General features: G+C 42.4%; 2 protein-coding genes across 7 annotated transcripts in view; both read right to left on the bottom strand.

Moving 5' to 3' along the window:
* Positions 1-110187, bottom strand: part of Atp13a5 (ATPase 13A5) — a 118885-nt gene extending 8698 nt beyond the window's left edge. Inside the window, exons 1-27 of the mRNA XM_057764243.1 lie at positions 110015-110187; positions 89625-89798; positions 87811-87957; positions 87535-87605; positions 87347-87427; positions 80760-80829; positions 75919-76053; positions 70552-70624; positions 69531-69659; positions 64339-64509; positions 62021-62178; positions 59501-59689; positions 55470-55531; positions 52439-52589; positions 41814-41900; positions 41043-41199; positions 36824-36941; positions 31516-31640; positions 30372-30532; positions 28593-28709; positions 27433-27512; positions 25059-25101; positions 22188-22297; positions 18449-18545; positions 15635-15707; positions 5888-6062; positions 2866-3068 (exon numbers count right to left, since the gene is read on the bottom strand). Of these exons, the coding sequence (XP_057620226.1) occupies positions 2866-3068; positions 5888-6062; positions 15635-15707; positions 18449-18545; positions 22188-22297; positions 25059-25101; positions 27433-27512; positions 28593-28709; positions 30372-30532; positions 31516-31640; positions 36824-36941; positions 41043-41199; positions 41814-41900; positions 52439-52589; positions 55470-55531; positions 59501-59689; positions 62021-62178; positions 64339-64509; positions 69531-69659; positions 70552-70624; positions 75919-76053; positions 80760-80829; positions 87347-87427; positions 87535-87605; positions 87811-87957; positions 89625-89798; positions 110015-110074 (3217 nt within the window). The 5' untranslated portion in view covers positions 110075-110187. The remainder of the gene's footprint in view (positions 1-2865; positions 3069-5887; positions 6063-15634; positions 15708-18448; positions 18546-22187; positions 22298-25058; positions 25102-27432; positions 27513-28592; positions 28710-30371; positions 30533-31515; positions 31641-36823; positions 36942-41042; positions 41200-41813; positions 41901-52438; positions 52590-55469; positions 55532-59500; positions 59690-62020; positions 62179-64338; positions 64510-69530; positions 69660-70551; positions 70625-75918; positions 76054-80759; positions 80830-87346; positions 87428-87534; positions 87606-87810; positions 87958-89624; positions 89799-110014) is intronic.
* Positions 110188-130780: 20593 nt separating this feature from the next.
* On the bottom strand, positions 130781-265613 carry Atp13a4 (ATPase 13A4). 6 transcript variants are annotated; one of them, XM_057764221.1, is made up of 30 exons: positions 265436-265613; positions 219660-219833; positions 210379-210525; positions 207887-207957; positions 207727-207807; positions 206009-206078; positions 204424-204558; positions 201734-201803; positions 194067-194201; positions 183343-183513; positions 182202-182359; positions 181491-181679; positions 179425-179486; positions 177341-177491; positions 175564-175650; positions 175188-175341; positions 173673-173784; positions 168707-168831; positions 162521-162684; positions 158446-158568; positions 157057-157136; positions 156116-156158; positions 155677-155786; positions 153665-153761; positions 151627-151699; positions 141758-141929; positions 140748-140941; positions 139635-139723; positions 135860-135940; positions 130781-131259 (listed from the first exon to the last, which is right to left on the bottom strand). In XM_057764221.1, the coding sequence occupies exons 1-30, from the start codon at positions 265496-265498 to the stop codon at positions 131059-131061; spliced, it is 3582 nt and encodes a 1193-aa protein (XP_057620204.1). In that variant the 5' UTR covers positions 265499-265613; the 3' UTR covers positions 130781-131058. The 6 variants fall into 6 exon arrangements, 5 of the variants coding, with proteins under 5 accessions (XP_057620204.1, XP_057620205.1, XP_057620207.1 ...); XR_009056816.1 differs by having other exon boundaries at positions 131209-131259; positions 139635-139694; XM_057764222.1 differs by lacking the exon at positions 210379-210525.
* Between the last annotated feature and the right edge of the window lie 22745 nt (positions 265614-288358).

Raw genomic sequence — 288358 nt, 5'->3', positions numbered from 1 at the left:
ATCTTGGTAGATAATGGAAGGTCATCTGTTGAAGTCTGTCTGCTAGACTGGATTTTAAAATCTCTCTTGACTAATGCTAACAGAAGAATGTTTTCTTTATATAATAGGAGCTTTCCACAATGATTTCACCTCAGCAAAAAACCATATTTATGAACAGTTTAAGAGACAAATCCTACAAGTGTTGTTATAAGGTGTACATTTATCTGTTAGCCTCAATATTATCTAACATTGTCCCAGATTCTGGATTCCATTCGTTAGAAAACATAGGAAGGTATTTAGTTGTTTGAAAAGAAGAAGGAACACTCGTGTTTGCAGTCACTATCACTGTTTTTCTAGAACACAACTCAAGGGAACAACAAAGGTCAGGAAGGATTCTGGGTAGAAAGTGAAAGTGATACCGCACCCTTCCCATGTCACAGTGACATTCAGTTCTAAATACAACAGGAAGAGTGACTCACAACACAAGCAAAAGAAAACAGGATTAGTTCTCAAATGTACAGCACCGATAGTGGAGAAAACTCCATATATTAATGGATAGATAAAAGAAATGTGGATAAAGGTGGGGTGTGCTATGTTCTGCTTGTGACATGTCCCCATAGGCTCACACATGTGAACTGGGTCCCAGCTGGTGCATTCTGCTTTGGAAGGTTGAGGAATCTTAGGGAGGTAGTGCACCCTGAGGGAGGTGGATCAGCAGGAGTAAGCCTTGAGAGGCATCTGAGGAGGTCTGACTCCTGTCAGCTTTACTTCCTGACTGTGAACACGTATGACCAACCACTGCACGCTCCTACTATTGTGCCTTCCTCGCCACGATGAACTGCGTCCCCCAAACTGTTAACACAGACAAGCGCCTCCTCCAGTTTTTGGTCACATCCTTGGCCACAAGAATAAGGAAATAAGAAACAAATGTGGAATGCTCCTGTGTGGGAAGATTAAATTATATAAATCCATAAATTCTTCCCAAGGTGTCAAGACCCCATGGGAGAAATGTTGAAGCTGAACACATTATTCTACAATCCATCTGGAAGAAAATGCAGGAAAGTGAGATACTGTAAAAATGAAGAAATGAGAGCCTACCACCCACATGCTGCTTATTAAATACACCAGGAAGCAATAGTTGGTAACGTGCCACTGCACACAGGACAATGAACTAGAAAACAGTGTGAAAGCAGACCGCTCTACACACATATGTAATATGTGCAGGTAACACAAAGGTACAGTATCTAATACAAATTACCTAGAATTAAACAATAACTTACATGAACATAGATATGATGAGGCTGGTATTACTCTCAGTGGGGGAATAATTGAATGAAAGGAATGCTAGATAGTCAATAGTACAAAAATCTGCTAGAAAAAATGATTACGTGGGTAGACTAACTTGACTCACAGTAAACATACCTCACTGTATTAAAATTTAAGAAGCATTAAAATAAGTAAGTTTAATTGGTTCTGTTTTGTAATTAGCAAAACCTTTCTGTGCATAAAGGCAATGAGAAAAAACAACTACATACAGATAAATAAGGAACGTAGCAGAGACCTAATATGAAAATAAATTAAAGGTACACAGAGAAGTGAGGCAACATGGTTAATCGTACAGATCTCTATTTCTCTCCATTGTTGATAAAAATCCAAATTAAAGCTAAATTAAATACCATGCTTTAAAAAGTCTTATCAGATCAGCAAAAGTTTGGTTTTAGTAAGCATTTTCATATCCCTTATTGGCTATAATGTTACAAAACAACTAAAAGCAGCAATGAAAATTGCTACAAATATTCTGAAACCAATGTGAATCATACCTCAAAAGCTGAAATATTTATTTTCACCTGATTTCACCAGTTATGCTGGTTTTCTTAAGGAAATCGGAGGTCAGCTGAAATGATTTATAGGAGTTTTGTTTCGCCTTTTTTTTTTTAATGCTTTGTAAACCAAACTGCTTCAGATTTGCCATGTAGCCCAGAATGACCTTGAATTCCCATCCTCTTGCCTTTACGCCCTAAATGCTAAGATTGTAGGCATGCGACACCACTCCTAGCTCTATGTGGTACTGGGGACTAAACTCGGGGTTTTGGGCATGTGAGGCACGGATTGTAGTCACTAAGCTATATTGCCTGGCAGCATGAGTATGCATGTGTATGCATGAATATGCTTAACAATGCTGACATGGCAAAGCCAGCTGTGTGGTAGACAGACGTTCATGCACCTGAACTTCCTAAGGCTCTGCTTGAGCTGTCATAATCACTAACAGTATCTACTCTTCTGATTACAAAGGTGTGGAAGGACACATTCTGGATGGTTTGTTTACCTGACCATAGATCTCAATTGTAGCTTCGAACACCTTGGGCTTTTGTTTTGGATTTGCCTTTATTCTACTTAGAGAAATATATTGGCGAAGACAAGCATTTTTTAAAAAAGCACATATTATAAATATGAGGACATTCCTATGTGTTTCACTAGGCCCTTTTCATAAAATGCTTTATTTAATTCTTACCACAAGACTGAAGGTCATACATTTCCATTCTACACATGAGGAAACGGGGGCATAAAAGACTGACTGCAACTGTCCCAGCTTTATGAAGCTACTAAGCGGTTTTGTGAGTTCCTTAAAAGCCTTCTACAAAATCTCTTGATATATAAGCTTGTGTGTCGAATAACTCTTGATGACTCATTTGAACATTTAGTAATATCTGTATATCCTCAAATGAGCAGGTTTCTGCCCTTGGGTGCTCTCTCCCATCTAAGGCCATTTTATCGGGTTTCATGCCAGAGAGATGCAACGTCTCATTTGTGGGGAAACTGTGACTCTGAGAAGGAAATGGGGACAGAAAAGGACTCAGAACGAAACTTTACACTTTGTACACTTACAGTTTGTGTAGATGGGTTTCCGAAACGGCTTTCCCTTAGAAAATATAAACGCTACTGAGATACAATTGAAGGTGATGATGGGCCACATGGTAGTGCTCTCAAAACTTAGAACAGAAGCAGGAACCAAAGTTGCGTTTCCAGTCCAGTTTTGCTCCACACTCATATTGGTTGAGAAATTACTTTGGTTGGTCAGGAAGCATTCACTATGAAAGAATTGCCAGCATTTATGAACATTTTCTATACTTTCTTAAAAAAAATCTATTAGATGACAATGTAATTTAATTACTACCAGGTGACTTCGGTTTTTAACGTGTCCCTGTTGGTGGCTGACAGGACAAGTCATGTTTACTTCTCATAATGACAAAGCAGAAATAAAATTCAGAAGAAATCAAAATTATCTACTGTCTGTCCTCCAAGTAGAACAAATAATATGTCTTGAGAGGCCTTAGGTGACAATTTCTAGGGAAATTGCTGTCAAATCAAACAGTAAATGTACCACATGGAAAAATGTGTATTTACGTGTCTGTTTGTGTGCTTTTGTGTGTGGCATGAGTGTGTGTGTGTGTGTGTTTAGGCTTATGTGCTTATTGTGGATATTTATGTGAATGTGTATACATATGTATATGTCTGTGTTGTGTATATTTGTGTGTGCATATTCTTTTTTATTTATTGATGTAAGCCTCTTGACTTGCATCCTGAGCTATTTCCCTGCTCCACTCTCTCCTCGGAAGCTAAGGGATTGTAGTAAAGACCCAGCATAGTGTGTCTGATTGTGAGGTGTCTCTGGCTTTAGCATACTGATAAGGTAAGCTCAGACTTCTCAGTCTCACTCAGAAGACTTGCATGTTCTGCCCTCAACCTATCTGGTCTTATCTTTTCAAGTCCCCTACTGAGACCTCTTATTTTGCTAACACAATAAGGGCTCTTCCCAACCTACTACAAAAGTTTGAGATGGATGTATTGTTCCCATTAATTGCAGTTTTATTTATCCTTCACCCCTCATTATATGTAACTCTGGATGGGAATTAGTTCTAGTTCCCCTCCCCTGTTCTTTCCTCTTGTTGCATTTAGCTCATTATTTTGTTGAGTGTTTTTTTTTTAATTTTCACCCACATATTATGAGTCTCCTTTGTGATTTTTGTATTAATTTACAACAATTTTTTGGCATCTATCATAATGGGATCGTACAATATTTACTCAGCAAAATATGTCTTTAAGATCTAGGCTTTGTCAGCTCTGATTGACCTATTTGCAATGTTCTTCTTTATTACAATGACAAAACCCGAAAATTAGTTCTAGTTGACTTTCTTGTTTAGCTTGAAACTTTTAAATTACTTTTCATCTGTTTATAATTTATTTTCCAAATAACTCAAATGTAAGACGACTTCTACTTCTTTCCTTACTTCTTTCTTCCTTCTGCCTCCCTTTCTTCTTTGCCACTGCCACATTCTTCATTATCATCGTCTTCTTTTTTCTTCTTCTTTTCCTTTTATCTTCTTCTTTGCTGCTGCCTTCTTCTTTGTCATCATTGCCTCTGTCTTATTTTTCTTCTTTATCTCCTCCTCCACTTCCTCCTTCTTTGAAATAGTGACTGCTTAGCTTTATGTCAACTTGACACAAGCTAGAATCATTTGGAAAGAGGGAACCTCAGTTGAGAACATGCCTCTCTCGAGTTGGCCTGTAGGCAAGCCTGTGGTGCATTTTCTTGATTGGTGATTGATGTAAGAGGGCCCAGCCCATGGTAGTGATGCTCTGGGTAGGTGGTCCTGGATGGTGGAAGAGAGCAGACTGAGCCAGCCATGAGGCGCCAGCAAGTAAGCAGCACCCCCACATAGTTTCTGCTTCAGTTCCTGACTCCAGGTTTTGCCAGATTCTGCCAGTTCCTTCCCTGACTTCTCTCAGGAATAGAGTGTGACCCTAGAGCAGTAAACAGAAAACAAGCCCTGTCCTCTCTTTTGGTCATAGTTTTATGTCACAGTGGAAAGTCTAACAAAGTGAGAAAGTGTCTTGCTACATAGCCAAAGTTGGCATTGACTTCATGATCTTCCTGCCTCAGACTTCTAAGAACCGGGAATATAGGTATGCATCACTATGCCCAGCCAGGTTTAATTTTTAATACCTTAGGGTCTATATGATTTATAAATGTGCTTTGTATATAGTAAGTGTTCAGTTTGTTAAATAATGTTTGCAAAGATCCAGCAGTCATAGTCTTGATATGGGTGGGTCCATAGGCTAAAGGCCCTGGATCTCAGAGTTTAACACCAAAGAGTTTGCAATTCTGTCCAATCACATTGCAGATGAGGAAGGTGAGCGCTGGTGTGAGGCAAGGAGTGATAGACCCAGGGCCATCTTGGTTTCCTGGCCATGCCTCAATGGCTCCATCCTGCTTCCTCCTATTTCCAATCATGGCTGTATGTCTCTGCGTATATTTGCTCCAAATGACGGGGACATTTGGTTCTGAAACTTTGAGGGGCTGTGTATTCCAAGTCACACTTGAATTGCTGACATGGGAGTCTGAATGAAGATCTTACATGTCACTTGTTCCATTCATGTTTCTGTGCTCTGGGGTTCTGATGCCAATAGGCTTATAGTGGAGAGTACAGCTTGAGTTAGGAAAAGGAAATCCTGAGTTTCCGTATTGCCCATGGCTGTTCCTGTACTACAGTAGCATCATCAACTAGTTGCCAGGAGATCCTCCACCTCAGAAAGCCTGTGATGCTCTTCCCTGACTCTACAGGAGCACTTACCAAGATGTGGTCTGCATGAAATCCATGCCCCAAGGAATAGACACATTCAGGCATCTAGCTGTTAGATCATCTCATCAGCAACCACGGTGACAGATCTTTCCCTGCGAACTCCACGTGCTCACCCAGCGTGCCACCCATTAAATGCATTCTGTTCTATCATTTATGATTTGCAGTATGAAAGTATTGTTTTATTTTTTGTTGCTATCAATTTAAGTAATGTCACGGTGCACTGCTTACATCCCTTTCAGAACGGAGACCTAAGGGAATGGACTCACCTGTACTGATAGGCCTCACAGTACCAGGGCTGCTGCTTCACAGAGAGAAAGGCAGACACCAGCACAATGCAGGTGAAGCAGGAATTCAGGAAGACCGAGAGCAGCAGCTGAGGAGAAAGCAGTTGTCCTGCTGGTCTGTATGGAGCCAGTTTCGGATAGGCATGATTTATGCTCACTGAAAAACAGGTATATGTTTTTCCTTTAGAATTTTGTTTTTGAGGCTGAAAGATGAGATGCATAGCCTCTCTAGTCTCTGAGTAAAACTCAGCTTGAGAAAGCACCAACTGAAGGGTTACGCCTACACCAGCCATTGTGTCATCGCACATCCATTCCTACTAATCTTGGTCTCCTCTGTGCTTTGGTTTTACTTTCAGAAGTAAAATGTAAAGGACTGATAGGTCCTGTAATTGACTATATAATGCTCATATTTTTCCTATGGATCCAGCAGGGATGATACATAAAGCAAGATGAGCAGTACCATCCTAACTAATCCCTGTACGGTAATTAAAAGAAAGCATCCACTCTGCTCTTCAACCAATGGTATCCAAGCACTTCAATAGGCTAGACACTGTGATAGATCTTATGCTGTGCTTGGTTCCTTTCTGGATACACATGACAGGGGGAGTTACTACTGCACGTTCATTTGGTCTGCTACAGGAGGCAGGCTCATAAAAACCATGTTTTCAGATAATAAAGCCAAAACATGTTGCATTTTCAACCCTAGGGTTTGTCATTTAAAGTGATTGGAAATACAAAAAAAAGAACATATAATCTTTTAATTATGACTACATCCTTCGTAGATGCTTGGTGCTCTAACAGACCAATGAGCATTGAATGTTGCTCTGCCTTTCAGGACAGAGCAGGGAAAAGGCATGGGGAGGTACCAATTCAGACCATCTCATTTAAAGATTTATGTAAGTCAGGCTTTAATCTCTGTGTTCAGTATGTCACCTCATCTCCTTTCTCAGCTTGCTACTTTTCAATTTTAAGAAATTAGAGCATGTGTACTCCAGTTTATGTTCATGGGTGTGGAGGTGAGGTAGAAGGGAATTGATGTAGACTTTGGGATAATAAAACTGTACAATAGATTTCTGTTCACTGTGTGATCTGGGATAAGGGCGTACACTCTCTGGTAGTTGACTTTTTCATGTAGAGCAAGAGTATGGTGTAATGTTTAAGTGCTTCTCAAAGGCCCTCCCAACTAACTTGTTCTAAAGCTCCTCTATGACTACTCAAGGCATCACTGTTACATCCCAGTGTTTTGACAGCAGGGGGTTAGAGGCTGGGAAATATGCAGGGTCTCCTACTCTGACTTCCCAGTGCTAAGTCGAGTGGATACATAGAAACCATGTTTATTACCAAGGAATATGATGGGCACAAAGGTACTGATTTAGAGTACAGTTTGGTCCTGTATTATCCATTTAGCAGAATAGTGGTAGTAAGTTTATCCTGGGGCCTGTGAGCTCCTCAAGCATCAATTCTTAGCCATATTTACAGTATCAGGCACACATTTCTTTCTGCTTAATGGTAAACAGAAAGTGGTTGGTTACCTCTGTAACATTTGTGACACTATTACACTCATGGACAATTCTTGCAATGCTAGTCATTTCACAAAGTTCACAGCTGACAAAAAATCTGTTGATGACGTTTCCCTCCTTAGCCTACATAACACTTTCCAGTATGAAGACAGACAGCTACCAAGGAGGAAGCTTCTTTGACTGTATCAATTTGATTTTCCCATGTCCTATGTGTTGCGTCTTCAGCAACAAGGTCTTGCCATCAAGTTGCGGTGGGAAACGAGAGCAATGGCCATAGTTTAGGCTGTTTGGGGGTATTTCTTGGACACTCCTATTGTACATTTTGCTTCTTGTAGGGAAACCTCTTTATTCAATTTTTAGGAATGCTATCTCCTATGGAGGGTAACTCCAATACCTCTATACAAATATATTTACATGTATGTATAAAATATGAATATATATATGAAGCCTATAAAAATAGTGAGTTTGCATATGGCTTTTTTAAACCTCTTTACTGTTAATTATCTTTTCTTCTACCCCTTTCTCTTTCCTAACTGTCAATCCAGCCTATACCTTTCTTTCTCATCAGTCCTCCTCAGAGAAATCTATCTGTGCAGTGGATGGTTGTTAACTCAGAAACACATGCTGATCAAAGTGCAGAGAATAAGTGCCATGATTCAACCACAAAGGAACATCTCTATTCTGCCACCCACAGAGTTCAGGAAATATGACAGAAGAGGGTGACTGAAAGATTGTTAGAATCAGATGTCTGGGAGGACCAGACTGAAACAATGTCATTTGGACAAGACTGGACCGCTGCATTGATGAATTTATAGCAGCTCTGTCTGCTATATAAATAATATATAATGACATAAGGCCAAGCAAGACAGCCTTATAGCATGGAGAGAGGAGACGCCCATGAGACCACACCCATAGTCAAGGAGGTATTGACAGTTTGCTATGACTTCTGATGAAATCAGTTTTCTTTAACGGTGGTGCCTACGGAAGGTGAACCATGCTCCAGCAGATGGCCCCACACCCATGGGTATGTGGGCAGCATAAACTGGAATTGATGGGCTATTATTTTAATAGGACACAAAGTAGGAAGGTGGAAGATGAGCCTCAAAGGTGTCAAGGATAGGGAGGAAATATAATAAAGTGACATTCTATGAAACTGTCAAAGAATTAATAAAAACATTGTTTTATGACAGCCTTTTATCCCTAGATTCTAAGATACATCCTCTGAATCCCTGACATTTTCTAGCTCAAAGGAACATCTTTATTTTCACAATGGGCGCTAACAGTTTATGCTAGGATCTGGGGGGATAACTCAGTAGTTAAAGAATGCTGTTGTTCTTGAAGAGGACAAGATCTCAGTTTCCAGAGTGGTTCACGACTGTCTATAACTCCAGTTGCAGGAGATCTGATTTTCTTCAGGCCTCTGTGGGTTCTAGGCACACATGTGGTGCAAATGCAGACAGACAGACAAGCACCAGTACACACACACAATAAACCTAAAAGTAGCTTTTAAAAGATGATTGTGGTTTTGAAGAGAATTGGAGCTAACAATGTCATGCAGAAATGCAGCTGGCCACAACCTTATAGACCACCAGTAAAGTTGGGGCTTCAGGCAACGTATCTGCCTGACCTGGAAGAGAAGAGCTGGAGATTGAGTTCAGCCTCGTGGCAAATGATTCAGTCAGTTGGGTTAGATAATGAAACCTCAGTACAAACTGATGTGGAAACTTACTTGAACTCCGGTCGCCAGTATTCTGTACATTATCACATACGTGTGTGCCAGAAAGATGAAGCAGCTGGATTTTGCAATGGAATAACAGTGGGAAGAAACCTTTAGGACCCTTCCCAGAGTTTGTACCATGTGTCTCTCCCCTTGGCTAATTCTAACTTGTATCATTTTTCTATGAATAAAAACATGATACTACACTTGTGTGGGCTCTAAGAATCAGCAAATTATTGAATACCGGATGATGGGTAGTGGAGCTCCTAAATTATAGATAGCTAGTCAAAATTCAGATGACTTAAGAGCTCCAAATGATGGCCCTGGTGTCTGGAGTGAAACCATTCTTGTGGTTGTGTCCTCAGCCTGTGATATCTGGTCTAGCCATGGGTAGCTGATGTCAGATGTGGCTATTTGAGTGCACTAAGAAGTGGACGGTGATCATATAATGTGCATGGCCATACGAGTGCTCATACAATGTGGGCAGTGGGCAGTGCTGAAGCATGTGTAGCGATCTTGCTTCTAAGTCACAGAAGGCAAAGGCTGCAGTGCTTAGGATGCCTTTTACATGTCACCAACTGAGATGCAACTATCAAGTTCATGAGGAGACTGTGGGCACTCAACACAGGTGCTATCACAGCTCTGGGCGATGGCCCCTTTCTCATTGATATACTCTCCCACACATGCTCAGTACAGTCTCTGCCTCCCTCTTCAACACAAAAACCATAGGAGATTGGCTAACTGGCTTGATAGAGATGGCATTTCATTGGAGCTTGCTGGTCATGGTGATGTTAGTATTAGTTTCAAACAATCTTGCATGGCTCACAATGTCAGGTTCTGCCAGGCTCTGCTGAAAATACTCTGTCTGGCCCTTCACAGTGGCCCTAGAATGAGAAAGGCAGGGTTGGTCTGAGCTCAACTTGACTGAAATAAATTATTTCCAGTGTAAAGCATAGCTGAAAAACCTAGATCAGCTGAATGGCAGTCAACCTCTAGGCCCATAAACTGGGAGAGAAATTCCTTGGTGACATAAGTCACTGAATTTGGGGTGAGTTAGGATGCTGTGATATTGTGGCACCAACTGGCTGTTATTTTTACACTGGGTATTTTAACATTTTCTGTATCAGAGATTCCTAGTATTTCTAAAAAGAAATCTGTATTCTTAGTTCTTAGAAGAAAATTATTACTGGTATGGGGCACCCATTAAACCTCAGAGATTATGCCAAGTGATTTCATAAGTATTATCTTTGTTTCCTTAAAAAGCAATGCAAAATAGTAAGTTTCACAGACGAATAAACAAGTTAAAGTAGATTCTCCTTCTTAAGGACACAGTGAGTAGCCCAGCAATGATATGAACACAAGAGAGTTCGATCCTAAAGCCATGGTCTCTGAATGCACTGTTTGCAACAGGATGGATTTTCTAAGTTTAAAAGAACACAGTGGGATACCTGAACCAGCCTGGAGAGCAGCACGGTTTATAACCAGGCAGGAAAATTATGAATTGTCCAGATTTTCTTAAAGTTAAAACGATAACATTTGTTATTCAGATTGCATGCCGAAAAACGCAAGCTTATGAGATAATATATTTCACCTAAAATTAGTTGTTTTCCTTTTCTGAGCTCACCCAGTGTGTTATTCATGTTGGTATCCCACTACAGAATGTTGTACATTAAACTATATTGTTCACACATGCGACCTTGCAGTCTGTGAACTCCCTGCGAGAGAAACCCTGCCTTGTTCCACTTTTATCTCTCACTAAACCTCACACTGAGCCTGCTACAGGGGAGAAATTGCCATTTCAAATTATGATCTTTAATTGTTCAAAATCATTGGATGCATATATATTGGAAATTATACATTGTAATTCATGTGCTCCAAATTTCAAGGCGACCGTAAATCTATAAGCCAAGCTCTGAGTGTTCCTCATGAGATTCCTAGGTTGTACGTCTCCCACAAGAGTCTCCAAAGGATCATACACAAAAAAGGTCACTGCACTGCATTTGATGAGGTAAAAGATGCCATGTATGATGGACGGATGCCTTCTTAACCTAATTGTCTCCATGGGGCCTCCTCCTATCTACTGAGATATATCGTCTTACTGGACCAGGCTGGATCCCTACTGTAATGACTGTCTTAAAACCATGCTACATCAATATGTTATCTATTCCAAAGACTTGCTGAAGAGACAGTGAAAGTTTGAGATCATTAGCTGTGTGTGTGTGTGGGGGTGGTGGTGGTGGATGAAAATGGCAGTGCTTCCTCTGGAGCATCGCCTCTTAGGACATTGGCCATGGGGGTGACCCATGAGGATGGGATGAACAAGCAAAAATAGATGCTTCTTGCCTTTATGTGAGGAGAACACATTAAAACTGTAAGCTGTGCTGAAGACGAGAGAGGGAATGGCTTGAGAATAAAGGGATCCCATTGTTAACCCTTTAGTGTGCAAGAAATATATTTTTATCACCTCCTTCCTGTATGTTCTTGATGTAGTCTCGCTAGATCTCATAGAAGGCAGCAAATGTGTTCCTAGCTCAAACTTCCACACAGACTGGAGTCAAGCTGGACTGCACACTGTGCATTTTCTCAATTGACTTCCTCCTGGTAGCTTTTCTTCACTTTTTCTTTACTGTATTGAAGGCGTAAGTCACAAACAACCCCACACCAGCTTGGAATTATGATTAATAGAATGGTTATTTATTTAAAGGGGAAAACCTTACAGATCACCTTCCCAGACAACAGCCCTCTGCGCGATCAGGAAAGGAGCCTAGTAGCCGGAAGTGGAGCCAGAAGCAAGAGAGCCAAAGGAGGGCAGTTGTTGCTTTTTTAAAGAGAGAGAGAGACCATGCCCCAATGGGCTGGTATCACAGTGGCTATTGGCTAAAGGAGCTGAAGGAGCTCCTGCAACACTGTATCATATCTTGTATTATTAGCTGAATATGCTCCAACCTCTGGGATCTTTGGCAAGTTATTTAAGAAACAGTAATTTCCCTGAGTGAAATGGCCCTGCCAGGTTCTGCAGTTCAGCTAAAAGGATGCTGATAGAGGGCCCATCACAGTACATGGAACAGCAAACTCAAGGCGTGCTGAATGAGCTCACAATGAGTCCTTCTTTTCCACCTTTTGGGAAGATTGGCCATCTTGGTAAGTGCTTGAGAAGGATCAAACTGTGTTCAATAAGGCTGATTTCTTTAGAAACTGAAAAACATGGGCCACAGTTCTAACCTTGCTTCAGAATTGGATAGAGTTATCCCGGGCTTTTCTGCACTCACCTCCATGGTATTAGTTATGGAACAGACCGGCATGGAGGTGGGGCCACCACATCCCTTTCCGTGGTACTACCCGGCTGACTCTCATCCCAACTGTTCGCCCTGTGAAATTCAGAGTCTCCTCAGAGCACCAGCTCAGCTGGGGACTGGGATGACTCAGTCCAGGGCCATAGCTTTCTCGAGGAGGACAGTTTCTCAGAGGGTGATAGGTCAGACGCTGTCCCATTAGGACAGTAGCATCTTATCCAATGACCAACAATCATGCAGCACATTCAGTCAATAGGCTGAATCCTGAGGAAACCTGGGACAGTGAGGCTAAAGGCAAGAAGCAGCTATTTTGCTTGTTCATCCCCTTTTGCTTACAGACATTCTATTTTCCCATTCCCATAAGCTTGGTCATAGCTCAGGTAGATCTTTTCCTGGTCGGTATAGGGTGTTGGAATGATCTCACCTTTTGATGTGAGAGACCCAGTGGCTTGGCTGCGTCTATGATTCCTTACTTCAGAGAATGAGGGCAGCCAGGGGAAAAGCTCTTACTTAACCTTAGTTGTTGTTTCCCTACTGGTAGATGCTCTCTAATGTGGCAACTATCTAAACTTAGGCAGTCTGCACAGGGCTCACTGGTGGGTTCTACAGGGCTGCCCTGTGGACTTGTATGGACTGGTGTGGATGGTAATCACACCTGGACTGGTGTGGATGGGTAATCACATCTGGATTAGTGTGGATGGTAATCACATTTGGACTGGTGTGCATAGTAATCACATCTGAACTAGTGAGAATGGTCATCCCATCTGGACTGGTGTGCATGGCATTTACATCTGGATTACTCTGAATGGTAATCACATCTGGACTGATGTGAATGGCAGTCTTTCCCTCTGACTCCTCAGGAATGTTTTCTTCAAATATCTCCTGGAATACACACCGTAAAGACCTGTGCAGCCCGCCCCCATTGGGCAGCTTCTTGCTATGATGCTTCCAGCCTGAAAAAGTTCTGTGGCTTTTTCTTTGCCTATAAGATAATTGATATATGGCTTCCATTCATGGCTCTCCTCTCTCTCCTTCTTATTACTATGAAGGGGTAAGCAAAACACAATACCCCCTCAAAATCACCAACTTTCCTAAAACATTTCCTATGACTCTCTTTCCTTGAGTATGGCAACCCCGAGAGGAAGCAAGACTTCATACTTCTCCTTTCAGTTCTCCTTAAAGCACCCCTTCATAACTACTGCTACAGTTCTTCATGGGATCAATATGCAGGTAATGGATAGAGGGGGAATAGTTTTACAATGGAAGGACCAATAAGGATCTCTTGAAAAGGTACTGTAGAGGTATCTCTATCATTTCTCTTCATGCTCAATTGGTACTACCATTCATTGTTCTCAAATATTCAGGTAAGCAAGCCTGCACCCAATAGAAAAGCATCATTCAGCACCCACCCACACCAACACTCTCTTCTTACTCTGTGTTAAGCACATATAGACTTCTGGGGCATAAGATGCTGATGGCTCAGGTTTAGAGTTTAGTTGGGGAGGTTATATTCATGAGTTGAAGAATGGCCTGATGGCATACACTTAGGAAGATCAGAGAAAGGAAAATTGGTTGTTTTAATGCTGATTTGTCATTAGAGAAGAGAGAGAAGAGAAAAACAATGGCAGCTTCAAAGGAGAAACAGGATCCACTCTAACCCTAGAAATATGGGAAGATTTCAAAAGTGCTCGGAAATACCGAGATTTCTCAGTGGTTAAGAGTGGGTTCTGCTTACTGATAGTCCATGGGTACTGTACTCTCACACACAATACCTTCCCAAGACATACACATGATTTGGTATTTTTAAAGAGTCTTTTACTCAAAGGAGGACATTTCCAGTGTAAGGAACAAGCATGCATAAGAGGCAGTAGATAAATACGGCATGCAAGGTTTTCAGCTTGACAGCAATGTAGGGTAAGTGAGAGGAAGCGGCAGAGATACCATCTGAAAACTGAGTCAGGCCAGATCAGAGAGTGGAGTCTTGACTGCCAGGCTGAGAACTGGGGATGTTCATCCGCTTCCTCTAAAACTGACGAGTATTGGATATGACCTCTATAAAGGACCCTCATCAAGACTCCTTATGTTTCCAAGCCCCAGTGTAAAGCTTATACTGAGGAAAGGCAATATTGTCATAGTTTTGTTATTTACTTACATATCTGTACATGCCATATCTTGTTCCCAGGAGATATTTGAGTGATAGAAGACAGCCATAGCCTTCAGCCCATAGCACCTCCTGCTAATGCAGGCTCTAAAAACTCCTGGGCTTCCTTCCCTTTCCAACATCACTCATGAATAAATCATTCAAATTGCTTAAAAATACCCAGCATCATAGAATCATTATCACTAATTCAAAATTATTCAGCTCGGTGAATATTAATAACATTGTAGTAGAAAATATAAAATAGGCTTGGAATAGGCACTTCGACCTAATAATCAAAATTGATATTACTTATATCATAGAGACTGGTAAATTTTTATCATTGGGTAGATAAAATAGATGACTTCAATATCAGTTTTGTACTTTAAGATATGACATGAACCTGTCAAGGTTATTAATATCCTGAAATGCCAGATATTTCATCTGTTGTTTTTCATAACACCTCACTGTTGAACAAAGGGAAGGTGACAATGCCATTCTTCTTCGTGCTCTCTGTTGAGACAGTCACCTTTCTCGCTTATTAAGAGTTAGCATCAAGCCCCGAGTTCCTTGATAAAAAGCACTTTATCAATGTCATCTCGGGAGAAGGGAGTGAGCAATAGCTGCTGCGAGCCACACCTCGCATCCGAGAGAACGGTGCCAGAACAAAACAGTAGCATTTGTTGTCACGAGTCACAGACGGAACAAAAAATCTAGTTTTGTGTCAATGTGAGACGGAGTTGAATAATGGAAAGTGACCTTCGGGTTTAAAAAAAAAAAAAAAAGGTCCTTTCTTGATTCCTTACCCATTTTTCTATGGACTGGACACAACACTACAAAGAACTAAGAAGATATTGACAAGTTCTTAAGGCAAAGACCTGTTTATTAGCAGGCTATTTTGCCTCAGGGCTAGAGGCGCCAAGCTTCCACTCTCTGCTAATGTTACTTTAAATAAAATCAAACACAGTGAGGTTTTCGTCATTATGTTGTCGTTTCCTTATAACGTTCCCATTTGTGCGTTTCTGGGATTATACAGACAAACTTACACGCATACACACTTACTTGTTAAGCTGACCATCAGTGTGATGGACACGTCTTGCATGAGATACTGGTAATTACCAAAGATCTGCAGTTGCTGAAAGAAGGGAGAGCCAGTGTAAGTCTCGGGTCTGTTATCGTCGTGTTTCCCATTCGCAGTGCTTGGCAGGCAGCTGCTCTTTCTTTCTTCTTTTCCGGTGGCTCACGCCTTTCATCCCAGCACTTGGGAGGCAGAGGCAGGCGGATCTCTGAGTTCGAGGCCAGCCTGGTCTACAAGAGCTAGTTCTGGGACAGGCACCAAAGCTACAGAGAAACCCTGCCTCGAAAAACCAAAAAAAAAAAAGAAAATATGTTCCGAAACCCATCGGTATCCCATTAGACTAAACGACCCCAGCAGCTATTTTCTCCGTATTTAACTCATTTCTTCATTACCAGTGGCATCATCAGAACCCAGCCAGCCTCCTACTGGCCACGTTTGCCCTGGCAGGCATCACTCCAGTCTGGACAGCTGAATTCTCAGCACAAGATGTAAAAGTCTGAAAGTTTCTAATGGAATTTTAAACAAAATTTAAAGTCAAGGCCCCAGTTCATTTAACCGTGTAGGCCTCCACTCTTGAGTATGGACTAGTGACAACATAATGAAGCTGGAATTCACTCATGTCCCCAAACTGAACGAGGCTTTCCCTACTAACTCAGTGGTTCTCAACCTTCCTAAGGCTGCAACCCTAAAATGATTTCATTGCTACTTCATAACTGTAATTTTGCTACAGTTATGCATCCTAATGTAAATATCTGTTTTTTCACAGGTTACTCCTGTGAAAGGGTAGCTCGGCCCCTTCCCAAGGGGTTTCGACCCACAGGTTGAGAACCAGTGCCCTGATTAAGCCACTGCAGAATTTCATCTGCTATCTCTGCCTTCTCGAGGTCTGGCTGCTCACAGAACTTAGCCTTCCAGTTCACATTTTTGGAGCTGAACTCATAAGGCAAAAAAGTCAAACCATTATTCTTGGGGACTGTCTTTGCAGGACCTTGGGCAGCCAGGCTTGGGGACCTTCTCCATAGCTAATAACGGAGTTCCATGCTGTAATCTGGTTCGGATGTGTTGCAGATCTGCAAGCGAGCGTATGCTGGGCTTTCCAAAGACTCTGAACCAGTGTCCGGGCTGAGGTGCTCGGATGAGACACCCATCAGGCTCCAGAGAGCAGTGGACAACTGCTGAGCAGACCGATTATAACTCTCTTCAGTTCTGCGCCCAGTTTCATGAAAAGGCAGAAATTTTGCCTCTTGATCCCCAACTGTTCTTTATCTACTCCTTCCCGTGTGTGTGTGTGTGTGTGTGTGTGTGTGTATTGAACACATTCTGTGTGCACTTGCATACAAAGGTGTAAATGTCTGTGTACGCATGTGTGAGGCCAGAGGTCAGGATCAGGTGTCTCCCTTTACAGCTCTCCACCTTATTTATGTATTTATGTATTTATTTTTGAGATGGCCTCTCACTGACCCTGGAGCTCACCAGTTGACTAAACTGCCTGGCCATCGAGTACCCGAGATCTTCTGGTCCCTGCCTTCCATCACTGGGACTATAAGATGTAAGTTACCAAGTTCAACTTGTTATGTGGATGCTAAGCCTCTGAACCCAGCAAGCACTTTACTGACTGAGTCATCTCCCTGGCCCCGGGGTTACTGTCTCTTCTCCTTTCTCCGAGTGGGAAAATTGCATGAAAAAAGAACACAAGGAAAACTATTCAACAGGAGCTATAGAATTTTCAATAAGAACAGCTCTCATGGAACTGTGGAGATGGTGAATATAGGTCACTGACTTTGCAGAGGTGGGAGCTGGCCAGGGGCAAGATCCGCTTTGCATTTTGGACTGAGGTAAGGCTTGAAGGTAGTTTCCTGACTCCCTCCCTACCTGCTGGCTATTTAGCCTCCCATGTGTGTCCTTGCCCACAATAACCAACAATGTACCCTAATCCTGGATCTCCCGTTCACCTCTAAATATCCTCCCAAAACAATAAAACAGCTGAATTCCCCAAGTGTTCTCTGGGCCTGATGGATTTTTTCATTATAGAGCAAACTATGCTTGAAATAATGAAGATTATTTTTAATCTATACACAGCTCCTCTATGAAGCTAACTTTTTTTTTTTTTTTTTTTGGTTTTTCGAGACAGGGTTTCTCTGTGGTTTTGGAGCCTGTCCTGGAACTAGCTCTTGTAGACCAGGCTGGTCTCGAACTCACAGACATCCGCCTGCCTCTGCCTCCAGAGTGCTGGGATTAAAGGCGTGTGCCATCACCGCCCGGCTGCAGCTAACTTCTAAACCAAGATCACCATTTGTGTTTTAGAGTCCTCTGTTGTTGTAAGGAATCGCCACTCCTTCACTGGTGTGTCTAACCCTATTAAATTCTTAGTAGGTACTGCAGGACAGCCCCACTGTGGGAGATTTTTAGCATTCCTGTCCTTCAAAATCAAATTCAAAACCTTTTCCTCTTTATCTCTTTTGAGTCTTTTACCAAAAATATTCCACAGTTGGAGGCAGATCTATTTCCTGCGGAGTTATATTTAGGCTGCTCTCAAGCTCTGTTTATACCCCAAGGAAGAGACAGGCTTGCAGAGGTCAAGAGTCTCAGATTATCCAGAGAAAACCAACACCCTAGACAACAGATCCAGGGCTAATGACTACGAGCTTAGGCTACATGCAGCACACCGGGTTCTCAAGTTTGTAGGCATCTGTTTCTGAGAAATGTCATGTATTTATAAACATTTGATAAGGTGTGGGATCCACATCCCACAGCTATAAATACAATGAGATCTGAGAAGAAATGATTTTAATTCATACCCAGTAGAGAAGTGATGTTCCAATAAACTGGATGATGCCATACATGGTCAAGTATTTAAATACACCAAAGGATGAAACCAGAGCAGCTCGGCCCTCCCTGTTTAGAGCAAACAAACACAAAATCTGCTTATATAGGCCACAGTTTCTAGTCTTAACATTTCAAAAGGAATTCATTTAATTTTTTTCATTCTTTGACAATTCCCATATGTATATAATACATTTGGCCACTCACCTCTCCACCCTCCCATATCCTTTTCCCACCCTTACCAAGACCCCTACCCCTTGCACCAAATCCCCATCCCACTTTTTGTGTCTTTTGGTTATGATTTTTGTTTCTGCTTCGTTTTAAAGCATTGCATTATAGGTCTAACCAGGGCCACCTATATGAGCATGCGTGTGAAGCTAACCACTGAGGCATGTGTAACACGCCACTGATTGCACTTCTGAAGATGGCCCTTGACTGACAGTAGAGTCCATGACTGAATGTTTGCATAGTAGGTCTTGCGCACGCTCTGTGCCGGCAACTGCCACTCTTATGAGTTCATGTGTGGCACAGCCATCTCACACCTATCACATTCTCTCTCTGGCATTTTTTCTGCCCCCTCTTCTGTAATGACCCCAAGCTTTAGAGTGTGATGCAAGTGACCCACCAGAGGAGGTAATATGGGTGACCCACATAAGGCTGAGGAAGGTGTTCGTGTTTAATAGCCTGTCTTAAACTTAGCCATATATTCGTTCTTTCAATTGTTTTTTTTTTTTTTTTTTTTTTTTTTTTTTTTTTTTTTTTGCTTATCGTATGCTTACCTTTTTTTTTTTTTACAATGCTGGAAGTCAAAATCTGGTCCTTCCAAATGCTAGGCAAGTACTCTACCACTGAGCTATGTCCTCAGGAAATTATTTAATCTTTTTTTCTGTATGATTTCTTAAATTTTTGTTTGTGTGTGTTCATGTATGTTAATATACAGGTAAATACACACATTGCACATACATGTGGAGGCCAGAATAGGCTGTCGTGTGTCTTCTTCAATCATTCTCCAACCAGTGGCTTGAGACAGAGTCTCTTAACTGGTTGGAAGCTTGTTGTTTAGCTAAGTGGCTAGTTGGGGAGCTATTAGGGTTCACTGTTTCTGATCCTCAACACTGGGGTTCCAGGCAGACAAATCTATGCCAAATTTTTTGTGTCAGTGCTTTGGATTTGAAATTAGGTCCTTAAATTTGCGAGCCAGATGCTCTGACCCAATGAGCCATTTCTCCAGGCCCTTGTTTTTTTCATTGAACTCCTGATGCTTCTAAATCTGCCTCGCAAATGATGGAACTACTGCCATCCACTGGCTTGTGCAGTGCTAAGAATCAAGCCTAGCATCTTGTCCCCAACAGGCAAACATTAACTAATGCACTGCGTCCCAAGACCTATTTAACCCTTCATTCATTTGTTCATTCTCTCACCCAGTCCTTAATTCCCCCTTTGATTCTTCATCCACTTTTACTTAGGTCTTATGAAGCACCCACCTTACACCAAAACTCATTACAAAAGGATATGAAATGAATCCGGCCCTGTCCTTTCTGCAAAGTCAGAATATTATTGTGTATATCCTAAGCATAATGCAGCATTATGATAATCTGCCGTGGCAAGCATTGGCTTGATCCTAATTTCTTCTATCTCAACACGTGCTTCCTGGAATTGAGTGAGATTTAGCGGCTCTCGGACACACTAAGCTAAAAGATTGGTACTCTTCAAAGTTTAGATGCAATTCTAAAATTTGAGTTCTGACATTTCTACCATCAGTTGGTTTGCTTTTCTGGAGGAAACCAAGGTACTATTCTAAACTGGCAAAGAGACCAAAAGATGAAGCCTGTTGTAGATACTACAGCTTGGAACCTGCATCTGCATTTTTCGGGGGAAATGAACTTTCGCTGGCGTTTGTTGGATGGTGATGGATCTGAGGACAGTGTCAGAATGCAGCGTGATGGTTCTGGAGCTTCCTCTAGCCAAGGCAGAAACGAGTCCGTGTGGGCTTAGCTTTGTTTCTAGTCCCTAGTGACATGGGCACCTGCTCAGCTCAAAGATGTTATAACCATACAGAAACAGAAAACAGAAAACCTGGGAGCCCAACTACGAACTACTTCCCTCGGGCAAGAGGAGTGTTAAAGCTGGGAGATGGGCCAGGGTACTTCAGGCAGATGTTCCCCACCAGGCTGTGAACAGCTAGCATTTGCTTCCAACAGAGGATGAAGGAGAAAACAGACTGAGGAAAGAATGCAGAGCCTAGATTGTTTCCCCAAGTCTAACATAAACATTATATTTCATCTTTTTTTTTTCCCTGCAGTTGTATATAATTTCAAGAAAATAAAGACAGCCAGATTCAAAACAAAGCACAAACACCGTTCCGAGGGCAGGATAAATGCTGTCTCCGTGAACTGCCAGGATCACTGCCACTCTTAATGATTATGAATTTTAGTCGCTCATACACTTATCTGCGCATCCTGCAGCCATGCCTCTAATGTTCTGCAATACCAAGCTTAGAGCTAGATACAATGCTCGATATGAACTGAAAGCAGATAACGGCTTTTCCCTCAAGGACTTGAACAACCAGTGACTCACGCTCTGAAGAATGACAATGAGACCTGTGGACCTGGACCTGTTCGTTTAAGACTTGTACCTCATTACCTTTCTAGATCTTTCTCGGGAATAAGCACATGTGAAAAATACCAATGGCTAAAAGAACTGAACACAGAACCATATCTAATATTTTGAGTCTGTGAAATATAGAAGAAAAGAACATCTTCCCTAGAGTCTTAACAATAATCCATCTGCCCCTAACAAATTTTGTATCTTTACTTGTATTGTAAACCAATATACTTCATTCTAAATGCATTCTAGATGCATCAAGGCATTGGGTCACAGTTATGTTTGGGGGGTATGGCGGTGATGGTGCTTAAGAATACAGACGAATGAAGGTATAGATGGCCAGGAATGAGGCACATGTGACCCAGATGTTAGCCTGATAGAAAGGACAGGGTATTTCAGGCTTTATGACTTCCAAACAGTCATTTCTCTAGGGCACCAAGAAACACGATGGAGAATCATGTAATTGCCCTTTCAGTGTAAGCTGAGTGATGACTTCCAGCCCACTGGCCATGGAGAGGCTCAGCTACCAGGTATTCCAGGAACAGCATGGGGAAAAGACTTATGTACAAAATACAAGCTGGGTGCTTTATTCCTCATCACACTTAAAATGTAGGTAAGAATGAGGTTAGAAAAGAGCGCAGGGAAGGAAAGCAAACACATGCCCCTCCTTCCCTTTCTCCAGTCAACACCCTGGATGTGTTTGAATTTATATTTTAGAGTTATACAATGGTATTGGGAGAAGCTCTTTAATGATGTGTTCTCATCCTGTTTTCTTATCTACCCTAAACTCATCGTAAAACATCACAGAAGGCATCCACTATATGAAAGTCAGAAAAAGAGAAGACATGCAATTAGGTTTTAAGTATCAAAGCAATCTTCTAGCAGTCTACCTGACAACCCATCTATTTCTTAAAACTCACTGAAAGTCAGCTTCAAGGTTTTGCCAGTGTTTGTAAACAACAGGTTATCATTCCTTGGTTAATGGTCCCGCAGCACTAGATCCACACCTATGCTGGCCTTTATGACTTGAAATTCGTGTCCAGTTCCATCTATTTCCAGAACCAGAGAATGAGCCATGGCGACAAGGTAGAGAGGAAGTGGGCAGCTTACCTGATAAGATGAGGCACACACTCGATGTTGGCTGTTTTCGAGGTGAAGGGAGAGGCCACGGATGCTTCCTGTTCTGATAGCGAGATGCCTGCATGAGCCATTTTCAAAGCCTGGAATGATCCATTCAAGTCAAACCGTGACTCCTCAGACCAGGCTCTTTCTACTCACATACCACAGCCATTTGAAATAGGTTAGTTCAACACAGTGTGTGGCAGGTTGAATATAATTGGCCCCCATAATCTCATAGGGAGTGGCACTATTAGGAGGTGTGGCTTTGTTTGAGTGAGTGTGACCTTGTTGGAGGACGTGTGCCACTGTGGGGGTGGGCTTTGAGTTTTCCTATGCTCAGAATACCACCCAGTGTCTCAGTTGACTTCCTGTTGCCTACAAGATGTAGGACTCTCAGCTATTCCTCCAGTACCATGTCTGTCTGCATGCTGCCATGCTCCCCACCTTCACGTAATACATTGAATCTCTCTAACTGTAAGTGAGCCATCCCAATCAATGATTCTTTTATAAGAGTTGCTGCGGTCATGGTGTCTTTTCATAGCAGTAGAAACCCTAACTAAGGAACTGCCATTGTCCGTATTCAGATCGTGGCTCATGCTATCTCTTCATCTGTATACCCTGTCTCCTCTGATCCATAAAGTCACCATAAAAAAGAAACTAAGCATGATCCTTAGTAGGTGTGTGTGTGTGTGTGTGTGTATGCACTTCCACACACACTTAACGTACTATCTGTGTGCCATGTGTCTAACATCAGGAAATGGAAGGATCCATTTATAAAGTCTGTAACTGGAGGACAGAAGGGTTGGCGAGAAGACAGCACAGTGGTTCTCAACACTCCTAACACTACAACCCTTTATCACAGTTCCTCATGTCGTGTTGACCCCCTACCAGGAAATTAGCTTTGTTGCTACTTCATAACTGTAATTTTGCTACTATTGTGAGTCATAATACAAATATCTGATATACAGGGTATCTGATATGTGACTCCTGAGAGAAGGTTCTTGGATCCCAAAAGCATTGCAACCCACAGGTTAAGAAACACTGACTTAGAAGCTATCAGTCCATACTCTTGCAGAAAACCCAAGTTCAGTTACTCCTACATTGGGAGGCTCACAGTTTTCTGTAATTCTATCTTTATGGTATCTAGACCCTGTAGGCACTTGTGTTCTCTCTCTCATGCACACACACACACACACACACACACTTGCACATAATGATAAACAAAATAAATTGTTTACAAAGGATGACAGAATTTGGATGGCCACGGATTGGAGACGCCCACTATCTCAGTCCTATCTCAGCAGGGCCATCCTCATGGAAAAAAAAAAAAACAAAAAGCAAAAAATGGGGAAAGATATCTAACCCCAACTTTCCCTGCTGATTGATCTAGTCAACTGGTTAACTGCTGATAAAGCGTGTGTAGCAGGCAGCATCACCACCAGATGCCCAAATCAGGCCACACCCATCTGTAGGCACACGTTATTGCACAGATATGAGGATTCATTCATTTCCTATAAAAGTTAAAAGCTGTCCAGTGAACATGCAGCAGACTGACCCATAGGCAAACAAGAGAAAGAACGTAATCTCACAGGAATTGGATGACTGTGAGTAGAGATTCTGTATTTAGGTTGCCGGTAGGCAGGAGAGTCCATCTCTATAAATCTTAGAATATTGCCTCCCTCTCCCTTAGTGTTTTACACCTCTACTGTGTGATTTAAGATCATCCGCCATATGTTCGAGTTAATTTAATGCATGATTCCTCCATCAGATGATTGCCTTTTGGGAGAACGGAGGCTATGTCTTTTTGATATTTTGTTTTGCTGTAAATGTCACATAATGAAGAGCTGTGGGTATTCATCCTAGGTAGAATGAATGGTCTAACAACTGCCCTCTAATGAAACACAGGCAGAAAAATTTACCCTAAGTCCTTGAGTATGAACACATTTTTTTGCAGATATTGGAAAAAAATATTTAAGAGGAAAGTAAAATGAATAGCCAGATTTTAAATATATGTTAAGCTTTTTTGGATATAAACATATATAAGGAATAGAAAGCAATTTTCTTTTCTTTTCTGCTGTCTGTCACTCTTCCCTCTCCTCTTCTTTGTCCTCCTCTTCTATGTGCACTGTTTTGATGGGTTGAGCATCACACACGCTAGGTAAATGCTCTAGTATTCAGCTATAACCTCATCCCTGATCTTCAATTCCTGTACTGCACTTACCTATTAAAGTACATATATACATATTATATATATATATATATCCAAGCCAACCGTTATTTCACCCACATCTTCCAAAGTCAGAACATAAAATGTATACTTCTCTTCTGATAAGAATGAAGAATAACCTGAGACTCATCTAATTTTAGTTTTGCTCTAGTGTGTAAAAACCATACCATTTAGGATTTCATAACAATTTAGGAGAAACCTAATTTTCAAAAATTAACCTCAGAGTGGGTTTGGTGGGGATAAATGCAATTTACACGTAATTAAAAACTTTATGAGTTTCAACCTTTTCCTTCTCTAAGGCTTTGCCAGCTGCACACCTTGTGCAAAAACATGCCCCCTCCCAGAGGCTTTCTCTCCCTATAAGTGGCATTAAAGGCTTAAAGCAGGTAATCTTCTAAAGTCCTCAATGGTCCTGAACTTCGGGAGTGCCAGCAAATCACTTTATTATTCTGGGAATTGCCAGAAGACAGCGGAAGTGACGCCACCTCTCTCTGTTTCCAACCCACGCTGAGGGAGAGGTAGGCAGTGACCCAGTGGCTGCTGGAGGAGGGATGAAGAGGCCCCAGGGATTTGTTGGGGAGCTCAAGAGAGATTCCGGAGTGCTGCCCAGGTTAGCCGAAACCATGTGTACTCACCCCACAGTCATTGGCCCCGTCTCCGCACATTCCCACACAGTAACTACAGAGAAAAAGATAGAAGAATCAACGGCTCAGAAGCTCTCTTGACTAGCTTCCATTATAACTAACTCCAATGGTGTGTGTGTGTGTGTGCGTGCGTGTGTGTGTGCGTGCGTGCGTGTGTGTTCTTGGACAGATGTGGAATCAAGAAAATGACTTAAAGAATCTTGGTTCAAGAGGGAAAACGTCCCCAACTCAATCACTGAAATGCCAGTGACAACACCACGAACATCAGCAATGACGGTAATCACACATTTGAAAAGGAAGTCAGGTTGATTATGTCCACTATATCAAGCTCAAAAGCATGGGCTGGTGATTGTAATGAGGTCATGATGACAGTACTTTTCCCCCAGGCTAATAGTCAGGGCACAGCCCAAACTGGCCAAGTTGTTCTCACTGATGACGAGAGTTCACGTTCAACATTAGGAGGAAGGGTCCCTGGCACATGGCTCGGCAGATACACTTAGAGCATCCACGTGTTCTGGATGCGTCTCAGAGAGGCAGTGAGGTAATGTGTACCCCTTGTATATCAGCTTGGTAAGTAACCAGGGTCTAAATGGAAGAATACATTTAAATTTGCTGCCAAGGAAAAGGGATTTCTTATTCAGAGTCCTTTGTGCCTTCTATTACAAGTGAATAACACGTTATCAACAGTGACTCGTGACAATGCTTTAAATGATTCTGTGGCATTTTTCCAGACTCAGATCATAGGTGATAAAAGTGCTCTTAGAATATCCTTATTAGGAACTGATCCATAGGAAGTTACCCTTTTGACCTGCTCTGTAGTTCCAATGTGGCCCAAATGTAGACAAATTCAGCCTAACGCTGGGCTGGCGAAATCACAAGCTTTTGTATACCATGGCATAGTGTCACCACTACCTGTGGCCATCTAATTGGCTTCCCTTCTCGAGACTTAAAGACCATCACGAGTGTCTGCATCACACCTGGAATCTTACATCTCATGTGTTTCCTGGGTTTAGAAAGAGAATCCAGAGAGCTTGATCTGTAAGACCTCAAAGAGGATGATGGGTAACTGAGAAGACAGCTCATTCGGTCCCAGTATGTGGGACGTTCCTAAGCTAATTGTGTTTCAGGGGGATATACCTTTCAGAGTGCTAGCCAACAATGCTCCTCAGGCATCTGAGACAGGGACAATTACTCTCTTTAGCCAATGTCATGTAATGGCGGCGTGCATGAGCTAGCCGCTTACACCAGGCCACTTACGCAGTCTGAAAGCATAGGGAAGCTAATGGAAGGCATTTGAGACTTCGCTGTGAAGCTCAACCAATAAAATGTGATAATAAGAGGCAGGATCGTGATTCCGATAAGAGTAAGCTACAATTATCTTGCTTCACAACTCCCTGGGCCTTTTGGCTATCTGAAACTTTCAGGCTAGAAATCTTTAACACTTGCAGCAAGCAAGGAATGGGTAAGTCTGACCTCAACAGGACTTTCCATTTAGACGAAACTTGGTGACCAGTGCTCTGAGAGAGTTCTGAACTCGCCCTCTATCTTTAGTCCCTACCAACTGCCATTTCACTTTATGCCACGAGAGTCTGAAATGACCACTTATCGGATCAAGCAGATGACTTCGAGAGAGAACTCACACACTCCCGCCCTTCCCATTCTCGGCCACACAAACCCTCATTATTTCTTCCCTCTGCACTTAAGCAGGCAATCTTCCTGCAAGATAGGTTTTATGGGCCACAAAATGAGTGCTTTTGCGGGGTAGTAGGTGTCTTAATGTGCCTCAATTGTTGCCACCTCCTGTAATTCACGTTACTGTGAAATCCACTCCCTTTAGTATGGGTGGGACCTAGTGACGCGCTTTGAATGAAAAGAAGGCAGCCTACATTCTAAGATTCGGGAATGAAAATGTAACACCATTCCTTCCTTTCCCCTTCTCCCCTGCATCTCCCCACTGCCTCTATTATTCTTGCTTTCTCGCTCTCCATGTGGAAGGCAGTGGTAACATTAGCCTCTTTTCTAGGAAATGGCCCACATCTCAAGGAGCTCAGACTGGCTTCTTCCAGTGAGCAGTAAAAACCAGTGTCTCTATTCCAAGCCACGAAAGGAGATGAATGTCGCGAGAGGTGGTGGCAGAGCCATCCACCCTAGTGCCACCAGACTCCAGGTCTGGCTAACAGCTAATTACTGTTCTTTGATAATTTACATCCTTGGTTACTGAACCAAGGCTTACCTGAGCCACATCTGTACACCTGATCCAGTGAAACATAAAACAATCAACGATGTTACCCTCGGACACTATGAGGTTGGCAGCTATGGAGCCGTAGCAGACAGGGGTGGCCCCTTCACCACTCCTGTCACTTACTTTAATTTCTGAAACTCTTCCACAAGGTTTGATTTCTGCCCAGGAGACATCCTTGCAAAAACGGTTCCATTCACCAGAATCTAAAAAGAGAAACAACCATCATGGGAAGATTAGGAAGGGGAATGTTTCAAAAGTGAAAAGCCTGAAAATTCATTCCTGGCCATTGATTTGACACAGTGCTGGGTGTGTGACATTAGAGCCAAAGCCAGGAATCGGAATGAGGGATCTAATGCTTTAATATTGAACTTGAAGTCCTCCAATACAACTCCATTATTTTTTGGCTGGACCCAATTACTTTTTTTTCTCTTCTCCAGGAAGGAGTAACTTCTCATTAACATAACAACCAAGAGGCACATGAGCAATCAGAGTACAGCTCTTTGGGAAACTACACTCTCTATTGCCATGGACAGAGAAGAGCGCAATTGATCAGATGTGAGAATTGAGGTTCTCTTCCCAGATGTGTCCCAACTAGCTGCACAAACCTTAGTTAAGTGACTTAACCTCTCTGAATTTCAGATTTCCATCTCCACACTAGGGCCCAGAATAAGAGCTTCCGCAAAACCTTCAGGCCACACATTCTTCCGTCCTTGACTTACCAAGGAAGGTAAGGAGGCAGAGAATATTTTATCCTCGGCTTAGAGATGGTTGCTACCATCAGTTTATATGCCCTGTGTCTCTACCACACTGACAGCACAATCCTGCTCAACACTATTTTAAAACAGGACACACAGAGAACAAGATAATAAATGATTTTGAAAATAAACCATGGTGATTTTTGCTTCCTTCTGCTGTGATTTAAGACTCCAGGCAGCAGGGGAAAGGAGCTCCACCTGATGCAGGCTATCAGAGAGACTGATGTACAACGAAGGCTGATATGTGGATCTACTAAGAAGCTGTCCCAGGTAGAGAAGGGAGGAAGGAGGGAATCTGAGCATGGGCTGGCCGTTGAGCTAACCGCATCTATCAGTACTGATGTCTAAAGGGCAATGGTGTGTATGTGCAGGATCTGGAAGCTTTAGACAGGACCAGGAACCTCCTGGGAGGTCAAGGTGCTTTTAGCAAGGCACATTCTCAAACCCACACCCACCTCAGTGACCCGTCACCTTCTTGGTTCTTTATGTTCCACTCACTTGAAGACCCTGACAGCCACCAGGACTTACTTTGGGCAGCATGCTGTAGAAATGCTGAAATAGCACTTGGTATGACTTCCCACTCATTGCAAAATGGTAACCTTTCCCACCAGGTGCAGAACTGTTTCCGATATCAATGTAGGTTTCCTAAAATCAAAAGGCATTGTTTATCTGCATGGACTCGTAAGCGGCACCCGCTGCCCTGTGAGGCACGGAATAAAGTGAATGTGTGTAGCACAAAGAAACAAGTATCAGCAAGTGGGGGTGTCATGTGCCCATGGACCATCAATCTGCAGAAAGAAGACAAGCAAAATGCCCCCAGAATTATGTATATATCTGATGCTCTAACAGCGTCCATCCTTTCCTGTGATTACATCTTCATAGCAAGATGCCAATAACGTCTCTCTGCTTCCTCTTCATGTATCTTTGTGCTTCCTAAGATCTTGTAGCATTCATTTACCCGTTCCTTCATCACAAGGAGGCATAGTTTGGTTCTTCATACCTGCTATTGCTTGTGTCTGGCTTCTGACTTTTGTTTCCCTACTAATTCCCTCACAGTGTCCAGAGCTTCTTCCACACCTATGTTCCTGTGCACAGGTTATCATACGCTCCCAGACCCTTCCCTCCTTGCCATTCACAGGTAGCCCCCTTGGCTGTTCTCTGCTCCATCCTGGCTGACAACACAGCAGGACACATTGGATGATGTCCATTGGCTCCTCCCATCAGTCACCCACAATGGCTGCTCTCAAGATTTATCAACAGGCTTTATATCCCTGTAGGACTAGATTTAAACAGTACAAGAGGTGAGACTATTTTATTCATCAGAGAAATACATACCATAGAAAACACTGTGTTTAGAAGGGGGAGGGGAACTGTTGTCCTGAAGCAACAGGAGGGAAAACCAACCCTCCTCATCCACTGCCAAACGCAAACCACTGAACCAAGACAGGAATCCCTTTCCTTGGAGGAAGGCAGGGAAAGAGCCAGAGGTGAGGAGAAAGACTGGAACTCTGAAAAGGTATTAATATTATGAATGTGGGTACAGTTGGCCTGTTTGTTAAATTAGTGAAGGCCCGGGGTTCTGGAACACAAGGAGATGCAGAGACTGTATGAAGCAAACAGGTTCACAATGAAATGAGTACTAGAGAGACACAAAAAGCACAGGGGCAACCACCATCTCTCAGAGCATACGCTAGTGGAGGTGTCACCAGATGAATCACCTCAACGAGCCGGGGCCACTCTGTGTATGGGTCAGTCTGTGTGCTGCACCAAAGCCCCCTGTCTACATCAGCCTGGAACCAAGATGTATTTGTGTAATTCCTTGCTAGTGGGATCAGGCCTTTGAGGAACACAAAAGTGGAGTGTTGGGCCATGGTCATTCTCCTATGGGAGGGTTTTCCCCAGACAAGAGAACAGGAAGCTTGCTTTCTGGAAAACCCTACATCTGTCAGCTTTCCAGCAAGGTGCTATGCAATACAGATGCCTGGGGGGATGTGTGTGGCATCAGGGCCGTGATCTCGTGTCTGCTGTGAGGCTTACCGGTGTGCCTCTGCGAGCTTATTGCCTTCCTATCCGGGGACTCTGACTCAACCGGTGCAGCCTGAGGTAGGAGGTTTATAAGCTCGCCAGGCGATGACAGTGTGTGGCTGGATCTGCGAAAATGTCACTGGAAACATTTTGCATAGTGTCGCACTTGAGACACACCACACCTGAGCTGTGATAACTTCCAGGACTCAGGGGGTTGTGCCATGCCAGGGGCTGTGTTCTACAAACCTGGGGCCAGTCAGGGGTCTTTCAGCATCTGCTCACCTTTCTTGCAGGGCTGGGCTCTTGGGTCCCCACCAGCTGCCAGGTCACAGAGGCAGGAAGGAGGTCTCCTGGCTCGTTAGCCTCAACAATGATGACCTGGTTGCCATGAGGAATCATTTCAGAATTCTTAGCAACAGTGATGGCGGTTTGGAGGTTGTCGCCTAGATAACAGAGAGACTTTTAAGGACAATCCTACAGCCACCGGAGTGAAGATGTCTCTCCCTCCCTTTGTTGCTGCTCACTGAATACATTTAGTGCTTTCTGCACTGTCTTCTATTTCCTCCTACCCAAGTGCATGCCTCTAGTGAGCAAACACCAGGTTCAACATCTCTCCCAGTGTGTGTTTCCAAGTCAGGCATAAACGAATGAAGACGTGTGTGTGTGTGTGTGTGTGTGTGTGTGTGTGTGTGCTTCATGGCTAATATCGAGATAACAGATAGCTCTTAGTGGTGAACATATGACTCCAGGCTAAATCACAGTATGTCCCTGGGATGTGGACAAGAAGAAACACTGAGGATCAGGACACACTTGGGTTTGCTTACCATGTTCTGTGCCTGCCATCTGTCCACGTATGTGTTGTGTGTGTGTGTTTATGTGTGCATATGTATGTGTTTGTGTGCATATTCATATATGAGGTCAGAGGTTTCTTCATTAATCATACTCCACGTTATTTTTTATTTTTGGCAGAGTCTTTCTCTGAACCTAAAACTCCTTGATCTGCCCAGGCTATGGCTAGCAAAACCTCAGGATCCTCATGTCTCCACCTTCCATGGCAGTATACAGGCATGAGTCACCTCACTCTGTTTTTACTATTGATTATTATTATTATTATTATTATTATTATTATTATTTACATGGGAGCAAAATTTCTGAATTCAGCTCTGCTTGCAGGGCAAGTCCTTTGCTGACTGAATCATCTCACAACCTGTGTCCACGTATTTCCATTCCTAGAAGCCCAGCCCGAATGAGTAGTGCTGGGCAGAGAACAGGATCCACACTGCCTCAGAAACCGCTGGTGCTGCTCGCGGGTACTGCAAGGGTGGCAGGACCACACAGCGTACTTCTCTCTACCTCAGTCACATGGATTTGCTCAGGTCATGCTTCCTTTCAATGTGCTGCTGGCCAGGCTCTGGATCCTACATACCTGTAATCATCACGGTCCTGATGCGGGCCTCACTCAGCTCCTTCAACACTGGCTTTGTTTCTTTTTTCAAGCGATTCTCCATTATGAGAAGTCCCAGGAATGTCAACTCGGACTCCACGTTCTCCCTTTGGATTCAGGACAAAAATGAACATTTTAAGGTGGAGCAGTGCGGTGCTCATGGCTGATTTATTTCTTTTCTTTGGAACCCCGTCTATGTTTTATCAATAAAATAGTACACAGATTAAAAAAGAAAGGAACCAGGATAATATAATAAAAAGCCAGTGGCCCTGTCTTTTTCCCCAAAGCAACCACTTCCAGTTCCCAACTACATCTTAGAAATGGTGTTCTTTCTTCCCACTCTTGTTCATTTCATTGTCAACCACGGAAAGTTTTTTCTCCAAAAATTTCAGTCTTTCAAAATCAATATTTGTCTGTGTGTGTGTGTGTGTACGTGTGTATAAAATCAGTTTGACAGTCACCAGTCACTAGGAGCATTCTTCATGAATGCCATCCTCACCACAATGTCTTATGATCATAATGTATCCATTAAGTACTAAACTGTATTCAATTTGTGCATTAAAATGATCTAATATTTTCTTACTAAATAGAAGTGAAAACTCACCAGTTAATTACACTTATCATCTATGTGTGTGCTCATAGGCATGTGAATTTTTGCCCACATGTTCGTGTATGCACATGTGTGTGTGATGCCACAGAAGCCAGGAGAGAGTGTCAGATCCCCTGAAACTGGAGTTATGGGTGGTTGTGAGCTGGCATTACGTTGCTGGGGGCAGGCCTAGTTCAACCTGTGCTCCTTGTTTCCTGGTTGGCTGCCATGTGAACCTCCCTGGGTCCCACCGCAGCACAGCAGATAGAGGTACTCCCCTCTGCTTTCCCTGCCGTGACTATCTAAAATTCCGCTGAAATTGAGAAGGGGAATTAGCCCTTCTCCCTTGCAGTGTTTCTGTCAGGTATTGGGTCCTAGCAGTGCAAAGGTAATTAACCCAGCACGCGAAGACAAACTGGAAATGGACTGAAGTCGTCAATGTAAGACTGAAAACAGAAACTCAGGGAGGAAATCACAAAGGGACATTTTCTTGAGATTAACCTTGTCAATGATTTTATGGTTATGACACCAAGAGATGGGCACAATGGCAAAACAAAGGAGTGCTTTTGTTTCAGATGCAGTTCATCGCCTCAATCAGTTCTTCGGGCAACTGAGCCTCTACTCTGGGACCATGCCATCAGCCGTTGTGCCCACCACCCTGTCCTTCAATGCCAGCCTCTGGCAAGTTTTGCCTGCACTTATTTAACTCATATTTTTGTTTAAATACCTCTCCCCAGAGGATGTCTTTGACCTCCTTAGATGAAACTATAGTGTACATTCTTAAAGGTTCTTCCCACTTGGTTCATTTTTCCCCTCTGAGATATTTAAGAACCACCAAGAATACAATGTATTATAGATGTATTTTATTATCTGTTTCCCCAATTAAGATTTAAAATACTTGGGGTCAAGGAGTTCATTTTATTCATTTCTGTAGTTTCTGAACATTTAACACAGACTGCATGTTAATAGACATTTACTAAACCAAGAAAAGGTGAGGCTTTTTTTCTTTTCTTTTAATTTTTTTGTTGTTGATTTTATTGAGCTATACATTTTTCTCTCCTCCCCTCCCTTCCTCTCCCCTCCTCTTCTACCCTCTCCCACGGTCCCCATGCTCCCAATTTACTCAGGAAATCTTGTCTTTTCCTATTTCCCATGTAGATTAGATCCATGTATGTCTCTCTTAGTCCTCATTGTTGTCTAGGTTCTCTGGGATTGTGATTTGAAGTCTGGTTTTCTGTGCTTTATATTTAAAAACACATATGACTTAGTACATATGATAATTGTCTTTCTGGGTCTGGGTTACCTCACTCAATATCATGTTTTCTAGCTCCACCCATTTGCATGCAAATTTCAAGATGTCATTATTTTTTTCTTCTATGTAGTATTCAATTGTGTAAATGTCCTGTATTTTCCTTATCCATTCTTTGGTCGAGGGGCATTTAGGTTCTTTCCATGTTCTAACTATGACAAACAATGCTGCTATGAACATAGTTGAGCACATGCCCTTGTGGTACTATTGAGCATCCTTTGGATATATATACAAAAGTGGTATTGCTGGGTCTTGAGGAAGGTTGTTTCCTAATTTTCTGAGAAATCGCCATTCTGATATCCAAAGGGGCTGTAGCAGCTTGCGCTCCCACCAGCAATGCAGGAGTGTTCCCTTTACCCCACAACCTCTCTAGCATAAGTTGCCATCAGATTTACATTTTGATATACATTTCTTTGATGGCTAAGGATGTTGAGCATTTCTTTAAGTGTCTTTCAGCCATTTTAGATTCCTCTGTTGAGAGTTCTCTGTTTAGATCTTTACCCCATTTTTCTTTTGGATTATTTGTTCTTTTGATGATCAAATTCTTGAGTTCTTTGCATATTTTGGATATCAACCCTCTGTCCAATGTGGGAGTGAAGATCTTTTCCCATTCTGTAGGGCTGCCATTTTGTCTTGTTGACCATGTCCTTTGCTTTTCAGAAGCTTTTTAGTTTCAAGAGGTCACATTTATTAATTGTTTCTCTCAGTGTCTGTACTACTGGGGTTATATTTAGGAAGTGGTCTCCTGTGCCAATGTGTTTAAGTGTACTTTCCACTTTCTCTTCTATGATGTTTAGTGTGGTTGGTTGGCTTTATGTTGAGTTCTTTGATCCATTTGGACTTGAGTTTTCTCATGTCCAAATGGCGATAGATATGGACTTATTTTTATTCTTTGACATGTTGATATCCAGTTATGCGAGCACCATTTGGTGAATATGCTTTCTTTTTTCCATTTATATATTTTGCTTCTTTGTCAAAAATCAGGTGTTCATAGATTATTATCTATGTAGGTGTGTGAATTAATATCTGGGTCTTTGATTCAGTTCCATTGGTCCTTCTGTCTGTTTTTATGTCAATAAGGCTGTTTTCAGTACTGTAGTTCTGTAGTACAGTTTGAAGTCAGGGATTGTGATGCTTTGAGAAGTTCCTTTATTGTACAGGATTGTTTTAGCAATCCTAGGTTTTTTGCTTTTACATATGAAGTTGAGTACTGTTCTTTCGAGGTCTGTGAAGAATTTTGCTGGGATTGTGCTGGGCATTGCATTGAATCTGTAGATTGCTTTCAGTAAGATTGTCATTTTTACTATGTTAATTCTACCTGCCCAAGAGATTGAGAGATATTTCCATCTTCTGGCGTCTTCTTCAATTTCTTTCTTCAAAGATTTAAGGTTCTTGTCATACGGGTCTTCCACTTGTTTAGTTAGAGTTACTCCAAGATACTTTATGCTATTTGTGGTTATTGTGAAGGATGATGTTTCTCTGATTTCTTTCTCAGCCCTTTTATCATCTGTGTACAGAAGGGCTACTGATTTTTTTGAGTTAGTCTTGTATCCTGCTACATTACTGAAGGTTTTTATGAGTTGTAGAAGCTCCTTGTTAAAATTTTTGGGGCTGCTTATGTAAACTATCATTTCATCAGCAAATAGTAAGAGTTTGACTTCTTCTTTTACAATCTGTATCCCGTTGATCTCCTGTTGTTGTCTTATTGCTGTAGCTAGAACCTCAAGGACTATGTTGACTAAATATCGAGAGAATGGACAGCCTTGTCTGCTGAAAGGGCTAGGTCTTAAAGAAGCTTTTCTTCTGCCATTCAGTGTTGGTTGATTTCTAAGTTCTTTCAAAAATCTCTTAATTTCTTTGGTGACTCCAGTTTTCAAAAAAGTTTTATTTTCCTAATTGTAAAAAATTGTTAACTATAATTTGTCCTAATAAAAATCAAAACAATGTTATTTTACCCTGCTCAAGAAAAACAACTAATGTCGGGCGATGGTGGCTCACGCCTTTAATCCCAGCACTTGTGAGGCAGAGGCAGATGGATCTCTGTGAGTTCGAGACCAGCCTGGTCTACAAGAGCTAGCTCCAGGACAGGCTCCAAAGCCACAGAGAAACCCTGTCTCGAAAAACAAAAAAACAAAAAAACAAAAAAAAAGAAAAACAACTAAATAACAAGAAACATTTTGGATTCCTGATATCTCTTGGGAAAACTTGTAATGGGTGGGAAGATAGCATAGTCTACTATTGTTTGTGTGTTTGTTTGTTTTTTATTGCTAAAAAAGTGCATTTTGCTATGGCTTTAAAATGAGACTACAGCTGTGCTTATGTGTCACAGCTGGACTATCTACAGTCTATCACTGGCTATGCAAATCTCTGGTTCACTCATGACCTTAACACTATTATTAAAATTTGTGTATAGAAATTTACAACATCCCATGAATTATGAATCTTTCTGTTTGCTCAAGGCTAGTCAACATCTGAAATGTTAAGGTCGTGGATGTCACTCTTATCTGAATGAGCTCTATGACTCTATTTCAAAGACAAAAATGTCTTATCCGAAAAGCTCCTTGAAGATAATCGAATCCTGTTTTATAGATGGGGAAGCAGGCACCGTGTGAGGCATCATTATCTTAGAAAGACATAGGTTGCAGATAGTAACATTGAACCAAGTACGTTGGTACCCTATACAAAGGAGCCAATTATATAGGAATGAGAATCTCTGAATTAAAAATATAAATTTAATAAATCAAGTATAAGGACTATAAAGGCTATCACCTGTTTAGTTTTCCTGTTCTTTAAATGTAGATCACAGAAAATGAACCTTTAAAATCTGGGAGAAAGCAGTGTATAGATTATCTTCTAAGAAGGGCAATTCATCCCTTTAATGTAATTAAAAATACTGAGTTTTTAGTTTCTATATGGAATTCAATTTGTACTCACAACCTCCCTCCCAGATTTGAGGGAAATAAGAAAGCTGGACCTGAGAAATTCCAGAAAGAGGGAGCGGTCTGAAAACTTCCCAAATTTTCAACTGTGTTCCCTAGAGGGACACCACAGTATAATGTGAGACCTCCAAAGTGTGTTGGCCACATGATGTTCAGAGGTGGCATGAGCACTTGATGTGAGGGGACAAAATCCAAGACTATGCTCTGTAGGGTAGGGCAGAGGTTAGCTGTGGGGTCTGGGAAGTCTCAGCTGCCATATTTCTTCTATCACAATCCACCATGTGCCCTGGGCAAGCCCTACCTGTAGTCGGTCATCTCCAAGCCAGAGGACTAAATGAGAACAGTTCTCCACCCAAGAGCTTCCTAGTGATGCGAGCAGCCATCAGTCCACCTCCAGGGCGTCTGCCCTGTGTGTACAAAGGCCCTCCCAGGTCTGGATTTCCAGTTCCTTACCTTGCTAAACGGTCCACATCGGAAAGCTTCTCCACATTCAGGGTTTTATGGGCAAGGGCGATGACACGGAAGCCTTGCACTGTGTAATTCCTCAGCTCCTGTGGGAAATTCTTGGGCACTGTGAGGAGAGAGGGGCAGGGGCTGTAGGTTCGCAATGAAGATGACCTAGCATCCAAGCGACTGTGGGAACTGCAGGATGCGTTCCAGCACTTCAACTTTCACTTTGTAAAAATGCTTTGTTAGAAAACATAGAGCTTCAGACAGAGGTCACCAACAGCGTCACAATACTCTGATGAGGAAAAAATGGCAAACTTACGCTGTTCCTTAGCTGTGCTATGTCCTGGTTCTGTGTCCTAAACTATGTTAAAACCTCATCCCTAATATGGCTGAACTTGGACACAGACCTTTGGAAAATAAATAAGCTATGAAGGTGAAACTTTCTTGGGTGTGATTAAAGTACAGGACTATATAAGAGATGCTCTCTCCTCACCAGGATACAGCAGCAAAGCGGGCATCCACAAGCTGGGAGGCTACCCTCACCAGGAGCCAAATTATCCAGCACAGCACAGCTTCCAAAACTATGAGAGATAGGCATCTGTCGTGTAAGCCACTCAGCCTGAGGCACTAAGTTATAGCAGCTCCCTTAAGATGACCGAGATGGATCTGACCAGTGTCCAGTATACTGACTGGGTTCATGAAGGACAGAGTTCATAACTGTGTGTTCTTGAGTGAAATCAGAGAAGTGGCCAATCTTCCAGATCAGGGTTGATAATGTTCAGGCTACATTTGATGCAGTTTGTTCTTGTGAATAAATTTTGAGCTATGTCTACTCGCTTGTTTACTGTCCGTGATGGCTTGGTGGACACAGTGGCAGGGTTGGTTAGTTGATGCAGACACTGTGTGGCCAGAAAGGCCTGAAATATGCACTGAGTGACTCTTTACAAAAATAACTGCCCAAGAATTCATACTTGTGTTTGTATTTGTGTGTATGTGTGTGTGCGCGTGCCTACGCTCACACGCACAACTGTGCCTATGTGGATGTCAGAGGGCAAGTTTGAGTATCCACTTTCCTCATTGTTTTGAGACAGCGTCTCTTCTTTGGTTTATTGCTGCATAGACCATGTTAGCCATCCTGAAAGCGGCTGACATTCACTTGTCTCTGGCTCCTGGCTCCTAGTAGGGGCTCACTGACGTTACAGATGCATACATTACCCATCTGGCTTTTAAGAGTCAGTCTAGGAATCCAAACACAGCCTGTCAGACTCCTAGAGCTTTACCCACTGAGCCACATCCCCAGCCCACAGCTCTGCTTTACATGGATGCTGACTCAATGCCGCACTTACATGTTTGGCGTAAACTATGTCTTTGCATTTCTAAATTCTTGGTGGCTTCTAACGTGCCCATGTGAGGGTGTCAGACGAGAGCTGAAGAACAACAGTGGCTGTGGTGGCCTAGACAGTAGCACAACCATGGCTGTGGTGGCTCAGGCAGTGAAACAATTATGTTTTATTCTCCATTCTACTCCCAATTTACTTTCTGACTTCAACCTATTAAACCTCTTCTGCACCTTGGCTTACAACTACAGCATGAGTGATGAGTAGATCTTACCTTCCCGTTTATCTTGGACTCTGTGTATTTCTAAAATATTCCCAGAGGCATGGATCTAATCTCAAGGAATCTTCTAGCCCTCATTTCTTTATAGTGTGTGTGTGGGGGGGGAGATCAAAGGTCAAGGCAAAAGGTAGAATTGTATGAGCTGCTGTGAAGATAAGAGTGGCAGACCGGAAGCTGGACTTCTGTGCCTTCCTGACATAGAAGGGGCAACAGGGAGATTCTCACTAAAGTCTACATGGCTAAACACAAAAGAGAATAAAATCAAATATGGTCTATACCCTGTCTGAGACATAGTTAATGGGATTTGGGAGGAAGGTCAACATCTGGAAGAGAGGTCCTTTCTTTCTCATTCTGGGAATCAGACACATATCTTGTGCATGCTAGGCAAGTCCTTCATCCTTGACCTAGAAAGGGAAACATATGCCCAACTGTGGTGGCACAGCACTTGGGAGGCAGAGGGAGAGGCAGACCAATTTCTATGAGTTTGAGAGCAGTCTTATCTATAGAGTGAGTTCCAGGACAGCCACTGTTGTCAGAGAAATCCTGTCTCAGGAAAAAAAAAAAAAACAAAAAACAAAAAACCAACAAAACAAAAGAAAGAAAGTGAGACTTAATAAACATTCATGAAAATTTAGAATTCTGGGCACAGCTGGAAGCTAATCATAACAAGTAGATGAAAGCCAGGAGGAAAAAAATGCCAGTTTCATCCAAGTGAATTTATTCGAATGCACAAATTTTTTATAAATTTGGCCACCACTTAGGATGTGCATATGTTTAGGAGAATATTAAATAACACAGCTCGTCTCAGAGTCGGGACCAGAAAGACAAAAAAAAAAAAATTGCTGGGAAAACCATCTAATTTAGTCTATTCATGTCTCCCCTGAAATATTTCTCTTTTAAAAAATATTTCCAACTAAGATCTGATTTGATTTAAAGCTCATTTCATGAGCTAGAATCCATTACCAACACTGCTTGGGTGGCCAAGAACCTAGGACTAGATAAGCATAGGCCTGGGGGAAACCAAATACTGTTGTTCTGCTATAGGAAGATAGCGATGAAATGATTCCAAAAACATTTGGTTATACATCAGTGCCTTGCTCAGCCATCATCAGAGGAGTTTCCTCCAGCAGCAGATGGGGACAAAGACAGAGACCCACAGCCAGACATTGTGCAGAGTGAGAGACCTTGGAACACTCAGTCCTAGATGGGATGTCTCCACTAAATTCTGCCCCAAGAATTCAGAAAGCTCCACAGAAAAGGAGGAGTAAAGAGTATAAGAGTCAGACGGGATGGAAGACACCAAGGGTACAAGGTCTTCTAAACACAGAAACACTGATGGACATAGGAACTCAGGCAAGACTGATGCAGCAGACATAGGGCTTGCACAGATGTGAACCAGATGTGAACCAGATGGGGCCTACAGCTCTGAGAAGCAATGGACACATGCCCCCATCCCTAGAGAAGCTAGGTTCAGTTGGTAACCACTTGCACATGAGAAACTAGTGTTGCCCAAAGGAGTTTCACTAGGGAAACCCTTAGAGTCTGCCCCATGTCCTGCAGGAGATGCTAACACAGAATGAACTCAACGGCATCTGTGGAGGTTCCTTGTCTCAAAATGTTCTGTCAGGGCCCTTTTCTTTCTGTCTTTAATACCTTACAGGTCCTTTGCATACCCGTTTCTGTTTTGTTAGATTTTGTTTTATCTTGTTTTATTTTATTCCTTAGATGTCTGTTCATTTCTAGCAAGAGACAGAAAGGATGTGGATCTGAGTGGAAGGGGAGGCAGGGAGGAACTGAGTACTTGGAGGAGGGAGAACCATAATCAGAATATATTGTAAGAAAAAAATCTATTTTAAATAACAAAACAAAGTAATTAAAAAAATTCTCAGGGTGGGGAGATGACTCAACAGATACAAGATTCCAAACTTGATGATCTGAGTAGAAGTTCTGGGACCTACGTGGTACATGCTGGAAGAACAGAAATGACTCCCACAATTTTCATCTCTCTCTCTCTTTCTCTCTCTCTCACACATACATGTGCACACACACACACAAACAAACATGCACACATGCATATGCACACACAGACAGACACACATTACACATACATACATACACACATGTACACACATACATACACACACATACACACAAAGAGAGAGAGAGAGAGAGAATTTCCTATCAATTGCTCTGTCTCAGCTGCTAATAGCAGAGCCAGCCCTGTTCCCTTTGCAGGAGTGCAGAGTACCCTGTTATTCAGATCTGGTCAAGTGTTTGGATCCCACCCTAGGTTCCCCACTAGTCATCCAGCCCACGTACCTCCTGCAGCTTAGCCTTACATCTTCTGCCACGACACCCCACTGTGGCTGTACTTTGCTGCCTGTGTAACAGCCAGATGTTTACTCTCTACCTCTGCACCTTTCAGTCTCCCCCTCTGCACCACAGGATCTCCCAGGCTGCTTTCACCTGCCTACAAACCAACCCGCTCCTTTTACTGGCTTTGGTGGGTTGAGATCTTCATGTGCTTTTATTACAGTGGTGCAGAAGTTTGCTTTCTGGGTTTGGCATTTGAAATGGTTTTTCCATTGAAAGATAAAGTCAGTACCTGTTTCGGATAGGCAGAACCTGGCTACCATTTCTGGAGCACCCTTCATGTAGACCTGGAGGCGAAGGTCACCAGCCAGCTGAGCGATCACAGACATCCTCTGTAGGCCAGAGGAGAAGGGAAACTGGCGCAGGACAGTAATGGCGTCCACCGGACTCTGCAGGGTCATCAAAGAGAAGGAGACCAAAAAGCCTTCAAGCATTACTCGGCCAACCAACAGGGGGTTTCTCATCCGATGTGCCCAGCCACATCATGGCATATTATATCTGTTAGAATGCTTATATTTTTCTAGCCTATTCAAGGGTGACTCACTCAATATATTATCTGGTCTCAAAACCGCTTACTGGTGGCTGCCTGGAGAAATCCTAATCTCCTTCCAGGTCATCCTCTGTGATGGGATGCTTCTTTTTCCCAGAAACACTATTCATTCCCAGCTCGGCTCTCCCACGGCTCGTTTGTCAGCCTTTATTACAGCGCTTGGCAGGGTGTACTGCGCTGGCTTGCACTTGTATTGATTTCCGACCACTGTGTGCTCTGCCCGTGCAGAACCCAGCAGTGAAGTCTAGCTCGGTGCTCCAGCGCGCATGGACACTCACTGAGTGTTTGCTGGAACACTAATGAGGGAAATTGGGATTGTAGGCATAGCCATACCAACTATGGAATCTATTAGGATAAAGCCTAATAGGAGAAATGTAAAATATGTGCAAAACCTGAACTGTCTCTCCAGTGTCTGGGGGAAGGAAATACACGATCGAAGGAAGAAAATCGTACCTGACTGGCTTTTGGTCCTGGTTTTATTATGGTGCTTGAATCTGACAGGCCCAATTTGCAGGAAGGCACTTGGCAATCTTCCATGTTCTGTTTACAAAATGAAACATTCATAAGATTCCTTGGAGACAAATAGGAAGAAACAGTTTTCCATGTGCAATGTGCTAATATTTTCAAAAACCCTTTTCAGGTAGCTTCTCTTCCCAGATATTTCCTTAAATACCACCAGTGTCAAATGTCTGCCATTTTCATTAACAATAAGGACTTCATTGTAAAAAATGTCAACAATCCCAAAGTACTGTGAATACAGTCAGGTAGGAAGGAGGTGCGAGGTGTGGGGTGTAGGGTCACTGTTCTTCCCAGTGGCTGTGTCTAGTGGCTGGAGGAGGAGGTTGGATCTTTAATCTTGTTTATCACAACAGCTCTCTGCTGTGTTAACAGCTATGCCCCCAAGATAAACACAACAACACAATTTTATGTTACCCCTGTGTTACTGGTCTAATTTAGCTAGAAAGCTAGCAAGTTGGCCATGACCAAAGTAAAAAGCACAGTTGAAAATGGATATTATTTCTTGGCTAAAAAAGCCAAATATAGTCATTAGTATTATTGAGAAATCAACATTAACCAATATCAAAATATTAGAAAAGAATTTACTGTATTTTTTTCTTAATAATCTGTAAGGATATTGTCCCTCCCTCTTTATATCTAGCAGGTTCCCGGCTAACAAAGAATTAACTCAAGGCTCCATCAGATCCAGACTACATCTCAGGGAAAAGTGCTTTGTTTAGGGGTGAATATGACCATCTTGATAGTTCTTGTAGATGTGGCATTAAAGATTCATGTTCACAAACAAGATCCCAATGTGTGCATCATTAGTGCAGATAGAAGGGGCCTTACTGGGATCAGGATCCATGTGCATGTAGTCACGTGGTTACGGGCCATCACTACATCAGTTCTGCTGGCGCTGGGAGGGCTCTGTTCTTCGCGTCATTCATTGCTTTCCCTACACTTAGACCCAAGAAACTGGGTATGATTCTTGCTTCGCACCAAAACCTTCCTCAGAGCCACCAATCTCATCTCAACATACCGATTTTAGGAATTTCCCTTCACACCAGGTTTCCCTTTTTAGGCACTGGTCTTCTAGAAAGCCAAAACTTCCCACTATTTATCCTTGCATTAGCTTCTTGTGAGGAGTGCTTCACGTTCTGGCCATCGTTTGATCCCATTATGTTGATCCTAACATTAAACGTTTTCCTGTGAAATATGTGTGTGTACATGCACATGCATGTGTGTGAATCCAGGCGTGCAAGAAGATGCATTCAGTATCTGTGATGGGTTTTAGATAGCGTCTCCGAAGGGGACCCAGAACGTTAAATCGGCTAAGCTATGTGACCAAAAAGCCCCAAAGATCCATTTGTCTATGCCTCCCCAGCTCTAGGATTACAAGTTCATGACACCATGCCAATCTTTTTACCTGGGTTCTAGAGATCAAGCTCGGATCCTTGTGTTTGCAAGGCAAGCACGTTTCTACCTGAGATCTCTCCCCAGTCTTTCCATGCCCTTTATATATTACTTTAAGTGTTTTTGATGTCCCTCCCCTTTCTTTAGAGGTCAGCATAATGACAATAATCAAGGGACTTATTAACAAATACTCGCTATTTGTTTGGCATTTTATAATGCCCAAAGTCACTCCAAATCTCAGTACTCACCCGAGTCTGTGAAGGAGGCGTTCTTACTGCAAATGCGCAGATAAGAGACTGAAAATCTTAGATATAGATCCGCGTGGCCAGGGACAGGTGGAGAGCAATATTAACTGTCACAGCAGCACCCAGGACAGATTTATGGTTTGTGCCCTTCAACTGCCACTCACACCCACCCAGCTCAGAAAGTAGGATTAGTTTGAGCATGGTTCCTCTTTGTTCGTGTATAAACCTCCACTGTGCAATACAGTAGCTATCAGCCACTGTGACTACTTAAATTAAATCCACTAACAACAACTGCAATCAACAACTCAGTTCGTCACTTGCATTTCCATATTGCAAATGTGTGTTAGTCACATTGGAGAGTCTGCTTTAGACTACTCTTTCTTCCAGGCTGTCGGGGAGCATCGGTATCAGCTTATGGCCGATCTAGAAGGAGTTAGGGTCAAATGGGTTTCATGAATGCTACGTGTCATGTTCTCCCTGGAATATTCAAAATGCACCATAGTATATTAAAGAATAACCCTAATCAAAAACTACATTTAATTTAGTTTCAAGAGCAGTTCCTCAAATTATGAATTTAGGGACTCCTATACCATGTTATACCCTGTAACATAATTATCTGAAAGAGAGGTTGACAGATCCTGTCAGGATAAGACTAGAATTCATCCAAAGAGGATTCATTTATTAATAATAATAATAATAATAATAATAATAATAATAATAATAATAACTTAGGTACTGCAGGAGCAGATGCTGGAAAGGTGCCACTGTGTGTCTCTCTACCTCATATGTTGGGGCTGAGGAGAATCTGATTCTGAAAGAAACTCTATGATATTTAACTTTAATAGTTAATTTGACACAACCTAGAATCATCTGAGAAGACAATCTCAATTATGGACAAACGTAGGATGAACTGTAGCTGTTTTAATTACGTGCTATGAGAAGCCTCAGAACGCTGTGGGTGGCACCATTCCCTAAGCAGGAGAACCTGAACTATATACAATAGGATAGAAATCAAGGAGAACACAAACAGGCAAGCAAGTGAGCATGTGTGCATTCATTTCTCTCTGCTCTTGATTGTGGATGTGATGTGACTAGTTATTTGAAGCTCCTGTCTTGACTTTGCCACAACACTGGACTGAAAACCTAGAAATTTAAGCTGAAATCAACTCCCTAGGTTGTTTTGTGTTAAGATATTCTTTTTACTCTTCTGTCATGCGTTCATGCTGACCACAGTTTCCTCTCCCACTCCCTACCTCACCTCCCCTCTCCCCAGATCCACTCTTCTTTCGTTTCCTGAAAGGGGGGCTTCCTGGGAGTATCCACTGAAGAGGGCATAACAAGTTACAATAAGATGAGGCACAAACCCTCATATCAAGACAAGTCTAGGCAACCCCATATGAAGAAAAGGATCCCAAGGGCAGGCCAAAGAGTCAGAAAGACCCTCCACTCCCACTGTCGGGAGTCCCACAAGAGCACCAAGCCACACAGCCATACTATATAGGCAAAGGGCCTCGCTCCGAACTTACAGGGTGCATGTTTATCACGTCAGTCTTTGTGAAGCCCTATGAGCCCCGTTAGTTGATTCTGTGGGCAGTAGACTCCTAGTATTTTTGACCCCTGGGGCACCTACAATCCTTCCCCTAGCTCCACCTAGTGTTTGACTGTGGTTTTCTGCCTCTGCTCTCAGCAGTTGCTGGATGATAATGCCTCTCTAATGACAATGGGGCTAGGCACCAATCTATGAGTACAGATGAATATCATTAGGAATCATTTCATTGATTTTTTTTGACAGTTGTGTTTGGTTCTATCATGGGTCTCTGGGCCATCCTGGATATTTTTATTACAGCAACAGAAATGACATTAGAACACTACAACCAAGCACTGTCACATCTCCTAATCCGAAAGGCCACTCCCTCCACTAAGTGTCTGACTGCCCTCAAATTCTGTGAACAAGGATACAGAGCAGATGTGAACACAAACTTGTGTAGACTGTGGGCACTGGCGGAAAAGCACCCTGAGCTGGGGGAACAGAAGACTAGCTGCAAGGGAAAATACAAGCATGTGTCTGCTTCCATTTCAGACACTGAAAGAGATACAGCGGAAAGTGTGGTCAACCAGCAGAGCAAAGCAGAAGAACAGCAGTCAAGAGGACACTTCATGCTGAGTGCCGGAGACACTCATTCTGAGCAGCAGGGAACAACTCTCTAGTCATGTCCACACAGGAATTCAATGGAGCAGAGAAAATACAGGAAGCAAACTGTATATAGCCATTCTGCTTCGACCTGGTTGAGCACCAGACAGATAACAGCTGCTTTCCCACCAGCAGAGCAAACTTCAGAGATGACCTAGGGCGTAGGGGAATCATCCTAGACAGGAAACATATTGAATACTAGTATTCTGTTTTAATTTTTTGCTTTGCTATTTTTGTTTCGGTTTTGAAGTCACTTGATTAGGATTTACAGCTATTCTTTATCTGCACCTCTTCTCTCCTGTTCTCAATTATTTCTCAAAGCTTAAGCCTGTTGCTTTATCTCTTATTCCTACTTCACCTCCTCCTATTTTCCCTTCTTAATTATTAATATTTCTAGTCTTAATAGTCTTTTAACACCGACTTTATCCATCAATAGCTCTTTTATTTTCTATCCTCATTGGGAATGTAAATGATGCACCTAACTGCTTTTCACTCTATTACCCGATTACTGACAAATCATTGCTTTTGTTTCTGCTCTTTGTGTCTTCCCTCTAGATGGCAGAGACCATACTCTCAAGAGAAAACTACTCAGTAAGAAGAACCACATGAAACAAAACGAACAAAAGATGGGGGGGAAACCATAAAAGATGCATCTACTCAGACAGACGTACAAATCACACGTGAAGCAAAACAAACTCCAAAGTTACTAAACGCCGGAAACAAATCACTAAAATTCCAGACAGATAATTTAGAATCCCACTTTTAAAAACGTTCAGTGACTTCACAGAGGATTAAATAAGCAAATGAATGAAGCAAGGAAATTAATTCAGAGACTGGTTAGGTGAAGCACTCATTGTCAAGAATGAAGACTTGAGTTCAGAATCCACTTAAAGCCAGGCACAGGACCACCTGCATACCAACCCAACCCAATGTTGCTACAGTGAATTGGGAGGCAGAGACAGGAAAAGCCACTGGAGCTGGTGGGCAAGCTAGCCTGGGGTACACAGTAGCACATGGGAAGATCACATGGAAGATGGGGACTGATACCTAAGGTTGTTCTCTGCCCTCCATGCATACCTCACACAGAGAGAGTGAGAGGGAGGGAAGTTCAGCATGGAAATGGAGATTTTGAAGAATGTAAAAATTAGAAATGTTGGAAATGAAAGACTTCAATCAGTCAAGAAGAGGGAAGGAAGAAAACCCAACAATGGAAACCACTACCAATAAATAGACTAGGCCAAACAGAAAAGAATATTAAAGAGAGAAGATAAGGTAAAAAAAAAGTGTTACATTCAGATAATAATTTAAAAACAAACATGATCACAATTTGCAGAAAATCTGGGACACGATCAACAGACAAAACAAAGAATTCATGGGGTAGGAGGGGGTTGCAATAAAATTTAAAAGTACAGAAGAACTATTGAATGAAATTTATAATTAATTTCCCCAAATTTAGGGATATGTATGTGTGTGTGTGTGTGTGTGTATGTGTATAGGTATATGTATGTGGTGGGGAACCTCCTTTAGCCAATGGCCTTTGAGAGGCTGGGCCAGGTTGGGCATGACCTTGGGTACCTAAAAGCCCACAGGTTCACCCGCTTGCTCTCTCACTTTTTACTTGCCACACCTGGATGTTGGATTTCGTTCCTGTTCCTCGTGATCTGTGAGTTCTCTTTTAATAAAGAACCTCTTCTTATGCCATATTAGGAGCTAGCATGAGATTCCTTTATTTGCGTCCTGCCCCCCCCCCATCTGATGTATTCCCCTTCACATATGGCATTTAGAACTCTAAAGGAGAATGGCTGGAAAAGAACATCTCAGATAGATTGTTATAAAAATGTCAAAAAGACAGAAGAAAGAAACAATACTAAAAGTTGCAAGAGGGAAATCCCAACTTACTAGCAAGAGCAGAACTAGCGGAATAGATCAAACTTTTCAGTAGAATTCCTGAAGCAGGGAAGGAAGTATTTCAAACCCTGAAGCATAAAACATCCAACCAAAATTATTACATACAGTAGAATTACTTTTTAACTTAAAGGAGAAATCAAGACATCCCAAGATACATACAAACTAAAGCATTCCATAGCCACTTTGTCAGAAGTACAGAGAATATTTATAATAATTCTACATACAGAGGAGAAAGATAGTTACAACATGATAGCACAAGGAAGGAAAAATTCCATGGGAAGAACAGACAAATAAATAAAAACTAGGAAAGAGTCAAACACACCCAGTTCAACAAACCAACAAGCTCCATTGCCCCATGAAAAGAATAAATAGAAAAAGAATAAAAAAGGCTATGAGAAATAGCAAGTATATCAATAATAATTCCAAATATTAATGGCCTTAACTCTCTAATTAGAAGACACAGACTAGATGATGGAATCAGAGCACAAGATTCAACCATTCGCTGGTTGCAAGAAACACCTTTCACTGGCAAACACACAGAAAAGTTGAGAATCAAAGACTGGAAGACTTTAAACCCTGCATCAAGTAGATGCTGAAAACGGGCAGAATTAGCCAGTCTTACATCTGACAAAGTAGATGTCAAACCAAAATTAGTAAGAAGAGATAAATGATGTCACTATATGCTACTAAAGAAAAATTTGAAGATATAAGTCCAGTGTTGAGGCACCTAATTTCATAAAACATGCTTAAAAAGACACATAGGGCCACATGCAATAAGATTGCACTGACTCCATTCACTGTTCTCATCAATAGTTAAATCTATAGTTCATTGTTCAACTATACCATAAACCAGACAGATCATATAGACTGATGGAACAGACATCCGCAGAACACTCTACCTATCAGCTGTGAATATGCGCTGTTGTCAAAGCCCACGGAATGTTCTCAAAAACAGATCTTATTTTGTGCCATAAAGCAAGTCTTGATAAATAAACTACATTTCTTAACTTTCATAAGCTCACAGTAGAATAAAACTGAAAATCAATAGCAAAGAAAGCTACACGTATGTGTGGGTAATAAATAGTACTCTCTTGAATGATCAATGTGTCACTGAAAAAGTCAGGGAGGAAATTAAAAAATTCCCAGAGTCAATACAAATAAAAACACGATATATTGTAACTTTTAGGACATAAAAAAGTTAGTTCTAATGGACATGAGTTAGTATGATGTTCTACACTTTAAAAACAGGGAAACCTCAAGTACATAACTTAATGGTTTGCCTCTTTTTAGAAAAAAAAAAAAAGAAGAAGAAGAAGCCAGGTAGTAAATTATAAGAGTAGAGCTGAAGTCAATAAAATGAAGATTAAAGGAGAGTTAAAAAAATCAAAGGATTGGTTCTTTGAAAAGATAAACAAGTTCAATAAAGCCTTAGTTAAATTCTACTGGCAGAAATAAAAGATGCAATAATAAGAGTGGAGATGAAAGGGGAGTGGTTACAACAGATTCTACTGAAATCTGATCACTAAGAAATGCTTTGAAAACATATATTAATATCAATAGTATGGAAAATCTGGAATAAGTAGGTCAATTCCTAGGCATATATGACCTACCAATGTTAAATCAAGAGACTATAAACATGTAAGCAACTTATACCCATCCATGACAATCAATAAATTGAACAGCAACAAAAATGTTTCTCAACTAAGGGAAGTCTGGAACAGACTAGTTCACTACCAAATTTTGATAGACCTTTAAGGAACTGACTCAAATGCACCTCAACCTATTCCATACCATAGAAAGAAAAGGAAGCCAAGTGAATTAATTCTGTGAAGCCCGTGTTAGCATGACAGTGCATAAAGAACCAATAAAAAGTTTATCCAGTTACAGGTCCATTTCTCTGATCTGATTCCAAAGATTATCAATAAAATACCTGTAAACCCAATTTTAAAAAGACACTGGAAAGATTGTATATCATAATGAAATTGTTTCATTCTAGAGATGTGAGGACAGTTAGTCAGACAGATCAGTAAATGTAAAAAGCACAGATGGACTAGGGACCGAAGCCACTTATCATTTCCACAGATGTAGAAAAGACCTTTGACAAAGTTCAGCAGGCTTTCACCGTAACAGCTCTGAAGAAACCAGGAACAAAACAAACATACTTGAGCAAAATAGTGGCTGTAGGAGCTGCATAGGGTTTTGTGCTCACAGATAACTATAAGGAAACCTCTGGGAACAAATGGGGCTAATAGCCTGGTGACTTCTGCACATTCCCCCTGGCTCCCCTAGACCCATATCTTGAATTTATTTAACTCCATCACTCTATATATCACTAGCCTTCCCCGGACCCTTATCACGGGCTTTTTTACCTGGAGCCCGCTTTCTTAGTTAGTCTATAGAACCCATTTTTGTGCAAGAGTTTACTTGTACTTTATAAGACTTTTGATGTAATCATGTCTTAAGCTTTGTTGTGCACTCATAATAGGGTTAATTATCACCAGGAAGAATTTTTCTAAATTGTGCTGTGCTTAGGTACACCTAAAACAAACGGCCCAAGGTCAGGCTCTTGAAGTTTATAGCAACAATTAGCTCCTGAGTCATGCTGAACCAAATTGCCTTCTTGCCTCCACTGCCTCAACACTCTGCTGGCCCTGGTGTTTGCAGAGACCCCCACATACGGTAAACATACAGCCAGCATGAGATCAAGTGGGGAAAACCTAAATCTCCTAGAAAGTGTGTGCTTTCTCAACTCCCCCTCAATCCAGTGCTTGAAGTCATAGCTAGAGTAATCACACACACAAAAAAAAGAAAGGCATACAAACAGGAAGAAGCCAAATTATCCCTGCTTCCCAATGGCATGGTTTTATATTGAAGTGCCTGAATACCTCTACCATAAAATTCTTGAATATGATGAGCCATTTCAGCAAAGCAGCAGGATATAAAATCAACAAACAAGTTGCAGTAGCTTTCCTGGATGTCAACAGCAAGAAGGAAATCTTAAGTAACCTCATCCATAACAGCTGCAAAAGACACAGGATATGAATGAAATTCCTAAGAACTAATAGAAATATGCATAAAAACATAATAATAAGAAAAAATTAAACTTTACTTGAACAGTATTAAAATTTTAACAAATGAGTTCTATAACACAGCAAAGCTTTTCCTGATTGTCCAACCCAGATCGATAGCTCTCCTATGTTCACTGATACACAGAATCAACATTATATACGTTGCCACATTACCAAAGGCAGCCTGCAAATTTAATGTGATCTCCACAAAAATTCCGAAGACACTCTTCACAGAGCCAGAAAAAAAAATAGCACAAAGGGGCCCAGAGAGTCAAAGCAAAAGGGAAACAGAACAAGGCTAGGGGTGTCACAAAAGCTGATGTCAAATTATACTGCACTCACGATGACAAAACCAAGGTGGTCCTCACATGTCTACTAACTGTCTGCCACACAGAATCAATGTGGTTCTCACATGTCTACTAACTGTCTACTACACAGAATCAATGTGGTTCTCACATGTCTACTAACTGTCTACTACACAGAATCAATGTGGTTCTCACATGTCTACTAACCGTCTACTACAGAGAATCAACATGGTACTCACATGTCTACTAACTGTCTACTACAGAGAATGCAGACCGAAAAGATAGAGAAGACCTAGAGGTGGACTAGTTACAGCCATCTGATTTTTGAAAAAAAAAATACATACTAGAAAAAAATCTTTTTGACTAATGGTGCTGGGAAACCAGGATCTGCACATGTAAAATAAAACTAGATTCCCATCACCTACCTGGTGAAAATATTGATTCAAAATGCACCTGACTTTAAGACCTGAAATTTTAGAACTGCTGGGGGCTGGGGGGATCAACACTTCACAACTTACACAAAAGCACAGATTTTCAGAAAAGGGTTCCAGCAGCTCAGAAAATAGTAGCAAAAATTGACAAATTGAAATACATGAAATTAACAAGTCTCTGTGCAGTGAAAAAAACTAAGAGTGAGGAGAACCCGTAAACTGGGAGAACAAGCCACAGCCAGCACTGATGTGGATTTAAAAGGAACCTCCGTATACTGTCGGTAGTATTGAAAATCATTATCAAAGTTCATGAAAAAAGCTAAAAATGGAATTAATACATGATCCTGTTACATCACTCCTAAGATCACCCTTGAAGGAATCTAATTCAGCACATCACAGAGACATCTACACACTAATGTTTGTGACGGCGCAGTCTACAACAGCCAAGCTGGAGAATCAAACTAAGTGTACACCAGCAAATAAGTGGATAAGGAAACTGTGGCATACTTACTCAGTTTTATTCATTCATAAAAACAAAATTGTGTCATTTTGAATAAAAATTGATAAAACAGGAGATCACATTATATGAAATAAACCAAACTCAAAAAACAAAGGATTGCATGTTTTCTTTCCTATGTGGGACTTAGATAGCACACACACACACACACTCACGCATGCACAGACACACACACATCATATTTATGATGTGTACACACAAAGGAGACTATTTACAAAGAGAAGACTATCCCATAACAGTCAGGAGAGAGAAATGAATATGAAGCTCATTAAAGTACATGATATTAAAGAGGATGTCATAGATCCAACCACTTTGTATGATGAACTTATACTGATAAAATTTGGGAAATATATTTATTTGCAATATTATTCATCTATAACAATGACTAATGATAAAGTATGGCCATCTCGATTTGTAACTGAATTTAAAAAAAATCCGGTTTTACCAATAAAGGTTTCTTCAAGTTCTTGTTTGTTTGATTGATACAGCATCATCACCTTACCCAGCCAGTGCCTTCAAACATTTTGAGGTCCAAAGGGTCTCCTTGGATGGTCCCATCGAGAAGGATCAGGGAATGGCAGCTGGTCATGGCTGCACACAGCGGGCCCCAGGGCACAGCCTGGCCTGAGGCGAAGCTGTGGACTGCCTGGAAACTGGAAGATAATGTTAAAAATTTCAATAAAAGATTTGTATGATCTGCCCCTTAGATCTTGCTGAGGCACCACTCTATCTGACCTTACCCTAGACACCTCTAGTGAACTTCCCATATTCTCTACCATTGCTTCTTAAACTTGAGCTATGAAAAATACAGTGATGGATGTTTCGGAGTGCCAACAACCATAAATTAATTTTAAATCAAATGTGTAAAGAATCCGAGATGTTTTATGCAGTGTTTAGTCATGTTGCCTCCCGTGACTTCACTGCAGCTGTGCTTCTGAACATACAACATGCCCAGGTGGCTGTCAGTACACCAGATGGAATCAAGGACCAATGCCCAGAAAGAACACCTTGACTCAGAACATAGACTACTGTTGCATTATAAATTACAGGGCTTGCCCTCTCCACACACAGCTGTCTGCTACAGAACATGATGGGGGTTCATCATGGAAAGCGAAGACCTTATAATGTTTTCCTGCTGCCATTCCTGAGCATGCATAAAATTAGTATACCTTTTGGAGATATTCTATTAGAACATTTGTTTTAAAGTTTGCTAAGTGAGTTGCTAGGAACTTGTGTTTCCTTATAAAAAGCATTTAGAGAACTGTGGTTTGGAATCAGGACTGAAATTCTATCATTTTATAGTATGGGTTTATCTAAAGCACCATTCTCATGATTGACGATTATAAGAACAAAAAACTGATCGAGGCAGGAGAGGACTCGGGATCAGGTCACAGGACCCACATGGCAGCTCACAGCCCTCAGTAACAACAGTCTAAGATTATCTAACGCCCTCTTGGGACCTCCGTGGGTACCAGGTTCACACATGATGGATATGCCTATGCTCAGGCACCCACACAGACACACAAAATAAACAAAATATCCATCAAATCTGAATAATAATGAGTATGTATCAAATATTCAACCAAGATTTAATCCATTATCTAAAAACAAGAACATTCACATTCTTACTATGCAAATTTGATTTTGTCTTTAGTAAATGGTAAAACTGTATATATATAAAGCATAGTTTTAAAATAAATTTACCATTCATTATCAGTAAGTGTTTGGCTTGTATATTCATTTTGGTACCTATATACCCGGGGCCGCATACAGATGTCTTGGGTGAAAGGGATCAGACTTGGACACATTCCGAGCCCCCTGCCAATCAAGGCTACCTGTCCTAGCTCTAGTTCTTCTTAGAGCTGCTGATCCTGCCAATATCCTCCTGCCCCGAGCCTAGAGCTCGGCTAAGCTTCTTGTGTGGTCTCTCTTTATTCAGAGATTTCTCTGCTCATGGTCCTCTGCTCACTGAAAATTTTCAATTTTCAATCGGAGTGTTAGACCTACAGAGTAATGTTTACACAACCCTTCTTTGAGTCCGATGTGGATTTTCCCTTTGACATAGACTGCCACTGGTCAGTCACAAACCAAATTTCAGGGGACTTAGATATATATATGTGTACTATATAATTTTGTGATGTTGCCTAGAAACCCATGGAGCTCTCTAAAACCCAACAGGCCCCAAGCAAGAAGCCTTTGGATTCATGAGGTAATTGGTGCAGGAAAGAACCTGCTTAGTGTTTCCAAGCAACAGAAAACAAGCAAAGGATTTAAACTGATTCTCATCCCTCGGTTCCTTGGAGTCTACCACCATTTCCTGAAACTTGTAGTCCACAATCCTTCCACTGCAGCTTCCTCTCCTCGCCGACAGTATAGCCTGGCATCATGTGGTTTCCATTCCTCCTAGTTTCAAGCTGAATAGTGATTACATTTAGCTGATTCCACCCCTCGAAAGCTTCAGCATGCAAGCACCATGGGAGGAAGATGGGAGTAGAAATACCATCCTCCTCCTTCATTGCTCTGGACCACAGGTGCCCTGCATCTCTGGACAAAGACCTAATTGATACATTTGAACAGGCAGGAACAGACACACATGAATAGAGCTAGAAACCGAGTCGTTCCTTGTGCTCAGCCTGGGCTAGGTCTGCAACATTGCATGGTACCTGTGTCAAACCTCTCCCCAGGGCTAGCTTGGTGGACCAGCCTGGCTCTTTCTCTGACTCCGCAGCTGCCTCCATCACTGTCTGGAGATGAAGTAGGGTTATCCAAGCTGAGAGGCAGAAGCCATCACCATTGAGAAGGTGCAAAGGAATGCCTCAGTCCTGCAAGAAGGAGCAAGGACCCCTCTCCTTCCCCTCTCCTGTTCTGCTCCAGGGCAAGTATCTATATGGTTATCTTCTTTGCTTTACCACCACAGTCTTTAGCCCATGTCTGTAAAATTTCAACCTAGCCATGCTTTAAAATATTATTCATATGCCATCATTTCAAGAGTCGTGATTGGGGCACTGAAATTTAAAGTTTCTCCCTTCAGTCATCATGTGTCATAAGAAATCAGAACTATGTATTATATCAAGGGATTTTATTATTTTGTTCCCATTCTGATTTTCTGTCTCCAAAGTAATAATTTTCGTGGCCTGCATTATACATCTAAAATGAGTCCGTTCATGTGTTTCCACCTCATTAGACGGTGAGTTCCGCAGGAAGGCGACGAGCCTTGTTCTGGGTCCCCGAACACACTCATCTGCCCAGCCACCCAGGAAGCCTTGCCATCTTTAAGCATGGTTTTGAGTCCACTCCTTGATCCTCTGTCTTACTAATTCCATTCCTTAACCATCTACCTCATTCTATTCCTTTTTTCATGCTGAATTTGCAGATCTACTTTCTTTGTCTGACTCAGAATTTGGGACAGATTTAATTAAATTGATTTAGGCTAATTGGGAGCCAGTGTAAATCTCATTCCTCAAGCCTACGAGGGTGGGTTTGAGCATCAGCACCCTCACCTCCCCACCACATCTCCCATCTTAGAGTCCTACCAGTTGCCAGCCGTGGGGACAGTCCCCCAGAGGTCCAGCCCATCTTCTGTCAGTGTTCCTGTCTGAATAAAAAGTTATAATTGACTTTTAGCAGGACACTAAAAGCTTTGATATCATGATTTAAACAAAATCCAAGTGTGCAAGAAACCACGCCACATCCAGTCATCCAGAACCTTGTTTATAAACATTCGCTTTTAAATCTAGCGAAGGATGCCCAGGAAGTTCCCGTTTCTGTGTCGCTCTGTGCATGAGCTTTGTTTGACTCTGCTTATTGTCCTGTCTGCTGCTGTTGGTACAGTGAGACTCTGAGAGGAACCCCAACAGCAGCCACCTCATAGTTGACTCTGCAGGAGGCACCCACTGTCTTTTCAAAAACAGAGTTTGTGGTTTTGTGGGGGAGGGGTTGTTTATTTTGCTTTTTTTTTTCTCTTCCCAAGACCAGTTAATCTACCCTTTGCTATTTGGTTCACCATTGTTACCTAAAACTATGGCTGATGCAGTCACTGTTCAAATCGTAATGAAATGTTGATAAGAAACTTTCAGTCCACAGATGGGAATGAAGTGCTAATAATAAAAATTCATTAATGCCTGAGTGAGTTTTATTTTCAGATCAAGAGGAAAGTGGTCATGAGATATTTCATATTATGGGAAAGTATTTGACATTTTATGTAACCTAAAAATCAAAACAGAACTGAGTCTGTTATATTATTTTTTTAATGTGCTAGCTATTCATTAGCTGTTTGCCCTGTAGTCCGGTAGCCTTAGGCTAACCACCCTGAGCCTGCTCAGAGGAAGCAGAGCTGCTGCTGCTGCTGCTGCTGCTCCAGAACAGGCCAGAAAAGCCATGACCCTCCTAAGTACAGACACCAGCCTCTCCCCCACGAGCTATTTAAACCCATTGCCATGGGTTTCCTAGTTTTCTGTTAGACGGCATCATATGTCATCACAGCGCATCATATCCGTGGTTTACAGGCGTGGGCTTACAAAGCTCTTCTCCTGATAACTGAGCAAGCCCAGAGGAGACAGACAATTGTGCCCTGCTAGGAGACAGTGATCCACAGCCAGGAAGCTGGAACTAGAATCAAGACAACCTTCCTCCATCAGCAGGGATGTTGATGAATTCTGTCAAGGAAGATAAAGCCTGTTCTTAGTCTCCACATTACAAGAATTAAAGAATCCTTCTTTCTTGAATACATTCAGCCTTCCCAAAGATGGGCAGCAGGCTGAAGAACTCATCCCTAAAGGGCAACGTGTCCCCCCCCCCCCCCCGCATTCTCTAAGGTGCCAAACTGCATGTTCACTATGCAAATCCCCTTGGATTGTTCCTTTAAAAAAAAATAGCAGCTTAATTTTAACTAAGATATTCTCCTTGGGAGGTTATGCTTTGAAGCATCAATGTTTTGAGCATGAACATAGAACAACTTGGCAATAGAATGAGAGAATTGAGACTATTACTTCTCTATGTGAAAATGACCTCGTAAAACAAAAATAATCTCAAGTAAAAAGAAGACGAAATTATAGTTCTAATCTAAAGGGAATAGAATGGTCAAGGAGAAACTCTTAACATAAAGTTCAAACCCAAGCTCAGACTGAATTGAATAGAGAATCTGTGTGTGTGTGTGTGTGTGTGTGTGTGTGTGTGTGTGTGTGTGTGTGTGTGTGTGAAAGAGAGAGAGAGAGAGAGAGAGAGAGAGAGAGAGAATACAGTCAGAAGCCCATTGATGCAACATCGTTTGGAAGTTAATTGTACTTAATTGTGGGGTAGTCAACTGAAACATCATGTTGATAGAGTTTTATAATTTAAAAGGATTGAAAGATAATTATAGTTCAAGCTTTTGCATGAAATAGCAATGTAGACACTTAGTTTTGACCTCAGGGTTAGAGTTCTCATTCTGCCGTGCCCCAGCAGGTATTCCAGCACTACAAAAGGCTTCTGCACCTTGTGGGATTCAGTCGAGGGGGTGGAGAAGCAGCCCCTCAGGCCATCTAGCTGATGATGGCATGAGGATGCGGAGAAAGGAGCCACACAGGAAGTAAAATAAAAGTCGCTGGGGGAAATTAGTCTTGGAGGCAGATGACTATGACAGGGATGAGGTTGGCACAACCCTCCTGTAGTCTAGGTACCCATGAGGCTGTTTGGTGTTTGAGAAGAGAATCTATCAAAAAGCAGACAATGAGCAGGAATTTGACCATCAAGCTACAGTCAAACTAACTGCTCAAACTGACTCTGGTTCTTACCCGATGTAGACTGAGCACTGCTCTTGCTAAATAGAAAGGGAAGAGAGGGAGAAATGACAATAATCTGAGAGACGTGCTGCTTCTACCTGAGAGGAGCAGTGTCAGGTGTCCTTGTGCGGCTCCCCTCCCTCTCCAGGTGTAGGACCACGAAGGCTTTCCATTGGCCCCAGGTAGCCCACTCCCTTCACATCCCTCCTCCATCCCTTCTGTTAGCATGTGAATGTTGACTCTCCCCTACAGGCTCATGGGTTGAATATTTGGGGGCACTATGTTGGAATGCTGTAGAACCTCTGGGCATAGATCTTGAAGGTTACGGCCCACCTCCACTTGCTGTCTAGCTCTCTGCTTCCTGTGGTGCCCCAGCGGTGTGTGAACACCGCCATACTCTCCTTGCCATGACAAACTGTCCTTGGAGCAAAGCGAATCTCTCCTCCCTTAAGTTGTGTTTTTTAAGTGTTTGGTTATAATGACAAAAAAGTAATTTAGAGCATCCTCATAAAGTTCCTAAAGAAAGAACAAAAAATAAAACAAAACAAAAATCCTACAAAATTTCATTTGTCCTTTTTCTTTTTTTTTTTAAGACAGGGTTTCTCTGAGGCTTTGGAGCTTGTCCTGGAACTAGCTCTTGTAGACCAGGCTGGCCTCAAACTCACAGATATCCACCTGCCTCTGCCTTCCAAGTGTAGGGTTAAAGGCATGTGCCACTTGTCTTATTTTTTCAAGGCCTCACATTCTCCCTCAAGACATGGCCCCCTGCTTAGCTTGCCACATTGGCCTTCCAGCACCATTTCACTGGATGGTCCAACTTCTTGCCTTGTCTTGAAATGGTAGATGCCTTTTACATCCTTGGGCTCCTTGAAATCTGTGTCATTCCATATCCTGCAGCTCCAAGGGGGCCTCCCACCAGTGACAAATTAGTTCCTGCTGACGTTTGTTCAAACCTCCATCAAGCACACACCTCGGAGTATGCCGGTTGTCTCTCTCCCATATTCCCTACACCCTTGATTAGTTGCTAAACCTCCCCAAAACAAAGAATGACCACCCATGATACTCTACAAGCACTGTGTGCAAAACTGGACTCGAAGATAGGGGCTGGCAGAAAAAGAGGCAAAATGTTGATTAATTATTCCAACACAAATGACCTTAAACTGGGAAAGACCAGCCAAGGCGCACTGCACTACAGCTTGTCCAAGGTGCGCACAAAGTCTGCATGTCAGAGGGCTGATGCTGGTGCCATTTCTGGTTCCCATGGGAGAACTGTGGGGTCTTGGACCACGCCCAAGAGCAGCCTCTGCCACTTCTCCAGACCCCTAAGGACAGACATGATGCTTCCCTAACCTAGAGTCCTGACCCCTGGAAGAAGGCGAGAGAGCGAGCGGTCGGAGAGGTGTATACACTGGCTCCTTTCTCTCCAGGAAGCCGTGGGTGGAGGTGAAAGGGGTTGCTCACATAAGTCCCAGACAGGGCGTTAATAAGCATGAATGTTTCCCACGTTTTTGCCTGAAAGGGACATGAGACTGTTTCAAATCAAAACACAGGCACAGAAAATACGAAATTCTACCGGGGAAAGGAAGTCATGATGAGATGGCCACAATGCCACCTGCCCTCCCCCAGGCACCAAATTTGCTTTCTAGACTGTGACCTCACACAGCCTCACTCTGTGACTGCCTCTGGCCTCAGTGTCTCAGCCGTGAAGTGGGAGGCCTGGGACAGATATTCTCCGCGGTCCTTCACAGCTCCACCATGCATCAAAACCGTCAACCCCAGCCCAACCTGGAAAGCTCGGAACCCACTTTGTCAAAGCACACGAGGTTGATCTGGCCACACATGTTGATTCTTTGAGGGGAGATACAAAAGATCTTCTTCTTCTTCAGTCTTTTCTGGGCATACACATTGCCAATGGTCAGGGCAGCCGGGAGCACGGGCGGGACAGTGGCTGTGAGGAGGATCAGGGCCATAGTTGCGGTTTCTCTCGGAGGAACCTGAGGAGGAGAAAATGGAGCACACAGGGTAGAGCAAGGCAGGACAGCGCCACCTTTCTTCCAACTGCCTCCTGTTACACTTGGGGCCCTGGACCTGGACTCAGACAGTTCCCGTTGAGTTGGGGATTTTCTCGGTGGGGCTGGGTGTCTCTTAGCTGTTCCTAAAGCATGCACATATTGTCCCTACTATACACCAAAGGAGACCTTTTGACTCCTGTTCAAAGTCTCCGTGAGCTTTCCTGACTCAGTTTCCCTCCACCTGAACACCCATCTTCTCTATTCATCCTCTGAACTCCTGGGGGTTCACATGCACCCCCCCTCCTGCCAGCTCACACAAGCAGCCTTAGGTTGAAATAGTTCACTCCAAAGCTTGATATTAGTTTTCAATTCTCTTTCCCTCACCAGCCTGCAAATATCCTACACACAGGAGCTCATTCACTTTTGAATCCTTGCTTGTCTGAAAGGTCAAAGGCCAGTTCAGTGTCTGGGGCAGAAGCAGTATTCGGTACACAGACAGAAGAAACAGTGACCTGACAAGCCCTGGGACCAAGGCTGCCAAGATCACAGCATCAAAGTGTGTGCTTAGCTCTGGGGAAGCCAACGCCTAGGTTAGTTTCTCTCACTATGACCGCCACGTGTCTGTAGCAGATGCATTATTTAGCTGTTTGCTGCAACCACTGCATTCTTCACTCTCTCCAGCTACTCACACAGAGGATTTGTGACCCTACAATCTCCAGCCTGTCTCCTTCTGAACCTATGCAGATGGGGGCAGTCATGGGGCCAAAGTTTCTGACCCATGAGATCTGGCATCCGACTTCCAGCTTTGGTGTGAATTGCATGTTGATCTCTGTCCAGGAAACCTTCATTTCTTAGGTTATGCCGAGGCTTGTTTTGCTTTTCTGATTGGTGCTTCTCCTCTCCAGGTCAAACTGGAACACTACGTCACATTTTGGACTTTATGGCCTTGGTACTCCGCCTACTTCTCCCCAGATTCCATACTAGTGACAAACGCCTTGGACTCCTTAGAGCTCCCTCTCTGGAGCCTTATGCCAGTTTGAAATGACTAATTAGAGGGTTTTGGCATGTGCATTAACTAGAAAATCTTTGGATATGTCATTGTCCACCAATATCCTGGATGCTCGCACATTCACCAACACCCAGCACTCGCTGGTACTGCCAGTTTGGACAATGCCCAGTTACTCATAATTCTCTCTTCTCCTTGACCTGCCCGTAGGATCCCAGCACGTCTTGGAGGCCACATGAATGAACAGTAAAGCAGAGTCTCAGGACCAGGAAAACCCTCAGAGGTTAAAATGACAACCTCTCCCTCCCTGGCTACCAGTCAAGAGAAGCACCCACATGAACTTGGTACTCTATAGATCACCCACATGAACTTGGTACTCTATAGAGCATCCACATGAACTTGGTACTCTATAGAGCATCCACATGAACTTGGTACTCTATAGAGCATCCACATGAACTTGGTACTCTATAGAGCATCCACATGAACTTGGTACTCTATAGAGCATCCATATGAACTTGGTACCCAGTCCACATAAACTTGGTACCCTGTGGCTTAAAGGTAAGTAGAGATCCCACTAGGCATCATCAGCTCTGGAAAGGAAAAGCAAATGTTTAAGTCTGTCTCAGATACCAAACAGAAAGAATGGGCAAACCATTTCTGTCATGTCTGGGGGTTATTTGGGATGCCACTTTCCAAACTGCATGGAAAATGTTAAAACTGGAGGTGTCATTCAAGATCCCCATCATTCTGACCTCTTTCTACCCTGCTAAGTATCTCCCTTAATTGCTTGTCAGTTCTAGAAGGTGCTTACATATTTCTGTGTTTTTGTTCATTTTAATTACTGTGCTCTTCCTGCCCCGTGACCTGATTAGCACATTTTTCTTACCTGTTTGAATGGGTGTTGAAAACATATATTTCCTATAGAGCTCTTTGAGTTTCATATTGTCTATGTCACCGCTGGAGCAACCCCTCATTAGAAACCAAACGGCAAGGCAGCCAATGAACTGTGTGTGTGTGTGTGTGTGTGTGTGTGTGTGTGTGTGTGTGTGTGTGTGTGTGAATTAAACCCAGGCAGGGCCTTGTACATGCAGGTCATGCACTCTAGCATTGGTCTAGCTGTATTTCTGGCCACATCTTTTCATTCTGGAGAGATAGGCAAAGAACATTTCTACAATCTAAGGAAGTTCTTTTGGACAGCATCACAGACTCCCAGAATTATGGGAGCTAGAATCAATCTTATTTAATCCTCTGAGTTAGTTCCAGCTCTCAGAAAACTATAATTGACAAGATTTAGTCACAGTACTTACTTCATGGTACATATAGACACCCAGGGCATAGAAAAATCCCACAACACCAATACAGGCCAGGAACACCATGAACTTGAAGGCTTCATTGTATAGTTTGAAGTTCAGAGGTCGTGGATAGAGGATGGATCTCACCAAGTCCCCTTTTGCTGTATTATAACCTAGGAAGATAACCACAGAGGAATCAAGTCTCTGCTTTTTTCCAGACTTATATGGCTGTGCCACTGGAATCTGAGAGTGGCTGTGCCATCAGGGCCCGAAAGCGGCTGTGCCACTGGGGTCTGAGGGTTGCTGTGCCACTGGGTTCTCAGAGTGGCTGTGCCACTGGGGTCTGACAGATACGGAAAGAGCATTTCTCTGACCTAACAGTGCATTTGCCTTCCTGTCAACAATCACAGAGAGCAGTCCACTGCATTCACTCAATCCTGTGCAATTCCTCTTGTCCTGGGAGTCAGTGCTTCAGTGGCCCCCACAGTATAACCATCCACCCATCTGCAGAGCGAAGGAAAATCAGACTTGCGAGTTGAAAACTGTGACCCAGAGAAAATGAGATGTCCAGAGAAACCTTTAAAGCAGGTATGTGCTGAAAACAGGTACAGGTGAGGAAAGAACTGAGAAGGTAAAGAAGCAGAAGGCAGAAGGAAAGTCATTTCTTTAAAATGCATCTGCACAGGCTTCTCATCATGATTCCCTTGTGCTCCAAAAACCCCCAAGGCACTGGTTTCCCTGGACCAAAGCTCAAAGTTCTAGTAACAGTACTGAAAGTCCCTTCCACATCATCCGCTTCTATCTCGAAAGACTAACTTCACTATTCAATGGTCCCAGAAGACCCTCATTCTTTTTATTTCATGCTCGTCTTTTCTAGTTCTCAGACAATTGTCCAAACACTTCCTCACCCTTTCAGGCTTGGCTTCCTGATCAGATGCCGCCTTGTCAGAAAAGCATTTCCTGAATTCTATGTCCATGCTTGAACCAGAAGTAATTTATTTCCTGCAATACATGACCATATGGCTTCTCTCTCACTCTACAGTTTAGTTAACTGGGAGTTACTGCAAGTACATCTGTCTGTCTCTTATATCATAGCATAACCTTCCCTAAAGGAACAAGTGCTAATTTGTTAATTTACATAGCATTCAGTATATGCTTACTTCTGTCTGACTTATTGACTAAATCAACTGACTTGTCTATATTTTAAATATGGGTCATTTATTGTATATATGCATATGTACACACACACACTCACACAAAGTGCGCCTTATCTCTATTTCTTGCCATTTAAGCACTTAGAAGCACTCATAGAAAGATGTGGTCTCTTAATTCAGCATCTTGCTAAAGTGAAAATATCATTGCTTTATAGGAATCTAACCTTTAATTTCTGTTTAGACACCTGGCTGAGGGATCTCAAAACCTGTTTTAACATAGAAGCCATATTTGAAATTAAAGCAATATTCAGCAATAACAGACCAAACTAAAGCATAATATCAAAAAGCAGGATGTATTTTTTTTTTGTCCATGGATGTGTGTAGCAGCAAAAACACCCACTCAGCCAGGGCCAGGGCAAGGGAGGCGATGGCTGTGCAATGTCATATGAAAAAATGAAAACGGCTCTAACTATGGAAACATTCTGAGCATGATAGGAATGCACAAGTCCAGCTAAGAAAATGTGTCTGTGATGGCAGTCTGAGTAACAGTCCAGAGAGAGACTAGCGCAAAGGCTGAAAGGAAAGAATTGCCTTTCTGGTAGGATGCTTCGGATGTGAAACAGCAAAGCCTGCATCAACCATAACCATGACAGGGAAAGCGAGGGCACCGTGACTCAGCAGGTGCTAGCAGAGTCCTTAGGATTTGATGCCCACTTGGTCTGAGAGAAAGAGAAATGTTAAAGACGATACTAACAGCTGGGCTGGATGGTGATGCTGTTTGCAGAGAGGTGATGCAAGACAGAGTTCGTGCCTAGACCCCTGACTCAAAAGTATCCAGCAAGCAACGTTTGAACTTGAAGAATCCTTCTGAGTTGTGGCTGGCGTTGCTTTTCAGAGAAACCTTAAGAGGAAGCAGTGAGAAAAAAGGAGAAGCCTACAGACACAAGTCTTTAAGGACATTTATAATATCTATGCATGTCACTCAACACAAATAAGGGTTTACCAATGAACATTCAATTTAAGGTGATGGCCACTTAGAATCATAAGGGTCTGGTTAGGAAAACATGTGGCTACTATTACCAGAATATGGCAAACTCCAAAATCCTAAGTGAAATTTCCCACCTTCAACACTCCCTACCTCGAGCACAGCTTAAGTTTACAAAAGATGAATCCACTCACCTGTCTGCAGAACAACGGCTTTAACAGGTCCCTGCCCAGATGGCTTGACCTGGATCACTTCCGTTCCACAGAAAAGCACATGTTTCCGGTAATCCTCTAAGCTGTGGGTTTTCCAGGGCATGGTGTTCTCCGTCTGAGGCAGTGGCGTCTTTGTAACAGGTATGCTTTCTCCTAAAGAAGATTGCATTTTGTTGGTTCTGTGTAAGCTCAGGTTAGTTATTCAGAACAGATGCGGGCCAGTTCCAAGAAACTGTATAACCATCACCAAACCCATATTAGAACTCATCCCATGAGTCAAACAACTGGTCAGTGATGCCCGTGGTTCATGCAGTGGTAGGCTTACTTCTAGTAAAAATGTTTTCTTAAACTCTGCTTAGCACTCCTCTACATGGAATGTGTGCTTTGTTGCCATGATTTAATGAGCATTAAATTATCACCCAGCCATGTCCCCAGCATCCATCACCCAACATTGTTCTGGAAACTGGAAACGTGTGCGCTTGTTTCCATTCGCCTTCCATCTGATCATTTATACACACACACACACACACACACACACACACACTTCCCTCTTTATTCCACAAATACCTTAAAGTGCTTTCTGTGTCAGAAATCGAAGTGCTTATTCTGCAAAGAACTGGGAATATAATGATAAACACGACACAGAAAGCTGGTCTTCATAAAGCTCCTGGTCCTGAGCTGGAAAATCACGATCCTTCCACACGTTTTCCAGGTGACTCCTAACAAAGCCACCTCTTCCCCCTTGCCATTGCAAAATAAACCCCAGACTCCCCTTTCCCATTCCCAGAGCCCCAGAGTCCCAGTGGGCCCCTGGGCTTATCCCCATATAAGCTGCAGCTGAGCAGGGCCCTCTCTGACCTCGCAGTCAACCTTTGGGCACTTCCTGGCCTTGGCTGTCACAGTTTCTGTCCCCTTCTCAAGCAAGGTGACATTCTGTAGGACAGAATGTTGGAAGTTCAAAGAATGCAAGGTAAAACTTCATTTCACAGTAAAAAAAAAAATGTGGATAACTTCCTAGGTCCCAGATTTAAAATTTAACCAGTATCTTGTTAAATGTTCGATTAGCAAAATAATATGTCATCTTTCTAATTTAAAATTGACATTATATTGATTATATTTACATTTCTCTCTATGAGGGCAAGAACTTTGTCATACAGAACTTTCTATATGTTTCCTCTACAGCATATAATAGGTTTAAAAATGTGTTTTTGCTACGTGTTCGTCTGAGTCAAATAAAAGGAATACTTAGGTTTTTCTATTACTGTTTTTTCAAAGCTAGCTTTCCTAGCACAGAGAATGCTTATACAGTAAGGCATGAGAAACTCTAACATTTTATTGCCTACTTGCATATTCTTCAACAAATCCCTTAGCTGAGCACTATCCTTGCTCCATTTTCTTTAAAGGGTGACGATGCCCCCTCCACTCTGTAGAATTATCAGTTGCATCCAAAACGGCTCTGTAGAAGAGACAGAACCTTTGGCAAGTCTCCAAATAATTGTACCACATTGTTTTGGAAGTCAGCCTCTGTAATACATAGGTACTTACAGATTGCTTTGAGACAAGAAAGATTAAGCCAGATTATTGCTTTGCCTAATATGATACTAGCAACTAGTTTTCCTTTATATGCCCTAGGGAAATTGGAATCAGACAGGCTCTGATCAAATAAAGTCACCTGGAGATAATGTTATGGAAATGATACTTCAGGCAGATAAATTTACACAGAATTAATATTGCTCCTATATTATTAAGACTCTCACGCCTTGGCTTTTCTGGTGGAGTCAAAAAAGAGATGGATTCACCTGCAAAAGATTAGGGTGCAAGAAAGTTTATGTTTCAGGAGAAAGGGCTTTGATTTTGTACTCTCAATTATAGAATTGGTGCAAGGGACCTGGAGACTTCAGCATCTGTCAAAGAGAGATTCTCCCATGTCCCCACGGAGCTGGATGCCACTTCATGCTGGCAATGCTTGAGATGCCAGGCTCCTGTTCATTGCAGCACTGGGGCCATTTGATGGAAAACAAGGTGTCAGTGGAGCCAGTTCTCCTTTATCTCACTGATCCCAGCACAGTGCCTGGCACATCATGGGCATTTCAGAGCTTGTGTCAAGTAAACAGATACGTCAGCAAGACAAATGGGGGGTGAGAAGAAAAGAATAAAAAATGAAAGAGTCTCAGAAGAGGTATGATCTACCCATTGCTAACAAGTGTGTGTGGCAAAATATCAATTCAGAAAGACCACAGAGGAAAACTCCTGTGTGTCCATCTCAGGTGACTGCGTCCCTCCTAAACTTAGGCTCCAAATCAATCAGTTCTTTCATGAATAGAGGAAGAAGGAAGAAGGCTGCGCTCTCTCACATGAGCTTCCCCAGGAGAATCTAGCACTGGCTAGAAGCATGGGCTCTGGGGAGGCAATGAGCTGGCTGGGGTGCTGTTCTTCACAAAGCAGTTGTTAGGCATGTGTGTCATTTCTGACTTTCATGATTCCCATTTGCTCCAAAAGTCTTCCCGGCCCTGCTCATGGCTGTAGCCCCGGTTGATTTTCTGCTGATAGCTGGTGAAATCAGGGAATAAACAGCCCAGCAAATGCACCCAGGTCTCGGAGGCACTGCTTTTCTTCTGTGTGAATACTGGCAAACGATTGCTCCTCTCCTGATCTCATATTCACCCATCTAAAAGACTGTAGAGTAAGCAAAACAGTGTGCAAAATGTTGATAGAAAACAGCACACATGAGCCTGGCAGTGGGGGCACACACCTTTAATCCCAGCCCTCAGGAGGCAGAGGCAGGCGGATCTCTGAGTCTGAGACCAGCCTGGTCTACAGAGTGAGTTCCAGGACAGGCTCCAAAGCTACAGAGAAACCCTGTCTCAAAAAACGAAAACAAAAACAAACAAACAAAAGCACATGCTAAAACTAAGAAATGGTAAATATTAATGGCTTCTCCCTCGTCATATGCCCGTTTGTGTCTTGTCTCCTCCCCCTTGGTGGAAAACAAGGACCTGAAGGAGGCCATTGCCTCAGAGATAGAGGCATGGGAGACAGAGAAGTTGGATACTGGCCTCTGAGTCCTGAAAACCATGTGCAAACTCAATCGCGGACTCTAGGGACATCTAGAGAGTAAGAGAGCCCTTCTCCTCCCCATGCATTTCCTCTCTTGCATTTTCACCTAAAGTAGCAGTCCTGAGAGAGTGGGAAGGGGATCCAAAGGAGACTTATGCACCATGTGTCCCTAAGAAAAGGGACCTGCATCTTAGGAGGTTATGAAAACCCTCAGTAAGATCATAGAAGCTTGGTGTCCGGCCTTATTCAGCTGTCCAGATGTGGGTAGACTACAACCACAAAAAGACCTGGGTCTAGCTTTCATCCCATCCTGCTGGTTTGTAAGACTTGAGCAGCTAGAATAAAGTCAAAAGTAACTGAGCCAAGATCACTGACTTAACTCAAAATAAACACCAAGCCAATAGCATGATGAAATGAGGTATAAATGCTATTTATAAAATATGTTGCTATAGGATACTAGGAGTATTTGCATACTATTTCTACATAAACAAAACTCTATATCTGCAAAGAGTTACTTTGAAAATGGAAAGTAGATGCATTTGAGCTGCATTTGTGGACACATGCCCTAGCACTGACCATATTTCAGCCAGGAATCTGATTCTAACATGGTGGCTCTGTCTGATGCTTTTCATGGTATGTGTGCCAGTGGGGTTCATTTCCTACATGAAATATGCTAGGGCATGCATGGATTTACACATTTTCTAAGAAATTAACAAGATACATACAGTTAGTTTCATCCATATTTCACTGAGTCTGACTCAAATGGATCATTTATTTTTTTCTGCACTCAGGATATGTAGATATTGGTGCTGGTGACTTCACTTTTGCCATAAGTTAGCCTGGGAAAAGCCTACTGTCATTCAAGTTCATTTTAGAACAGTTTTAATTCTCTGGTGCATTCTGGCTTTTTCTGAGACTCAGGACAAATCCTGTGGATCGGGAAAGGATAAGGGACAGATGGAAGGCCTGAGCTGTGCTGTCTTTCCTGCCTCTGATGTCCCCACGTCATGTTCTCTGTTACCCAGTGAGAGAAGCGTTCAGAACACAGGCACACTCAGGCTGCGGGAACACTTAGGGTAGAGGCCAGCCGACATCTTTCTTAGCTCGAGGTCTGCACACTGGATACTATGGCAACATTCATTACCACCATCACAAGGCAGGTTGATTTCAACTTATTAGAGATAGTTTGTAATCATACCAAGCATTTAGGTTTACCACATCATGTGCCCGTTAAAAATTAAGTAGAGCCGTTCGTAAATGTTAAGATCTGCTGATGTTGAGCACGTGAGGAGCAGACAAGGGGTTTCTGTTACCCTCAGGTCATGTTCAAGGTTTGTGTGAACTTCTTCCCATCTTTGTACCAGATGGAAACGGGAAAGTCTAACAATCCATCGGCACAAACGACAAATAGCTTTTAGCTTTGGGTTTCCAAATAGTCTCGCTAAAATGCGCTGTGCTACAGGATTTCCTAAACTAAAGGGCAATCGTACAAATAGCAGCTTCCTACTCACACAATTACAAAATGCCTTTAAAACCTGTAGGTGAACACTGCAGCCCTCTGAGTTGTGAGGTGAGATCCACTGGGGTTGTGAGACTGAGGAACAGAGCAGCGGGCTGTTTACTGTGCTAAGGCTCGCTGGAAATTTCCTCTGAGCTTATCTAGCTCTAAGCAGTTCCCACCTGTAGAGCACAGGGCTAGGCAGATCTCTCCTCCCTCCTCTGCCTGGGACATGATGGTCTTTTAGGCTGTGCTTTGATTCCATGCAGACAGAACTATTCTCAGATTTACAATGAGACTCCATTTCCACCTGCTTTCATGCCCAAACCTCCTTCCACTCGCTCCTCCAGGCCACCAACCAGCAAAAAAAAAAAAAAAAAAAAAATCCCACAGGTTAGAAAATGTGTCCTCTAGGTTTCTGTTTAGTCCTATTGTTAACCAACACTGTTTGTGTGTTCTGTATCTTTGTTTGAATAAAACTGCAGCACGGATTTCCCTTATCTATTTCATATCCTAGTGCAGGGCTTGGTCCCAGGCAAACAGGAACAGTTGATCTGATTTGCTAACATTTGGGCTAGCTGTTGGGTAAGGAAGAGGTTGCTGGGTGATGGCAGCCTACCTGTGAGCATTCCTTCATTCACCACGCAACTCCCATCGATCAGGACAGCATCACACGGCAGTGAGATTTTCCCTGGAAGAATGAGAATATCTCCTGGAACCAGGAGACGGGACTCCAGCTCCTGCAGACCTAGGTGACAGCAAAAGGTCCGTGACTGGCTTGGCCTTCTTCTGTTTTCCCTTAAGAATTAAAATAACTAAGAACTCTTATTTGCTTATTTTCCTGTTGGATAGGACCTACCCGACCTGTTCACCTTCCCAGGGCCCCTTTCTGCTCAACTGAAAATCACCAGGGAATTAGATTGGGAAATTGTTGCTTGAGATCTAGAAATGGATGAAAAAAACAAGTTCCTGTTTGGGACCCGGTACCCAGCCAGACTCTGTGCAAAGTAAATTCTTCAGAGCTTCACTCAAAAGGGGGGCGACCTCTGGCTATATGTAAACCTTCCAGAAACCTTCTGCTGCTCTCGCTGCAACTCTCTACTCTTTACACATAACTATAGCTAAACTCAGAGCCAATGCCAAGAGTCCAGACAGTCCACATCGAAAGGCTTCATCCAAGCCTTCGGTCCAGATGACAGCTTGGAACGTAGGATGCAAGGTCTTTGGATACAGAAAGTTGACAAAGATAAAGGAGCCTTTAGTTTTCACACGAATATCCAGTTGTCTGAAATTTGGAGGACAAAGGAAATTGGAGACTAAAATCTATGAAGAAGACGATATAGGAGTATAGGAGTCGCCTGTTCAAACTTTGGAAGGAGATGAGGCAAGCCTGGCCTGGGGCTCGAAGTCGAAAAAGGCAGTCAGTCCCTTGGGGTCCTGCAGACATTAGGTGGCATTTGAGGTCTTAACCTCCTGCCATCTTATGAGTTAGATGTCTCATTCATCTCATCATGCTTGCCATCCCGGGTTCAGTCAGAGAGAAGTTCTGTCTTTGATAGTGAGGACAAACGGCCTGCCTAAGACTGTAGAGGCTGTAGAGGCTGTAAAACTGTGCCGAGACGGTAGCCTGAGCCCCTCACCTTTGCCCTTTACGGTGATGGTGACCTGGACTTTGTTGTGATCCTCCACAAGGTGGTGTAGCTTCACGGATTGCTGCCAACAGAAAGACAAGGCTTTACCAGCAGATAGTCCGGATCCCGACAACCACCTAAGTACAGCCAAGACAAACGACCTGGGCAAATGACTCAGCTTCCACTTGATCTACTCTTTTTGATCTTTGAGACAGGATTTTGCTATGTAGCCTAGGCTGGCCTGGTACTCACCATGTAGCCCAGGATAGCCTCAAACTCAAAATAATCTATATGTCCTTCCTGGACTCCGAGTGCTGGGGTTGCACATATGATCCACCACACTCAGTTTCTACTTTGGCTTTTGAAGCTTCAGCTCCCCTTCTCCCACTCCCAGCCTCTTGACATGACTTTAGGAACAATTCTCCAGATTCATTTAACACAACTTTACTCCAAGGGGTAAAAATGATACACTTCTACGGAGTCCAGGACCCAGGGAGAGGAACCAAGGTGAAGAAACAAGCCTGACCAGATTATGAGAGTGTCTGAGTTTGCTGTGTAAATGACTGTCCACTGGGAAGAGCAGGCCCTGTTCACACTTGCTCACACTGGGTGAGCTGACAGACTGGAGTCATGCCTCTAGATTTGAAATCCTGGGGCTAGCACGAATGAGTCAGCGAGTTTGTCCAACCCCATTTTGCTCACCTGAAAAGAGAGATGATAATGGAAGCCTTTGGAGTGGTATTTTGAGTTTTCAGTTAATTAAATCTCACAACCCTTTGTGTCATGTCACTATGCTGAGTGTACATTAGTGCTAGTGACTGCGAAGGACTAAGCTGCTGGAAAAACTGCAGTGAGACAGTGAGGTAGAACTTACTGAGATGTGACTGTAAAAGGTAGAGGAAATGGAGGGGACTCGAGAGGTAGAAGCAGTTCCTAGGGTAACAGGGGACAGGATGGTAGAGGCAAGAGAGGGTTCGGTTCGCACACTTCTCTTACTGACATGGTGTAGCATCAGCATGAGAAAGGGGGCACCAGCAAACGGGGAAGGACCGACTGTTGGGCAAGGTTCTGCTGCTTTCCAAATGGTGTCAGAGAACTGGATGTCTCGGAGAAGAAGCAAGTCTTGCTCCTGATGTTGCTGTTCCAATTCATCCTAAACTAAGCAGAACAGAACACTTTTCTCTTTTACAGTTAAGCTTCTTTGATGTGTTCTGCTAATGACTTTGAATGTTACAGATCTTTCCAGACTGATAGGCACCATGTACAACCCTGTGCCTGTCCCCAGAGAAAACATAATGAATTCAAGAGTCAGATTTACATGGGAGAGAGAAGAGTATTTACTTTAGTTCCACATGAGAAGCCAGATTTCACTCATTTGAGTCAACTGTGCGGAAGAAGTGTTACAGCTACCGGTAACATATCCATCACCGTAGAGTGACTACCTGGGTCTCAGCTGCCGGGTGCGTTCATTTATACCCGGTCTTTCACAGGCAGCTGATAGACTCAGCCAAAGTTCTGGGTGAGAGACCCTGGATTCGGTCAAAATTCTTGAGTTAGAGGCATGGCTTACCGCAGCAGCCAGCCACGTCCAATGTGTGTTAAATGTCCCTCGAGACGCTAGTAGCTTCTTCGGTAAACAGCTGGTAATAGCCTGAAGTTACCTCCAAGCCTTCAAGTGGCATTCTGCTGGTGTGTTTTACATGCCAGGGACTTATTCCAAGCCTGCGAGGCTTTATAGAAGAAATCCATAAGATATTGTAAAAGACTCAAATGACTATGTGTATAACCACTCATGGTATCGAGTCGCTGGTTCATACTAATGACTGTGGAAGACCCGTTAGAAAAGCTAGATATATACAGAAATAAACAAAAATGCTACCTCTACCATACATGGAAACATAGAGGCAAAAACCTGGAGTGGAAAATGCTCAAGTACTTTGCCACCGTCACGCACTTATGAAGCATCGAGGGTTACAGTCAGAGAGGTTCACCTGAATCAAAGCGTATTCTTAAGTGTGTTCTCTTCACGCTTAAAATAGCTCCCGTTTCCTTTCAGAGCTGTTTTTCCCTGCTAAACTGCTTTTAGTTTCTCTCTGTTCAGTCAGCTCCCTGAGCCGATGTCATGATAACTTCAGCTGGAGAGGATGCTAATCAGCCCAAATGGAAGTGGGGAGGTATGAGTTAATAGCGCTTGACTGTAATTCTCTAACCTCATTGTGCTGTGAAGCTGAATTTGTTTATCAGACTTAGCATTCTGGGGAATCTGCCATGCTTCCAGGCCTCTGCTGGGGCTATTCCCTAGAATGTTCAACCCAGCTTGCCGCTAGCAAGCTCTTTCTAATCCTTCCCATGAAGCTCTGTGTAAATATGACCTCTCCCGACAAGGACCAGATCCAGGAGGAAGGCAGAGCTCTGCTGCTGGCTGCACACCTCGGCTGGCGTACTGATAACTTCCGTTACAGCTACCTGTTGTCCTTCCTCCCCTGTGAGACACCCAATTCCCAGGGTGGGAAAGGAGCCGTGCATCCCTCTCTGTCCCCAGACTGTCATGTAGTAGACCCTCAGCAAAAGTGTCTTTCATAGACCTGGAGTGTTCTACACCTCCAACAACACAGGGATAGGCTAATGTAAGCATTCTCTTTGAGCTAATGTACTTGGAAACTATAAGTATGGGTTTCTATGACAACCAGCCAGCCAGGAGAAGGCAACCTCTGTGCTGCTCGCCATGGCTGCAAAGCTCATTGCCTGATTTTCACTGGGCCCCCTCTGGTTTCTACAGTTCCTCTTCAGGGGGACCAGGATCAGTTTCCACAGCTCATTTGCATACTGTTATTATTCCACATCTGCTGCCGGATATCTTTGTGTTTGCTGTGGCTGGATTTTCTCCAGAGATACTGGAAGTGGTGCGTTAACTCAGGTGCCCCAGGGAAGGCAGAGCCAGGGAAGAGGGGGGTACAGTGATACCCTCAGTCCTATGCTAGCAGGTGTACTAAGTAAACACAGTAAACACAGTCTGGGGTTTGCATTCAGCCCCAGCTTGCATTCTCCTAACTTCTTAGCAAGGGACTACAGCTCAAGTGTTTCTTAGCCATGGTAATGTAAGCTTTCTCTAAGTGGCATAATTTGGGGTAGAGTAATCAGGCAGGGAGATTATCCTTCTTAGCTTCAATTCAGAGAAACGATGAACTCAGCACAATGACTTAGATATTCCTTCCTGCTAGGCTCTATTCCTCCAGATCTTACTGTTACCTCAAAGTCCACAGGTTAGGTTTTGAAAATACACTCAGTGCAATAGGGTGCAGCACACTGGGAGCCAGGAAACTTGGTCACTGTTTCCCATGTGGAGATAAGCAAGCTCCTCTAGGGTGGGAGGAAACTATTCTATGGCATGTGTCTCCTTCTATAAACTCTGTGCCCAACATATGTATATGATGGATTTAGGGACCTATTGCAAATTATGAATTTATAAATGGCATTAATGGTTGAAGGCTCGTGACTGAAGCTGTGAAGGAAATAGGCTCACTTGGTGTGGCTTCACAAGGCGTTTGACAAGTTAGGTCGGTTAAGGTTTGTAAAGGAATACCAGCTGCTAAGAAGATTAGTGTTTGCCTTCTAATTCCTATTCTTCTGAAACCCTTTGTCGCACTGCCATTAAAACTCATGTTCCCATGTGGCTAACTGTGTTAGGGCAGAGTAAATTAGGGATTCTGTTAAGAAGACATGAATTATCATTTTTAATTTTTTTAAATTTATTTAGTTTTTATGTGTATAGCTTTGCCCACGTATGTGTGTGTGTGTGTGCACCACTTGTGACCTCGTGCTCCTGGGGGCCAAAAGAGGGCATCAGATTCCCTGAACTGGAGTGACAGATGGTTGTAAACCACCAGTGGTTGTTGTACCCTCTGCCAGCGTAATCACCGCTCTTAGTCACTAAACCATCTGTCCAGCACCAAATGTTTAATTTTGATACACAATTTAAAATACCGAAAAATAAATTAAAAATGCCTAACTTTATATATTCTTGTGCAACAGTTCCATCTAAGATTAAAACTTTCCCTCTTCCAGGGAAGTTCCTTAAGCAGGAAGGTAAACAAAAATAACTTCAGGAAGTCCCGAAACTGATCAGATTCACTAGGCCCCTCTCTGTCACAGTTAAGTCACAGAAGCTGAGATGCCCCCTCAGACAGAGGGAAGCTGAGCTGCAGAAGACCTGAGACCAAACCAGTTGCTTGGAAGAAGCAGAAACCATCAGAGCTGCCTGGAAGAGGTTTAGACCCAGTCACTAGCAAAGGGCAGTGTCCAACCTGTGGAGCTGCCTATGGGCTGTGCATGGTGCTCCATGTTCACAGCCTTGTGAGCTGTCATCCATGCTAGGATGGACCTTGACGATGCAGCTGCTTTTGAGTAATTGCTGATTCTGTAAGTAACTTCTTACCCATAATCCATAAGTAACCCCAACACAAGTTGGACTTTGGTGGTAGCCACACTTTGGTCTCTTGTGGGTTTCCTGTCTGGGGTGAATAGATGGGGCATTGCATCTCCCCAGGACACGTTTTGTGACACAGCAGATATGCAGAACAGCAAACCAGAAAACAGAAACCAAGAAGGAAAACATTTGCCTCTGTGTAATCTTTAGTGTCTGAAAAAGGCAAAATCAAGTAGGAAAGATAGCTAAAAGCGAAAGTTTTCCATAGGTGTGGTGGGTATGAGAGGCCCTTGAATATAAAAGAAATGGAATGCTTGGATAAATAAAATACGCCTTCCTTCACTAGCAATCAGTGAGTGTACTTTAAAACACTAAACAGTTAGTGTTTGAAGACTTCCGCATGCCAGTATCTATCACACATGGCAGGTGAGGATCTGGAAAAAATCAATGATCTTGCGTGTTGCTGATGGGAAGCATTATTTCATTTTGACAAAATTACACTGCAACATCTATTTCAGTTCCAAGTATACCTATCCTCACAGCTAGCAGCCTGACTTTTGGTTGTCAGAAATATGAAGTAGTATCTTGTGTCTTGGTTAATGTGAGCTTTGAGTCACTGCCCCCTCCAGTCTTGGCAGTAAGACTGCCATCAGTCCATGCTGCATTCTTCACATTTACTCACACACAACCTCAGAGTCCTAAATACAGTCCGTCCAGTTAAGCCTCCAGCTGATGATCAAACTTTGCAAAGACTTTTGAATCTTCTTGATACTCCCAATGCCCTGTCCCCCAAGTGTACCCATAGTAAGATTTGCTAATGCTACCTTGTGATTTGTGTTGGACAGAGCTGCTTCATGCTCCAGGGGCAAATTCTATAGGCTTTTTGTTTGTTTGTTTGTTTAGCCAGAAGATAAATACAAATGGAATCCAATCATGATTTCAACTCTTACCTGTCTCAAGTCATACACACTTAAAACAATAGAGATAACGGTCAAAATGATGATGGCCACAGAGTATTCTATGTAACCCTGAGACAGCCACAGAGTAAGGGTGAAGGCTTGGAACACATAGAATGGATTTAAAACCTGCAGGTATAAAAATAGCACAGGAGTCATTTATGTGATAGCGATCAGAAGTATATCATTACTTTATAGAATGTCCTTTCATTTTAACAACATATGATGACCTCTTCTATTTAAGAATTTCCTTAGAACTTAATTAGCTAAAGCAAATGCAATGGCAAACACATAGAAAGTGATACGGTAGAAGTTACTCTAAGTACTCAAGAGTCATGCTAAAACATTTCCTCTTCTTATTTCCTAAAACATACTTCGCCAGTAACAAAATCTAGCAATTTGCCATTTACGCATATGTCATGCAGCAGTCTCCAGGTTAAAACCCTCCATTTGGGAGGGAGACACAGGGTGTAAATGGAAAAGTGAAACAACAGGTGTTTTTACAAGAAAGTGAACCAACAGGATGTTCTTGGGTGGATGGGGGGTGGAAATATCCATATGACAGGAAGGTGTCCTTAAGACTGGAGGTAAACAATTAGGATAGTTTCAGGAAGTTCCCGAAACTGACTGGATTCACCAGACCTCTCCTTCCCCAAAATTATAAGCACCGAAGATTGATGAGAGTAAACTGAGCTACTTAGCAATCACTTGATGAACCAACCTGCTTGGAGGAAACCCAGATCAGCCACAGTACCTGGATAAGGTCCAAGCCCCCTGAGACACTAGAACCCAGACAATTGTAACCCATTGAGTTGCCTGCATGTTCTGCAGTTCACTCCAGGTTTCTAGATTTTATGACATGTCATCCATTCTGGGATGAACTTTTGTTGGTGCATCTCCCTTTGAAGTTTTTATGCACTAATAAGTAATCCCTCACCCATGTTCCTGTAAGAACTAAACTAATTGGTTTACCAAGTTGGACATCAGTGTTGTGAGTAGTTTGGCCTGTTGTCAGCTTGCTGTTTGAGCTGAGTAGGTTTTGCTCATGTCTGCCCAGGAATAGAGTCACACAGCACCATAATGGAGGAAAAACAATTCAGTCTTATTGTAAAATCATAGGTTTATCTTTTATGTTCTCCCATGCTGCAGACTTAGATTAATTGTGCTATGAAAATGGGAGATTCTTCTTTTATCCAGGCTACTTTAAGATAGCATATTCTTTCTGTTGCAGGCCATAGTAAGATCCTTTTAGAGGCAGTAGAATCAGCATATTCCTTCCCTTGAGCTCAGAAAGACCCTGAGCAGACTGGTGTTTGCTCTAGCAGCAGTGGCTAAAGAGACTCTGATCAGCTCAGGCGTGACCATGCCCTTCTCTCCATTCCCTCTGTCTTCCAAAAAAAATTAGATTATATTCTTAAAGATAGCCATGGAGGTTTATTTCCTTATTTGGCCTTTTCCTCTTTCTGAGAGTGCCTAGCAATGTCTAACTATCAAAGTATTTAAGTCCAGGAATCAAAAGCCCACTTTGGCTCACCTAATTAACATGCCCAATTAAAATTAAACACCTCATTCTAACACAGGGTTTCCCCTTTTACCTTTGTAAACAGCCATTTGCCTGTGGACGGTCTGTCTCCTCTCTGTACAGAGGCAGTCTCCTTTGTCCCTCCAGGACAAATAGCCCTTTCCCTTCTTCCTTGTCCCTTTTCTCTTCTCCCTGTCCTCTACCTCTGTCTTTGTCTTTTATCTCTGATCTTTGTCCCTCTGTGGCAAATAAATCTCTTTTGTGCTGAGAACTTGGCCTTGGAGGTCCTGAATCCATACTTTCCTTTTCAGTGGCTTTCCCAAAGATTTAGCAAACATCATCTGGGATGGTGTCACCAACTCCAAAGCTGATGAGAAGGCATGGATGTCTCCATAGCACCTTTCGCTCTTTTATCACCCGTATTTCCCACTTTGGTCTTATTGGTTCCTATTATGATTACAGTAGTGCACTGAGGCGAAGCTCAGCTGAAGAGTACCTGTTTAGCACACCCAAGGCCCTGGATCAGCCTTGGTACCCATAAATCGATGATATATAACAATCCCAACAGGAAGGGCCGCTCTTAGGGAGGAATTGAAGTAAGTTTCCACAACACACAAAGACAGCAAAGATAAGAGCGCCCGCTAGGATGAAGTGGATTCCCTTCCCGAGGAAGGGCTCTTTATCATTCTTATAAATTAGATGAAATGCTGGCTAACGTTGGGGGTACGCGTTCCAAATACTGCTTTCTGTAATTATCTCACACACTGAATAAAATTCCACCCTGCTCCTAACAATGAACTGATAGCTACTTAATACGTTAATAAAGCTACACATTAAGGGTTTCTCAAGCCTTCTGGATATTATTTATAAATTTAAAAAGCTTTTGTTTCTTGGTGTTTTGTATTATCCCCATCTCAATTGCTTTACTTACAAATTATAGCTCTTAAGTTCACTTGGCATAAAATGCTCTAATTATAGATTATGTACTAATGATAACATGATTCTGGATTCATAGGAATACAGTGGAAAGTTGTTTAAATATTTCTTCGGAAGAAACAGCAGCAGCATAATTAATTTAACCCTCTTATTCAATACCCTTGCAAACTAAAAGTGAAGCAATTTACACCCTGCCCCCACAGACACACCTTTAATTTTGCTAAGGTTCTGACTGATGTGTGCTAAGAAATACCAGAGTCCTTTTGAAAAGGATCAAATTTTCGTCCTTTGAAAAATACTTTGAAAAATACTCCGCAGTTTTCAAATGCATTTGGCGAGCAGCTCAGAAGGTGGCCTGCCTTTCCACAGCTGGGGAGGCTGTGCGCGTGGGGTGGAAATAAGCGCATGAGAAAGCTGTACCCCCCACTCCCTTTGGCTGGGAATAAAGCACAGCTCTAAGGTCTAATGCTGGAATAATAGCAGACTGGTGTTTGCTCTAGAAATAGAACAATGGTGGATGATATTTTATATTAGAGAGAGATGGCCATTCTCAAAAAAAAAAAAACTGACAATTTTCAAGGGTTAGAAAAAGACTCAAAATCTGCTTGCTAGCAAGATGGCTCAGTGGATAAAGACATTTGACAGGGCAAGCCTGTGGGACCTGACCTTTACCCCTGAAATTCATGTAAAGGTGAAAGGAAAGAATGAACTAAAAGTTGTCCTCTGTCCTCCACACATGGACCTTGGTACACGGACCTATGTTTTCCATATGTTCATTTCCACTTCACACATCATGCATAAACACAGATACATATAATCATATTTTTAAACAGGTTAAAATTGTGGGACATTGTGTGAAGCCAGAGAGCAGCAGCCTGGATCAAAAGTAGATAGCACAAGGGAGAGGCACAATGCAAGAGGAAGTAGGGACAGAAAATCTTCCATAAGAGGCAAGGAACTGAAACCAGAGCTATGGAGAGAAGGAGAGGTATCAGTATGCTTCCTGCCCCAGCGTGGAGGCTGAAAACACAGCCAGTTTGGGGTGGAATGGGATAAAACAGGGTCCATGGCACAGCCATGACTTGCACTAAGCCCCTCACAGACCAAAGGGCCCATGGGCAAAACATTGTTCTCTCCAATATGGGCCCAGCTCTTACCCAATAAAACACTGGGGACCAGATGGAGGCAGGTACAAAGTCATCAGAGAGGCACAGCAAGCTCAGAGAGTGGAAAGGGGAAATTGTCCCACTGAAGGTTGGCTTACACAAAAGTATAAGAAAAGTGTCAAAACATACCATACTATTTTAAAAAATAATAATAAGTCACACTCAAGGAGACAGAAAATAGTATAAGAATCGTAAGGACTGAATTTCAAACTCTTAGGGATCATAGCTGTAATAATGTGACTCTGTGGTTAGACTGCATGCTTATGGCCTCTCTAAAAGTCTTCCCTTGTTGAAGCACTGACTGCCAGTGTGGTGCTACTGGGAGGTGGGGCTTTGAGAGATAATTTTGGTTACATAGGTTCTGAGAGGCAGAGATCAGGCATCCTTCATGAGAAGACACAGGAGAGGCTGCTGATCCACACATCACCAAGTGTCCCTTGAACTTGGATTTCTACCCAGTCTATGTGATTGTGTTCTCATACCCTGAGCAGATTAGGATGCCACAATACTACCACAACAGAGACTAAAGCCACCAAATGGACAAGATATTACAAAACAGGAATCTGACTCCCACTAAGGAGTGTATTTCAACTTAAATAAGTGTTGGGTTGATGAGATGGTTTAGCAGGTAAAGGCTCTTGCTACCAAGCCTGGTCACCTGGGTTTGATCCCTGAAACCAACTTGGTGGAAAGGAAGAACTGAGTCCTGTGAGTGGTTCTCTGACCCTCCCCCCACACACACACAACTATGTCCCCAAATACTAGATGATAGATAGATAGATGATAGATAGATAGATAGATGATAGATAGATAGATAGATAGATAGATGATAGATAGATAGATAGATAGATAGATAGATAGATAGATAGATAGATAGATAGGCAAATAGATAGATAGGCAAATAGATAGATAGGCAAATAGATAGATAGATAGATAGATAGATAGATAGATAGATAGATAGATAGATAGATAGATAGAGCAATAAATAAGAGGCAGTTGGAAAGGATCAGTCATAAATCCTGGTGTGTGTGTGTGTTTGTGTTTGCTGAGCTTAAATAAAACTGAAAGGAAGCCTTAATAAACAGAAAAAAAATATAGGTTAGTGTCAAAAAGCAGCATCATGAAACACAGATAGCATTTACAATCCCCCCGAGGCCAAGAAATTAAGAAGCATATTCTGTTTTTCAAAAAGAAGAAAATTGTCTGGTTACCTGTTTAACCAGCAGCTTCCATATGGGCTGGATCTCCACCTCGATAGCGTTGGGCCCACACACTAACCTTCTGTGGGAGATTGACATCTGTTAGTGTCAGCCTAGAAGCCCGTGACAAGTGAGCACAGGCAAGCTGACGAAAAATCACCCACCTCTGTCCTTTGGCATCTTGTACCTTGATATCTATAGTTTTATTCTAAACCATGAATATATCTTTAAAATGAAAGTTGATACATGATGAAGAAATTTGGTTTCTTCCTGCTTTAAACTGTCTTTACTACAACTCAGTCAAAATGAAATTAGAAAGACATTTTAAAAAATAATCTGATTACATCCTAAGAGCAGCTAAAAAGACACAGGTCTGAAGACATTCCTAGACTCATCAGTCATTCAATTTACCCCAGACTTCAATGATGGTGTCTGTCTTAGCCTGGAATCTCCCAGAGCAGGTTCCTCACATGTGAACCCATCAATGCACCAGAAAAAAGAACAAATTCCCAGGAAGATGCTCTAAGATTGTCACTAGCAAGTGTCTGCTTCCCACACAAGGTGCATGACACATGTCCACCGCAAAGAGAAGCCCTCATGTTTGGGTTATGCTTTATGATTTTTCAAGTTTTTACAAAAGATTCATTTGATCCTTACAGTGTTCTATAGAGTTCTAAAGGGCCAATCTTGCCAATAGGAAAAGACGCTGTGGGTCTTCAGTCAAAGGCTCATCCCACTAATATTAATTATGACCAGGAACTTTTAAGTTTCAAATGATCATTGTTTATAAAGAAAACTGAAGTTGGAGCAAATTAAGAAGCTGTCCCAAGTTCTGAGGACCAGAAAAGAAAGCTCCACCTAACCATACCCTCCATGGCTTGGTCCATCCACCTTCCCCATCCCACTCCACCCCCACCCCACATGCATGGTGTGCTTGCCCACAGTCTTCTCTTTGTAAATGGTACTCAACCTTTAAAAGTCAAACCTGACAACCAAGTCAAGTAGCTCAGAACAGTGAGAGTGACCACACCTCCCTCCACACCCAGCAAGCCTCTGCCCTTGCTCTTCCTTCTACCTAGACCATGTATCTTTTGGGTGACTTGCTTCATTCAGGGCTCTAAAAAGTACTTCTTGAGGCTGTCCATAAAAACCATATGGAAAACAGCGCCCCCCCCCCCAGCCTGGGGTTATGGCGTCATGGTAGAGCATTTGCCTAGTACATGCAAGACCCTGGGTTTGCTCCCTAGTACTGGGAGAGGGTGGAGGAGCAGGACCTACCTAACTTTCCTTAATTTCTTTAACCTACCTTACTTTTCTTTACAGCACATATGATTACCTGAGCATAGGTCTTCTTTGAACATATGTGTGTTCATGTGTACACGTGTGGGCAGGTGCATGTGCACATTCACATGTGTGTGTGTGGAAGCCATATAGAAAAGCCTTTACTATCCTTCCACAGAGGCTGTTCACCTGTTTTATTAGACAAGGTCTCTCATGGAACATGCCATGTAGGCTAAGCTGGTTGGTAAGAAAGCCTCAGTTCATGTCTCTAGCCCTTCCTAGCAGTGGGGTTACCAATAAGCACCAACATTGTTTAGCTCTTTTCACTTGGGTTCTAGAGATCACACGCAAGTTTTCATTCCTCCAGGGCAAGCGCTTTCCCAATTGAGATATCTGTCTCCACAGTCCATGCCTTCTTCTTCCAGTGTGATAATTGGCAGTTTCTGACATTATAGAAACATAACTTTTGAAGGAACGCTTAATAGATACCGCAGGGATAAAGTTGAGCCTAACACATTCAACTCAGTCACGAATTATCTGCTTAAATTAGTGGATAGCTAAATTGGAGGTGGGGGAAAACCTTGGTTGCCTCATCTGAGAAATGAATCTGATAAAATATGACTGATAAAATATTACTAATAAAATTATGATCCATCTCTTAGTAAGATAAATATGCAAAGCAGCTGTCAAAAGTGTACCGAGGACATGGCAAATCCCAGATAAATGGCAGCTGTCTTTGAAATACGATTCTGTCTGACATAATCAATTTTTTTCTCTCCTTCAACAACACTTTCCTTCTCAGTAGCATCACTTACCTCATTGAATTAAACCATATATTTGCATGTTTCCTCCTCAAATTGTTTCAGCTGTTTTTAAAGGCAAAAAGAGAGCCTTTGTGGATCTGCTTTTCTAGAATCTGGGGCTAGACAGAGAGTATGTTCCCAAAAAGTTTGGAGTTAATGAAAATCATGGGGCCCCATGTCTGCAGTACTTTCTCCCCTGACAAGATTCCAAATTTAACCCTGATGGACAACTAAGGACATATTGATAATACAGAAATCCAACTAAGAATACAAGCTGAGGATTTACCACCCCTGGTCTCTCCCTGTTTGGTGATATAGTTCCTGATATTGCCATTGCAGGAGGAGCTTAGGTCATGGAAACACGCAGGATGGGATAGTGTAAATCAAGCCTTGCCTGTGATTGATACTTTGGGGTTCTTCTGGAACCATGATGGAATCACAGCCAGCCTGCTCTTTGCTCTTTTGCCATGTCTACTATCCTTTGCCAAAGGAAATTCTCGTATGTTTAGAGATTCTGTACCCATATCAATCTCAGAGCCAACCACAGAGAATTCTCAGGGATGTTGATCAGTGGTGGAGCAACCAGAAGCAAGATTAGGCTTGATGCCAAGTCACACAGGGAAAGGGCAAAGCTATATGCCACCACTGAAGATGTGATGAGGTGGCAGAGAAAAGAGACTGAGATCATTCTGTGCTGCCTTTCCAAACAGTGTAGGTCATACACAGCTAAGTAGGTTTTGCTAACATCCGTCACTATCCATTGGGGGGAGGGGGGACTGCTGTGATGGCAGATGGCCCCTTCTCAAAGGGTCGTGACCAGGTCAACAGCTGAGAACTCTGGAAGGGGATGTCATTCTCCCTGCGAGTTTGGGTTTGTGAGTCTGGGTTCATAAGGAATTTCGTCCGGTTCTGAGATATTCAGATCTTGTGGAGTGTATGGTTCTGAAATGTGAATGGTTAGGAGCATTTTCCTTTGAGGAATAAATCAAATGAATACATCAATATATCTCTCAAACAAATTTGTGTAAGGCCCTGGAACCCAGACGACTAGAGTCGGGGTCCTTACCAATGAAGTAGAAGTATACTCCAATCCCTGGTGCCCTTCTCAACCTTCTCAAAAGCCCTCAGCTTTTGCCCACTCTTTCCATTCGGATAGCCTTCTGGCCTGTGAGGGTATCTCTGGAAGGAAAGATTACTCCAATTTCCAAAGTAGTCAAGGCCAAGCAGAAGAGTCCAGCATGACTCAATTCTGTAGGAAAGCAAATCGGGAAAGCTCCTGGGGGAGTCTGCTGGTCCGTCACTCACTCCCTCCCTCCCTCCCTCCCTCCCTCAAAATTCCTGCTTTCCAAAGAAATAGAGGTCTAAGATGCCCAGGCTATGACATCCGGTGCCTGGTATTTGGGCATAACTGCATAGTACAAGTGGGTTGGTCCTAGAAATCCCCCATCATAAAACACTTTGGGTATGCCATGAGAGATGGTTCACTAGAAGAAATCTCCAAGTTCATTAATGAAGCAGTGATATAAAGAAACTCCATGTCTCTAAATAACATATACTAACAGTTGCTTAGCTTTTCATCCAGATCTTGTCTGCTGTCTATTTCTTTCATTTCCTAAATTACAAGCTTCTGTAAAATCGGGGGAAAACAGCTCATGAAGGAATTTGGCTCTCAGTACGAGCTAGTGAGGTGCTCCCAGAAGTCTCTGCTGATGGAGAATGCCTGAGCACTCCCTATATACAGGCACAGAAGGGAAAGAACCAGAAAGTTGTGGTGAAGGTACAGTGAAATCTAGGCATCATTTCCATCATGCCACCCACAAGGCTCATCAGGACTTACACACACTGCTGTCTCGACACGCTTCTGCACTGGAGCTAGATGGTTTTATACTCCCAACAGACCCAGACCCATAAAACTGTGGGCCTGAAAATTCCAACTTATTGAAAAGAGACCATTGACCTCAAGTTACTTGGTTTTATCAAATTATATTCTAAATAAAATATAGTCTTCTAAGATAACTTCCTAACTCCTAGCTGAATGTTAGGGGTTGGGATCATGTTTTTAGCTTCTAGGGGATGAGTAAGACTTTTCTCCCATTATCCGACCAGCTGTCACTTACTCCTTCCTAGAAAGATGCTGTGGAGGCTGAGTGTGTGTGGCCATTCTCTCAGAGTGCAACTTTCAAAGGCATAAGAGTAATTTGTTTCTCTTTCAAGCTTTGTGCCCACCCACACCTGAGGAGTACCACAGCAAAATCCCATGGTGGTTCTAATTTGTCTTTTCTCCCTCCCCCATCTTCCAGGTGGTTGCTTTTCTGTTTTCAGGAGCCTAAGCAAAGGGGCAGGAGCAGGATGGCCTGAATGGCAATGAAGGTGAAGGGGTACCCTAACCCTGTCCTAGTAAGAATGCCTAGCAAGGATCAGATAGATGTGGCGTTCTCATAGGATCCCTTTTGAAATGAATCACTTAGCCGTCAGTGAGCCTGTCTAGGATGGCTACGGTGATACAAAGCTGAGTTCAGCTGGTGAAAAAGTGAGGATCAGAACAAGCCAGTTCCCCAGACCATTTATTTACACACTTTTTGATGCCTTTTGCAATTTATCTGCTGGGTAAAATCCACTCTCCTGGTGGCCTGATAAGCTTTTGCTGCTGAAAAGTGAGAATGATGAACATCCTACATCCTGTCTCTTTGCCAGGCTGCTAGGAACCCCACAGGGAAGTGTGTGCATTTAGATGCTGTAACGTGTCATTTTGTCAGATTTTTGCCTGCCCTCCTTCCTTCGTCTCTTGCAGTGAGCTCTTGGTTTTTAACGCAAGCAAGCTCAGACTCAGTTATTGAATTCTCATGCTGTCTAATCAATCAGTCCCTTTTAATTTCTCTGGAAAGGCCCCTCAGCTTGCTCTAAAGAATGAGGGGGAAATGTGCCACATCTACCGGTCCTTTTGTCCTTCACTCTGGCATGCCTACAAGATAAAATATGCCTCTGCTTATGAGATTATTTCTCGATTCTTCATATTTGGGATACTGTACTCTGTCTTGCTTATTAGATTGTCAAGTTCTTTATGTGTGGACCAGATTTAAATTTAATTATGTATGATATTTATTAAAGCCTGGCACCTGATAAATAAGGACAAATGTGAGCTAGCTATACCGATGGGGAATCTTTCTTGTGGAAATGGTTTCTTGTGCGGAATATGTTGGCATCTACCATTAAGAGCTCTTAAATGTTCTAGATCAATCCTCTAAAGATCTTGCACTAAGTATTAGTAACTAAGTTTCATTTTAATGACTTTGAAAAGTCTCTGTATCTCAGCATATTAAACATTCATTTCGAACACATTTTGCAATATTGTTCGGGTTATAGACACCTGCTTCACTTCTCATAGTATGTCTACAAAGGAAAAACGGAAACCAACACTTCATGTTTCCTAGAATTGTATAAGAATTATGCAAGTGGACATACAAGCAGGCTGGCTCAGTGAGTAAAGGCTCCCGCTGCCAAGCCTGTGAACCTGAGCCAGCTTCCGGCGACTCACATGGTAGGACGGGACCACCTCCTGCAAACCTGTCTCCTGAATGCTACACGTGCTCTGTAGGTTTACGTTACCACACACATGTCCATAAGATACATGGAAATCTAAAATGTAAGGAAGAACTCGCGTGAGGAACTTGCTCAAATTCCAGAGTTCTTTGACTCATCTGTGTTGTCTTGCTCCTACGGAACTGTCAGCACTGTGGGAGCACAGCCCAGAAGCACTGATTCAACCAATACATTTCCTCTTATTTTGACAATTGATGTTTCTGGTGGATCACAATGATGTCTGGCAAATAGTGTCCCTGGAAGTGTCTGAGGAGCTACAGATTATCAGAAGGGCTCAGCTGTATCCTTTGGAGCTCACCAGCATGGGATATTTCAAGCGAGAGCTGAGGGAAGCAGGGACTTTTCCCTTCCGGTTAGTAAATTAAGTGGCCTCCCCTCATCTCTGGCAGCATATAGACACCAGCCTCATGATTCTACTCCCTGCCCATCGATAACTACATCTTTTTCTTTAGATCACTCCTCCCTTGCAAAATACTTGACATATCAGGGACACACTGATAATAACTCAAGAAACACCATCATTTAGTTGTTTCTGCTGCATGTATCTGTTGAGCTCCTTGAAGGGGTGCGAGCTGGCCTGAGAAAACATGGCTGTGGCAGGCTTTGTCCTTCCCCCATTCCCTCTGCCTTGCAAAACTGTTAGAGAACCTTCCTAAAGCTGGTTAACAAGGTCTGCTCCCTTATTTGGCCACTTTCTCCTTCCGAGACTGATCACCAAGGTGATATTTTACTTGAGTGGCTTGTTCTTTCTGTGTCTTTTGAATAAGTTTGCCTAAGAAGAGAATTTAGAATGTCTTTCTGATGCCAGCAAATGGCATCAAGCTGGCAAAGCATTGTGCCAGCAGCACACCGATGAGCGTCCATTTGATACTTCATGTCAGCAGGGTGAGGCTCAGTAAGCATCCTTAAGCCTACCTGACCTCTTGCTCTTCACTGGTCAGACCCAATCCAAATGTGTGGTGGATATCGAAGCAGGAGTTACTGTCTTCTAGCAACCTAGGAGATAGTTGGGATAGGAACCACACATCAGTTTACAGCTTCCAGTGAGTCAGTAGTCTTCGGCTGCATCCTGAGGTGGTGGTAAGAAAAGGCTATATACTTACCCAACTTTCCGAAAGCGCTTCTCCGAGAAATCCCACACGTACCTGATTTTCTGCACTTGGATGCATTGTAGCTGCAATCACAAACGTGAAAGGGTCAGGCGTCATTCACAAAGGAAAGCGGGGGTCAACGGGGAATGGACCCAGGTTCCCAAGTGGTCGCACTCCTAGCTATCAGTCCAGCCCAAGCATATCATAGTCAGAGCTTTAACCAGCAAGTGCACACTCCATTCTGTTTCCACAAATGTGCCAGAACAACCCACACATTCAATCGCTTACTTTTAATTCTGGCTTCATTACAGCTCGGTTTATGACTGAGTGGCGGTCCGCCACCAGAGGTTCTTCTGGGTTCTTGCTTCTAGGGGACTTCAGTGTGGATAAGTGAAGGCAGAAGACTTTTTTCCTTATGTACCTTCGAAATTCATCCTTAAAAAGTCAACAAACAAGAAAGCGGTCTCAGACCTCAGCCAGAAGGCAGATTCTTAGATATAGTCCAGACTTGGTGGATTGAGGAACTCAGGTAGTGGAGCCGACAGTCTGTGTTTCAGTGAACCTTCCAGAGGTTTCTGCTACCCACAGGATTTTAAGAAACATTGGATATGGGGGGAGAAAACTTCGTCAGGAAGTATTATGTCTAGAAATTTTCTGAGATGATTAGATTTCTTTTTATTACTTTATTTAATTTTTTGGCACTGAGATTCACATGTCTAGACTGACCTTAACTTCTTGGTTAGCCTGCCCCAGCTTCCCACAGCCTGGGACCACAAATGTGCACCACCATGCCAGGCTCCAGTTACTTTTAAATGCTATCCACAAGCTTACATTACCTAGTATACTCCAAAGCATGCGTTGTTGAAAATTGAGCATTCCTACGTTATGTAGCCTCTGAGAGCTGTAACAATGACAGTCACTGCCCATGCACTGGCAATGAGCAACATGCTTCAACCTAAAATATGAGAGATTCCCCCTGGCTGAAGTGAAGAAAGTATTATCATTCCTGGACGGGGCAAGAGATAAATAACAAGAAGCTTGCAGAGATAGTGTTTCCTTCTCTTGTTCCGGCCTGGGTAAACTGTTTGAACTGATGAGATCTGTTCTGGATCTCTGGAATATTGACTAGTCATTGCTAGACTACAGATGCAGTATTGAAGACATGAGCATAGTACTTTTTTTTCTTTAAAAGTTATATTTAATTTTTAAATTGAGATAAGGTATTTGCATGTATTTATGGGTAAGGTATTTGCATGTATTTATGGGTCTTTGTAGCCATTTCCTCTGAACTGAAACATTCTCTCCTTTAAAACTCAGGAAATAAACAAAACTCACAAATCTGAAGAAGTTCCTGAAACTTACATGATTTCTGAGGCCCCTTCCACTAGCTGCGGAAGCCCTAACAATTGGCTGAAAGAGAAGACACTCCAACCTACCTAGTTGTTTGCAGATAAAACAAGGAGCTCTAAGAAGAGTGGGCTTTTCAGTGTTGCAGCTACTTGTGGGTCACCTACAATCCTTTAACTAGTGTGTGTGTGTGTGTGTGTGTGTGTGTGTGTGTGTGTGTGTGTGTGTGTGATGTGTAATATAATTCCAGTAGATGTACCGGTTCACTAAACTGGACTTGGGAGAAATCATTCTTTTGGTCTGTTGTTAATGAATAGACAATTATCATGTCTCCTCAGGAACACTCCCACAACAATGGGGTACTTAATGAATTTTAGGTGTTTATATACTGTAAATAACAATTAGACAAGACCAGAGTAATTGGCCTCTTAACCACTTCAGAAATTTACCATCTCTTTTTTTTCTGGGAGCATTCAAAATCCTCTCCAAAATCCTCTCCACCAGCTGTTTTTAAATTTTTTCTGTCAGCCACATTACCCTGTAATGCTACAGGACATTAGCAGGTATCCCCCTATTCAACTGTAGCCTTGAACCTACTGATCATTCCCCTCTATCTCCTCTACCCCTACTCAGGCGCTGGGAATCAATATTCTACAACGCCAACTTCATAACATCCGTGTGTAAGTGCGAACAGGCAGTATCGGTCCTTCTGTGACGATCATGGCATTTGAAATGGATAACAGAAAAGTACGCACTGTTGTTCTCAGCAAAACTGTGTCTGCTTCTTGCAAAGGACAAGGGATGCAACTGGTCCACACCCACCACTCAGGCCTCCAGTAGAACATCAGCTGAAGGGCACCAAGAGTCAGGATGGCTGTGACGAGGCACAGGGCTCTCCGGAGACTCTGGGTATGGTAGCCGAACACCTCCTGAATAATAAATAGAGCATCCCATGTTTCAGTAGTCACATAAACATCATTTTGATTCAAGATATACATACTTTGCGATGCAGAGTTCTTGGTTGAGAGAAATCTGGCACCAGTTGGTAGAATCAGGTTGACTGCAGCTGGCAACTGACATAATAAAAGGAAAGAGATGCATAAGCCCTCCTACTGCCCTGCCAAGTGAAATTAAACATGAGATGGAAGGCAAAGGGAAGATCTCCTTGCTTCTGTGCATTCATAGGCGGCACCTCAAGTGTTTGTAACATGCCTCATGTTTTGAAGCAGATTTATTTCCTCTAGGTGTTAAAGGAATTGATAATATTAAAGAAAGTGATTGCGACAAACATGAGTCACACATATCCACCTTTATCTGTATTCACATTTGGTTATAAAAATAACTGAATATGATTGAAAGTATGAATAAACGAATTGGTGTCTAATCCAACAAAATGTAAATTATAGGACTAGTTGCAGCCATGAAAGGCTCTTGAAGGATCGATTGCACTTAGTTATTCTTTTTTAAATTATGATTTTTGTATTTGAAACCATTTTAAATATGAATATATTTTGATCATATTCTTCACCTCCCCCAAGTCCTTCCAGATTTTCTCCCCTTTCCTAACCACTGAGCTCTAAGTTCTTTTCCCCAAATCAAAAACCCAATACAACAACAAAACCAAGGAAACAGAGTAAAACCATCATCACCCCCCAAAAAACTACCTGTTGCCAAATAAAAGCACACAAGCACACAAGCACACACACACACACACACAAAACCCTCGGATTCTATTGTATGTTGGTGAACTAATCCTGAACATGAGGCCTGTCCTGGAGTGGCTGATGTCACTCTGTTGGAGAAATGACTCATTGTCATTCTATTAGAGAAAACTGATTTTCCATCCCCCAGCAGGAATAAGTGATATTTCAGTTGTTAACTTACCCTAGTGGCTAGGTTTTCATTCTTTCCTTCATTCATTTTTTAATATAAGAAAATGGAATATAAAAAGATGAAACAAAAACTTACACTGAAGTTGTAAAAGGCAAACCAACAGAGGAAAAGACCCCAAGAGATGGCACAAGAATGAGACCCACTCATTTGCACACTCAGGAGCCCCATGAAAACACTAAACTGGAAGCCACAATATTTATTCCGGGGATCTGCTGCAGACCCCTGTTGGCCCTGTGCATTTTCCTGCAGTCTCTGTGAGTTCATATGAGTTTTGCTTATGTTGATGTAGAAGGTCCTGTTTTCTTGGTGTTCTCTGCCCCCCTACAATCTTTCAACCTCCTATTCCACAGGGTTCCCTGAGCTCTGAGGGAAAGGATTTGACGGAGACATCCTATTTAGGGCTAAGTGTTCCAATGTCTCTCAGGTTCTGCATAGTTTCAGGCTGTGCATCTCTGTGTTTATTCCTCTCTGCTGCAGAAGGATGTTTCTTTGACGGCTGAACAAGGCACTGATATATGATGGTAGCAGAGTTATCATTAGGAGTCATTTGATCACTAAAGTTTTTTTTTCTTTTTTTAGAAAAGTATTGTTTAGTTTTATCCCTGGGCTATCTAGTCTCAGTTCTTGGTTGCCCAAACAGTTTGGGAATGGGTTCCATCTTGTGAAGTGGGTCTTCAGAAAAACCAGTTATTGGTCAGTTACTCATGACACTGAAAAGCTTCTGCATAGCAAAGGACACCATCATCAGACAAAGTGGCAGCCTACAGAATGGGAAAAGATTTTCATCAACTACACACATGGTAGAAGGCTAATATCCATAATATATAAAGAACTCAAAAAACCAGATATCATGAAAACAAATAACCCAGTTGAAAATGGGGTACAGATCTAAACAGAGAATTCTCGATAGAGGAAACTTAAATGGCTGAGAAACACTTAAAGAAATGTTCAGTAGCTTTAATCATCAGGAAAATGCAAATCAAAAAAAAAAAAACTTTGAGATCTTACACCTTTCATCTAATACCAGTCAGAACGGCTTAGATCAAAACACAAGTGATAACTCTTGCTGACCAGAATGTGGAACAAGGGGAACCCTCCACCATTACTGGTGGGAGTGTAAACTTGTTCAGCCACAATGGAAATTAGTGTAGTGGTTCCTCAGGAAGATGATAAACTCATTCTACCTTAACATCCAGCGGTACCAGTTTTGGGCATTTACCCAAAGGATGTTTCATCCTATCACAGAGACACTTGCTCAACCATGGTCATTACTGCTCTATTCATAAAAGCCAGAAATTAGGAACAACCTAGATGTCATTTAACAAATGAATAGATGAATAAAATGTGATATATTTATACAATAGAGTGTATCACTCACCATTAAGAAAAAACTGACATCATGAAATTTGCAAACAAATATATTAAACTAAAAAAATCATTCTTAGTGTTGTATTCCAGACTCATACAAATATGGAATATATTCTCTTATGATGTGGGAGGGTCTTCTGTTTTGTGTTGATTTCATTGGTTAATAAAGAAACTGCCTTGGCCATTTGATAGGCCAGCCCTTAGGTGGGTGGAGTAGACAGACAACAAAAGAAACTTTATTAAAGTGTCACAGCATTAGAAATACTGGACTAGAGGGAACAGATGATCTCATTAGGAAAGAGAAGTAGAATAGATAATAAATATGGGTGGGGAGCTGGAATGGGAGAATCGAGGCAGGAGAGAGAGAGTAGGAGAATTTCTGGGAGGCAACCTAGGGAGAGAAAGCTAATATCAAGGGTCATTTGAGGAGTAGTATGCAAACCTAATACGGTAGAAATTTCATAAAATATATACATATATGAAGATAATGTAAATGATATAGCCAAATATTTATTGGGGAGGCAGAGACCAAACTGGCTATCTCCTGTCACTAAATGAAGCATCCAGTAGTGGGATTAGATTATGTCTAAGTGGGTTGTTGCCTAAAGGGGCCCCTTGTGAATCCATTGTAAATAACCTAGGCTGTTGCCAAAATTATAGGTTACTCTCCACAACCTGACAGCAAGGCCTCATTGCTGAAGGCAACAGCTACACAGCTCATTGAAAATGGATATGTCGCCATGTGGTGGTGACACAAGCCTTTTATCCCAGCACTTGGGAGGCAGAGACAGGCAGATCTCTGAGTTTGAGGCCAGCATGGTCTACAGAGCAAGTTCCAGGACATTCAGGGATACACAGAAAAACCCTATTTCAAAAAAAAAAAAAAAAAGAAAGAAAAAAAGAAAGAGAAAGAGAGGGGGAGGGAGAGAGAGAAAGGGAGAGGGAAGGAAGGAAGGAAGGAAAGAAAGAAAGAAAGAAAGAAAGAAAGAAAGAAAGAAAGAAAGAAAGAAAGAAAGAAGAGAAGGTACCTGCCTAGAGCCATCACCCTTACATTCCAGCACCTTTGATAAAGGAAGGAACAATGCATGCTATCAAAACAGAAACACCAAAGAAAAACATATGAGCATCCCCCTGAATATTAACCTTCATCAGGCGATGAAAGAAGACAGAGACAGAGACCAACATTGGAGCACTGGACTGAAGTCTCACGATCCAAAGGAGGAGCAGAAGGAGAGTGAGCACGAGCAAGGAACTCAGGACGGCGAGGGGTGCACCCACACACTGAGGCAATGGGGATGATCTATCGGGAACTCACCAAGGCCAGCTGGCCGGGGACTGAAAAAGCATGGGACAAAACCGGTCTCGCTGAACATAATGAACAATGAGGACTACTGAGAACTGAAGAACAATGGCAATGGGTTCTTGATCCTATTGCACGTAATGGCTTTGTGGGAGCCCAGGTAGTTTGGATGCTCACCTTAATAGACCTGGATGGAGGTGGGTGGTCCTTGGACCTCCCACAGGGCAGAGAAACCTGCTTGCTCTTTGGGCTGAGGAGGAAGGAAGACTTGATTGGGGGAGGGGGAGGGAATGGGAGGTGGTGGCGGGGAAGAGGCAGAAATCTTTAATAATTAAATTAATTAATTAATAAAAAAAATCAGCAAGAAAAAAAAAGAAATAAATAGTTTAAAAAATTAAAAAAAAAAAAACAAAACAAAACAGAAACACCGTAAACACCAAGCCAGTCACAAAACTTTTACTAACAATGTTGTGCTGTATGCAAGATATGCTAGGGCACTTACTTATTCTTAGAATAACAAGCTGAGATATTTGTACCTTTAGCAATAGGTTAGCTAATATTTGTCATAAATTAAGTGAATTTGAGATTTGTTTTAAGTGGAAATAGATTTTGCTGTTTAAAACTAAAATTTAGTTTCTACCATCTTCAATGAGGATTCACATAGCATTGTTTCACACATTCCAAAAAACACACAAACTTTTAGAGCACTTTGAAATACCTGAGAGATGCTGATTATTACAGTTGGGTTATGGAGTGTCACCCTACAGAATGCTCATGTGTTGATGACTTTGCTTTCAGGAGCACTTCTGAGAGATGATTGGGTCATGTGTACATTAACTTCATCCATTGGTTAATCCATTGGTGAGTTCTTAGTCGAAAGGGCTATTGGAAAGTAGAGCCTAGTTGGAGGAAGTGGGTCAGTAGAAGTTGTGCTATTGAACGATATATCAGAGACAGAGACAGAGACAGGGGGAGGGAAGGAGGGGGAGAGAGAGAGAGAGAGAGAGAGAGAGAGAGAGAGAGAGAGAGAGAGAGATTTCTCTGACTTTCCTGGATGCCATGAGATGAGCAGCTTCGTGCTGACTTTTTCACCGTGTTCCTACCTTGTCACAGTCACAGATTTAAAAGCAATGGAACCAATCAACCATGAACCACTGATGTGGGATGCCCTTCTGTATATGTGTTTCTTTTATTGGTTGATGAATCAAGCTGTTTGGGCTAATGGCTTAGCAGAGTAAAGCCAGGCAGGAAAACCAAACAGAGATATATAGAGAGAGTAGGTGGAGTCAAGAAGATACCATGTAGCTGCCAAAGGAGAAAGATGCCCAGAACCTTTACCATTAGGCCACAGCCTTGTGGCAATACAGAAATTAATAGGAATGGGTTAATTCAATACGTAAGAGCTAACTAGAAATACACCCAAGTCATTGGCCAAGCAGTGTTGTAATTCATATAGTTTTTGTGTTTATTTGGCCATGGGTGGCTGGGAAATCAATGAGCAGTCTCCGATTATAGACCACATCTCTGAAACCATGAGCCAAAAACTGTCTTTCCTCCTGCAGCTTGTTCACCTCAGGTGTTTTGGCACAGATATGGAAACTCACTACCACAGGGATAAATGTGTGGCAAACATGCTATACCATGGCTTTAAGCTGACCTGGGAATCTCTGTCTTTGTTTCTCAACAACCCTAAACACCTACGTCCAAATCTCAGAGCTGTAAATGTCAGCTAATGTCTGCACAGTTTAGATAATGCTTAATATAACAAATCTCTTTGCTTAATTCTTTGGAAAGGTTTTCATCTTCGATATGATATTTTTATTAGTTTTCTCTAATAACTCAGTGGTGAATAAAGAGTCTAATAAGGGGTGTTGAAAGCAATCCTTAGACAGAGTAGAAAGGTCACAAGTTTAAGAAACAAGGTATAAGTTTGAGTCACTGCTCTGCTTATTATGGGTTACATGACCTCCAGCAACTCATTCACCTCTAGGAGATCCCAGTGCAGTTTTTGCAGAACAAGGAAGACATGCAGCATGCGGCTGCTGAGTTCAGCCATGGCAGCTTCTGCTTGCATGCTCTGCATGGTGAGCATGAGACTGGCGAACTCCTTTCACTGCTACACAATTCGTGCAGGGAAAAGTGCTGGTTGCTGGGTAGTACAGTCCTAGTTTGATATTATTGGCAAGGGGGCTCTGATTTCATTTAGAAACATACAATTCCCCTAATTTACGAACACTTCCAAGATCTCTTCCTCTCCCTGTGCTCATTCTGCTTCTATAACTCTTGGTCTTATCTGTGTATAATAAGTTAATTAGGTCCAAATAACATAAATATGCCAGTTCTCACATTGTGATATACAGTCTGTGACTACAAACAGTATCAAGGGCCAAGGGTATGCAAAGCAGAAGCATATTAATATTCAAATATTAGTCCATCTCACAGCTGCAAAAAGCTCACTCATAAACTCATTTTCTGTCCATTTTCACACAGCAATGACACTCATCATCACAATCCTGTTGCCTACTTAGGTTTTTCTGTATAGCATTTTCTATTAAACAGGGGAAATAAAAGCCTAGCAAGGCTGCAGTGAAACCAGTAGAGCCTCGGACTACTGATAACCTCTTCAACGGAAACAACTCCTCGGGGAAGGCAAAGTTACCAATTCTATCAAGAATTATAAAGATGTTTCTACTTTTAATCAATAATTCTTCGGTTGGAAGGATGCCCTAATGAAACAACACACAAAATGGGAACTAACGGGCACAAGATGCTCAGCGCTGCGTTGTCTGCAATAGCAACACTATTGAGGGAATGAAGATTCAGCCAATGGTTCAGTGAATTTTGAAACATCCGAACAGTGTTCTGTAATGAAGCCATTAGAAACAGAGTGAATGGTATCAATGTAGAAACCCAGGACTTCCTATAATACAGTGTTGAATGAAGAGAAGACATGCAGAATGAACGGAACCACATAGCAATAGCATAAAATTTCACCCAACTGTATCAGAAATTACATTAACTGTAAATGGTCTTAATACCATGAGTGAAAGTTGTGTCTACGAGTGAGCTCTTTCCAGCTAGGAGCTGGACGAATAGTCCAATACTATTATGCTTCTACATTACACATACTTGGCCCTTGACACTGATTGTTTGGAAGTAACTCGCAGACTGCATATCACGTAATATGTGAACTGGCATATTTGGATCTAATTAACCTATAATGCACTACATGCTGTTTATAAGAGACATATTTTAAATATAAACAAGAAAGTTAAGAGGGAAAACAAGAAAAAAGCCAGAGCCTGGAAATGCTAGTGAAGAAAAGCTGAAAGGCTATATTAATGTCAAACAAAACATATTTTTTCCACAGGTATTTAAAGAAGGAAATATGAGAAAAGAGAAGACATTTCATGATAACTTCAACAGCAACACAACTCTAAACAAAGAAAAGAAAATCAATCATTAAATTATTCTTTAAGCCAAAATGATTTTAGAATCCTTTCAGTATTTAAGGTTGAAGTGAAACTGTTCTTGTATAAACTCCTTTATAAATAGGGGATATAAGAATGTTCCTACAGCAGGACCTGAACTTCACCTGGGCAATACAACCTAGTTGGCAAGGGCTTGGGTGAGCCAACTCTGAAGTTGTGAACATGGGAGAGCTGTTCCCATTACCCACCTGTCACACAGCAGCATGAGTGAGGGAGAGGAAGTAAGCTCAAACTCAATAGCTCTCCTCTCTGGGGCAGATGCGATGAAGTTCCGACCCAGGATGGACGTAGGCTAGAATCTTCCTGGTAAGCGCACCTTGGGGTGCTACACACATGAATAGAAATGGGCCAAGCAGTGTTTAAAAGAATACAGTTTGTGTGTTGTTATCTCGGGGCATCAGCTACTCAGGCAGTGGGGAGCTGGGTGGCAGGAACAAAGCCGGCAGCTCCCCACAACAGAATGACCCCCAACGTGTGGAAGGCTATATCCACAGAAAGCCTGAGAAAGCTTGGGAAAGAATAGAGTAAAGCATGTTTTCTTGGTAGCAGCAATTTCTTGGGTCTGCTCTGCCTGCTAGAGGCAAGCAAGCACTCTCATCTAAGAGAGGCTTCCTGACTCAGCTTTAGTTGCAAAACCCTGCAGCTCATTAAGAGGTCCTGGCACGAAACACTTAAATGGTATTGATAAAAGCTGACTGCATGCTTGTTTGTTTTCAGCCGTAGTAGGGAAAAAGCTGCGCTGATTTAAAATGCCAGTTTTCTGGGCCGTCCTGCCAGGGCAAACTCTGACTTTCAAGCAGGCGGTCCTGACTATGGAGCTTTTGAATGTTGCTTAATACTGTTGCAGCTTGCTTGCTGACAAGAACCTTGAAACATTGTAGAGTTGTGGCGATAAACAGGGTTCTGACTGGTACTTCAGCCACAAGGCTGGAATGGCAGAAAGCTAAGGAATGGGCTGGATCCAGCCGCCAAAGCCACGGCTTTAATCAGTTTTCCTAAAATGTATGATACAGAAAAAAAGGATGATGAATGATAGAACAGAGTGGAGAAAGGACCTGAAACACCATCACTGTCTTTCCAAAGAAGGAAGCACTGCAGTTAGGGGCTTCGGGTACTTGTCTCGGCAGGACGGAGCTAAGGGAAGGATGCTTAGGAAAATGAGATTCCCTTTTATCTACGTGTCATACACAAAAATCCACTTGCATTTAAATGTGAAAACAAATCCCTTGAGAGAAAACTTGAGAAAACTTTAGGTAGACTAGTAATTCTTAAAACAAGAAAAACATATTTGATTTCATTGAAGCTAAAGGCAACTGTTTTTCAAAGGGTCTCTGGAGAAGATAGATTAGCCACTTAGGAGGCCTGATTGTTTATTTCCTATATAGTAAAGGGAATGTGTATTTGGAATCCACAAAACAGCTACACATCAATCAAAAAGAAATAAAACTGGGAAAAAAGAAATAAAACTGAAAAATGGGGGAAAGACTTGAACAGACAACTTCAGGAAGCCAGAAAATGATCTACAACCTTCAAGAGGAAGCTTGGGACTTTGTTAAAAAATTGGTAACGAAAGCCACAATGATATGTCACAGGCTAGTACAGCCAAAACCAGACCAAAGAGAAACAAGCTAGAGGTCTCATACACCATGTTGGAAGACTTTGGAGTTACGCTGATGCCATGATAGAAGACAGATCAGCTAAAATTGAAAGTATTGAATATTTCAGGTGGCAAAGATTGGGTAAAACTGGTGAAGTTCAATCAGCATTCAACTAAAGTCACTAGAAGTGTGAATTGGTATAAACATGTTTAAAAGCAGTGTTGCTACAGACATGAGTACCCAACTCTTGGCATTTTGTACAGGAAAGGTGAATATCTGTTCATCTTTACAAATCTTGAGCTAAGCGGTGGTAGTGCACACCTTCAATCCCAGCACTCAGGGAGACAGAGGCAGGTGGATCTCTGTGAGTTCAAGGCCAGCCTTGTCTACAGAGTGAGCTCCAGGCCAGTCAGGGGTACACAGTGAGACTATGTCTCAAAAAAAAAAAAAGACAAAAGAAAAAAGTAAAAAGAAAGGAAGGAAAGAAGGAGAGAGACCGAGAGAGAGAGAGACAGAGAGAGAGAGACAGAGAGAGAGACAGAGAGAGAGAGAAACAGTGAGAAAGACAGGAAGGAAGGGAGAGAGAGAGAAAGATTCTTAAATAAAAGTACTCAGACAAGTTGTATTTATGAAAGCCAAGGAAGGTCTAGCAATAGAAGAAAGATAGTAAATTTTGTGCTGTCATCCAATGGTATACCACAAAGCAGTTTTTAAAAGTAACGTCTAATACTTATACCAATGTGGATACATTCCAGACAACACCATGAGTAAATCAAGTCCTAAAAAAGCAGTATGACTCCAACACAAGTCAAGATTGAACGGGAGTGATTGACAGCGGCTGCTGAGCTGTATGCCTGAGTGCTATACTTCATTGACATCACTATGTTTATCCATGCCAATAAAATGTGTAAGAGAAAGAGAAGTGGGGTGGGTTTGCTTACAAGACACTATGTCCCAAGCAAATGAAAGGAACTTTAATTGTTTTAATGGGAATATGTGAGAAAGGGAAAAAAAGGACCTCAAATTTAAAGCTCCAATAAATGAAAAGACTGGACTTGGTGGTACATACGTTAGTGGCTCTGCCTCCTATCCCTTAGTGAGTTTTTAGGATACTCTGGACTATATAACAAGTTCCATGTTAACCGGGCTTTATGCTGAAGCCCGGTCTCCAAAATAACAAATAAATAATATTTCTATTTGAAGTAGAAAGTTTGCTAACATAATCTTAGACAGGAACTGGCATCCATGACAGTAGAGGTAAAATCATATCCCTACTAAAGAACTGCCAAGATAGGTAAAGATGCAATGGTGACTTGAATGAAAATGGCCCCATAGGCTTTGGGAGGTGTTGCCTTGTTGAAGTAGGTGTGGCCTTACTGGAGTAGGTGTGGCTTTGTTGAAAAAGTGTGTCACTGGGGATGGGCTTTGAGGTTTCAGATGCTCAAGCCAGACCCAGTGTCTCTCTCTTCCTGCTGCCTGCCAAGATGTAGAACTCTCAGCTGCCTCTCCAGCACCATGTCTGCCTGTGTGCTGTCATGCCTCCTGCCATGATGACAAAGGACTAAACTCCTGAGCTGTAAGCCAGGCCCAATTAAGTGTTTTCCTTTATAAGAGTTGCTGTGGTCACGGTGTGCATTCACAGCAACAGAAACCCTCACTAAGACAGATACTTGCAGGACTTATTTCTGAAGCTGGGAAAATCTTATTATCAAAATGCCACCTGACTACTTGGGAGTCTGAGGCAGATTTCTAATTCAAAGCCTACCTGGGGTACAAAATGAATTCAAGGCTAAACTGGGAAACTCAATGAAGCTTTGTCTCAAAATAAAAGTCACAAACTATCCAGAGTTATAGCTCAATGGCAGAAACCTTGTCTGACATGAAGAAAGTCCTGAACTCAGTCTTTAGTATTAGGATGAGAGGAAGAGAAGAAAACTGGAGGAGGGAGGAAGGGAGGAAATGGAGGGAAAATGGAAATGAAGAAAGAAGCTTATAAATATCAAAGTAATATTCTGAAGTAGGTGTTTTCCTGAGCAAAGAGGAAGAGAAGTGGTATTTTTGCTTCCTTTACAAATGAGCCTCCTAGACCTTGGTGAGAGTCCTTTATAAACCACTTCTCAGCTTTCCCCAGGGCATGAGGTCCCAAGTGGGATTTGAGGTCTTACTGAAAGCATTGCTGCTTTACCTGGCATTCCTTTGTTCTAACGCTCCCATTAGCTAACCAGTGCTTTCTGATTACAGCTTATCATAATACATTTCCTTTATGCTAATTAATCTCAAGTATAATTTAATTTTGATGAATCTTCCTCCAAACACGGTCACTCAATTTTTCCCCCTAATGATTTGTATCATACAGCACCATTAACGTCCACCAAGAGATGGAGTTTAGAAATGGGAGGGAGGAAAATAACCAGAGATCATTTAAATGAAGATATAGGGAAGGGGATGGGAAGATAAAGTTGTCCTTTCTACACAGTTCCTTGCAGATACTGAGTCTTGCCGCCTGTTACCCATGTGATTTCAGGCTTTGATTTCCTCAAGTCTGTTTCCATCTCTCTACTCTGGATAACACTACTAACACACCCCTGGGGGAGTGGTCGTGACAAAGGGAGGGATGTAAGAGAAGTAAAGGAGACTCCTTGATAACAGTGATTTATAAAAGCTTCAGGCAAAGGAGAGGTGGCTCAATTTCTGGTTGCTGCACGCCAATTAGGGCTGGCACAGGGATCAACCTACCTTCCAGGAGACCAGAAACAGACCTGCCACCACATAGTGGCAAGATGTCGGGTGACTCAGATTGAGAGTTTTTCTCTCTAAACACCGCCATTCTTTGGTTTCTTGATTCTGACTAGAGTTCTGAATTTCAGACACCAGGAGGTTGACCTCAGCTCTGACTGTTTTCTCTAAATCCAGGACACAGAACCTGAGATCAGGAGCGACAACGAAGTACACGCATGCTGTTTCTACAGAGGCTGTTGCATATAATGTCATAGTTCAGAGCCAAGGCTCTACGCAGGTCTGACAAGATAGCCCTGGTTCTTTACACCACATCCCAGTGCCTTCTAGAAGCTCTTTTCTTCTATTCCTTTCTCTACCACTTGCCAACTATGTCTTAAGTTGGCTGAAACTTGGACTTCTCACGTAAAAAATGGAGCTGCTTATAGAACCCAACAGAAACAGTTTGGTATCAGTTAAAGGCTGAGCATGTGTCACGAGACAATCACATTCAAATCAACTCCATTACTTAGGCAGCTGAACGACTTCGGAATCCCATGGCACATGTCCTGGTGCCTCCTTTTCCTCCTTCATAAATGGGAATAATCAATAACCATCTTCTGCAGGTGCACTGAGATAGTAATAAGACAACCCAGAAAGCATGTGCCCTGGTCCCTGCAGCGTTTTGAGCACTCAGTATGTGTTGAATTAATATCGTCACGGCTGCTACACACTTCAACAATATTTCCGTAGATTAGTGGCTAGTTCTTCTGAACTCACTGTAGAATAATTTGGCCACAGGCAACATGCAGAACAAAATGCTATTTCTAAAGGTGATTGATCCACTGGCTTAAGTAGATCTTTTACTTTCCCCAAAGAGAACAAGTTGTCAAAGTGAAAGTCAAAGACAGGCCCCGAATAACACCACTTGCCTTTATGGTCTATGAAACTGGAGGAAAGGGCTTGAGGGAAGACCAAATTAATTCAAAGATTAGCTGAATGTAGTAACTACATACTAAATCATGAACTCACCCACATACAGGGTAGGGGATAGAAATACAGCTTGTATAAGGAGAAAGTAACATAATAGAGCATCCTGCCTCTGAGGCTTATGCAGTGAGATCCGTATATCTTCTGTTACTTAACTGAGCCCCACTTTCCACAGGCATAAAAGAGACATCTGATGAGGTACTGGCTTGTAAAAAGGCACTTCTCACAGTCCTTCTTTGTTCTCACACAGGTAGCTCCTACTCTTGCCAACAGAGCAGGATCCGTGATGGGTGAGATTCCCGAGGGAAGGAATATTCCAGTGTCAGGACATTCCTGCTGCTGAATTTTTCATTGTGTCTGGAACAGCAACTGACCAGTTTCCACGGCTCCCGTTCATGGCTATGGCCATCTGAAATCCTCGGTTGGATATGCACAGCTGTCGGCACAGCAGTACATGAATGAAGTGCTCAGGAATGAAGGCTTTATTTTACAGTTTACAGCACATTCCCTCCACCTTACATTGTCATGGTACAGAGTTACTTACTCATCCAAGACATAGCAAAAGCCTCCCTACTGCAGTTGCCTTCTGGAAAGAGCAGTGACAGTTGAGTTTGCTTTCGCTTCTGTTTGTGTTTTGCTGTGGTTTTCTTTACTATGACGTGTCTGGCTATTTTATGGGCGAGAATGTTCTGACTGCCTTAGAACATTTCTCTGTGCAAACATCCTGCTTTAGTGGCTTTAATCAAGGCCGAGGAGTTCAGTTTCCTTCTGGGAGGGCATAATTCATTAGATGTTATCTTTTCCTTTCAAGCACCAAGCCCAGCACCACCTTTCTCCATGTGTCTCATCTGTTTGGACACACCACATCACATTCCCTTAAATTTTCATGGAGAGAGATTCCTAAAACTCTACTCTCTTCTCTACTTGTGCCAGAACATCAAATTTCTCTTCAATGTCAATGCAATATTATGCACACTAAGTGGATCACGTTGGTGTGATCTTCATTCACAAACCTTTTATCTCAATTTGGCTACATGTGATAATTTATACTATCACCAAATACCAGGCTAGGCATATCTTTGTGCATTATATCTTGCATTCCTTCGATGGACAGCACTTTTTGTAGGAAGAGGAAGTCTTTGTTTTATTTAGATTTGTATGTTTACTTATTTTTGAAGTTCTGAGACAGAGATTTTCCCTCTCTGGCCTGGAACTTACTACATGGATGAGACACTGGCTCAGAACTTTGAGTGACCCTCATAGTTCCTCTTTTCTGCAATTACAGATTGAGCCACCACACCTAGAAGAGAAGGTCTTGAATCACCTCTGCTTATGCAAATATTTCTTGATTGTTTACTTATCTGTCATTTAATTTTCATAATAGTCTGTGAAATTGGCTTTGTTGGTTATTTAAAATAAATATGATTTATATTTATAAATTATTCCATTTGTAGATCAACAAACTGAATTTTGGTGATGTGAAACAATTGTTAAATTGTTCAGCCTACTACACTCTGCCTTGTGTTTTGTTTGTAGAGTAAGAGTGTTGTGATTGGAGCGGCGGGCTACGTTCCTGGCACCCAGCCACCCGCACAACTAGCTTTATATCGCAATGGCGGCACAGTCCCAGAGAGCCAGCATTTTTCTTTTTAAGCCCTCTCAGGTTTTATGTGGAGTTTATTAGCACGTTGGGTGCCACTCTGTTGTGATAGGAGCGGCAGGCTGCTTCCCGCCACCCGGCTAGCTTTACCAGAAATAATTACACGGAAACTGTATTCTTTTAAACATTGCTTGGCCCATTAGTTTTAACCTCTTATTGGCTAGCTCTTACATATTGATCTAACTCATTTTTGATATTTTGTGTAGCCCCACGAGGTGGCTTACCAGGGAGATCTTAGCCTGCGTCTGTCTGGAGTGGGAGAATCATGGCGACTCACTGACTTGGCTTCTTTTTCCCAGCATTCTGTTTTGTTTACTCCGCCTATCTAAATTCTACCCTATCAGAGGCCAAGCAGTTTCTTTATTAATTAACCAATGAAAGCAACAGATAGAAAGATGACCCTCCTCCATCTTAAGAGACACCTTTTGATCAATAGAAATGCCAGTCAAAACCCAGCTCTTAAAAAATAAATATACTGTCACTATGTTATGGGCATCACCATAGCCAACTAATTCTACCATGCAGTCATGAGCTTTTCATGCAAGTGAGGGTACAACCAGGGACACTTGTTGGTGAAACAAACGAGTGTAGACCGTAGGATAACAAGATGCTGACAGACTAGCAGGGACAGTTTCTAGAACCTATGTGTCCTGTCTTCAGGCCAGGGAACAAAATGAGATGCTCTCTGACAGGCCATGTGGGGAATAAAAGCATTACTGTTCAAAAGAGGAGTCTCAGAAAGTTTTTGGATCCAATTCCTTGCTATGAAAAAGACAACGATTCTATGTTTGGCAAGTGGGAGTTTACTGTGTGCCTCAGAGAGTTTCAGTCCTTCACAGGCCATGTATACCCTCATAGGCTAACTAGCTTTCTAGTGCCACTTACTGACCTTAGCTGCTTGAAACAACAGAAAGTATAGAACGATGTATTCTTAAATCTTTTTCTGAAAGTATATTTCACCACGAAAACCCAGGTGAAAAACTCTCAGCTCCTTCTCCAGCACCATGTCTGCCTGCATGCCACCCACCATAATGATAATGGACTAAAGCTCTGAACTACAAGTCAGCCTCAATTGAATGTTTTCCTTTGTAAGAGTTGCTGTGGTCATGGTGTCCACTCTCAGCAATAGAAACCCCAACTAAGACAAACACTGAAGATAACTTCTCAGAAGTTTTCTCTTTAAGCATAAACTCAGCAGAACCAGTTTTATTTTTACTATTCTGTCAAACAAATTGCTCTGAAGATCTCCCAGAACTAATTGTTTATAGCTATATAGACTGGTAAAATTCACTCTTAATAAAAATCAAACACTTCCCCTGCTGTTTCATACACAGCTAGCCAAGCCTATATCTCTGCCATGCCTCACCCTATACATTACTAGACATTTAAAACTAATGAGGCCTGTTAAGGTGTATCTACAGTATCTGTTCCACAATCCAGTCTAAAGGAACTTTTAATCTTCTTTCTGTCACTGATATTCTCTCTCCCTTACATTCAGGTATCACATGGAGATGGATAAGCTTATCTTCATTCAAGTTGTTCAAGATATTGACTGGTACCACTAGGAAGCCAGTAGAACTACCTTTCATATTTGAATATGCACTTTCCAATGTTGATCCTTTGGATGTCTTTTGAGAGAATGGAGGGTGTCCTTTAATGGGTGTAAGAAATGTACAACATTGCGTGCAATGAACTATAGACTCGTGTCTGATTTTTCTTAGCAACTAATCTTCATATATTTTGACTCTATGATGGTGGCACTCAGGCATTTCCCATTTCCCAAGCTTTCATCCGAGAAAGGGGAAATAGATTTAACACAGCCTGTCTGCCTGCATCTTCCCATTTGCATATCTGAAACATAATGTAAATGAACCCCGTTCTTGTCATAATATTTTCCATGTTCTGGACTTGACCCTCACAAAACTTACCTGGTAGAAGGGCAAGCGGTTCTGGTTTCAGGCAACCAGCCAAGTCTAGAAAGATTTCCACACCATTTTATTAACAGCAACCCAGATCCTCTGCCTTAGAGAAGTTCCTGTCTGTGGGACAATTGTTACCACCACGTGAAATGTTATCCTTGTTATTCTCTGTCCTCTATGCCAAACAGTCATTTTCCATTTTTGAATTGTTCCCATTTGTGATCTTGACAGCCAAGCAGTCAGTATCAGCATGAAAGGAGAGCACGGGGCACCATTTGTGAGTAAAAGTGATACTGGTGACCCTCATGTGGCCTAAGTGAAGACCATGCTCAGAAGCATGGTGAGTTCTCATAAACAGAGGATGCTGAAGGAGAGGCTAATGTGCACACAGTGTGCTTCCGGACCTGTCTGGATCACCGGAGATGAAGCAACCTGGGGATGATTTTCTCAACAATGGCAGTGTGTCCTGCTGTGATATGAGCACAGAAGCAGCCAGCAGCGCCTTCATTCCCGACATCCAGTCCCTAAAAGCTGCTGAAACCACAGTCCAGTACCTGACCTGAGGGGGTTTGTGACTCAGATGATACACTTCAAGTTTCAGAAGATGACAGAGTCTCCTGGAATATTCCCCAGGATAGGAAACTTGTTGAAGACCTCACTTTCAAGTCAGTAGAGAAACAGAAGGGTGAGTGGTATGTGCCTCAGCGCCGGGCCTTTGCTGGTAACTGGACTAAAATGATAGATGGAACCTCTTTCCTGCTGGTCTTGCCCATATCTAAAATCTACCCAAGATAACTGTTGTCTCAACTCAGGCCCATATTACAAATAAAAAGCCTGGGCTCTCTGGTTTACTGTATTTACTCTCACTGACAACAATCTGATGGGGGCAGTGGGGTATGAGTTGGTTTAGTAAAGGTATGTGGAAGACTTGTACTATTTTTGGATTGTGAGTGTCTGCCAAAAGTGATTTTTTTTTGCCTTTTATACATTGTTTTCCCTTCCTATAGCTGCTATACATAAGCATTAAGTTTACGTCAATTTTACAAAGAAAATTATAAACTATTTTAAACTCATTGTTCAACTTTAACAACCAAGTGGAAAAAAGATCAGAGATGAACAACTTTATCTTGTTTGGGGTTTTTTGTAAGGTTTACAGGCAAGAATTTTAATAACACTCTTGCTTTTATATCTTAATTCTTCAGATACACTTAACAAATGTATCCACCTCTGTGGACAGAGATTAAATAAATTTTCTGATACATAAAAAGTAAAACAATACATGTCATTCATTGAGGCCATCCTTCCTTTTCTTGTTGATGTTCAATAGAAGAAAACTCAGGAATCTATGCGCACATCCACACGCGTGGTACACATGTATGCACACATGCATGCACAAATGTACATACACACATGCGCATGAAGGATCCGGTGGATCCCTATGTGTGAGAATAGAAACACAATGATTTCTTCATAAAGGTTCAGAAAAAACTGCAATGTGTTCCAGACTCTGGGATTCGCTGTTGCCTGCCTTCCTGTCTTTTTCGCCTAGAAGCTCTCAAACCAAAGTGGCAGTGGCAGTGGCAAGTGACTCTGGCTAATTAACTGACCTAACAACCAAAGTTTAAACCCCAGTCATCTTGAGGCCAAGAGCATCCCACTGGGCCTTGTGATACAGTTAGCATGTCTGTGTTATGCAGGCTTTTAGGACTGTCAATGAAGCTGGGGGTCCTTCCAGAACACTAACAAGAGAGAAGAAAAGTCGGCCTGTGAGTAGTGGAGTTGGAAGACACACCTGGCAGAGGCACAGCTTTAGGACGAAGAAAATAAAGGGGAGAGACCCAATTAGAGCTGCGGTTTGGGAAGCAGAGGAAACAGGTTGGGAAGGCCAGCAACGGCCTGTGAAGTCAGTGTGTCTATCCTCCCAATCACTGTGCTGGCAAAATGAGCCTCAGATCACCTGGACCGGTGACAAGACTGTGGGTGTTCCGTTGCTCTACTTCGGAGGACTCCGGCCTAAGAGTGGGAGTCGAGAATGATGATGGACTCAGCTCTCCAAGCTAATGCGAGACTTTCTAGTTATGCTGAGCTCAGCAGAATAACCCCAGGCCTCCCTGGAAGAATTCCCAGGCCTTCTCCATCTGCTTAAGATTCTTTCTGGGTATTGGACTGAAGCAATTTATTATTTGCTCTAACAGTGTCTACTTTTCACCTCAGATTCTCTCGCCCGCTTGCCACAGATTGTCTGCTAAAAGTGGTGTGCGGAAGCAGAAGTCACACGGGGCCTGGAGAAGCTTCAGGGCTGGGAGAGCAGGTGAGGAGATGCTGTAAGTTTCACTGTTCTGCAGCCCCCAATGCGAACACTAAGCCAGACCCAGGCTGACACGGATCTGATGGTTGTTTTTCAGAAATTTCATTTCCACAGCATATGATCTAGCTCTTTGACTGACTAAAAGCTCCAACGTTTTTGACTTTCCTTCTCTGAACTCTGCAGGTCCAGCAGCACTGAACAATGAACTGCGGGACAATAGTTTTCTGGAGCTGAGGCACAGATTCCTGGTCACTTCACCCAGTTATCAACGGGCTGGGGGAAGTTTTGCCTCTGTGCTGCAAGGTTTGCTGAGGAGGCTCCATGGCCAACCTCCCTCCCAGAATGCCTTGACGATGTAAGGCTATCAGAACACTGCTATTCCCAATACTAGTCCCTGATCAACTGTAAAAAAAAAAAAAACAGAGAAAACCCTAGCACAGGCCCATTCCCAGCCCTCTCATTGCCCCTGTAAATGGGAGGACTAAAACGCCACCGCAACACATAGTTAGGAAACAATGAATGCAACGCGAAGATTTTAGGACCGCTCATCTGTGTGATAAAAACATCAGACCATACAGTGGTGAACGGGGGAAGCAGATCCTAGAGTGGGATGCTATCGCCAAGTCCAGTGAGATACAGTGATGCCTTTGTTATTTCTAATTCCCCAGAAGCTCCAATAAGGAGTGAAAGGAAGCTGATAGAATTAACTTGTATAACTCAATCTACCTGAAATATCATTTTAACACGTAACCAATACAGAAATTATTGACAGGGTATTTTAGCTAAATTCTCTGTCTAACATGTCTTTTACACATAGAGGACCTTTCCATTTCGATCAGCGCTTCTGTCGCACTTGAAAGAAAAGCACAAAGTAGCCATCTTACTGCACAGCGTAGCTGTAGATGTAATTACTTATTAATAAGTATGTATTGATTAATTAGTTACCAATACAATAAATAAGATTGATAAATAAGAACAGTAGAGCTACAGGTGAAGATTTCCGAAGGGATGAAGAGACCAGGTGGGAACCTGACCCCTTCTGATATATGAGCCACGATTCTGGGTTCATTTCGGCCTCTGTTCAGTCTGCTGTCCCTTTGGTCTGTCATTTTCTCAAGTCCTCCTCTCATTGCCCCTATTAGAGACACCACTGGAGTGCGGACAGGCCAGAGTATAAAGAGTCAAGGAACGGGCTGGGTTTCCAGTCTAATGACCTTGGATGAGTTACCTAATCTCCTTGGTCTCAGATTTCTTTTCTAAGTAATAGGATTAGTTCCTTCAGTACTGTGTTGTAAGGACTGGGTGAAATCATAAATATGAACTGCCCAGCATCAAACAGACACTATAGAGCTTTCAAATTTTTAGTGGCTATTTTTTAAAGATTTATATAAGTTTAGAATGAGGGGCAGAAGGGAAAAAAAAGCAGAAAAGAAAGAGGAAAATTGAATGTGCCGAAGTCTCAGACTCAGCATCGCTTCTCAGCACTCGGTGCCTCGAGTCTCCCTTGATCTCAGTAACTTGGTGGCTTCCGCCAGAGCACCAAGCCCAGGCTATGCAGACAAACCAACAGAAGAATAAGAAAAGAAACTTGCCATTTTCACCAGTTTGTCCAATGCCATAGTGACCCAGGCGGCCAGGGGGAGAAACCTCAGTGAGCACCATCGAGGGACATACCCCTGTGACTCTAACAAGTGCCTTGGACACTTTGCACTGTCCACTTTTCACAGACTGTCATCCAGAGCTACCACTTGCTCGGTCCCTGCAGGTTCCCCACCATGTTACCAGACCCATACCGTGCCGGGTGCTAGAACTAGCACCATGGCCGCCACACTCTCTCCTTTACCGTCCCTGAAAAAACAGCCCTGGCCCACCTGTTGAAAGCATGAGCGGAGGGGTGACTCACCAGCTCGTTCTCCTCTCCCTCATTGAGCAAAGTCTGGTGACCATTCTTGCTCTTCTCCATCGAGAGCAGCGTGTGTGGCTTCGTTCCGACTACTGCGTGGGGGACTGCGGGAGCCACCTGCGCCGCTGATTTAGGCACTGTTTGTCATCGCTGCTCCCAGGTGCTTACAAAACCCGCTGGCACCTTGCCGCTTAGAGCAACAAAGAAGAAAGGGAAGGCTCTCCACAGCCACGGGATTGGTCTGCTAATTTATCTGCTTGATGTGTGTTTTTTCTTCCTAGTGTTTATTTACTGAGCTACATGTGAAGTGCCTCCAGACTGAAGGAATGATGGGGGGGGGGGGGGAGCTGTTGCACTAAAAAGTAATTTCACATGCTGCCCCTGGAAGTCCCCACCAAAGAACGGGAATGGTCACCGTGCTAAAGGACAAGGCAATTGAGTCCCATTTCTCTCCTGAGTGCTGTGGAAGCTCTGGAATTCAGAGAAGCTGTGAACACAGTGAACATGGCCATGGAAACTGGAGGAAGGGGGAGTGGGACCCCTCCTGGAATCAGAGGGAAGAAATGGAGTTTTAATCCCTGCTCTGCTGATGACCCTGGATAAATCACTCATAATCTGAGTTTCCGGTTTCTGATATGTAAAATGTCAATGGTAATTAAAGGGATGATAGGAGGGTTTGTGATGATGTTTGCGAAAGGGCAAGTGTCGCTTCTGCCTCCTCCAGGGAGAGACAGGCAATCATCCTTGCCGCAATCATAGCGCTAATCAAGGAGAGGTGCTTTGCAAAATGAACTACGAAATAGCTTGATTCCACAGTTTACAAAACTGGAAGGGAGGGAGAGAAAGCAAGAGAACTGAGTACTAAGGATATATAACCTGAATTTTCCACCCCTGAACAACCACCTTTGAATTTGATGTTTTTCTCAAAGGGATTAAGAGAATGAACCCATTCTTGGGTTAACTGGTCAATTTTTAATTAAGCACGCACACACACACACACACAGAGAGAGAGAGAGAGAGAGAGAGAGAGAGAGAGAGAGAGAGAGATGTTTTGCCATTTTCCTTGTGGTTTCTTGCCTCTAGTCCCCTGAAGGGAATCCTTGACCCTTTGTCTATGGGAGAAAGTTGACTAAGATAAAAAGCATCACCCGTTGCTTGAGTGCACTCATGTGTCCTCCTCAACATTCAGGGCAGATCAAGGTAATTCCTGACCCCTGGGGGCATCACTTGATGAGAACGAACACAGGGTTGCAGCTTTTCATGTCAGCAAAGCGACTGAGGTGTTCCTTGTCCGGAAACCTAATGGTGTCCCAAGGCTGCAGTCCAGCATCAAGTCAAGTTCAGATGTGAGGATTTTATTAAGTCCTAGAGAAAGGCATGCATGACCACTTTTGGTCTTTTACTCATAATCCCACTTGTGTTTCCTGCTGAAGTAATATCAGATTTGTGTCTGGGTGACATGACTAAAATAAAATGTACCAATGACTCATGACTTGTCTAAAGTGGGTTCAGGACTGCATCCTAAATAATGACAACAAAGATAACCAATGGCAGCTGAGGGGCAGACTGTCCTGGTATCGAAAGGAAAGGTTTTTTGTTGTTTGCTTTCTCTCTCTCTCTCTCTCTCTCTCTCTCTCTCTCCCTCCCTCCCTTCCTTCCTTTCTTTCTTTCTCTCTTTCTCTCTTTCTCTTTCACTTTCTTTCTTCCCACCCATGAAAATGCCTGTGAGGATGTTGTGCTTCAAGAACAGGGGCTGTGTGACCAAAAGGAAAGAGCGCATCTCCGGCTCTGGTGTATGAGTCTTACTCAGTAAAGAGGGCGGGAAAGGTAGAACAGGTTAGAACCATGCCTTACACTCTCCTTGGCAGAGACAAGTTTCTCAATGCTCACTTCACAGTTTAAAGCAGTGGTTCTCAACCTGTGGGTTGCAACTCCTTTGGAGGTCACATATCAGATATCCTGCATATTAGATATTTATGTTCCAATTCATAACAGTGCCAAAGTTACAGTCATGAAGTGGTAACAAAATGATTCTATGGTTGGGGTCACTATAATATGAGGAACTGTATTAAAGGGCCCAACATTAGTTTGGGTAAGAATCACTGCTCTAATGGGAAGCCAGATTTGGATGTCTGACCTAGGTCTAAGAGCTCTTTTGTTTTTTTTGTGTTTTGGTTTGGTTTTTTTTTTTGGTTTTTCAAGACAGGGTTTCTTTGTAGCTTTGGTGCCCGTTCCGGAACTAGCTCTTGTAGACCAGGCTGGCCTCGAACTCCTAGAGATCTGCCTGCCTCTGCCTCCCGAGTGCTGGGATTAAAGGCGTGCACCACCACCGCCCGGCTTAAGGACTCTTTTGTTATTGTTTCTGCTTACCAACATCACCTTACTGGACTCTGCTTCATCAATACTGTTGAGTTACCTACATGGGAAAAAAATGGTTTAATTAAGACAGGCAGTAACAGCTTCCAATATTTCTAGGCTTTCCATCTTTGACACTACAATCTTCAACTGGTAAATTCTTAGAGCTACACCCTCATGAACGACAGGGGCAGTGAGCTAAGGTTTCTATAGACTAGTCTTGATAGAAGTACTCCACACTTATGCCAAAAGAGGGGCCTAATCTCGGGCAGATGACCACACTTCCCTGCAAAGTGGCCTACAAATATGAAACAGGTGAATGACAGGAAGGAGACAGGGATTTGGTGACCATCTAGTCAATCTCAGAGAGCAGCAAGGGGGTAGATCAGCCCAGATTGCTACAGATTCACAATACAGAAAAGAACAAAATGACAGCAAAATGGACAGACTACTGTGCAAGGCAGAAGTGAGGAAGGCTTGGAGGCTGACAGTGGGAGGAGGCTCAGACACCGAAGAGCCTCTGCAGCAGGTGACAGAGTACGGGAAAGTTACGGTATCATTGAACGGCCTATGATCTTTCTACAGCAATTACACAGGTATGTACTGATAGAACAGGATAGAGGCATGTTTTTAATGCCGTTAAATATGGCTGCTCGTAGTGAAAGTGTAATTGCGACCTTTCCCATTCTTCTCTTTTACCTTCAAGTTAGAAAATCAATAAATTAAGAATTTTGTGACCAAGCATAGACAGGTAGAAAGAAAACCATATTATCAAGGGACATGAAGGGGAAACCTAAAAGGTTTGCAAGTGGCTGAGAGATGGTTTAGCAGTTAAAAGCATTGGCTGCTCTTCCAGAAGTCCCAGGTCTAATTCCCAACACTGACATGGCAGTTCACAATGGTCTTTAGGTACAGTTCCATGTGCTCCAACACTCTCTTCCGGCCTCCACTGGTATCAGGTACAAAGGTGGTACATAGAAAAACATACAGCCAAAACAGCTATACCTATTTAAAAATGTTTTAAGGGGCATTAAATTTAAATTTTCTCTCTCTCTCTCTCTCCCTCTCTCTCTCTCTCTCTCTCCCTCCCTCTCTCCCTCCCTCCCCTCCCTCCCTCCCTCCCTCCCTCCCTCCCTCCCTCCCTCCCTCCCTCTCTCTCTCTCACTCTCTCTCTCTCTCTCTCTCTCTCTCTCTCTCTCTCTCTCTCTCTCTCTCTGTCCCTAATGTGTGCAGGTGCCTATGAGTACCAGAGAGGGCATCAGATCTCTTGGAGAACAGTTACAGGATTTTAAACCATGCGACATGAGTGCTAGGAATATGAATTCAGGTCCTTGGGGAAGAACAGTCCGCAAGTGCTCTTAACCACTGGGCCATCACTCAAGCCTCCAAAAGGACCTTTCTGTATTGCCTGCCAACTTCTTGCCCTGTTAACTTATGTCAAAGAGAGTGCCTGAGCTTATGAGTCAGGGTTAGGATTGAAGATGGATCAGAAACAAAGCAGACAATAGTTTTCTTAATGAGTTTAAAGCCCAGGCAAGAAATCAGACAACAGGAATTCTATTGTCGGGAGATAGTGGGCTGTGCCAGAGGGCTTGACTACAGACAGGGCTAAGAACGAAGGAGGGCTCAGTGACTACAGACAGGGCTGAGAACGAAGGAGGGCTCTGTGACTACTGACAGGGCTGAGAACGAAGGAAGGCTCCATGACTCATGTCTAGTCCTGTAGCTTGTTCAGCTGAACCCAGAGCTTGGAGAATTATATGACATATGTAGATCTTTCTTTCTCCAAAATAAAGCACATGTATGTACCATGTGCACATTTTACTTACATCAGAGTCTTCTCTATGTCATGGTTCTTCATAAATTTGTCCAAAATGCATACTAAATGTATTACTAAGCTTTCTCTCCCTCACTGTTCAAGAGTGTTGAGAGGAGAGTTGGGGAAAGGGAAGATTAAAAAGTCAGTGAGGTGACTCAGTAGGTCAGAGGAGCTGGCTGCTTGGCCTTAAAATCTGAGCTTGGTCCTCAGACCCACATGGTGGAGAGAGAGAGAGAGAGAGGGGAGAGAGAGAGAGAGAGGGAGGGAGGGAGGGAGAGAGAGAGCAGACTCCCACTCAGTGTCCTCAGGCCTCCATGTGTACACTGGGCATGTGCACGGCCCCCGCACACATATATGTATGTTTATAAATATGTATGTATGTATATATAAAAAGTAAATGAAGATAAAAATCTGTGGCTCTGTGAAGTTGAAAATTCGGTGGTGAAGGAACAACAGATAGAACAAATTGATAAGTTGGATCCATAGTTTAAAACCAATCATATGTCCATGAAATGAATAAAGGCCTGTGTGAACACAGCATTCTAGAGAGGAGGAAGGTCATAGGAGTGGGAGGGACAAGGAGCCAACGGTCCAGCATTTTTAAATAAGATGGTGAGAGCTGGATTTGTAGAGACCTGAGGAGGGCACATTTAAAGAATGTTGTTAGACACATTGGCACAGGAGACCACTTCCTAAATATAACCCCAGTAGCACAGACACTGAGAGCAGCAATTAATAAGTGGGACCTCCTGAAACTAAGAAGCTTCTGTAAAGCAAAGGACATGATCAACAAGACAAAATGGTAACCTACAGAATGGGAAAAGATCTTCACTAACCCGACATCGGACAGAGGGCTGATCTCCAAAATATACAAAGAACTCAAGAAACTTGACATCAGAAGAACAAATAATCCAATAAAAATATGGGGCATAGACATAAACACAGAACTCTCAACAGACAAATCTCAAATGACTAAAAGACACTTAAGGAAATGTTCAACATCCATAGCCATTAGAGAAATGCAAATCAAAACAACGCTGAGATTCCATCTTATACCTGTCAGAATGGTCAAAATCAAAAACACTGATGACAGCTTATGCTGGAGAGGATGTGGGGGAAAGGGAACACTTCTGCATTGCTGGTGGGAGTGCAAACTTATACAACCCTGTTGGAAATCAGTGTGACGATTTCTCAGAAAATTAGGAAACAACCTTCCTTAAGACCCAGAAATACCACTTTCGGGTATATACTCGAAGGATGCTCAATCATACCACAAGGACATGTGCTCAACTACATTCACAGCAGCATTATTCATAATAGCCAGAATCTAGAAACAACCTAGCTGCTTCTCAACCAAAGAATGGATAAAGAAATGTAGTACATTTACACAATGGAGTATTACACAGTGATAAAAAAAAAAAAACAATAACATCTTGAAATTTGCAGGCAAATGGACGGATGTGGAAAAAACAGTATGAGTGAGGTAACACAGACCCAGAAAGACAAATATAATATGTACTCACTCATAAGTGGTTTTTAGACATAAAACAAAGAAAAACCAGCCCACAGTTCACAATTCCAGAGAACCTAGACAACAAAGAAGACTCTAAGAAAGAAATACATGAATCTACACAGGAAGGAGAAAAAGACAAGCTTTCCTGAGTAAATTGGGAGTATGGGGGTCACGGGGGAGGACAGAGGTGAAGAAAAGAGGAAGGGGGAAACAGAGGAAACTGTATAATGCAATAAAAACAATTTTTTAAAAAGAATGTTGTTAGATGAGCATTGGCCACTCCGCTGCCGATGCTCAGGAAGTTGTACATCAAATGACTGTCAAACATCAGCATCTGGAAGCTGGGGCCTGAGAAAGGCAGCACACTGAGTGTGTGCACACAGGACAAACTCTGGGATCCCACGAAACCAGTGGCAGTGTGGAGACAGCTTATGTGACTCTGAGAGATGATAATTCTTTCCACTGTCCTTTTTTATATGACAAATGTTTCAATTGAGTAACAAAGTGAGTAGCAGCAATGACTACACGAGAAATAGACAACGTAAATGTGATCTTTCATTGGATTTTGTATATATGATCTGACAGCTGATAGAAATTCTTAAATAAACATCAGTATGCAGAAGGAAGTCATTTATTCTTTTCAACTATGCTCAAGGCGTTTTATAAAAGGAGAAAAAAATGTCTATTATAATCAACAGCAAAACTGAGCCAACCAAAAACTACATTTTAATAAAAATGCAATTCCTTCCAAAGGTGAACCCTAGAAAGCTACTAAACCATCACATTGATGGAACATTTTCTTTTCATAATCTACCTTTAAAAAAAAAACTTAAAAAAATGGGCCAGTGGGATGTCTAGCACTGGCTGCCAAGCCTGACAACTTGACTTCAACACCTGCATCCCGTGTGGTGGAAAGGGAGAGCAAACTTCCATGTGTTGCTCTCTGACCTTTACATATTCTCTCTCTCTCTCTCTCTCTCTCTCTCTCTCTCTCTCTCTTGCTCTAACTCACACATGAGAGAGGGAGGGAGAGAGGGAGGAAAAGAAAAGAAAAAATACTTTAAAAAATAAATACCTGAAAAAATACATCCGCAAAGATAATATTAAAGTTCAGTAATATGTTTCAAGGTAGAAACTGAAATTTGTTCTTAATCATACAAAAATACTACAATTTCTGATCTGGCCTCCCTCTTGTCCTTTTAGAATTTGTAAAGAGGAGCTTTGAGGAATAGTCTGGACAACTGGATGGTCCGACTAGACATCCAGAGCATGGACATCTGGGCTGTCTGCTTGAGGAATTAGATCTTGTGTGGTCACCAAAAACATCCCTTGGCCAAACCTTAGTAGATCACAGCCTCTTCCCTTTCCCTGAGCTCAGTTCCGCCTCCGTGTGAAAAATGGTCACACATGAAGCCCTGTCCTCATCTCAAAGTGAGACCCAGAGGTGAGCAAGCCACAGACTGACCCTTGAGCTCAGTTTCCTGGACTCAAACCTTTCTCAAAAATGTATTTTCCCTCTTAATTAATGCATCATCATACATATTCATGGAGCAGCGTGAGGCATTTCAATACTCATGGAAAAATCAGACAGTGCAATTGGCCTTATCTATCCCTTCAGGCATCTGTTCATCATTTTCTATATTAATCTTCTCTTGAAGATACTTTGAAATACGCGATTAACTTTTTGTCAACCCTCATTGTCCTGTTGGTCCAGACAACACTAGGAGTTATTCCTCTATCCATCTACATGTCTGTACCTATCTCCCTCCCTGAGATCCTTCTCATGCTCTGACAATTATTTTTAATTTTTTAATTTCATTTTAGATTCTGTCCACAGTTCTCCCCCACTCTGATAACTTTCTACTCTAGTTCTCTAAGGTCAACTTTCCTGTGTAAGAGGCAGTTGGCCTCTTTATGCTTGTCTCATTTTGTTTAATCTAACAACCTCCTGTCTATCAACGTTTCAGCTAATGCTAGAATCACATTCTTTATGTGCCAGAATGATACTCTGTGATGTAATATACATGTTTTATTAACTCACCTGCTGAGCACCTAGGTCAATTCCATATCTTGATTACTATGAATAGAACTCCAATAGAAATCATTTCCACTTTCTGACTTTGGGGTTGCTACACTATAAACTAGTGGTACCTGAGTGCAAATCTTATGTGTTCTTCGTGTGTCATGGAGCTCATCCTGTGACCTTTATTGTAAAGGAACTTTGACAAGTTCATCTCCTGTTGTCAGATCCAAGCTTGAATTTCCACTGCTCTGTGTGTGCATTAGCGTGTGCACTATACTTGCTTAGCTGTCTCCTCCGAGTTCTCTTCTTTCTGGAAAATCTGGCTGGAGATTTCTTCCCAGAGTTTTTGTGTTTGAAAGTGGCTGATCACTGAATTATCTGCAGCTTCTAATAGAAAACAAGGAAGCCTGGGGTCTGCTGATTACAGCGGAAGGAGCTAGGAGAAAGGAGTGCTTCATTTACCCACTCATTGCTGACTCCAGACCCGAAAGGAGAAGGCTCCCTCTCGCTTCCACCAGTGTTTTCTCTGGAGCTCTCATTTCTGTACCTATTCTAAGCATGGCTGCCCTTCCTGCTTCCTCCAAAGGGGCAAACACATGGCTCAGGAAGCTGATTTATCTTTTTATGGCTCTCCAGAGAGTCAAGTCCCACAACTCGGGTTTAATCCTATGCTATGCTTGGTTTTCACTATAAAATGCGGCTCTGTGCTCCGCAGATACTGTTAATCTGCTGTGCATCATTGAAGTGGTTCTTCTTGTCTTATTACTTCTGTTTAGAATTTCAAAATCGCTGACTCTCTAGTCACCAAGTAAATGCTAATTGATTTGCCCTCTTACAGAGTCAGTTCTGTTCTCCAAGTTCTTTTTTTTTTTGGTTTTTTTTAAATATTTATTTATTATTTATTATGTATACAATAGTCTATCTGTGTGTATGCCAAAGGCCAGAAGAGGGCACCAGAACCCATCACAGATGGTTGTGAGCCACCATGTGGTTGCTGGGAATTGAACTCAGGACCTTTGGAAGAGCAAGCAATGCTCTCAACCACCAAGCCATCTCTCCAGCCCCCTCCAAGTTCTTTATATACCCAGAGTCAGACCTATTTCACTGTCCAGCAGGCTTCCAGCTTTGCTTTGAGAGTTAATCCTAGTGGCACCTGACCCAAGTTAATAACAATGAGAAATCCATTCATCTTCAAACATAAGAACGTAGCCCAGGGAAAGGCAGATGTGGTGGGCAGTCAGGACACACCGTACGAATGGACGATCTCATTTTCCACCTGTAGTCTGCTTGTTCTTGTATTGTCAGTGGCAGAATGACAAAACCAACAGTACATGCTGGCTTTTGTCTGCTCAGGTCCTCTTCGAGGCCCTGGATGCCTAACACTGGCAGATCTTCTTCAGGTGACCCAGTTTTACAATACTTGTTAGAGAAGCACCTTTGAGTCCTTTAGCTTGGTTCTCTTTTCCTGTGCCAACAAGTGCCAGGAATTTACTATGTTCATATTCTGCCCACGCAGCTTCAAACCAGTGACTGATGAAGGCAGGAGTCCAAAGGCCTGCTCCTTTGCTAAGAACTGGAACAGAGCGAAAGGGGTCCATATCCTAAGCCTCCCTGGTGGTATCATGCAGAATCAAAACTTGCAATCACTTTCTTGTCTGTATCTCCCACTCTCTCACCAGGTTCTCCTGGGAACACGTCCTTACAGATAAATGATCCTGGGGACTCTAACTTCAGAAAAGAATGTTTCCACCTCATTGTCCAGGTAGACGTCATTAATCTGCTCTCTTTGGGGAAGAAACCCACCTGCCATTCAGGCAGTTTCCATCGTTCTTTTTTTTTAATTTTTTAAAAATTATTTTTTAAATATTTATTTATTATGCATACAATATTTTGTCTATGTGTATATCTCTTCTGGTGCCAGAAGAGGGCACCAGACCTCATTACAGATGGTTGTGAGCCACCATGCGGTTGCCGGTAATTGAACTCAGGACCTTTGGAAGAGCAGGCAATGCTCTTAACCACTGAGCCATCTCTCCAGCCCCTGTTTCCATCATTCTACTCTCTTTCTTGACTCTTGGTCTCCCACTCTAAAGCCTCCAGTTTCTTTTCTCCCTAATTTAAACATCCCCATTCAACTCTGATGACTATAACCCGACCCTGCCTTCTGATGAAGCGGTTAAAACAGTTACTCAGAAATTCGGCATTTTATTTTCCATGGCTAGATACGTATTGAGTACTATTAACCCTGCCACATTTCCTCGTGCTCTGCGCATTCAACTGCACAGGAACACAGTGTCTGTTTTTGTTTACTTATTCTGAAGGGCTTTCGGTATGACGAGCCACAGAAATAAACCTACCCCAACTGCTAGCTGTGTGGCTGCGGCTTGTCTAATGAGAACAGCAAGTGCCAATGAGAGTGATGGAAAAATGTTAACTGTACTTGTCACCAGCCTGAGTCTGATGTGGTCCAAAAGATGCCTGATGCCATCAGCCCCTTCCCCGGGTTAGCGCTGAACTCATCTTTCTGCTCATACTGCTCCTATCCCCAGACACCAGCCACCAGAGAGGAGTGAAGGTTGCAGAACAGAGGGTAAAATTGATGATGCTGCCATGAAGAGAGCCAGGTCCAAATGTACTTTCCAATGCCAACCCCCCAGGCAGAAAATAGCCGGGAGGAGCTATGTGGCTATAAAGACTGAAAATATCTGTCTCAAGATCTGTTCTGAAAATATAAACCTCAGCGTTGCTGTCCCAACACAAACTGATTTCTTACTAATCTGTTGTGAGGAACCTAACCTGCTCAGTGTGATGAAGACTTCCTTAAAACAGTCCTGCCTGGGGCTTGTCTGGAAAGGTTCTTTCTCTCCCTTTTCTGAAGGGCGAGCTAATCCCAGTACCTTCAGGAACAGTTTTTGCGTTAGTTCTCAACCATCCTGAAAAATGAATGCCAAGTACTGGGCCCCCTCCAGCTTTCTGTTATGGACACGAGGCAGTGCATTTGCACAGAACTTGGTAGGAGAAGTCAGTGGAGACACTGTGGTCAAGAACGCAATACTCAGAGTGTAGCAAAGGGTGGGGATCAACAGACTTATCTCTGGGAGAGAAATTATCAATGAGATCCCTCACTTGGGCCTACTTTATCATATAGAGAAGGCACGATGTGGAACAACATTTCCAAAGGAAATATACCCCCAAAGTTCTTTCAAAGCAAGGCAAGTCAGCAGGGGAAATTGTAAGTGAGTCTTTATGGGTGACTGATGCACATTAAAAGAGGACAATTTAGTTATTCTCTTAGCCTGAAGTCTCTGACTTTGAGTTCTCAGAATCACCTCGGGAGCCTGATGAACACACAGCCCTGCGGGATCCAGTGCAGAGACTCCAACTGTTTGTTTGAAACTGGGCCAGGAATTTATTTCTAACAAGCTCCTTGGGGATTTTCATGTTGGGTCAAGTTTGAGAACCATGCTCCAAAAGAAAGCTTATGGGTTGCTGTAAACTCCTCCGTGGAACGAATGAGCTTGCCCGCAGTGTGGGAGCAAAGAGGTCATATAAACATTACCTAAAACAATACCTAGTCAATCTGGACACTTTTTCCAGGCCTCTGTATCTCACAGAAGAACATCTGGGCATTTGGAAAGAGCTGGAAAGGGCCAGTTTAGCATATAGTTCTTCACGTGACGAAAGGGGAAATTGAAAATGAAGTCTAGAAAATAATCAACTCTTCTGAGGTGCAAGTAGTTCTTTCTGGAAATAAAAACTGGTATATCACTATATTTTATTTTAAATAAGAATAATCAGACTAAGTTTTTTTTAAAAAAAATAGTAACTTTAAACAACTAAGAAAACTTCGATAATGGAGAATTGTGTGCATTCGGCCATATACTTCTGTAATGGATTAATCGATTCATTCATTCTTCGCTCACACATTCTTTTGTTTGCTCTCTTATTGATTCACACAGCAGATGAAATGGCTATTCGATGGACCAGAGCAAAACCTGAAAACTCTCCTTATAGCCTGAGAGATGGAAGAAAATAAATCGTGCTGCATTTTCTTTTCTTTGATTGTTTTTGTAAGTGAGGTGACACTGAGTGTCCCAGTGCCAAGAAAACGGCAACAGAGAGCTCTTCCTACAAATCAAAACAAAACACAACCTAACGAAATTTAAAATCAGGCCCATATAAATTACTTTTATCCTTTGAATTTTATATGTCATTTTTCAAAAGCAAGGTTTTGGAGATGACTTCCAATATTGGGTGCTAGCGCTCCTACCCTCAGAATCCTGCTGCCCTGGTTTGTCCACTGTAACCCAGCCACCCGTGGATTTTCCTGCTCATGATGAGAAGATGAATTTGGGATCATATGAAGATCTGGTGTTCTCACGAAGGCCTCATGGCATGTAGCCCCAGTTGAACTCCGGGATCCACTGGGGGAAACCTCAAACCTGCAAAACTGTCCTCAAATCAAACTGGTTTCCAACTAATCATGTCATGTGCCCAAATTCTTTGTGTTATTTTTAACCAATTCTCAGGGTGAGGCTTTGGCTAGACAAAGAGGAAGTTGGCTCAACTTTATGTTTCAAGCAGCTGCTGAACCACCTCTTGTGCTGCCAGTCACTCAGAAGTCCAGGCTGAGCATGGCTTTGCTACTCAGTGGCACTTCAGAGAAATCACTCCCTGGCTTCTCTCCTGCAGACTTTTGCTCTAATGGAACTCACATTTTGTAGCCATTTTCTCCCTAGCACTATATTTTATAATTCTGTGGCCCCATAACGTGGCATGGTGGTTCAAAACAAGACCCCAGAAACCTCTGCTCCATAACCTCTTCTGAGTCATTGAGAAAGTCACAGGAGCCCCTTTCACAGGATTCAGAATGCAGTGCTCCTGGGGGCAGCATGCTTTCCCTCCCCTGACTTCTGTTGAAGCCATTACGTCATTGCCATCACTTGGAGGTGATCACCTTCCATGGTCAGGCATCTGTGAGTTTTGCCTGACGCTGAGACTGATTGATGGGGATCCCGGGATGCTGTGACATGTGTGTTTATTTTGTCATCTTTCTCCTTCTGCACCATGTGATAGAGGGCAATAGATTCTGTCCTCTCTGCTTTTATTACGTTCTGATAAGCAGACCACAGACCCTAAGATAAATCTTACATCCAATCTCTTTCTCCAGTTCTCTCTCTCTGTCTCTGTATCTCTCCCACCCAAGTATGTGTGTGTGTGTGTGTGTGTATGTGTGATATATGGGGTGTGTGTATGTATGGTGTGTGTGTTTGTGTGGTGTATGCATGTGTGACAGGTATGTGGTATGGTGTATGTATGTAGTAGTGCACTCTGTGTGTGGTGTGTCATGAGGGATGTATGTCTATAGTGTGTATGTGGTGTGGTGTGTGGGATGTGTGTATATAGTATGCGTAGTATGTGTAGTATGTGTGTGGCATGATGTATGTATGTCAGTGTGTGGTGTGTCTTTAATCATGACTCTCTATTCCTTAGACATCTATGAAATTTCTTCCAAGTGAAGTGAAATCAGAGAACAGAATAAAATTGCCTGCCTTTGTGCCCTTGAACTTTGCCCTCAATTCCTTTAAAGGCCATGTTTGGCTTCCAAATAAACTGGTTTGAAATAAACTATTTCTTTGGGTTGGGTATTTTCCTATGAAGGTCCTTGCATCCTTATTAGAAACCATATGTCTTACATGTATTGAGATCAGCTCTGTAGTAGTCACCTAACTTTCCAGTTCTCTACCGCACTTCCACACTCTCACAATGTAAATGGAAAACCCGGTGTGTCAGACACAACATTGTAATCTCTGGGCTTTGCCTTTATGGTTGATTTTATTCATAGTGCTATTGTTTGAGTTCAGTTTCTTTGTTAGATGGAAAACAGCTGTTCATAGACAAAGGAGGAAAATATCAATTGGCAGACTCTCCCAGATTATACTTTTTGTTCAATCATCCACAGCTGCTCACTGAGCATGACCCCACACTAGGGGCAAAGCGGGAAGAAGATATCAAGCAGGCTTGCTCCCTATCCTCAAAGAATATACCCTCTAGTCAAAGTTGAGGTTGAGTGGGGCGAGCAGAAGTGACACTGTAAGACCATACATATAAGGTTAAAACATAAAGCTGTACACGATGGTTGTGTATGTCGGATGTGATGGGTGTTTCAGACACAAGGGCATCCCACTCCACGTGCCATTCTCATCAGATATGAAGAAATAGGTGGGATTCGGATGTGCTGAAATGAGAATTAGAATTACTGGTTTTTTAGATAGGGTATGAGCCAGGGCGTTAAGGTGAGGAGGAAGTGAGCCCTGATTCTAGAAAAGAAAATTGAGTTTACTACTACAGGATGTTCAAAAAGGAGAGAAGTCTGAAATGAGACCATAGCCAGGCAGAGCAAAGGACCTTGAATTCCTTAGTGAGCAACATGCACTTTTTTTTTGTTTTTGTTTGTTTGTTTTGGATTTTTTGTGTGGTTTTTTTTGTTGTTTTTTGTTTTTCAACATACACTTTATACGGTAGATAATTCAGATCACTAAGCATTTCTATCATGGACACAGCATTATCAGATTTAGACAGTAGAATTGACACAAATATGAAGGAGAAAGAGGAGAGCTATGGTCAGGAAGTCAGTTTAGATGCTCTTGTAGTCAGAAAGTGACTGAAGCCCTGGTAGAGAATTTCTGCACACAGGGCACTACCAAGAGAGAGCAATGAAACTTAGGGCCTCCGTGCAGGAGGAATAGATGGCGCTCTTCATAGTGCACCTGTTTTTGGTGCGCATCTAAGAACTCCCTGGTAGTTTGGGTTGGTAGTGCAGGATAAAAGATGTCCCCACAGTTGCTCAGTGCATACCACACACTACAGGAGTAAGGCTCTCTGCCACATGGCCACTCTTACCCACAACTTCAAGTCCAACACTGTCCCTAATCAATATGTGTGTGCTCTTTATCACAACACAGTCATCAGACATTCCATGGACCCAACACCACAAGGAGAGAGGGGGGAAGGAAGGGATAGATAGAGGGGGGAAAGGAGGGAGGGAGAGAGAGAGGGAGGGAGGGAGGGAAGGAGGGAGGGAGGGAAGGGGGAAACAACATGGAAACAGAGCTACAGTCTGGATGGCTTTTCTAGAGCATTGTATTCACGTATGGAGAAAGCTTGGCAATGCTGTGCGTCCTCCTTGCCAGTGGGTCAGCTAATGTGATCAGCAGACTCTGACTACTGATGGAGACGATAAAGAATCTTGACTGAGAAGCCATAAGACCTGGATTTTAGACTCCACTGATTGATTTTCTAATGAAGTGCTACTGAAACAGTCTCTTCCCATCTCAGTCACCTACAAGCTATATAAGCATAGTGCAGAAAACAAACCGATTGGGGCACCATCATATCAAACGGCCAAGAAAAGTTTCTCTGGAGGAGAGGAATGTGGCTGATATGAGCAGTAGGAATGGCTCTTGATCTGAGGGATGTCGGATAAGAGAGTTCAAGACAGACAGGAGGACAAACACACTCTTCCTCACACACTCTCCTTGGGCAACTTGTCAGCTGCTCTTCTGTTGAGGTAGTGAGAATGCCATGACCAAGGGAACTTGTAGAAGGAAGACTTTCTTTGGGTTTAAGATGCCAGAGGGATGGGTCCTCCATGGCAGAGAAGCATGGCAGCTCACAGCAGGCATGGCAGTTAGAAATGGATGCTGAGCCCTCACAGCGTAAATCTAAAGCAGGAAACATAGAACAAACTAGAAACAGAATAAGTCTTTAAAGTCTTAAAGCCCAGGAAGGCCACACCTCCTAAGCCTACCCAAATATCATCACCAACTAGGGACCACACATATTTAAATTCCTAGTACTATGAGCATTTCTTACCTTTTAAACCACCACAGGGATCAGCAAGCTTGATGTACTGGGGAAGGTCTGGAGGCTCACTCCAAAGGCTGCAACAGCTGCACTCGCAGAGGTGCATTCTCTTCTTGCTATTTGCACATTTGTTTAGTCTTAAAGAAAATCTTTCTATTGATCACATATAGAAGGTCATTTGGACAAGTGTAGTGAAAACCAAAAGCAGATGGAACATTGCACGGAGGCAACTTCTAGGCATGGTTTGTGTGTGTGTGTGTCTGTGTGCTCACACACAGACACACACACACACACAAATTGAGCATAGTTCAAAGCCAAAGAGACTCTAGATGACCCCGACAAGCTCTGCAAAGGAGAGGTTGAGCAAATTCTAGCAGAAATGTCAGTTTCCGCTGATGGAGGCCAAAGTCAGAAACAAGGCTTCCTCTGACCACATGGCAGCGGATATGACTTTCCTCTCAGCTGTGGGAGCTGACCTTTCCTCTGATTGATGGTGGAGTTCTGCAGCACTTCTGGGAGAAACTAAAAACCCTTCCTGGAGGAAATTATCCTCATGGCAGCAACTGCATTGAAGAGTTGCCATGGCACTTGCTTTTCAGCGCTCCAAGCTCTTCATCTAGAAGAAAATCGCATTAAAGAACCACACGGCGAGGGAAGCCACTGATAGAAGAGCGGGGGAAGCCGCTGATAGAAGAGCTGTCTGAGTTCAGCTCTCTACCCCTGGCTGTGTGTCCTTGGCTATATTATTGAACTCTGAGAGTGTCTGACACCTCACCCAAAGGAGGAAGATAGTAGATGTTGCCAGACTTTTTCTCCAAGAATGGTAATGACATTTAAACAAGAGGATAAATATTGCAGACTACACATCTTGTATATAAAGTAGGAAGTAATCCCTTCTGTGACATTATGACCGTCTGGAACTTTGGGACAGATGTTATATGGATTAGATACTGTTGTAATGGACCATATCTATTTGTTAAGAAGAGTGAAAGACTAGAGAGAGAGAGAGAGAGAGAGAGATTTTAGTAAACTATGGTTATAGGTTTTACTTGCATCTACCTCGCAGGTTATTTATTACGGCACACACTGAAAAAAGTTCTGCGTAAGCTACCGCTTTCCCATTACCACATGAGCAAGTGTTCACGTGCACACTGCTGCCAGCACGCATGGAAAAAGTGGGGCCTCTCTGTGTGTAGGCAGGAGAACCCAGGCTATGTGCTCCTCTGCAGTCGTAGGGGATCCCTCAGATGATTTGTATCATTTAGCCAAATTATTTTCTCCTCTATGTTCTGGTCAGAAAAGTGCATCAGTGCCAGGAAGAGCCACATTCATATTCAGGACACTCGCCATGTTTTTCTTTTACCCCTCCCCCTTCAACACACATCCTATTCTGCCTTCTTAATCCACATCGCAGCCTAAGGAAGAGACATGGAGGATGCCAAACCTGAGAGAGATCTTGCAGCTAGCTGAGTCAGAGCTGATACTTGATGTGGTAATTTGAATGTAATTGGCGCCCATAGGTGGATAGGGAGTGGCACTATTACCAGGTGTGGCTTTGTTGGAAAAGTTTCGCCTTGTTGGAAGAAGTGTGTCCCTGTGGAGGTGGGATTTGAGGTCTCACATGCTCAAGCCACGCCCAGAGTGACAACGGTTCACTTCTCACTGCCAGCGAATCAAGATGTCGAGCTCTCAGCTCCTTCTCCGGCACCATGTCTACCCGCATGCCTCCACGAATACAATTCTAACGCTCGGAACCTGTTAGCTAGTCCAAATTAAGTGTTTTCTTTTGTCAGAGTTGTCATGGCCACGGCATCTTTTCATATCAATAGGACCCCTAACTAAGACACATGACTTCCTGCTCTTTTCACTCTTGGAAAACTTCCTTACATCTCTGATGCTTTGGCGCTCAGGCTGTGTGCTAGCTCTAGTCTCTGGTAGCCTGAAGATGTTCCTGTGTGTTCTTTATCCCTTCTTCTTCATCTGCCTCTTCAGCAGTCCTGTTCTTCCCTTGAATGATAACTCTTCAAACACTTGATTGTAGATCCCTAGTTTGGTGGCTTTACTCTCCCCAAAACTGAGCTTACCATCCTCTTAGTCTTCAGATTGAGTCCCTTGGCAGTGGATTTTAAGAGAGGGTAGCCAGTAGAGGACAAGCCTCTCAGGCAGCTCCATGCTGCCCATTATACATTGTTTTCAATGGAACCTATTAGGACCAAAGCAAGAGCAACTCAAAGTTCAGAAACACCAACAAGTACTTATTTTTCTACTTTTATTTTATATATATATACATATATATATATATATACATATATATATATATATATGTATATATATATATATATATACATACCTCTAGTCTTGGTCTGGCAGTACACCTGGAATTCATTGAAGACTTGCTTCAACCTGCAAAGAAGAAGCCCCTTTTCTGCCTGATGGTGAGGTCACACTGAACACCCTGCCTTTCTAGGATTTTACAATTGGGAGATGCTTAACCGCAATGTGCGGCTTATTTAGGAGACCTGCTCAAGGCCTGGGTCTTCTCTCATCTCTTGTTTGGTGGGGAGGGTAAGCCCTTCCTTGTGGAGTCCCAGAACTTCGCGATCTTAACCAGTTAGTGGGAGGGAATGCCCCTGGCCGAGGAATCATCTAAATGAACTGTCTGCGTTGTCTTCTTCCTGCTTACATCACATGCAGAGGCACTCACCCCAAACCTTCTCTTTTGGAACAGGAGAAAAGCTGACAATTCTATAAAGATGGTCAGAACTGCCATATCAGTGGAAAAGCAAAAGAAAATGTTTCCTTCTGTGTCAATGAGGGTGATGACTCTGTAGCCTTGGGACACGAACTTCTCTACATGCCCTATTTGAAAAGTAGGAGAGTGGAAGGAGGGAAAATATGAACAAGGAGGTCAAGACCATGAGGGTTTCACCCACTGAGACAGTTTGCCTGAACCAACGGGAGCTCACCAACTCCAACTGGACTGGGAATGAATGAGCATGGGATCAAACTAGTGCCTCTGAATGTGGCTGACAGTAGGGACAGACTGAGGGGCCAATGACAGTGGCACTGGGATTTGTCTCTACTGCATGTACTGGCTTTCTGGGATACTATTTTCTTTGGATGTATATCTTGCTTAGCCTAGATGTAGTGAGGAGGGCCTTGGACTTTCTACAGGGCAGGGTGCCTTGCCCTCTCTTAGGGGATGGGATGGGAGGGTGTGTGGAGGGAATGGGAGGAGGGGTGGGAGTGGAAATTTTGATTGGTATTTTTTAAAGTAATAAAATAAAATATTTTTAAAAAAGAAAAGTAGAATGAGTGAGGTGTCCTCTGGCTAGAAGACACTATGTCCCCCAAATTCAGTTACGGAGCCCCAAACTCTTACAAGAGCTCAGTGAGGAGAGGAATGCTTTGAGCTGCTACTGATAAATAGTGAAGACTTTCTGGGTCAGGATGCTTACCCCTATTTACAATACTCATTTGGGATTTCGTGCTTATAATAAATATTTTGTTTTACTTAAAAAAAATTTGTGTGTGCTGTGTATACCAGGCTGATGTGGGATTCCCCTCTGTATGCTGTGAATACCATTGGTTAATAAAGAAACTGGCTTGGCCTGATAAAGCAGAGTAGAGCTAGGTGGGGAAAACTAAACTGAATGCTGGGAGGAAGAAGGCAGAGTCTGGAGAAGCCATGTAGCCCCACTGGAGATAGACACCAGAACTTTACCTGGTAAGCCGTAGTCTTATGGCAATACACAGATTAATAGAAATGGGTTAAATTAAGATGTAAGAGTTAGCCAATAAGAAGCTAGAGCTAATGGGCCAATAAGTGGTTTAATTAATACAGTTTCTGTGTGGTTATTTTGGGCCTTAGTGCTGAGCAGTTGGAAAATAGACAAGTGACCACCTACAACACCAGGCTGACCTTGAACACACAGAGTTCTCTCTGCCTCTGTATCCCTAATGAGATTAAAGGTATGTATCTCCAGACCACCATGGTTTTGTTTGGGCTTATTTTTTCTTGACTCTTTGGTGTTCATTTTGATCTTTTCTTTTGAGACACACATGAGAGAGAGAGACAGAGAAAGAGAGAGACAGAGAGAGAGATAGAGACAGAGAGAGAGGGACAGACAGAGACAGAGAGAGAGAATAAGAAGTTGGATGGGTCCAGAGGTAGAGATGGTGGGGTGGGGAGTTGAAGGCTGGGAAAGGATCAAAAACTAATTTTTAAATTAAAAAATTCTATGTGTGGGTGTTGTCCTGAAGTTCAGTGTTGCCCACATACCACATATAATCCAGTTGTCTGTGGCGGTAAAATAAGAGGAAGTTTTGTTTTCTAGAAACAGGTCAGTCTTAAGCCAGAAAGACACACATTGTGTAAGGACAGTGACAGCAGATACTGCAGAACACATAAAAAGGAGCATTCTGAAAACAGCAGCACAGAGTGTAAGATGAGGGGCTCCTAACCCATGGGTGCATTCATACAGTCAGAGGAGCAATCCATACTTATGCTCTTGGATACCCTGTGTCTTGTCCCTAGAACACAGTGAGACAAGTATGTCATTGTGGATCCTGAAAGTAGGGGGACTCTAGCAAAAAAATCTACAAAATAGAAACTGCCTCACACAGTAAAACAAGTATGAGGATCTTCTAAGCAGGGGACTCCTTAGCTACAGGTCTTTCTTAACCCTGGATACAAGAGACTGCAGTGCCCAGCTCCTAGGCCAAATATCTGCTCATGGGTGGGAGTAAACATGGAGACAGCTGCTGTTTTGAGGGTGAAACAGTTACCCTCCCCCCTGCTGTATGCACTTTTCCTGTCCCTGCTCTGGTGAACACAGAGTCCCTGTGCTGCAATGGTAGAGTTGTCACTCTGGAGTGATCACCACCCTGGGGACAGCTGTCCTGGAGTCGTGAAGCAAGAGAAAAGCTCTAGTATGTGAAGGCCCTGAGATGAGGTGGGTGTGTTATTGCGGCAGATATGCAGAGGAAGACCAAAGGGAGAAGGAAGGCTGTGGATCCAGACCCAGGGAAGGGAGATTAGATGATGCTTCTCTTGCACTAGTTGTCCATCAAGAGACAATTGGGAACCTATCCTTGCCATGTTACAGCTCCAAGAATACACACTGAATGACCTTCCCTAGATTCATTTATTTTCAGAAAGAGTTATTCTAAGAAGATACATTATCCTTTCGATAGCTGGCAGTCTTTTGACCCATTGCAACCCTTGCTCCATTCTTGGTTCACTGGGTGCCACCAATGCTTCAGAATCCAGGAAGAGAGACATCTTCTGGGGAAACTATTCTCCTGAGACTCCATTGAAGCAGATGGACTTTAATTTGTCACCAACTATTGGCAGTTTAGCCCCCAACCAACTCCAGCTGATAGTTTTAAGAGTCAAATTGCTTTAATATCTCTGAAACGGATCCATTTTATCTTCATTTTGGCAACTGTTTAGATATTGCTCTTCTTCAAAGTTGTTCTTCATTGCTCTCAAACACAGGGTTGCTGTAGGACACCCCCTGCATGTCAGAGTAGGAGATTTGGTTTAGTGGGGGCCAGCTTGAGTCATTTGCCAAATTCCTCTGCCATATTCGATACTGGCTTTTTGACTGATAGCCGAAACATCTCTTGACTGCTAACCACAATGCTCGGTTTTCAATAATGGTCTCCTGCAAGATAAAAGATAAACAGTTTTGTGATTTAAGTTACCTAATTCCATAGATCATAATCAGACGCTCCTTCCGTGTTTGCTTACAAAAGTCTGGGACCTAAGCAAACCTTCAGAAGTTTTGTAGCCATATTCTCAAATTTTTCTACTTAAGGAACTCAGCTGGAAGAAGGAATTTTCAAAAACCTGAGCATTATGCTGGAAGCAACCTACCTCAAAGATAGTTCTTGGGAATATCACATCTATACTAAATTTCAAATTGTTCAAATTCTATATTTCACACCATACCACATCCAACTTCATGCCTTATAAAATGACATTTTATAAAGTTTTAGCATCTCATAGAACCAAGTTGTGGAAAGATGTGCAATGTGTCTTTGATACACCTCAGTCAGGCATTGCTGGCTGTGGTGAGCACAGGCCAATGAGGGTTAAATAGAGGCCTCATTCTTGGGATTGGAGAAATATTGGTTCATTCCATAACTGTCAGGTCATTAGTCTGAGATCTGTGTCTAATTCCCAGCACTGAAGAGGAAAGTCTATTAGCCTAAACCGGTTGGGTTAGAAATAATAATCCCTTCCTTATAAATGCTGTAAGGATTATACAACTCTCCTTACAATGCAGGGCAGGGTAGGGCAGGGCAGGGCAGGGCTATCATCCTTTACCACCCTCCCAACTACCTTTTTACTAATGGTTGTGCGCTGAGGTCCTGCTTAACCTGCTTTCACCTTCACTGAAATGTCTCTTTACTATTATAAAAGTAATATGTCTCAAAAAAAAATGTTTAGGACTGGAGAGATAGCTCAGCAATTAAGAGTGCTAGCTGCTGGCAGCTCTTATAGGGGACCAGAGTTCAACTCCTAGCACCACATGGCAGATCACAGCCATCTGTAGCTCCAGTTCCTGGGGACCTGAAGTCCTCTTCTGTCCTCCTTGGGTATGCACGTGGTGCACAGACACACATTCGGGCAAACCACACACACACATACAAAAAATCCATTGCACTTTGAACTGGCGCTTCATTCCATGAGTTAACATGAACCTTAAGCAAAACTAGTCATAAGGAAAATCACAGAAGAGGTTCACATGTGTGTGCGTGGGTGTGTGTGGGGGTGTGTGTTTCATTTTGTCATATGTTGTCCAAAAGTTGAACGTCTTAGATATTTTCATATAAAAAAGGAGAACAAAATAACAAAACTGGAACTGATTTTGATGTCCATCCAGGGTATCTTTTGTGTACTGAGGAACTATGGAAGATGCAGGCTTCCTAAAATCTGCCCTTCTGTGTTACTTTAGCCTTGTTGTCTATAGTAAAGATAGGAATCACCCCTTGCCAGAATCTTTTCCTGGGAACACTGGTGGGCCTCTTAGAAGCAATTAATACCCATCATCAGCATCTGGCCAACCTGTTAGTCGGCTTTCCCATAACAGGAACACTGCAGCCTTCCTGGAGCTGGGCGAAGGCAGGGGCACTGGTACCAACTCCAAGTTTTAAAATATAACAGGTGCAAGGAAGCTAAACATTTTTTCAGACAGCTTAAACAAGAGATGGGATGGGGATCTCCATGCTGTGTGGAACTTTTCTCCTTCTAGTGTGCTCCTTATACCCCCTGCCACTCTCCGAAGAACAACTGTAGCATTCATTGTTGCTTGATCTGCCTTATGAGTCTGCCTTGTAAACTAAATGCATGGCTAGAAGCAAAAATAAAGCTTTGATGAAAATCCATTTCTTTAAAAAGAATTTTCTGTACACTTTCCCAACTGACCACCCAGTTCTTAAGTACATGCACATGCATACAGAGTAATAACAAAAAAAAAAGATGGGCATTGTTAAAGCCATTCATATCAGCTCTCATGCCTCTGAGCAGACAGGAAGTGAGATTCATATAGTAAGATCTCACTTGAACTCATTTGTTCCGGGCTACTCTAAGATGAGCGTTAGAGTCAGACCTCAGCAAACCAGACAACACTTCAAATGCTGCAAAGGAAGCCAGGCATCATGCCTACCCTTGGACTATGTATGACACAAGCTGGCTCCCTTTGAAGTTAGCTCGATTTGGGAAAGAACCAGGCTAGCTAAAAGATAAAGCAATTTTATTTTTATTTATTATAAGGAGAAAACTCACAAAACAGGAACAAGAAGTCCAAGCTCAGCTGTGCTGCGAGGGAACCACACAGAGAGTGCACCTGGGTGGCTAGCTGCCATTTTTCTCCGGGTCCCATAAAACCACACCCTAACTTGGTCCCACCTCTTAAAGATAATTGGTTGACAAAGATTCCCCATCAGGCTCCCAGAATGTGTTTGGCTCGGTTCACCCAGCATTTCTTTACACTTTCTGGCACACATATAGAATCACCTAAAGGAAAGACATCTTGCTGAGCCCATGACTGTCTTTCCCTACTCTTTTAGGTTCATTCTCCACACGAGGCAGGAAGACAGAGCATCCATCATTTCCAACTGTAATAGTCCTCCATTGAAGACTCAGTGATTCTACCCTGTCTCTAAGTACCTGCTGACCATAGAGAAAGGGCTTGGTGAACAACAGGATGTCATAGGGAAGGGTCTAAGTGTTTACTTTTTCAATTTAGAAGTTGCTGGCAACCCATAGCAAACATGCATGTGTGTAGCTTCATCTCTCACTCATGAAAACCAAAGAAGATGCCACACTCTAATGAGAATCAATTACCCATCCCAACTGCTGGGCATAAACAAGGTCATTGCTAACATTCAATTTAAATGACTCTTACACAGTCCCTACTAGAATTTTAAATGCAATGATTGCAGTATTAAATGCAATAGCTACTAAAACAAGTGCTTGCCTGTGGAGCTTAATAGCAAGAGAAGACATCAACACAGAAATAGAATGTCTGCTTACTGCCTAAGGATTGTGAGTCCTACCCCTCTGCTATCTTTCTCCTGGTAAAATACCTTGGGATGTGTCACAGGGGTCAATGAACTGTTGTGGAAAGAACAAATGTATAAAATCATGATTGAAGGAGTGATAGAAACAAAGTAAAGAATGTTGTGTCACCAGAGATGTAGATGGCTTGTGGCTTACAGTGGGTTTGCTGTTGTTGTTATTATCAGAAGTTTGAGGACCACTGCTTTAAACAATGGGGAACCCCCTTCTGCAACTCAATCTGAGGACACCCACATTAGTCTGACTGCTTTGGAGAATGTATGGCTTGGCATAGTTCTGTCAAATTGTGCTGCCCAAACCCATCACGGTAGAATCCTCTGGCAACCTGTTGGATGCACAGGGTCTCTCACCTCCTGAGCCAGCCCCCGTGAAGGGAGAGCTTGATAATCGGCGCTTCCATTTTATCATTTTAACAAGTCTGCCTGATGAGTGTGGTGCCCGCTCTGCCTTGGCATAACTGGATTTAGCCTCTAGAGAGAGGCTTCAGTGCCCTGGTTCAGGGCTCTGTTCTTCTACTTTCCACTGTGTCGGTCTTTGCTCTACAAGTAATATAATGTTCTCAGAGATTCTGTCCTCGCAGCCCTAGCTGGGACATCAGGTTGTAAGGAAGTCATGCCTACTGTGACTACCCACTTCTACAATTCCAAACAAAAATGGTGACAGAACCCAACATTTCTCCATAGATGGCTTCATTAGGTACTACCTTCCAACGCCAGGCTTTGAAGAAGGGGGATTATGTCTAATGTCACTGAGAAAAGAGAGGGTGAAACAGTCAGAGGTAAAAATGGGTACAAGCTCATTTCACTAAGAAAACGGAGCACGCGGGGACTGTAGAAGGAAGCTGAAAGAGCTCACTGTGAGACTCATTTCCCATCACAAGTAAAAACAATACAAATTGTTAAATGCAAGAAGCTGGATACAAAAAGGCACATGCCTCTGAAGCAAAATGTTGTGCGCCTGCAATTCCAACACTCAATAGGTAGAGGGAAGATGACTGGGAGTTCAAAGCCAGCCTGGGTTACATTGTAACTCTGTCTTTAAAAAACAAACAAAAAAGGAGTTGTGGGAGTGGCTTGGTGGTAGAGTCCTTACCTAGCAGGTACAAGACCCTGAGTCCAATCTTCAGCATCAAAGACAAAACAAAAAACAAAGCTGTGTGCGGAATGATTTAATCACCTAAAATGTCCCAAATAGGGAAGTCCAGAGAGATGGACAGTGTGTTTGTGGTTGTCTAGGAAGAGGGGTTGCTAAAGGGTGGCATGCTTTCCTTTGAGAGGATGGAAGGCTTCTGGAAGTAGGTAGTTTTGATGACTGGACACTCAGCTACTATCCTGAAAACATTTAACTGTTCACTTTAAAATGGTGAGTTTTATAATGCACAAATCATATCTCAATTTTAAATGTAAATTCTGTTTGTGCCAGTATTGGGGAATTTTAAGAACGAATGGAACCTTTAAGATCATGATTCTGTCCTCCCTACCACACTTTGCAGATGAAGAAGGCAAAATGTTTGTTTTTCTATCAGAGAATGCAATACACACTGTGTCATGCCTTTGCTCATAGAGTAAAGGAAGGACCACCACAGTGCCGGACTTTGAACATTAACATCGCTCCATTCTCAAGCTCCTAATGGACTGGGCTTCACTCACACACACCGCAAAAACCCTGGGGGCACTTACCTCCACAGCAAGGGACACAACAAAGTTGGAGCCGATCATGACAAGTATGTAGACTCTCCACAGGACAGGAGTGCAGAGCAGCTGGCAGAAGATGACGAAGGACAGTTAGTTTTAGAACACGTATGCTAGAAAAGTATCCATGCTCATACTGGGAATTTGTATATAGATCACAGTGGAAACATAAACACACACACACACACACACAGGAGCCAGAGCTCGGGGGTTAAGAGCAATTGTGTTTCTTCAGAGGCCCAGTGGTTCAGTTCCCAACACCCACATCATCAAGCAGCTCACAACACCTGTAACCCAAGCTCCAGGTGAACCGACACCTGCTTCTGACTTCCGTGACAGCCTCATGTACTTAAATAAAGTCATGCACTGACATACATACAAATTAAATAAATCTAGAATATAAATGGCATGTGTATATAGTACATATTGCAAGCATATAATTTTACATACACATATACATAAAAACTTGTAAGTGTGGAAGACTGATGTTCAAAACCATTTGAAGGTTGTGATTTTTTTTTCTTTCTTTCTTTTCTTTCTCCCTTAGTCTATCTCTTTTATTTCTATCTCTAAAATTTCTATGTTTTCTAATTTTGGTCACTTTGCAATGAAAATAAATAACAGTAAGCTCTCTTTATCCACTTGCTTTTGTTGTTTTGAAGAAGGAACGCAGGAATGTGACTTTATTCCCAGGCATCTCTGAGGATGCATGTGTGGAACCTCCACTGTGGGCAGTGTGGCCTTCTGTCTTCTAGAGCAATGTTTCTCTTCATTGAAGTCCTGCTTTAGAGTGCTGGGTTAGAGCACTCTCAAGACTGTGCCTACAGCTTCACAGCCTGTGCCCTTAGAAGGGTGCTTGCCCAAGGACCACAGGGCTAAAATCAAGTTCTGCACACTTCCTCTGCCTTCTTCCAAGCCCTCTTCAAACACAGTTCATGATACTTAAGTGTGGATGGATGGATGGATGGATGGATGGATGTTTGGATGGATGGATGAATGGATGGATGGATGGATGGATGGATGGATGGATGGATGGATGGATGTTTGGATAGATAGATGTTTGGATGGATGGATGTTTGGATAGATAGATGTTTGCATGGATGTATGTTTGGATGGATGGGTGGGAGGGTGGGTGGGTGGGTGGATAGATGGGTGGGTGGATGAATGGATGGATGGATGGATGGATGGATATTTGGATGAGTGGGTAAATGGATGGATGGATGGATGAAAGGATGAATGGATGGATGATGTTTGGATGGATGGATAGATGGGAGGGTAGGTGGGTGGGTGGGTGGGTGGGTGGCTAGATGAGTAGGTGGAAGGGTGGGTGGGTGGGAGGGTGGGTGGATGGATGAATAAATGTTTGAATGGATGGGTAGGAGGATGGGTGGGTAGATGTGTGTGTGGGTGGAAGGAGTGTGGGTGGATAGATGGATGGGAGGGTGGGTAGATGGGCGGGTGGGTAGATGTGTGTGTGGGTGGATGGAGTGTGGGTGGATAGATGGATGGGAGGGTGGGTAGGTGGGTCGGTGGGTGGATGGGTGGGTGGGTAGGTGGACAGGTGGATGGATAGATGGGGTGCGTGGATTAGCCAAGTATACTCTGCTGTGTATTACATACCATATACAATGTCTCATATGCTGATGGGAATAAAAGCTAATGCAATCCTATGGAGAACAATGTTTTCAAAATTATTATTTGAAATCCACTTCTAGGAATTTACTCTTGACATATTCTTGTACATGACTAAAAAGATGTGTACATGGTTCTTTTGCTGTGTCTTTGTAAGGTACCAGCGTAGAAACAGTTACATCTTAATTAATATGGGACTGCACATAAGGATGCACAATTTATACCATGAAATATAATGCGCATACCTATGTAACAAAATATTATGCTATCACTAAAAGTAATGGAGAAGGCTTACAAGCTAGCATGACACAATTACCTAAATACACCGTTACGTGAAAACAATAAGGCATGGGGCTGTGTGTGTGTGGTTGTAGCAGCCATGGAAATATTCCACCCATCTCTCCTGCTGATGGGAAGATAAATACACACAGCTATGAAAATGTTCCACTCAGATCTCCCGCTGTTGGGAAGATAAATATTGGCAGCCTCAAACCCCATACCCCAAATCTACCACAATTTTGATTCCAGCACTGTTCTTCCCATGGGCTACTAAGACCTGCCAAGGAGGACAGCGTGGATTCTCATGAGACTCACTCCTGCAAGATGCCGGCCATTCCTGATGGACAATTTTGACTTAATCCTTCAGTCGCTATAGACCGAAACTCTTCTCTGGAGCCCTCTTGCTTCCCCTCCCTCTCCACTTCATGACTTTGACCTTCAAGGTTGTGTGACACCTCTCCTTACCTTCCCTGCCTGCTACCCTTTCCCCCACAGATACCTTCTGCAGTGAATTTCTTGCGTGACACATTCCACTTTGATATCAACATCTCAGAATACTGACAAATGATTTTGTTTGTTACCATTGTGTAAAAATGTGGGAGAAGATTCGCACACATAAGAAACACATGTACTTCTCTGCAGACATAGAAAATAAAGTGTGGAAATATGAATAAGCCCTGATACCATACATTGCCTTCAGACAGAAGCTAGCTTAGAAAGGACGTTTTATTGTATTTACATTTAAATAAAATTTAAACCATGTGAATGTATTTTTTGCTTTTAAAAAAATCTGGGCTGTGAAGCAACATTATTTAATTCATAAAAACTTCATAAATTTGAAACAAAACCCATTTACAATACATAAATTCTAAAAGATGGAAGGATAGCATAGAATGTCATAATTTTCCTTGCCTGATATTCCACATTTTCGAGACTAGACCCATATTTATGTGATAAGAGGGTTTGATTTTAAACTGAACAATGCCTTTTTCAGTATCTTCTGTAGCACCACTGTCAGGGACGCCACACAAGCCCTTCCCAAACAAAAACATCCCCTCCTTTATTGTTGCAGAGGGCCAGCCTATCTGTAACAGGTTTACGTGTGCTTCTCCTAGCGTGAGTAGGTAAAAATATGGTATCTTGTAGGATTTCAAAGTTGTCTCAGTTACATTTTTTTTTTAATGTAAGAGAGCGCTTGAGATAGAGGAGCAAGTTTCTTTGAAAAGCACCTTTTCGGGCTGGAGAGATGGCTCAGGGTTAAGAGCATTGCCTGCTCTTCCAAAGGTCCTGAGTTCAATTCCCAGCAACCACATGGTGGCTCACAGCCATCTGTAATGAGGTCTGGTGCTCTCTTCTGGCCTGCAGTTATACACACAGACAGAATATTGTATACATAATAAATAAATAAATATTTTTTTTTAAAAAAAGAAAAGCACCTTTTCAGATATAACTACTAACATGGAGAAAAACATGATTTGAGAATTTGAGAATTGAGTACAAATTTGAGAATGAACCTAAAGATGGTTGCGGGCAAAATTTCTTTAAATGGCATTTGAAAAGGAAAATATATGTGTAGATTTTTTTTTACCAGTCTTTCAGGGGTTTTGTTTTCAATGAAAGGTGGTACATACTCTTTAGAAGGCTGTCTTTAGTCTTCAAATCAACACTTGATGAAATTTTATTTCCTTATTAGCTTAAATTAAAACTAGATACAGGTCAGCATTTTTTTAAACTCTGCCAGTTCCAGAGTACATAGCCGGTGTCGGTAGCCCATGTCAGTTCCAACAGTGACCCGCTTTCAAAAGCCGGTGACAAAAATACACGACACCATAATTCCAGAGAAGACACTTACATCCAAACGCCTATGCAACTCTGGAATATCCGCAAATAAAATGAAGAGACATACGCCCATCTGTAAAATCAGCACAAGGACAAATATATCTGAGGAAACAAGAACACAAGCTATCATTTTGAGAAGTTGCTGTTTGAAGCATTACGTCTGTTGACTGATATATTCTAGGTTAATGCTGATTACATTTACTTGACTTCTGCATCCAAATACAGCATAACGAATGAAAGCACTCATTTCTATGCAATGGGTCTCACCTCCATAATTTCTATGCATGTCCTTGATGGGGGATCTTTTTTATATGTATGTTTTGTTCCAATTAGTACAGGTGGTAAATATATAGAGACTAGCAATGATAAAATGCCCTTTCGATAAGTGCTTTAAAGACATTCAAGTAGCTGCCTTAAATACAAGTCATCTGCCTCAAATCCATTTCTGGAAAACCAGGAATGCCATAAATACGTGAAATTTTAAATTGCGATTATATAAAGGCGAACATTCAACTGCTTCTTCATTCCAATGAGGGAAAAGGTAGAATCATTTTCTTGGTACAGTTTTGTAGGAGGGTATGGATCCTTCAACTTGTGCTCCCGAATTGTAACAATTAGTACCAATTATATAAATATATGTCTCCGAAACTAACTTGAACACACACTTCTCCTCAACAACCTCTCTGCCCCAAACTACTCCAGCTAAGAGGGCTCACAATGCTGGATGATGAGGCAAGTTCCCCAGGTCGGACCTACTTCCAGTCTGCTACCACATGATGCTGCTCCTTTTGAGGCCTGTGACCCTTCTCATGTCCCCAGGATGAATCCCAACAGACAATGACAAGTAAAGACTAGTCTTTACATTGATCTTCCAAACTTAGACTTACCCCAAGAGAAATCACTAAAGACAATTTCCGGTGGAGCACTGGGCTGAGAAGAGAAAGCTGTCTTTGATGGAAAGAGAGAGGCTGGGGAATGAGGTTGCTGCATTTTTCGGAGTTCTGGACTGGAACTCTAGCTGAGACTCAGCTGTGTAGTTGATTCATGAGTGACCTGAGCATGCCTGTGCTAATGATCAGCAATGGTCGAACCAACAATCCCCCTGCTTCCACGCAGTGTTACTCACAGTTTGTATAGGTAGGCTGCCTGAATGGTTTGCCCTTAGAGAACACAAGGGCCACGGTGATACAGTTGATTGTTCCCAGAAACCATATAGTAGTATTCTCAAAACTAGCAAAGGTGCTGTTACTTCTGGTTTTCTCGGGAACATGTGGAGACGTGGTTAAAGCTAAGATGCTCTCATTTCTCATTGGGCAGGCACTACGAAGGAAACCAAAAGAGCCAATGGAATCCTCAAAACATCTGCATCTGTGGGTCACCATGCAAACAGATAGCCAATATTTCATAGTTATCTCCATTGTGGAAAAGAAGACACAAAAATTAAGGAAAAATAAAGACAGACAGATGCATAATTTTGTATGTTTGATTAAGGAAATTGATACACAGGCAGGTTCAACTGTCTACTTTTCAGTAAGCTGTGCATCCATCATGTATGTTAAGGATATGGGGGTAGGGAAAGATGAGTAAATTGTGACTCGTCTCTTAGTAATACATAAGGTGACATATACTAATCATTGAACAGGGGCAGTTTTGAAACAGCTCTGCCATGCTGGACTGGACAGAGCAAGCAGGCAGAGCCATATATATCCTAGCAATGCCGCAGCTTAGATTCTTAAGAAGTGCTTAGTATTTTAAGAAGCACTTCTGGTCAGAAAATAATTACAGATATGCAATAAACACAAATCCAAATAAAAAAGATCTCTAAATGGGTCACAGTGTTGGATAAATGTAGGAGGCTTGGGAGAGATTTTGATCATTTCACCAGACATGGCTTAAACTGGGCTCCTTAAACTGGGCCAAACAGGAAAGTTATATAATCCCTTGCCACCTCATTATTAAACAACACAGCCAAAGCTGTGTGACAAAAAGACAGATGGTTATTGAAAACTTTCCAAAAGGACTTAAAGGCACTGAAACCATTGTCTGATGAAGACCAGTTGCCTCCCTTCAGACAGGCCCAATGATGTTTGACAGAAATCAGGCTTCAAGGAGCTGGATTTGAGGCCACGCTGATACCTGTGCAGCTCCATGAGGTACCATGGCTGTTTCTGCACGAGGACGAAGCCCACGATGTGCATAGCCAGACTGAGAAGGATGTTGACGATAACTGAGAGCAGCAGAGGTGGGGAGATCAGCCGCCCTGCGGGCCTGAAAGGCACTAGCTTGGGATTGGCACCATTCAGATTCACTACAAAAGAAATCCAGAGTTTACATGTGTGAGAGCAGGAAAGTGTTGCCTTCTTTTTTTTATCTCTTATGATCTTTATATGCATGTCTGTAAAATAATAATTTTCCTTACTGTACAGATGGGAACTTGATATTTTCAGTGGGTTAATAACTTACATAAAAATAGCGTTAGCAAATATGACGGTTCACATTTTTCATTTTTTGGCTTTCCTCTCCCCCACTCATATTGCCCATTTGATGGTCATCCTGACTTCTTTTTTTGATTTTAATTGTTTTATAAATAATATCATTCAAAATTTCACTTCCTCCCCTCTTCCCATTTCCCTCTTGTTCCCCCACTTACCCTCACCCTCTAGTCCTAAGAGAGAGCAGGGTACCCTGCCCTGTGGGAAGTCCAAAGCCCTTCCCTCCTCCATCCAGGTCTAAAAAGGTGTGCATCCAAACAGACTAGGATCCCAAAAAGCCAGTACATGCAGTAAAAACAAATCCCAGTGCCATTATCATTGGCTTCTCAGTCAGCCCCCATTGTCAGCCACATTCAGAGAGTCCGGTTTGATCACATGCTCGTTCAGTCCCAGTCCAGCTGGCTTTGGTGAGCTCCCATTAGATCAGGCACACTGTCTCAGTGGGTGGAAGTGTTGCAGTCTTAATGGCAAGAATGGTATGATTAATGCACCTGTCAACCCTTGATCTGAGAAGCTCTACTTGCAGAAGGTGGTGATTAACACTGACACCTATAACTGATCAAAGCAGAGACTATGAGACTATAGAGTGCTCAGTTCTAAATAGGACCTCTGTATCACAACCCAGTCCCCCCCCCAAAAAAAAACATAATGCTAGGATTTTTGCAAAAGAGGAACCAGAAAAAACTGTGCAAGTGAGAGGTAGCACATGGAATTCAATGGGACAGGGACAAAAATGGGTGCTCACGCAGCCAACTAAAATCCACCTAAAATCTGAGAGAGCTTCAAAAGGAATCCTAGACACAAAAGAACAGAGTTAAGTATGGTTTGGTAGTGGCATTTTCTTGGGTGGGCTCTGTTTGCTAGAAGCAAGCAGAGGCATGGTTCCTTTAAGAAAGGTTTTCCTGATTCAACGGTAGCAGAAAAGGCCAAGCTGTTTTGAAACTGCAGCTTTCTGGACCATGCTGCCAGTGCAACCTCTGGCTCTTCCAGGAGACCGAGTATTTAAATGGAGTTTGTAACCAAAGTGCTACAGTTTGCTTAATGACAACATAGAGCAGCTGTGCGCCTAAAAATGGGGCAATGTATTTGGCTCTCAGAGGCAGCAAACAGCTTCACCATGCTGGACTGGGAGGGACAAGCAGTCAGTGTCATATATACCCTAGCAATGCCACAGCTTAGATTCTTAAGAAGCACTTAGCATTTTAAGAAGTGCTCTGGTCAGAAAATAATAACAGATATGCAATAAAGACAAACCCAGATAAAAGAGATCTCTAAATGGGTCACAGTGTTGGATAAATGTATGTAAGCTTGGAAGAGAAAAATAAAAGAGTATAGAGAGTTATGAAGAGAAGTAAATGGTTTAAAAAAACAAAGTCTTTAAAGAAACAGAATACAGAGAGTCATAGATTAAAAGGGGCAGAAAAATAAGTCATGTAAAGATGGCAAATACAGAGAGAGTCTGGAATATATATATATATTACTGTGTTTTCTTTGAATTTTTTGACTGTGAAGAATATAAGTAACCAACATATATATCTTAAAGGTATCATGATTTCAAAATATGGATCTAAGGATAAGTTGCTTTGGAAAAGAGATTCTTCTTTTCTTTCCACAGAAGATGAGAACCTGTGAAATTGCTTCTAGACTAATGTGGTTTGATGGACCAAGACCTTCTGAAAGGTCACTTTGAACACCCCCAAAAATTACTTTGCCCAATAAAAAGCAGGAAGCAGTTTGGAGAACTATGCCCATATTCCCAAATATTGTTTATAAATATTTGTTTACATTTAAAGGGGAATATGATATAGAGATGAATACTTCGCATTGATATGGATCTTGGTTTATTGATACAAATTTAAGGTCAATTTTGTTATATGTACATGTATTTCTGATCTTGATTAAAGTATTGTGTTTGTACAGCTCATTTAAAAATGTAAAGCATAATTAAGAAATATAGGTTAATACATAATCATCTATAATAGTCAAGCTTGTAGTCACGTTAGATTTTCTAGATATATACATATATATTTCAGGTAGATAGATAATCTTCAAACCTTCAAAGACTACAGAATATGGCATTTAAAATGTTTTAAGAACTTAGGACTTTTCATGACAGTGAGACACATCTGCTCCTGGCAGCATCAATTTACTTCAAGAGGAAGATTTGCATCAAAGAGACTCCTTATGGAGCTGGTTAACCCTTTGGGCAAGAAACTGCTGTTGCCTGGACTGCTTGATGAACTGGACATGCAGAACCCACAGAGAAATGACTGCTGAATTTGCCTAAAGGTGAGATGGTCCTTCAGGGTTCCTGATTTATGAAATAGTCTGCCAGACATTCTGCAGGATACAGAAGAAAGTGACTGGCAAACTGCTAATAGAGGTTGAACAGTCTTTGAAGTTTCCTGCTTCATGGGAAAGTCTGATTGATACTATGGGCCTGTAGGCTGAAGATGGATGACCCAATGGTACAGAAGAACTTTGGGTGACTGTTCAGGCATCAAGAAGTCTCTATCAATTCTAAAGTTTTGCTAGAGTTTAAGGATGACTCTGTCAAAACATAAGCTAAGGAAACAGATCAGTGGCTACTCATTACAGAGATATGACATTGCAAATGCAATTTGAAAAGCTCAGTAATAAATTGATGAATAGAGCTTTCAACCAATAGCAAACAAAACTATCAAACCTAGAAAAGGAGGTTAATTTTGTACCCAAAGTTACTATATACACACTAATGCTCAGAACAAAATGAACTAAAAGAAATCACCACTGAAGAATCACACACATTAAATTTTATGTTCAAAGACTTTCTAATAGTTGTTGCAAATATTGTTAAAACCTAATTGAAGGGTCTGGAAAGATGGCTTGGTGGTTAAGAGCACTGCCTGTCCTTGCCAAGTTCAATACCCACCAGCCACATGGTGGCTCACAACCACATGTAACTCTAGCTCCTGGGGATCAGATACCCTCTTCTGGCATCTGAAGGCACTACACACACAAGGTGCACAGATATTTATGGAGGCAACAGCCATACACATAAGATTAAAACACATGAAAATATTGTTATTTAAAAAAGAACTATTTTTTAAAAATGTGAACAAAAATAAGAAAAACAATAGTTAAATGAAATGAGACTGTCAGAAAAACTAAAGAAATTATTAAGTCAAAAGACATGATGCCACAGGAAATACAATAAATGATGTTAAAAGAATCATCATTAGTAGAAGAAGGAGCTACTTCGATGTGTAAGAGAACTAGATGTTAAAATAAGATGGTGTGGGTTCAAATCCTTAGCAATCATATAAACAGCGGGGCATGGCTATGTATGTTGGAAATCTAGCACTGAGAGGCAGCGTCAAGCAGATCACAATTAGGCCTAGTCAAAAAGTAAGCTTCGGGTTGTAGACCTTGTCTCAAGAGAGAAGAGAAGAGGGAATAGAGAAAGACTCCTGATTCTTCAAGTTGAGGACATCCTGGGCTACATATCAAAACCTTAATTCACGAAAGAAAATATAAAAATAGTGATGAATGGAAAAATAGTTCAGCAGGTAAAGTGACTTGCTGAACTCAGAAAACCTAAGTTCAATTACTGGGACCCAGATGGTGAAAGGAAATACTGACTCTCACAAGCTGTCCTTTGGCTTCTGGATGTGCACATGTGCACACGTGTACACACACACACACACACACACATTCTCTCTATGTCTAAATAAAATGTAATTTAAAATTTTAAGGTTAAAAGACAGTATGTATAATAGGAGAAACCGTTTTATCCTTTTGTAGTCAAGCTGAGAAATTCAAATCAAATCATGATAGATCAGGCTGAATTTATATATGTAACAATAAGTAGAGGTCATGAATTTGAGAAGGAATGCAGGTAGCACAGAAGAGTTGAGACAAGGAAAAGAAGGACATAAATTATGTAAATATAGTAATCATGTATAAAATTTTCAAAAAAATAAAAGATCATTGAACTATAGATAAAATTTCTTTCAAAATTAAATAGTTATTGTTGAGGCTGCTTAGAAATTAGAACTCTCTTTCATTGCTAGTAAAAAATTTAAAATGGTACAGTCTCTAGGAAAATGGTTTAGTGTTTGCTTGAAGAGTTAAATATGTAGCAGTCATATAATACACAAATTCCATTTTATTACTTATAAAACTGAAAAAAAGCTCAAACAGGTTATTTATGCAAATATCCATTGTAACACTGTCCACAACAGACAAGAGGAGGAAGCAACCTAACTCCATCACCAGAGTAACAGAAAAAATGGGAATACATACATACATATTCAGGGAATATATATTCACCAAATAATATAATATTTATCTACAATACGGAATGAAGTTCTGATCCATGATGCAAAATGTAAGTGAAAGAAACAGAAACCAAGGAACAAATTATATGTCTTCATGTATATAAAATATGTGAATTATGCAAATTAGTGCAAATAAAAAGTAGAGAAGTCACCCCAGATTGGGAGAGTTGGGAGTGCTTGCTCCATGGGTAAGGTATCTGTTTGGGTACAGTAGTGATGGAGGTTGCACAGAATTTTCAATGAAGTTAGTATTTCACGATAATATGCTTAAATGAAATATTTTATGTTATAGGTATATTTTTTAAAAATGTAATGAAATTTAAAAACAGTTATCAAAGGAAAGGAAAAGAATTTATGAAACAATATTAAACCAGCCATGGAGGCATGCACTCTTATCTTCCCCAGACTTGGAGTATGAGGCAGAAGAATCACAAATTTGAAGACAGACTGGATTATATAGCACTGCCTGGTCTCAAAGAAATTCAATATGTACAATGCTAGAAAAAACATAATTCAAATTCTCAGTTTTTATTAAAAAAAAAAAAGAGAGAGAGAGACAGGAAGAAATTCATGAGAGCACTTAAAGTGCTTAGCCCTGAATGGAAAGATGGACTAGCCTTGCTTGTTTTCATAAAGAATGAAGTTTAAGAACACACATACTTAATATTTTTTTTATTTATTATGTATACAATATTCTGTCTGTGTGTATGCCTGAAGGCCAGAAGAGGGCGCCAGACCTCTTTACAATTGGTTGTGAGCCACCATGTGGTTGCTGGGAATTGAACTCAGGACCTTTGGAAGAGCAGGCAATGCACTTAACCACTGAGCCATGTCTCCAGCCCCCATACTTAATATTTTTAAAAAGAAAAATGATCAGGTTATTTAACAGAAGATAGAGTAAATCCCCTAGATGTTTGCTAAACAGATGAAAAGAACCACAAATTAGATGAGAGCTGTGTCCAAAGACACATGAAGAACTTTGAAGGAAGAAAAGCCAGGCTGTATGGTATCATTCTGAATGGCAGACTTAGGATGGATGAAGGCACAAAAATAGCACTGGTTCCGGGAAAAGGAATGTCTATTAGCTATAGATACTGTCCAAAAGTATTCTTTCATAAGACCTCGCAGATGCCAATAAGCTGTTGCCTGTGCTAGCCATCGCTGGAGGTACTGGTAACACAGGAGTGACCAAAACAAACAGCGTCCTGGTCTCAAACAACACACACTCAAAGAGGAAGAATGCAGGTTTAAAAAAAAAATCAAAATAAATCTAAAATCATAATATCAAATTATGTAAAAGTAATGTGAAAATAAAGCATTTTATGGCAAAAAATAATTATCTTGGACACAACATAAAGCTGATATTTCAGCTGAGACACAAATAATAAGGAAACGCCAAAGTCGTGTGAGGCACTAAAGGAGATTATGTTACCCAAAGGGCAGGGAAAATGCAAGGTTGCTGTGGTGACCATTTGACAACGTCCAAAAGCAGAGCCACCAGCCTGAAAGGCACAAGTAGGTGTTCACATAATCAGAGGTGGTGTTGACATAGGCGGGACCCTAGTCACATAAGATTTGGATTTCATGGGATGGGAAGTTACTAGCGACTTTTGTTTGCATTTTACCTACTATTATTATTGCAGTGGGCATGCGCCTCTGCATGAGTGTGGCCAGAAGAAAATTCTGTGGAGCATTTCATCCTCCCCTTCCCCTTCCATGTGGATGCTGGGGACACGAGTCTCTCGGCTTGCATGGCAGCTGTGCCTGCTGACCCATCTTGCCAGACCCCGCTGGAGCATTTTTAAGCAGGAGAACAATGTGATGATATTTACAAAGTTCTTTGTGCTGTGTGAAAGGTAAATGGAAACTACAGACAGCTTGTGCAGAAATATTATAGGGCAACCTGTGACTTTGCATGTAACTTTTAAAAGGGCAAATGGAGTTGGCAGCAATGGAGTGAGATAGAGTGAAAGCCAGATCACTGATAAAGGCGGATGGATAGATAGATAGATAGATAGATAGATAGATAGATAGATAGATAGATAGATAGATAGATAACAGATTGATGATAGATGGATAGATAGATGATAGATAGATAGATAGATAGATAGATAGATAGATAGATAGATAGGTAGATGGATGATAGATAGATAGATAGATAGATAGATAGATAGATAGGTAGATGGATGATAGATAGATAGATAGATAGATAGATAGATAGATAGATAGATAGATAGATGCAATGCTGGCCTGGTCCACTGTTGTGGGATACTATTTTAACTAGGCAGAGATGTGTTACATTTGTTTATGATGCAGAATATTACTTTCACCGTGTAAAGTTGTGTTACTCTTGTTTGTGCAGCATTTGTTTAATAACATAAGGATGTGTGTTTAATTATCTAAAGATGTATTGCATTTGTTTCACTTTGTCTGATTGGTCTAATAAAGAACTGAACAGTCAATAGCTAGGCAGAGAAAGGATAGGCAGGGCTGGCAGAGAAAAAATAAACAGGAGGAGAAATCTAGGCTTATGAAGGAGGAATGAGAGAAGGAGGAGGAGGGAAAATCAAGGTAGATGCCCAGGGCCAGAAGTAAGGCCTCCGTCAACCTGTAGACATGAGAAGCAGTGAAAGTCAGATATACAGAAAAAGGTAAACAGAGAAAACAGGTTAATTTAGTTAAAAGAGCTAGCCAGAAAGGAGCCTAAGCGAGGCTGAGCACTCAAAACCAATGACAAGTTTCTGTGTCATGATTTGGGAGCTGGTGGTGGCCTAAAAGAAAAACCTGGTACAGCCACGCAACAAAAGATGTGACAGAGGGAAGAAAGGAATCAGGGTGTACTTGGAGGCAGATCTAACTGGGATTGTTAGAGTTCTATAGCTGTGAAGAGATGTCACAACCACGGCAGCTCTTAGAAAGGAAAGAATTTGATTGGGGAGAGCTTGCAGTTTCAGAGGTTTAATCCATCGTCATCCTGGCAGGGGGAGCATGGCACCACACAGCCAGACATGGTGCTGGAGAGGTAGCTAAGAGGTCTACATCCAGATTCAAAGGCAGCAGGAAAAAAAGGCATTGGGTCTGGTTGGAGCTTTTGAAATCCCAAAACCCACCCCAAATGATACACTTGTTCTAACAGGGTCACACGGCCTAAGCTTTCTCAAGTAGTACCACTCCTTAATCACCAAGCGTTCAAATATATAAGCCTATGGGGTCCAGTGCTGTTCAAACCACTACAAGAACGTCATAGGTATTAGACATACAGGGTGAGAAAAAGAAAAACTCCAGAATGACTATAGGTCTTCAATTTGAATAACTAAAGGGGTAGTAATGCTGTCTCATAGACTGCCCAAAGGCCTGGAGCATTAAGTATCACAACAAACTACTCAGTAAGTTTACATAATTAGGTCTGGCAGAAATAAGAGTTTGGCTTGAGTATGTGTGGGCCCTATTAAATATGCAAAACTGGGTACTGCATTCCAAAACTCCAGATAATCATCTCGTCTGTAGCTGTAAACTGGGGATTCACAGACGCCTCTAAAGTCATGTGACTAGTTGACGTCCCCTAGAGCGAGGGTGCGGGCTGATGACAAGTTGCTCTGAGAACATGGTTTAAGAAGGAAAAAAAAGGAAAGAGACAGAAGCTGTGTCACCCAAGAGGTAGATGACTTCAGCAGAGTGTGGAATCACTGAAGGGAAAGGAAGAAACCTTTTGAGGAAAGAGCGCTGTGGTGCTGAGAGTCCGGTGCTCAAGGAGAAGTGGTTGTTGCTATCGGCAGGGCAGCAGGAAGGCAAGGGGAACCTCGGGAACTTCGGCAGCCGCAAGCAGCGGGTAGTGGCAGAAGTGAGGCTAGCAGTTGCTCCACCTGAGCAAGTCCATTTGCGTTTCTGAACATGTTTTGAAAATGAATTATCAGAACTATTAAAATCGTGAAAGGAAAGGCTTGAAAACCGGGTCACAGCACGTGTGAGAGAGTCAACAAAGACCCATACCTTTGTAGTGAGTGAGTCATGTGCACCCTGCCAGACACTGATGGGGGGGGGGGCTCGTAGGGGTATCATTGTTGAACTTGCAAGCGAAAGTGGGCAGCGGAATTAAAAATGTATGTTCACATGAACCCCTGCACACAGATGTTTAAAGCAGTTTTATGCTTGATCTTTCTAAATTCGAAAGCACCAAGATGCTCTTCGGTAGGCAAATGAAGAAATAAACTGTGACCCAGAGACCAGAGAATGTCCTTCAGTCTGCTAAAGAGGCGAACATCAAGCTCTGTAAGGTGTATGAAAACCTCGACTGTACAGCATTACTGTCCAAAAGATGCTGATCTGGAAGGCCTGCTGACTACGTAATTTCAACTGCAGAAATTTCTGGAAAAGTATAGAGACCGTTAAAAGACTACAGTGGCTGTCGGGAGCTTTGGAGAGGGGAGAACAAATAAAGCATGAAACATTTGAGGGTGAACATCCTGTCTGGTGTGCAACAATAGCTATCTGTCAACTGACGCATGTCCAAACTCAGAGTGGGAGACTAAGAGGAAAGCCCCATGTAAACTATGAACTTTGGAGCAATCACAGTGAATTGATGCACGGAAGGTAATTGCAGCCCATGTGCTCCTCTTGCGGAAGAGGTGAGGCTGATAACGGGCAGTTGTGTACGCTCAAGGGAAAGGTACAAACTTGCCTCAACTTTGCTGCAAACCTAAAATAGCCTGAAAATGCATTCATGAATTGAAATCCCTACGGAGGAGACCATCCACATACTCATTAGAAAGGTGGGACGTGGGAGTCCTCCAATGTCACAATTGCCTTTAAGTGCCACTTTCCACGCTGAGCGGCTGCAGCTCGGAGGTCAGAAAGATCCAAGCCATTCAGCTCGGCAAGCGGAGTGCGTTTCACCGACACCTACACCTGAAAGCCAGCTGAAGTCAGTTCCTCTTTCCAAGGTGCCGAACTGGGGTCTAATTGATGAGGGCCCATTTATAGAAGCTCTCTCTTTTGTGGAAAAGGCAAAAAAGCTAGGTTTTCCCTTTGTTAATGTTTTCTTTTAATAGAATTGAGCATTCTGTGGACCGCCCCCTGCCTCTGGGACTAAGCCACACTTAGTCCTGCTCCTGCCTTTGGGACCGACAAACCTTCCTGGGGCGGAGGGAAGGAAGCAGGGGAAGACCCTGCAGAATGAAAGCTTTAAAGTTCTTACTTGTTACGCCAATAAGAGTCGTGATGGCGAGATCCTGGAAGAGAAACTGGTAGTTTGAAAGACTGTTTGTCTCCTGGAAACAAAAATGAAAGCAGATTTTTAAAAGAATGGCAAGGTTATAGATAAAATTTAAAAAGATTTGCAATAAGTGTAGACCTACTATTTTAATTTTTCAAGCAAGCTCACTGGGGACATGGCATTGTCTCGAGCCCATTGGGGTTGGTGAGTGGTAGCGGTTGGGAGGGGAGTTCCCCCATTCTGTGAAGTTCCCTCACTCTGGAAGAGCATCCTGTGTGTGCTTTCCAGATGAGATCCCCTGCATCAGTGCTACTCAGTGTTGGGGGGACGCTGGCCCGATCTATCTCTTCTCTTTTGTGCTGACTTACAGAAAATGTGGGTTTGGTCCAGCACAATAAACCACGTGTCCCCAGTAGCCACATATACCAGCTGTTTGGTGGCCTGACTCAAATTTTCAGTAATGGAAATTAGAATGACTGAATTCACAATGTGCGTCTTGGGCATTGTTAGGTGAGAGTTACAGGTTTTTAATAAATTGTCTCGCTATTCTTGCAAAAGAGTGGCCAAGCCTCTGAGTTCGGAGATGTTGCCTCCCTGCTCGTAACGTGAGTGGAAAGGAGATCATAGCATGCCAGATTGAATTATACTTTTGAGGATAAGAAACTATTCCAAAATAATAAATTAGGCATTCTGAAACAGGGTCAAATTCTCACAAGCAGCTTCACCACTAGCCCCTTCATCAGACAGTGAGAAAACCTATCTGAAGCAATGAGATCAAGAGCTTGAACCTAGGAGAAAACAGACACAAAGACAAGAGGAACCTGGTTGAGATGTCTGTAGGGACGCCCCCCCTTCCTCAGAATTACTATGAAGCACGAGCACACGTATTGAATTCACAAACAATAGTGATGTCTCGTCCTCTTTTATATCCTGTTAAATAATATGAGCCACCACCAGATACACATATTTTTATAACATAATTCACCGATATTCAGATCTATGTAGTTAGGAATGAGAGTTACGCTAGCTTCTTTACCCTTGAAAATCAACTGCTGAACTTTCAGGAATGTTAAGCTCTCGTTGTTAAAACACCTAAATCGTGCAAACATACCACCAAATTAACTGTACTAAATTGAAGTTGGGGTGTATGCCAAGCTTGGTACTGCCTGTTAATTTTCCTGCATTTGCTTTTCTTTTACCTACGCTTCTGTGGGTATTTACGGCTCCTGTGTCTATGTGGTACCTCGGTGTGTGCTGCTATTGTATGTTTCTTCCCCATTCATGTTCAGGTGAACCAAGCGGGTAGCTTGATATTTACAACCCTGAAACTGTAAAGCATCATTAGGGTGGCCTGCTGGGATGGCTAATGTTGGTGTCCAACTTGGCACACCTGAGAAAGGGAAGCTCAGCTGAAAAACTGCTTCCATCCGATCAGCCTGTGGACCAGCCAATGGGATGTTTTCTTGATTGTTAATTGGTAGAGGAGGGGCCAGCCCATGGTGGGCTGCGCCATCCCAGGCAGGTGGGACTAGGTTATGTCAGCAACACAGCTGAGCAAGCCAGGGGAGCAAGCCTGTTCCTCCTCTGGTTTCTGTTTCACACTCCTCCCTTCAGTGGCGGAGAGTAGCCCATACACCAAACAAACCCTTTTCTCCCCTAAGTTTCATTTGGTCCATATTCAATCACAGTGACAGAGACTGAAAGAATGAAGCTGGAATGCCAGTTATTAAGCACCAGTCCAGTCCAGTACTAGAATCCACTCTGTAATGGTCCACACAGGCGAAAGTGACAGTGAGAATAAACACGAAATTCAATTCAGTTCCTCCATTACCACCCGATGACCTGCTTTCTATGTCAGGAAGCCACCGCTTGTCCTGCATGCCTGTCTAGTCCTGGTTTACTTTGCCAACTGTTGAGGACACTTCTAGAAGGCTCCTTGGTGCACACACATCCCATTTTCACGGAGCGAATGACCACGAGCTTTACTTCTCACTACACGAGGCTCAGCCCCAAGTCATACCCAGTAGAGCAGCAGAACACCAACATACTGAATCATGCTGTACAGGGCCATGTACTTAAACATGCAAAAGGACGTCACGAGAGCAGCGCGGCCTTCCCTGTGTGGAAAAGGGAAGGAAAGGGAATGAGGGAAATAAGGAGAGAAATTGGGTGTTATTCTGTGCTTTCTCATCTTGGCTTAGAACAACAATGAAACAAATAGGTAAAAAGCCAGACATCTAGTTGTGTGGTCACTGTCTCAAACCAGAGACAGCCTCCAGCCAGTGGCAGCTAAATGATGGACTGATCAAGAAGGAGCACTTCCGGGCCAGTGTCCACAGTCTTGAGCTGGCAGTGGACTACGGTTTACAGTTGCTTTCGTCCATCATGCATGGGATTGTTTCAGGTCCTGAACTCACAGCTAGGAGACCTGGGAACCAGTCTCAGACCTCATGTGCACATGCTAATGTGGTTTGAAAGGTCATTCCCCTGTCTCAGTTTCTGCATCTGTGTACAACAGGAAATAAATCAGGTCTGGGAGCATTTTCAAGTGGGTGCTTCTGGAATTTGGCAAACATTTGATCCAAACCTCACCTTGGTCATTCTAACTTTTCCTAAAACTGAACTAAAAATAATGTGTAAAATTATTATTATTATAAAATAATGGGTAAAAATAATTACCAGGGCATCAAATTTAAGTAGACTGGACACAATGAGTGTACTCCTTTGTGCTGTTGTTGAAAAACTTCAGCAAAAAACAAGGAATTTACCACTTCTTGTTATTTCATACGGGGGTCACGGTGAACTTTGGTCTACTCATGATTTGTGTAATAACTTCCTAAGAGTTCAAGACCTGATCCTCACACCAGATCTATTACTGTCATTGGCTCTGCCCAGAAGGTAATTTCTTCCCGTTTCTCACCTCCTCAAGTGAGGTTTTCCCGAGATAATCTAAAGCAGCCAATTTCTCTTCCCCAGTCACCTTATGACCTTTTTACAGTACCCCATCTCTTTTAACAAATAGGACTCTCTGTAAGAGTTAGTTGTCTTTGCTGATCTCCCTTAAATCCTGGCACTAAGTTCCCAGTCAACAAACCCTACTCAAGCTTATAGATAAATATCTTAAGCAAAGGAAGCTAGCCAAGTCATTACATCAATATGGCAGAAAAAAATATAGTAGATAAAACACCTTATCTCCAGCTGTCTGTAGTCTCTGAGCACAGGCAAATCAGTCATGCTCTCTGATCCTTGGTTTCGTTATTTACAGAAAGAAATACCAACCATGTCTCCATCGGCAGACTATTTTTTTTTAAGTATAATAGACTATCAGGTACATTTTAAATTATAAACACGTTAGTGGTGCTGACAAAGATCGTCCACAATGTTGTTTCTACCATTCAAGCCAAATGTACCAGCATTATAAACATAAACCAAGGCAAATTCAGTGGGAGTACCAAAGAATAATAAAGATTTTCAAAACTGGGCATGAGAAGGGTACCTCAAGGAAAGGCAAGGAGCCACAAAGGAAGGAAACCTAGTGGGTTTTCCCAATCTCTGAGGACAAAGCATTTAAACTAGTGATTGCTAGTGCAAGTCAAAGCAGTGGTAACTGCCGGGCGGTGGTGGCGCACGCCTTTAATCCCAGCACTTGGGAGGCAGAGGCAGGTGGATCTCTGTGAGTTCGAGACCAGCCTGGTCTACAAGAGCTAGTTCCAGGACAGGCTCCAAAACCACAGAGAAACCCTGTCTCGAAAAAACAAAACAAAAACAAAAAAAAAAAAAAAAAAAAAAAAAAACCACACACAAAGCAGTGGTAACCCTTTTAAAAATGATCCAACCAATAGCTTTTTCTGGAAATGGCCCCGCTCTCCACTCTCTCCCGTTATTTATAACTCCTTTGAAGTCTGCTAGGCAGGAGAATGTATCTTACAGAAAGCACCTCCTGGCACACAGCTCTTCCGCTCCTCCCAGAATAGTGTTATCTGCACCCGAAAGTCCAAAGAGAAAACAAGACTAGGGTAAGTGACTACTTACTTGATGAGATGAGGCACACATTCTATGTTGGGCGTTTTGGAGGTAAAAGGCGAGGCCACTGATGCCTCCTGCTCTGACAGAGAGATGCCCACGTGAGCCATTTTCAATGCCTGAAAGCAAAGAGTCAGCTTGTTGCATATGTATGCAAACCTCTGCACCTCTACAGAAGGTCAAAAGGTAACCTTGATCACCAACCAGACTTTACCTATCTGCCATCTAAGAAGGAGGTGTCGCTAGAGGAGGTGTCACTAGGATACCTACCCAAGGAAGAGGGAACTGCAGAGCCAAGCTCTACCTTAGCACATAGTAACCTTTGACTATTTTGTGGCTTTGATGGAAACCTTCCAAAGTCCTTAGTGTCAGTTTACTACATCTATGACAATGATACCCATTGCAAGAATTTTTGAGAAATTCTGGCCACACACTGACAGCCACTTACCCCACAGTCATTGGCTCCATCACCACACATGCCCACAAAGTAGCTGAAAAAGAAACACGGATTGTGGAGGATGTCAAAGCTAGTTTGGTCATAAAGCTGATTTCTCTAGGTAAAAAAAAAGGAACCACTCATATTTAAAGTTCTAAACTTTTTACTGTAAGGAAGCTCCCCGCTAGAGACTAGGCAAAGCAATATGTGACTGGATGGGTCACACAATAGATGGAGAAACCCTGCACACACATCACTGGGCTTCCCAGTGTCTCACATCAGCATTTTACTGACTAGAGAACAGGGTTGTTTTTTTTTTTCCTTCACAGAAATGGTAGTGACCACAACTATGTGAAGGAACAACACATAGGAAGAGAGTTAGAGGCGGGTCACATTGATATGGTCCATCATGAGGTTTCATTAACAGGAAATAAGTTGTCAAAGGGATGAATGCTGGGCACTCATCTGTAAATGGAGACTCTTGGTGTCGAAGCATCCCAATGATACAATAGAAGCCAGTTTAGCAAGGGACTATTTTAATATTGAGGGATTTGATGATCCTCTCTGTTGTATAATTGTGGCGATAGTTTATCAGGATATAGGCTAAATTCTTCCTCCTTCAGTGGCTGGACTCAGCTTACATTTCCTGTCTCATTTCCCACCATGCCCTATCATGGCCCTGTGTTCTTTTACGGCAGTTCTCAACTTTAAATGCAACAATGACTGGAGTCAGGTATTTTGACAAAACACTGTGTTCCAGCCCTGTATGAACAATTAAATCAGTACCACTCAAAAGCATGGAACTGATGCTACTACTTTTTGTAAGTTTTCCCTATTGGCTGTGGTCTGCCCAGGGTAAGAATCGCTCCTGAGCCAACTGCACAGTTCCCCATGCCTTGCCCATCCCCTTGACTGCCATGTTCCCATCACTTCATCAGAGACAGAAAACCTACTCCAATTTCTGAAATTCTTCCACTAGACTTGACTTTTGTCCTGGAGACATTCTTGCAAAGATGGTTCCGTTGATCAGTATCTTAAAAAAAAGAAAGAAAGAAAGAAAGAAAGAAAGAAAGAAAGAAAGAAAGAAAGAAAGAAAGAAAAGAAAAGGAAAAACTTTTTTTCATGGCAAGTCACACACAATACAATTGAAAGTAGAACATTAGCTGGTAATGTCCATGAATAAGAAAAACGTTTTTTCCCAAGGAAATACATTTATTTATTTATTCATTCATTTATTTTGTATTTTAAGATGGACATTGAGACTTTTGTTATCAAGTAACTTCAATGGAAACAAAAGATAAGTATTTGTGAAAATAATGCCCTATTGAATTTAGCCCAGCTCCCCTGGGAAATATGAGCCTGAAAAGTCTTGAGCTTTGTGCAAAATTGAACCAAAGGAATCTGAAGAATCACAACAGAGAAACAGAGCACAGCCACGGGAGAAGGCAAGAATCCAACTGTTTCCCAGAAAATTATTCCCAGCTAGCAGAAAGCCACCAGGTGGCAAAATAGAGATGATCTGAGCCTCTGGACTTGAACAGTTATGATGCTCAGCTGGGTATCCCAAACTTGATGAGCCCTGGAACATGGATGATTTGAGGGTGGGATATCGTGCCCTGGTTCCCTGCTCCATACTTGAAATTCTTCTGTATGCCATCCATCGATGTGTCCCTTGCTCCCTGTGGCTGTGAACTCAGCTCAGGGTTCAGTCAGAGTCTATTGGTTTGCAAATGAGTTACTTGCCCCTATGAGAAATCTATTCTTTGTAAAAGAGCTTCAAGTTTGGCCCCTTCAGAACAGGAGTCTCTACCACAAGCGTAACGGCACTCTCCTTGTCCTTTCCTGGCGTTCTGCCCTACTGTTGACTTCCTACTAAACTGTTAAATGCCCTCACCATGACAAGATAGTGAGAGCCACCCAAAGTCAATCCTCCATGCTGCCACTTTAGTCCTAGAAGTAAGCGTAAAGTTGACTTCTCATATTTACCATTTTCAAATCTAGTAGGAAATAATAGTAATTTTGCAAAAACATTTCTCTGTCTTGTGATATATATAACTAGTTGTATTTTCCTTTATTTTATTTACTTAATTATACATTTATTTTATTTTGGTTTATTTTCTGAGACACGGTTTTTCTGTCTACTGCTGACTGTCCTGAAACTCACTCTGTAGAATAGGCTAGCCTCGAACTCAGAGATCCACCTGTCTCTGCCTCCTGAGTGCTGCACCACCACCACCAGGTTCGAGTTGTATTTTATCAGCCTCAAATTTTGTAACTATTTGGGATGGTAAGTGACATGTTCATCATCCTCACAGAAATGTCATTGCTTTCTTCAAACTGACCTTTGGCAGTAAGCTGCTGAAATGTTGACTTATAACCTGGAAGGATTTTCCACTTAGGGCGAAATGGTAGCTCCCTTCTCTGCCATTATCTGGAACTTCTTCTCTGATGTTGATGTAGTTGTCCTGCAAAGCACAGTGCAAATGTGTCATTGTCTTCCGACTGCTCAAGTGATTAGGACCACAACACATCTGACAAAAATAACTAAGTTCCACCAGGGTCTCTCTTTAAAAGTCTCACTCCAGCCCTGACCCCTAAGAGAGCGATAGCTTCTTTGCTGCGCTGATGTCCGTGCACCTCAGCCGCTGGCAAATAGAATAGCCCTTCCTCGTGCCCTGTTCTCATCTCGATGCGATCTCTACAAGTCCCAGAGATGAGTGCACTTCACACATTTCAAGTATCAGATACAAAAGCCCTGCAACTTAACAACTCTCTCCTTGAAGGGAGAACTCGTTGGGTTTTTTCGCTTAACAGAATTAGTATTGTTCCATACAGACACGATGGAGACAGAATACTAACAAGACTGGAGATAAATGAACAATTTTTTTCCTACCCTGAAGACATAGTCTGATTGTCCAGTTTATACAACAGGTCTTGCCAAGGGACTAAGTCCCCTTTGAACCCAATGGAGTGACTGACAGGCAAGAAGTGGGAAGTTAAGCTCACTGTTCTGCTTACTGTGTTCTTTCTAATAAAAAGCCAAAGATTTTTTTTATTGTTTTTATTGAGCTATATCTTTTTCTCCCGTCCCCTCCCTTTCTCTCCCCTCCCTTTCTATCCTCTCCCATGGTCCCCATGCTCCCAATTTACTCAGGAAATCTTGTCTTTTTCTACTTCCCATGTAGTTTAGATCCATGTATTTCTCCCTTAGGGTCCTCATTGTTGTCTAGGTTCTCTGGGACTGTGACTTGTAGGCTGGTTTTTCTTCATTTTATATCTAAAAGGGCACTTATGAATGAAGGCATATGATATTTGTCTATCTGGGTCTGGGTTATTTCACTCAATATCATGTTTTCTAGCTCCATTCATTTGCCTGTAAATTTTAAGATGCCATTATTTTTTTTCTGCTGTGTAGTACTCCATTGTGTAAATGTATCACATTTTTCTTATCTATTCTTTGATCAAAGGGCATTTAGGTTGTTTCCAGGTTCTGACTAAGACAAACAATGCTGCTATGAACATAGTTGAACACATGTCTTTGTGGCACAGTTGAGCATCATTTGGATATATACCCCAAAGTGGTATTGTTGGGTCTTGAGGTAAGTTTTTTCCTAATTTTCTGAGAAATCACCATACTGATATCCAAAGGGGCTGTACCAATTTGCACATCTACCAGCAATGCAGGAGTGTTCCCTTTATCCCACATCCTCTCCAGCACAAGTTGTCATCAGTGTTTTTGATCTCGGTCATTCTTACAGGTATAAGATGGAATCTCAGAGTTGTTTTGATTTGCATTTCTCTGATGGCTAAGGACGTTGAGCATTTCTTTTTTTGTTGTTTATTTATTTTATTATTTATTTATTTATTTATTTATTTATTTATTTATTTATTTTGCCTCCTCCCCGCCACCGCCTCCCATTTCCCTCCCCCTCCCCCTATCAAGTCTCCCTCCCTCATCAGCCCAAAGATCAATCAGGGTTCCCTGCCCTGTGCGAAGACCAAGGACCACCCACCTCCATCCAGATCTAGTAAGGTGAGTATCCAAACTACCTAGGCTCCCACAAAGCCAGTACGTGCAGTAGGATCAAAAACCCATTGCCATTGTTCTTGAGTTCTCAGTAGTCCTCATTGTCCTCTAAGTTCTGTGAGTCCGGATTTATCCCATGTTTTTTCAGACCCGGGCCACCTGGCCTTGGTGAGTTCCTGATAGAACATCCCCATTGTCTCAGTGTGTGGGTGCACCCCTCGCGGTCCTGAGTTCCTTGCTCGTGCTCTCTCTTCTTCTGCTCCTGATTTGGACCTTGAGATTTCAGTCCGATGCTCCAATGTGGGTCTCTGTCTCTGTCTCCTTTCATCGCCTGATGAAGGTTAATATTCAGGAGGATACTTATATGTTTTTCTTTGGGTTCACATTCTTATTTAGCTTCTCTAGGATCACAAATTAAAGGCTCAATGTCCTTTATTTATAGCTAGAAACCAAATATGAGTGAGTACATCCCATGTTCCTCTTTTTGGGCCTGGCTTACCTCACTCAGGATAGTGTTTTCTATTTCCGTCCATATGTATGCAAAATTCAAGAAGTCATTGTTTTTTACTGCTGAGTAGTACTCTAATATGTATATATTCCATACTTTTTTCATCCAGGCACTGAGCTGAACAGAAAATTCTCAAAAGAAGAAGTTCAAATGGCCAAAAGACACTTAAGATCATGCTCAACTTCCTTAGCAATCAGGGAAATGCAAATCAAGACAACTTTAAGATACAATCTTACACCTGTCAGAATGGCTAAAATAAAAAACACCAATGATAGCCTTTGCTGGAGGGGTTGTGGAGAAAGGGGTACACTCATCCATTGCTGGTGGGAATGCAAACTTGTGCAACCACTTTGGAAAGCAATACGGCGGTTTCTCAAGAAATTCAGGATCAACCTACCTTTGGATCCAGCAATACCACTCTTGAGAATATACCCAAGAGATGCCCTATCATATAACAAAAGTATATGAGCATTTCTTTAAGTGTCTTTCAGTCATTTTAGATTCCTCTGTTGAGAGTTCTCTGTTTAGGTCTGTACCCCATACTCTTCATGGATTATTTGTTCTTTTGATGATCAATTTCTTGGGTTCTTTGTATATTTTGGAGATCATTCCTCTGTTCGATATGGGGTTGTTGAAGGTCTTTTCCCATTCTGTAGGCTGTTGTTTTGTCTTAGGACCATGTCCTTTGCTTTACGGAAGCTTTTCAGTTTCAGGAGGTCCCATTTATTAATTGTTTCTCTCAGTGTCTGTGCTGCTGGGGTTATATTTATGAAGTGGTCTCCTATGCCAATACATTCAAGTGTATTTCCCACTTTCCCTTCTATGATGTTCAGTGTGGCTGGCTTGAAGTTGAGGTCTTTGATCCATTTGGACTTGAGTTTTGTGCATGGTGATAGATATGGGTCTATTTTCATTCTTCTACATGTTGATATCTGGGTATGCCAGCACCATTTGTTGCGTATGCTTTCCTTTGTTATTTTATATTTTTTGTTTCTTTGTCAAAAATCAGGTGTTCAAAGGTGTGTGGATTGATATCCGGGTCTTCAATTAGGTTCCATTGGTCCTCCTGTCTGTTTTTATGCCAATACCAAGCTGTTTTCAGTACTGTAGCTCTGTAGTAGAGTTGGAAGTCAAAAATTGTGATGCCTCCAGAAGTTTTTTTACTGTACAGGATTGATTTGGCTATCCTGTGTTTTTTGCTTTTACATATGAAGTTGAGAACTGTTCTTTCGAGGTCTGTGAAGAATTTTGCTGGGCATTGCATTGAATCTGTAGATTGCTTTTGGTAAGATTACCATTTTTACTGTGTTAATTCTACCTACCCAAGAGCATGAGAGATTTTTTCCATTTTCTGGTGTCTTCTTCAATTTCTTTCTTCACAGATTTAAAGTTCTTGTCATACGGGTCTTCTACTTGTTTGGTTAGAGTTACTCCATGATATTTTATGCTATTTGTGGTGATTTGAAGAGTGAGGTTTCTCTGATTTCTTTCTGAACCCATTTATCTTCTGTGTAAAGAAAGGCTACTGATTTTTCAAGTTAATCTTGTATCCTGCTATATTACTGAAGGTGTTTATGAGTTGTAGAACTTCTTAGGTAGAACTTTTTGGGTTGCTTATGTAAACTATCATATCATCAGCAAATAGTGAAAGTACCAAAGATTTTTAAAAGTAAAAGAATTATTACTTTCAGAAGTCAAGAAAGCCTGTGCCTTAGAATACAGGAAAAGTGTGGAAAACTGACACAATTGGGTTCATATTTGTTAGACACCTGCAGAAGTTTATGGACTTGGAGTTGTCTCAAAACTTGTGCTAGTCACAACTCTTAACTACCACTATGTGGCCAGTCTGATAACACAACAGAGTGCCTGTGTTCAGGCGTACCTGATTCCCAAATGGAATATGTTTCTTCTCTTCTACTAGTTTCCAAGAGATGGATGCTGATGAAGAATCAGTGGCTTCATTTGCCTCAACAAGAATGATTTTCTGACCTTCAGAAACCATCCCAGACTTTCTGGCCACCGTTATTGCAGTCTGAAGATTGTCGCCTAGAATAAAGGAAGAGCATCCCAAGACGATGATAAAGAGAACACACCAATACACACAGTACTTTAAAAATTAGGCTAAGTGTTTGGTTTTTATGTTAGGTATGAAGGTCTTTCCCAGCCTAACCTGGGATTCCATAATCCCTGTTCTGGTTCTGGCTCTTTTTTTCATCATGTTACTTCCTAACTAACCAACATATTTTTTGTCAGCAAGTTGGAAGGAACACTTATAAGAAAAATGTATTCATGCTATTCGTTGCAATCTTTGTAAATGTGCAGCAAGTCTTTTGGTTTAGTATCATATCTGGTGGCTCCTCTCCTGGTAAGTCCATTATCATCTATCTCCTCTATTGATTACAACTGAAAACTAAACAAAAGCCACAAAAGCAATTACCAGAAGGATGCAGAAAATAAACAAAAGCAGGCAGACTGTAGAAGGAAAGAAGACTTGGAGAAACAAACTAACAAGGGGTGGGGTTCTCAGTGTTTTCCTCTTTCCTCTGGAGTGTCCAACTTGAGTATGTATCCTAGTATGTATGTATCCTAGCATATAAGTATGTATCCTAGTATGTATATATAAATGTATGTGTATCCTAGAATGTATGTATATATTTATGTATTCTTGTATGTATGTGTGTATCCTAGTATATATGTTATATGTGTGTACATGTATGTATGCATTTAGTATGTATATATTCTAGTATTATGCATTATGAATTTTAGTATATGTGTATGCATGTATGTGTGTATGTATATATGTGTGTATGTATGTATGTGTATATGTATGTATTGATGTATCCTAGTATGTATATTCCCAATATGTACCCTGAACTGCTCTGGCAGCTACAAACAAGAGAAATCTAGTCTTTTTGGCTAAAGTAGCCAGGACAAAAGGGCCCCTAGGGGTGTAAACTATCCAAAAAACCATGGAAAGGCAAAAGCCACAGAAGGGAACTGGTTTAGTGTTTGAACTGTGTAAGTCCCAGGCTCTGTGAAGAGTGGGTCATATGTGGAACAGACCAATAGAAGGAAAACATGAATTTCAAGAACTGTACTGTGAAATGTACAGTTCCCTATTTGCCAGAGCAATGCCTAACCACTTGAGAGAGGCAGAAAAGAGCCAGCAAAATGCTTTTGAAATACTGAAGGTACTACTTACAAGAAGCAAGAGGCTGAACATTCTATACAAAGTATTAAAAGGATCAAAAATCTTCTAACAAAATTTAAGACATTGGGTATACTCAGTAACAACAACAAACCTGATCAATTGTCAATATTAAAAAAAATCAGCACCAACACTGCCAATCTTGGCTGGTTCCATGTTGAAATGAAAAGATAATGATTTTAAGAAGTTATTAGCCTGACTTGGTGATGCACACCTTTAGTCCCAGCACTTAGGTGGCAGAGGCAGGTGGATCTCTGAGGTCAAGGCCAGCCTGGTCTACAAGGTGAGTTCCAGGACAGGTAAGACTATGCATAGAAACCCTGTCTCAAAAAGAAGGAGGAGAAGGAGGAGGAGGAGCAGGAGGAGGAGGAGCAGGAGAAGCAGGAGGAAGAAGTTATTAACGATGAGCTCTAGGCATAGGACCCTGGCAAATATGGAAAGAGAGAAGACACTCCACAAATTAGTCCTCTAGTCACCCCACATGTGCCATAGCACACACATAATGCACACATTAATGGCAATAAATAAATTCAAAAGAAGTTATTATAAGCATCCTTAATATAGTCAAAGTGAACATTTATAAAGCAAATGGAAATATTCAACCAATTAATATATATGATTAAAATGGATAATTTAGAAATGAAAAATATAACACTCGAGGTTATTTTATTCACCAGCTCTGTTGAGTACACTAGATACACTCAGTAGCTTAAGAGTTATTACACATATTGGAGAACAAAGAGCACTAACTTTAAATGAACAGAGATTAGGTTAGTGAAAGGGCTTGCATTCTTGTCAGCAGAGACCAAAGAGAGGCTAAAGAGATTGAAATGTGAGTGTACGTGTGTGCGTGTGTGTGAGAGTGTGTGTGTGTGTGTAAGAAACAATAATAGAAGAAAACTCCCCAAAGATGGTAAGACACTTAAATCTCTAAATTCAAGAAGCTCAGAAAACCCCAAATAGGTTAAATTCTGTGAGAACGACATCCAAGCATATGATAGTCACACAGCTGGAAGTCAAAGATAAAATAAAAAAAAAAAAGACTGTTGGAGAAAAATAGTGCATTGCATAACAGAGAATGATGCTTAAAATGACCACACACTTGGCATAAAAATCAGGAAGACAAAAGGAGATGTACTGAGTGGAATGAAATGCCCAGGCATGACAGGGAAACTGCAAAGCCTGTAGGAATAGAGCAGCTGGGTAGGAAACGATGCAGCAGAGCATGTGACTGGCAGGTACAGGAGCTACCGGAGACAGGCTAAGCATAAGGGGAACTCAAATGCTGCTGCACCAGGGTAAGGCCTGGAGCAGGGTGACTCTAAAGCCACACCCATATAAGGACAATGAAACCCTTCCCAATTCTAATAGTGACTTGAAGGAGGTAATGATCACTGCTCACTGCTGAGGACTCTATCGTGATTTGGAGAGGTCATGCGACCCCTCCTTAAACCATAAATTATAAAACTACAGCAGTTGTAAGAAAATCAGGGACTGATAGAATGGATCCAGGAGACTTTCATAGACGTAATAAATAACCTGTCATGTAAAAAAATAGAGATTCCGGAATAAAAATATAATGAACACAAAACAAAGGCAGTATTTAAATGAACAATAGTGAATATTTTCTTCAGAGGAAAAAAGAAAATTAAAAATGCTATGCTCCAGACTGAATTATTAAAGAAAAAAAGGAAAAGAAAAATATATGAGACTACCCAGTTAATAATTCTGATCTTCAAAGTGAAAGGAGATTTTAATGGGGATTGCATTGAATCTATAAATTGCCCTTGGTAGAATTGCCATTTTTACTATGTTGATCCTCCCAATCCAAGAGCAAGGGAGATCCTTCCATTTTCTGGTATCCTCCTCAATTTCTTTCTTCAGAGACTTAAAGTTCTTGTCAAATAGATCCTTCACTTCCTTGGTTAGGGTTACCCCAAGATATTTTATGCTATTTGTGGCTATTGTGAAGGGTGATGCTTCTCTGATTTCCCTCTCTGCTTCCTTATCCTTTGTGTATAGGAGGGCAACTGATTTTTTTGGAATTGATCTTGTATCCTGCCACGCTACTAAAGGTGTTTATCAGCTGTAGGAGTTCTTTGCTAGAGTTTTTGGGGTCGCTTATGTACACTATCCTATCGTCTGCAAATAATGAAAGTTTAACTTCTTCCTTTCCAATTTGAATCCCTTTGATCCCCTTATGTTGTCTTATTGCTATCGCTAGAATTTCAAGCACTATATTAAAGAGGTATGGAGAGAGTGGACAGCCTTGTCGTGTTCCTGATTTTAGTGGAATAGCTTTGAGTTTCTCTCCATTTAATTTGATGTTAGCTGTCGGCTTGCTATAAATAGCTTTTATTATACTTAGGTACGACCCTTGTATCCCTAATCTCTCTAAGACCTTTATCATAAAGGGATGTTGAATTTTGTCAAATGCTTTTTCAGCATCTAATGAAATGATCATATGTTTTTTTTTCTTTCAGTTTATTTATATGATGGATTACACTGATAGATTTTCGTATGTTGAACCAGCCCTGCATCTCTGGGATGAAGCCTACTTGATCATAATGGATAATTTTTCTAATGTGTTCTTGGATTCGGTTTGCCAGTATTTTATTGAGTATTTTTGCGTCGATGTTCATGAGTGAGATTGGCCTGTAGTTCTCTTTCTTGGAGAAAACACTATGTGTAGGTGAAGAGTGAGCTTGCTGTCACAGGCTGGCATGGACAGCACTCACTGACAGGCCATTGCTAGAACAGAACTGCCTGCCTCCATAAAGACAAAGGAAGATGTTATAGGCATATATGAAAAGTCAGAAAACATTATGCCCGCCATCCATCCAAGGACCATAAAGAAGAAACTAGAAATAAGTGAAGAGCAGAACCAAATTTTCAACACAAGGAGAAGAGGAACCAAAGACCCAAGTGGAGAGTGAACAGCCCTTACCCACACAATTGCAACATGACTGAAGATAGACTGTGAGCATGTGTGTGCTGGCTAGTTTTATGTCCTCTTGACACATGCTAGAGTCATCTGGAGGAAGAAACTTCAGTTAAGAAAATACTTCTGTAAGATCAGGCTGTAGGCAAGCCTGTAGGGTGTTTTCTTAAATAGTGATTGATGGGGGAGCATCCATCCCATTGCAGGTGGTGCAACCCCTGGGTGGTCCTGGGTTCTATAAGAGCAGTGTGAGCAAGCCATGGGGAGCAAGGCAGTAAGCAGCACCCCCCATGGCCTCTGCATCAGCTTCTACCTCCATGCTCCTTCCCTTTGTGAATTCATGTTTTGACTTCCTTCCATGATGAATTGTGGTATGGAAATGTAAGCCAAATAAACACTTTCTTCCAAAACTTGATTTTTGCTCACGGTGTTTCATTGCAAAAATAAACCCTAACTAATACAATGTGTAATGTTAGCGCTAATGATGTTCAAAATAGCAAAGGCTACTGGATAAATAAAATGTTTATGAGTACCAAAGTATCCCAGGATGGTCTAGGAGTCAGACTGGGCATTAGAAAGGAAGAAAGCAAAATATGTACCGTGCTGTAGATGGTGGGATCTAGAATCAGGAGTGGGTAAGTACAGGTTCCAGAGTCCCCAGCTTTGGAGTGGGGCTCAGGAGGTGTGTGTGCAAAGGGGTGAATGCTTTGGAGAAGATGTATGTCAGTGACACAAGCAGTAGTGTTTAAAGCACAATGACAGCAGAAAGAAGACAAGACACTAGGAATATAAATTAGAAAGTGAGTTTTTTACATGTAATATCTCCCTTATTGAAAAGTTCACAAGTATTCTTTAAGTAATGTCATATATTTCACTGGAGTGATCCCTTCCCATTACCTCCTTGTTTCTGAGATCTGAGATTTAGCATTAGAGCTGAGATGACAGCTTCTTCTTCTTCTTCTTCTTCTTCTTCTTCTTCTTCTTCTTCTTCTTCTTCTTCTTCTTCTTCTTCTTCTTCTTCTTCTTCTTCTTCTTCTTCTTCTTTTTTTACCAGAATCAGAGATTCTATGGCTGATGGGTTATCAGCACAGTTTATAGACCACACTGACTAAGAGTCTTCTCCTCTGAGTTCTTGACAATAAAAACCACCATCTTTGCATGCCCAAGTCTTGCTGTTCAGCTCTTATTTCTAATGCCGCCACTCTGAGAGGCTTCACTAAAGTGCTTCAGGCAGAGCAGATGGCCAGACACACACACTTTCCCAGACTGCTCTAGCTGGGGTTTTGTTGGTTTTATTTCGCTATGTGTTTCTATTGTTTGTTTTAATTTCTTTCCTCTCTCTCTCTCTCTCTCTCTCTCTCTCTCTCTCTCTCTCTCTCCAGAGAGAGAGATTGCCTGCATGTCCAGTGCCTATGAAGGACAGAAGAGAGAGTCAGATCCCCTGAAGCTGGAGTTACCAATGGTTGTAAGCTGCCATGTGTGTGCTGAACCCTAGTTCTCTGCAAGAGCAACAAGTGCCTTAACTGCTGAGCCACCCCTCCAGCCTCTTGCCATGTGTTTGTTGTTTGTTTTTATTCTGTTTTCCCCCCTTAGAAACGTTCTCATTCTGTCACTCAATCTGGCCTGAAACTGTGTATCAACAAAACTCACCTCAAACTCGTGGCCATCCTCCTGCTTCATATCCCCACATGGTGGGACTGTATCTCCACGCCTTCCACCAGATCACCCCAGTGTGTTTACCTTAGAACATTCATTACACTGCTTGACTAATTGGTTTTGTCTTGCCTCGCTGTGACAGAAGCCCTTTTATTGCCAACTTCTGACACCTAGAGCGACATCTTGGCATCGGTGCTGTCTTTGCTAAGTGAGGCGAGCCCCATGTGTCTCTCAGCTGCCCCTGTTTCCACTTTGCTGTATACCTGTGATCATCACAGTGCGTATTCGGGCAGAGATGAGCTCTTCCAAGACAGGCTTCGTCTCCTCCTTCAATCGATTCTCCAAAATCAGTAATCCCAGAAAAATCAAGTCTGATTCCACCTTCTCCCTGATTAAACGGAGAAGCACATGTGGCTTTTTTATGGCAATGATGACAAGAAGACTGAGCTCCCCACTGGAATGGCCCCACCCCAGCACTGTTCCCCATCCATAAGCAACCCTGACTGGGAACAGGAAGAGTCAGGGTGTGCAGGGGTTAGCTTAATTGAACCAAGAGGAGGTACGTGTAGGACAAAAATTTGACTTTGGCCTTTGCAGAAAATTAAATTAGTTCGTGACTGCAGGGGTCTCTGTGGTGGCTGAGCTGACTCTCAGCCCCTCATCTATCCACCACAGAGGGGAGACAAAGTCATGACAATTCAGTGAGAAACAAGAAAAATAAGAAACCAAGGCCATACAGATTGTCATTCTAGCCCCGTGAGGTATGGTAGAGACCAGGGGATGGGCTCTTTACTAAAGCTAAGCTGGGCCCTTATTTCTTTCTCAGCTGGAAGTTCTGTTCTTCTCCACAGAATGCCCCCACACTTCTGGGAGGCCGCCATGAGAGCATCTACAGGAGTATCCTACAGGACCAAGTATGGGAATGCATTTAGGGTTAGAGACTTGAACATTCCCATGACTCTATTATTTAGACACAGACAGAGAAACAAGACCTCAGCACTGACTAATTCACACTGAAATGCATATGAAAACAGCATCCACTAAAGCCTTCATGCCAAGCTTGTCCCACATGTCTATCCTGGGTACCGGCTAGGGCCACGGCAGTGTTGGAAATGCTCCTAGAACCTCTTGCATCCCTCCACTAGGTGGCAGGAAGCGAAGAGTTTCAGCTCCTCACCACAGAGCAGATCTGCGAAGGTGGCATGCCCTATGATGCTGTGCACAGTGTTTCAGTCCCTGGATGGCCAGCTCCCAAGCCATAGTCCAACTTCATGCCTCAATAACTTCTCCCACGGTCTCCACATGAGCCACTCACCATGGATGTGCTCTGTCGTTAATCATGCCCAGACTTTTGCTCCGGACTGTTGGAGACTTTCTTGTTCCATGGCAAACATTAGTTTCCACATCTATCATGGACATCCTCCTCATGTCCTGAGTCCTACCTCATGCTGCCTGACCTAAGGCACCTCCAAAGAGGAACAGCTGCTGTCTCTACAGCTCGCTTCTAACCTAGCTGGGCAGCTCTTTATTTATTCATGCAATTGATGCATTAGCTTTTTGATCTGCCTCCAGTCCCAGAACAGAAACCCACCTGAGTCAAGATTCTATTCATTAATGCCCACACAATGCCCATGTACAGGAACTGCTCAGCAAATACCGCCTACTCAGAACACTTGGCTGCCTGTTTGTGGTCATGTTTGGCCATACAATAAAGGTGAAATAATTTGCTCATTCTGCATTTCCCTGGGAACTGAGACCATGAGTGAGGGCCTTTGGCATCCATTGAGTTGCTACTAAGTGAGGAAAAGGAGCAGCTTTGCAAAGGCTGCAGGAACTGCAGTTCCCAGATTTCACATTCAACTGGGAGGGGAAGGTTAAGCAGGGCCTCCTTGTTTATATGCAATACTGGGAATTGTGTCACGGCCGGGCTGTGGGATTAGAGGAGGGAACAGGTATTTCTGGACATAGCGATGAGAACTTTCTGGAAAGACGTATTTGTATTTCCCTTCAAGAATAACTCAACTGATACCTGCTGAGAGTTTCGCAGTCTTTCTATGGCCTCATACTTAGGCCACAGGGTTTAGATATTTTCAGAGGTTATGTGGCATGAGCCAATAATAAATTACCATACTAGGCAAAAAAAATGGCTGCAAGGTCAAAGACCCAAGGCTTTCTTACAACTCCTATTTCTAGCTCCTCTGGCATGTGGCCAGTGTAGAATTCAATGAGTGATAGGATCAGAACACCATGGTTCCAACCTCAGTCCTCCTCTGCCTCGCTGTGTGACCTTGAGTAAACTGCCCTCCCTATGTGGACATCATTAGCTCCCCAAGGTTCTGCTGTCCCCAACATCCCTTCAGTCTTCTTAAATCTGAGCCAAGATGTGAAAAGAAATAGTCACATTGTACCTCCTGTAGTGTCTGCACTAGTAAAAAAATGGTCACATTGTAACTCCTGTAGAAATAGTTACATTGTACCCCCTATAGCGGCTACACTAGTAAAGAAATGGTTACATTGTATCCCCTATAACACCCACACTAGTAAAGAAATGGTTACATTGTATCTCCTGTAGTGGCTGCACTAATAAAGAAATGGTTACATTGTGCCTCCTGTAGAGTCTACACTAATAAAGAAATGGTTACATTGTATCTCCTGTAGCGGCTGCACTAGTAAAGAAATGGTTACATTGTATCCCCTATAGCGTCTACACTAGTAAAGAAATGGTTACAATGTACCTCCTGTAGCCTCTGCACTAGTAAAGAAGGTTGTAACAGACAGCTGTCAGTCCTGATATTAACCTCCTGTTCTTAAAACTCCCATGACCTTTAAAAGAAGAAATATGTATAAAACAGGGCAAAAACCCTCAATAAGATGTTTATATCAATGCTAAAAGCACACACACACAGAGAGAGAGAGAGAGAGAGAGAGAGAGAGAGAGAGAGAGAGAGAGAGAGAGAGAGAGGAGAGAGAGAGAGCGCATGGGTACCCATGCTGACGATGGGGCTTAAATATGAGAGAGCTAAGTAGGTAACCTAAGACAAGAGCCTATTTGTCAATTTGTGTTTAGACCATACTAGATTTTGCAAGATTAGAATTTCGAGTTCGATAGCTTTAACAAAGTCAAGCACTCTCCTGCAGACCACACGGTTCCCAAGTGCAGTGATTGTTGTCTCTACTATTCCCAAACCAGGAATTTTCAGCTTGTGAACGCACACACATCACACTAGGTAAGAAGCCAGAGCAGCATTGTAAACAGTATCTTATCAAGTCTAGTTCTGCACCAGCCTTCCCTGACTCGGGGTTTCTCTGGTTCAAGTTGTGACGTCTAATCTCAAGGTTTACTTCCAATTCTGACTTCAGAGATCTAGAGCTGAGTAGATCTGATCGCAGCATTCAGGGTTGAAATAGTCAAACTTCAGGGGTCTTTCTAAACTGATTAAGCTGGGAGTGATCTAATAACCCCCCATTCCTAGTGTCAGTGGGTTGGTCAGATCAGTCCCTCTCAGTAGAAACAGAAGTAACTCTAGGTGACATTTTAGGGGCGGAAATTTTTGCAAGTGTTCAGTGCTGTGTGCAATGACAAGCTCACAAAGAACTGCCACTCACCCTTCAAACCTTTTGAATAATTGAGTTAATATTCAGGAGCTTTTTAAATCACCAGCAGTTTGTTTTATATTACATCATTAGTCTACTGTTAGTGAACCTACTATCATTCTATAGTTAATGTTGTTGCATTAAACAGCAATAAAAATGTTTCTAGTATATTTCCCCCAGCTATGTTTTTTTCATATGAATACAAGTATTTTTGTAACTCCTAAATTTTGCAGGAATATCTCTACTATGCATATTGAGAGGAAGTTGTACTGTTTCCTTCTATGTTTTACTGACTTCACTGAGCTGTCTTCCTTGCAACAAGGCTGTGTGAGGCATTGAGGCTATGCTCCAAAGAACACTGCAGGAAGTCATTGCAATCTCATCGAGTCTATTCTCAGATATAAGCAAATTGTTCAGTGTGTGTGTGTGTGTGTGTGCATGTGTGTTCACTGGGAAAGAGGTGTATACACACAGGTGTGTGTGCATGTGGAGACCAGTGGACAGTCTCTAGCATTGTATCTCACTGGCCTAGAGCTCCCCACCCGAGCTACGATGGCCAGTTGCCAGGGACAGTCAGCTTTTCCGTCTGTGTGATTATAAGCCCGGACCACCAAGCCTCACATTTCTAGTGGGCTCTGGGACTGAACTCAGGTCCGTGTACTTGCAAGTCAAATGCTTTCTCAACTGAACCATCTCCCATGTCCACAACCTGTTCCCTTTGTTTTACTGGTATTAGCCAAGAATTTATTAAGCTATTATATTTTGTAATGGACTATTCTCTTCTTCCTTTTAACTTCTACATAGGAGGATATGTTTTACTGATAATATATACAGAAAATATCACCTATAAATTCAAAGATGCTAATGGAAGTAGTGAAAATATAGTTACAACTAGAGAGGGCTAAGTCAGATGAACTTAAAAATAAATACATGAGACTGTCTGAGTTTAAAATACTATAGTTCAAAATGAGCCTTGATTAACCCTACAAAAGCAGAAATAATAGTGGCTGACAAAAATAGTAGAAATGGCATTTAAGAAAAAATAAATAGGAGAGTCCCCCCAAAATGGCAGAAAAACAATAACAAAAAGAAGAACTGTCATTGCTAAAACCCATTTCAGCGACTAAGCATCCTTACACACAGCACAACGTTCTCCAATATGACCCCTTGGAAGGTTTTCCTATTTTTTTCTGCAAACATTATCTAGATTACATAAACCCAATTGGCATTTATTTGTTCCTATGGCTGTGTATTTTATATTACAAAGGGTTTTTTTCTAAGCAATGTGAAGTTTTATTATTTCTAACCAGTTTACATTATATCCGAACCTGCCCAGCAATGTCAAACCCTTAAAACACTGATTATTTCCACACAACTTTTCACACAGCCCTAAGGTCACCTTGTGTTTGGTATTTTATACAGCTGTTTCTCATATGTTCTGCCAGTGTTCACATCAGCTCTATGATTCGGGCAGGGCAGGATGATTGTATCCCTGTACACCATATATGGAGACACCTATGCACAAAAACCAAGCATGGCGTTTTGCTGGGCCCACCCCAGAACTTTGGCCTCCCATCCCAGTCAGACGCATCTTGCCCAAATCATCTTCTTCAGGAAAATCATCTTTGTTTTTACCTCATCAAAGCAGTAGCAGGGCAGTCACTTTCCAGCTTCTTGTAAGCCAGAGCTATGACCCGGAAACCCTGTGTCGTGTAAATCTGAAGTTCACTAATAAAGCTAGATGGTACTGTTTGAAAACAAACAAAAACAACAACAGAAACAATATTATTATGCAGTTTCCTTAGCCAGCATGGGTAGAGAAACCCTTCACATTAATCCAACTCTTACCCCAGGAAACACACTTTTAAAAAGTTACATAAAGCTGAGCTGTGGCAGTGCGCATCTTTAATTCCAGTACTTGGGAGGCAGAGGCAGGTGGATCTTCATGAGTTTGAAGCCAGCCAGATCTACAGAGTGAGTTCTAGGACAGCCAGAGATAAACATTGAAACCCTGTCTTGGACAATCAAAGGGAGTAAAAAGAGCTCCGTAAGCAAGGCTATAGGAAATTGTAACTACACTGTATCACCAGCATTAACATCTGTTTTGTTTTGTTTTGTTTTTTTCAAGACAGGGTTTTTCTGTAGCTTTGGAGCCTGTCCTGGAACTAGCTCTTGTAGACCAGGCTGGCCTCGAACTCACAGAGATCTGCCTGCCTCTACCTCCCGAATGCTGGGATTAAAAGGGAATGCCACCACTGCCCAGCTAGCATTAACACCTTAAGATCCAGTAAAACTAAAACATTCACCCCGAGCCAGAATCATTTGAAAAGCAAAGACTAGGGAATGAGTGGGATTCTTTTTTCTCCAGTTTAAACAACAAATATTTGCGAAGGGTATGTAATACATACAAGCTCTGCTCTACAGATGTCTGTTTAGTTGGGGGAAAACATTATACTGGGATTAAAACTAAAACCAAAATGACCACTGCCATTGACTATGCAACAGCATGCAGAACGCTGTAGGGGCTTCTGCGCCTGGGTAGGAGGTGGGTGGGTGAAAGAAGGAAAGTCCTTGCTGGCTGAGAGATCCCTATGTACTCAAGCACAGGGGTTCGAGACAGCTCAGAGGAAGCCCAAGATGTGAGGGATGAATGTATAGAAGGGAACTCAGATCATGAAAGACTGTTTTATGATCTCAAAGGAGTTTGAAAATCTGGTGGTGGCTGTGGAGAGCAATCAAGTGAAAAATGCAAAAAAAAAAAAAAAAAGTAGCAACGCAGTTATAAGGGAGGAATCGGGCATGACTCCTATCTTGGGAATTGGAGGATGGGGTGGGGGCAGTCATTACCCAAGGTGGAAAAGCTTGGAATACCCATGAATCAACCACTAAGTGATGCCCAGCTACCACTTGGATCTAGAGTGTTGTGGGGACAAATTTGGCATTTTTTAAAATTGTTTTTATTGAGCTATATATTTTTTTTCACTTCCCTTCCTTCCTCTCCCCTCCCCTTTTACCTCTCCCAAGGTCCCCATGCTCCTAATTTATTCAGGAGATCTTGTCTCTTCCTACTTCCCATGTAGATTAGATCCATGTAGGTCTCTCTTAGGGTCCCAAAGATTTGGCATTTGTATCCCACGTCTCTTAACTAACCCGTGTCAGGTTGGCAAAAGCTGGCCACTCTCTCCGGTGCACCTTTCATGAATGCCAGTCGGGCACCTCCCATCTCTTGAACAATGACTGTCATCCTCTGCAACGCGGACGAGAATGGGAACTGGCGCACGATCGCAAGCCCTTCCACTGGGACCTGGTTGATGGACAGGGAATGGAGACAAGCATACTGGCAAAGCATCTAGCTACTGGGACTTAACTGCTCCACCCTGAGCCCTTGTTTTACCAACCAGAGAGGAAATATAACACACTTTTCACATCAGCAGTTCAAGACACATCAGTGAGCTTCCCAACACTGCGGGTCAGCACAGTTTCCCCTGGTGTGGACGCTGTGGGGAGATTGACATGCAAGGCTTACCTGGCCAACTGCGTCTGTCGGCTTAACGACCATGGTGTCTGCCGGCATTCCCTTGATGTGGAAATCACCCCCAGAAGTAGTCATTTCCTGTTTCAGAAGTGAGATATTTCACTGGAGGGGTTTGCTTATTCTTCATACACTGAGACTAAGTTTGCCCCCTTCTCTTGCGGAGACCTGCCTCAACCACCTCAGTGTATCCATGGGCCTCCGCCTGCTGTTGGCCTGGTGAAATCAGACGGATTCTACTCCAGGAAAACAAATCAAAAGGCACAAGGCAGTGAAAATGCTGGAACGTGAAGGACATGCACTTCTGAATTATTCATGCAATTTATCTGACTTTCGCTGTTGGAGTTGCTGCATAAAGGTTCATTCTCTGCTCCTGAAGAGCTTAGCATGGATATGTTGAGTATGAATTGCCGGGCTTGTTTTATGTGCAGCAGATACCTCACAGTCTTTCTTTGCCTAGAGTCGCTGTTGATCCTGCTGTTCCCTGTCTGTCTAAAGTGGCCTGAGCAGGGCATCTTTTTGCCCTATGCATGATTGCTATCTAGGAACAACTGTAATAATGACTCTAAATTATAGGCAAGGAAACCTTTTTACCTAAAGATATTGAAGTTCTTTGTAATCATTTAATTGGGTGGCTAACAAAAAAAAACCTCAGGAAAGAAACTGTAACCTCTACTTAGAGACACAGAATCAGTATTTCCGAGTGAATGAGAGACTGAAAAATAATCACATCTGTTAGAGGAGGGAGAGCCTACAGAGACAGCTCTCCCAGAGGTGCTCACACAGTCCCCAGGGCCTGGGCTGCATACAATGGCAGGGAGATACAATAGCTATAGCAAAGAAGCTGAAGCTGTGTGGTCTCTCCCTCCCTGCCTTGCCCACAGCAACAGCAACTCCGAAAACAGTATTTAGAGCTATTGCCAAATAAAGTTCCTGTGAGGACAGATTAGCACTCTTTTTTTTATATGGCTATCACTTGTCTGATTTGGTTCCCTCATCCTGCAGCCGTGAGAACCAAAGTCCTAACATGAAGGAAGACTGCACAAGGCTGAGCATTAGTTGAGACAGAGCTGAAACTAGAACAGAAAGAGCAAGATCCTTAAACCACAGGAGCTTCTGCTCTTGGATCTAGTTTGGGATCTCAGGGGAAACTCTGCAATGAATTTCTGTTCTTGGTCTTGGAAATTAGGGGGATAGTTAATAAACTGAAATAAAACTCTTGGTTGCTGTGACCCTCCAACTTACCCAAGCATTGTGGAAAGCAGTGTTTCCGCATCCCCATGCACTGGAATGCATATTTTTCCTGTCATTATTTTTAGTGAGAAATAACAATTGTGTGTATTTATGGGATGCAATGTGATGCTTTGACCTATGTATGTATTATAAAAAGGTGAAACCATGCTAATTAACATATCACCACCTTGCCAAATTAACTCCAGAAAACTCTGAAACCAGCTCACAGAATGGTAGAACTAGAAAATAATTACACAAGAAGTATAATGATCATGACAACTATTAGACTTACAGTAGGCACCAAGTACTCTGGAACTTAAGAACCACACCAAAGATTTTTATTGTACCATTTCATTTAACCCTACAGCAAACCTACAAAATACGCAGTTCGGATCAGAAAGCCAGGCTTAGACCAGTTTGCCCTTAACATAATACTGGAAATCCCACATTTCTTTTAAGTAGTAAAGGACTGTGATACAGTTTGTGTTGTGCTGGCATTAAAGACGTTCCTGGCATTCTCTGAAGGTCAGACACTTACCCATTTGGTGGCTTCAAACATTTTCAGGTCCAGAGGGTCTCCCTGGATGGTCCCATCAAGAAGAATCAAAGAGTGACAGCTGGCCATGGCTGCACACAGCGGACCCTGCGGCAGAGCTTTGCCTGAGGCAAAGCTGTGAAGTGCCTGAAATCTGAGAGAGAAGAGAGACAAAGATTCAGGGCTGTGCCCTCCTGCCGTAGATGGAGCTTCTTGGAGGTTTTTGATTTAATGCGCACGGCTGCATTTCTCTAGTCTTGTCAGGACAGCGGTGTGTTTCCCATCCTGCCTTGTAGGTCTGTTCAGGAATACTAGGAAGGCTCAGAGCCTGTTCCTTACTCCCTTTCCAACTTTGCCTTAGTTCTTCCTGGATTTATTTTATCCGCAGGAGTGGAAAGAATAAGAAGTACCCATTTTGTTCTGAGGTCTGCTCCCACCCAAGTGAGTAGACCACTCCTTTTCCAGTCATGGAAGGACTCCAAGTGTGTTAGGTGCCCATCACTTTCAATGCTACAGGGCTGGGCATATTCTCTGTATCTGTCTCCCAGCATGTTGGATGCCTGGTCCACCATAGATATTCAGTAATCATACAAGGAAATGGATGAGTGAGTTAGTTCATATGGTGAAGAAGTGAACAGTAAAAACATTTTGGAAAGGACCATGTGCATTTCTTCTTCAACCATGGCATCTTGTGTCTATACTGCCTCGATTATCCTCATCATGTCCCACAGAAAATGACTTTGTCTAAAATCAATGGAAATAAAACTCATATGTTGTACATGAGATTCATTCACTAATTGAAAGAGTAAGTCATTGAGTTTATCCTTGGCCCCGCTAGGGGAATGTCCCCTTCAACCTTGTTGCACAGCCCCTTCTCAACTGTGTAGCACAGTAGTTGGGTTAGGGGAGGGGGATCCCATCACAGAATGTCTGAATGACAGTAACTTCTTCCCACGAAGAGGCAAGATCTGCTTCTTAGAGGCCGTCAGAATCTACTTGCCATCCCTCCTCTCATGTTGGCATCTTTTGGAATTTGAACTAGCTCTGTAGCCCAGTCAGGCCTTGAGGCTGCCACCTTCCTGCCTCTTCAATAGCTAACGTTACATGCCTGTACCACTATGCCCAGTCTAATATTCTTCATGGGTGTGTGTGTGTCATCTGTGTCATATAAAAGCACTATGATCACAAATTGGACTTGATACGTTTGGAAAGAAAAAGGACACAATGCTCAGCATATAGAGAAGGAAATGTAGGTCAGGGAGGAGTTGGAGAAGGTGGGGAATATGATCAAAATACACTGCAGGAATTCTCAAAGGATTAATTAAAATATTTAATTATGAAAAGGAGTGCAGTCAACCTTGTCTGCATGAAATATTTTGAAAAAAAATAATCTCGCTTTCAGACAATATTGTGCCCCATGCCATGTGCTTCCAGTCCTGACCACGCTGGAGCTGAAACTGGGGACATCAGCAGACAGGGAAGCAGACTCAGATGTGGCCACAAGAGGGCTAGTTTTGCAAATCTCCTAGACAGCAAGTCGCCACCACCATGGGCCACTCCTGGCCACCCCCACCACCTAACACCCACACCCACGAACACAAAGGAATCTTTTCTCAAGGATGGGTTTCTGGCAGGCAGAGGACATGGTTCCCAGAATCAGGATACTAAGAAACCGAGTACACCAACTACTATCCCACAGGCAGTTCTCTTCCTGAAGAGCAGGATACAGAGTCATGTTGGCCTGTCCTACTATGTCACCTCCGTGAAGGATAGTGGCCTGGGGCTGTCTAGAACACTGACTCTGGGCCGATGTCAGGCCTCTGGCGAACAGGCTTAAAGCAGAGTTCATTTCAGAGAGTGTTTGCAAACTCCTCCTCGCCTCCTCAGTTTGTGAGTGATGGAGCTACTAAGTATGTTTAGAGAGACCTGAGAAATTCTAAGGAAAAAGACCAGACTTTAGTATTCGTTACTTAGCAAAAGCCGAAGTTCGAGTGTCTCCATTAGTAGTTTTGAAAGTAAAGGCAAGGGAGGCCCTGAGGAGAAGCTAGTCACACAGGAATCCCAGTACAGCTAGCCAGAGTACTCACCCATTCTGGTCACAGGGCACAACTCCCCAAGGATCCAAGCCGCCCCTTGTTAAGGTGCCTGTCTGAACAGAAACAAGTCGTTGGGTTAAATGGGAGATCTACTCATGCAGTAGGGAAGGTAAATCTGGTACGATTTAATAGCAAAATACACATCAGAACGATATTACCAACACGGGTTCTTTAAGGAGGACCACAATACAGGTATTGTGTAATGAGTATGTGGGTTCCGAGGAAGAAGCTGCAGTGAATTCAAACACAATGAGCTTGAACTGTATGTAAATGTTTGTGTCCTCTGCGGTACAAAGAGCTGAGTAGCTCCTGTCACCTCGGGGAACCATGTTGAACATCTGCTTGCAGATGGAAGCGCAGAAAAGGCTTTGGTAAGACTGTTTAAACAACAAAATGGGTAGATCCCTGTTTGTACACCAGAAGCTAAAAGAATGTCGTCAAAACCGAGTAATGGGTTGAAATTTTACGTACAAAACTTACTGCTCAGACTTTGAAGAGAAGTCTAAAGATATAGCCTACAATCTGATTATTTTGTTTATAAAAAATACATGATGATAATTTTCTCAGTGTAGTAGAACAACCAAGAGCTAGGATAAGTTGAAATATCACCTGTGTAAGTGAAAATATCACACAGTCCCTCCGGCACTGGAGCCTTATCTACAACACCATCCTAATCACACAGAGTTGTCCTGGATATTAAATGAATAATAAGAAGTGATTGGTTTAATATCAAGCCCACAGTAAGAACTAATAAGAATGATAAAATAAGACAGCCACTGCTCATTGTTCTGTTCAAATTTATGTTATAATTATCTCTTCTGTTCCTTGTTTCTCTTTTCAAACTCATAATATGACATCATAAGTAATTCGTTTTCCTTTATGATGCTTATCTGGTCATAAAATAGGACTACATGGTGACATAAGCCATATGACCCTTCTGCTCTCGGTGTGACTTTCTGATTCACCAGTAATCATAAAACGAGGTTCTCATCCCATCAATGCTTGCCGCCTTCCGTGAACTGTTTAATGGATACAGAATTCCCATGTGGAAAGATGAAGATGTTTCTCAAGAGGGACCATGGTGGTTGCCGTAGGACAGTGAGAAACTGCTTAGTGGCAGTGCACTAGACACTTCAAAAGACTGACACGACAAATTTTATCTCATGTTTAACTCACCCAAATATTATTATTAACTAAAAGGAACAGAAAACAACAAAGACCTCCAATGGTTCCCTGTAACTTTAAGAAACATAAAACTGTGTTGACTAGACTTTCAAGGTTCACAAACACCCTCCTCTACCCGAGTCCAGATCATACTGTCTTGTGCTGTCTTTCCACCATGTGGGGCCTTTGCTCACTTTCATATGCTCGCGTGGTTTCCACCCAGTCCTCTGACTCCCACCTCTATCCCCTACTTATCGTGTATAACACAAACAAACAACCACGAGGAAAAGTGAAATGAGAGGTTGCTTAGGAGAAAGTAGCAGACAGCCAAGATTTCATTTTAAGCATAGACTGCAGCTAGGAACACAGAGCAAGGGTTTGCTCCATGGCTGTACTGTCAGCAAAAGTCTCATATTAACACCCAGATTACCAAGTCCTTTCTCTTTCCTTCATTCCATAATTCGATAAATTCTTATTGAACAGTGACTCAATTGTCAAGCAATGTTCTAAGCATTGAGGATACAGCAGAAAACATAATTACTTAAACTGTGTGTGCATGCATGTGAGTGTGTGTGTGTATATGAATGTTCATGTATATGCATGTGCTTCTGTGTGAGGGTTGTGACTGCGTGGAACAGAGTATACATTGCTTTTCATAGACTCTCGCAACTGAAAGGACCCTAAAAGATTCATTGATTCAGTTTCTACTCCCTCTTTTTAAAAGCTCAGGGCCAGAAAATCCATTTCCCAGATCGCTCACACACAACCAAAGCTAAAATAAGGTCAGATGCCCATAACCTACCTACTATTTCGGCCTCACTAATGAGAAAAGCCCGTATCCATTACAATGGCAGTGACAAATGGCCCTGGGAGCAAGGATGAAAGAGACATACCTTGTCAAAGCAGACAAGGTTTAATTGCCCACACACATTAATCCGCTGCGGGCTAATGCAGAATATGCCCTTCTTTTTCAGCCTCCTCTGGGCGTAGATGATGCCTGTGGTCAGGGCAGCAGGGAGGGCAGGGGGCACTGCAATGGTGATAACATCCAATGCTTTCCTCACCACCTCCTCAGGCGGTTCCTGGGAAAGGAAGAGGGCTCCGTTAATAGAACCAAATCAGCAATGAACGACTGTGTGCACATGACCTTCCCCTCCTCTGCTTATTCTGAGACATGGCATCAATGGCACAAAGGGTCTGACTATGGTTATGGCTCTCAATATCTTCAGAGTTCTCATCTGATAGGTACAAAGTGCTACTTTCATGAAATATTTCACTTTTGAAACTACCTGTGGAAGCAGCGTAGAGAATGGGGATATCGCAAGAACAGAATCGTGCTGGCATTTCAGTAAACAAACTGTTCATGTTCTATAATCTGATTGCTATCACGGAACTGAGCAACCGATGGCTCATAGGTGAAGCTAGGTGCCTATACACAGTCTTTGGAGTTTAGCTGGTTTTAATATATAGAAATATAGTTAATATATAGAAATAAGGTTGACATGTAGAAATAAAATATGTAGAGGAGAGTGAATTTGTGTGCGTGTGTGTGTGTGCATGTGCACATGTGTGTGTATGTGTGAAAGAATACAAAGGCTGCTTACCCCACTGAGCACATAGACACAGAGAGTATAGATCATGCCAATGGTGGCTGTCCCTACAAGGCAGAGGAGGAACCTGATGGCATCCCTGTAGAGCTTGAAATTCATGGGTTTGGGGTAAAGAATAGATCTCACGAGGTCCCCCTTTGCAGTGTTGAACCCTGAAATGGCAAACACATGTCCCACATTTTCAAGATAACAAGTCATACTGTTAGTAGTCCTCTAAGCATCTATGTTGCCTTGGTTTTCTCCAGAACAGTGTTTCCCAATATGTGAATCTCAACCCCTTTGGCAAACCTCTCTCTTCAAAAATATTTGCATTCTGATTCATAACAGTAGCAAAATTACAGTTATGAAGTAGCATCACAACTAATTTGATGGCTTGTGATCACAACAACTATACTAAAAGATCTGAAGCATTAGGAAGGTCGAGAATCACTGTGCTAAAGAATCAAAACCTAAAGCTTTAACCTAAAGACAGCAGGTTTCTGTTGTCTAGGGCAATGCATGAAGCTAGAATGGAAAAGCATTATCTTCCTCAGAGCCTAGTCCTTTCCTTGGCTTTCCTCCCCCTCTATTTCTAACTTCAGGGCATATCAGAGGTGGGGTTTTCTGTATCCACGGCCGAGCACAGCTTAATTTTAAGGAAGTGACCCTGGGAGTATGCACACACACACATACATGTCTCCCTCGCTTGGATTAAAACTGAGTGTTCCTGCTAAATTTTGAGTTTCTAGATTCCTACAGGGAATGAACTTGGAATTCTGGTTAGAAATGATGGATTTCTGGCCCAGCTTTGTCAGTTTTCAGTTTCTCAGTCTTTAGCTGTCCACTTGACTTGAATAGCTTCAGACTCTTCGTGTGTGCAATGGGGAAGGGTTAGACACTGCGTGCTATGTCTTTGCTGCTGGCTTGATGTAGAGTTTATAAACCTCAAAGCACATAAACAGAGGTGATTGTAATATGTGCCACTATTATGCCACTAAGATGCATTTGCCACCCTTCAATCAGCAAGCCAGCAGTTAAAATACACAGCCTTACATGTATTTGTTGTGTTAGCCAAAGATTGGTCCCGACCTAGTAAAGGTAAGATATTAGACACCCTGAGCAGAAAGATGTCACTGCAAACAGAGAAGATGCTCACCTGTCTGTAGCACCACTGCTCTCACACCTCTAGAGCCAGCTGCCCTGGCCTGGATGACCTCTGTTCCACAGAAGAGAACATGCCGCCTGGGATCTGCTTCTGTCTGCATCTTCCAGGGTGCAGAGCTGGCCATCTGGGATAATGGAGTTTTAGTGACAGGGATGCTTTCTCCTGTGGGAAACAAGGATCTAGCTCACTTCGTGAGGTGGGATGCCTTCCTCTTGTATAGCACATTTACATTCTCTCGTGTGTCACGGAACTTCATCAGGAGCCTACAGCAGAGCAAAGCAGCTTAGGCGCTAGGGATACAAGACAAGCATAGGTTCTTTTGTTGAGAGTTCTGGGCTTTAGAAAAGGAGAGTGGGCTGTAGCCACATAAGTAAAATGTCATATTATAAATGCCATATGTACTTCAGCTTAAACCTAAGCATTCAAATAGTTGGGGAAAGACATTTATGGAAGAGCAAGCTGTGTGGCGAAGAATCTGGGATGCAGGGAGTGCAAAGCCATCAGGCCTAGGCAGGTGCTCAAACATACAGAACCCCAAGTGTGACACAGTTAAGTGTTTAACTTTTTCTGTAGGCCCTGGGATCCGGAAGCAGGGCTGTGGTTAACTGCTTTAGTTTGTAGAATAGTATTACAATGCCTTGTAAGACAAAAATTCTCTACCCACGATGCAAGGGATGAGTTAAAGTCTCAGGCGGTTGGTGCATGGAAAGTCAGCTGGGAAGTAATTATAAAAGTCACAGCTGGAGGGGATGGAGCCTGAAATGCAGCAGGTGGAGTGGAAATGGCAAGGAAGCACTAGAATCAAGAAATGAGAAGTGAGATGCTACAAAAATCAGGGAAGTTTCACATCATCCAGTCATAGAGCAGAGACATAGAACTGAAGCGGCTTCCTGGACCCTGGCTTGGATGCTGAACAGAGGGAGGGCAACAGCGATAAGAGTAAGGTTTCTAAGAGGGCCAGGAACTGCCTTTGGGCTACTGTGGACTGGAGCTACCTGTAGAAGAACCACATTGAAAAGCCTTGTGTACGGTTGACAATTATTTGGGCCTGGTGTTCATACGAGGCCTTGTCTCAGGACATTTAGTCAGAGCTCACCGTCTTGGACACGGTAAGTAAAGCAAGAGAGAGAGAGAGAGAGAGAGCCCTGCATGGTGCCAGCAATTAAGGATACAGAGAAAGAGAAGATAAAGAAGAAATCCAATGGGCATGGTCAGTGATAGAAGCACCTAGAAAGAGCAGGGTGTTAGCAGGACAAGGAGACATGGGGGAGAGATAGACTAGTCAAATGAGACAGAGCAGTCAGTAAGATGAAACAAAGAGTCACGGGCATGGCACTTGTGACTCTGGCAGCTTGTGCCAGTGCGGTGGGAGGCACGCACTGCAGTGAGCTGAGTACTAATACAAGCTAAGTCTGAAGCTATGGAAGCCGCCATGGACAGTTCAGAGGAAGAAGCCTTCAGAACTTCCAACTGGTCTTTGCAGAGCAGGTAGTAAAATGTCAGCACGGGACTGTGATCATTAAGAAAATAGTCCTGGATAGGTGCTGAGAAGTCCCATCTGGATGGGTGAGTGTGTGCTATCCTGGGGCGCACTGTCCCGGTAGAGAGCACAAACGCCCCCCCCCCCCAGCTCCTGCTGCAAGGCTTTCTTTCCTACACACCCGCCCCCACCCCCACCCCCAAGCCTGCCTTGTCTGCAAGGTCCTTAGCTGTGGAACAGTTTCCTGCCCTTTCACTGAGGCTACCAACCCAGAGTAGTGAGGGCCTGACTAGAGGGCAGGCCTCAAGGTCCCCCGCCAGGGAAAGCGGGCCCCCGCTGCTGGGGCTGCAGTCTCTGCTGTGATCTCCTGGACCTGCTCTGCCTGCGCCCTACTTCCCTTTGTCCCTGGCTCATTGGGGCATCCAGGAGTTCCTGTGTAGGTGCCGAGAAGTTTCATCGGGCGGGTGAGTGTGTGCTATCCTGGGGCAGACGGTCCCGGTAGAGAGCACAAACGCCCCTCCCCCAGCTCCTGCTGCAAAGCTTTCTCTCCTACACACCCGCCCCCACCCCCACCCCCAAGCCTGCCTTGTCTGCAAGGTCCTTTACTGTGGAACAGTTTCCTGCCCTTTCACTGAGGCTACCAACCCAGAGTAGTGAGGGCCTGACTAGAGGGCAGGCCTCAAGGTCCCCGCCAGGGAAAGCGGGCCCCTGCTGCTGGGGCTGCAGTCTCTGCTGTGATCTCCTGGACCTGCTCTGCCTGCGCCCTACTTCCCTTTGTCCCTGGCTCATTGGGGCATCCAGGAGTTCCTGTGTAGGTGCCGAGAAGTTTCATCGGGACGGGTGAGTGTGTGCTATCCTGGGGCAGACGGTCCTGGTAGAGAGCACAAACGCCCCTCCCCCAGCTCCTGCTGCAAAGCTTTCTCTCCTACACACCCGCCCCCACCCCCACCCCCAAGCCTGCCTTGTCTGCAAGGTCCTTAGCTGTGGAACAGTTTCCTGCCCTTTCACTAAGGCTACCAGCCCAGACCAGTGAGTGCCTGACTAGAGGGCAGGCCTCAAGGTCCCCGCCAGGGGAAGCAGGCCCCTGCTGCTGGGGTTGCAGTCTCTGCTTGTGATCTCCTGGACCTGCTCTCCCTGCCCCCTATTTCCCTTGGTCCCTGGCTCATTGGGGCCACCAGGAATCCCTGCATAGGTGCTGAGAAGTCCCATCTGGATGGGTGAGTGTGTGCTATCCTGGGGCGCACTGTCCCGGTAGAGAGCACAAACGCCCCCCCCCCCCCAGCTCCTGCTGCAAGGCTTTCTTTCCTACACACCCGCCCCCCACCCCCACCCCCAAGCCTGCCTTGTCTGCAAGGTCCTTTACTGTGGAACAGTTTCCTGCCCTTTCACTGAGGCTACCAACCCAGAGTAGTGAGGGCCTGACTAGAGGGCAGGCCTCAAGGTCCCCGCCAGGGAAAGCGGGCCCCCGCTGCTGGGGCTGCAGTCTCTGCTGTGATCTCCTGGACCTGCTCTGCCTGCGCCCTACTTCCCTTTGTCCCTGGCTCATTGGGGCATCCAGGAGTTCCTGTGTAGGTGCCGAGAAGTTTCATCGGGACGGGTGAGTGTGTGCTATCCTGGGGCAGACGGTCCCGGTAGAGAGCACAAACACCCCTCCCCCAGCTCCTGCTGCAAGGCTTTCTCTCCTACACACCCGCCCCCACCCCCACCCCCAAGCCTGCCTTGTCTGCAAGGTCCTTAGCTGTGGAACAGTTTCCTGCCCTTTCACTAAGGCTACCAGCCCAGACCAGTGAGTGCCTGACTAGAGGGCAGGCCTCAAGGTCCCCGCCAGGGAAAGCGGGCCCCTGCTGCTGGGGCTGCAGTCTCTGCTGTGATCTCCTGGACCTGCTCTGCCTGCGCCCTACTTCCCTTAGTCCCTGGCTCATTGGGGCATCCAGGAGTTCCTGTGTAGGTGCCAGAAGTTTCATCGGGACGGGTGAGTGTGTACTATCCTGGGGCGGACGGTCCCGGTAGAGAGCACAAACGCCCCTACACTAAGGATACCCAACCAGAGCAGTGAGTGCCTGCCTAGCGGGCAGGCCTCAGCAACCCCCGAAAGGGAGCGCAGGCACCTCCAGCTTGTACTGCAGTGTCGCCTGTGTTCTACTTGACCCCGCCCGACCCCTTGCATTCGGCCTTCTTTACGCGGGTCATTGGAATACCACGCATCCATGTTTTGGTGTTGAGGAGTTCACCTGGAAGAGAACGGTTCCTGCCCCTACACTGAGGAGATACACCTAGAGAGTTAGTCACAGCAAAGACTGGTCCAAGACATCAGGCCTCTCCTGGCTCCATTTGAAGGAAAAGATGGGCAGGCGCCAATGCAAGAATTCCCCCAACAACTTGAAAGGCAACGTGACATCACCAGGATCCAGGAATCCCGAAATGAGAAGTGTACACCCTAATCCAGAAGAATTAGAAGAATTCGACTCAAAAGTGAATTTTATGAAAATAATAGAGGACCTTAAACAGGAGGTGAAAAACTGCCACAACCAATTAGAGATTACAAACAAAAAGGTAGAGGAAATGAATAAATCTCTCAAAGATACCCAAGAAAACCAAGAGAAACAAGAAAAAGTAATCAAACAGGTAAGGGAAACGGTTCAAGACTTGAAGAATGAAGTGGAAGTAATAAAGAAAACACAAACCGAGGGAAGGATGGAGATGGAAAATTTGAATAAACGAACAGGAACTACAGAGACAAGTACCACCAACAGATTACAAGAGATAGAAGAAAGAATCTCAGACACTGAAGATACCATAGAGAAAATAAACACTCTCATCAAAGAAAACAGCATAACCAACAAATTCTCATCACAAAACATTCAGGAAATCTGGGACACAATAAAAAGACCAAACCTAAGAATAATAGGGATAGAAGAAGGAGAAGATCTACAGCTCAATGGTCCAGAAAATATATTTAATAAAATTATAGAAGAAAACTTTCCCAACCTTAAGAAAGATATTCCTTTGAAGGTCCAAGAAGCATACAGAACACCAAATCGACTGGATCAAAAAAAAACATCTCCTCGTCATATAATAATCAAAACACAAAACATACAGAATAAAGAAAGAATATTAAGAGCTGCAAAGGAAAAAGGTCAAGTTACCTATAAAGGTAAACCTATCAGACTTACACCTGATTTCTCTATGGAAACCATGAAAGCCAGAAGGTCCTGGATAGATATACTGCAGAAACTACGAGACCATGGATGCAAGCCCAGACTTCTATACCCAGCCAAGCTTTCGTTCACTATAAATGGAGAAAACAAAATTTTCCAGGATAAAAACAAATTTAAACAATACGTAGCCACAAATCCAGCCCTTCAGAAAGTAATTGAAGGAAAATCACAAACCAAGGAGTCCAACAATGCCCACAATAACTCAGACATCTAATGACCCTTCACCAGCACAACTTGAAGAAGGGAAACACACAAACTCTACTACCAAAGGAAAGAAGGAAAGAAAGGAAAAATGACTGGAGTTAACAACCACTGGTCATTAATATCACTTAATATCAATGGACTCAACTCACCTATAAAGAGGCACAGGCTAAGAGATTGGATACGAAAACAGGATCCAACATTCTGCTGCTTACAAGAAACACACCTCAACCACAAAGACAGACATCTACTCAGAGTAAAGGGCTGGGAAAAGGTTTATCAAGCAAACGGACCTAAGAAACAAGCAGGTGTGGCCATACTAATTTCTAAGAAAGTTGACTTCAAACTAAAATCAATCAAAAGAGATGGAGATGGACATTTTTTACTCATAACAGGAACAATTCACCAGGATGAAGTCTCAATCCTGAATATCTATGCCCCTAATATAAAAGCACCCACTTATGTAAAAGAAACGTTACTAAAACTCAAGGCAGTCATCAAACCACACACACTAATAGTAGGAGATTTCAACACTCCTCTCTCACCAATGGACAGGTCAATCAGACAGAAACCTAACAGAGAAATAAGAGGATTAAGGGAGGTAATGAATCAAATGGACTTAACAGACATCTATAGAACATTCCACTCAAATAAGAAAGAATATACCTTCTTCTCTGCAGCTCATGGAACCTTCTCGAAAATAGACCACATACTCGGTAACAAAGCAAACTTACACAGTTACAAAAAAATATCGGTAACCACCTGTGTCTTATCAGATCACCATGGATTAAAGTTAGAATTCAACAACAATGCTATCCCCAGAAAGCCTATGAACTCATGGAAATTGGACAGTCAACTACTGAACCACACCTGGATCAAGGAAGAAATAAAGAAAGAAATTAAAGTCTTTCTTGAATTCAATGAAAACGAAGACTCATCATACCCAAACCTATGGGACACTATGAAAGCAGTGCTAAGAGGAAAGTTCATAGCATTAAGTGCCCACATAAAGAAAACGGAGAAAGCACACATTGGAGACCTAATAGCCCACCTTAAAGCTTTAGAAAGAAAAGAAGCAGACTCACCTAGGAGAAGTAGAAGACTGGAAATAATCAAATTGAGGGCTGAAATCAACAAAATAGAAACACAGAAAACAATCCAAAGAATCAATGAAACAAAAAGCTGGTTCTTGGAGAAAATCAATAAGATTGATAAACCCCTATCCAAACTAATCAAACGGCGGAGAGAGAATACGCAAATTAACAAAATCAGAAACGAAAAGGGAGACATAACCACAGACACAGACGAAATTCAGAGAATCATTAGATCTTACTACAAAAACCTGTATGCCACAAAATTGGAAAATGTAAAAGAAATGGACACTTTTTTAGATAAGTACCATATACCAAAGTTAAACCAGGACCAGGTGAACAATCTAAATAGACCCGTTAGTCGCGAAGAATTAGAAGTTGTTATAAAAAACCTTCCCACCAAAAAAAGCCCAGGTCCAGACGGCTTTAATGCAGAATTCTACCAGAACTTCCAAGAAGACCTAATACCTATACTCCTTAATGTATTTCACAATATTGAAACAGAGAAGTCATTGCCAAATTCCTTTTATGAAGCTGAAGTTACTCTGATACCAAAACCACACAAAGACACAACCAAGAAAGAGAACTACAGGCCAATCTCACTCATGAACATCGACGCAAAAATACTCAATAAAATACTGGCAAACCGAATCCAAGAACACATTAGAAAAATTATCCATTATGATCAAGTAGGCTTCATCCCAGAGATGCAGGGCTGGTTCAACATACGAAAATCTATCAATGTAATCCATCATATAAATAATCTGAAAGAAAAAAACCATATGATCATTTCATTAGATGCGGAAAAAGCATTTGACAAAATTCAACATCCCTTTATGATAAAGGTCTTAGAGAGATTAGGAATACAAGGGTCGTTCCTAAATATAATAAAAGCTATTTATAGCAAGCCGTCAGCTAACATCAAATTAAATGGAGAGAAACTCAAAGCTATTCCACTAAAATCAGGAACACGACAAGGTTGTCCACTCTCTCCATACCTCTTTAATATAGTGCTTGAAATTCTAGCAATAGCAATAAGACAACATAAGGGGATCAAAGGGATTCAAATCGGAAAGGAAGAAGTTAAACTTTCATTATTTGCAGACGATATGATAGTGTACATAAGCGACCCCAAAAACTCCAGCAAAGAACTCCTTCAGCTGATAAACACCTTTAGTAGCGTTGCAGGATACAAGATCAATTCCAAAAAATCAGTTGCCCTCCTATACACAAAGGATAAGGAAGCAGAGATGGAAATCAGAGAAGCATCACCCTTCACGATAGCCACAAATAGCATAAAATATCTTGGGGTAACCCTAACCAAGGAAGTAAAGGATCTATTTGACAAGAACTTTAAGTCAATGAAGAAAGAAATTGAGGAGGATACCAGAAAATGGAAGGATCTCCCTTGCTCTTGGATAGGGAGGATCAACATAGTAAAAATGGCAATTCTACCAAGGGCAATTTATAGATTCAATGCAATCCCCATTAAAATCCCATCAAAATTCTTCACAGATCTTGAGAGGACAATAATCAACTTTATATGGAGAAACAAAAAACCCAGGATAGCCAAAACAATCTTATATAATAAAGGATCGTCTGGAGGCATTACCATCCCTGACCTCAAACTCTATTACAGAGCCTCAGTATTGAAAACAGCTTGGTATTGGCATAAAAACAGAGAAGTCGATCAATGGAACCGAGTAGAAGACCCTGATTTTAACCCACAAACTTATGAACACCTAATTTTTGATAAAGGAGCTAAAAGTATTCAATGGAAAAAAGAAAGCATCTTCAACAAATGGTGCTGGCAGAACTGGTTGTCAACGTGTAGAAGAATGAAAATAGATCCATATCTATCACCATGCACAAAACTCAAGTCCAAATGGATTAAAGACCTCAATATTAGTCTGAACACACTGAACCTGATAGAAGAAAAAGTTGGAAGTACTCTACAACATATGGGTACAGGAGATCACTTCCTACGTTTATCCCCAGCAGCACAGACATTAAGGGCAACATTGAATAAATGGGACCTCCTGAAACTGAGTAGCTTCTGTAAAGCAAAGGACACTGTCACTAAGACAAAAAGGCAACCCACTGACTGGGAGAAGATCTTCACCAACCCTGCAACAGACAAAGGTCTGATCACCAAAATATATAAAGAACTCAAGAAACTAAACTTTAAAATGCTAATGAACCCAATAAAAAAATGGGGCACTGATCTGAACAGAGAATTCTCAACAGAAGAAATTCAAATGGCCAAAAGACACCTAAGGTCATGCTCAACCTCCTTAGCGATAAGGGAAATGCAAATTAAAACAACTTTGAGATACCATCTTACACCTGTCAGAATGGCTAAAATCAAAAACACCAATGATAGCCTTTGCTGGAGAGGTTGTGGAGAAAGAGGCACACTCATTCATTGCTGGTGGGAATGCAAACTTGTGCAACCACTTTGGAAATCAGTGTGGCGATTTCTCAGGAAATTAGGGATCAACCTACCCCAAGATCCAGTAATACCACTATTGGGAATATACCCAAGAGATGCCACATCAAATGACAAAAGTATCTGTTCAACTATGTTCATAGCAGCATTGTTTGTAATAGCCAAAACCTGGAAACAACCTAGATGCCCTTCAATGGAGGAATGGATGAAGAAAGTGTGGAATATATACATATTAGAGTACTACTCAGCAGTAAAAAACAATGACTTCTCGAATTTTGCGTGCAAATGGATGGAAATAGAAAACACTATCCTGAGTGAGGTATCCCAGACCCAAAAAGAGGAACATGGGATGTACTCACTCATAATCGGTTTCTAGCCATAAGTAAAAGACATTAAGCATATAATGTGCGATCCTATAGAAGTTAAATAAGAAAGTGAACCCAAAGAAAATCATATAGTCATCCGCATGGAGAGGGGGAAGTAGACAAGATTGCAGGGCAAAAAATGGGAACTTGCGGGTGAGGTGGCATGGGGCAAAGGGGAAATGGGATGAGAAATATGAGAAGGGGAGGATGGGAGGAGCTCGGGGGATTGGGATGGTTGGGATATAGGAAGGATGGATACGGGAGCAGCGAAGTATATATCCTATCTAAGGGAGCCATCTTAGGGTTGGCAAGAGACTTGACTCTAGAGGGGTTCGCAGGTGTCCAGGAATATGTCCCCAGCTGGTACCTTGGGCAACTAAGGAGAGGGAACCTGAAATGACCCTATCCTATACTGATGAATATCTTGCATATCACCTTAGAACCTTCATCTGGCGATGGATCAAGGTAGAGACAGAGTCTCAATTTGGAGCAACGGTCTGAGCTCTTAAGGTCCAAATGAGGAGCAGAAGGAGGGAGAACAAGAGCAAAAAATCAGGACCACGAGGGATGCACCCACCCACTGTGACAGTGGAACTGATTTATTAGGAGCCCACCAAGGCCAGCTGGTCTGGGACTGAATAAGCATGGGTTGATTCCGGACTCTCTGAGCATGGCGGTCAACGAAGACTGATGAGAAGCCAAGGACAATGGCACTAGGTTTCAATCCTAATACATGAACTGGCTTTGTGGGAGCTTAGCCTGTTTAGAAGCTCACCTTCCTGGACGTAGATAGAAGACCTTCGTCTTCCCGCAGGGCAGAGAATTTGGACTGCTCTTCAGTATCGAGAGGGAGGGGGAATGGTGTGGGGGGAGGAGAAGAGGAGTGGGGATAGGGGGAGGGGAGTGGGGGGAGGGGGCAATATTTGGGAGGAGGGGAGGGAAATGGGAAACGGGGAGCAGGTGGAAATTTTAATTAAAAAAGAATAAAAAATAAAAAATAAAAAAAATAAAAAAAAAAAAAAAAAAAAAAGAAAATAGTCCTGAACACTAGGGAAGTCCCAGAGTTGATGGGATTTAATGAACCTGTGGATACGTGGGAAATAAACCTAATCCGCCATAATCATCCCCCACTTTATCTGTAAACACACAGCGAAGGGAGAGGTACATCCTGGTCTCTGTTCAAGCCTTTCTGCCCTGCTTGGGAGAAATGTGTTTGCTATGGACTTTAATGGAAACCACAATACATTACTGTGTTCCTACTGGTTCCAATGTCATCCCGGAAAAAGATATCCTCATCTTACAGTAATGTCATGATTGTGCTTCACAAGTGCAAAATTACAAGGACACCCCTCAGCTCAGCACGCAAGTTAAAAATGAATGAAAGCCAGGCCAAAAAACTTCAGTGCAAATTCTGGGAGTTGTAGATCTGTCCAAGGTTGCCTCATGGACTCTCTAACCTTTGCCGTCAAGCTTATAAGGCCTTGGCTTTGACCTTATGGATTTCAGGATGTCATTGGTGGTTTACAGAACTTCCAAGTTTGTAAGGGAGATTTTATGCAAGTTTGCTAAAGAAAAGACATGATTTTGGAACGTCTAATGGTTCCCACCATCTTTTAAGGTAAAATGAAAGGCTATCATCACCGTTGGCTGAAGGAGAAGCTGTACCACAGTACGTTCTGAATGTGCTTACTGGAGGGCACAAAAAAAAAAAGTCAGTCTTGATTTGAATTCTCAGATACAACCCCAGGAGGACAAAGCAAGATTTACAGAAGCAGGAAGGTCACACGGCAGCTTCAAAGCTTGCTCTGAGCAAGACTGCCATTCGGGTAGAGGAAGAGCCAGCCAGAATCACGATAGCATCCACCCTGAGTCAGCCCAGCAGAGGCTGCAAGTGTGGAGCTCCAGCCATACCTGTCAGCATGCCTTCATCCACCACGCAGCTGCCATCAATCAGAATGGCATCACATGGCATCTGCACTCTGCTCCCTGTCAAAATTAATAAATCTCCAGGAACCAGGAGGCGGGATTCCAGGTCTTGGACTCCAGCTGAAAGTAGGAGCAGACAGTCAGGTTATGTGCCCGCAGTGAACAGTCCCGCTGCTCCATGCTGCAGATTCTTGGAGAAGCAACTAAAACGTGCAAAAAGAGAGGCCAGTCCTCAACATGGCTTCAAACTCTGAAGACGAGAAGAAGGGAGGAAAGAGACTCCGTGAAATAAAGCCAATGGAAACAGCCAAGAAAAGAAAATAATGATAAATTCAGAAAACATGTTTGATGCTAGCAGACAAAAAAAGACTAATATTTTTTCACACAGGAAGACATCTTCAAGCAAGGCATGCACAGCAACTGTGTGATAAATAGTCAGATATTAACAGGTCACACATGCACAAGTTGCATGCTGAGTATTTCAAAAGCTGCTTGTTTTCTTCCTTCCTCCCTCCCTCCCTCCCTCCCTCCCTCCCTCCCTCCCTCCCTCCCTCCCTCCCTCCCTCCCTTCCTTCCTCCCTTTCTTCCCAGATCCCTTCCTGGATGCCCTAGCATCTTTCTTCTAATATTAATCTCAAAAATGTCATGGGGCTGAGCATATAGGCCGCTGTGAAGGTTTTAAGTGTCCCCTTGACACAATCTGCCCTAATGTCTTTCCTCCTTTATTAACCTCGAAAATGTCATGGGGCTGGGCATATAGGCAGCTTTAAGTGTCCTCCTGACACAATCTGCAGCCATCTGGGGAGAGGGTCTCAATAAAGGACTGTCTATTATGTTAGCCTGTGGGGAATCTCTGGCAAGGGTAGCCTCAGATGGGTTAAGACGGGTGAGAAGACTCACTGTGGTGGTTAGCATGAGATGTCCCCCATATTCTCAAATGTTCGAATGTGTGGTCCCCAGCTGGCCACCCTACCTGGGAGGTTCATGGATGTGGCCTTGCTGGAGGAAGTATGACACTGGCATGGTTTTGAGAGCTTAACACCTCAGTGCCGTTTGGAGTTTACCCTCTCTGCTTTCTGTGTGCAGCTAGAGACATAAGTTCTCAGATGTTCCTGCCACCATGCCGGCATGCTGCCAAACCTCCCCACCATGATGGTGATAGATTCTTAACCTTCTGGCAAATAAACCTTCTCTTTTCTAAGTTGCCTTGGTCACAGTAATTGTGTCACAGCAATGGAAAAATAACTAAACCACCCACCTCGAATGTGGGTGGAACCATTTCATGGGCTAGGATGTGGATTGAGTGATGGGGAGAAGGAGAGCTGAGAACAGGCAGGCATTAATTCATAGCTCTCTGCTCTCGATTGTACATGGAATGAAACTAGGTGCTTCATGTTCCTGTCACGTTGACTTCTCCACTGGGGTGACTGAGTATTAGTTACTCTTTCTGTTGCTATGACCAAAGCAGTTCATGGAAGTAATGTTTAATTTGGTGTTTATGGTTCCAGAGGGAAAATGTCCATCACTGTCATGGTAGGGATGTGTGGCAGCAAGCAGGCCTGACTTCTGGAACAGCAAGCTAAGAGCTTGCTCACATTTAGAGCCATAAGCAGGAAGTAGAGAGCACACTGGAGATGGCAAAAGGCTTTGAAACCCCAAAGGCCTCCCCTAGTAGCACACCCCCTCCAAGACAATACCTCCTAGTCCCCCCCAAACAGTTCCACCAACTGGGGACTCACATTCAAATATCTAAGGCTATGAGGAGCATTTTCATGCAAACTACTACAGGCTGTAACCTGGAACTGCAGACAAATAAACCCTTTCTCCCATAATGGGTATTTTTTCAGTCTGTAATCACAGCAGCAGAAAATGAATCTATGTGTGTGGCTGGGAAGATGGCTGTGCACGTGGCTGGGAAGATGGCTGTGCATGCGTCTGGGAAGATGGCTGTGCACGTGGCTGGGAAGATGGTTATGTACGTGGTTAGGAAGATGGCTGGTGGTGTTGGAGTCTAGGTGAGATGAAAGGTTATGTGCTTGGCCTTAGCTCTGACCAACCGAGCCCAGGTTGGCACCATATGCCACAGCGGTACCCTACTATGAAATGTTGGGGTCTCCCAGGTGATTAAGGTGTTTACATGGGAGTGAGACTGGGCATACTGAAAGCATCAACCATGATAGGAGATTGGTCACACCAAGACTGAACCAATACAGTAAGCAGATCTTGTGAAGTCAGTGAGAGCCAGGTTTCTCACAGAAAAAATAAAGTTCAAATACAGAAGGACATAAACCTTGAAAGAACCCTATTACGTGAAGTTGGAGACATCATGAAGTAATGTGTAAATATATAGGAATATCCACATATTAATATGACTCTGGTCAGTTTGTTAATATAAACTCTCTGATATTCTTCTGAGAAAGCCTAAGGGTTCTGAATAAGGACAAGCACACTTTACACCCAAATGTTGAGTTCTCGATTCCAGCCTCACTCCCACACCCCCAAAATTAAATCATGAAAACTTGTTAAAGAAAAATCTGATCACAATCTGACAAATACATAACATAAGCTGGACATGCAATGTGACATTAAATAGGAAAACGTTAAAACAGTGAAGACAGACCAAAGAGATATCGAAGCCACATAAGAGGGCTGGCTGCCTAAATCTGAAAAGATTTTAACAAAGTAAATAAAAATAAAGAATAGCATAGTCATTGAGCAAGCAGGACTTCCTTAATTCATAATGGCATAGGTTATGGGTTACTTATGGGTATATAAGTAAAAGGAAAAATGGATATTTTTGCAGAAAAAAAATAGCCATTAAATAATTAAGAAGTTCAAATTAGAAAGTCCTTATTTATCAAGTATGAAAGTAATAATTAAGAAAAGAAACATCAGTAGTGGGTGAAAATTTGATGAAGATAGTCTATTTATATAGTCTCAAAATATTTCTCAACAAAATAACTATTAATTACAAAGGGAAAAAGAGAAAACTTTAAAAAGAAAAGAACTGGCACACACCATATAATTAAGTAACTTAACTTATCATCATTAGTAATAGAACAAATTTAAATTATGTACATCCTGATCAGAAGGAACACACACAAACACACACACACACACACACACACACACACACACACACAAAATCATGACTGTGAAATGCCAAATTCAAACATAATGACATTTTACAAAATAACCAGACTGGGAGAATATGGGCATAGAAGAAGCAACTGAAAAATACTAAGGATATATGGCAAATAACACCATTGTGTGATCCTGGATCCCTTTCTTACAAACAGCATTACTGAGAAACATAACAAAGAGCAGACCAAGCGTTGTCAGTTAGCTTCCTGGTGACACTTCAGTTTCCTCAGGAGGACGTCCTAGTCTCTAAAAACACACACTCGACTATGTTGAAATTGTGGAACCACATGTCAACAGTTCATTCTCCTTTTTCTTTTGTGTCTATATGTATGTGTGGTATATGTACATGTGTGTCTGCATGTTTGCATGTGGACAGGTGGTTGCATACATGTGCGAATATGTGGATGTGCACATGCAAACTCCAAGCTGACATCAAGTGTCATTTGACTTGATGTGTTGAGGGCAGGATCTCTTGCAGAACCTAGGGCTGATGATTCCGACTAGCTAGTTTGCCCCAGGGATGCCCTGTCTCTGCTTTCGGAACACTGAAATTTCAGGTGGCTTCCACATGTGCCCAGTTTTTCCATGGGTTCTGAAGAGTAGGACCCTTGTCCTCATGGTTGCTTAGCGACTGCTATATTAACTGATCCATCTCTATAACCTTGGCGACTTATTTTTAAGTCATTCTGGGAAATAGAAATGATCTCTTTTTACAATTTCCCTTACAAAAACAGTAGGAGGGCAGATATGCATGAGATAATATTGCTTACCTCTCCAATTAGAAAATCCAGTAAGTAGCCAGCATATTCTGCTGGCAAGGCTCTGAGGAAATGGGCACGCACACATTTCTATCTAAATGCAAGCTGGCACGATCTCTACTGAATGAAATTTGGCAATATTTGTCTAGCCAAACTGTGTGTGCCTTTATTCTCTAAGCTAGAAATCTTGCTTCTCGAAATCTATACTAAAGACATACTGATGAAAATATGAAAAACATATATAGAAATGCTTTTCTGCAGCATTATTTATGATGGTGTAAGACTGAGAAAATTCTCAACTGAGGACTGACTGAAATAATAATGGTTCCTCCACGTGAGAGGACTACACACCCTAAGGAATGAAGAATGTGTAACTATCCTGATATAAAAGGCCCATGGAGTTATAGACGTGTAACTAATAGTTAAATTTGGTATGCCTTTGTTCATAAAAAAAAGGCAGTGTGATTATGTAATCTCTTTGGTATGCATACTATAAGCTATTACTTTCTTATAACTTGCTAATATTTCTAAATTTAAGAATAAATTCAAAAGTAGCAAAAGTGATTGTGATAAATAAATAAGGCAAAGGGGGGGAGAAAAAAGTTGAACTCGCCTGAGTATCTTCTAGCTTATGAATTTAAATTTTAAAACATTGAGATATTTTTAGAGTATCTATGCAAAATAAAAATAAATTTGAAAAGTCGACACTAAAACCCTAAGACAAATGAGTGAAACGAATCTATTACACTGTTGGCAGAGCCACGCAGAGAACTATTTTGAGTGATATTGAAGCATAATTTATTAAATCAAATTGCATGTTGGGCTCTGTTTCTAATGAGCTATCACAATTGGAGTGGGGGACTCTTCAAAACCTTGTAAATTGTTTTTCAGATTCCTTCATTGCTGAGAACGTCAGTGTATTATTTTGAGGTTATTGTATGTAGGAGGACAAAACAGATGAACCATTCTTGGTTCTCTGAGAACTGGAACTTCCAGCATAAAGTGGAAACACAAGTAGAATCCTCACAGCAAAGTAGAGCACTTGTAGTCCTAAACTCCATCTGTAAGTGTCATTAAGAACTCACACTTCACTGTATCTGAACTTCTTCACTGAGTATGCTTCTGGAAAATGCCTACGACCAAAGACTCAACATGACAAAAATGAGATATGTGACACTCCAGCTGAGCACTCTCGGTCAATCCACGCCAGAGGTAAGCAGAGAATGAACAAATATTTGCTTTTAAAAATATTTATAATAGCACTACAGCTCAGATATACTTAAGAATGAATCTGAGAAAGAATGTGCAAGCTTCACGTACTGACAACAGCAAACTACAGATGAGGGGAATCAAAGGACACCTAAAGAAGTCTACATCCATGTAGAAAATATCCAGAGCTATAAATATGGTCATTTTCTACAACTGACCTAAAGATTCAGCACAATACCAATCAAAATCTCCTCACAGATTAAAGAAGTAAACCATTAAAGAAACCATTTTCTGAGTCATTTTGAAAAGAAAGGAGTCTATATTTGTGATGGTGTCTTCTCACTTTTACAACAAAATACTTGACCATAATCAGCCTGAGGGAGGGAGGGATTACAGTACAAGAGAATACAGTCCATCATGAAGAGGGAATCACGGGGGTGGAAGCCAGAGAGAGCTGGTCACAGTACATCCACAGTCAGGAAGCAGAGAGATGAATACTGGTTTCCAACTGACTTTCTCCTTTTTATTCCACTCAGGAAGCCAGCCCTTGGAAGGGTGCCAGACATGGTTAAGGTAGGACAACCCACATACCTTAGCCTAATGAGGATAATCTTTCATGGGCATGCTCAAAAACAGAACTACTCGAGATCATCCATCATAGACGTGACTCCTGGGTGACTTCAGAGCTTGTCAAGTTGACAGTAGTTTTAACTGTCACAAACCATCTCTGATAAACTTGTCGCTTGAGCACACCATTTTAAGTCGTAAAACTCCACTTTTATCACTAGGACGTTTCCTTTTCAGCTCAAAATGTGATATACATTTAGTCTGTCTCCAAAAGTCCCCAAATCTTTAATGGGTTCCAGCACTACTCAAAAGCCCAAAGTCCAAGTCTAACCTAAGCATCAAGACCCACTCTTAAGTTATGTTCAAAAGGTGCACATTTTTAGTTACAAGTTACATATTTTTAGCATGCAATATCATACCATAAACCAGTAGTTCTCAGTCTTTTTAGTTCTGTGACTCCTTAATACAGTTCCTCATGTTGTGGTGACCCCCCCCATACCATAAAATTATCTCATTGCTACTTCATAACTGTAATTTTGCTACTGTTGCACATTGTACTGTAAATATCTGATCCTCAGGATCTCTGCTATGCGACCCCTGTGAAAGGGTCATTCGAATCCCAAAGGGGTTAGGACACAGGTTGACAGCCGCTGCCATAAACATTCTAACTGCCAAGAGAAGAACGGGTCCTCAGGAAGAAATGCTGAAAGCAAAGTATGTTCTAAAGGCAGCGGAGCAGATCTCAAACCCTACAGCTCCATATTCAGCACCTGCAGCTCATGATGTGATCACATGGGCCCCACAGGGCTTGGGCAGCCCCACTGTCTGTTTCTGGCACTTACAGCATACATGGCCTCTTTCTTAGGCCAATTCCACTCCATGCCTGCAGCTTTCCCCATCAGATATACCACGGTCCCAGCATCCTGGTGTATCCGCTGACACGTAGACACTACAGATTCAGCCAGTGCCCTCTTGAGGGAGTCTTGCAAGGACTCTGACCCTGTCACACATTTCCTAGCAGCAGGTCTCGGGAACAAGGGACCATGATCATGGATTCTATGACCCCCTCATCATTGCATCTTTCATGCCGTCAAATTCAATTACATATGGACAGTGCTGCCAAGTTCTTCTGCCAGCTTAAGCTATAACCTGGTCTCTTTGGACTCCAGCTCTATTAGGGTCTGTGTGAGGACCCTGGAAAGAACTTTCTTTAGGCAGTTGATTTAAAGGAGCAGGAATTCCTGTTAGCTGTAGTCTCAATTTCAGCTCTCTTCCTTTCAAATAAGTTAGCATTTCAAGTTTCAAGCTTTGATGAATGGAGTCTTGCCATCAGAGTACATTTCTTATTGCCCCGATGTAGAAGAAGATACTTTTTTAAAAGTTAGTCTCTTTTTCAGTATGTACTATAGCTCCAAAGTTCTTACTCCCAAACCAACTGCACAGTTTTACATCCTTCTGCCCAAATTTCTGCTCCATTTCACTGTAGCATGGATAAGTGCAGGGAAAGGTAGCCATGAAACAGCCAATGAACGCTTTCCTGTCAAGAAATATCCTCCATCTAACTAATTACTCCATTGCATTTGAATTCAACTTCACTCAGGTTCTCCAGACATGGGTGGAATGAAACAAGACTCTTGGCCAAACTATCGCATGAATGGCCCCTAGCCCAATTTCTGATGAAGTCCTTGTTCCTCTTTGAAACCTCATGATCCAGGCAAGCCCTGTCTGTTCCTCTCAGCTTTTCTTGTCTCCTCAATTCCCATCAGAATGACCCATTGAACTCTGTTTCCAACGTGCTAGGACTTTTTCACCTGAAAGTACCAGACTCTTTTGTTTTCTAGTCCTCTTTTTAAACAAATGTATGAGAACAATGCACATGCAGATGAGTTGGTTCAAATGATCATAAAACCAAAGCCGAGTCACTTTCTGATGGCCTGTGGATATAACACATAGGTATAAAATAGCGGAACTTACCTTTTCGCTCACACACAGATACTGTTATGCTATTCTGTGATTCAACAAGATGGTGCAGTTTTACAGACTGCTGCAAAGAGAAGGAAAACAAACAACATTTATCTCTTTAAGTACAGACCCCAGCATGGAGCTCAGAATTGAGCAAGCCCTCTGTCAACATGGAGGGCTTTAGGCTGCCAGCTGGAGACCCTGGTGGAAGAGATTGTCTTTCCACTGGTGATTTTTTTTTGATAATTTCATCACATTGACAGTGAATCACAGCAAGAGACAAAAATAAAGAAATACATTTTATTCCATATTTAATAAGAAAGCATTGGGTGAATGACCTGTTTAAGCTTCCAATCATTTCAGGTTTTCATTTTTTTTATCCTACTATTATTATTTGAGACACTCCCTAAGGGGACAGGCTCACAGGCTCTGCCTCTCCCAGGAGAACTATGGGAAGTTAATGGCTGCTGGAATTGAGAGTGTGGTTTTCTTCAGGGATATAATCACTGGTAAGTTGCCAAGGCTCCAGAAAATAACACCTAATCAAATTTACACAGGCAACCTTAATAAGCCAGTGGGTCACACACACACCATCAAAGGAGGACAGGGCCTTGTTGGAAAAAAGGTTTCAGTGGGATGGGGGAAGAATGAGAGAAGGAAAGAAGTAGAGAAATCACAGTGACCAATATATATATGAAATATATATATATATATATATGAAATTGTCATAGAATATTTAAATAACACCCTGATAAATATGCCATAAGAATATTCAGTACAATCAGATATGGTCAGAGAGTATTATACTACTAACTCATCCTTCCATTCATTTCTGCATTCACTCAACCAACATTGACTAGCAGCAGCTTTTATGTCCCTAAGGTTGTGTTAAGAAAGAGGATAGAAGGGGAAACAGCAGCCGGGCGATGGTGGCGCACGCCTTTAATCCCAGCACTCGGGAGGCAGAGGCAGGCGGATCTCTGTGAGTTCGAGACCAGCCTGGTCTACAGAGCTAGTTCCAGGACAGGCTCCAAAGCCACAGAGAAACCCTGTCTCGAAAAACCAAAAAAAAAAAAAAAAAAAAAGAAGGGGAAACAGCAGAAACACGACTCTTACTCTCAATAAACTTTCTTAAAGGTATATTTTTAAAATATATATTAAAATATTTATATATTTTAGTCACTTAGTCATATAGATACATAAATTTACAAACAATAAACTAGACACATGCTTCCATGTAATACAAGTTACTATAGATATAAAGGGTGAAAAACCTTATATAAAGTTCTCATTGCCGCTTTGCTTTAGTAGCAAAAGAATATGAAACACCTAAGAATCGATCAGCAGTCAAAATAGTCAGCACCTAATTATAAAACTACATTAGACTAAGGAAAATATCTGTGTTGATATGGAACAATACTAAAGATATACTTAGTTAAAATGCAACTGCAAAATAGTGCTTATGGTATACTTTTATTCTGAAAAATGTGTGTGTGTGTGTGTGTGTGCATGTGTGTGTGTGTTATGGTAAAATGTAAGGAACATCTGACCCCAGTAAGTCCTAAAAGTCCAGCCTGGACACTGGTGATTCTTCCAGTGGAAAGGAATCAGATTTTTATTTACAGTATTCCTCTGCCTTAAATTATTTAACATACCCGCATATTGTTCCTTGTACAAGAGAAAATGACTAGCTAATTTTAAATGTTTTTTTAAAAAATTTCATTTCAAATTACCTGTAGACTTTGGGATTCTATTGGTGCCGTTAACAAAAGTCGTTTAGATGGGAGCATGAAGGAAGAAATCATGTCAGCACGTAAAGAGTGAAAAAAAAACTGTTTAGAGCATAAGAGAGGATATAAAAAGTCAAGATTTGTAGTAAAAGGAAGAAGGAAGCCATAGCAGCTACTGAAGCTGGGTGCAGAGCAAAGAGAAAATGTTCCTTTCTTGGAGCTTTGCGCTTAAGATTGACGAAGCTTGAGAATGTTGGACACGGATAACCTCTTGGGAAGACACATAGAGGAGAGTCACCTGTGGGTTGCACAAACACCCTAGAGGGAAAAGCAGGTGTCTGGGTGCAGACAGATGATGATATCTTAGGCGTTTCCTTTACTGTGGCGAGAGGGAGGCAGAGCCAGGGCTGCAGAGATTAGAGCATTTGGCAATAGAGAGTGGGGAGTTGAGCAAATTTCATACGAGGCTTTTATCAATGTGGAGACATGGTTTGTAAGATTGTCTGCTGAGAAAGCAAAGATGAAAAGATGGGCACCTCGGAAGAAAGACAGCTTGAAGCGTATTTTTACAGTGTGGAAGAACACTTTGATCAGGGTGTACAGAAAACTCGCCAGGAGGAAGTTGGTACTTATGGGTTTGTATGTGATCAACTCATCTGGGCTGTGTGGTTTTCTTCCAACAGCACCTAGGCCCCCTGCTATTAGTGTAATGGAACCCAAGTGGTGAACTAGAACTTTAGTAGGCAGACACCAAACAAACAAAAAGATCAAGGAGTGTATATTAACACAGGTTCCTATGTCTTCTGAAGGACTAGGATTGCAGCAAGAGAAAGGGGTCACCGCTGGACGGCGGCAGCTTTGCTCTGCTTTCATAAACATAAGCTTGTTTCACGTGGATGGGGCCTTGCTGTCTCAAGACTGTTGCAGAAGAACAAACTGGTGAAGCCAACTGCACGGCCAAGGGAAACTCACCTGTCTGAGATCATACACGGTCAAAGCTATGGAAATGACAGACATGAGGATGATGGCAAGGGCATATTCCTTGTAATCTTCACTGAACCACAAACAGACACTGAAGAGTTGAAAGATGTAAAATGGATTTAGAACCTGTCAGCAGACATAAAGACAGGAAGACAAGAATGGCATTTGGGCTTCACACAGAGCTGTTCGTTGGCTTGTTTTCGTAGCTGGCACAGTGACATCAATCACCCCGCGCGCTATGTTATTCTTCTTGTTGTTGTATTTGATCAGCAGGTTCCACATACTAGAGAATGTGCTGAGCCACGTCACCTAAATCCTTTCATTTCTTTCCCATAATTATCTCACTAAACAGAAGTCATTACTTATCTCTATTGTGAAGATAAGGACACAGAGCCTCAGATCTTGAGAAATTTGCTCAAGGTCATACAGCTATGATTGTCATGGAGCCAAAAATCTAAACCCTTGGAGTGTTCTAAGCCCGGAGGGCTTATTTTAATCACGGCTGCACTTGGCAATCCACGAAGTTGCTCTTCACATGCCATTGTGGCAAGCAACAGAGTAATCAATGAAGAGTAGATGTTATCGCCTCCCATTAATACTTCCTGGACTCCAGAAAGGCGACATACTCAGGTTTGCAGAATTCAACTACCCCGTCTTGTGGCCCCTCTATGACAAAATGGCACAAACAATGCCGTTAATGAACTTTCCACTGGTGAATGAAAATAAGAGAGCCTTTTTCTATATGTAGGGAGCTACGCTGGCGGGGCAAGCGGGGACCACACATCTAGGTCATGGGGAGGGAACAGACATCAACATCAATGCTTGCAGTCCTGACTTAGTTAAAAATAGGTTGTGTTTTTTCTCAAATTCATTGTAGTTGCTCACAGGAACAGAAGTCCTGGCTTCTGGTGAGAGAGGAAGCCCACAGAACCTTTCTCAACCAATTTGCTTTACTTTCTGTCATTCTCAAACATGTTTAGAAATATTGAGAAAGTATCTTGAATTTGGGAAGCCTTTTTAAGGCAAAGATAAATGGAGATGAAATATCAGCAATACACAGAGGACTGCTGTATGGTTTAAAAATAATAAATCCAACAATAAAAGCACAGGAGAGCATTTTTACCTTAGTAAATGATGGTCACCCATTCTTTCCCTCTCACACATACATTGAGATCAGCAGAGCTTAGGAAGGCTAAACAGATATGGCTTTCTCCTTACAGTTTTGGATACTGAGGTAACTGTATACATTGTCTAAGAAAAATATTTTTTGTTCCTAAAATAAACGTGATTTTGGTTTCACAGAACTGAAATGAGCTAAGCAGCACAGTATTTTAAGAAAAGGGGAAACCCCAGCATTCTTCTAAATCATCAGATAAGAAGAGGACCCATGAGTGCCACAGCCTGCACTGTAGTGTGCAGTGTGTACAGAGCGTGAAGGAAAAGAGCGCATGGCATGTCCAGAAAGCATGGTTGGCATTCTCTTAAGACATTTTATTAACAAGCAGCATCCCCAACTGGCCAGACAAAAATTCATCATGTTCCACCCAATGTCTGGGCAAAACACTGGAGAAATTACCTCTTTGATGAGCAGTTTCCAAATAGGTGTGATTTCAACATCAATAGCATTAGGCCCACATATTAGCCTCCTACAGAGAGAGACCACAGAGCACTCAGTCAGCAAAGAAAGAAACTAGCTCCCTGCACATTCAAAAAAAAGTCTGTTCCATGTTCCTTTTCTCACTTCTCAGGGTCAACTGAAGTGTCTCTTGTTATATAGCACACCCACATATCTCAACATAACTAAAGAATATGAGGGGTCGCGGGAGCAAAACCAGAAAACCAGGTCACGAACTACACTCCCTGAAGTCTAAATATTTCCCCTAAGTAGTACTTTCAGTATCTAATATTAACTACTTTATCCCAAATGCTTTCAGAACCCATATGTTCTCAAGCCTTTCTCTCCCCCTCCACTAGTCCATGGAAATGGAATGGGGAAATCATGAAGACTGAATATTTGTAGTGGCACGAAAATTCCATATCTGTTGTTTATGCCCATATTCAGGAGTTCGCTGCGGCTGAATGTTTGCTTTAATGTGTGCAGAAAAGTCCTTGATTCTCAGAAAAAGTTCAACATTGGACTTATACATCCCACTACCTGATAATCCCAGAATTGGGATGTTTCCATTATGCAGAGACATGGCCTTTATGAACACTTTTCTTGTGGAGAATACTAACCATTCTCTGGGCCTTCCGTTTAGACTCTCAGATAAAACAGCTTTGCAAAATGCGTTCACTATGGTCCTCCATTTTTATGTAAACATGAATAATTTTGGTAATCTCACGAAAATGAAGACTCTGCTTCAGTAGGAGTAAGGGGCATACTGGGATTCTGCATTGCTTACAAGCATGCAGGCAATACTGAGGCTGCAATGGGCTCCATCTGCTCCAAGTACCAGGAATAGGTCTCTGCCCCTCCCGCTTTAAGAAGTGTGTGTGTGTGAGTGTGTGTGTGGATTGTGTGTGTGTGAAATTGTGCATGATGCCAAAAGAGGGCACTGGATCATCCACAACTTCAGTTTCCTGTGGTTGTGAGGAGTCTGATCTGAGTGCTCAGAGCCAAACCCAGGTCATCTGGAAGAGCAGTAAGTGCCCTTAGCGGCCAAACCGCATCTCCAGCCCTTTTCTCCTCATTTTATGGCTACGAGAGTAAGACCCAAATGAAAGAGATATTTGCTCAAAGCCACAGATTCTGAACAATCAAGTGCCCACTCCAAACCCTGTTTCTATGCTAGTGATTGATTTGGGATGGTGGAGCTACACATGCACACACCTCGGAAGGTCTTGATCTAAAGCACTGTGAGTGGTATTATGTGGAGCTCAGCCAGTCTCCCCCACCATGTGTACTTGTATGTACACATACATGTGCTGTGTGTGTGTGTGTTTCCATCTTTTTGACCTTGTGGAGCTCAGCCAGTTTCCCCCACGATGTGTGCTTGTATGTGCACATGCATGCGTGGTGTGTGCGTCTATGTGTGTGTGTGTTTCCCTCTTTGTGACCTTGTTCAAGTCATGAAATCTTTCTGAGCCTCACACTGCACATATCTTCTACCAGATTTGTGGTCATACCTGTTCTACCCCCAATCCCATCAAAAAAGGGGAGGGGGTTTCTCTGAAGATGTATAAGATCATGCATTGGACACATCTTTTTTGATATTAGTGAATCAAGACTGCCTACTGGGCTGGCTAACCAATCACAGCCCTTTGGAGATAATATAGACACAGTGCCTGTAGTACCTGATCTCCTGTTCTTCTGATGTCAGACCTAATCCGAATTTTTGATGTATCTTTGCAGAACTGAGCCAGTCTTCCAGGGAGCTAAAACAATAGAAAGAATCTGGTGACGGTGATGTTGGCAAAACAGTGCCTGCCTTCTTTGGATGTGGAAGCAACTTACCCAATTTTTTGAAACTGTCCTTCTAAGTTATTCCAAACATATCTTATTTTCTGCACTTTTATGTATCTAACCTACAAAAAGAAAAAGAAGTATTACAAGAGTCTCCAGTTTGAAGATCAGGGCACACACAGAGACTCGGGGGTCATCTTCTGGCCAGCACGCTTCACCATACGGATAAATAGGAGAGTAAATGAAGTGCAGTCTGAACATTTCACTACCTTGCAAACTAATAAGGAAATAAAACATATCACAAAATAAACGTTATGTTTTATAGTCCAATATGTATGCTAGAGAAACATCTGTAATAAATATATAATAGTACATCTATATATAACGACATTTAATATGTTGCCCTAAAATACTGCAGAAATATAGAAAAGACAGGTGGCTGAAGGCACCATGGAAGAGATAACATCAGAACCGGTACGTTAAAGGGTAGGAAGAATGTTGGTCCAATGAAGACTGAATAGAATAAGTCAATGAGTTAGTTGAGAGGCAAGAAGCAAGAAAACAAGCCTGTTTGATTGCAGAGTGATGGATAAGGCTGGAGGGGGGCATAAACTAGGGCTACATTGTGAGCTACACAGATGCTGGCATGAGTCAGGAGCATCCTTGCCTCGCAGACGATGAGTTTGTAGAGTAGCCTACAGAAGACGTGATGCAGTAGCCTACAGAAGACGTGATGCAGTAGCCTACAGAAGACATGATACAGTAGCCTACAGAAGACGTGATGAAGAAGAGCGAGGTGGCTGCAAGGAGAAAGAGGAGCCTGTTGCAGTCAAGTATACTCTGGAGAGTAGGGCTCTGTGGGTCTTGGCAGAGGAAAGGAAAAGAGATTCTTGCTTATGACCATTCTTCTGATTCCCATAAGCAGTTTTTTTTATGGTGATACAAATTCCAAGAACTGGTGAGCTCAGTAAGCACAAAGAGAAGCAGTGGGGCTCTGGGTTTGCTGTGGGGTAATAGTTATCACCCCAGGGTGCTTAGAAGAATCCAGAAAGCTTTAAGGAATATTGCTGTTTGGGTCCTGTGGCCACGAGATTTAATTTGTCTGCAGTGTGCTTTGAACATAAATATTTTTAAATTTCCCCAGGTAATTCTAACGTGCAGCTGAAGTTGAGGAATACCACTCGAGGCTTCCTGGTTTAGCTGCTCTTCTATTTGTGTCCTTGAGAACTTCAACTATCTTTTCCCGTGCCTCAGTTTCTCCAGGAATAAATTTTTAGCATTTGACCAGATTACGTCTAAGTTCCATTTAGCTCCTTTCTGTGTAGTCTACATTTATTAATGTTATAGTCAACCATCAGGTACATTTTGAAGCTGGGAAAAGCCTCTAACTGGTGTGTAATGAAAGTATTCAATACATTTCTGTAAAATAAATGACTGTTATGTAAAAGTACATGTCAGCTAGAAAATACAGTTTAAATCTCTAAATGCCAAATTCTTAATGAATCATTATTCTATTCAGTGATCATATAGCGCTCTCTCACTCTCTCCCTCCCTCCCTCCTCTCTCTGGATGTCAAGCAAAAATGCTAAATCTTATAATTTGTAAAAATTCCAATGAGATTTGTTACAAAAGAAATTCTTTGAAAACATGCCTATTTCCAATCGATTTTCCATATGAAACTGGAGCAAATTGCCACTGGGAAAAATGCGTCCTACATAAGCTGTCAAACACAGGGAGGAAAGAACATTTGAAAGTAACCAACCCTGAGGCTTGTTAGCCAACACAGCCCAGGTTGGAACCTCCAGTTTCTTCCTTTACAGCTTAAATTCCTTTGAATGTCCCCCGTGGTTCTGCAAACTGAGCCACCAGCCACAGCTGGTCCATGAACGCTTAGTGCTCATTGCACTAAGTATCTTCAGGTCTTCCTGAAGAAGTTCAGGTATTATTATCGCCATTGCTTTGCTTCTGACAGTGGTTTTGATTTCATCACTCCAGAGGCTAGAGTCTTGGCTCCAGCATTTCAGGCTCCGTCCTCACAGCCTCAGAGTAAGTCTGCAAGCCCCCTGACTTTAGGGTTCAAAGTGCACTAAGTGAGGGATGCTGACAGTTTTAATTGCACAAATTTGATGATCTGTGTTGGATACATTGTAAACAACAAGCTGTGTGTAGAATGAGAGTACACACACACAGAGACACACACACAGACACACACACACAGACACACACACACACACACACACACACACACACTGGGCTCACATCAAGCCAGACTAAAACACAGAGAACATGATACAAACGAAATATCCACAAGCCAAGCCTACAACAAGCCAGAATGAAGAGGTCACTGATAAGTTTGATCTCAGGCCATAAAATGGAATGGTTACCTTTTGACAATTTCTGAGGCTATTCCTCAGAATTAGTGAAAACCTAAGTCCATGACTGACCGTTGAAGCATCTTTGAGTACATATACGCAAGTAAACTCGTACACATAAAATAAACGATTCTTTAATTCTCTGGCACCTCAGAGATGGTATTTACTCACCTTTAGATCTGGCTTTCTTATGGCTCTGTTTATGATATATTCCTCATCTGTAATGAGAGGGTGGTCAGGAGTGAGACCAGATGTTCTGTTCAATGCTGACAAGGAGATCCACATTACCCTTTTCCAAGAATAAATTTTGAATTCATCCTGGGGAATAGACATCAAAACCCCCAGGGAGTTAAGAGAAGTCGTCAGGCTAAAATTTATGCTGAAAAACATCATTTCGATAATGTTGTGAGTTATTAAGCTAATGAACAATCTAGACAGAAATGTCCATCATTGAAATGTGACACACATACAATGCCTTTGGATCTTAAGAGACAAAGATTTGTGGCCGTTTATTAAGATATCTGAACAGAAATACAAGACGCCAACACAAAGGCCGAAGCCAGAGAGGAAGAGGCACATTCCCAGACAAGAGATTTCACCGTCACCTTTCAGTTCAACTGGCAACTTCACACTTCGGAAAACAAACCCTGTGTCATTCAAGGGACTGAATGTCCCTGTGAGCACAAGAAAACCCAATGAATGGAACCACCCCTGTGTTTCAAGGTTTAATTCAAAATCCACTTTTCCTTGAACAGTCTCACGGACACGCTCCCTTCAAGAGGAAAAGGAGAACATTTCTAAACTCTCATCACAGTGACTTCAGAAGGTTCTCCATCCTCATATTTCTCTTAGATCAGCTTGAAGTGAGAAATAAGGCTTACTGACTGTAAGCCGGCCCTCGGTGTGGTGTCCTGCCACCTTCTCAATGCGAGTACAGTGCAAAGCTGAAGACCACTGGCTGCGTGCATCAATTACACAGAGGGGAGTGATTGTATTAAGCAAGGTGGGATTGAAGAAGTGCCCATACAGCATGACCCTAAACGACATTATTTCCCTTTCCAGTTGGCTGATTTATTCCTCATGAGTACAGGCTTGGTGAGCAGCTATTACACAGCTTCCTTGTAGAGTAGTGTGATAATAACAGCAACTGCTATCTGAATGATAAACAGGCACCCACTTGATGTCTGATGCACCTCAGGGGTTAAGAATGGTGATGATGGAAGTCTAAGCACAAGAGTTAATGACTGGGGATGTAGATTGAAGCTGAAGTTCATCCTCCCCACCACATACACACTTGAAGATGCCCGAGTTCTCTGAATTAGGCAACAGGTAGCAAGGAGAGGCTGCAGTAGTTGTGGCTGGGCTTGGCTGTTTGCTATCCCGAAGAGAAGACTCCTCTCTCCTGCTATCCCCTGGGGCAGGAACACCCTCCCTCCTCTGTAGCTGCATAGCTAGAGCCTAACCATTCTTCCTGGTCCGGCTCAAAGGTTCACATCTTGGTAACCATCCTGGTTTCTCTGAGTGAGCTTTCCTCTAAATTGTCAGAGTGCTCAAGATCCCTGCCACCCTCCGTCCTTCACCATCCACCTGATCACCACGAGGAAGTGTACTGAAAGGAGGCAGCAATAGGAACACTGAGAACCTCTGGTCTAGAAGGTCTGAATTTTTGATACCTCGGTCTCGTTAAACAGGTTTACATCCCTGCAACACAAGAATTAACGTGATTAATCATTGAACCTAAAAGAGCAGATCTGCAAACCACTGAAGAATAACTTTGAGAAGCCGAAAATACAGAGAGGACTTATTTCACCTGGGCAGACTAACAAAAGAAACAGCATCCTCTTTTTTTTTTTTTTTTTTTTCTTTTTTTAATTCCTGTAAGCTCATTCTTTTGAATCCGGAAATACTAGGTTAACTTTGATAGGTAAATGAAGTAGAGTCTGTTGCTTATCAGACTCCAGACTTTCCCTAAGACCTTTTCAACTCTTGGAGTTTAAAACAGTGTACTAGTTTCCATAGTTCTATGACTTCTGCGACTTAAGAGGTCAGTCCCCACACACAAAAACACACTGTTAAGCTTGCCTTAAGACAAAAGAAATCCATCCCAAACGTCCAAAGAGACACTGGATATGAAACTCACTGAAAAATGAGACTTGTCTCTCAGAGGTGAGTTCATTATGGTACTAAGATAGTGGTCTCCGCCACGTGTGAGTTCCTGATAGACTCAGCTTGTCTTCCCAGTGATACTGAGCTTAAAGAGTTGGCATTAACTGGAATTTTGGCTTTAGTTAGAAAATGTATGGAGAATGCCCTGTGTCTTCGAGGAAGCACAGACTAGCCAGTGTCTCAGTTCCATGGGGACATGTTGACCAAAAAGGAGAAAGAGGCACAAAACAACCAAGTTATATGACAAAGATCCTTGTGAAAGAATGGGGGGTAGGAAGAGAAGGAGGAGAAGAAAGAGAATGAGGGAAGGAGGAGGAGAGGAGAAAGAAGAAGAGGAGAGGGAGGAAAAGGAAGAGGGAGAGAAAGAAGAAGAGAATGGGGAAAGAAGAGGAAGAGGAGGAAGAAGAGGAGGGGGAAGAAGATGAGAAGAGGAGGGGGAGAAAGGGGAGGAGGGAGGAAGAGAAGGAGTGGGAGGAAGGGGAAAGAGAAGAGGGAAGAAGAGGAAGAAGAGAAGAAGGGAAGAAGATAAGAAAGGAAGAGAAAGAGGAAGAGGAGGAAAAGGAAAATAAAGAAGAGAGGAGGAGGGGGAGTAAAAGGAGGAGGGAAAGAAAATGGGGAGAAAAAAGAGTAGAGGGGAGGAAGAAGAGAAGGAGAAGGGAGAGGAAGAGGAGGCAGAGGAAGAAAGGGGAAAGAAAACCCAGAATCGCCCTCCCTGTCTTTGGAGTTTTGACGGGGAGTGTTGGCTTGTTTATTGTTTCCTTAGTGGACAGAGAGTCTTGGGTAAACCATTTAACCCTCTGCCATCTCTGGAACAGCAGGCACTAAGACTTTGCCCCTGCTGAAATGTGTGCTGCCTACAGGCTCCTCCCTAGCCCTCCACTGACCTCACCCTGTTTAGCCTACACAAGGAGGGAGAATCCACCAGGGTCTCACTCTCCTGCAGAGGCAGCAGAGAAAGGGTTAAGTACCTTTGTGTTATAGAATAAATCACACACCCAAATTCACATGAAACCTTAGTCTCCAGTATATTTGGAGATAGGCCCTGGAGGAGATACTCAGGCTAGTTGAGGTCACAGGTGACACACTACTCCAGCAGACATGATGTCATATGTGACAAGGGAACGAAGCCAGGAGTGTGAGAAAACAGAACAGGCCAAGTGAGGAGGTGACTAACTGCAAGCCAGGGGAAACAACCTCCCCAGAAACCAGCCCTGCTGACAGCCCTGTGTCCCAAAGAATAAGGCCTCAAAGCTGTTTGTCAATGTTTGGTCTTTCCTCAGAGGCCAGCTAGATTTGAGGCTCGATGTCTAATGAAATGGAGATTGGGTCTCAGAAGAGCGAATGTGCACCAAGAGAAGCAAGATGCAGCGCCTCTCACCTGCCTGTGCACAGTTCACTTCAGTATCTAGAGTCAAAAGGCAGTGCCTTCTGCCTTTCCCTGCACAGTTCACCTCAGTATCTAGAGTCAAACTTCTAGTGAAAACCAAAAGATTACCTATTATCGACTCAATTCCATCTATTCAATTTAATTAAAATAAGTATGGGTACCTGCTGTGGCCATGTGCCACAGGTTCTCTCAAGGAAGAAACGAAGCTGTGACCACTGTCTCCATAAACTGAACAAGAGGTAAGACAGAATTAGAGCAGAGCATTGTCCAAGGGATGAAAGAAAGGCCTTCATCTTGGAGAGTCAGAAGGCTCAGGGTCAAGCTCTTTGCCCACGTGGGTTTCTCTACGTGGATCACCTTCCCATGCCTGTCTCCATCAGCCATCATCACATTTTAACTCATATTTTTTGACCTCAGAAAATTCCTTCCTGGTTTGGACTTGGTTAAGACTGTTGCATAGCCCTGCTGTGCCCATGAACCTTTGCTAAGTATCTTCTCAGTGGTTTCATACTCATTTGTGGGGTAACCTGATGAACTCAGCGCAACACGTCTTTATTTGTCAATGTTTATGCCACCCCCCTCCCCCATGAGCTAGGTTTGTGGCCCAAACCATGGAGGTTCACAGAGTTCATTCAGGAAAGAAGAATGGAGGGAGGGGCTCCTGCGGCCTTACCCCTGAAACACAGATGATAACGGCTGTTTTCCAGGAGTGTTATGACAATTAGAATAACCACAGTGGAATTCCATGTAAGCTGAAAAGTGAATAGTGTATCAATATAAAGCAGATTCCAAATCAGCATGACGGTCAGAAATGAAAAGAGAGAAGGAGGCAAAATAACCGCCTCCAGATCTGGAGACGAGAGTGAACCAACAAAGACAGTAAAGCCACACAGGAGCAGGTGGCACAGTGTTGAAGAACGAGGGAGTTCCAGGAAGTGAGATGGAACACCCACTTTCTATGCGTCACACAGGGGACGGGGACTCTCACTAGCATGACTCTTAATAAGGACCGGATTTCCACCTAACTGGTCACCGCCTAGGTCTGAAACCTGCTTGGCACTGGATAAATAACGTTCTGAATGACCAAATGAATGAATGGATGAGCGAATGATAGCATGGGTGGTTCTCAGAGGAGCTTCATAGGTAAGAGCGGAGATAAAAATCAAGAGTTGTGCTGTTGTGGGAGTGTGGACTCTGAGAGACCAGCTAGTGGAGGAGGAAGGGAAGAAGTGTGGCAGGATCAGCAAGCAAAAGCAGTACTATGTAAAGACCCCCTGCTGGACCTGTAGCCTTTGGGATGCCAGCTGCACGGCTGCTTTGCAGAGTTTCTGAGATTGGCGCTAAAGCCCCTGGCCTTGCCACCATCTGCTGGAACATCAAGACGATGTGCCTTGATTTAGGCCTCATATCTACCCATCACAACACTCTCACTACAGATCAGGGGACTGTGACACCATGTGACACACAATGACAATGAAGGGGGAAATGTGTCTGTAATTATAACCACGATATGGAAATCACCAGGAGGATTTAATTCACGCCACCGATGAATGTAAATCATGTTATTTGCATAGAAATGAAGCAACACTACAGAAATGGGTTAAAATTCACAACTAGATAAATGACGAATCAAATACATTTTAAAATTTATGAAATCGGATTGTAATTGCACTCATCTTTGGGGCGAAAAAAGATAAAAATCTCATGCTTAGTATTGCTTAATAAGAAAAAGAGCTGAAAATGAGTTGAATACGGAGGATTTCCAGCAAGCACATTGTGGCTTTTTTACATAGAGAAATGGCTAGTTAATCAGCATCTGTGATAATAAACTGTAATCTTACCGGCGTGAGATTGATGATAAATACCAAGCACTGATTTTTTTTTTTAATAAGAGGAAGAACAGATACACAATGCAGTTTTGAGTAGGAATCACTCTGTCCTCCTAATGGAAACTTGCTAGAGGCTAGCTATTGCGATATAATTCAAACAAAATCTTTTAAGTTGCCGTTCTAACGCAATAGCCTAGCAGTAGATTTTTACACTGTTGATGGGGAGAGCACATTTTTCTCCAAGTCTCAGATAGTTAGAACGTTGGAAATAATTGAGTTCTTGTCTAATTACATAAAGACCAATTTAGAAGCTCATTTATTTGGAGAGTCTCTGGCATAGCAAATCCATTTGAAATGACACATAAGAGCAGGTAATTAAAAATTAAAGTTGAAATCAAGATGGAAAAGGCAAGATTGGAGGGAGCTGAGGCATCTCTGATTAGTTCTGGGGTGGCATGATTGAAGGATGATTCCGTGATGGGTGTAGTTTCCAAACCTACCAGTGAAGAGTGACTGTTTCCAGTGTATGTCTGTTTACAAAGACGAATAGAGGAAAAATAGAAGAGAGCACCTGGCCGGAGTGGGGAATAGGTCTCTAGACTCCTGCACAGGCAAGCTAGGCCTGTGCACCATGAAGAAAGCACAGCACCAATATGGGCAGATGGGCCTTGACAACAGCAAGCTCTCTTGAACAGAAAGATTTTGGAGGTTTGGGAGCAATACACACACACACACATACACACACACACACTCACACATACACACGCTCACATATACACACAGATACACACACATATACATCCACACTCACATATACACACAGATACACACACTTACACAGAAACGCACACATACACACATATATACATACACAGAGACACACATATATACATATACACATACACACAGACATACACATACAAACAAACACAGACATGTACACATATACACATTCTCTCTCTCTCTCTCTCTCTCTCTCTCTCTCTCTCTCTCTCTCTCTCTCTCTCTCTCCTGGCTTTGGTGGTCTTAAAATTAGTTAATAGTTTTCACATACATAGCCAATCACCTCACATCAGCTCAAGAAAGACTAAATACTTGATTAGTCAATAGTCCCATTTTACAAATGAAATAACCAAGGTTCTGAAAATCTGGTAACAAACTTAAGATGCTAGGACTGGAAGTCTGGCTTTTGAGAGCAAATCGGTTCCATCTGCCCATGCGCCCATGCACCTTCTGATTTTTACTTGTAAGTGCTCTTCCTCCTCTTTGTTTCTTTTAACTTGTTTCCCATCCACTTCTGTCACTTTCCTGCTTTCTTTTTCCATTTCCATCTGTGCCCTGGGTCTGTGTGCAGCATAGAGGTGAGGGGGCATGGGCTGGCCACCCGAGAGTCCTCAGAGCTATAGTCTCTAAAAGGCAGAGGGCTCCTCCACTTCTGGGGTTCTGTTTCTATTGCAGCAAAAATGTAGCTGTCTGGGAGCTTGTTTGGTGCAATGTGGAATTAAGTTCTTTTCGTGCTACAGGATCATAGTAAAAGGGATCCTGAGCATATAACATGGTGGTAGAATACTGGCTGACCACTTGCAGGGCTCTGGGTTTATCCTCACCACCATTAAAAAAGAACCCCAAGACTGCTAGCAGTGGCAGTGGCAGTACCTCTGACTCTTTCGCCTGTTCCTGGGACCCTTTTCCTCCTTCTGGGTTGCATCACTCACTCTTGAGATGACGGTTTGTACTTAGACTTATGTAACTTGTTTTGTCATTTTGGTTGATATCCCTGAGAGGCCGGTTCTTCTCTGAAGAGAAACAGGAGGAATAAGTGGGGGCAGGGGAGGAGAGGAGGAGAAAAGCAGAGGACGAGGAAAATGCAGTTGGGATGTATTGTATGAGAGAATACATTTTTTGAAAAAAGGAAACCCAAATGATAGTCTTTCATAAATATTTATGTCCCTCCCCATTCAGTTGCCCAGAAAATACACTTGCCTTGGTAAGACGCTCAGGTTGTGTACAGGAAGTCCACTCTAACACCTGATTAAATCTCGATTTTTTTTCCTCTTCATACTGTATAAACATCTATGGCTGAGTCATAGATCAAATATTCTGCTCTCTATCCCTCTTCCAATGAACAAGTGGACAGAAAGAAAGGAGTTGTAACTATGGCAATTTTGTTCTCACTGTTGGTCCTTTGCCAAAAGGTCTCAAATCACCTGAGAGCTTGTTAAAGCCACAAATTCTTGGGCACCAACTCAAATCCAATAGGTTAGCAGGTCTTAAGGGTTGAGGGTTGGAGCTTGCAATGTGTTTTCACAGGCCTTCCAGATCATTCTGATGCTGGTGAGACTGGAACAGAAAGAACGTAAGTGCAATGCAGTGGAAGAGGCCCTAGATGAAAGCCTAGGACACAGGACTTCATCCTGCCTCCCATTCCATGAGTTTAGGTGCATCCTACCATGTTCCTGGGGCCCTGCTTTCTAATCCATCAAATGCCCAATGATAACTGCCTGGTACTTTTCTGTTCTGAACAGTCTAAAAGTTTTCATGATGGGAACCTTGAGGTGAACCTCCAGTTTAATACCAATCAGTTGTTCTTACTACACAACAGCCTCTGGATCGCCTCAAGCCTAGTTAAATTATAGTCAAACTTGGTGAGGTGACCCCTAAGCTACCACAGGTCATGTAGTGGTTTGACGAGACCAGGATCCAGTTCAAGGATGGGGCTGCCTCCCATGACACAAGACAAAAAAGGCAAACCTGGTTGGACTCCCAGGAGAATGAAAGGTTAGCTGAAGCTGTGCTGGATATCAGGTTTCGGAGCAGCATGTTTGGGTGTTTGGGGTTTGGTTTAGTTTATTTCGTTAGGAGGCAGTGAGCTGTTTCATTTGGATAGAGCAGCTGGCAAATATGACGCTATTCTCTTCTCTTGCTGCATAGATAAAATGTTTATCTAGAAAGATTGACTCAAGTCAAAGTGTGTCACACTCCCCAAAGAGCAGTGGATCTCAGCCTGTGGGTCATAACCCTTTGGAGGTCTAATGACCCTTTCAGAGGGGTTGCATATCAGATATTTACATTACAATTCATAACAGTAACAAAATTACAGTGACAAAGGAAAAAGAAAAATAATTTTCTGGTTGGGGCTTCATCACAACCCAAGGGACTGTATTAAAGGGCCACAGCATTAGGAAGGTTAAAGGCATCTGTGATAGAAGTTGATTTATCAAAATTGGTTGTTGCCATGGGTCATTTGTGTGTGCCGAAGCCTTGTTAGGGTAACAGGGTAAGCTAGTCAGGAAAGAATTCTCCAAGAGACAGTCACTTCATTCTCTCAGGAGGAGAACCATGTCCGCCTACCCATCACCCCATACAGATGTGAGAACTGGGAGTGTATCATCAATTAACATGTAAGAGAGCCCCTCCCCTTTTGTTCCTGGTTTTTCTGCAGGGATGATGCATGTGGTCTCAATGTCATGAGTGACAAAGGAAGTGACAAGAAGATACCCAGAGAGAGCCTCACCTGACACCACAACTGTGAAATAGCAGAGTGGCAATGACCTCAGTGACAAAATGCCTACATTTCAGGCCCTAGTATTTCTGCAGAGCAGGACACAAGCATATCAGAAAACTGTGTCTCTCTCCTATCAGCACAGGGAGACAGCAGCTTCTCCAGTGGGATGATCCTCATCTCTCAAACCCCCTTGTCCCTTTTCCAGAGTCATTCCTGAGGAGGCCATAAGCATCTATGTACCAGGCTTGAAGTCAAGAGCTGGTAGGATTTGGAATAAGTAGCTTGTAGCTTTGACTCCACTACTCCACACTACCCACCGTTTCCTCAAACAGCATGTTTATGTTGGCTCTAACAATTGCTATAGTTTCAGTTTTGAAGGGACTACTCTGTGAAGTAACTCTTCTTAAGAAATCCTAGTGTAGACAAATGTCGGGTTCTGGGCAGGTGCACAGCAATAGAGGAGCCTAACCATGTACCACCTGCCCTGGGGGCATCTCCTCTGGCCACCTTACAGCCCAATAGCCAGGCAAAGGGACAGCATCTACGAAAACAGATGCTTACTTACAGTGGTCTTCAGCAAAACCACATCTGCTTCTTGCAAGGAACACGGGACACAGTTTGCCCATACGTGCCAAGCTGGTCTCCAGTAAAACACCAACGGAAGGATTCCAAGAGAGAAGATGGAGCCAATGAGACAGAGAGCTTTCTTACAGCCTTGAGTCCGATAGCCAAAGATTTCCTGCAATAGAACAAAAATGATTCCAAGTGTTGGTCAAACTTAACTAGGGGCAGGGAGTGAATGGTCTGGTAAGAGAAGACAGGTATGTGAGGAGAGAGGGTAGGAAGAATGTAGCCAGATTCCTGACCAAGAAGTTTCAGACATAATTCTCAGCCTTCAAGAAGGAACCTTTTAGCCAGGAAAAACAATGTCAAAACGCTGAGGTACCCTGGACCAAAGCATTATTCTAGATGCTCATGATATGATCTTCTTCAAGTCTCCCCAGTCATCCCTATTCCTGTATTGTTCCTGAAATGAGATAACACCCTCCTCATTGAACAAATGATACAAAAGAGATCAAGACAGCTGGTGTGCTGTCTTGTTCAAGGCCACACATCTAGAAGGTCTGTGACTAAGTCTCAGGCAAGCCCAAGTCTGTCAGCTACCACATCTTGAATTTGATTCACAATTGGCACAGGCAACACCACAGCCATGTAACAGGAATACTAGCTGATGACAGTGGCCAAATGATACCAGTGACTCTAGGGTCAGCAGCGTCCAGAGCAGCTGAAGCAGGAAACAGGCCTTGAGTTTAGAGCTGTATTTAATGAAGGAAGTTGAGCACTGGGGATTCATGGCCAACTTCCTTTGGAGTTCAGCTGTTTGTTCCAATTCCTTTGTTCAATTGCAAAAGGATTTTCCACCCAAAAGAAAATGCCATGCAGGTCATTTGGTTGTTGAACAGCTCTAACATGCCATGAAGGATGATTATTAGACCCTGACTAGGGCACACTGGAGGAGGCATCTCATCCCTGATCTGTGGCAATCTGGACAAACTTCATTTTAAAAACCATCCAGGACAGAATAGAAAAGCACTTGTAAAGTGAGTGGCCTTGATCCGTATGCCACAAAGTCAGAGATCTACCTCATACTTGTCACAGTAGCTAAAGTTGAGAGGAGGCGAGTATGCTGCGTGAAAGCACAGCTGGACATTAGTGTTTTCAGACATTAGTGTTGCCATTTGTTAGGCACGTGAATATGAATAAGCTCTGTGATCTCTTTATTACCCACGAAAATGGGACAGTGATATCTCAAAGTTGCTGTAGGGTGAACGTAACTACATCTGTGTAAATCTACATCAGAATCTCTCCTGCTGCTGCTGGTGGTGGTGGTGGTAGTGGTGGTGGTGGTGTTGGGGCTTATGGTGCTGGTGGTAGTGGTAGTCATGGTTCATGGTGGTCATGGTAGTGGTCATGGTGGTGGTCATGGTGGTGGTTATGGTGATGACGATGGTAATGATGTCGCTGCTCCTGCTAACATGACTATGGCTTGGTCCCATAGCCCCAACACAAACATGACAACCTAGACCCTGGTTTACAGGCAGTTAGATTCAAGAACTCCTAGTGTTAACCACCATGCTTTTGCCAGTCTATATCTTGAGGTAACAGCTGCACTGAGCATCAAACTTGATCATCACCAACTTCTCCATCTTGTGCAATAAAGACTATTACATCAACAGAGAAGGGTCTGTGACTCTTGGTTGAAAGGTACTCCAATGTGTGTGATTACTAGATTCCTTCCTACCACACGAGTGAAATTATATAGGCGATAAAGAGCAACTTGCTACATTATCTAATGCTGTATGACTTTTCTGAGATGCTCCTAACTCATTTTCCAGGTAGTCGTGTATCCTGGTGTGATTCTTTCTGTAGCTCAGGCTCAAGCCACTGCCTTCCAGCTGCCAACACTGGACCAGCTCCACTCCACATCCAACCTGTAGCATTGCTATCTAATCCCACTCTAACCAGCTTGTCTACCCTGAGTCCTTCCCACATCCTCTTCTGTTCTACAGTTGCATAGATCATCTTCTCTCCAGTCCCATCATCCTCTTCCTTTCCAGAGGTGGTATTTAAATGTTTTCTTAAATTGCCAGTGGAGCCCCGTGTGATTTATGAGTTACTCTGTGCAATGTGCAAACTTTCCTATCAGTATTTGAAAGTGCCCTCGTGTTCATCACCAAGAGAGACTGAGCCGAAATTATTATCTTCCTTCTCTATGTAGAAAAGCTCAAGTTCAAAGTTATCATATATAAAAAGCTTTTAACAGTAACTAATAATCATCGCGATAACACTGCTAGCAGCTAACAGTTGTTGGGCATTTTAAAATCTCTATCTAAGCACTTTACAAATATCCTCTTACATAGCTGGAAAAAAATTAAATATATTTCCCACGGAACAAAGCCCATGTGTAACTCAAAACCAGCTTTGCAGCACACAGAGAATAGGGTGGACTACTGTTTCTAATTGGTCTCTTCTTTCTCGATCTTTAATTTCACTTCATCTTAACAAGTTTAAGTGTCATTCAAACAGAAGACATGTGTTAGACCATGACAGATGTGAAACAATGTCTCTAGTCTAGAGAAACTCACTAGATTCAAGGGGCAAAGAAAGAGAACTTTAAGGTTAAACAAAGAGCAGTGAAGAGATCTACAGAAGGCGGCCAAAACCCTTATCATCCGGATGTAGTCATGGATCCTATTGTTAGTGCTATTACTAACCCCAGAATAACAGGAGTAAACAGTGACCCTGGCAAGTCAACCACTCCATCCCTCTCAGGCTGCTTCCTCTTGGGTTGGTGAACACTGCCGCTTCCCTTAGTGGCATGATCTGTGATACCTAGCTAAACTTTCTATAGAAAGGGTCAAAAAATTCACACAAGGCATCTCAATTGTTACTTGTTGGAATAAGTTAGTTTTACTGACTTGGAATAAATTGAAAGATCAGAACTATTGACAGATAACGGGTATAAGTTGCAAACATTAGCAGAGCGCCATCATAATCATCTGATTTTCTTCTTTGGTTGTGCAGTGCCTGACCTGTCTCTGAATATGTTTGAAGCAGTTGTTCTGTCCCCCTGTTCCCCAACTGCTGTCACCTCCCACTAAAAGAGATTGATGAGACCCCCCAAAATGGCATTATATAAATATCCAAAGAGTATTATACAATAATCAACTCATATCAGGCTACATACATCACAGAACAGCACTGTAGTGCTCTCTTTACCCTCCACCCACGCGTTCTCTTCCACATAAACACAGATACACACACAAACCTCACATGGGCATCCCAAGGCCCTGTTCTAGAGGGTTTGTGAGGCCAATACGAGCTGATCTTTCAGAGTTCACTCTCAGAAATTTGGCTGTGGGTGTCACACAGTCAAGGACTTGGTAAATGCAGAATTGTGATGACAAGGTATAACTGGGGGTTACATCTAGAACAGGACAGAAGCTGTCTTCAAAGAATTGCCCTCATTTGATTTCATCATGTAAGGAAGGTTCCAAGGAGTCTGCAGGGTAGCCCTCAGCCCTTGAGTCCCAGAACCTCTCAGCACAGTGACCCTTCATAGGAGGACTCAAGAGGAGCAGATGACAGAAGCTGAACCTACCAAAAGAGGGAAATGAATGCGGCTGTCATGCCCACCAGGAGAGCACGTGTGTTAACACCAAGCACGTCACTTTCCAATAGCACCCTGTCATGCCCACCAGGTGAATATGTGTGTTAACACCGAGCACATGTCTCTTTCCAATAGCACCACTTCCACAGTCAGAAGTTTTCCATCTTCAGAGTCCAGTGCAAATATGGTTCTTAGAATGGGTTCTGTAACCTTGCTACAACCACCCCATAGCCTAATTACTATGTGCTTCCTTTAAATACATTAATTCATTCAATCATATTACAGTCAAATCATGCTAGCCTAGACACCTTTGCATCTCTCTGCAGACTTCATTAAACATTTGAAAGTTTAAAATATTTATTTTAAATATTTATTTAATAAATAACATTATTTATTTATTATGGATACAATATTCTGTCTGTGTGTATGCCTGCAGGCCAGAAGAGGGCACCAGACCCCATTACAGATGGTTGTGAGCCACCATGTAGTTGCGGGGATTTGAACTCAGGACCTTTGGAAGAGCAGGCAATGCTCTTAACCTCTGAGCCATCTCTCCAGCCCCATTTGAAAGTTTAAAAGAAATAAAACTTTTAAGACTTTATCTCCCTGAAGATAATCTTTTTCCCCTTATTTCTAAATGCTGGGTGTAGAAAGAAGGCTTAGCTGTAATTTGTGCTTGTTATTGCAGACGGTGGTCAGTGGAATGACTGTCTGCTTGCTTCCACTTAGCACCTACAGAAATTCTGCCCTGGTGATTTCCACTTGCCACTCTCAGGCAAGAGGAGAATCCCATAGGCTTCTAAGTTAATTCAAAGCTCAGATTCAAATGAGAAATTCTCAACCTGAGTAGCCTAACCCAGAAATTTGGATGGGGTGGGGGAAGCAAAATGGTTTTGTTATTGTTATTGTTGCTGGTGCTGAATTGATAAATCGTTTTCAAACTTTAAAGTGGTCCCCAGGTTATTTTCACATAAAAATTCTTATTCAGACATCATCTTTTGAAATACACCCAAAATTATGAAAATATTATCCCCAGACTCTTACACTGTAAAACTCAGCTGGAGATCACAAAAAAGATACGTACAAATTAACCCAAACTATCTAGTGAGTTGGGAGGTTGTGTTGCAATCTGCGCACACTGTGGGATTTCCAGCAGACATCAAGCAATATGAACTTTTAGTGAGAAAACAGTAGAAAAAGCAGGTGCAGAGGATTATAACAGCATCATTGCTTTTTTATAACTTTTAAAACAAATTCAATTTAAAGGGAATAATGAGCACATAGGCAAAACAATGAGTGTTTTGTTGGGTAAGGCAAAATAGAGCACTCAAGTTGTCCACTTTCCATGTCTGTAACTCTTAGGCAGAACGCCCATGAATTCAAAGCCAGCCTTGGAGACAAAACACTGTATATGGTGGTAGGTTCGTCCCTAAGTTAAGGCGGCATATGACGTGAACGTATCATGGACCAAAGATTGTAGACAGTCTAATTACAAACTCCCGAGTCCTCAGGAAGAAAGAGGCAAAAGGAACCAGCAAGTGTGAGAAGAGATGCCCTTTAAGGGAACAAATGCCTTTCCCACTTCCTGTGCTCCTAACCAGACTCTTTTCCCTAAGCCAAGACCACATGTCAGTCAGGTCCTGTTTTCCCTCTCATTTATGGAAGACTCTCTTCTTCGCTTACTATGAATGCCAATGGTTCCCATTTAGAGTGATTTTTTTTTTCTAGAAGACATGGCCATTCTCAACTTGGTGAATGTTGCTTCTGGAATATAGAGTTCAAAAGCCAGGAACTGCAGGAAGCATCCACACTGTAGAGGATGGTCCTTCCTATTCCTCCCAGTGGAAAACAGAACCAGTGTTCAAAACCCTTACTGTGAACATTTGATTTCACCCACCTAACTTAAAGGCTTTAGTTCATACTACCTATGATGACATTCTCAGTGCCAGAAAACTGCAACAATATTTTCAGTTAGGAATCTACGGAAGGAAAGGATGCATGCATAATGCTAGCTGGCCACTACTATGACTTGGATATAGATTTTTTTCTCCCCTAAAGGGTATGTGTGCCTGGAGCTTTGTTTCTAGGTGGGAGTATTAGGAGGCACTGGAACCTTTAAGGGATGTGAGGTAGTGGGCATACTTATATCATTAGAAACATGGTTCAGAAGAGAAACCTGCTTGCCCACTGTAATGGAAACAGCAAGTTGTTGCAGAAGACGGTGAGCCTAAGACCAGAGTATTCTCTGGCCTCCTGTATTAGGTACAAGCCTTGTCTGTGGCCATACCACCCTGGGTTACCCAGTCTCATTTGGTTTCATTCCTAAGCTGGGTTAGACCTGGTTAATACTTTACTGGGAGATGCACGCCTTCCCTTCCCTGCGTGCCCCCTGACATTTGCTATGCAACCTTCTCCTGTGTCTTTACTTTCATCTTCCAAAACTATGGACCAAATAAACCTGGTTTGTTTCTTTGTTCATTTGTTTTTGGTTTGGGTTTTTGTTTGGTTGGCTTTTGATTATCAACAGCCTGCCTCAAGTAATTCAGCATAGTGACAAGAACTGGTGCAAGCTCTGTGCTCAGTGGTGGCTACAATACAGCTCAACTGATCCAGAAACGGAGGTGCTGAGGAAGGAAGCAAAAAGGCCACATGGTTCCCTCTTTCTGCCTGCATGTCCAACCTCATCCCAGGCTTCTCCTCCTTTGTCTCGCCCTGCCCCACCCATGAACACTGTTTCTAGTTTCTTGAATTCCATGCCCCTGCAGGGGCCTCAGTCTCCCCGTGCAACTTGCAATTTTGTTTAACCTAATTTCACTTCTCAATCTGGGACGTGGCGGCCCCTTGTTCTTAGCCCTGGAATGCCATGTGTCTAGTCACAGCTCCCCATCACAGGATTGCTGAACAAAACAGAAGAGCAGCACTTCTGTCCAGCACCAAAACCATGGAAACCATCATCAAAGTATTTCCATGCTGTACTCCCCAGGATAAAGCCTTACTTTAGTTCAATTAAAACTGTCTACTACATCTAGGGCCATGGGTAAGGTGTGTGCGCCAAAGATAAATTTATCACCCTCAAAGGCCTAGCGGGAGAGAGGATGAATTTTAAAATAGCTATGATTTGGGACAAAAAAAATATTAAGTGCCGTATGAAATGCACAAAAGGCAAAATTAGTTTCAAATGATGAAAGATTTTACCAAGACGATAATTAGCAAAAGCCTTGCAGGAGAATGGCTGCTTGAAATTGACTTGAAAATAATTGGTAGAATTTCAACAATTGCAAAAAGAGGATAAAAGAAGGGGCTTCGAGTGGAGGGACTAAACCTTCTAAAAGCTACAGAGTCTGGAGAAAAGGGGAGGGGAGGAAGGGAGGGAAGGAAAGGAGGGGAGAGGAGGGGAGGGGAGGGGAGGAGAGAGGAGAGGAGCGGAGAGAAGAGGAGAGGAGGGGACTGGGGGGGATGGGAGGGAATGGGGGACAGGAAAACAGAGGAGAGGAGGGGAGAGGAAGAAAAGGATGGGAGGGGAGAGGTATCTTTAGATGAGGAGGGACTTGGGGTTCATTTCACAGCCACCCAAAGGGAACTTTACTTATAAACTGCACCCAGACCTTTTCTGGTCTACAGCCATGGGTGGACCCCTTGTGCTTGCCCTAAATCTAGAATTCTCAAGCCATCAGGAACAGATGTCACTGCCTTTTACCAAGAGGTCATTATGTTATATCAAGGCAATGGCCTGACTGAAAGCGGGTGCAACGGGTGGGTGTGTTTGGGGCTTTAGTTTCTTTTAACTACTCTGTTCTTAGCCTGGGTGCCGTCATCCAGGGCTATGAAAATTCTTCCTTGTCTCTCAAGCTCGCAGTCCAGAAAGCAACCCATCCAGCGCTTTGGCAGCAGCCAAGGTGGTAACACCCTTACCTGTGGATTATCCACCTAAACCTGGCATAGAGGTGAAAACACGGTTTCTGTGAGTAATAACTTCTTGTGTTTCCATCTCTCTGAATACAAACTTCTCCAAATATATTTCACTCTCACAACCCTACACAGAAAGTCTCATCAGCTGTGGGTCAGAATAAGGAAGATAAAGTTCAAGGAGGCCAAGGGATGCACCTAGAGCCACCCAGCTGGTAGGTACCAGTGCCAAATCCCTCTCCATTAAAATTCTTTCTGCCTAACCAGCCCGCCTCTCATAAAGATTCTCCTCCTCCTCAGCCTTCTGATAGTCTCGTTAGTAGGTGTTACCCAGACGGGGATTGAACACTTGCTGATGGCTCACAACTGAGCTAATGGATGTGCTGCCTGGACAAGTTCTAAGTTCCCCTTAAACAGGTTTCCACAAGCCTCAAACTGCAGAGTGTGGAGAAATTAGCACGAGGCGCTCCACCCAACAGCCACTCAACCCACGGTGCTTTCTGCAGGCAGCATCCTAATCTCTTGGCCTGGCAAGGCTGGGTAAGAGGTGTTTTCTAGGCTCTTCTGTCATGCTGCAATTGGAACATTTCTTGCCAGACATGTCCTTAGTATAAGAGGAAATATATTTGACTTTCTTCCCGGTTCCTGACACAAGCAATCAAAACTCTAGGGATTTCCCAAATGATATCAATGTATGCTTCTGTTCTGGTTGGGTCCCTTTACTCACACCTCAGTTTCTGCTGAGATAGGAATACAAGCCTCAGAAAATGCTGCAGTCACTTAAGGAGAGCTTCAGAGCGGGAGTTGGTGGCCAAAGGGTCGGAGTTTCCGGTCCCACCTCCAGTCACAGGGGAAGGAAGCAGGGCTAGAGAGTGGGTTCAAAGTCAATCTTCTCTGTGTAGTGTAGCTTCCATAAGAACCCAATGATAGCATCAGAGAGCTCCTGGTTGTCAGTCACATGGAGGTACCAAGTGTATCTCACGCCTCAGCTCCATGAGGACAGGAGATACTGAGCAAGAACCCTTCTAGACCCCCACATACATTTTCATCTGGATGTTCATTTTTATTCTTTATAATAACCAAAACATATTAATAAATATGTACAACATTTTCCAGAGTTTTGTGAACCATCCTGGCACAATATCAAATACAGATACTTGGGGCATATGGCAACCACAAGACATTGTATCCAAGACAGACAGACCTAAGTGTGGGAAACCTGGGGACCTGATACCTGTGACTTGGCACTTGAGGTGGGACACTCTTATCAGACTGATACTGTAAATTCATGGAGTCTGAAACTAATCTGGGGTAAAGTCAGAATTTAACTGAATGATAGGAGAATCATTTGAGTTCCTGGAAATTAGCCTGTGTAAAGAGAGGGGAAATCGACCTATCTGATACCAGAAGTATGAGAAATAGGAACAAGACCCAACACCTGAGAATCATAAGAAAATAAGAGCACAGACAGGCCAGCCGTCTAGGCAGCCTGCTCACTACACAACAGGCTGACCCATGACCCTCAGCGAGAGGGAGGGTGCCTGAGAAAAGGCAGCACACTTAAAGGTAATGTTCCTGCTTCACCACTTGTTAGCTTATCATCTGGAGATGACTCCCCTGCATAAAATAAACCAGAGTCATAATGCCTGATCGGAAAACTACCGTGAGAATGAAGTGGGATCGAAGGTGTGCGTGTGTCATTCAGACAGACACTTGCTGTGCGGGAAGTGGGCTTAGGGTGGCCTGGTAAGTTCTCGGTGACGCCTCCGTGACTTGGTCCCTCCTTCCACATCATTCAGATCTCTGCTTTGCTCTCCACAGACTGAGGTAGTTACTGAGCCACTCCTAGCACATCGCTCCTTCCATCTCGAGGAGCCCTTCTCGCCATCTGATAGCTTTATCTGGGGTGTGTGCATGTCTGTCTGTCTGTCTGTCTGTCTGTCTGTGTATATGTATCTGCCTATGTCAGTGTGTGTTTATGTGTATATGTGTCTGTACGAGTCTCTATGTATCTATATGTCTCTGTGTGGTGTGTGTGTGTGTGATGTTACTAAATTGCACATTTTAAAAGCTACAAAGAACTTCCATCTGTGGTGTTGATTGCTGAATCACTGGCACAGAGCAGACCAGTTTCTGCCACACAGCAGGCCTAGAAAAAGCTTGAAATCAATGAAGGGCTTAGACTACATTGTAAGGCTTTCAATAGAAGCAAGCAGACTGTGATATTACTGCACTGGACAGCAGGCCAGAAGGAATAATCATGTACTAGGACCTGATGACTATTTTATGAACATCCAAACCAACTCTGCTTTCAGAGAGGAGAGCTAAGACCCCACAAGCATTCTTCAAAAGGACATGAGAGGGAAAGGAAACATAGGAGAAGAAATTACCATCTACCAAAGACATGCCAGTACTCCTTAACCAATGGCGAAATGACCTGGACAGCAGATATTTTTCCCCAGTATGAGTGTGTCTTTCCCCCTGAGTCATCACCAATCATTTGACCCAGGAGGATAGAGATGAAAACCTTCTTATGACTTCTGCAATGAAGACAAGATGGAGATGTTACGTATCCCTGTTCTCTCCATATCTGTAACACGTGTTTTCCCAACACTGCCACTCTCAGTGGAGCCAAGGAGACCTCCCGAGGAAGCCTGTTCCGTTGTCAGACTGCTACCATACCGTGAGTGTCATCATGCAGTTGACTTGTTCATGCATTGCTCAACATGTCAACAGGTCAGTCATTGGTTACCTAATGTCCAAATTATATTCTGAAGTCAGTAATGAGCTTGATGACATCCACCGTAACTGCTTTTTCCAAACTGCATTGGCATTGTTCTTTTGTTTATACCACAAGATAGTGAGTAGGTGTCTAAAATTATCCATTAAACTCAAGGTATTTCGTGTACTTTTATATGGTTATACAATGTAATATTAATGTCTACATAATGTGTAGCATTCAATGCCTCACATTCCTCAGTAGAGACATTCTCTTATGATTATTGTACTTCTAATGGTTCTTTCATTCCCGCTTTTCCCTTGTTCATAGAACTGGCTCACGAAGGAGCAGTCTTCCACAGAAGTTTCCATGCTAAGAGCTACCCCCTGCTGATTCCAGATGTTCTACAAAGACAACAGAAACATGACCTCATCTCCAGCTGCTTTTATTTTCATGATTTTCTCTACTTGTTTATTTATTTAAGAATAACTAGATTTATTCCCACAGGAAAAGAGTAAAAAGTAATTCAAGTTTGCATTTTTAAAATTAATTTTGGTGTTGTTACTTTGTGTTTGGGTGAAAACTTAAATATCATCTTGTGTTAATTAAAGGTTGATTCTAGAAGCTGGTGTGGTTGCTCAGTGGGGAAAGGCATTTTCTGCATACTCTTGACAAACTAGGTCCAATACCCAGACCCCTGTAAAAACAGATGATAGACTCAAGTCTGCAAAGTTGTCCTCCAGCTTCTATATGTGCAACACACACACACACAAACACAAACATGTAGCCACACATGCATACGTATCAAGCACACACACACACACACAATATGACTTTTAAAGTTTGACTCTAAACTACACAGAATAAGATATTTCTGCAGCATGGTGTTTGGAAATTTTCCTATAGTGCCCCTCCCACCACAAAAATGATATTTCCATACTGTAGATGAGGCAAAGCAACCACTGCTTGATGATGGAAGGACAATATCTCAGACTTTGTGTAAGAATCCCAGGGCTCAACCCACATGAGTAGAGAGTATTTTAGAAGGAGTAAAAGACCATGTCAGAGCCTGATGATGTTTGAAGACATGATCATGTGTTTCTCCAGAGAGGAGTGGAAACACCTCAATGGGACCCAGACCCTGAATGGTGAGGTGATGATGGAAAGCTTTGCACTCACTCCCTGGTTCCTGTGTTGTCAGTGTACTGTGTAAAATGAGGAAAGTGCAAAAAGTGTCAGAGAGGTCCTATATGTGTGGAGACTCTGGCAAGATAATAAGACACCATTGACCTTCAGCCCCATGAACCCTCCAGGAAAAAGCTGTGGAGAATCAGTAAGTATCGATCATCCTTCCTACCCCAGCCCACCCATAGGCATCATAGAGCTCACAGTACACAGAAACCCTTTTAATGCAATGACTCTGAAACAAGCTTCCAGAAAGCTTCCACTCCCCTCAGTCACTGGATAACTCATTCAAACAGGAAACATCTCACTTGCAGAACAGGCAAGAATGTCCCCCAAAGGGAACTCAACCTCAGGCAGTCACCAAAAATCTCACCATGGAGTCACAGCTCACATGTGCAATGAGTGTGGGAAGGCCTTCTGTTTTCTCTATAAAATAAAGAAGGAGCAAAAGGTGCACACCTTTCAGGTGCAGTGAACGTGAGGAAACCTTCCACCACAAAGACGTACTGGCTTTGCACCAGAGAAATCACACTGGAGGGAGGTCTTACAAGGGCAGCAAGTGGGGAAAACCTTCGTGTCATCTGCCACTAGAATGTTCAAGGTAAAGAAAGATCCTATGAGAGAAAGGAATACAGGAAGGACTTTAAAGACAGCAGCAGCATCCTTCACCAAGGAGTATACACTGGAGAGAGACCTTTTGAGTGCAAGGAGTCTAGGAAAACCTATGTGACCTGCTCTGGTCTGTGGGTCAGCATATGAAAGTCCATACTGGTTAGCAGAATCATGAGTGCAACCTGGGTGGATGGGAAACCCTTCACCACCAGGTCCTACTGAATCAGTACCGGTAGCTTCACACGAAAGTTAGGTCCCACAGGTGCCTAAACTGTGGGAAAGCCTTCAAACAGAGTTCTACCCTCATTTGACACAAACACATTTATACTGGAAAGAGACCTAGGTGACCAGGCCACATGAGAAAGCCTTTAGCCTTTTGAGGGTGCTGACTGAAATGAGACAAACTTCATGCATTCCAACCCCCACTCAGAAATAGGATTGTTCATGTATATTGCGCATGTGTGGGAAGCTCAAGGGAGTCTAATGCTTTGTTGGCAGAGTTATCACTGCCAGTTTCTGTCACACAAGCCTCCCCACTTTTACTCCTTGGTAGGTCCAGTGTGTGAATCAGTCCCTGCAGTGTGTTCAGAGAAGCTGATCTCATGTCCTCCTCCCTCCCCAAAGAGAGGAGACTCATAAACGGTGGTTCTCATAACAGACCTCACCTCTTCCCCTTGGCTGATTTGGACTTGAAACTTGACCCGGGTCTCCTGAGGTCGAGTTAGTTCTCCCTCCCCCTCACTCTTCTCTCTCCCTGTAAAAGATCTTTTCGGGTCCCTTCCCTTTTTTCATAGATAGTACTGATTCCACACATGGTGTTTGTCACACTTGGAAGGACATTTGTATTGTTCTAGAGTGTGTAGTAATAGAGGCCTTATTGTTTATGCCTCATTTCAAAACAACAACAAACAAAACAGAATCTCGGGGCTGCCAATGATGTAACAGCTGGGAAGTCTTCTCCTGAATTTCTGGCAACACAGTAACTTTTCTGTTTCTCCTTATGTGTAATCAGAGTCAAACTGGACAAAACTGCACCGAAAGCCAGTATGTTGCTGTAACTGTTAGCTCTCCCAGGGTTGTTTCATGATGACTACTTCTCTGTTTTATTCAAGCAGATTTTCCGGGTTCAGCCCTTGTCTTTGCAATTGTTTTTGTTTTTTTCAGCCCCTGTCCCTTTCCTCGGGGAAAAATTTAAGCATATCGAAGCAATCTTTAAAAGTACTCTTGAGAACCAGGAGATGGGACAGTACACTCTAACAAGCCTAGCAACCAGGAAGCTGAGACAGGAAGATCATAAATTTCAGGCAAATCTGGAGTTTGTCTTTCTGTTGTTGTTTTGTTTTGTTTTGTTTTTTTCAAGACAGGGTTTCTCTTTGTGGCCTCGGCTGTCCTGAAACTCACCCTATAGACCAGGCTGACTGCAAGCTCAGAGATCTGCCTGCCTCTACCTCCAGAGTGCTGGGATTAAAGGGACATGCTACCATCACCTAGCCTGATCAGAACTTTAAATTGAGACCCTGTCCTAATAAAAAGAGGTAGGGGAAGAGGGAGCAGCCAGTTGGATTAGCCCAGAAAGGTACTTGCCACCTGACATCCTGAGTTTAATCTCCAGGACCCATGTGGTTGAAGGAGAGGAACAATGCAAGCTGTCCTCTGAGCTTTACACGTGTGTCATGCATGGCATACATGGGTGCATAAATCCACACACACAGACATGCACAAAGTAAATAACTGTGTTTCATTTTTTTTAAATAAAAGGACTCTTCAACAGCAACTTTCTCCTATCCCTTCCTAAGTCAGAATTGATCAGAAGTCAAAACTAAACATGTCACCTACTCCTCGTCTCAGAATCAGCACAATTCATTACATAGCCAGTTGTGACTCATAACACTCAGAATGCTCTTTACGTCTCTCCTCCTCCTTCTCCAAACATCTAATTAGCCCAAAGCCCAGCAATTGTCCTCTAGGTGTTGTTTCTCAAGTTGATTTCCTGTGCTCCACCTCTGATGCTCCCACCTTGTGCGAGGGAAGTGCTCTCAGATTCACCACCACATTCAACACTGTCCTTATCTGAAGCTGCTCATACTGCTCCATCGTTTTTTTCCTCAGACATAAATCTGATTTCAGCTCCTTACCAGAGTCCTAACACGTCTAAGTCTATCAGCCTTCCTGTGATGTTCGACTTTAAGGGTTATGCCCATAAAACCTAAGCAAACACATGCAGTTAACCACATATTTCAATCCTGCCAATCAATCACTTTACAGTACGTAGAAGGTTCTGTCTTATCAGTTGTATCTCTCTGTTCGCCCATCCTACCCCACCACACTCAGAGACACCCTGTGCAGCAGCCTCACCGGGCTACATTCAGTTCTGGAAACAGAATTCTTTTTGTTCCTTAACATCTCATTATCTTTGAATACTGCCTCTTTGCCTTCCAATGTCCTTTTCCTCACTGGGCTTTTTACATGCCTGTTCATCCACCAACATTCCTTTCAAATGGTGCCTTTTCACTGGCGCCATCCTGAAGTTGGATACAGCTTCTTCTGTTCTGACAGTACTTGTGTGCTGCTGACACAGCTGAATGCCCACACTCTGTCCTCTACTGGGTTTGGAAGCAGACTTCTCCTAGCATATCTAATGCATAGCATGGGGACTTGTACACGATAGGTATTTGATATGTAAAAAAAAGCCAGAATAGGAAAGGGAAGGGAGGAGATCTGGATAGAAATGGATTAACAGTATTCACCTAGACCCCTTCAGTTACTGTGATGGTTAATCTTGACTGGCAACTTGACTTGGTTGAGAAGTGCTTGGGAGATAAAGTAAAGCACTCCTCTGGGTATGTCTTCAGGGGTTAACTAAAAAAGAAAGACTTCGCTTGAATATATGGGAAGCACCATCTCATAGGCTGAGGCCCAAATGAAATAAGTGGGAAACAGAAAGAGTCAAACAGTGCAAACAATCATTCTCTGGTCACCGTGAGAAACCAGATCAAATCCATCCGGCCCACCTCCAATTGTTCTGCTCCAGTATCTGTGTTACAGCGTCAAAAGTCAAACCAGTGCATGTCCTGTGCAGAACCTGTGGAGTTCTGTCAGTTGACACGTGGTAATTGTACATACTAATGAGGCACAGTGTGAAATTTAGACAATGTGTAATAGTCAAATCAATTAACATATCTTTCACCTCAAATACTCCTTTCTCTGTGCTGGAAGCATTCAGAATTCTTTAGTCTAGTTACTTTGAAATAGACAACAAATTCTTGCTAACTGCAGTGACCCTGGTTTTCTATAAAACATTGACACTCACTCCTCTTTGTTCTATGTGTTGACTAACTGTTCTCTGCTCCTCACCACCACCATATCCTTCCAAACATCAAGTAACCACTTTTGTACCTTCTATTTCAAATTAACATTTTAGCTTCCATACAAAAGTGAAAATATGGTATTTGTCTTTCTGTGTATGGCTTATTTAACATAATGATTTCGCCTCTACCCATGGTGTCATAAATAGCATAATTTCATACTTTTGAGGCTTAATCACGTTATATTATGTACGTATGACACATTATCATTTGATGGTCATTTTATTTTGAATGTTGTCGCAATAAGCATAGGAGTGTAGTCAAAGCTTTGATATACTGGTGTCATATTTTTTATAGCATATAACACTTTTTTTGATATTTTAAGGACCTGCCACGTTTCCTATAGCATTTGGAGCAGTTTACACTGGAATATGTTTGAATTAGTTGGAAAGCATACGTGTTCCTCTTACTACAGTGTCGTTTTCTTGAGACTGAAACAGACTTTCTCTTCTCGCGAAACCTCTTCAGTATCCAGGCTGTAGGGAGATGGTATGTTTGTTCAGCCAGTATAGTTTAGGCATTGTGTAAAGCTAAGAAAAGATGAATGACATGAAGCATGAAAGTTTTACTGGATCAAGAGGGGTAGCAGGGATGCACGAATGTTATCCAAATGTGTTGAGTGTCCACCTCACTAGGTGTGATCACTGCTTATAAGACAGGAACTCAGAGAGTCAGGACCCCCCACCCAAGCTAGGTTCTAGACATTATCAAAATAACTTTCCACAGCTAAATAATTAATTCTCTGGCCATGATGAAAAAGATTCCTTGTTCAGTGGTCACTCAATTCCTATCTCCAAACCATAACTACACCAATGGGCCTAAAGTTAGGACGTCTAACCACATACCCAAGAATCACATGAGCACTTACTAAAACATGCATTCCTGGGTTGACACTCTGAATGTCCTAAGGCCAGAGAGCAAGGCATTTCCAGCTCATTGTTAAAGCCACTTCTTCTCACAGTGGCATTGAAGGGCTGCTAATGGGGACACAAAGGGACACACTTCCATATGAATAGGTAATATTTCATCTTTGAAATGGTTCTTTTGAAAGTGAAATAATGTTTTACATAAAATGCTAGCATAACACCTAATGTTTGATAAGCGCTCATGCTTACGGCCTAATATTAGCCTTATATTTTAATTCATTGATAGAAGTATTTGTTTTATGCTTGGTTTGATCATTGTATGTTATTATTTATTTGTTTCTTGTTTTTATTTTTAATGTTTGTGTTTTTCTTGAAACCATAGCACAGGCTTGCCTGGAGGTGGCTGCAAACCTCATGCTGTCGTCAAATTCCCAGGCCTTCTGCTGCTACCTCCCAAGTACTAGAATTATGGACGCCTGCCACCAAACATCAAAAACCATACCTTTCTCCTCTTCACCAAACTTTGGATGGTTTGTAAGCATGAGATCCTATTTTTAAGCTATTATACTGGACAAAAATCTTCAATAAGTGCTGAGAGCTGACCACAAAGGATATAACTTATTAGTTTGCCATCACTGTGAAGAGACACCATGACCATGACCAAAGCAACTTACGTAAAAAAGCATTTAATTGGTTCTTACTTACAGTTTCAGAGTGAAAGTCCATGGCATCACGGAGAGAACATGACAACAGGCAGGCAGGCATGGCGCTGGAGCAATAGCTCACACCTGAACTACAAGCCCAAGGCAGAGAAAGAGAGACTGGGCCAAGCATAAGCTTAAAAAAAAAAAAAACTCAAATCCCCTAATGACACACCTTCTCCAACATCTCCTCATCCTCTCCAAAACAATTCTGCCAACTAGGGACCAAATATTCAAGGCTATGAGCCTAAGCAGCAATTCTCATTCGAACCAACACAACCTTATACAAAGTTGGTTGGCTCCCTCACCAAGAGACACTAACTTCTGGCAAGTAGCAGGCCAGTTTGTAACAGCCTTAAAAGTATTTGTAATTTGCAATTCCGTGATACAGTTATTTCTTTTCCAGGCATCTGTCTTGAAGAACGATCTGTCTGAACCAAAGTGATGCATTCTATAAATATTTTAAAGGTAAAAATGAAGCATGCACACACGCTAGAAAGAATTTCACTTCCCAACCCTTGCCAAAAGCTGACCAAATCATGGGTCCTGCACTATGTAGAATGTTATTCAATTGTTGAATTCATGTATAATAAATTTTAGTGGCCCAAGGAAATAATTATAGCATGTTATTGTGCACAGAGCTTGAGTTCAATAATCCAGAAGAAAGCTTATATGAGAAAAAAGCTTAAAGAAGATGTGAACAAATGTTTAAAACACCAGAACCAAGAAAGATATGATCTATCAAATAATATTGTATGTGCTTTAATAAAATATAAATAAAAATATGATGTTTAAGTAGAGGGGATTTGCTTTTTGGAAATTTGTGATTCTGAAAGTGTGGAATAGCTTGCATTTCCGTGTTCTTCTCGATGAGATTAACCAGAAGCCCTGGGCATGACATAGAAAACAATCACAAGAAACCCTAGCACCTTGGGAACTAAGGGACAAATTGCACAGGAATGTTCTAAGCATTCATTTCTGCTTTTTACGTCCCACATTGGAGCTGGAAAAGCACTTCTCCCTTCCACTGATCATGTGCGAACCACAAACATACACACCAGCCAAATACTCACACATGTAAGATAAAAATGAATATATCTACAAAAATAAGAGTTAACTTAGGTAAACATTACTCAAAAGAAAATAAAAATGGCTGTGACTTGAGATAAGTAACACTTCCCACCACAAAAAAATTACCAGAAACTGAGAAGATTATGATAAAAAGACAATACATGGCAAACACGTGGTGGTTTGAATGAAATGGCCTCCATAGGCCCATAGAGAGTGGCACAATTAGGAGGTATAGCCTGGTTAGTGTAGGTGTTGCCTTGTCAGAGGAAGCGCATCACAGAGGGTGAGCGCTGGGGTCTCAAATGCTCAAGCCAGGCCCATTGTCTTACTCTTTCCTGTTGTCTACCAGTCCAGATGTAGAACTCTCAACTACCCTTCCAGCACAATGTTTGCATGCATGCTGTCATGCTTCCTGCCTTAGCAATGATGGACTTAAACCTTTGAACTGTAAGTCAGTCCTCAAATAAATGTTTTTCTTTATAAGAGTTGCCTCTGTCATGGTGTCTCTTCACAGCAATAGAAACCCCAACTAAGACAGTGTGTATGCACCAAACAGACCTGAAAAACTGTAAAGAAAGAAAAAATAGGAATAAAAGAAAAGTTGAAAATTGATAATTGTGGTTGAACACCTCTTTCTCAATATTTCATAAAACAAGTAAAGAAATCAAGGTTGTTCTCAGCCTTTATTTAAAAAGAAATTATTCTTGCAGAGGTCAGCAGTGAATGCTCACAGAGATTCAGTAACTGATCAAAGAGCAGAGAATACTTGACTGTCTAGTGCTCAGCGCTAAATGCAATGTCTATGTCTTCCCCTCCGTAGCCTGGAGACCACCAGAGAGGTAGGGCTGGAAAAAACAGTAGCAGCAGAGGCCATAGAAGAGCACTGCAATTCTCTTCTGAGCAGGACCCATCTCACTCGAGAACCCACTGAGCTTTGATGACTTGCACAAGCCTGGAGCTGTTCCATTTCATCTTGCATGGCCAAGGGCCTTTTGAGACTTGACCGCTCACTGCAGGACTATGAGCAATTGATGGTTGCAGGGACCCAAGAGGAAGAGTCACTTTCTTCAATGATATAAATGCTGAAACAATGGCCACATTCCAGTAAATGACCCCCACTCATGCTCGTGCAGGCAACCTTACTTCAGCCCAGTATACAAAGAAAGAGAAAGATAAAAGGAAGGCAGGAAGGCAGGAAGGCAGGAAGGCAGGAAGGCAGGAAGGCAGGAAGGAAGGAAGGAAGGAAGGAAGGAAGGAAGGAAGGAAGGAAGGGAAGGAAGAAATCAAACTTGGAGGCATCTTGCTACTAAATGCTTCAGTGGAAAAGGAGGGTGATAGGTCAAGGTAATATTAGGCAAAAATTCAGTATGTACATGTATGAAATTATCAAAGAATTTTTTATCTGGGACACCATCAATGTTCTTGAATTATTTATAGATTCTTGAATCTAAGAGAACAACATTCTTTTTGAATGGTTTTGGAACATATATCAAGACAGATCATAAAAAATTGAAAAACTTGAAAGAATGTAATTCATATTTGTTGTTTTCCAATTATTACAGAATAAAATTGAAAAATAGTAACAGAAATATAAGGAAGAAATCTTGAAACATTGGAAACCTGGCCTACACACTCCTAAATAATGCAAGTCAATAGAAAATCTACAGAGAATTTTAAAAGGACATGGAGCTACATGAAGCTGGAAAAGGAGTGTAACACAATCTGTGGGTGGTGGCTCAAGCGGTGAGGAGCTGGATCTGCAGCACTAACTGCGTATCTTAGGAAGATGAGATTCCCAACACAGCGACCCAAGTTCCCACCTCAAAAACCTAGAAGATGAGCTGAGCAAGTCAACCAGGCAGAGCAAATGCAGCAGTAAGGACAGGAACAGAAATCAATAAAACAGAAAACACAAACATCTATAGAACAATAGAACAAGCACCCTCTTCCTCAAAAAGAGCAATGAAATTGGAGAACCACTAGAAAGACATAGGAGAACCAAAAAGAAAATAAAAAAGAAAGAAAATAGAAGAATTGCCAGCATCAAAAGGATGCAAAGGAACAAATGCAAATGCTTATCACATATGTGGGTTTTATTATTTGAGTAAGAACTAGACAGTCAATGCAATGGATGGAGTCCTCGAAGCCCATAGGCTGCTGCAACTTAGTAGAAAACTAAAAAGATCTGAGTACTGTTACTGCTAAGTATTCTGTCACTGTTAAGAAAAAGCACATTGTAGTTTTGAAATTACTAGTTCCACTAATTCTACCCAACATTTAAATAACTGCTAACATCATCTTTTCCAAAAAAACCAATGTGAAGCATCCGTCAGCTGAACTCACAAAATTGATGACAGCAACAGAGAGGAGAAAAGGTGGCCTCTGAAGCAACACTGCTCAGGAATAGTTATTTCATAAAACATTGCTATTGACTGTGTTTAACAAAACATTAGCAGATAGAGTTTGGTCTCAGTAATAGAATTATACATTGAAGTAAAGATTGTTTACTCCAAAGGGGGCATCCTCAATATATAAAATAAAAGGAACCCATGTTAGCTTAACAGACCATCATGCTAACAGTCTAAAAAAGAAAAACTGCATTATCCTTCAATTCACATCTTTTAAAATGGCAAAAATACACACCCATGGAAATCCAATGTTCTTAGAAAAATAAGAACAAAACAGAAGCTTTTCAGTTTGACAGGAAACATCTTTTCAAAAACCTGTAGTAAACATATTTGATGTTAAAAGGTGGAATTTTGCTGTGTAAAATCAGAAACAAGATGATTATGTATACTCTTTCCTCTGATAAGCCAGTCTTGTACTAGAATTTATGGCTAAAAAACAAAGGGAAATGAAAGACCCACAGAAATAAAATGTCCTTGTTTTTTACATGATAATTTCTAAGAAATAATCTACCAAGCCTAACATCTGTAATTTTAAAGTGAGTTCACAGAATACACAACAAACACATACAAATAATCATTTTTCCACATTCTGATAGTGACTACGAGAGCACTGGGATTAAAGATGCAGAACTATGTGTAATCAGGCAAACAACAGTTAAGCCTAAGAAAATTCATATGCTTGTTTGTGGAATATTTCAAACATTAATGAAAAGAATCCAAGACCTAAATAAAGGGAAAGATCTGTCATACTTGGCTTTGAAAACTCAACATTGATTTTAATTCTTCCCAAACAGATATATAGATTTAATGTACTGCTTACTGAAATTGCAGGACTATTTTCTAAATATAAACAAGATAACTCTAAAATTTGGAAAGGTATTATGAACTACCATAGACAAAATGATTTTGAAAAAATAAGAATGAAGTGGTAGCAATCCATCCTCTTGATTTTAAGATCTATTAATTAGCTGCCATAATCAAGGTTTTGTACTATTGGTGTGCAGAATAATGGAACAGAGTAGAAAACTGGGGAATTGACCTATATACAAATACCCAGTTGATTCTGACACATATACAAGAGCAATTCCATGGAGAAAAAATAACTTTTCAGCAATGGGGGCTCAAGAAGATGTACGTTTATAAGGGAGGTGGGAGGATGCAAACCTCAACCTAATTCTCACACTTCGCACAAACAGTAACTCATGATAGGTCTCACAATTCAGTATTAAGCATAATTTTTTAAAAAAAAAAATGTTTAAATCAAGACTAGACTCAGAATTGTTTTGTCTTCAAAGAATGTGCAAAGCACTAAAGATAAAGGGAACATTTCATTCTGTGGATTATCCTCACTCTCACTGAAAACAATTTGGGACATAAGGACTTATTAGGCTTAGACTTCCAGGTCACCGTCCATTACTGAAGACAACAACTCAGCAGGAACCTGAAACAGAAACCATGATGAAATCTGCTTGCTGACTCACTCATAGACTCATTCTTAGCTAATTTTCTTTACAGCCCAGACCTCCTGACTGGGGTGAAGGCGGGATGCTGCCTACAATGAACTGGGCTTCCCCACATCAATTAAAAGTCAAGTAAGTTTCTCCCAGACATGCCCACAAACCAAATTTCTGAAGACTCAATTGAGAGTCTTTTTCCGGTGATTCTAGGATGTGTCAAGTTGACAATCAATTCTATGTCCCTGGGTTTATAGAAATTAAAACCTTTTTTTTTCTTTATGAAAGAGTCTGTGGAGAAGAGGAAAGAAATAGAGAAAAATACCTGCAAACTCCATCTGGAAACAACAAACAGTGGTTCTTCAATGAATGAGCATTTACTAAACCATGGCGCTGTGAAAACTACTAAGCAATCAAAAGGGAAAAATTTTACATAAACATCCTAGATGTATCTATGGAGAAGCTTATTTTTAAAGTCCATTTCAATGTATGTAATGATAATAATCACAGAAGAGGCCATCAACTTGATGGTGATGGGGAATGGGAGGGGCTTCAGGGTGGGTATTTGGAAGGGGTTGAAGAGAAAAAGTGGGGAGTGATGTAATTCTATTTCAATTAAAAGCATACTAAAAATAAAACAAAAAATAAAGCACCTTTTTAAATTTATATAACTGTATAGTTACATTTGTATAGCATTGTTGAAATGATAAAATTACAGAAACAGAGAATGCATTGATTGCTAGGGCTAAAGAAAAGGATACAGAAGGGAAGCAAGTGGGTGTAGCTATGAAAAGACAGCATGAATGACCTCTAGAAAGATAGAGTTGTCACTATCCTGACCATATTATTGTGTGACTGTTTTGTTGACTGCAACAATGGGAAAACCTAGATACAGGGTACATAAGGTCACCCTGTACTATTTCTCACACTTGAGTGTGAATCTCTTAATGCCTTTATAAACAAAAGAGACAAAATGAAAGAGTTGGACTCATCTATATTTTGTGTGACTTTTTTGTGTCTGGAATTCCATACTTAGGGAGTAAGGTTCTGTAGGTCTTTGGATACAATTGACAGTACTTTTCCCAGTAAGTGAAGTTCCTGGGCATCTTCAAAATGAAGGACAGGTGAATAACCCTCTCAGCTCCTGCAGATATATACCTGTTTAGAAACTAGAAGAAAAGAGGACAGGAAGAAGAAACTCCTTGCTCAACATGGACCCTTCCATACACCCCAACTCAGGTCCCTTCTGCTCTCTGCTAAACAGCACCAGTGGATGAAAATGTTTGGATGATCCTAATCAACAGCGATAGAGAAAAATCAAAATAATAAAAGTAATGATGATAATCAGATTTGAACAAAAGTATAATAAATATGGGTCAGCAAACTCTTTTTTGTCTAATACCAATAAGAAATTATTTTCAAGTAAGCACCAACATTGCCCAGCTACAATTCCTGTGGCCTACAATGACTTGTCTGAAAGATAAATTGGTGTAATAGTGGTAAACATGTTATGGAGTAACCAACCACTTTGGGGGGGGGATTTAGGCCCATTCCAAGAGTGGGAACTCATACCTAACGCTGATTAAGAGGGCCAAGGACCTGAGACAACACATGTCCTAAGCCCTGGGGGAAAACTACTATTGTTCTGTTAAATGAACATAGAGAAAAAGATTCCTAATGACATTTTTGCGGCACCCATAGATGAGAGCATCCCTGAGCCCTCATCAGAGAAGCTTGTTCTTACAGTAAATGGGAATTAGAACAAAGACCCATGACTGGAGAGGTACAAAAAGTGAGACTTTTAGAGCTCAGCCCCAAATGGGATGTATTCATCAAACCTCTCCCCCTCAAGGCTCAGGGAGCTATGCAGAAGAAGGGGAGAAAGGTTGTAAGAGCCAGAGGTAGTGAATGACTCCAAGGAAACATTGTCTTCCAGACACAAGACTAATACACACATGAACTCACAGAGACTATGACAGAACACACAATACCTGCATAGGTGCAAACCAGACAAAATATCAGAACTAAAAGGACTGAGAGGACATGAAATTCCACCCTTTACTAAGAAACTATTTGCAATCTATACCTGCTGGGAAAGGGAATGTCGGGTTTCTCCAGAAAGTTGCCACTGTGTGTATCAGTCATCTTCCAGGAAGAGGTCCACACCCAGGAGATGTTAGCCAATTCAAACAAGGCTCCATGTTTTTTGTGTTCAATTTGTTTTGCTTTTTGTCTTATTGTGACTTTTGCTTGTTTGGTTGGTTTCAATTTGGGGTGGGAGAGAAAGAGAGAGAACTTGAAGTTAGATGAATAGGAAGATTTGGAAAATCAGAGAAGAGTTGGGGGAGGGGAAAATGTAAGATTTGGATAATCAGGGAAGAGGTGGGGAGGAGAAAAATATTATCAAAGCTCATTATCTCAAAAATTAAATAACTTTTTAACATTTAAAAAAAATGTTTTCAGTTCTGTGGGCCATACAGTCTTCCTTACAACTATCCATTTCTGTAGCAAAACAGACAGAGGCAATGTCAATAAGTCAAGGTGGTTGTTTTCCAATAAAACTTTACCTACAAGAGCAATTTGGGACACATTTTACCCATAGGCACTAGTTTGTAAGCATTAGCCACAAAGAACAATAAAAACATTTGTTATTTCCACTTACAATGATAGTAACAGAATCATGAATATCTAACAGAATTATTAAAACTTTAAAATAAAAAATCACATGAAAATACTTAGCTAGTAGCCAAGTGTGGTGGCACACACATATAATTTCAGCCCTGGAGAGGCTGAGATTAGTGCATGACCAGTTCAAGGTCATCCTGGGCTATACAAAGAGCACCCAAAAGAGGACTTACCCCCTCTGAGAAGTGGATGGGGGAGGGACAGAGGGAGGTGGAGGGGCAAGAGAAGTGGAGGGAGAGGGAACTGGGGCTGGTATGTAAAATAAAAAATAATTGAAATTTTTTAAAAATTGGAATGAAGACAACTGAATTTTCCTCCTCACAAACTGCAAAGCCACACACACAAGACCATGATAGAATAAATACTGCAACTGTGACCCCAGGGAATTGAATTTTATACCAAGGTAATTGAAGGAATTGTAGCTTTTTGTTTCTTCCTCCTTGGATAAAAGCAGTGACTGGGGTGGGAGGAGCTACACATGATAAAGGCAAAGGCTCCAGTCGGTTGTTAGAGCTCCAATTACCCGTCCCACAGGGTCTGCTGCTGTAGGATCCTTTATATGAGCACGATGCCTTTTGCTTGGAAGATCCTGAAGACAAGAGCAACCTTTCAACACCCTGTCCCACAGTATGTCTGCATACTTCTCTAGACTGGTGAAGAGCAAACACGGAATTTCTGTATGACAAAGCCCTCTTCAGTCACAGCAGTTGAACCACCAGTGCTGAGAAGAGGCCCGCACTCATCTTGGTCTCTACTCTTGGGAGCAGAGTTAAAGGCTGAGCAGTCTACAAACAGACAGACTTTAACAAGGTGAGGTATTCAGCACTAAAAACTGCCCTCTGATAGAGCTGCTTCCTGACACAGTCCGCACTTATATCTAGAGATATTTACTGCAGTTTCTCATCGTGATAAATAGACACCATCTGTGTGTACAACAAAGGGCAATTATTAAAGACTATTATACAGCGATTAAATAATGTCTGTTAAGGAGTTTAATACAGCGAGAAGAATATTTGTATAAGAGTGTTGAATGGAGAAAGACAATGGAAAATTATACACTATGATTACAAATTCAATTTCAAAAACACTCACAAAAAAAAGTATATCAAACAAGGAAGAGTAGGTCCATACATCAAACAAAATACGAATGGGGATTTGCCTTGGAAAATGGCATCCTGAGATTCTTCCTATAGAATTTCCTGTATTTTACACATGAGAGTCATCAAACATGTCTCGATTTTAAAATCATAGAAATATTTTTTGCAAATCTCTTTTTTTTTAACCTGCTGACAGAAATTCAAATTAGTGGAAGAATGCTCTGTAGCAAAGGAAATAAGCAACTCAGAGAAGTATGACCATTTAAGTCCTTGTTTTTAAGACAGGGTCTTGCTCAGTAGCCCAGGTTTAGCTTGAACTCACTACGATCCTCCTGCCTCAGATTAACACATACTAGAATTACAGGACATGATCATTTGAAACATTATTTATTCAATTTGGTTCACCTACTATTTATTGTTTATCAGACAATATGTGATTATTAATTCGTATTTCTGTTTGGACTATTCAGCCACAGAAAGCAGTATCCAGGACCTCTGTCTTCTCATGGCAGACCATGTCCTCGTGCTGGATCACTCCCAAAGTAGGCATGTGACTACCAACGTGGCTATTTCCAGGCCACAGGACTGAGTATGAAGAGATGAAAAGCGAACTACATCAGATACCTTGAGAAGAAGGAATGAGTGTTTGAGTAAGACTAGAAAGAGGGAATTTCCTCTCCCTACTGCACTGATACTGGGGATATATAACACTAGAGTATCAGAGAACCCTGAGGAATGTGAGAATAAGCCAGCATGGTAGATCTATCCATTAAGGAAACAGAAAGCCAGCACTGAGGCACCTTCTCTGCTCCAGGCTTAATATGTGCTTGAAAATGCCACTACATGGCAACCTTCTGACTGAGCTAACAAACTAACTTTGTTTCACCTGAAACCATGTGCTCTGAGCTTTTCAAACCACCCCCTTAAAAAATCCTAACTAGTATAGAAAGTATGCTGAAAGATAGGCATTTAACTGTGGAGTAGAGCTGGAGAGCTGGAAACAGAAATCATCTTAGGGTTTGAGCTTATGCAGACCTTGCATATGCTGTTGTGACTGCTAAGAGTTTACATGTGCCTGATCATGTCCATAAGACACTATTCCAGCATAGTCATCTACCACCTCTGGACCTTCTCTAGACTTTTCTTTCCTAATGATCCCTGAGCCTTGGGAACAGGGGCTGTGATATAGAAGTCCCATTTAGGGGTGAATATTTTACAGTGTCTTATCCTCTGCATATTGAACAGTTGTGGGTCTCTGTGTTCATCATCTACCACAAAAAGGAGCTTTTCTGGTAAGGGTTGAGGGGTGCCCTAAACAATGGGTATAGTGAAAATTATTAGGAGCCATTTGAATGCTATGTTTATTTAGCAGAACAATAATAATAAGTTCTTCCCTAAGGGTCCTAACCTATCTAGACAGAGGTTCCAGCATGGGTTACATCTTGTGGAACAGACTGTAAGTACAATGAGAAAGTGTGGTTGCTCCTATAGCAGTTGTGCCACTGTTATACAAGTGGTCATGTTTTTTTTACCAAGTCTTTCATTGCTGAGGCTCACAGGATTCACAGATAGATGATACTGATGATGACTGTTCTTCAGCAGTGTACATAGCACCTTCTGGCTCTCTGAAAGCTAGCCCCTAGGGATAGAACATCCCAAACAGTACCTGCTTGATTGCTTTATGTTCTATGACTTGAGTATATGGAGTATTCAACAATAGGGTCTCACCATCAAGTTCTGGAGGAAAATCAAGAGTAATTCCCTGGAACTATAATAGAATTCTGTAAGGAATCCATCAGGACCCAAGATTTTTTTAGTTGGTAGATTTTTAATTGCTGCTTCTATCTCAGAGGTTGTTGTGGGTCTGTCTAAACTGTTAAATATATCATACCTATGTCAAAATTTATCCAATTAAGTTTATATTTTCCAATGTGGTTCAATACATATTTTAAAAAATATATCTTTATGAGTCTCTGAATTTTTTGTGTCTGTTATAATATCACACTTTTCATATTTAATTTTGTTACTGGGACCTTTTTCTTTTGATTAATTTAGCTAAAGATTTGCCAACCTTGTTAATTTTTTAAAAGATCCACCTCTTCATTTCTTTAATTATTTGTAGTTTTTAATTTCTATTTCGTTAATTTTATTTTGGTCATCTCATCCTGTCTATCTTTTGGAGGTGTTGTTTATTCTTGGCTCTCTAAAACATTCAAATACTTCATTAATTTATTACTTTGAAAACTCTAAATTTTTATGTAGGCACTTAGTGCTATAAATTGTCTTCTTGGGACTACCTTCATCATGACCTATAGATTTGGGTATATTATGTTTAATTTTCACTAATATCTAGAAATTTTTAAACCTTTTTTGTTATTTAATTCTGGACCAAACTATCATTCCTTCGGTGTGCTATTTCTTTCCATGTGTTTGTGTAGCTCGTGTAGTGTCTGTTGCTGTTGGCAGCCTGTTTCATTCCACCATGGTCAGGTAGAACACAGATGTTATTTCAATTTTCTTATATTTGTTGAGAGTTTCTTTGTGTCCTAATATGTTGTCAATTTCAGAGAAAATTTTATGGGCTTCTGAGAGCCCATTTATTAGTTGGTATTTAGGTGGATATTTTTTACTTTATAACTCTCTATTAGGCCCATTTTATTTATGATGCCATTCAACTCCAATGTTTCCTGTTTAGTTCTTCCCTGGATAATCTGTCTGTTGGTGACAGTGGGACGTTGAGATCATCTACTATTACTGTGTTGAAGTTAATCTGTGTTTTTGGATTAAATATTCCTTCTTTTATAAAATTGGGCCTCCCTATGTTTGGTGCATACACTTTTAGAATTGCAATATCCTCTTGGTAGAGTTTTTCTTTGATGAATAGGATATGTTCTTCCTGTCTCTTCTGGTTAATTTTGGTCTGGAGTCTATGTTGTCAGATAGTAAAGAGCTATGGCTTCTTGTTTCTTGGTTCCATTCTCATGGAATGCCTCTTCCCATGCTTTTGCTCTACGGTGGCATTTATCACCATGGTGAGGTTCATTTCTTGGAGGCATCAAAAGACAGATCCTGTTTTCTAACCCCCTATGCTACCACTTCGTGTCTCTTTAGAAGAATATGGAGAGTATTAAGACTTACTTTGAACAATGTTTTTTAATTCTGATTCCTGGAGAGTGGTTTTTTTAGACCTCTTTTGATGAACTGTTCTGAAACTATTCATTTAATCCTTGTACCCTCTTGGGGGTGTTGAACTATCTCTTTAGACTGGCACAGTCCCTTCTATCCTATGTAGATCTGACGTGTTGGACATAAATCTCTTAAATATTTTTGCCATGCAAAGTTTTTCTTTCTTCTTTACATGTGACTGATAGTTTTTCTGGCTATAGTAGTCTTGATTGGCATCTTTGATCTTTCAGAACTTGCACGGTATCAGTCTGAATCCCTGTGACTTTCAAGATCTCCATCGAAAAATCAAGTGTTATTTTGATGGGTCTGCCTTAAAATGTGACATGGTCTTTCTCTCTTACAGTTTTCAATATCCTTTCTTGTTCTGTGCATTGAGTATTTTGATTATTATATGGCATGGGGAGTTTCTTTTCTGGTCCTGTTACTTTGGTGTTTTGTATGTCTTTCAGATCTTAATAGGCATCTCTTTCCTTAGATTTAGAACATTTTCTTCTACAGTTTCAATGAAAATACTTTCTGTACCTTTGACCTGGGTTTATTCTCCTTCTTTATACCTACTATTCATAGAGTTGGTCTTTTTATAGAGTTCCTGTATTGTCTGTTCACGGATTTTCCTAGATTCAGTATTTTCTTTGACTGCATGACCCAATTTTTCTACTTCTCTTCAAGCCCTGACAGTCTTTCTTCAATCTGATCACTTCTGGTGAAGCCATCCACTGAGCTTTTTCTTTGAGTTAGTGAATTTTAGTTTCAATTTTTAATTTACTTTGCTTTTTATTCAGTTCTATCTCTGTATTCTCTATTTTATTTTCATGTCTTGAATTGTTTTTTTAATTCCATCCAACTATTTGTGTTTTTCATTCTTTATTCCAGCCTTTATTCATATTCTATAAAGTTACTTGAGCATACTTATAATTGCTATCTTGAGATCACTGTCATATGCATCATCCAAGTTGCTTTTCTCAGGAAACTCAACTGTGGAGCACTAATTTTAGGAGAAGACATATTGTCTTGGTTATTTTGTTGATTGTGGTTTTATGATGGGAAAACAGACTATTTTTAATTTGACTTAAATTCTTATGAAAAACATATAGCAATAACATACCCAGGACTAGAAAACTTAAGAAAAAATATAGAAAATCATTATGCCAAGAGTAAGCAACAGTGATTGGCTTTGCCAAGCTAACCTCCTATACTTTTTTTTTTTTTGATAGTCACTGTTTGGTAAGCCAGACTGGTTAGGAATATGGCAAACACTTAGCTTGCTTAAACCATGGTTTGTCTGTTCCTTAGCCAGTCTCCCATAGAGACTTTTCCATGCAGAATGCTGCACAGAATACAGTATTTGTCATAATTCCCAGAAAAGAAAAGATAACCCACAGTCCTATATTTTCTTGAGTTAATCCCAGAGCTAAAAATTCAAGCCAATCAAGTGAACCAACTTCCAAAAAGAGACAAACACCAGAACTAGAGAGATTGCTTCATCAGTTAGGAGCACTTGTTGCTCAGAGGGCCCAGGTTCGGCTCTCGGAACCCACATGGCCGTTAACAAGCACCTATAATGGCTCAGTGGTTAAGAGCATTGCTTGCTCTTCCAAAGGTCCTGAGTTCAATTCCCAGCAACCACATGGTGGCTCACAACCATCTGTAAAGAGGTCTGGTGCCCTCTTCTGGCCTGCAGATGTGCACACAGACAGAATATTGTATACATAATAAATAAATAAATAAATAAATAAATAAATAAATAAATAAATAAATAAGTTCAGGGGATCTAATGCCCCCTTCTGGTTTCCATAGGCACTGCATACATGTGGTTCACAGTCATATACATGCTGGTCAAACACTCATACAATAAAAATAATCTTTTTTTAAAAAAGAAAGCTACACCCAAAAAGACCAGAACAAAACAATGTTTTCATCTTTTCTAAATCATGAGAGACAGTGATGGCTGCCACAAAAACAGATTTTTAAAAAATCAGCCAAAATGTGAATAAGTTCATAAAGGCCGAACATGGGCTAGATCAAGTTTGTAATGTCGAAAAATTTTAAGCCCAGCTTGTTCAAAGATACTAAGAATTCCTCTCCACATGTGTCACTGTGTGCTCATGGGAAAGACAGATGGTTGGGATGGAAAACGACATGGCACAGTTGCCTCTTTGGCAGCACAGGTGTGAAGAAGGTGACTAATGGCCCCAGCAGAGAGACGCAAAGTTCCTCTCACATCTCTGGTTCTGTCTCTATAATGACTTAAACTTCTGGAACAAACCGGAAGTGACAAAGTTCAGTTACTTCCCAGGAAGAAACTCTCCCCAGGAAAAGGCAAAACCCCAGTGATACTAGAAGAAAGATAGAAGAAAAAACACTCTACCACTTTAAACTAAGGCTCTATTCCTACATCAAGTCCAGATTGAGTAGCAAGCCGGGGGAGCTACCATTAGGAAAGGGAAGAACATAAAAATCAATGCTCATGTAATACAGGGATACACAGAGAGCTAAAAACTGAAGGGATATTCAAGTGATCTTATCCTATTGTCTTTACTTCTGCTCATTTCTATATCCCAATGACCAAAAACTTACAACTTCTACAAAAATTGTGCCCAGAATTTTGTTCTTTAAAGAATTACTTGGAAAGCTAATAATATATCCTGTATTGGGTACAAGGAGGAAGAGAAGGAATAAATTACATTTTAAAAGATTATACCAGCTAAGGAAGAGGTGATTGTGACCACAAGATTCCCTGATGGATTAATGAAGAGAATCACATTTAGTCTGGCTTTGGTGGATGGAGCAGGACTCTGATGACCAAGGATCAAGATAAAGCCATGCTCCTGGATAAGAAAGGAATGAGAGGATCTAGCTGAACAAAATCAACCAGAGGCAGCTCAGAGGACACAGATGCCCTATCCCCCAGCACTCCTCGATTTCCTGGTCTGAGTGGGTGCAATCAACCAGGAACCTGTCCCATGTCTTGGGAATCAGGTGGTCTGGCACCATCATACCAATCTCCCCTCAAAGTTTCTAGGCCCCTGGCATGTGAGAGAAGAAAAAGCAACATCTCTGTTCCATTCCTTGCAGCTAGGGTGGGCAGGACTCAACCACATGCCATCTGGTGACCCAACCAAGAACCGTGGTGTTGGGTAGTTGGGCACCATTATGGTGAGAAAGTTCAGGGTGGGGAAATGGAAGAGAGAGGGAGGCAGACGGTTCATGGTTTGGGGAGAGAGGCAGATATGTAGAGGTGATGGTGGTGAGAAACAGGCTGATATGAATGGCCTGCTAGCCACCTGAGTTCAAGGTGATGTCTGGGCCTGGGCGAGAGCTAAGGGCCAGATGTTTGTCTGAGGCCCTGAAGAAGCTGAAGGGGGCTGTGTTGATGTCTGTGGCTCTTGTTGCCATGGAGGGTGGTGCAAAGGCCTCTGGTCTGGGCCACCCTCTGGGGCCACATTGGTATCTAAGGGCCATGCTGCTGCAGGGACCATGCCAATCTGGGTGGTCTGTGTTGCCACTTGGAGCCATGGTGATATTCTGGCCTAGGCTGCACTGAGGACTGTATCTATGTCCATTGTCCTACCACAGCTTGGGCCCAAGTTATTGTCCCTGGCCTGTGATGCCATCAAGGGCTATGCAGATGCTTAGGGTCTGAGCTGCAAGCTGTGACCATGTTGGTGTCTGAGGATTGTGCTGCCACTAGGGCCAAGTCAATTTGAGTGGCCAGTGCTGTCACTTGGGTCCATGGTGTTACCTGGACCAGGGCTGCTACCCAGGGCCATGCCTAGGTCTGCAGCTCTGCCACAGCCAGGGTCTGTGTTCATGTTTGTAACTCCTGAGACTATAGAAGGCCATGACAAAGCTTGGGGCCTAGGCTGCCTCCTGGGGTCATGTTGGTATCCAAGGGTCATGCTGCTATGGGGGAACCATGCTAATCCAAGTGGCCTGCACTGCCACCCGGGACCATAGTGACATCCAGGCCTGGGCTGCTGCCCAGAACCATGTCTGGGCCCATGGTCCTGTCACAGTCGGGATCCATGTTGATATCCATGGCCACCAAGAGACCACACAGATGCATGGGGTCTGGACCACAACCTGTAGTCATGAGGATGTCTGAGAACCATGGTGACATCTATGCCCATGTCTGTGTCCATTGCCCTGCAGTAACTGGGGTCTGGGCTGATGTCCATGGCTTGTCTTACTACTGAGGGCTCTGTGGATACCCAGAGTCTGCTCAGTCACCTGAGACCATGTTGGTGTGCAAGGGTTATGCTGCCACCAGGGCCATACTAATCAGGGTGGCCAATGCTATCATCTGAGTCATAGTGATGTCTGGGCCCAAATTGCTGCCAAAGTCAAGGTCTGGGTCTGTGGTCCTATTGAAACAGGGATCTGTGATGATGTCTGTGACCTGTGTTAGCACAGGGGGTCATTGGAACCATGCTGAGCTAGCCCTGCCCTGGCCCTGGGATAGCTGACCCTGTCCCTTGCTGAATTCTTCAACAGGAGACTTGGTCCTGCCCTCAGGGGAGAGCTATGCCCCCCTCTCCAAACTTGGGAAAGATGACCTCACCATTCACCACAGGTGTGCTCCTCAGTGGGGAAACACACTAGAGCTGACCCTGTGGTTGGGGATACAGGTGAGCAGGCCCTGAGGGCACAAGAGCAGGACAGCTGACCTAGTCCTCCCCTCATATGTCCCCTACAGCAATTGGGAGAGAAGGCCCTGCACCTTGCCTGGACAAATCAGTAGAGCTGGCCCTGGTGATATGCGTGTGGGTGAGCCAAACCGGAGGACCTGAAAGCAAGAAAACTGTCCCTCCTTGTTCCTTGCTGCAGGATGCACTAGCTGAGCTAAGCTGGAGAGGTCATCCAGGTAATGGCAATGTGGGAAATCTGGCAGACGGACCAGACCAGCTACCACCCAGACCCAGACACATGCTATGAGTTGGCCCATTCCAACATCCAATGAATCCCAGCCCATAGTTTACCCCTGCCACACAGGAGGCTGTCGGTCACCTAGCCTGTCGCCATCCCTAACAAAAGGTCAGGATGTTGTTCTGCTCCTTCTTTATAATTTGGAGGATGCCTGAAAAGAGACATTAATTAAGCCTACCTACATGACAGCGCTGGTATACAGAACAGAAAGGCAAAGAGAGCAGGCATAGGTAGATGTGGACATGACCACAACCAGTCACCTGGTTACCTAGGAAACAGAATGTTAATGAATTTTCCCCTCAGTTTATGTTTGGTATATAAGGCTGTTTGGAGACTAAACGCTGAGGAATTTTCAGGATGTGAACTTGGATCTCATGAGGGATCACGGAGAATCTCCCTCCCGATAAAGCTATGTGAGTTGTCTCAATTATTCCCACACCTCCCCTCTGGTCTGGAGAGAGAGTTTACAATGGGGTTGGATCCCAACATATATATAAAGAAAGAGAGGAATGAGAGTGCGGTGTTGCAGGTTATGACCAGAACACTCCAAAGACAGTGACAGCAAGATTGCAAGCTTGAAGAAAGACTGAGCTACAAACAGAGATCAAGATCCAGAAAGGAAGCAAAGAAAGACAAAGAGGGGAGAGAAGGGAGAGGGAATGAGAGAGAGATTGAGAATAGACGGACTGACAAGATATGCTGGCATGCCCCATAGCCCCCAATTCTTGGGATGTTGAAATGGAAGTATTATTTAAGCCATGGAAATCCAGGTTAAGCTGGTCAGCACAGCAAAGCCCCATTAGAAGGAAGAAAGGAAGGAGAGGGAAGGGAAAGTGAGAAAATTGGAGGGAAGGGAAGGGAAGAAGAAGAAAAAAATTGATGTATTCTATGAAGTGCCAGCAAGAAGAATACATGTGGTTGGTTAAAGATAATGGAAAACAAAAATTGTTTTTTGGAGTCCAGTGAAGGAAAACTCTCAGAGGACTTTTCCTCCAATAGAAAGATTTTTAGGTTACTGGGTGCTTCCATGCTGAAGGACAGAAAAACTGACGCCATTGGCTGGGGAGTGGGTTAGAAGGAAGAACTCGATTATTGTGCACAAAAGTCTGAGTTTAATCCCCAGTGAGAATAAAAAAAATGTTCTATAAAATAGTCGGTTTCCACATGGCTCTTATAAACATCCTTAATGTTGGTCATCTCTTCTGCAACCTCTTCTTCCCAACATTCTCCCCACTAAATATCCTTTCCCGTTATTCACCTTCCCCCTTCATATCACCAAGCATGTTATTTTATAAGGGATGCAATAGTTTTAATTAGACTACCCTATTGTGCTGGCTAGTTTATGTCAACTTGACACAAGCTGAAGACATGTGAGAGGAAGGAGCTTCCATTAGGAAACTGCCTCCATAAGATCAGGTTGTAGGCAAGCCTGTAAAACATTTTCTTAATTAGCGATGTATGGGAGAAAGCCCAGCTCATGGGGTAGCACCATCCCTGGGCTGGTGGGCCTGGGTTCTGTAAGGCTGAACAAGCCCCAGGGAGCAAAGTAGTAAGCAGCACTCCTCCATTGCCTTTGCATCAGCTCCTGCCACCCTGTTTGAGTTCCCATCCGGACTTCCTTCAGTGATGAAAGTGTAAGCTAAATAAACCTTTTTCTCCCCAACTTGCTTTGGTCATGGGGTTTTATCATGGCAATAGTAATCCTAACTAAGACACCTACACAGGAAATATGCTCATCCCAGGAGCCTAATAAAAAGCCCATTGCTGGGAGTAGGGTACCTCCCCTCAAGTTGTTAGACATAGGTGTTGCAGAGAGCCCCCAAAACAATACAGGCTATTGTCATTATTCCTGATTGTCCAAGACCCTATTGCTGAAAACATTGCACATGTTGGTCATAGGCCATGGAGAAACCAAGTTAGTATTTGCCAGAAAGCATCCTCCCTCCTAGCGATGCGTTATGCATGCTATAGGAATGGGGGTGTCATCAAAGTCTTACCCAGGAATGAGCCCTTTGAACTGCAACAATTATCCACATTGCAAAATATGCCCATGGATGCAATAATAATATGAGGGTAGCCAACAACTTTATAATTAGATATAAGTCCTGTTCCACAAGAGGGAATATATGCCTGGCACTGTAAATCTGGCCAAGAATCCATGGTCAAGGAGCTCACAGGCCCCAGCGGTGAACTTTTTATTCTTATTTTGCAAAATAGGCATTGCATCTAACTGTTCTCTGAATTCATATATTTCTACCCATAAATTAGTAAAGCTCTCCGGCCCCATCAGAGCAGTTTCTTTGTGCAGCTGAGGGTGGTTTGCTCGGAAATTCATAACCAGCTACAAGTACAGAGAATAAGTGTCAGCTGAGGGCACAACCACAAAGGGGGCATCTAGACAGTACCTTTTCCCCAAGGCACAGAGACCATTGCAGAGGAGGGGCAGAAAGATTGTAAGAACCAGAGCTGAACAGTGTGTTCTGAACACAATAGTACGGCTGCATTCCCAAGCTCACAGCAGCTCTGGCTCCCTGAGAAAGACCTGGCATAAGATCAAACCAGTCAACATTTTAGCATGTAGTGGGAAGGAGTTCATGACCCCTACCCCTAACTGAGGAGCTGTGGGGAGTTTATGACTTCTGGGGCAGGGAGAGCCTGTTTTCTTTAAGGGTGTGATCCTCGTAGGTTGACCACACTCTAATGGATGTCCCTACACCCAGGAAGATGTGGGCAGCACACATTAATTGGTGGGTTATTTTTCTTTTCTTTAAAAAGAACATGGCAGGGAACTCTGACTGCTCTTTGGACTGGAGAGGGAGGGGGAGAGGAGTGGGGGTGAGGGTGAGGGGAGGGGGAGGGAAAAGGGAGGCGGGGAGGAGGCAGAAATTTTTAATAAAAAAAAGAACATGGGGGCTGGAGAGATGGCTCAGCGGTTAAGAGCATTGCCTGCTCTTCCAAAGGTCCCGAGTTCAATTCCCAGCAACCACATGGTGGCTCACAGCCATCTGTAATGAGGTCTGCTGCTGCCCTCTTCATACACACAGACAGAATATTAGATACATAATAAATTAAAAATAAATAAATAAAAAAAGGACATGGATTTAGGGGGTAGGGAGGAGAAGGTAAATCTGGGAGAAACTAAGGAGGGAGTTGTGGACTTGTGGGTGAATATAATCAAAATATATTACATGAAAATCTCAAAACAACAAACAAACAAAAAATAGTCTTTTAGGGATAACCTCCCTACAAGAACATGTCTGTCACATGGAGAGGCATGCCCTTTACAAAGTCCTCCTTCAGCTGGGCAGTGGTGGCACACGCCTTTAATCTTTAATCCCAGCACTTGAGAGGCAGAGGCAGGCGGATCTCTGGGAGTTCGAGGCCAGCCTGGTCTACAAGAGCTAGTTCCGGGACAGGCACCAAAGCTACAGAGAAACCTTGTCTCGAAAAACCAAAAAAAGCCGGGCGGTGGTGGTGCACGCCTTTAATCCCAGCACTCGGGAGGCAGAGGCAGGCGGATCTCTGTGAGTTCGAGACCAGCCTGGTCTACAAGAGCTAGTTCCAGGACAGGCTCCAAAACCACAGAGAAACCCTGTCTCGAAAACCAAAAAAAAAAAAAAAAAAAAACAAAAAAAAAACAAGGTCCTCCTTCATCCCTCTCCTGAAGAGGAGAAGAAGAAACACAAGAGAAAGACTCTGGTGCAGAGCCTCAATCCCTACTTTCTAGATATGAAATGCCCAGGATACTGCGAAATCTCCATGGTGGTTAGCCGTGGGCAAGCAGTAGTCCTACAAACACAAAGCCATGGCTGTCAGAGGGATGCTCCTCCAGGAAGAAGCAGTATTGATAGTAGCTTGATTCAAGATGAATGGAAAATGATCCCAATAAGCACATTTTGTATTTTAAAAAGTATTTTAAGTGGGCTGTAAAAAACAACCATTTTTATTTTTAAAAAATTATAAGTAGCTATTTGTAACTCTATGTTTCAAATCATCTAAGACAATTTACATTCTTGAGTCCCCTTGAAGATGGCTTCCAGTCCTGGATGGCTCCTTACGCACACTATTATATAGCTACTAATTTTTGAGAGTCTGAAAAACTTGAAGCCTGGCACTGTCCCAAAGATGAATTCAGAAATGATAGATTGATGACTGTCTCATCCAGGACCCCATGTATACCCAAAAGGCTAGAGAGTGCCCTCCCTGGTTTGAGAGACATAGCTGTAGAGAGTACATAGCATACCTAGCCTCCTATCTGTTCTTTCTCTGAGGGAGCATCCGGGTCATGGCTGTGCTTGTTGCCCAGAGGACCAGCCTTAGGCCGATAGCAGGATTAAGGAGGAGGCTGTGTCCTCACCAGCCTTTTCTCTCTCACTATGTGGTGGTTTGGACAGTCTGCCAAGGTTTATATGATGAGTCTTCAGAAAGAGCTGTAGGTCATTAAGGGGGTTGTCTTATGTCAGCTAATCCTCACAGAGCCTTGAAGCCACATGCCTTGGTCATATCTGGACACATTACAGAGTCACCGGCTCCTCAGGTCACATTTCTGCTCTTTTCTTTGGGCCCTAAAACCTTGTAAGTTTAGGTGCCAGATAATTATTGACTAACACTCTTTACCCCTCATTCCACAGAATACCTGTAAATTTCTAGTTCCCATTGACAATATCTTCAGGTATGTTTTCCTTCCCTTCGCTAGAAAAACTCACATTGCTTGATGTGGCAGGACACTCCTATGGTCCAAGCACTTAAGAGCCTAAGGCAGGGAGATAATAAGTCATCCAGGCTACATAACAAGACTCTGTCTCAAAAGACTAAATCATATAGATAGATAGATAGATAGATAGATAGATAGATAGATAGATAGATAGATAGATAGATGGATGGATGGATGGATGGATGGATGGATGGATGGATGGATGGATGGATGGATGGATCGATCGATGGACGGACGGACGGACGGACGGACGGAGGGAGGGAGGGACGGACGGACGGACGGACGGACGGACAGACAGACAGACAGACAGATAGATAGATAGATAGATGATAGAGAAATAGATCCCAAACCCATAGCACTGTGAAGAAATCAACAATATTAAAACTTTCTTTAAGCTGCAGGGTGATTTCATGTTCTTCTTTTCATTCTTAAACACAGGGGTGGAAAAGAACTTTAAGAAATCATCTGTATTGTACCCTGGTTCAAACAAGTAAGGTATTTATTATCTCTACCTTGTTGGGCAAAGTCAAAGAGAGGGGAGCATAATTTGTTTTGTGGTTATAAAACAAATACTGCCAAAACCAACACTTCAATGCTGGCCTTCCAGTTTCCTGGTGTATTTTCTTTCCATGTGCTCAGCTGTTTGTCAGTGCTAACGAGTAAACAGCACATCCTGAACTGTGAAAACCCCATAGACAGAAAACCATTGTCTAAGGCAAGAACCTAAGCTATCATGTACCATTTACTTAACCAAATGCACCTAGGCATGTCGCTTAACAGTTCCTTACCTCAGTTTCCCTATTGATAAAAGAGAGTTGACTTAGTAAGACTTAGAAGATTGAATCAAGTACATTGTGTATAGTCTTAGTCTATACTTGGCCCAAATCAACATCACAGTTCACTATTTACTATGACCATCTGCAGTTCCAACTTGTCCCCTCATGCTAGGACCCTTTGGACCATCTGGAGTTAGTGCCGTTTCACTCGCTCTCTCTCTCCTAGATTGCAGTTATCGGTACTGAGTTCCTTTTAATTCTAACTTCTCAATACTGTCAAATCCCTTTTCGGCCCATCCTCTTCCCTGACAAGACGTTATTTTTGTTCTGATCCTCTCTCTCTCTTGCCTAGACTATTTCAAACACGTCTTCGCTGACTTTATTTTTCTCCAGCCAACTTTGTTCAACCCACGAAAACACTCCCTATCACTTCTGGTGGCAAGTGTTCTGTGATTTCTGTGTTGTGTCAATCAAGCCAGCACCTCGGCCATTCTAATTAAGTCAAACTCCATCATGGTATCTTCTGATTCAGAACGGGGTCTAAGAATGTATTTTTATATAGTCCCCAACACGGGTCCAGTGATTGTTTCATGAACCAGGGCTTGGGAATCATCAGAAAGGAAAACTTACCACCACTGGAATGTCTTACAAAGCCCTTAACAGTCTTACCTACCCCTTGGAGGAAAAGGCATGACACCTTTCTCCCTAAGGTTTGCTGCCACCAAATTGCTCTCTATAGTCCTTGTGCACAACCTCATGGTAACACCTGCTTGCAGCACAGGCTCACTGTGTTTCTGCCCTGTGGTCACAAAGGGCCCTGCACCGAAAATGACCCTCCTCTTGGTATAATGCACTGCTCCTGCCCTGAAGTTCTTCATAATTGTTGGACACGAGCCACTTCATGTTCATTTTTCTCTAGGCCTGCAAATTGTGTGCTTGGCCTTGTCCACTCAACTCTGAGCTTTTGGGAAGCAGGAGCTGTTTAGTATTCACTCAAGATCTTCCTGGTTAGCCCAGAGGACTCCTGGTACTGACCAGAGGTTGCTTAAATAGCCACTGAGCTCATACATGAATGAATGAAGGAATATAATGAAATATCACAAATAAATAATGTGGTATGGCTAATTAACGCTGAAGAACAAACTGTTTATACTTGGGAAAGGGGAAAGCTAGTTGACAAACACATGGGATTATGGACCAGATTAAGCAAATAACATCAATTTTCTAGCTTTGTTCTTTAAATACTTAACGCTGTTCTCTTTCTTTTTTTCTTTTTTTAAAAGATTTATTTATTTATTATGTATACAGTATTGTGTCTGCCTGCAGGCCAGAAGAGAGCACCGAGTCTCATTACAGATGGTTGTGAGTCACCATGTGGTTGCTGGGAACTGAACTCAGGACCTTTGGAAGAACAGGCAGTGCTCTTATCCACTGAGCCATCTCTCCAGCCCCACTGTTCTCTTTCTGAGCCCCGTTTCCTCTTTGTTTTTTCGGAATGTAAAACTGCAGGTTAATGGAGCTTACAATGACATCGGCCAGTGCCACACTGTGCCAGGGACTGTGCTCCATTCTGGGTGCAGTGGGAGGAAAGGGGAAGGCCACGGAAGGTGACTCGGGCAGGATCCCTGCTCTCTCGAAGCGATTAAATCCCACTCCTCAAAGGGATCTTCTGTCCAAGATGAGTTCACTACATGGGAGTTCTACAGCGATGAAGTGAGAATAAAGACATCAGACTTGGTCAGTGGCCCGGCTTCCTGAACAGTTCAACTGACAAAATGTCTCAGCCTGAACACAATCCCTCCACTATGCAATCTGTGGGCCCACTGGTTAACATTGGCAAGCTCTCAGAGGTGCCCCTGAAGCATAATAAGTGGCTGTGCAGTCCGGGGGAGGGGCTTCTGCTCCAGGGAGTCAGAGAAGAAACAGAAACATCAGCTATCAGAGTGAGGCAAAGAATTGGTGAGGACAAACAGCCCCCAACTCACAGCCCACATGCCACCTGCTGCCAGGCCAGGTGACTTGCCAGCCTCTCAGAAATGACCTGGAAGTTGGAAAAGAGGCTCCTGAATTTCCATATTCACTAGTCTTTAGTTTCTTGTACTTAATATAATTAACTGTGCTAAATGTTTGCCAGTGTAGCCTAACGCATTGTCCTTGTGAGTGCCTTTTCCCTTCCCCACACACACCCTCAGACATCACTCACTTGTTTGTAGCATGCAGCATGGTGAAAGCAAAACAAAACAATCCTGTTTTCTTAGCTAAAAATGCATGCATTATAGTTTAAATGTTTAATGTGGCGCTAGTGACATTAGTAACGAAAGAAAGAGGTCCTAGGTGAAAACAAATGACGTTAACATGTTTAACCTCATCAGAGAAAGGCAGAACTAAAACAGCTATCAAGTATCATTTTCCTAGGGTAGATGAGCCAAAGTTAAAAAGTGATAGTCGAGGAGAGAGGGAATAGCCATAAAAAGAAATTGCCACTCAGCGTATACGTTTCACAGGACAACTTTTAGAGAGAAATGGAGTACTGTGTGTCAGTCAAAAGTTAAACTCCACATTGCCTTTAGTGCTACAATGCTACCTTTGAGCATTTGTTCTCACAATTAACCCGAAGAATGTCCAAAAAGTCCAGAGTTTTTCATCACAGCTAGCATGAAATTAGGAACAACAGGTAAACAACATGGGAGATAGGGCACTAGTTAAAGAAACATAAGTTAAACACTGGAGGAGCCGAGCAGTGAAAGGAGAATTGTTTATCATGTATCTTTAGCTGCAACAAAAAGAAGTAGCCTTCAAAAGAGAGTACAGATGCCATTCTTTGTTTAAAATGCATGTTTGTAACAATTTACATGTCTTCCTTAAGGATAGATTGTGACTGGTTTTATCTTATTTGGGCGCAATGCATAGGAGAAACAGTAGGTAATAGCCTAATTGTATCTAGATGCTTGTGACAAGGAGAAAGGAGCTAATGAGAAAACAGTATGCTCAGCAATGTGCTGGCAGGGTCAGGAGGGAAGGCCTACTGCAGTTGTGTACAGACTTCTGTAGAATAAATCTTATCAGCATTGTTCATTTCAGTGCACAATGTGCCCTCACAGGATGTACAGTTACACAGAAGCCCATTACCCAGTGTTTCCACAATACAGGAGTGCACATATGGGATATGAAGAATATAGATAACATTAGAATGTACTACAGACATTAGGATGTTATGGTTTGTGAATGCACTGTATAAGCCTGGAAAAAGGGCCACCAACATGACAATATCAACCCATTCAATGTGAATTAATGAATCATATCTACTTTGTTTTTCAGTACCAAGTTTTTATCTCAATCATTTCACAACAAAAATATATCACTTTTATAATCAGAAAGATAACCAAGTGTGTGTTTCTTTACTTACTAAAAACCTAGGCATGAAATCAGGGGACATTGCTTTTCCAAACCTTGCTAGAATAAAACATTCCTCCAGAAATAGCAATTTAATTCCTGCGATCAATGGTTGGATCAATTAAGCCATACCATTGTCAGTCATGTGTGGGAAAATGGACAGTAATACTTCCAAGTCATTTCAATAGAGAAACACTCAGCACTGGGATTCATGGGGCAGGAACCTAATACGTTCATGTCACAGAAAGGAACCATCTTTATGAGCCCTACAAGACAGATATAAGGGACAGCAGACTCTCCATGTAGAAGTGATCTCCAGAAAAAAACAGAAATATATCTTTATTTTGTCATTAATAGAAAAGTGACTTTATTGTTGTGGGGACAGTATGAACACAGTCATAAATAGAGAAGCAAATACAACTCAGTTGCACAGGTAGGAGCCACTCCCCGCTTTGTTTAGACAGTAACAGCTCATGAGTCCCCAGAATCGTTCCTTCTCAAAACATTTCCACATGGATGCGCTCAGTTAATCTCCCTAAGAACCCTGTGAGACAGGTAGGGTAAAAAGGACCACTCCTAATTTATAGGTAAGGACACCGGGACTTGAGTGGACAAGTGTCTAGTCCAAGCCCAGAATGTGTGCTCTAGACGTCTTTCTAAGGCCTTTTGAGAGACACTTTCCTGTCCTCCAACAGGGCCTTCCGTCTTTTAGCGTTTTATTTCACTTGACAATATTGTCTTCAGGTCTACAATTGCTCTTTTGTCCCTACTTCTTTGATTAGGGGCTGAAAGATAGTCCCATCTATTTTCAGCCTGTAAATGTTCATTTTCTTCCTTTTATAAACTCTTTATATAAACTATCTGAAAGAGAAACTCTCAGTCATTCGTTTTTCTTGAAATTTGCGGCCATTTCTCTCATTGGAGGCATGGCAGCTGGAAATGTCCCCACTTGTGGCATTTACAAAGAATCGGTAAACAGTTTTGTGTGCCACATTTTCAGACAGTCTCGGCTGTCTAAATGAAATTAGCTTACAAGTCAGAGGAGAAATACAAATTCTATGACACAACAGACCTTAGGGGATGTAAGCTCAGCTATTCTTCGTACCTTTGCTTTATTAGGAGAAGCAACATGTTCTATTTAGAGTGCCGTGTCCCCAGTAAACTCTGAAAAGTGGCCCGTGTGTGGATCCAGAGACACCGAACTACCAATTGCAACTAGCTTCTGTGATGCTTCAGCTCTTGGACAAGTTCCTTAGACATGGCTCTCCCCCACTGACCTCGCAGGGTCATGGTGAAAACTAAATGGCCCTGAAAATACTTTATGTACCAGAACCCAGAATAAAAATCGCTATGACAGATAGATAGATAGATAGATAGATAGATAGATAGATAGATAGATAGATAGATAGATAGATAGATGATAGACAAGTTTACTGCCATGAATGAAGAACAGTGTAGAAAAAAATGATGCAGCAGCAGGCAGGTGGCCAGGATTCTGCAGTCGGAACAGGACAAGGAGCTGGGCGCATACTAATGCTGCACCTCTGCTGAGGCTACTGGTCAAAACGCTGTCACCAAAATACACAGCGTCCCTTCCCCAGCCAAAGCGCTCAGCTGGACTTCCAGCTGCATACAGAACTGGGCTGACCCCCAACGCCATTGTCAGCACTGTAACGAAGACCAGCTAATAACACAACTACTTCATCTGAAGCATTTGTTAGTCTGGCAGGGGGTGGGGGAGATAGTCTTCAAGAATATAGGTGATCCATAATGGTATTTCGAAGACAAATTGTGGTCAAAATGAGGAGAGGAGAAAAATGTGTGTGCTTACAAATGAGAAAGGAAGAGGGCAAACAAGAAGTCCCTGGCTTCTGGTAAGAGCAGTCAAGATGAGGACAAGAACTCAACTTCAGTCTCTCAAGGAAATGCTTGGGAGGGGAAAGGAACATAAGCCAACATTAGACCAGGAAGTCAATTCTGGTGACATTTGGATAGGGCCTTGAAAGCAACTGTTACTTGATAGTCAAGTCGGAAAGAAGTAAGGACATGTTACAGAAAGCCAACCGAATTAAGGTGCCTTTTATTTCTTTATACTTTTTTTCCAGCTTTGAGAGATGGGATGTATTCCAGAATGTCCAAAGGGAAAAAAAAAAGTTGTTGCTATAGAAACGAGTAAGCAGATTAAACTTGAAAGACCAGTTTTAGAACAAAGAATTTAATAGTCAGGACTCCAACAATTAACCAAGAAAACATTTTAAGTAAATATCTTTCGGGTTTGTTATTTGTATATTAATTCCGGGAAGATAAAACGCTATTATAGAGTGAGAGCATCACATTTTCACATTTTAATTGCATCATTACCGGCATAAAAGGCTATGCTTACACAATTAGCACAGAGACCTTATTAAGTAGAAGTGCACATCTCTGACTCTCCCTTGATTACATTGTAATTGAGAAATATCACTGTAAATTCAACAAGCAGAGAAGCCGCTCTGATTTTCTTATACCTCCCAAGCTCTGGGAGCACGTCTTCTAAAACGAGAGAGACAATGAACTGCACAAAGTTTTCCCTAACCCATCTCCACAGCAGTGAAGTTTGTGAAGTAAGAAGAAATGCCTGTAGGCTGACCACTGTTAGTACGTGTGCTTTGTGCCTTCCCGGATGAACAGCAAGACTGTGAGAAAAGAAAGGAGTCAAAGGCTCAGCCACCAACTGCCCTGCCTCTGGGTTTCAGTTCTTCCTCTTGGAGAAGACCCTGGTCCTCACGTTGGGGACCTGCCCAAATGGGGATTCTGGGCAGAACTTTCCATACAGATAAAGACTCAGAAATGAATAATGAAGCAGCCCTATGTTCCTCTCCCTTTCTGTTTTACTTCAAATAAAAACAACCTTGATAAAAAAAATGAATACAATGTGTTCATTCTACTAAATTCACGCTGTCAGAAGTTACATTTATGGGACAGGGAGATTGCTTGGATATCATCTCTTCTTGTGTATTTCCAGAGTCAACAGGCAGTGAGTATGCGAGTGTGTTCACGAGTGTGAGTGTGCGAAGCCAGGGAAGGGGGACTGGCAGAAAGACACAGGATGTGGCTGGAATCTTACCATCTCGTTCTCGTCTCCTTCATTGAGCAAAGCATGCTGGCCCTTCTCAAGGTGGTCCCCCATGGAAACGCGCTCCGCTCCTGCTCCCCGACCCTTGCTTGCAGCCGCTTCCAGGACCAACTCCAGAGTCACCTCCTGACGCTGGATCAAAGAGTTAATGATCCTCCAGGTTAAAAACTCCCTCTTGAGCACACACACCTTCCTTCAGCAAATGACAATACTTAGCCAAGAGGACTCCTCCCCCGGGCACTTTGTGCCAGGAGGAATTTCTGGCTGCTCCCTGCTCCTGCATTCTCTCAAGGCAGCTGTCTCCGAGGAAGCCGCTCCCATGCGGATCTTTTTGGACCCAACTTACAGGGAAAAAACTCATTGCCTGCCCACAGCCTGCCAGCCTAAGGCATCTGACTGCAAATCCAGCTGGACAATGTGGAGTTGGCAGGACCCTCGGGCAAGCGGGCTCAAGAACTCCCAGGTCGCTGCTTTATTCCCAGAAACTGAGGAACTGGGGTGCAGGGAGGCTAACAGAGCTAGGTTTTCGTTTGTTTATTGAAGTGCCCAATCCATAGGTTTTCGGTACCATTCTCATTCGTTTTGCTTGCAGATAATACAGGGCATTCATAATCCACCTCGACAGATATTTATAACTGCCTTTCCCTTTTGCACACACACACACACAAATATTCTGCTTGATGTGTGTAGAGAATTAGGCTTGCTTTTCTTGAAAAATATGTAGTAAAGGCATAAAAGCATAATCAATTATTCCAGGCAGTCCTTTTTAGCTCAAATATTTGTGAGCAAATTCTTAGAGATGTTCATAAACAAAATATTCAAGTGATCAACTCCCACCCAAAAAAATGGGGAGGGGTTGTTTTTTGTTTCTCTGTTGATTTTTTTTATTTTTTATTTTATGTGTTACAGGTGTTTTGCTCGCATATACGACATGTGTGCCCGGAGTGAGCCCCTAGAACTGTAGTTACAGGTGTCTATGAGGCACCGTGTACGGCTTGGGAATCGAACCCAGGTGCTCCAGGAAAGCAGCAAGTACTTCTGACCGCTGAGCAACCTCTCCAGCTCAAAGTATGCAAAAATTGGTTTTCGCATAGAAGCCTAAAATGACCAAGCCACATTTACTATCCTCAAGTCAGTATAAGGATTCAAATAGATACGTGAGTTTGCTAAGAGGTAAGTTCTTATTCTGAGAGCTGGAACATAGGTCTGAGATAACCGTAGAGAGTCCCGGTGCATTGTAGAGAAACAGAGAGAGAGAGAGAGAGAGAGAGAGAGAGAGAGAGAGAGAGAGAGAGAGTTAGCAGTCATATATCTCTGAGCCAGTCTTCCTATCTGACCTTTGACCTACAAGAACTGACTTTGACAACCCGCAAATGACTGGAGAGCTGAGAACATGTGCTGATAGCACTGGCTAAGTGTTACTGCTGTTCTTAAACTACATGTTGATTCTTAGTATCAGTTTAGCACGGTGTTAAGGACATGCGTACACTTCAAAGTTGGAGTACTTGACTTCAGATTTGGGTTTTTAACCAGGTAGCAGCTTTGCCGCATTGGGATATCGCAAGCTACATAAACGCCATCAGCTTCTAGTTGCTTGGATGCAAATTAAGAATGATGACAGCCGAGCCTCCCTCATGATGTGTTTTCAGAAACAGGGCAGGGAAGATGTTCAGTAAGGGTGGTTACTGTGTCCGCACACTGCCCCTTCCAGACGGCACTGATCTCCCCAACTTAACACATGTAACCCTTAGAGATTGAGATAAAGGTGTGTGAGAAAGGGCATGGGGGGAGGGGGGAGATCTCGAGCAAATGATAAAGCATAAGATAAATGTAAAAAAATAAAAGCAAGCTAAGAAAATTCATTGTAACAGGAAAAACCACCTGCACCTTTACCCCAACAAACAAATTCTCTTAACAATATTTAAGACAAATGTGAGGAGAAAGTTAAATCCCTACAATCACTAAAAGGATTTGGAGTGGGGAAAAAAAAAAAAACACCACATTTCAGTATGCATCAAAACTCAGGGCCCAAAGAATTGAGAACTCTACCGTAATGAAATATCTTCTTCAAGCCTCTCAAGAGTGCCAAAAACAAATCTAGGTTTTACAGGTGTCTGAAAGTTCATGGACATCCTTGTCTCCTTCACTTGGCCCTGCTCAGCTACAAAGGGGAAGCCAGAGACAGAGCAGATTCAATAGGAAGGCACAGTTAGCATGCACTTCCACGGAGAGGTTACTACCCTAGCCATTCCGTACACTACCCACTGCGGCGGATACTATGCTGGTCATGCTCCCTTGGCAGATGAGGAAACCTCATTGCAGAAAACAAGCAATGTGTGTAAATGAAAACAATGACCCAGTAGCAAAGGGAGCTCTTGAACTCAGCCAAAATGATGCAGCTCTCTCAATCCATTTTCCTCGTGACTCGGACAGCACCGTTTCCACAGTTTAGTTTAGCATGTCCAAAGCGCTCAGCAAGGATCCTGGGCTTTCATGACCTGTAGCGCCTCTCCATGGAGGGAACATTTGAGAAAGAGCTATAAAGTGGACAGAAAATTATTGAGTAGATGGAGATATGGGGTCCAGGGCAGGGAGAGAGGTCATGGGAAAGGGCCCTTGCATCCAGACATGCATGGTAACCGAAAAACACAGACTCTTTGTGCAGAGTCGCTGTCTCCTCCTTCGCTGCCCGTACACAGGATGATACGGAGCAAGATGTGACAAGAAGCACAGATAGAGTCATCCTATGCAGGTTCTTGAATACTGGGCCTGGGTCTGGACTTAACACAATAAACAACGATAACAAAAATAAGTATAGTTTGTTCTGTCAGCCTGTGTGGTCGGCATGGCTACAGTTGCATATGTAATCTTTTTACAACCCATGACTAATGAAGAACAAAACTTCTTCTGGGACATCACGACAACGCTCATCACTTTGTGTAATTCAGACTGCTGTTTGTCTTTAAATGTGTAGGGGAAAATGACCTTCAATAGTTAAGTCTCCTGTGGAAGTGAGACCATCACCAAAATCCCAAATCATACACAAGGTTTCTAAGAGCAGCGGAGGAAACACAAGGAGAAAGGGAGGTCGGGGGGGGGGGGAGGAAAGTAGTATAATGTTGTCCTGCATAAATTGGGTACCAAAGATACTGTTTACCAGGGAGGCTGAGAGCAGCTCTGCCACGCCCATTCTAGAAACTAAGAGTTGTGCTCCAGTGTGTGGATCGCTGGGCTCTGAGAAGAATGGACAAGAGGGAAAGTTGCTTCCACCGTTCTCGGATTCCCTCTCAGCACTCATTTCTTCTCAAATACTCGGTGCCAAGTAAGACAGAAAAGGGTAAGAAGAAAAGAGGGGGAAAAGTAAATAGCTACCTCTTGGCCGACCTGGTATCTCCTGCCTCGCCTTCCTTTGTCCTGGGAGCAGTCTTCAACCTCTGGAAGCCTCTAATAGCTGTTAAGTAGGGATAATGGTGGCACTGGTTTCCCTGCCAGGTCGTGAGGATGCTGGTATTTCACTCGCCTGGCCCATGCAGACTGTGCGAAGATAAGTCCTGTCACGTTTCGTCATATGCTAATTTCCGTCTCTCGTCTGAGAAACCTCACAGAATATTACAACATTCCTCCTTGCAACACCTCTGTGAGGCAGGGCGGTGAGTAATATATATTCTTGTCCCCGTTTGAAAGCTATAGGAACTGACTCAGAAAGAGGTCACAAAGAACTGTTCAAGGTCACGCGGCCTCAGCACACCGCAGAACAGGAAAGAGGAGCATCAATTCTGTCCGGTCATCACTGGCGTTCAGCTGGCTCAGGCTTCCTCCTCAGTCCTCGGTGCACAAACCTGGCATGTGCAAAGCTTCACAACAGGATCGAAATTCAAAGGTTTATTGTTGCTATTAATTATCCTAATCTGCACTAATATATACTTGGTACACAATACTGTAACAAGCAAAGACGAGATGTCTCAGGGAGGAATTACCTGCCTCAAGGTGGTGGTGGGAAGTTTAATTGAATTAATTAATGTTTGTAAAACATTCAGCAACGCTAGGATTAAAGGGTTTAATACGAAGATTCAAGGCCTCCCCGTTAATTACTGAAGAAAAGAGCAAGCTAATGCTTCTGCTTCTAGAAGAATTGCTCTCAACCATCTGGGCTCAGACTTGACCCTTGACCTTCATGACAGCTTGAGGAGGCCTGTCCCATAGTCATAAAAACTTCCCTTGCTAATTGTTATTTTAAAAAATTAAAATAAAAAAAAAGCTGCTCTCTGGAGGCAAGAAAATTTCCTTCTGTCAACATTGTCTTGGTCAGTGACTGTTAGGACAATTAATTCCAGGTCACTAAACACGGTCTTTAAAAACAGAAACCAAGACTGGATCTTTCTGAAGAATCACCCATAATGACAGTGTATTTAATTTTGAGAATTTTTGAAAATCTGGATCTAGAAAGCAGTACGGGTTAGAATGTGACTCGTAAGTTTCAGAAGCCATTACAACTTGCTTGGGCCTCCCCATTGCTCAGGTGGAGTAAGAGCTCCAGGGAAACTGGAAAATGGTTTGTCCTGCTCTCTGCAAGAGCCAAGTCATACACAAAGGCTCTCATTTTCCATAGTGGGCTTCACCCCAGCCACATTACTGCTTGGCTTTTTTAAAGGAACTTAGCATAAAAATACTTGGGGGAAAATCTCGTTTGAATATTAAAAAAAAAACCTTCTCATTTGCAAAGCAGAGATTTAAGCAGAATATTCCAGAACTAAACAAATGATTATAGTAAAGGCAATATTATTAACTTCTGTGCCAATTCCAATTATCTGTGTAGCATGCAGAGGGCTTAGAACGTGGCATTCACTCATCTCTGGGTTAAAAATGTCTAGCTGGGGAGCCAAGGAAATTTCAGGTGTTAACAAAGAAGTTCAACCAACCAGGCAATTAGAGCATGTGGTAGTTTTTGCTTCACTGCTAGTAGAGCACATGACCAATGAGGAAGGAGTAAAGAAGTTGAGATGCACAGAATGCAGGAAATGGGACTGGCAGTACTTGGAAATACACCCAGGAAGTTAACTCCACGGACACCATCTGCTAGGAGCTAAGCTCCAGTGAGAAACTTTTGGTCTGGGGTAATGCTCCAATTTGGCGTGGTAGCCCAAGAAGACGAAGGTGATTGTCTTCTCATAAGAAGGGTCTGCGTTCAAACTGTCAGTCAGAGGCTGGGGAACAGTAGTCCCCACAATGAACCTTCGGTTTGGGACGTGTGAAGCTGGAACCCAGTTAACACAGCATTAAATCTGACTGGGTTCCGTTTCTCTGCCGCAAGTCTGGAGTGACCAGGAAGGAGAACAGAACAAGCGAGCGAGCTGTGAACGAGCCTCACTAGAGAATGAAGAATAAGCCCTTGCTGGGGATGGAAATAAAGCAAGGGCTGCGGGCGCCCTGGATCTCTGTGTTTGCTCTTTCCAGCAGTCCACTTTCTGGTGCCGGGTCCTCTTTTCCAAGTCGTCAGCAAGTGGGGTGATGTCAGAAAGATGTCGAGTAGATAAATTCATGACATTTTCAGGAGAAAGAACGTAAATTACCAATGAACACAACTCAGTTTTTGTTTCTACATGACACATCTTCTATGCCCTAAGCAAGTCAATAATGGGAGATGTTATTTCCGACCCGAGGAAGGGAAAGTGAACTCTGTTGGTCAAGCCATCCCCCGGTTAGTATGGTATCAAAGGGAAGCTGTCCTCAGGCTCTCCAATAACTCTGACAAAGCGCCTCAACTAAACAGGTCATCGAAGGGGGCTGGAGCAATGGCACCACTGTTAAGAGTGCTTCCTGCCCTCCCATAGGACCCAAGTTTGGTTTCCAGAACCTAGGTGTGAGATGGAGTGGGTTCACAACAGAGCGTTACTCCTCCTCCAAGGGATCCTAAACCCTCTAACCTCCTTGGGCGCCAGCACAAACACGGCACACAGAGACATATACACGCGCACAAATAATTAATTAAAAATTAATCATATGCAGATAACTTTGAAATGTACTTCCAAGGCAATGCAACTTTAAAGCAATGACTCGACTCCCAACGCCTCCTGTCTGTCAGAAGCCTGTGTGGCTGTCACTCTCACCTGCATTCCCCTTTCCTACCTGAATCTGCTACCGGGTGAAGCTATACTTCCCCACCCCTGGGAACGGAGCCAACTTCTCCTCATCCCCAACCAGTCTCTCTGGCACCAGGAGTCTTGTTCTAGGCAGGTCACGTGTTCTGCTGTTTGTTCTGCTTGGTTTTTACCTTATTCATCCTGCAGGAGACAGCAGAAAACAGTTCTTTACTAGTGGGGTGTGTCAATGACCCGAAGGCTTTTAGAGATCCTGCATCTGGTTTTTGTACAGCGATAAGCACATCTTGGTGTGTGATGTGGTGTGTATAAAAATATTTAGACAAAAGAGTCTTTGCACTTGGGATTGTAGTCAATGCTCCCTATTCTCTCTGCCATTCATCTCCCAAAGCTTTGCTACACTGAGACTAAGTCTGCCCTAAGAGTCAGACATCTTATGACAAAACCACCATTCCATGACTATGGAAAATTTGGCAGGATACTTGATTACCCTCAACTTTCATTTTCTGGCCTATGAAATGAGATAATACTGTAACAGTATCCTGTAGGATAATTGTGAGGGTAAATAAAATAACACAAACATGTCCAGTGCAGTGTTCAATCCTGTGGAAAAGTCACACTATTCAAAAATCAACTCAAAATGGATGAGAAACACCAATATAATACCTAAACTTGGAAACTATTGGCGGGAAAATTGTGGTGGAAACAGTTCAAGATCTGGGCATGCAATAGTTTCCAAACAGAGCTCCAATAACTCAGAAAATCATTGCAAACTTTAACTAATGGGATTCCCTTGTATTAAACACTACTGCACAAGAAAACACTAAAACATATAGTCAGCAAAGTGGAGAGGTACCTAAAGAAAATTTTGGCCAGATATTCACCTTGTTAAGAATTTATATTTAAAAGACATGAAGAACTCAAAAATTAAACAAGTGAGCAAATAAGTCAATAAGGGAGCATTTGAAATGAATGGATCTTTTAAATGTTTTTAAAAATGTGTGTGTGTGTGTGTGTTTAAGTTGGAGGACAATCTTTGAGAGTCAGCGCTATAGGAACTCTTTCAGCCAATAGCCCTTAAGATACCAGTCCACTTGGGCATGGTCTCTTGTACTATAAAAGTTGACATAAAGCTTTCATAGCCTTTGAGCTGCTAGATTTGGTTTCTGTTCCCTCCTCATACAGACGACTGTGATCTATGAGTCTATTCCTAAATAAAGAACCCTTTATTATACTCAATTCTAAGCTAGTGTGGGACTACTTTATAGTGTCCATCTACACCTGGCACCCAACATGGGGCAACTGTGTCCACATAAAACCTGAGAGAGCTTGGAAGGAGCAGTCTCCACCTACAAGTCAGTTTTTACCTGCTGTCCTATTGATTCCTCAAACACTCTCCATCTTACTTTTTGACACAGGGCCTCTCATTGAACTTGGAATTTACTAATGCAACTAAATTGGCTGGATGGTTTGATGGTGGATGGAAGGATAGGTGGATGGATGGATGGATGGATGGATAGATGAATGGATGAATGTGTCAGTAGGTAGATGCTAGTAAGCTCAAGGGATCCATGTGACTCTCTCTCCCAAACCTTGGTATTTCAGGCATTCATAACTATACACAGTTTTTTTATTCATAATCAGCTTTGTTCAGTTTTTAATTCAATTTTTATAAAAAAAAAGGTGGGGCTTTTCCCCTTATTTGTTCAAAAATCCTGCTAAGCCAAGCCATTTTGATAGATATATGCATAAGTATGATCTTCTTTACTACATCCTACTAGCTTTTGTTATGGTTTTGAGACAGAGTCTCCTGTGACCTAGGCAAGCCTTGCCTAATGTATCTTCCCAGAATATTCAATGAGGAAAATAAAACCTTTGCTGTATAGCCTCCTGGTCATCCTGCTCCCCCTCCTGAATATTGGGATTATAGATATATGCAACTATGCACAGTTCATTTTATTGTCTGGGAATCTGAACTCAGGTCCTTGTTTGATGTAGGTGGGCCTTCTACTTTCATTGGTTAATAAAGAGACTGCCTTGACCTTTGATAGGACAGAAAATTAGGTAAGCAGAGTAAACAGAACAGAATGCTGGGAAGAAGAGAAGTGAGGTCAGAAGTGATGGAGCCAGCCTCCAGGTCAGACATGCTGAACCTTTCCCGGTAAGACACCACTTCGTGGTGCTACACAGATTATTAAAAATGGGTTAATCAAGATGTGAGAATTAGCCATTAAGAGGCTGGAACTATTGGCCCAGGCAGTGTTTAAAAGAATACAGTTTCCGTGTTATTATTTCAGGGCATAAGCTAGCCAGGCGGCCGGGAGCCGGGTGGCAGGAATGTAGCCCACTGCTCCTTCTACACTTGTTTGTATAAGCACTTTGCCAACTAAATTCTCCCAGTCTCCCAGACTCTCTCTCTCTCTCTCTCTCTCTCTGTCTCTCTGTCTCTCTGTCTCTCTGTCTCTCTCTCTCTCTCTCTCTCTCTCTGTGTGTGTGTGTGTGTGTGCCCACGCCTGTGTGAAAAACTAATTTTGACAGGCTAGAGAATCATCCAGATCTTAGTCAAAAATCCCAGAGTGAGATGAACAAACTGATAGTAAAGTTCACCTTGGTCTTGTGAAACAAAATTGTAGGAACTTATGACACCAGAAAGCACTTATCTGGAGGAATAGGAGATGCACAGCATGACTTCTCAGCACATAAGACACTGATGGCTTGTTCTCAAGAGAAACATCCAGGATTAACAGATGGAAGCTGCTGTTTTCATTATGGTCATGATTACACAGATGCATCTGTGGTATGTGTCATAGCTGCTGTGTGAGCATGTTACTGTATTTCTATCCTTTTTTCTTTTGGGGTTTTTTCAAGACAAGGTTTCTCTGTGTAGCACTGGCTATCCTAGAACACACTCTGAAGACTGGTATGGCCTCGAACTCACAGAGATCTGCCTGTCTCTGCCTCCCTAGTGCTGGGATTAAAGACATGAGAAATCACTGCCTGGTTTGTTGTTGTATTTCTAGTGTATTTCTATGAAATAGAAAATAAAATAGGCCTCAGTGTCAGATGGTTTTGGTCTCAGTTACTGCCTTGTCTTACTGTATGATCCTAGACAAATTTCTTAGCCTCAAAATAAGCCTTTTGGGGTCACTATGAGGTAAGATGAGATAGTACATATGGATGGGAAAATGGACTGTGATCACTAGGTACTCGGACTTCTGTGATGTTCTTAACTTTTGGATGGCTTAAGCCTACTGAACCTAGGAGGGAAATCTTAGAGCCCCAAGTTTCTGATACCTTGGGAAGGGCACCAGAGAGTATCGGTGATGGAGGAAGGTCATTGGTTAAAAAATTAAGAAACTGCTTGGCCCTCATAGGTTAGAACATAGGTGGGTGGAGTAAACAGAACAGAATGCTGGGAGGAAGAGGAAGTGAGCTCAGACTCGACAGCTCTGCTCTCTGGAGCAGAGGCCATGCTCCCCTCTCCTGGGCAGATGCCATGAAGCAACCTGCCAGGTCAGACATGCTGAATCTTTCCCGGTAAGACTGATGCTACACAGATTATTAGAGATGGGTTGATGGGGATATGAGAATTAACCTGTAAGGGCTAGAGCCAATGGGCCAAGCAGTGTTTAAAAGAATACAGTTTGTGTGTTGTTATTTCTGGTGTAAAGCTAGCCGTGCAGGAGCCGGGCAGGACGAAAAGCAGGCCCGCAGTTCCACACAACATATCGGAAGAAGAGAGAACCATGGCCATCTTCTAGAAGCTTTCCTGCCTGAATTGAGGCAACCCTCACTGAGCAAATGAAAAAAACCTAAGAGCAAAATGAACTGGGCATTAAAAGGTACTTTAGAGACTGGCTAATCCTATTCCCAGCCAAGTTACCCACTCTGTCCATGAGAGGTTACCACAGTCTTCCTCCTTTAAGCTAGCACCAGGCATTCAGGAGCTTAAATAAATCATACCTTATTAAGAGGGTCAAGTATTTAGGGATGGACAGTAGGGCACACCCCCTGTTCTTATCTCCCATTGTGAAATCCGCAATAGGTGACTTCACCATCTGGGCAACAACTGAGTGAACAAGGATGAAGATGATGTTATTTGTTCCACTCCTGAGAAATTCTAAGGCTTGAGTCCTGCTCAGGACATGAGCACAGGCCCCTTGGATGCCCAGGTACACACTGTCATGAGCATTGTGGGAGTTAGTAGTGGTACAATCATTAGATGTAGAACAGAGTGTCCATGTTCTCAGCTCACAAACCTGTGTAGCAGCTGAAAGAGACTGGGGAAGGGTGGTTCCTCCTGGGTTGTAGCCATGCATTTCATTTCAGGGTTTTTTTTTTTAATTTTTGAAATTATAATTACAAAATCCTCCACTTACTCTCTCTAAACCCTCCCATATGCCCCTGCTCTCTCCCCTTCAAATTCATGGCCTCTTTTTTCACTAATTGTTATATTGAGGTTCATGTGTGCCTGTGTCTGTGTGTGTGTCTGCGTGTGTGTGTGTGTGTGTACTTATTCTTAAATGTAACCTATTCGGTCCTTATAATATTACTTGTATGTATGTTTTCAATGCTGACCACTCAGCACTGGACAACCGATTGCTATGCTCTTCCCTGGAAAGACCACTGCCTCTCTTGCTTCCAGCTTTCTAAGATGCCTGTAGTTCTTTGGATAGCTGAGGCCTCCTGGGCTTTCCCCCATCTGCTCTGGCATGTCTTTTAGTGTTGTTCTTGCAGCTCTCAAACACACCTTGGAAGGAGGCTTCCTGGAAGTAGTCTACTAGCCTTTTTGTTTCTTAACCTACTCTTTTTGCTCGTCCTATATTCCGATTTCTCTTACTAAAACTAATAGCTCAGGGATTATCCTTAATTACAGCTCACTAGGCTTTCCTTTCTTTGATCTTTTTAATGATTATGATGCGACAGATGATCTTCTGCCTATACATTCTTCATACCTGAATAATTAACACATGAGACTACTAATTGTCTTGCCTCCTTATGCACTCTAAATGTAACTTATGGGTCTTATACTCTGTCTTCAATATTATGTGATTTTATCTGGTGGTCCAGCCCAGAACCATGCCAGAGTCTAAAAGCCCATAAAAGATGTTGAGCATCATCTGAGCTTCGTTCCCTTCCTCTTTCTTCTCCAAGCCTAGGCACTAACACACTAGGCTGAGACTAGATCACACGTGACCTGCTATCTTGCCTCGAAGTCACTCACAAAGCTGACTGTTGTGAGTCACAGATTATTCATTTTAAAATATTTGCTGTTAGACCTTTGTTAAAAACAAAAATGAATGTTCTGAAATATTATTTGCGAGTATTTATCATGTAGTGTATACTGCAATTATTGCATCTGCTAGGAACATCTGACATCACCCCACACTGCTGTCAGTTACCACAACTCACTGTCATGACATCAGCTCTGTGAAGCACACTTTGTTATTATAGGCACTTGATTTTATTTCTAGAGATTGCTCCTAAGGAAACCTTCTTTGGTACATTTAAAATCTATGTATATAAAAATGTATCAAAGCATTGTTCAAATTAAATATATACATATGTCAGAATATTATTGTCACCAAGCATAAAGGTTTTCTGGAATACCAAATAATGTGAGATGATAACATATTAAATGTAAAATAATGTATGTAAATTATCATATGCAGCATCAGTTTTATTGAAAACGTTAATCTAATGGAAGACAGAAATAGCAGACATCCTAACAATGACTCAAATTGGGAAAAGTTGTTGCTTTGTTTGAACATGTCATCTAATCTTCTGTAAAAATTTTGCTTTCCAAGTTATTATCAGACAAAGTAATATATTAAAAATGTATTTCACATCTGGAGCGATGACTCAGCGGTTAAAAGCACTGGCCACTCTTCCAGAGGTCCTAAGTTCAATGCCCATCAACCACATGGTGGCTCACAACCATCTGTAATGACATCTGGAACCCTCTGCTGGCCTGCAGGCATGCATGCAGACAGAATACTGTACACATAATAAATACATTTTTAAAATATACCAATATTTCACTATAATAAAATGTCTTTAAGTTGCAGTGAAGGTCCACTAGAGCCTAAGTCTTTTGTCTTGATGAAACATATCACAGACTCTTTGACAGAGCCCATGAACTACACATTCATATTATTCCCAAAGACAGAAAGCCTAAAATGTAACAAAGTTTATTCTAATTATATAAGAAATATCAAACTGAAAAAAACTGTGGGATGGTTGATATTCCACCCTGAGAAGTGGGAATTTTTCTACCAAAGCACCATCTCCCAAGATTTCTTATCTCAGTGTTCACCTTTGATTCTTTCTTTTCAGTTGGCCCCTCTGCCTCCCAAACATGATTGATTGATCCTGGTTCTATTTTAGGTCAGCCTGGCAGTTTCTTCTAATAGACTTCCCACTTCTGATCTTGTGAGTCTGGATAGAGTGGCAGCACCATTTAAGGTTGGTGGTGGCACCCTGACTTAAACAGAGACCTTTGAAATGCCTCATCCACTAAGTTTTGACTGCCAAAGAGCTTCAGATTCCTGGAGAAAAGCTAGTTCTTTCTTTGGGAGGTGTCAACGAACTACAGACAACAATGACATCTTTCACTTTAGCTCGTATTTTTGTACATAATGTCACATGGATGTGTAGGCACTCCAAATCTTTGCTTGAAGGCCAGGTTCCACACCTACCTAGGGGACATGGAAGGCTGACCAGACCCCAAAGATTGGTTTTCTACCAAACAGGGTTCATAACCGACAGATGTCACACAAGAATGAAAAGTGTGTTCAAGTGTACGCATAAGTGTATGTAAACCTAGCATCTGGATCCTTCTCACACCTTACTCCAAGAGGGGCAACTGAGGGAAATGGTTGCCTCCAGGAATAAGATGTAGCTGTAAATGATGAGCCTGGGGCCTCTTACAAAAGTAAAGTACTAAAAACTTGGTGATGCATGCCAGTTGGGTACAAGAGTGACAGGAAGAACTTTAGAAGGCCAACACTGAAGCACTTTGAGCCACAAATTTATAAGTAGTCATACTGAATTGCAATTCAAGGTTGAAAATCAATGTTCAAGGGATAAAATACAGAATAAGTGAGCATATGAGGGAGAGGAGACAATTTCTCATGGAGAATCCAAATCGTGTGTGCAATACTGACTCCTGAAAGAGGGTCACACACGTCCATCTTTAAGTGTAGACATTTTGTGGTAGTTTCCTTACAAACAGTACATCACAGAAAATTAAAATATTATGGTTTGAATAGGAAATGTCCCCCAGAAGCATACATGTTAGAGCCTTAGTGAAGGGTATGAGAGACGATTCAATCATGAGTCCATTGCTAAATGGACCTGCTATGGGATGGTGGAGCCTTGTGGGAGGACACAGGCCACTGAAGCAATGCCTTTGAAGGGCATGTCTTGTTCCTGCACAGACTGCTTCCCCCACACCCTCTCCTTTCCCCTCTTTTTTTTCTGGCTGCCATAAGGTGAACATCTTCCTTCTTCTACCACAAGGCTTTGCCTCAACAGAGTCCATAGCAATAAAACCAGCCCATCACAGGCTGAGATCTCTAAAACTGGGAGCCAAAATCATTTAAGATAATTTGATCAAGTTTTTTTTTTAAACCCATAGCAATATAAGGGAGCTAATCGTGGGGTAGGGAAGATTTGCAGTCAGGAAATTTGAGCAAGCCCATTCTACTAAGGTAAGTAGATTAAGTCAATGCCCCAAATAGCCAGCCATGCCAAGTGTGCATCGTCATCCTCAGTGCATGAAGAGGAGCATGGCACCTATGAGATCTGCCCCCATTAACCCAGCATTCCCATTTGAGCGTGCGAGAAGCGTTGTGTGGGACAATGGTCTATACCCTGTCTCTTGTATTTTAAATAAACGCTCATTGGTCAGTAGCCAGGCAGGAAATATAGGTGGGGTGACCAGGCAGGAAGTAGAGGCAGGGCAACAAGATTTCTGGGAAGAGGGAAGTTTCAGTCTGCAGTTGTCACCGAGGTACGGAGGAAGCCAAACACAGAGCAAGCAAGATGTGACTACCTTAACGACAAAGGTACCTAGCCATGTGGCTAACACAGACAAGTATTATGGGCTAATATAAGTTATAAGAGTTAATAAGAAGCCTGAGCTACTAGGCCAATCAGAGCATAATTAATGTAGACCTCTGTGTAATTTCCTTGGGACTTAACAACTGCGAAAACCAGGCAGGACAGAAACCTCAGTAAACAGCTTAAAGCTTAAAAGCACATGCTTACAGTTTCTTAATTCACACATATGTGTGTTTGTCTGTGTAACTGTATGTTGTGTGTATGCTAGTATCCTTAGAAGCCAGAAGAGCGTGCTGGATTCCCTTGAATTACGGTGCACTCTTGAGCTACCTGATGTGGGTCCTAGACACCAAACTCAAGTCCCTTGGAAGAGACCAGATCAACCCTCCAAACTGCCAAAGGCCTCAAAAGCAAGTAAAGTTTGAGAAATGTCAGAGCCAGGAAGACAATAAGGATATATGACAATTTAATGCAGTGTGATATCCTCAGGAGATCCTGGGACACATAGAGAATAATAAAGTAAGAAATATAAATAAATTACAGACTTTAGTTCAAACTAATTACCAACATCAGTTTAATCAACTGTGTTAATAACATGACATGAATATTATATACTGTCTTCACATTTTTTCTTAAACTTTAAACTATTATTTCATAAAAAATATTTACTGTAAAAAAAAGGGGGATACTTTAAAAATGCTTCATGGGCTGGAGAGACGGTTCAGTTGGCCTGGAGAGATGGCTCAGTTGGTAAAGGTTTTTTTCTGCACAAGTTCAGTGACCTGATTTAGATTCCCAGAACCCATATGAAAGGTCAGATGTGATGCACATCTGTAGTCCCCAGCAAGATGGGAGGGAGCAGGAGAATCAATTGGTAGTGTGTAGGTGAGCTAGTCTGGAGAACACAATGCAGTCTCAGAAACAAGAAAGACACAGGTTCAAACTCAAGGTAGAAGGAAAGAACCAACTCCTGAAAAGTTGTCCTCCAATGTCTGCATGGCACACACATGCCTTCTCTCTCACACACATACATACACACTCATGCATATACACAACACACACCACACACACACACACACACCATCACACACCATACACACAATCATTTCAATGCTTTATAGACTATGGAACATAATTTTTCCTCATTTTCTCTCTCCTGAGATAGATTATTTATAGACTATTATTACAGAAAATGTATTTCTTATCATATATCAACTCATTATAAAGATACATAAAATCAATACATTTCTATTGATTTCTTTTGCTTTTTATTTTTTTAAGTTTTTATTGATTCTCTGTGGCTTTCACACCATGTAACATGATCCTGTCCCTTGATCCACCTCACTGTCCCCTTGCATCTGCCCTCCACCCGTGCAACCTCCCCCCAAAATAAAATGAAGTAAAATTTAAGGGGAAAAAAGGACAAAAAATAAAAGGAAAAGGAAAATCTCATCGTGGAAGCTGTAGTGTGACGCAGTGAGTCACACAGTAAACCCTTTTGTCCGTGGATCTTTATTTGCTAGCATTTATTACAATGAGTCATTGGTCTAGTTCAAGGTCTCTACTGTCTGCTACACTATCAATATTGGGACCTCATTAGGACTTCACTTGGATATCCTGTTGTTGCCCTGTGGTCCTGGAGATCCTGCAGTTTAGGATCATCAGTACCGGCCCCTTCACATGCTCCAGCAGATCATAGATGAGGTGGATGCTGGGATGGGCCAACTCACAGTCCTGGTTCTGGGCCTGGGTGTGCAGGATGGTCAGTCTACCAGGCTCTCCCCTATCCTCACCATTAGGGTGCGCTTGCCAGCCCTGCCCAGCTAGTTCACTCCACAGCAGCAAGCAGCAAGGGGCATGCCCATTTCTCCTGCTTTCATTCCCTTGGGGGCTGCTCACTCCTATACCACCAGGGCCAGCTCTACTGTGCTGCCCAGGCGAGGTGCAGGGACCACTCTCCCCAATGCTGCAGCTGGAGTGAGGCAGGGCTAGCTCTCCTGTTCTCATGACCTCAGGGCCAGCTCTCTCACCTGCCACAGGCAGGGAGGGGGCATCTCTTCTTCACCCACGCCACCATATGGCAGATGAGGGACAAGGCGAGATCTCACATATTTACCTTCTCAGGGCTCACCTGTCCCCTACCCCACACTCCCAACCCCCCATCTGCCCAACCCCATCAACAAGGTCAGCTCTACTACTGCCCAGGGCCCACTTTCCCCAGTGCTGCAGCTGGTGAGGGGCAGGGTCAACTCTCTCACCTGCCACAGGGGACGAGGGGCAAGCCAGGGGGGGTCACATTTTTCGTGATTTTTGAAATGTTTATATCTGACAAATCAAAATAGTAAATTAATAAGGTGTTAATGAAGAGATGTAAGAAGAGAGGATTGGGTTCCAGGTCTCAAACAAGCGTAGCCTTCAGCTATCTTACGATCCTTAACCTTAACTCAATCTCTTCGCACAACCTGTTCTCTAACAAAGACTGTGAAAGGTGAAGGCTTCAACCTTTCACCAAGCAGGGCTTGTATCTGGGTTAGCAGTGGCAGGGCCAGAGGAAACCATTTGTCCCTATCAACTTCAAGCTTTTCATTTGCGACTAAAGCAGCAATTCTCAACCTGTGGGTCTGACCCCTTCCGGGAGTCGAGTGACCATTTCACAGAGATTGCAAATCAGATATTTACATTACAATTCATACCAGTAGCAAAATTACAGTTATGAAATAGAAATGAAAATAATATCATGGTTGAGGGTCACCATAACATGAGGAACTGTACTAAAGTGTCCAACATTAGGAAGGTTGAGAGCCACTGGACTAAAGGGTATGTCTTCCCTCGGGATCGTTGCTGAATTAAATGAGACAGTGTTTATAGAATGCCTCCTAGCACAGTGACAGCCATATCTCTAAACTCTCTGCTGTGGGAGCTATTATCACTAAAAGTGCATTCAATTTTGCCAGACAGACACAGTAGAAAAAGCAAAGTACAAAATATATCCATAGGTCCGTAGTGGTTAAATAATAGAGCAAGTAAATAGGTGAGAATAGATAAGTCTGTACAGAAGATTCCAGATAAGCCGTGCAGAGCCCCTTCAAGGGCAGCACAATTCTATTTCTTGGTGTGAGCTCTGCATAGCGACTCCCTTCCAAAGAGTATAAAATATAGGTCAGCGGCGAAGCCTGACAGGCATTTCTCAGTGAGGCGATCAAGGTTAAAAATCAAAATTGTTATGTCATGTGGATAAGTTATAAGAATAGCCCTTTGTTTCTTTGTGATCCATGTTCCATGTCCCAGAATGCTATGGAAATGTGAGTAAAAACATCAGACAATGTGAACTGAAAGACCGTGTATAAAGTATCTCCTCAAAGTCATTAAGGTCAGCAGAAACGGGTTCTGAAAAAATGCTAGTCTCGAAGAGTCAGAGGGAATGTGGGCAATGCAGCATGGTGTGGTATGCTGGGTGGACATTGACTTTAAAAGACCAAATGAACTATGGGGTTTAGTTAGTACTACCATATCAGGACTGGTCCCTTATGTGTGTTTACTATGCTGTGCTGATGTAAGATAAGAGTAAGCCAAATCTGGTTTGGAGCCCATGGGAACTCCCTGGACTATGTTTATAATTTTTTTTTGAAAGCCTAAAACTATTCTTTGAAAGTTTAGTGAAATGCAAATAGAATGTGTTATTACAGTAAGTTATGTTATCAACTTATTAAGACAATCAAAGAAGCCTGGTGCCAAAGTAAGACCTTAGATTTAGATTTTTTTTAATTTAATTTTATTTTATTTTAATTTTTTATTTTATTTATTTATTTATTAAAGAATTCTGCCTCCTCCCCACCCCTACCTCCCATTTCCCTCCCCCCCATCAAGTCCCCCTCCCTCGTCAGCCCTAAGAGTAATCAGGGTTCCCTGCCCTGTGGGAAGTCCAAAGACCATCCACCTCCATCCGGGTCTAGTAAGAGGAGTATCCAAACTGCCTAGGCTCCCACAAAGCCAGTACGTGCACGTACTAGCTTTGTGGGAGCCTAGATTTAGATTTGTTATAAACTGACTCAGGGTTTTAGCTAAATAAACCTTGGTTTACTGAGACAACTTTGCCTCCTAGTGGCGTAATGATATATCTACATTTTGTGGCCAAGAATCAAGAAAGGAACAGGGAAGGGAGATTGGAGGGAGTGAGGATGGAGAGAGAGAGTACTGGGAGAGACAGCTGGAATCTGGAGGCATCGCTAGGATGAGCTAGAAACCCAGAGCAATGGAAATGCTCAGGAATCTAGGAGGGTGACCCTAACTAAAATTCCCAGCAATGGGGGATACAGAGCCTGACCTGACCATCTCCTGTAACCAGACAAGACTTCCAGGGACGGGATTGATACACCAACCCAGCCACAAACCTTTTCCATTAAAGTGTTTTGGTGATTTTTATCATGAACCAGTTAACTGTATGTGTAGTTACTTTTAGCTGTTATCAAAATATTTATTTTACTTTGAGACTTATTTGATCTCAGGATATCTATGGCCTTGACTGGCATGGCATCGTGCCTAGAGCATAGAGAGCAGGAAGGACATTTACCTCCTGGTGTGTAGCAGGTTGTTTTCTTTTAGGCCACCACCCAGTTTCCAAATCATGACATGGAGACTTCTTATGAGTTATGAATGCTTGGCCTAGCTTAGGCTCATTTCTGGCTAATTCTTTTAACTTAAATTAAGCTGTTTCTCTTTATATACCTTTTACCTCAGAGCTTTTTACTTTTCCTTCCTTCTGCATATCTTATTTTCACTGCTTCTCCCGTCTGGCTGGCAGCTGCCTGACTTCCTGCCCCAGGTGTCTCCCTCGTTCTCTCCTCCTCCTTCTCTCATCTTTCTTCTGAGCCTAGATTTCCCCCCTACTTATTCTCTCTCCCTGCCAGCCCTGCCTATCCTTTCTCTGCCTAGCTATTGGCCATTCAGCTCTTTATTAGATCAAACAGGTGCCTTAGGCAGGCAAGGTGAAACAAATGCAACATCTTTTCATAATTAAACAAACGTAGCACAAACAAGTGTAACACACCTTTACACAGTTAAAGCAATAGTCCCCAGCATAAACAAATGTAACACATCTTTGCCTACTTAAAATGATATTCTACAACACTGGTGTACAGGAAGCAGAGTGGAGCAGTAACAAGACGAGGACAGGGCAAGGATCCCAATGATTCTACGTGTTCCACCATCTTCCACAGCTATACCATCTCCTAAAGGTCTCTTCAAATACTGAAATCCATCAAAGAGTTAAATTGTTCATTAGGTCAGACCCCTTTTTATCTCACTGTGTCCAGAAACAGATATACTCAGGGGTGTAATTTATTGTCTTCTACACATTTCTTAGTTCAATCAGACTGTTAAGATCAGCCATCATGCTGTGGGAGCTCCTTCAGCCAATAGCCTTTAAGATACCAGCCCACTTGGGCATGGTTTCTCAAAGTATAAATACAGCTGTAAAGCATGTGCTGGCTCTCTTGCTTCCTGCTCTCCTTCTGGCTGCTAGATTCAGTTCCTGTTCCCTATTTGTGCAGAGGCCTGTGATCTGTGAGTCTACCCCTAAATAAACAACCCTTTATTACACGTAATTCTGAACTAGTGTGAGATTATTTTGTAACTTTAGGCATCACCATCACACCATACAATCTGAAATCCATTTCTGAATCCTCTATTCTTGTCCACGGGTGTATTGATCCTTATACCTACCACACTGTCTTCTTCCCAGTTATTCTGTAGTAAGTTTTTAGGTCACATAGTCATATATGCTCCATCCTCAAATACATTTTTATAACATTTTGCTTTTTTCTATTTCTAAGTAAATTTTAGAAGATTTCAACTTCCTATAAAGATAATAAACACATGGGTGAGGGCTAGAGAGATGTCTCAGTAGTTACTGGTGCTTGCTGCTCTTGCAAAGGAGCTGAGTTTGTTCTCAGCATAGACGCTGAGCAGTTCCCAACTGCCTGTAACTCCAGCTCCAAGGCTGCCCTCTGCCGTCATGCTCGGGAAGCTGCACACACATGAAATACAGACATGGACACAAGGCATGCTTATAACGAAGAGTAAAATCAATCTTTTTTAAAGAGACTAATTTGAGGAAGGGCACCATCCTAACAATTTCGAGTCTTTTCATACGTACAGGCAATACTGATGAGAAGATGACTGCAGATCAGTGTAAAATGCTTTTCTGGGCACTGGGAGAGTTTGATCGTGATGACCTGCAAATGCATTTTTCTTCAGGCGCTTCTTTCTGCAGGAAACCACAGAAGAAGAATGGAATTCCAGAGACCTTGGATACCTTCCAAGATGAGCTCTGTAAAAAACAAACAAAACTTAATAAAACCTTAAATTCACACCCATGAACAAGCACAAATGTCTAGATTCCCAATGACATTTCTTTACTCTTTTTAAAGATCTCGGACTCACTGGATACCTGAACAGTATTGCTTTGCACAATAAGGTGAATGCTTTGAGGGTTTGAACTGCTTGACTGTTGACTTCCTAACTGGACCTGAATGAAATCTTAGTGCAGTAGTAAAATTATTCCATGACTCCTAGACCAGAAGATACAGTTAACATCTTTGTTTGTATTAATAGTATACAAGTTAACAAATAACTTCCCACTTAGGAAGCAATGAGTCCTTTACTCACTCTGCCTTTCACAAAGACTTATTAATCTAAATAATCCTTGGGTCGCGTGTGTAATGTGAACGAGTAACACACAAGTATTTGTTTTATATCACATTCAACTATATTCCTTGAACATGGCATGGTTTACTTGTGTAGCTATGTTCTTCTCTGGGGGTGGGATTTTTGTTGCTTTAAAAAAAAACAGACCCTCTAAGTACATCAGCCAAACAAGATTGGAGGGAAAAAAAATGTCGATGTAATGAAGATAATGATACTCTGCTATACTCATAGATTGGTGATTACCCCAATTGTCATCAGAAAGCCTTCATCCAGTAACTGATGGAAACACATGCAGAGACTCACAGCCATGCGTTGGGCTGAGCTTGGAGAAATATGCTGAAGAGAGGAAGGGAGGATTATATGAGCCAGGTGGGGTAAAGACATTACAAGAAAACCCACAGAAACAACTAACCTGGGCTCATAGAAGCTCATGGAGTCTGAACCGACAACCAGGGAGTCTGCATGGGACAGACGTAAGCTCTCTACACATATGTGACAGTTGTGTAGCTTAGGTTTACTTGTGTACTCTTAATCGTGGGAGCACGAGCTGTCCCTAATGCTTTGTCTGGTATTTGGAAACCTATTCCTCTTGTTGGGTTGCCTTGCCCAGCATTAATACAAGGAGAGGTGCTTAGTCTCACTGCACCTTGATGAGCCATGCCTTGTTGATACCCATGGGAAGCTTGCCCCTTTCTGAACAGAAACAGAGGAAGAGTGGATGGGGGCGGGAGTGGGATGAAAGAAGGGAGTGGAAACTGTGGTGAGATGTAAAATAAATAAATTTAATTTTAAAAATAAACTAATCAAAACAAATACGTGAAGCATGGCTTCACTTAGAGTCATATTTCTTTGTCACCAGTGTGAGGTTAAAACAAAACAAACAAAAAAAAACCACCCTAGATTAAAGCCATTTCAAATTAGGAGCATCTATTTCAGAACTTATTCTCTATTAGGGTACAGAGAACTCACAGGCTTTTGTGGCTAGTGCGAGTGTAATTCACTTTATTAGCTAACTACCCAGCGACTTTTAGGTTGATTCTCATATTTTGCTATTCCATATAACAGTAGACATCATCAGCATGAAGGACTGGTTCAGCAGTCCCAGCCTACGGCTGGAATTACAAAGTAAGGGCTTTGTCAAATGCAAAGACAATTACACATGGAAGCAGCTCTTCCTTGATTTCTCTCTTTTTTTCCCCAAATAAAAATCAGGAAGGAACAGTAATAAATACATTTTAGTACAACACTAGGAGAAGTTATGGTTTATACTGGTTGTCATAGCAGGTGTCTACCTGGAACTATCATTGAAACAGTCACCACAGTGAATAATACATCCCATGGGTCCTGCAGCAGGAAAGTTTACTGTCAGGCAGTTGTGTTTATGTTCTTGACGGTATTGTGAGTAGGAAGATCCAGATTTATGATTCTGACAATTAAGTGGAAAGGAATTTTATTTGATCTGGTGGTGGTGGTGGTGATGTGGAAGGGGCAAGGAGCATGAAAGGAATATGTCCTTGAAGTGAGATGAAGTACAAGGCCTTTTGACTTTAGTTCCCACCAATACCACTAATTGGCTTTATAACCTTTCACAGGCAATATCCCTTTTCTGAGCCCCAGTTCCCTTTTCAAAACACAAAACGGTTGAGTTGAAGATGAAAGAGATATTTGGAGCCATGCAACTAATTCAGATTATTACGGAGAAAATATAGCTAGAGAAAGGAAGGAATCCAAAGCGCCCAAAATCTTGGTCAGAACCAGTTTGAACCGGTCTTAACCGGTTGAAACCAGTCTGAGCCGGTTGAAGCCTGTCTGATTCGGTTGGAACCGGTCTGATCTGGTCAGAACCGGTTTGAGCCGGCCTGAACCAATTTGAACCAGTCAAGACCAGTTTAAACCAGTTTGATCCGGTTTGAATTGGTTGGAGCCAGTTGGAGGTGGTTTGAACCAGTTGAAACCAGTTAGAACCAGTTTGAACAGGCCATGACCAGTCTGGACCAGTATGAGCTGGTCTGAACCGGTTTGAGTCCATCTGATCTGGTTTGAACTG

Source organism: Chionomys nivalis, chromosome 3, assembly GCF_950005125.1.
Source record: "Chionomys nivalis chromosome 3, mChiNiv1.1, whole genome shotgun sequence".
Taxonomy (NCBI): Eukaryota; Metazoa; Chordata; class Mammalia; order Rodentia; family Cricetidae; genus Chionomys; species Chionomys nivalis.
This window is presented reverse-complemented; position numbering and strand designations above follow the sequence as displayed.

Excerpts from the sequence above, each read along its gene's own strand:
- Atp13a4 (XM_057764221.1), bottom strand. The coding sequence starts at position 265,498 with ATGGGGGACCACCTTGAGAAGGGCCAGCATGCTTTGCTCAATGAAGGA. Across the intron at positions 181,680-182,201 it reads GTGTCTATGTGCTCAGTGGG|GAACCGCCTGAGGAGGTGGT; the intron begins GTAAGCAGCCTT and ends TTCCTTTCCCAG. Across the intron at positions 153,762-155,676 it reads TGTGTGCCTCATCTCATCAA|GGAAGGCCGCGCTGCTCTCG; the intron begins GTAAGTAGTCAC and ends TTTTCCACACAG.